The sequence below is a fragment of the Drosophila hydei genome, unplaced genomic scaffold (genome assembly GCF_003285905.1).
Source record: "Drosophila hydei strain 15085-1641.00,03,60 unplaced genomic scaffold, DhydRS2 tig00000063-arrow-pilon, whole genome shotgun sequence".
NCBI lineage: Eukaryota > Metazoa > Arthropoda > Insecta > Diptera > Drosophilidae > Drosophila > Drosophila hydei.
In genome coordinates this window covers 1,765,454-2,022,514 of record NW_022045657.1, presented here as the reverse complement: position 1 = coordinate 2,022,514, position 257,061 = coordinate 1,765,454, and the positions used below count along the sequence as shown (strand labels likewise).

General features: G+C 40.3%; 9 protein-coding genes and 3 long non-coding RNA genes across 18 annotated transcripts; 6 read left to right on the top strand and 6 right to left on the bottom strand.

The window, feature by feature from the left end:
• The first annotated feature begins 26,723 nt into the window (after positions 1-26,723).
• Positions 26,724-45,980, top strand: LOC111595733 (pair-rule protein odd-paired). The gene is made up of 4 exons (XM_023309582.2): positions 26,724-26,877; positions 26,914-27,853; positions 44,839-45,008; positions 45,122-45,980. The coding sequence occupies exons 1-4, from the start codon at positions 26,791-26,793 to the stop codon at positions 45,839-45,841; spliced, it is 1,917 nt and encodes a 638-aa protein (XP_023165350.1). The 5' UTR covers positions 26,724-26,790; the 3' UTR covers positions 45,842-45,980.
• A 6,604-nt stretch (positions 45,981-52,584) lies between these two features.
• LOC111595736 lies at positions 52,585-55,786 on the bottom strand. Its single transcript, XM_023309584.2, has one exon. The coding sequence runs from the start codon at positions 55,625-55,627 to the stop codon at positions 52,628-52,630; it is 3,000 nt and encodes a 999-aa protein (XP_023165352.2). The 5' UTR covers positions 55,628-55,786; the 3' UTR covers positions 52,585-52,627.
• Positions 55,787-62,758: 6,972 nt separating this feature from the next.
• Positions 62,759-70,003, bottom strand: LOC111595732. 2 transcript variants are annotated; one of them, XR_002751208.2, is made up of 3 exons: positions 69,862-70,003; positions 63,352-63,534; positions 62,759-63,280 (listed from the first exon to the last, which is right to left on the bottom strand). It is a non-coding gene; the product is annotated as an uncharacterized LOC111595732 (long non-coding RNA). The 2 variants fall into 2 exon arrangements; XR_002751209.2 differs by lacking the exon at positions 69,862-70,003 and adding an exon at positions 63,740-64,533.
• A 7,257-nt stretch (positions 70,004-77,260) lies between these two features.
• On the top strand, positions 77,261-80,591 carry LOC111595734 (replication factor C subunit 1). Its single transcript, XM_023309583.2, has 3 exons — positions 77,261-77,342; positions 77,410-78,785; positions 78,865-80,591. Exons 1-3 carry the CDS (start codon positions 77,334-77,336, stop codon positions 80,471-80,473), a joined length of 2,994 nt encoding a protein of 997 aa, XP_023165351.1. The 5' UTR covers positions 77,261-77,333; the 3' UTR covers positions 80,474-80,591.
• A 220-nt stretch (positions 80,592-80,811) lies between these two features.
• On the top strand, positions 80,812-117,830 carry LOC111595731 (FERM, ARHGEF and pleckstrin domain-containing protein 1). Of its 3 annotated transcripts, XM_030222938.1 has the most exons (13): positions 81,156-81,381; positions 89,333-90,175; positions 97,922-98,154; positions 98,215-98,436; positions 98,501-98,744; positions 98,803-98,963; positions 99,021-99,095; positions 100,890-100,996; positions 101,225-101,340; positions 101,409-101,655; positions 115,211-116,479; positions 116,808-117,279; positions 117,341-117,830. In XM_030222938.1, the coding sequence occupies exons 2-13, from the start codon at positions 89,924-89,926 to the stop codon at positions 117,414-117,416; spliced, it is 3,474 nt and encodes a 1,157-aa protein (XP_030078798.1). In that variant the 5' UTR covers positions 81,156-81,381; positions 89,333-89,923; the 3' UTR covers positions 117,417-117,830. The 3 variants fall into 3 exon arrangements, with proteins under 3 accessions (XP_023165348.2, XP_030078798.1, XP_030078796.1); XM_023309580.2 differs by lacking the exons at positions 81,156-81,381; positions 115,211-116,479; positions 116,808-117,279; positions 117,341-117,830 and adding exons at positions 80,812-80,835; positions 102,036-113,301; XM_030222936.1 differs by lacking the exons at positions 115,211-116,479; positions 116,808-117,279; positions 117,341-117,830 and adding an exon at positions 102,036-113,301.
• A 2,281-nt stretch (positions 117,831-120,111) lies between these two features.
• LOC111593620 (ubiquitin-conjugating enzyme E2-17 kDa) lies at positions 120,112-122,961 on the bottom strand. Its single transcript, XM_023306489.2, has 3 exons — positions 122,746-122,961; positions 120,389-120,674; positions 120,112-120,320 (listed from the first exon to the last, which is right to left on the bottom strand). The coding sequence occupies exons 1-3, from the start codon at positions 122,787-122,789 to the stop codon at positions 120,195-120,197; spliced, it is 456 nt and encodes a 151-aa protein (XP_023162257.1). The 5' UTR covers positions 122,790-122,961; the 3' UTR covers positions 120,112-120,194.
• A 547-nt stretch (positions 122,962-123,508) lies between these two features.
• LOC111593619 (protein takeout) lies at positions 123,509-126,957 on the bottom strand. The gene is made up of 3 exons (XM_023306488.2): positions 126,823-126,957; positions 124,352-124,433; positions 123,509-124,283 (listed from the first exon to the last, which is right to left on the bottom strand). Exons 2-3 carry the CDS (start codon positions 124,419-124,421, stop codon positions 123,610-123,612), a joined length of 744 nt encoding a protein of 247 aa, XP_023162256.1. The 5' UTR covers positions 124,422-124,433; positions 126,823-126,957; the 3' UTR covers positions 123,509-123,609.
• A 1,267-nt stretch (positions 126,958-128,224) lies between these two features.
• On the bottom strand, positions 128,225-133,657 carry LOC111593618 (protein takeout). The gene is made up of 7 exons (XM_023306487.2): positions 133,418-133,657; positions 133,105-133,202; positions 131,678-131,796; positions 131,483-131,604; positions 128,803-128,936; positions 128,583-128,735; positions 128,225-128,514 (listed from the first exon to the last, which is right to left on the bottom strand). The coding sequence occupies exons 2-7, from the start codon at positions 133,169-133,171 to the stop codon at positions 128,360-128,362; spliced, it is 750 nt and encodes a 249-aa protein (XP_023162255.2). The 5' UTR covers positions 133,172-133,202; positions 133,418-133,657; the 3' UTR covers positions 128,225-128,359.
• A 3,054-nt stretch (positions 133,658-136,711) lies between these two features.
• LOC111593617 lies at positions 136,712-139,215 on the top strand. The gene is made up of 4 exons (XM_023306486.2): positions 136,712-136,944; positions 138,132-138,241; positions 138,469-138,874; positions 138,935-139,215. Exons 1-4 carry the CDS (start codon positions 136,875-136,877, stop codon positions 139,084-139,086), a joined length of 738 nt encoding a protein of 245 aa, XP_023162254.1. The 5' UTR covers positions 136,712-136,874; the 3' UTR covers positions 139,087-139,215.
• Positions 139,216-144,485: 5,270 nt separating this feature from the next.
• LOC111593611 (maternal protein pumilio) lies at positions 144,486-241,506 on the bottom strand. Of its 4 annotated transcripts, XM_023306478.2 has the most exons (8): positions 241,276-241,506; positions 222,370-222,381; positions 176,162-176,203; positions 155,828-156,235; positions 155,255-155,471; positions 146,385-147,623; positions 146,000-146,168; positions 144,486-145,906 (listed from the first exon to the last, which is right to left on the bottom strand). In XM_023306478.2, the coding sequence occupies exons 1-8, from the start codon at positions 241,414-241,416 to the stop codon at positions 145,354-145,356; spliced, it is 2,781 nt and encodes a 926-aa protein (XP_023162246.2). In that variant the 5' UTR covers positions 241,417-241,506; the 3' UTR covers positions 144,486-145,353. The 4 variants fall into 4 exon arrangements, with proteins under 4 accessions (XP_023162246.2, XP_023162248.2, XP_023162247.2 ...); XM_023306480.2 differs by lacking the exon at positions 176,162-176,203; XM_023306479.2 differs by lacking the exon at positions 222,370-222,381.
• Positions 231,140-231,902, top strand: LOC111593614. The gene is made up of 3 exons (XR_002751057.2): positions 231,140-231,393; positions 231,452-231,557; positions 231,828-231,902. It is a non-coding gene; the product is annotated as an uncharacterized LOC111593614 (long non-coding RNA).
• A 5,147-nt stretch (positions 241,507-246,653) lies between the features above and the next one.
• On the top strand, positions 246,654-248,388 carry LOC111593613. Its single transcript, XR_002751056.1, has 3 exons — positions 246,654-246,898; positions 246,987-247,060; positions 247,370-248,388. It is a non-coding gene; the product is annotated as an uncharacterized LOC111593613 (long non-coding RNA).
• The last annotated feature ends 8,673 nt before the right edge of the window (positions 248,389-257,061 follow it).

Genomic DNA, 257,061 nt, shown 5'->3' with positions numbered 1-257,061 from the left:
TTGCCCCTAGAAAACCAAAAAATATTATATGAACAATTAAGCAGCTATTCAATTATTTTATTATTAATTTATATATACTTAAGAATGAAATTTGCCAAGATTTGTTGTCATTTGCAAAGAGCCAATTTAAGCCAACTTTAGTTAAAGCTTAACTTATTTGGCTATAAAGATATGAAAGCTCTGTGCGTTGTTCGTCAATCAATTCAGAAATAATTCTTTGTGAATACATAATATAATATTAATAATATAGATTAATTTATAAATATTTATTTATTATATATTATAATATTAACATATATATATATGTATATATATAATATAATATAATTATGCCTATGATTTTTCCAATGCTTAGGCCACAATTGTAAAACTTCTGCAATCTAATAAATCGTAGTTGAAGCATATTTAACAGCGCTGCCAAAAAGCTGACAAAACAAATAATGCAGAAATGCATGAGACAGCCAAAAAGCAGCAAACAGAGAAAAAGTGGGCATAAAAAGAGACGTCGACAGGGGCAGCAGCTCGACGCGGCCATTAGTCAAAGCGAAGGGCAGTTGGCCAATAAAATTGCCGGAGAAATGGCCATAAAAACAGCGGAGGATGGCCGAATGGGCCACCGTTGCTCACAGTTGGCCAACAGGCGCCACAGCAACCTCAACTTAAAATTATGTGCAAAATTGATTTTGCGGTAGCCGGGGCAATAAATGTTTTAGCCCAAATGCTAAACACAAGTAAAACACGAAGCAGAGTGAGGGACAGAGACGACGATACCAAGGCGGGGCAGCACGCAAATCAACTGGGCAGCTGGGCAACTGGGCAACTGTATTTGCGGTCTTGCGCAGTGCATGGAAAACCTTTGACAATGTGAGAAATATGCATGGCAACAAGAGCAAAGGATGCAGGACGAGCGCCAAGAGTGTGGCCAGAGACTGCATTGGAGGAAATATGATGACATATCGCGTCATAGTTCAAACGGCAGGGAATCCTCTGATCAATTTTGTGCACAGCAAGGCGCCATCTTTTTTGGACGCATTGCATGAGTCTGGGCCCTTTGATACCCTGTAGCTGGGCCAGCCACAGCTAAGCCGGCATTGTATGAAACGTGCAAATAGAACGAATGTTTAGAGTGGCCTAATGAGGCATATTAAGATCTATTCTCTGCTTATTGTCATAATATCTGAGACATGTATATTTGTTGCATGTTTGGCTTACAGTTTCTATGTAAGTTTGAGCAATCTTTGCTAAGACTTTCTTGACATTTGCATCTATTCATTTCGAATGATATTTAGTAAATTTTATATATTGTCAACATTCCTTGCAGGGTATGTGCTAGTCAGACATGTTCAGCACTTACGTCCTGTGCATGCAGTTGGCCTGGTCAGTGGAGCATTTCTCCTCGAGTGCGCCAAATCGAGGCCATAACTTTTTATTATCCAGACAGAGCCTGCACCCTGGACCCTGTAGCATACACACGCATACACTCAATAGTGCGAGTGTGTGCGTGTGTGTGTGTGTTGGCTTCTGTTGTGGCTTTTTTCGGGCTGCGTTGCAGTTGCTTGAGTAGCTATAAAAATAATTAATTGGCTTTTATGTGGCAGGAGCCGTTGAAAATTCGACTTTGCCTTTTCCAATGCAAATGCAATTTTTGCCCCGCTTTCAGCCTTTTTAATTAGTGCTATTAATTACGTTCATCATCATCCGCAGTGACCACATAATGATCATCGTCGACTGCATCTGCTTTGCGGTTACATAAAACTCATTTCCGTTCTGGCGGCCATTTTGGCTTTTCATTGATGCTTAGCATTCAGCTTTTAATTAGTTTTGCGGTTAGCCTTTTGTTAACCGCAATTGTGATTGGACTTCAATTATAATAGGCTTTCATTTAGACTGTTAGCAAACTGAATGCAAATTAAACAACTAAAACTGCTCTGATCGGCAGTGCCCAACTAGAAGATACCCTGAAGTCAAGGCATATTGTAGGGCCCAGATACGCATACACAGATGCGTATGCACAGATACAGATATACGGAGGTACAGAGACAGATATACTGACTTAGACACACACTCATAGATACATACACACAGTTACACAGTCAAAGCTCAAAGCTCAATAATAGACAATTGGCAATGGGTTTCTTTATAAAGTATTTAATTGCTCTTTAACAAGGGCAATTCCAATTTATATACTCAAAGTCTTTGAGTCTCTATGAGCAAAGACGATTTACTAAATTTGGTTGGCCAAGCTTAAACTATTCTTAAATTGTGCTGAAGAAATCAAATCAAAGTGCAACAATCAGATATTAGAATGAGGATGATAATCTTGAACAGATTATGTTATTTCAAATATCTAGTCTTTAGATTTAGTCTTTAGATTTTGTTGTCATCCAAGTGAAAAACTTATAGTCTTTAGTATATACTTTGCGCCAGCTGCTGCCTCTTATAACATTATTATAAATATAATTGACTTGGCAAAATTCATATAACAAACAGAAGAAGGCGTGGCAGCCATTATAAAGTATATATATATTCTTCATTAGGAATACAGCGTATACCATGCGCAGTGCAAGTCTAACGGGGTTTTTCGGTAACTCCTCTATTTTCCTTATCGATAGATATCAATATTTTGGCTTCGTTTTTTAAACACAGCTTGAATACCGTAGATGCTGGAGACTTGAGAGTTTTTGTATATTTTGTATTTTGGATACACAAAAAATCTCTTTGTATCTGGCCTATGGTATCTGGAAGCCATAATTATGCACTAAAAATATCACTATTCAAAATTATTTAAAATGTATACAAATAATGCTCTTTTTTAATTCTGTTTCTAATTGCCTAGTCCAAATATATAAATATTATATTATTTATATACAATTCTGAACTGGTCACAGCTTGGCGCTGTAGAGCCTGTAGAGACAACCTGCTCGCATTTGGTGTGCGTAACCTGGTTAATTTGTTGATTCCTCATAATTACAAGATTTACAAAGCTGACATAGCGAAATTTTAATTAGAGTTGAGTATTTGCAGCATTTTCTATGCTTGCTCCAACCGAGTTAAATGCATTTCCCAGGTTTCACCTCTCTGCGCGCTACTCTAAGGATTTCCACGACATTTTCCTGTCACTTATTTAATTATAATTTAATTTTTTTGCTGCGTTTTCTGCGTCAGCAGGGCGAACCCTTTTTTTTATCATTTTCCTCTCTCTTTTTCTTTGCACATCAGTATTTTCATTAATTTATGCAGCACAGTGTGAAACATTCTTGTTGTTGTTGCTGTTGTGCTAGAAAATGCATCGCATAAACTGTGTGGAAAATGTTGTGGAAAATGTGCGCAGCGAACGAAGCGAGCGCCAAATTAATGAGTTGTAATAGCAAAACAATTTTGAAAACAATCAACGCTGCGGCAGCCAAACAATAATTTACAAAGTAATTAAAAAACCAGAAGAAAAGAAAAGAAAAAGAAAAACAGACAGAAAAACTTAATTTCAATTCACAAAGTGGCGAAAGTGCTCAAGAAATATGCGCAAGCATAAATAATCTGAAAATAAACGAGAGTAAATGAAAAAATTTATTTGAAATGAGATGAAATAAAGGAACAGAACAGCAACAAAAATTAAACTAAAATATAAACATTTATAAGTTGAAACATAATAAAATATTAAGCAAATATCAAAATCAATACCAAAACTATTTTGAGCGAGAAAGCAAATCTAGATTCGTATTTGTTAATGAATCATTTAGCTGTAGCTTAAAAAATAAATAAATATATATTAAATATAATTTCAGCTTAAGTTTTTATTCTTTTCAGAAGAAACTCTTGGAGAAGTTGATCTATAAAGCTGCCCAAAGACTTCATGAATAATAAAAATAATAATTATATTACAAATGAGATTTATGTTCGTATCTCTGCCTTAGTTGGGGGCGGTGCTTTGGCGGAGGAAGCGGGGGCGTGTTGGGGAAGTGTGTGGCATTTGCTGCGGGTGTTGCAGACGTTTCCCAAATGCCATAAATAAAAGGTCTGAAAATAAATAACCGCCGAAATGAACACTAATGAGTTTTCTGTAATTTGTAAAAATAAAAAAAAAAAAAACAGAAATGAAATTATCAATTAAATAACGCTAAAAAGGCAACTCTCTCTGTCTATGTAATGTTTTGAAGTTTAACTGCGCAATTTTGCGGTGGGCACAAAGAAACGCCCCTTTTCCATAAGGAGGTTCTTTTGCGCGCCAAACAAACAATCAGAGCTGATTTAAAAACATCTTGTAAGTACAGCCAATACACTTTAAAAAATGTCAGCTATGTACTAAAAAATAATTAGTAAAAAGAAGCACTAGTCGAAAAAAAAAAACAATAAAAACCATGAAAAACATAGTCAAAGTATCGATTTTTATCGATAATACAATAGTAAGAAAATTATGATATAAGAAAATATACATATTTAAGTTTCCAGGTATTCAGCATTAGTATCTTAAGAGATTGCATGATAGACAGAGGCACAGGACTAGATACTGATCATGAATATATATGGCATCTGCCACGACTCATGGCGACTGAATAGACAAAGTCAGTGATCAGATTCAGATCAGACTCAGTTTAAAAGTTCGTTCATTAAAATTTGTAAATTCCAAATATTATGAAAAGCTTTATCAAATTCCTTTTAAAATTTATTCTATTTATTTTTTAATATTTTAAATTAAGTTTTTCTTGGATAGTAAATAAAATGTTATTAAAATTTTGAAATATTTTTTAATTTTTAATTAATTTTGGTATTTATAGGCAGGACGTTTCTCTGCGTGTACCCTATATGATATGCTTATTTAGTTGCTGTGTGTGTAGTTAATGAAGCGGAAATGCAAATCGCAGAACTTGGGCCAGGGCAGGGGCCGTTGCCGGGGCCAATTGTTCACTTACCGTCCGAACAAATATGCAGCGAGTGCCGCGAAACGTCAACGCCGATGTCGTCTAGAACTGGCCTGGTAGTGGGTCCATTGTTCTACACGCATAACATTTCAATACAAACAACAGAAGAGAGCCAGAGAGAGAAGCAGAGAAGTCGCTAAGCAACTGCGTGCTGCTGCGCTTTTGTTTGTTTGCATTCGCTTTTTATGAACTCTCTCGGGCCCTCACTTTGGAGTGCGAAAAAAATCAAATACAAAAGCCTCGTGACGACTCCGAAACAAACGAAAATAGTCAGAAAATATTGTGTATTGTGATCGACTGTTTGCGTGTGTGTTGTGTAGCATTAGTCGCAGCTCATTGCCTGCCAAAGGAACTATTAAACATATATAACCGCACAAGTTTTACGATTACTTTTGGATTAGAGAACTGTCAAATGTCAAAGGTTAGGCAGGGGGCAAATGGATTGGCATTATATAACAACAATAGCTCAGATTCGTTAAAAAACATGCCTTTGTTTCATTATTATTATTGAATATTCCATTAGGGCACTAATGACTGCTAAGGTCATAACAGTCTTCTAGATTCTTTATCTTATCCACATTAAACTCTATAAAATCTTAAAAATCATAAGTATTTAGAACATGTCCCTATCGACTAAACGTTAAGGAATTGTTGTTATTATTATTAGCAAATACTCAACATATCAAGCATAATTCCAAGTTCAATCCATTCAATGCAGATTTGTTATTAATAATTTTCTTGAATAAGCAACAAAATTCAACCCAACAGGAGATCTCTATGCGTCCCATTAGAGGAGGCAAAGCCATCTGCTAATAGAGTTAACACATTGAAATGACTCTATAATAAGGCGCAAATACGAAAAACCCCGAGAAATTATAATGAAAAATGTGGCAACATAAAGGCGAAAATGGAAAACAAATCGCCCATCAAAGGACACGAAGTCGGACTCGAAATGCAAACAGATGTAAATCCGAGCGTAAAACCCAATAACCAAAATCGGTTCAACAAGCCGAGGCCGAGGCCAGGAAAGTGGCCTGAAAGACAGCAGGCGTAAAATGAAAAGCACGGCATGAGGCATGAGGCATGTAACAAGAGTCGACGAGTCAGCGGGGGCGGGTAGCATAGGTCAAGTACAACTGCATTAGGACAACATGCGTTCGACCTCAAATAAAAATGGTTTTTATGATGTTGGCCCGAACGGAAATGCGAACAGTTGGCGGGGCTTTAAAGCGGGCCCAAAAGGACAACGCGTGCCAAAGGTGCGAACGGAAGTGAGTGCCAATTGTTTCTTGGTCATTTGCCCAAAAGGCATCCTAGCTAAAAGCAGCTGGTCGACTGCGACCCCCCTGCACGAGCTATACTTGTGAATGGACCAATTATGCAATCAAAGTTGGACAAGTTCTGCGAATCTGTGGCCAAAAGGATTCACATGGATAGCGAGAAATATGTATGAAAATCTACTTTTAGATGATGAAATGATGAAATGAAAGGAAGAGCTAAATTAAAAACTAAACTAATAAATAGAAAAGTGTATGAAGAGCTCATAAAGTATTCTATTTAATTCATCTATTTTAATAGATGCCAAGTCTATGCTTAAGAATTTAAAAAAAGGCTTAGAAATAATAGCTATATGATCAACTCATTTGCAGCGCACTTAAATTGCCAACAGCTATATTTAGCGGAAAAGGAGCTAAGAGCACAACACTGAGGGCCGTGCAATTTGGTCTCTAATTTTTGCAGCTTTGCAGCCCTTTTTGTTTGCCCAGCCCTGTTGCGCTTACTCCCTCGCTCTCCCTGCCACTCTCTCGCTCTCTCTTTCGCTCCTTCATTGTTGTCTCTGTGTAATTTTTACCGTTGCGCTGCGCCTGTCATCATTTCTCATCGTTGCTTTTGTTTCCTTGTAATTTGTCACCGCTGGAGCTCATTTCTGCGGCGTAATTTGTTTGCAACTCATTTCGGATTTATTCCCTTCCCTGGCAGGCCCCCGTTCAGCGCTCACTCCACATATTCACACCTTTTCCCCTTGCTGGATCACCTTGTCTCAGTTTTTAGTGCCTTTGTTGTTTTCTGGTCTCGCTTTGATGCATTTAATTAAAATTATTACAGCTTGTAATAGGGCAAGGCTTGAGTGAGCTGGGAGCGTTCACAATTGAATCATTTCCATTGCAATTTTCATTAATTATAAGTAATAAATTTTGTTAACATCATATATATGCTATGTACAAATTGTGAATACATTAACCTAAATATCAAAATTTTTATAAATGTGAAGAAGAATTTATTAAATTAGACCTCTATATGTATTTTTGGGTCTTGGTGATTGTCTTCAAATTCTCCATTTTAAAATAGAAGAATCTTTGATATATGCAACGAACCAAAAGTTTATTAATTTTAGGAAATGTTTTTAATAAACACATTTTGTGTTATTTTAAACGCATGCTCTCAACTATTTCAGGGCCTCCCGCAAGCAACAGACTCAACTAAAACTCTTTTTTTTTCTTAACTAAAAAATAGCGTCCACTCTCTTCACTGCCAAGTCAGGCATATCAACAATCTCAGCTTATATGTGCGTAAAGCCACTTCAGAAAACTAATTTTTGAGCATTAGAAAGGGTCGGAATGTATAATACTCGATATTGCTGTGTCTGTAGCTATTGTGATCGAGCATGACTTTGCTTTGAAAACATATTTGTAACGGCAAAAGCCGACAATGAATCAACAACAAAAGCGACAGGCAGACAGAGGGAGAGAGAGCGAGAGAGCGAGAGCAACATAATACAAGTACACGCACTTCTAAACGCAATTACATGCATGCGCTGAACTTTGAATGAATTCAAAATGATGAAAGGTACGCATTATATACGTAATACATACATACATATATGTATATGAATATATTATATAGAACGCAACATTTTTTTGACTAGGGCGCAACTATGGCATTTTTTTTTTTTTGGCTTCTTCGCTTTAGCACTTTTCAGCCGCGCCCCAGGTGAAAAAAAACGCAACAACAACTGTAATGAAACGACTGCTGCTGCTGCTGCACTCACTCTCATGCGCTACTTTACGCTCTCGCATTCATTTGCTCTCCCTCTTGCTCTCTCGCTCGTTGCTGCACTCGTGCCTGCAGCGCTGCTTTTCAGCAAACGCCATTGGGGGTTTGGCATTGAGCCTACGCATGGCACAGCCTCGTGCTCGCTCTCGCATGTGAGCTGAGTGCACTGCTCTCTCTCTTTCTGCGTGCGTGTATGTGTGTGCGTTCGGCTTTCTATGCGTTTCCCTTTATTAGTTTGTCTAATTGCTTTTGGCAACTATTATTACTGATGTTGTTGTTGTTGCTTTTGGCTTGTCGGTTTGTCAGCGCAAAAAGTATCACAGATGTCATGTTTAGAGCCCGCCACTGACCGTTGCCGGGGCACAGCCCGATCCCCGGGTGGCCCGAGCCATTGCCTTTGCCTTTGATTTGACTCTTCACATTTGGGTGTGTATGTGTGTGTGTTGTTGTTGTTGTTGTCATGGGCCCTGCTCCTGGCCGGAGTAGAGCTCTATTCGCTTATAAAATACTCTTTTTAATAAAACGTTGTTTAAGAAGGCGTGAAATTTCGCTGTTGCAGCACTTCCGTCGATCACACGCTGCGATTTGCGTCATTGCGAGCGCGTTTTCAATTTTTGGGAGGGAGGTTGGGCAAATGCATATTTTCTATTTTTCTGTTTTATTAAATTTTCAAATACAATGTTTAATAATTTGTTAGACCAAGCACAGCTGTCATGACTACATAAAGAACTTGGTTCATTTCATCCAATAATTTTTGCGATTTTCTGTCAAGGATTTAGAGAGCTTTTGTGAGTCAAGTTTATTTAAAATTTTTATTAAATAATATACACATATTGTTATGGTTAGTTTTCATTAGTTTACGCATTTTCCCTACGGGTTTCTCCATTGCTTCTTCACTTTTCTGATTTTCCATACTGCACCTAACCCGAGTCTATTAATCCTCAAGTTAGTTTATGGTCCTGGTCCAGCGGGCTCACAGCAGTTGCGGCTCCCACATCTACTTTATAGCCACTTTGCTGGCCTCCACACTATTTTTTATGCTTTATAGTTCGAGTAACGTTATTTATCATTCGCCTGTGTAATTTTTCATATGAAAAACTTTCAGTCCTCGTACGCTTTAGCTGGACTCGCACGCATTCGAGGCTGTGACCAGGAAGACCACAATGCTGCCTGCGGCCTGCAGAAATACTTCAGCTGCTTTGGTTTTTTGACATTTATTTCAGCTCAAAGGGAAAAGGAAAACAATAAAAATTGTAGCAATAACAACAATAACAACAACAAAAACGACACGCAGAAGAGGAAGAACGTGCGATATTATTAATTTTACTTTATTCGAGGCGGCGCTCGCATTCCTCGGATAGTAGGAACGAGCGCCAGGGGCCATCCATCGCCATGGATCCCAACCCATATAGAGCCCGACCCTGGGCAAGTGTATGTCCGCTTGTATGTGTGGGTGTGTGTGTAGGAGTTACGTTTTGGCCACCTTCGCGTGTCCATTGGTTATAACTCAAAACACATTGAGGACTCAGACGGGCGCACGTTGAAATAAATATAAATGTCAAAACTGAGTGGAGTTTTCGGTGCGAGTAAAACATATAAAAAACAAAAGATAACCGAAAAAAAAGAATGAAGAAGAATAACGAATACTATAAATGAAACGTTGCACTTGGCCAACAAATGAATCATCCGCTTGCTCGATGTGGACACTGTGCGTGAGAATCGACCAACTGCCGGGTGGCAAGCTCAAAGTTATAAAGATTTCAAAATGATTCAGTTGCAGACATCAAATAAAGAGCCTTGCTTTGAACTTGTCAAGCTAAACAAGATATATACATATGTGGTATATATATTAGAAATATAAACTCAATTTTGCTATGGATTGCTATGAAAATTAAGAGAGGTCTTTAATATTATACAATGCAATTAATCTAGCCAAGTTTATGGTTGCATATATTTTATATATAACATAATATCCATGCACCTTTCTAGCTTCAACTGACACAAAATGCTGCAAAGATTCAGCTAACATATCATAGAAGATAGACACAACTCTAGTAAAGATCTGTTTTTAGCTACTTAAAAATCTTTATCAAGAAATAATATAAAATATAGAAATATAATAAAAACTATATTGTTAAAAACATATTCTGTGTGCAAAGGGCCAAAATGGAAAGTGAATTTAAAATATAAATTCTGCCCTAAGAATGTCAGCTGAGGGCTTAGCACTCACTGTTAAGAGACTAGAATTAACCTTGGCTAACTTAGCTTTGACTGCAAAGTAACTAAATACTAGTTAGACATCAATAAACACGCATTATAACTAAATAAAGTTAATGAATTAAGTTGGCATCACTTAGTGAGTGAAATACTCTCAATTTTACATTGAGGCTGAAGAGAGTGTAAAACACTAAAAGTTAAATTTTCTGGCATTCCACAAAAGCAAAAAACAATCTATTAGAGTCATATGAGCAAGGACCACCAACTGCGAGTGAGTTCTGCTCTCAGTGTTGGCCGCCATCAATCTTGCAGCATTACACGACCAACAACTGATCGTTTTTGGTCTTGGTTTGGTTTTTGGCAAAGCTTATCATCATTTGACTTAAGATCATAATGTCTGGGAGCACGATAATAGCCGGCGTCTTATGGGACGGCGCTATATGGCGCCTGTCGTTTTAAATCGAAATACAATCATAAATAATACAAACACCAGCCGAACACAAAATATACACAAACAAATATATGTATATATATATAAATATATATATATATATATATATATATAGGTATTCATATATATTTGTGTTTTTCTCTCTCAATATTTATTAATGACGCACAAAAAGATTTAAGCGCAACGGGCCACTTTTTATGTGGCCAAAAACTGCAGGGAAAATATATCAAGAAATTGGAGGGAGCACAAAAAAAAGAAACTACAAAAAATGCATTAATTCATTCATAAGATTTTGGGGCAGTGCGAAGGGCAAGGGCAGCACTTGACCAGCTTCTCTCGGCTTTCCCTCTCTCTTGACTGTTTTTTTCTTTTGCGTCTGCTTCAAATGTCGAACGTTTTGTCCCCAAAGAGATGTTGAAAATTTTAAGCGCCATCATTTATTATGTTCGTCTCGTTGTTGTTGTATTTATGCACAAATTTATGTGATTTTTATGCGTAGACATAATTATAAAAGCCGCGCTGCAGCGCACTTCACAGGTCCGTGAAGTATCTTAAAGCCAGAGCCCGAGCCAGAGCCAAAGTCAAAGTTAAAGTTAAAGTTAATGCCAAAGCCCAAGACCCGGTTTCAACTTGAGAGTTTGACTTCATTTGCTGACCATACTTATGCTCTCTTTTCTTCTATATCTACCTGTCTCTACCTCTGTCCACCTCTCTCTCTGTTCAGCTTGAAGTCTGCGTTCTCTGGCGCTCCAGCTACACCTCACATTGTCATAAATTATAAAACTTTATGCGTAAATTAATGACAACATTTTCTTCTTCTTCAGTTGCTCTGTTATTTGTTGGCCTTACAAAATGCTCTATCCAGCTCGGAGTTTCTTACAGAATTCAAATTCAATTTGAATCGTTCGATTCAAACGAAAGGCATCGATAGGTTTTAGGCTTTGGAAGAACTATTCTGTAGAAGCTTTAAGAATAACTACCTATAGTACTCTCTTTAGTTTTATAAACAAAAATATTCTACTAAGATTTTGTTAATCTTGAAATATTAAATATTAATATTATATTAACTACAAATATAATATATTGTATAGCATTTTCCTTAAACAAAAATATTCTTCTAAGATTTTGTAAATCTTGAAAAATATTTTTTAAAATCTATAATAAATAAAATAAAATAATATAATATATTATAAATATTTTTAAAAATCTATAATAAATAAAATAAAATAATATAATATATTATAATATTATTTTATTTTATTTATGATCGATTTTAAAAAATATTTTTCAAGATTTATTACCATAAATAATCTATTCCTAAGTTACTCTATTTAGCTATATATAATTTAGAGAAAATTAATACAAATTTGCGCCTTGCAACTCCATTTCCTGCTAAGTTAGAGCATTTGATATTCGTAATGTTATCACAGCTGCTGAACTTAAATCACAATAGCTTTACGTGTCTCTAGTCTGGCTGCATCCAATTTTTGTCATGTCTTTCGGGCGGTTTAACTATTTTGGTGCCCCAAATTAGTTACATTTTGGGGATTTGGCTATGATCGTTTATTAATTCATTTCACAGACTGCGACAATATTAATGAAGTGTCCAGTGACAAGGTGAAGCGTTTTCCAAATCAATCAACCTGTAGCCTAAGCGCTGTTTGGACTGTTTCCAACTATGTATTGCCATGTGAAAACAAATCGTTTGCAACCGCAAAAGCCAAAGAGCACAAGCAACAGCAACAATTGCAATCAAAATAACTGCCAACTGTTGAGCACGCTTGCACAGTAGATACCCTGTAGATGAGTTGAAAGTGCTTGTTAAAGTTGTATCCATTACTCATCCTCATCCATTACACACAAGACGCGTTGTAGCTGCTGAATAAGCTACCCAGCTATACCTACTTTTCACGTCTACAGGGTATATATATGCAAATAATTGAATAAATAGCACAACTTGAAATGAACAATTGCTTTTGATTAAACAAAAAGTAGCAATGAGACGACAATTCCCGCTCACATATCAACAGAATCAAATAAATTAGTCGAAATGAGGGTGGCCGTGTGATTGTTGTCGTTGTTGTTGTTGTTTGGGTTTATATATCATATATATGCAAAACCGCAAAATGCGCAAAAAATTGAGCTGAAATTCGTTTGATTATGACAAGTTAGATGAAAGCCACAGTGCGCTACGTTAATTGTAAAGGGCATATGGCTATAGGTGAAAATTTATATGAGCTTTGAAGAGCTCTCAAATTATTGCATATATATAATATTAAAGCGCTGCCTTAACTTTTAGAATATTTTGTTTGTTTCTCAGCTTTACTCTTAAACAAAACAAGTAAATTAACTTTTCCATCTCTGAGTTGCCTATTTTTATTCTACTTTCTTTTTGGCTCGCTACATTACAGCGCATCTAAATAGTTCGAGTTCGAGTTTGGGTTCGAAGTCGATGAAGATTTGCTACACTTTCATAAATCATAATAGGCTACTTATTGGGTTAAGTGCGCCGACTCCGACTGCGTTCAAGTGGTCTACGCAACCAATTTAAAACTGAATGAAAGAGAAAAGACAACTCACAATTTAGACTACATCTGCAGGCGCTGCTGCTCCAATTTGTCATCGGCTTTCGCAGGGCCTGTAAGTCGCTTAATCACACGCCCCCACCCATTTCAGTTAATATTGTTTTGAATCTAGAAATTCGCTACACCACATAACTCTTACTTTACCGAGTGCCCAGGGGAAGGGCATAGTTTACATAAATATGGATGGTATTATCCCTTGGCAAGACACACACGGCTCGCATGACGTCCTGCAATACGTCAATGACGACGGGTTGTCTATTGGTTTGTTTATTTTCTTATACCCTGTAGCCAAATGACAAGCAACAAGCTGCGTAGGCGTAGCTGGGGCGTATCATTGACAATCTAAATCTGCTTTTTATCATGTAGAACTTTAGACTCTTACACTAGTCCAACTGATCTCAGCAGCAGGCAGGTTTATAATCTTCGAAATTTGGCTTGTTAGTTCATTTAAGCTTAACACTAATTTATATAATATAAATCAGACAATATCTGTAAAATTTTTTAGTTTTTTTTACGTAGAAGAATTGAGATCCCAAGCAAGCAAAAGTTTATCTGATCTCAGCTACTATAAGACTAACTCGTAATTCATAGTTCATAGTTCATAGTTCATAGTTCATAGTTCATAGTTCATAGTTCATAGTTCATAGTTCATAGTTCATAGTTCATAGTTCATAGTTCATAGTTCATAGTTCATAGTTAATAGTTCATAGTTCATAGTTCATAGTTCAAGTCATAGTTCATAGTTCATAGTTCATAGTTCATAGTTCATAGTTCATAGTTCATAGTTCATAGTTCATAGTTCATAGTTCATAGTTCATAGTTCATAGTTCATAGTTCATAGTTCATAGTTCATAGTTCATAGTTCATAGTTCATAGTTCATAGTTCATAGTTCATAGTTCATAGTTCATAGTTCATAGTTTATAGTTCATAATTCATAGTTCACAGTTCATAGTTCATAGTTCATAGCTCAAGTTTATAGTTCACAGTTCGTAGTTCCCCTCCGGGATCTGAGCTACTCTATATTTAGAGGATATCCTTTGGCCAAGAGCTCTGCTCTTTAGCTAGCCGACTAGGTTTGATGACTCTGCGTGTGTCTGTGCGCTTGCTCTTGCTTTTGATGAATTATCACAATTTGCCATATAGTATCCTATCTGGTATTTGGTATGTGGGCCTGCGGTAGTATATTTATTTATTTATAGCCCACAACTGGGACCCGTCGGGGCCTATAAATTTTCACACGAAGGTGTCACATTACAAACAAGCGTACACGACACGTACGACGCATGCGCGCGCCCCGACTCAGAGACTCGGAACGAGTCGAAGCACCGGAACCGGCATTCAGGTAATTTGTCGCGTTATCTTGTCAGCGTTTTGCTATGCATTTGTGAGGGCGATAAGAGTGGCCACTAATTGATAGCCGAGTTGGGCCAGTTGGCATCTTTTGGGCCTAATAAAGCTACTAAACGCACGACATCTGTCCGCCCCGTTTAACGCTGCCTAAAGATGAACGCGGCTTTAACTGGACACATCAATCATGAGTGAATTGTGAGTGAAGCAGCAAGCGAGGAGGCGGATCGCACGCTTGATTAATTAAGTTTAAAATATTGCCTGCCATATTTAACAAAGACCCAGAGACGGACAGCGCCAAGATCCTTCACCTGACCATGGCTGCGACTGCTGCCAGCCTGACTGCCTGACTGCCTGGCTGCTTGGCGGCTTGCCTGCTGCTCTTTTTTTCTTCTAGCCAAATTAATTAACAGACATCAGTCGAGGCACTCAGGCAGACGGCACTCGCGCTTGTTGCATATTTGAAATATGTTTGTTTCTGTTCTCGAAGGCACGTTTATATATATATATATATATATATATATATATATATATATATATATATATATATATATATATATGTGTGTGTCTTTATCGGGAATTGTGTGAATTGTAAAACACCTGTTTTAGGGCTTGACTTTTTATTGAATTTTCTTCTCGTTTACTGGGCGTAACGTCGCTTAATGTTTCTTGTAATTGTTTGTTGTTTATTTATTTAGCAATTTGTATTCGTTAGGCCTGAGCATTGTGAGTGTCGAATGTGGGCAGAAAGGCGAGCAGATCGTTGCCTTTTGTGGCCAAAGAAATAGATGATCTGGTCAAAATATTTTCCAAGAGTTGCTACATTAATCAAGCGTAGTTTTGAGTGGAATCTTGTACAAGATATAAAATATAGGTAGCAATATATATTTATGGTTGTAAAAGAGAGTTAAATAGATTTCAAAGCGATCATTGAAGAAGAGAGAGCTGCGAATCAGCTCAACTTATTTATATTATAAATTTAATATGTATGGAAATCGATAACTTCGATGTTGATGCATGAATGATAAAGAATATATGCACACATATAAATATACATATAAGTATATATATATATATATATATATATATATATCTATATATATATAAGTATCTATATATCAGTTGTAATACCAACAAAGTCGATATGCTCAGGTCTGTCGGTCTATCAGCTTCTTGGGATATTTTTATCTTCAGGCTGCGTGCTGTCGCAAAGACAGATTAAAAAACTATATAAAATGACTTTTATAGATATAACTAGTCTCATTTTTTACTTAAGCTAAGCAACCTAAAGATACTTTATACAAGACTTAATTCTTATATAAGATATTCTGTATGTTACATATGTAACCTTTCATATTTAAACTTTGAACTTTTGAAGCATAAATTGCGCAGAGATCTGAGCCTTAAATTCAACTATGATATATATTTCTAGTAAGCAAATTACTACTTGACAAATACTTGATTATAATTTGATTCAAAATATGGTTTTAAGCTTATTTAAATTATTTTAAAACTGTATTTTTTCTTGACAACTTTCTGCTTTTTATACAGTAAAACATCAATTTAAGTCAATCAAATTTTATAAGCATAAATTATATTTTTTATTTAATATATATATATTATATTATATTTAATATATATATTATATTATATATAATATATATATATTATATTATACTATATATATATAAATATATATATATTTTAATTCTATTTAATAATTCAATTTATGCTCTCAATAATCGTTCACATATATTGATCGACTTTTTTCATAATATTCCTTAAATACAACAAGTTGCTCAGAGAACTCAATTAAATATGAGCAAAAATACTCATAAATTAATAATAAAATCATATTATGATTACATGCCTGTTGCGGCCTACTCAATACAGTTTAATTGCCTTAGCCACAAAGTGGGAAAAGTGGGCGGCAAATGCTATTAGAGCCAAGCATATGGCACTCCAATGGATTTTTATTGTTTTGTTGCGGCGCATTAAGGGAGCAGGGAAATGCTGGGCGAGTGAAATACCCACACCGAAGGCAATGCCTTTTTTGGCATTTATGGCATAAAGGCCACCCACTTAAGTGTGAACAGCAACAACAAGCACAACCACAACGACAACAGCTAAGAACAACAATTTATATATCGAAATCCACCCCCGAATGGCAAACGGCAATGAATTGAAATTGATACACCCCCAAAATTTGAGCAATGCATTGAGAGAAGCCGCAGGGGAGCAGTAGGCAGGCAGGCAGTCACAACAAAAAGGACAACAACATCCGAACATAAGGAGGAACATACACACCGACGCACGCCCACGCACACACACACACTAGCCAGTTGGAGGCGTTGGCTGTGCCCCACAACGCAATTGGTTCGCGCTGTTCGCGCATCGTTTGGTCCTCGCAGGACTCCCCGCAGGACTTCTGTGTTGCTCGCACAGTCGGCAGCTTTCCTGGCGTCAGGCAGCAGCAACAGCAGCAGAAGCAGCTTCATTGGCGGCATTTAAGCTCCTGCCTTCGGGCAACGGGCATCCTTTTTGCCCCAGTACTTAATTCAATCAAATCCATTTGCCCCGGCCGCTCAGTCATCAGTGCGTCATCCTTGCTAGCGTATGCTCCACGGGAAATTTAATTACCCCCTGTTGAAGGATATCAAGGATGCATGTGGGCATCGGCAACGGCTCACCCTAGCGCCTTGTCCGCTGATAGCAACGTCCTGTTTTTAAAATCCAATAAAGTGTCGCACAATTAAGTGACAAGGATATCCTGCGGGGCATCGAAACAGGATCATCGCTTTGCAGAGTTATCTCAATTTAGCCTTGACTGTCAAATTGTAGAGCTCAATTAGTTAGTAATTCTATATTAATCATAGTTAATTAAGAACTGCCCAACGCGACGACCTAGAGCATAGTCAATTGAATTTCGTCTTTAGATTGGATGATGGAAAGTTGGACGAGCTGAGGGCATAAGTAGAGCAAGTAAAGCCAAAGGCATTGTGAAAAGTCAAGCAAGTACTTAAGGAGAAATATAGGATATATAAGGGAATATTCTCAACATAGTATCATGTCTGCCATCGAGGCCTCATATTATTTTTTTCAGCTTCAGAAAATCTTGAGACATTACTGAATTTGTGTTAGCAACAGCTTCATGTTCTGTACAGACTTATCTGAGCTCACATCAATGAGATTCAAATCTCCTGAAGCTAAAAGAATGCCTCAAACATAAGTTCACTTTTGAGCGGCAACTTCGTAGTTGAAATCGTTTATTGAATTGAACCCTGGCCCCTGAGTTGAGGAACTTTAAAATTTTTACTTCATTGCATAAATATTTATGCGCTTTGAAAAATGCTCAAGACTTGCCTCGAAGCAACGACAAAAATATTTGACATGAAACACAAAGGCCAAGCGGCGTACGAAAATGTGTCAATGGCAGAAGGACCTCCTCGCCAAAGGACCCTCATTAGTGCAAAGAGCTGAGCAAAGAACAAGGTCGCGATTGTAGTACGCTCTAAGGATATACAACAATGGAGCGACAACGCCCAGCCAGCTCAGACCCTTCCTTCCTGCCCTCACACGGCGCGCCCCCTCTTGAGCTGGGCGTGTCGACTGACTGAACAATTACGATCATTGCCCGGCACAGCCGTGGCGCAAGGAGCTACGGCAGAGGAACGGGGCACGTCCAAGTCAAGATGCTGACATTTACTTGACTTCGAAATCGGATACTGCCGGAAGTTGGACAATTGGCAGCAAACGTGTAAATGGGCGCCCGAGCAGCGAGGCCAAAGCCCGCATCTGAAACTCATATGACTTCATATGACTTCTGTGCCGGCAAAAGCCCGCCAGAAACGCAGCAGCCCTCGACAGAAAGTTTCTCACGCTCCATATGGGCGTGTTTGTAGGGTATTCGCGCTGCTCGGCATTTGACTGCAACTTCCTGCCTTGATTATAGGCCCGACTTGCCGCAATGGCAAGGCAATAGCTTTTTCAGTTGCAAATGCGCAATTCGTTGACGGATTCGTTGCACATTTCGAAAGCCTTCGTCTGTCTTGATTTTCATTGAAAAGTGTTCGAGTGGAAGTCGTTAGGCTTTTCAGCATGGCTTCACTCCTTTCGGCTCCTAAGTGGCCAGCAAGCGTTCGGCTTTTTGACTCTCAACACTTTCCGCTCAAGTGCCAAATGCTCGCATGCCCGCCAACTCTGGCTACTGTTGTCAAGCACTTGATCGAGCCACAAAGGCGACACTCACTCGAAGCTCAACGCCAGGCCAGACAGCCGGAAAATATATTAATTGAATAAACATTTTCATTTTTCTTTCAATTCTGAAAGATAACTTCAAAGTATGTTATATCTCATAGTCTTAGATTGTTCATAAAATTCTTTAAATTGTAGAGTTTGGAAAATGCGAAAAGGTTTTTCATTGAGACTGAAGCGAAAGCGTCAAGTAAGCTCTAAGAAAACTTGACTTTAGATAGCTAAATAGAGAGAGACATACACATAGATAGAGATCAGAAATTAGATATATGTTGGCTTCTTGAATATCTATTTCAAGAAGCTAATATATATCTACAGAGAAAAAAAATATTTAAGAAAATGCTTTCTCCCAGATCAAAAAAAGACTTTATCATGTCTTAGCTGCTGTCCAGCAGTTTTCCTTTTAGGTCTAACAACATCATTAAATGAAATATTTCAATTTCAACCTGCCAGCATTTCGGGCAGCTGGCAAAACATAAATTGCTGAGCTCATCAAGGGAGTAGGAGTATGTGTGCAGGTAAGATTACCTGAGTCGAGTAGCGGGAAATCAATTTAATCCCATTTTAAAATCAAACAACCAAACAGTTTTTCCAATTTTCGCACACGCCCAGTGCAAACAATGCAGCGTAGAATGAGCCAAGGCCCGAAAGGTGAAGTAGAGACTAAGAGAGCGAGAGAGAGAGAGACGGAGAGATCTCGCATATTTAGCAAGTGCCGTTAAAACTTAATTAGCTGAGATTTGCAAGGCAGGCAGACGGCTCGTACACAACCTCCCACTGTGTGTGCCGCAGGATAAACGCCCCGAGAGACCTTTCGGCTGTGATAGCCGGCCCAGCAGACTCGAACCCCGCTTCGAACCTGACTCGAAAATGTTGTCAACAATTTCACGTGTTTACACTTGCCGCCGTTTTGTGGTTGGGTTGTGGGTCTGGGTTTCGTTTTTAGTTTCCCTACGAGCATATTGTTGATTCGTCTTTCTGTGTTCTGCTTCGTATGGAGAGTTGCTCGGGTTTCTTGCGGTTCCTTCTATGGCCGCTGCGTGGCCGCTATCTCAAAGCGCGCATCTGCAGCGCTCACAGTCGATGAATTTAATTTCATTTTATTGATTACAAATTATGTCCCGAGGCAAGAAAATATCATCATATCGTTATGCCGTTTATCTGTCTAACAATTTTATTAGCCCAGACGCTGACGCCAACTAGCGTGCGGGGTTCGAGCCATTATGATAAATTCTGTGTTCCTTCTTACCTGGATCTTTATCGCTTGGCTTAGTTAACAATTATTAATCGAGCATAACATTTATCATAGACTGAGTAGTCTTTGTGCCTCTTTAATATGGAAATTTTTCTTGTATTCTAATTTTATTTTTATTTTTGTTTTTGTTTTTTTTTTCCTTCACTTTGACATTTTTCTATATTTTTCATCGTTTTTTTTGGTCGTGGGTTCGTGGGCTGTGCCCGAATCATTTTTCCAGCATAATTTTATGGCATAGTTGTTTGTCTATTCCGAGATGCCCTTTTGGAGATAACTTTGTCTGCGCTGCCGACAGAGACAACCATTGAGATCTCATCTGATATAATATCAAATCGTTTGATACGAAATCGGATAGAACTTGAAAGTTTAGCTGCAACTTTTCCGCCGGATATGACAATTTTGAGTCTCATAAAAAACAGTCGTAGTTGATTGGCTGTCAATTGCCAGACTATTCATAAGTATACCCTGCACTAGTTGGCAGTGCCACACGCGGCATGCTCGAATATATTTCAAATAGAGTATTTGATATTTTATTGCTTAACTTTAAGGAATTACTAAGCAATTGCCATGAAACATTATTAATTACTTAAGTAATTGGCAAGTAATTAAGGAGGATTTAAAAATGAGGTTCCAAGTTCTGCTGTTTGCTTTTTAATGCGTATCTTCTGGCATTCGATTCTCTTTATCCTTGGCCAACTTCTGCTGTTAACAAGAATGATATTCAATTGTTTACCTTGACCCCCCACCCCGTTGATTTTTGGCAAATGTCACAGTTATGTGCAATTTGGGCAGCATTTTGGTTTGTTTGGTTATCCTGGTTTTGCCGTTTGGGATCTGTGTATTTGGCTTTTCAGTTGCTTTCTGGTCTTTGAGGAACCCGCAGCGACGACTGCAATTTGCCTACAGGCCAAATCAGTTGGTGGTCCCTTTACGGGTCCTCAACTTGAGTGCTATCTGAAGTTAGTCCTCTTCGTCTCCGTGTCCGTGTCCATGTCCCTGGCCATGTCCGTGTCCGTTTTCATTTTCTACTTTCATGTCCTTGTAGGTGTTCGACTCAAATTAGTGGCTTGAGCATTGTTTCGGCTGAGGCTCTGACGTAAATTGCACGGTAAACGAAACTTCAAGTATTTTTCGAGTTATGTTTAAGCCTTAAATGTAGCTCAAATATTTGTCATTTTGACTTAATAGAAAAATACGAAAATATCTGAATCTCTGCATGCGGCAGTCAAATGGCCGAGTTAAACTTCAATTGGATACCAGCTTGAGGTTTATTTTACTCAGGTTTTTAAATATATATTTATATATATATATGTAAATCGTGTGTGCGCTGTGCGAAAAGTTTTGTTTGTCATTGAGTTTAGTTTTTGCAGCTGCAACTGCAACTGCAACTGCTGCAATTCGCTTAAACAATTTTTGCCCAGCCCAGCGGCCAGTTCGGGGCCCAAAGTCGCGCTCATTAGTTATGATTTAGTGTGCGCATAAACAAAGTTATTAAATTTCCATCCATGCTTCGGCAAACTACTAAATTGTCTGACTTTCTGGCTCCATCTCTCAGCGCCTGCCCCTGGCTCTGTCGCTGCCTCTGCCTCTGCCTCTGCCTCCGGCTGCTTTTGCTGTTGATGATGATGGCCCCAAAGTTGTAGCCATAAAAATTAAAACCATAAATTAAATGAGTATTTATTTACTGCCCCGTTCGCTGCATTTGGCGCCCCAAACAAGTTGCCAGCCCAAAAGACCAAGACTCGCAAGCCATGCAGAAATTTAATTAACGCTTCTGTGTACATGGACTAGACACAGCGGGCGAGGGGCGCGGCCAACTCTTGGGGGTGGTGTGGCGCGACTAGAGAGCGCTTGTTGCATGAACATAATTAACGATTAATTAAACAGCGCCGACTGAAAGTCTTGCTGCAATCCCGACCTTGCCACATAAATTTACATAATTCTTTCTTGTTCGCTTCTCATACAAAACGCGACGAGAAACACTGAAAAAATAATAAGGAAATCATTTTGATTGCAATGCTAGTTAAAGAAAGTCTTAGTAGAGAATGTCTCTAAAGCTGAGGTAGCTTCAGCTTCTCTGCTTCAGCTACGAGTATATACTAAAATTATTCACTGAAGTTCCACTTGAAGTACTCAGAAAATGTTCTCTGACTTAGCTTATTTCATTATATTTTTAATTTTCCAAGTTTCACTCCTATAAAAATAATAAACTATTAATATGCGACCTTTACTTTATGCTTTTAAAAATATCTAAAAACCCAAACGTGATTTTTACGAATTTCGGCCAAGTTGTTTTCCGATTTCAGTTTCAATCTAATTTTTTTGTAGTTCTAACAACGTTTAATATGGATTTACGGTACTCGTTTATAGCCCAGATACAAATGCAAAAATGTGTATTTTTTTGTATTTGAGCATTTCCTGGATATTGGCCTTAACCCGATCGCTTGTAAAAAGTGAGTCCAGGCATATGCAAATACCAGTTAAGAGCGATCTGAGGGCATGTATTTAAACCGAAGTGGTCAACGTAATTGGCTCAACAAAGAGTTAAAGGCCTGTTTAGGATGGGCTGTGTGCCACGCCTGCCTGGCTCAAGCAGGTAGATCTGCTTGCCATAGAACGCCCACAGAAACAACTTGACTTGGGCCGAATGTCAATGCAGCAGGGGCATAATTTACAAGCTGGCCAGCAAAAAGTGCCACACAGTCGCAGCTAGCAGCTCGCAGATACAGATACAATTGTCGAAAGATGCACAAATTCAAATGAAAAACTTGCAAAGCATTTGCGGGTCAGCTAACAGGTCATAAATCAGCCGCAATGCAAGGGGCCAAGTTGACTGACCAACGTCTTGACTCCTAGCTCTACTACCTGTATTCCTAGGACTGTGTTTGTGTATGTATGTGGGTGTGAGCGCTTGTGTGTGTGCATCATAAACTTTCAAGGTCCGCCCGTGTGCGCATTCAATGGAAAATGCATTGCGGAAAAAGGATGTGCGCTGCACCGTGATCTCACCTTGATTTTTATGACATGTAAATATTTATGGTTGACACGACCTTGTCAATTCCCGCTCTGCTCTCGTATCCTGTCACTCACACACACACGCACACTTTTTTATGATTCGTCTGAAAAAAATTGTTGCCTGCCATTTGCCAGGAAAAACGCTGCAAAAATTTTATGATGCGCATAATTTTCCAAATGGTTTTCCTGTGCCTCGCCCCTTGAGCTCGGCTTGGTTCCGGTTGCCTACGCCGATGGCCATAAAAAAATTGACTTTATAAGCTGTCTTTGCGGATTGCAGCAATTGGCGAGGTCTCTTCATGGCCACACTCTTGGCCATTATCACGCCCATTTACGATCGCGACTTGCCATTTTCATATACACATCTTTTACGCCGCGAGTCACGCAATTATTATCAAAAAATTTGCATCTTTTTGCAACTTACCTGCCCGCCTCAGTTGTGCAATGTTGTGGGCGTGAGTTGGCTGAATGAACTGCAAATATTCTTACAGTAAAAATTGCGTCTGTCTAGGATGTTTTTATTAAAGTATGACTTCCCTAAAACGAACAGCAGCTAACGCTCAGAGTTTGATATTTTCATTTAGTGAAGTTCAATAGGCCGTTCAAAAGTAATGGGACGATTGAAACTATATATTTATTTAGAGATAGTGGGCTGTAGTGTGTAGAAAATAACTGTTTTAATCACAAATATAAAGGATCCTTCAAGCCTTTCAGCTCAAATTGTATTATGAAATTTAATTTCTTAAAGCTTTTATGTATTTTTTATTTATTTTATTTAATATAGTTCCTGCTTCGAAATAGTCCCACGCTTTTCAAGACAAACACCTCGCACACACACATTCTCTCATGCTGACACCACTCACTCAACAGTCACGGCACACACACTTGGACTAGGTGTATGGCAGTAGACTGAGCGACACTTGAGTCGAAAGAACCCCAGGCGCAAACCCGTGCACCGCTGGTGATCGCGGCATGTGCCAAAAGGCGTCCCCGGGTCGCTGGTTGCCCCGTTCCGTTTTTAGCTTGACTCGTGTCCAAGTCCAATGGGTCAGACACACGCCTTGTGGCCAATGTGTGCCACGTTGCTTGACGTTCTGCACGGGCATGACCTCTCTCGGCGCTTCTCAAAACATCAACTTGTTCGTAGCGAACTTTGTTCATTTACATTTTCCATTTGTTACCATTTCTCCCTGGCCGATGCCCTGCTGAGCCATCTTTTTCTCCATGCACATGAATATCTATGTTTATTTACATTTTTCACAATTCTAATTTGTTGCTGCCTCAATGCGAGGCTTTGTTTTTACAATAAGTCAGAGCGACAGACAGAGAGTGAGAGCCAGGAAAATTCTGCTGCAAGTTTATTGCAGTTTTCAATTTTCAAGTGGCTGCCACGACTGCATTATTTATGCGCCTCGTTCGCCATGTGCTAGAAATCCACTTGGCCCCATCAGCCAGCAGTCAGCAGCCAGCAGTCAACAGCCAGCAGCCATCAGCCATCAGCTAGAAGGCAACAGTTCAGTTCAGCTCGTGTGGCGAAAGCTGCAGTCGTCCTCCCCATCTCTGGATGCCGCCGATTGCTCTGCAATGTGGAGCAATGGCTTCATTTCAAATGACAACTGCCGCTTGATGCGCCGCGGGTTGGATCCCAAGTTGTTCGACTAGTGCGATTTTTTGCTGTTATTTTGTTGTTTTTTATGGTTTTGCCCAGCTCCAAAATGGGCAACGGCTGCCATTCAGCGCTGTTTGTTTTGACATTTTAATAGTCGCATCGTTTGGCCACTTTGATGGCCATTGCCCAATGACGTTTAATGTCACAATTTGCGCGACTCTTAATTGCCGCACTATAAGCTGAGGCAGCAGCTACCAGAACATATTCGAGCCATAACAATGATGTGGCATAAGGGACCTGAGCATAGACCAGGCAATACAGAGCAGCTAAGCAAAGAATATACTCAGAGAAGGCCTTCAGCACAGCTGAATAAAAATCAATTATCTAATCGCGCTAACAATTGGCATCATTATCGAAAGCCAATTAGTTGAACCACTTGGCTAAGAGAAACGCATTTTAGAACTGTGCGCCATCAATTGGCACCGAAATAGCGAAATGCGCGATCTTATGATTATATATTAGATAAATTAAGAAACAGCAAATCGTACGTTGCGGCGTCTAATGAAAATTTATGTCTTCATTACGCAACAGCGAAAAATGGTTTTTCATTTCCAATCAAATAAACAAATGCCTCGTATAGAAATGTGGCTAAAATCATTAAAATCAATAAAATAAACAGCGTTAACGCTGTTTTCAGCTGCAACCTGACATGGCGCCAGAGATGCTGAACATAAGACAGCTAAAGGCGAAGCGGATATATAAAATGGCCGCCCCAAAGTGTATGAAATATACATATGCTAAATGATAAATAAGCGTGCAATTAATGCAAGTTGCAAAAGCTCCACTTGCTAGTTGCATACAGCTCTACTTCGGATTGGCCATTGGCCATGTGACCAATAACAGCGACGTGCATCAGGCGCATGTCGCGGAACGCCCCATTCGATACTCACCCGTTTATCCACCCACATATGCAGTGGGTGTTCGATTTCGAGTCGTAACCGGTTCTGCTCGCTGTATGTACGAATGAAATGGCAATATGCGAAGCAATTCCAATTGGAGGTGATAAGTAAGTTGGAGAACTATTGATGCTACTCTAATGCACGGCGATACGCGAGTATAACAGCCATTTTGTATATGCTTTGCGCTCACACTTGCAGTGACGTCTGCACGTCACCAGGGTGAAATACACCACGGTCACAATGCAACAGAGTGTGTGAGGGAGAGAGAGAGACAGAAAAATATGACAACGCAAGCCTTGCTGTTAACTAACAGCATTTTCTCCGGTTTTAACAGTTTGAAAAGAGGATCACATTATGGCCATCTCCATAGTCTGAAAATCTTAAGTGTACTAGTAATTATTAACCGAAAGAGCTTTGAATTACTACGCAAAATGTAATAAATAGATATATTAATGTTTGAATAAGCAACAAAGCATATGGCCTACTATTATTTAATTATCAAAAATATTACAATTATATTAAAGATTTTAAAGTTATCTCCTAACAGAACAGTGTCGATTAACAGCAAACTCACCTGCCTTATGTTAGGCCTGACAGAAACCCACCACACTATGTTAGAGCGTACTCGCTCTCTCTCTCTCGCTCACTCACACTAACGCTGTGCTGCGATATGAATGGACACGCCTACGATTGGTGGTTGCTCTCATATAAATGTTTGTGTCTGTGTGTATGTTGTGTAGCCTGTTTTTTTGCTGTGGGCACAGCCCAATGTGCGCGCACACACAGAGTGGAAAATCAGTTCGCGATGGAACTCTGAGCAATGCGTTACAATTCAGTCCTGCTGCGAATCTTGTGACGTTTAGACGCTGAACGGTTATCGCGCGTGTTTTTAATAAGCAGACAACAGAAATAAAAATTAAAACGCGCGCGCGTTGTGCCACACGAAATATACGAAAGCTAAAGCGCTAAATATACATACATAAAATATATATACAGATATATACAAATAGCTGGCTTAGTGTGCATTGTGTGTGTGTGTGTTTGTGATGGGAGCCACGTTCTGAAGCGTGCGTTTCTGTGTTTCTTTATTCAAAACTTGAGCCAATTGCAAAACTTGTCGAGACAAAATGATGATGAACGCATTTATAGAGCCCGCGCAGCATCATTTGGCCAGCTATGGGCTGCGCATGTCGCCGAACACAACTGCCAGCACAGTCAATAACAACAATCAGCAGCTGGAAATGCAACAGCAGCAGCAACAGCAGCAACAGCAGCAGCAGCAACAGCAACAACAGCAGCAGCAACAGCAGCAACAGCAGCAGCAACAGCAACAGCAACAACAACAACAACTTGAAGGCGATTCTACATCGCTTGCCGCAGCGGCGGCTTATCAGAATTCCGGCTATGGACATTTCAATAGCTATGCCTCTCGAGACTTTCTGCTGGGTCGACGCGGCGATGCTACGGACTATGCCGGGGCTGCTGCGGCTGCAGCTGCCACAGCGCCGACTGCGGCTGGAGCGGATTCGATGCTTTTTCCCAGCTTTCCGGCCCAAGCGGCCGCCGCTGAGCTGAGCAGCAGCTTTGGCCAGCATCCATTTCACAGCGCTGCCCATCATCATCACCAGCATCAGATGCGCATGGCGGACTATGCAACACATCCGTACGCCCAGCATCATCATCATGGCAATTTTCCGTCGGCAGTGCATGCGGCACATCATCATGCCGCGGCCGCCCATGCCCACGCCCATCATCCGCATCATGCGATGTCGGCGATGCATCCGGCTGGGGCTGGTGCCTTTCTGCGCTACATGCGACATCAGCCGACATCGGCGGCATCCAGCGTTAAACAGGAGATGCAGTGCCTGTGGATAGATCCCGATCAGCCGGGCATGGTGCAGCAGTCGCAGGGTGCGCAGGGTCGCAAAACCTGCAACAAGATCTTTCACTCCATGCACGAGATCGTGACGCATCTGACCGTGGAGCACGTGGGCGGGCCGGAGTGCACCACGCACGCCTGCTTCTGGATTGGCTGCTCGCGCAACGGCCGACCCTTCAAGGCCAAATACAAGCTGGTCAATCACATACGCGTCCACACCGGCGAGAAGCCCTTCGCCTGCCCCCATCCCGGCTGCGGCAAGGTGTTCGCGCGCAGCGAGAACCTCAAGATACACAAGCGCACCCACACGGGTAAGTGTTACAGTTAGAACCAGCAACATCAGATGCACGGGGTTTAACCCCTGGGCAAATCCCTCAGCCATGCAGACGGTGCATGCCCACGCCCACGCCCTTGCCCACGTTCACGCCCCCTGTTACCTGACCTAAGTTCCTTTTACGATCACCACCTGTACGAGCTAAGGCTAAGCCTTTCGCGCAAATCCTTAACAATATTTTTGTGTGCCGATAAGTCCCCGAAGGGCTTGACTTCAACTTCGACTTCGACTTCGACTTTTCAGCGGTTTAGCCAAGGGATCTATGTGGAAATCCAGTGTTCTATCTGTTGACTTCTAACAACTATGGAGCTGGGATAATCACAACGGTTGTTAACAAGTTCTTAAGCAATTGGCCTTATAGTAAAGAAAAAGTATTTATGCTGAGTTCTTAAAAACTCAACTGAAAAATAATTCAAAATATTTTGTTAAATATGAGAGATTGAAGTAAATCGAATATTGATTAATTGTCATTATTATTAGATAAATTCCGTTTGAGTTATAGCATTTATCATTGTCAAAATATCATTCATTCATCATGAAGTTTATTTATATAAAAACTAGCAAAAATGCTCCAATTCCTGAACTATTTTAAGCTTTGTGTTATAATCATATTGAAGATGCTTTCCATAAATCTTGTCCCCGCTAGTCTTATCTCTATGCATCGTTCTACACCCGAGCTTATCACGCACACATCTCTAAGACTGGCAATTGTTCGACTCGTCTCACTTGAGGTCAGCCCACATATCATTTTGGCAGCTGAACGACTTTTGCTTATGCTCTTGTTCGCAAATAAATTGCGCACATATAAACGCTTTTGCATAAACTAAATCAAAAGTTTAATGTAGCATGGCGTCTGCCCAAAATATTTACACACACGCACACACACCCAAGCATCGCGCCCGCTTTGACTGTGAATTGCGCTGATTTTTGTGATTTTACCCCAGTTTCGATTGGAGTGCAGGGCACGAAGTGGCTAGAAGTATTTCCGTGCGATTACAAACGGAAGTTTTGACACGTGTCAACACACACACATCCACACACTCGTACAGTCTCAAGTGTGTGTCAATGTAATAAAAACAAACACCCAGTCAGGCAGTTAAGAAGAACCAAAAACGTTGCTGATTGAATTCTGATTTATATACTAAGGAGTGAGAGGGAGGGTGAAAGGGAGACGGAGAGGTAGCGAAGGTAAGAGTGCGAGCGAGCTAGCTAGAGTGCGGTCTGCTCTGCCTCTCAGGTCAACTGTCAGTGTCAGTGTCAGTCGCAGGTTAAAGGCCTCTCCTACTATTTTCAAACTCTAATGAAGTTGTGCCGTCGGCCACTTCAATAACAAATTCTCCATAAGAGCAGAGAAAATGTAAAAAAGAATCTCTCAGCCAATCGTGTACACAAAATATTTACTTTCTGCTGCATCATCTTAGAAATTAGACAAAAATATAATAGAAGCCTAGAAAAAGATCGTTATGCTACACACATACATACACCCAATGGCTGTGCGTCATACAAGGCGCTCGACTATGGCGTCTCTGGCCTCAAAATCGAATCAAACATTTTAATTACCTTTCAATGAGTGTGCAAAAGAAATTTGTCTGTTCGATAAACTCAAAGAAAAAAGGCAGCGCAATAAATCGAATATCACAAATGATTTGTATTTCGATTGTGTACAAATTTCAAGCTCATTAAATTTTTTGAATATTCATTTGAGTTTCTGTATGTGTGTGTTTGGATGTGCATCTGTGTGGGAGTAAACGATTTTTATTAACTCTCAAATGAAACTGCTTTAGATGCACAACTTTTATTTACTCACATTTGCGTAGCTTGTTTTTAATAAAAAGAATATTTATTTAAGTAGTAGTATATGAGATTTAAATAGATATTATTTAGGATTTTAGCTAATATTATTTATTGATTCAATCAGCTTTTTTGCTTTGGTTTTTTTATTAATTCTTTACTTTTGTCTTGTGTTGTCTTCTTTTTGTGAGCTTAACGTCAACACTCCGCATCAACATTTATTTTATTTCGTGTATTTGTTTATTTATTTTTTACTTATATGAATAATACTTTTTGTTTATGTGGCTAAGCCATATTAATGGTTCGATGTAGCGCGTAGAATCAACAAGAAGTCCGGCTGGAATTATACAGTGTATAAGAGGAATAAAAAAGTCAATATGATTTACTCAGTAATATGTGAAATGTTTGTGATATTTTGCAGGGTTTTTTTCTTTTCTGGAAAAAAGTAATTGTAATTGTAATTAAAAATGCCTTAGTTATCGTTTTTCCATTCGTAGCTTTAAGCTAACATGCCGACAGCGTGTTTAGTTCATTATAAAGACCGAAGGTTTTAGTGTCTCTAGCTAACATTAAAAACAATTAAACAAGCAATTAAAAACACTTATTGCATTGTTTTTAGCACAGAACACAACCGAGGGGAGCGTGGCTCATGATGTAAGCAGAGTATCGAACCCAAATATAATTGCTTTAAAATTGCGCCACTCGTTTTAATAAACCAAACACAAATGCCATTTTAAACCAAAACAAAAAACAACAGCTCAATAATGAAAATGCAAAAACAACAGCTGCAATAGCAGGAGCAGCAGCAGCAGCAGTAGCAGCAACAGCAAAGCGTGCACCAAAATGAAAGCTAAGCCAACAAAAACAAACAGCAGCAATAACATGACGGAGTGCTAAGGGAAAGAGCGAGAGCACGAGAGAGTGGGCGTCGTATTATCCTTGTTTGCCCTTAACACAGCCTTCGTTTATTAAAAGCGCGCTCTGCATACAAACAAACTCCAACACACACACACGAGCATGCATACAAATACACATAGAAAGCAGAGATTACGGCCTAGGGTAGGCAGCCAGGCAGGCAGCTAGACAGCAAAAAGCAACAACAACAACAACCGCTACAACATGTACGCACAGGCCATCCACAAAATGGCGTTTATATTGCTTGGCATATTTTACGCAGTTTGTTTGCTTTAATTTTAGCTTTCCCCTCCTTCCCTCCCGCTCGCACCATAGTGCCGTGAGTTTTAACAAGAGTGTGGTTATTTTTTTCAGAATGCCGAACATAAAATACCCTTGCGGATTGTCAGTTAATGAAATAAGAATAGTTATAATTATGTATCCTATAACTAAAATGGAATGGAATACATGATCCCATTATAACTGTTCAGGAATATTATTGCTTTGCTTTGTGTGCTTTCAAATTCTCCTCAAGACAAGCCTATCAAACTCATTGCAAGGGTATTATTGTTTTTTTGTGGCTTTCATAGCAAATATATGCGTAAATAATTTTGTATATTGTATTAAAATATTTTTCAGTATTTTTTAAAGTTCTTTTAATATCGGCGAGCTTTGGCATAACTCATAGTTCATAGTGTATATTTATGTTCTACGTACAATCATGATTAATGTGCTTTGAACTCAGAGCTTATGAGTTTTCTATGAATATAAGTTAACAGTTTTTATGCGCAGCAAAAACAGTTAGTTTATATATTTATTTTATTTTGCATTTAGTGCGTAGCTTCTGCTGCAAAACTGGTTACCAACGGCGAAAAACGGACATTCCTTTCGATAAGAGTTGTAAGTTACTCGGCCTATCGATTTGCCCATGCTTCATGCTTGATTGCTTTATCATTCTCGATTGCTGCCTATCGACTTTTGGCCATCGCTAATATAATACATCTTCATACGACTGCACTCTTCGTTTCTGTAGCCTTTCCCTGTTAACTTTGCACTTGTCATTTGCTTAACGCCTGCATTCTATGTGCTCTCAGTCAAACAACAGCAGCAGCAGCAACAACAACAATAACAACCAAATGAAAGAGCAGCCAGAACAATCAACGTTTGTCTGCTTTGTTAGTGCTCTGCCTGCCAGTTGACACCTTGCCCAACAGCTTTTGTCTGTGTGTGTGTGTGTGTGTATCGAGTTGGGGCTACATGAATGGCGTTTATCATGGTATGCGGTTTTTACATGGCTCACTCTGTAGCTGCCCTCTCCTTCGCTCTTTCTCTCTCTTTCACACAGTCACTCTCCATCTCAGCGCTGCTCTGCAGAGTTTTATTTTTATTTGCGATGCACTCCTGCGGCTGCTACACCACAAACAACAACTTTATTCATTAACACCTACAAAAGCCGGAGCAGCTGGTCCCAAATGGCCAACAACTTTGTGGTTAGTTTTGCAGTTACCGCTGCCAGCCAAGCTCATTATGTTTATGTTGACACCCCCTGCCCTACTCCCCCACTCCAGGCCACCCGCTTTCGCATCTCTTGGCCTTTGGCAAGTGCAGCGGCTCCTTGTTGTTGTGCATTTAGCCATGTCCTTGCTGCTGCTGGCTGTGGACCCTTGTAAACGTTGATTAGCTGCTGCTTCCTGATTCCGCCACTCGATTTAATTGTGCTCAAGTGATTTTTTAATGAGTCTTTTATGAACTCGTCTTGTAGTGGAAAAAAATGAGGAAAGAACCACTTCATTCGCGTCACCCTGTTCCCGCTACAATTCCTTTTTGCGCTCGAAGTCAGCGAAAATTGTTGTGAGAGAAGTTTATTACAGTTATTTAGATAACGAGGACACATAAAGTATATCAAGCTATATCGTGCTGTTCGTATGAACTTTTAAATTTAAGAGAATCTCAGAGCAGGACACCTCAATCAAATATAGTTGCTTCTACGAAAAACATCAGTCCGATCTGATCGATTAATCGGCTATCGATAACTACGTCCACAGCAGCTGACAGCTGCCATATACAGGGTACAGCTTTGCCGTGCTTTCAAGTTAACAGCCTTGTAACAGCTATGTTAGCTTACAGCGCGCTGTTGTTGTTCACCTCGGCGCCAGGCACATAATTTTTCAAATGCGAGACAAGATATCAAACGCTGCAAATGTCAATGATTGATGACTTTATTGCTGGGTTCAACGATTTTCAAACAAACAAGGCAAAGACAGTGCGACAAACGGGTACACCGAGAGACGGACAGACGGGACGGACAGAGACAGTCGAAAATAACTTTTTATATTTGCACATAAAATGTTGACTGTTTGCTGTTTAAGTTCTCAGAATTTGTTTTCGAAGCCGAGCGGAGAACAATGCCAAAGGCACAAAAACCTGCACAGTGCCTCTGGGACTGATTAGCTACACACACTACCTGCCACCTACAACACACGTACACACACACAAACACACTTACATAGTGTTTGTGCTCTCCGCAGGATCTGGGCAACATCTCGTGCTGACTTCAACGCTACTCTCTAGAACTCTGAAAATCAATTAGCTACGCTATGTTTGGGCTCTAGGTTAGTCTGCCCTCTCGTTCCGCCAGCTAAGGCTGTCTCTCTCTCCCAGTGAATTTCCACAGCGTTGTTGGCTAATGACGTAGGCATTTTTAGCCGGAAAGTTGGCATTGAAATTCGTCATTTGGCTTGCTGTTTGTAGCCTGGTTTATCCCTGCATCTCATCGTGTTTGCCATTCGTTGCGCTCAATTAAAAATGTGCCAAATGTGACCAATTTCAACATGACATTCGATTAGCTGGAGGAGAGCCGTAGCGCACGCAGTCAATGAATTATTCAAATATTATTTTTATGACAACGCCTTTCGAAGCTGCACAGATTTATGGCCACTGGCCGGCCAAAATGCAAAAAGTATATAAATTTTATCTGCGGTTCAAGCATTTGACAGTTGACTCCAGATCTTTGCTTGAGTTCTGTGGCCACAGACGGCGAAATTCACGCAATGCCAACTGGAAAACTAAAAGTTGACTGCAGCTCAAAATTGTGCAAGATTTATAACACTTTTATTAAAATATATCTATATATATATATGACTGCTTTGATATACAACTCTTGAAAACTTTCTTTTTGGACTATTCAAAATTTTATTATATTGTAGAAAGATCTCGTGCAGAATTCTATTGCGATAGACGTTTGACTTGATGACTTATAATATTCTTATATGCATAGATTATGTAGTGCGAGGGTGGTCTCTAATGTTATAAATTTATAGAAAGTTATATAAAAATTATAAAAATTAATATTGTTATTTTTTTAATTTTTTTTATTTAAATTTTTATATTCAGGCTTATATCAAACAGCTTACAGTCAACTATATATAATATCCATGTGTTCTGTTTATTATATACATATTTTTCAATTACTTTCAGTTATCATAAATTATATTTTATATATTTTCTTTAATTGAAATTCGTTTTCCCAATTAGCAACAAATTGTCGTCTGCTCAACCATTTTGTCAGATCCTTATGCAATACCTGCCATTTGCTAGCTAAAGCCATCCTTATTGTTATCATGGCACACACACTTTTGAATATTCATTAATCTAGCAAATGCATTATAATTAGCAACACCCTTCTACAGGCAGCAGCAGGCAACTGCTCGCCCTCACCCTCTCTGATCGGATGCGCAGCCGTTCCGCTTAGCGAGCAGCTACTTTACTCTATATATTGGGCAGGGGTTGTTTAACATAATACCAAACTATGCCACGCACTTTTAAAAATGTCAAAACAATTTTATATATAGGCATATTTCGTTTATCATGTGTGTGTGTGTGTGTGTGTGTTGGGCATTATAATTTCATTTGGAACTGCATAAAAACCGGCAGGGGTTAAATTTTACTAACACAACCCTTTTCAGGTCTCAGGTCTATTAGCTAAGTAGCCATTTTGTATGATAATCATAAAGCGCAGTGCTCTTAAGTTGTTGCATAATAAACTCATGCGCTCTCTTTCACTCCTACTCTCCCTCTACCTCTCTCCCTCTTTCTATTTGACACCCTCTCTGCGATGGTTCAGCGGCTAAGCAGCTTATTGTGACGTGCCGAGCGAAGCTAGTTAATAAATGAGGCTTATTTTGGCTGGCAGCCATTGTTGTTGGCTCTTTGTTGTTGTTGTTGTTGTTGCTTTGGTATTTGTCGTAGTTGTTGCCTGGGCAACTATTAGCACACACTTGAAATATTTTTGAAGCATACGTTAAGCGCGCTTTTCGGCATAACTGCCGCTTAGCCACGCCCATTTGTCCCATAGAAGTCGCGCTGAAATTAATTAAATTCCTTAGATGCCCCACAAGACACACAACAAAAGCTACAGCAACAACAACAACAGCAACAACAACATTTTCGCCATGTACCAGCCCGCATACCCTAAACTCCAGCAGCAAGGCGTCGGCCAGCCAGAGGTGTAGGGGCAGTAGGGTGTCCAGTCGGACAAAAAAATAAAAAAAAAGACAAAGAAACAAATATAAAAAATAAAAATAAAATTTCAACGCATAAAGAACTGATCAGCAGCAGACAAACCATAAAATTAAACTGTCATCTTGCATATTTTTTATACCAAGCATGCAGATGATACACACACACACACACACACAGATGGAGAGACAGCGCACAGGTAGTGCCCGAGCGAGCTCTGCTTTTCGAGAATTATGAAAGCAAGCCTGACTAATCCTCTAAATCGCGCCAAGGGCCCCACATGCCCCACATCCACTTGTATAAATTAGCTTATGGGAAAAATGAAATCATTATTCATACCCAAGCAAAAATGTTAAACAGACCCAAAGAGAAGAAGAAGAAACTGCTGCTGCTGCCACTGCTGAACAGCGTATGCTCTCAAAGGTGTTATAGTAATTAAGATCAGTTCTTATAATCACACAATATTTCTCTTTGAAGTGCTAAAATTAGAGTTAAAAAAACTTTTAACATATTTCGAATTATTTCGAGTATGCGAAAAGCAAACAAATTGTCGATTATAAAATTCAATTAATTAAAAAATTCTAGAAAATTGGAAAAATATATAAAATGATTTCTAAAAACATGAGAGAGCAAAGAAAAGTCAATTAGAGTGAGTTCCACAAATATCAACTATATAACATCTAAGAACTCTAACTTAACATTTTCAAAGCAGCTGAAATTAACATAGGTCACATTACATAACAGCTGTTAAAGCTATTTAACTTTATGGCAAACAAAGTGTATGGCCAAATGCGCCGAACTCAACACATTTTGTGAATATCTATATATATATATATATATATATATATAAAAATATTATACATATATACAGGCGATATATGTATCTATAGAAATGCTTGTCAAATCCGCTTAACATTTGCGGTTTGCACACGAATTTCTCATGCCCTGCGTATGCGGACAATTTGTAACAGACGAACGCCTCTGAATGTTGATTTAAGCATAAATTGTGATTGTTTTAACCCAAATGCTGTTGGCTAACTGGCGCGCGCGCAATTTATTGTAAAAACATTGTCAATGCAATTAGAGGCAACAACAGCAAACACACACGCACAGACACACACACACACATGCACACACAAATCTTGGCTGACATGCGCCTGTCAAATGTTGTGAATGCTTTGACAGGCCAGTCGCGCAGCTTGGCTAAAATTACAGCCGCCAACGCGGCCATTTGGCTATGACGCATTGCCGACGGCTCGGGCACAGCTACTGCAAAAAGTACTTGTATCTGACAGATACGCCCTGGTCCAAGCCCAAGCCCAAAGCCCCCGGATCTCGGTCTGCCAATATGGTCTGTGCGCGTTTTCTTTTTCTGTATTTTTTTTCTCAGCCTGCTCAAATTTCAAAATTGTGAATTTTTTCGGGGCAACTCGACTGTAAGTCGACCGAGAACCATTGAGGCAACACCTTCTGGGGCGTTGAGATGCGATACTTTAGAGCGGTGCTCTAAGGCGTTGACCAAATGATGTGTTTCTCAACTGCTCTGGAACATGGACATAAATGCAATTTTCGTTGCTGTTTTGATGTGTTCATTAAGCAATTTTGATGGCTTCCTGGTTCCCGGAGCGGCGTGAGTGTGTGAAAAACTGAAATGCTTCAAATGTTGCCTCGTTTGACTGCATTCATTTGATGGCGCTAAAAAGTCAATAAATTGTTAGAATCTTAATAATTAAGTAAAATGAATATTAAATTAATAAATATGAATAACAACTAATTGATATCATAAGTAAAAGTTCATTCAACTCTCGAATGCTGCTTCCTTTCAAGCGTCTCACCTGGCAAATTTGTTCAAGCAAAACAGTTTTTCACTAATCTCAGCTCTCTTCAATAACTTGATGTCTTCATAAATATTTGGAGCGACGTCAGTCAGTTGTGAATTTCTTTGCAATTCAGTTCAATCGCTGATGTCATCGATAGTTATCTGTGGCTCAAATCTTGTTAAAGTTGACAACATTTAAACTTGAACGGCTCGCAGATAACGCGCAGAGATTGCCCCGAAAAGCAACAGTTTGGCCAGTTGTCACATCAAATAACCAATGATGACAATCTTGATGACATTTTAATTTCTCACACTCCACGAGGAGATTTTCTACTTGGCTGCAACTGAAACAGCAACAGCCGCAGCAACAACAATAAACAAACAAGCGGCTCAGCAGACAAGAGAGGCGCAGATTAAAATCTTAAAGAGCGCTAAAAAGCAAAAGCAAGAAAAAGAAGAAGAAGAATGTCAGACTCAATGGCATAAGGAGAACCATCGAACTGCTCTAAGCCCTCATCGGACCATACAAAGCGACACCTCTTTGAGTGCTCTAAGGAAGCCGCCAACGCCGACGCCAACGCCGCCAACTTTTGCCGGGTGCAGCAGAAATAGTTGCAAAACTTCATTCATGAAGTGTCTCAATGCATCAGCTGGCCTCTAGTCTTACCTGCGTGCTTGAACTCGGGATTCGAACTGGGCTAATCCTGCCTAGCGTCTTGTCTTTGTCAACTGTAGGGATCTCTAGTGTCTCTATCGCGCCTTGTTTGTATGCATTTTGGGCCACAGACAATAGGCTTAGTGTTACTTTTGCTTATTGTCTACGCTTCGTTTGTCATTCGAGTGCAATTGCTGTGTGTGTGTGTGTTAAGTAGAGTTTTGTATCTTTTGCATTGCAGACAGGCAACAAAATGTTGGCATATGTCAAGCATGCCTCACGGCTAATCGATTAGCATATCCAAATGATCTGAACCGCATGGCCAAGAGATTTACTTTGTTTACACGATGAACGATTATCGTGTTAAGCGTGTAATTTTCTAAATTAGTTATACTGGCATACTTGTGCCATGCTAACTTATTAAAACTTGAACGATTTCTTTAATGTTAATGTCTACAAATTTGCTGGCAAATCGCAAAATGCTTAACGTACATGGCACTAGGTTGCCAGACACAGATGCAGACTTAAGATACATGCATATACACATATATATATATATGCATATGCATGTGTATATATCGCATTTACATGTCTACAAGTCGTACTCAGCCAGACGCTCAGTCGCTACATATCTAATGCGAGGGGGAGGCAAAACTTTTGCAGCCAGCTCAAATGCAATTTGAATGCATAATGCAGTCGTGTATCTAAGAATATATATATATATGTTATATTTATATATACACACACACATATACACACATATATATGTCTATAGAGTTTTGCATTTAAATATCTGTTTGTAGCGCGCACACACCTCCAGAGCTGTTCAAGGCGTTCTCAGCGCCTGGCAAACTTGTCGAAAATTTGTTCGCTTAAAAAAAAAAGAAAAATCGAAAAAGAAAACGCTAAGGAAATAGCAGACATAGTCGAGTGAGCAGCAGACAAACTGGCCCATGTTTGGTCATGTACAGCAAGGCTGTTGCCTGTCATTGTTTTACTAATAGCCGTTGTAGTTGTCTGGCTCATATGAGCAATCGCATTGTGTATACGCAATGTGGTGCACTGCGAACTGTTTTCCCAAGACACACACAGGTATTGTTGCAGCGCTTTCTTCGGCAAGACATTTCTGTTTGTTTTGCATCGATTGAAATGTGCGCTTGCAACAATAATCAGCAAATCAAATGGCATTGATTGAGAATTTGCTGATTTACAGCTGGGAAAACGCATGGACTGGAGTGAAGAGCTGGAATACGAATGATGATGCAAGCCAGTGGCAACTTCTTTTATAGCTCAAAGCTTATAAATAGCAATTGGCATGGAACACTTCCAGGTGAAATGCTCAGAAATTACTATTCGATGAATATTTCACATTCCACTTGAAGATCTATCAGGGCGAATGCTCGTGCCGCACTCGAACCCAAACCCAAAACGCCAGCCGAGTGTAAAATTTGTTTTGTTTCACAGTCTCAGCAGCAACAATAACAACAACAGCAAGCAACTAAGAATTGTTCCCATTTACGTCTATTTGGCTACAATAAACCACAGGCAAAGTCGGGCTCGAGTGACCCCAATGTCAATTATTAACGTATCACTTGACAGGAGCGAAGCGCAAAGCTGCAAACAAATAGCGCAAATGATGTGAGGAGTTATCTTCCGAGGATGGGTCAGCCACGGGGTTTTTATTTCGGCAGGGAGGAAAATGCAGGAATCATAAATCATGACAGACATTGCGCAATTCACTCAACGGTTTTTGTCAAACAAACAAAACAATAGAGCCGCAAAAGAGCTCCGGCAAGGAGAAGCCAGACCGGGCATAGGTAACTTTATTTTTAGGGATGCAAACTCTGCTCCTGAGTGATGATAATGATGCTGCCAATGATGATGATGCTGATGCTGATGAGCAGCAGTCCAGCTCAGGCAACAGGATTTTGTGTATTTGGCTGTTGACAAGCAGCATTCATTGCGTTTAAATTATTATTTTATTATTATTATTATGAGGCATAAATAATGAGCTGCCCCTGGCTGGGGCAACGTCTGCCATTAATATGGCCATCAAATGCAGGCAATTGTTATAAATATTCAAAGCGAACATTTTGCACTGCTGAGGAAATTGTGTCTGGGAAAATGAAGCAATGTAGGTCGGCTAGAGCTGAGAGTTGAATGCAGTTGGCGCAGCTGAACTTCTATTTGAATATATGCACATACATCTACACACTATACACATATATATATTCTAAGAAATCATGACAAACTTGTGATATATTTCAGAGTCAAGCTAACTTCATGACTTTCCACTGATAAATCAGCATCTTGAGCTCATTAGCCCAGATCTCAATTGCTATCCACAGTCCCATCTCTCTCTCATCTAATTGCTCTTGCCACGTGAGCCAATATATATATTTATATGTATTTAAGGGTCACCTGCCTGGCAGCCCTGGCAGCACATCCTGCAAGTATATCCATCAACAGTCACTGCCCCTAAGCGAAGCCAAAACAGAGACACTCGCAAAAAAATGTTAAATGCTTAGGGAAAAAAGGAAAACCCATTTGGAAACTAGGGGAAGGAAAATTGCCCATTGAAATGTAAACCAGGAAATCGGGGTTTGGCTTTTTCCGGCTTTACGTGGAACAAAAGACGCAAAGAAGAAGCGACAGCGAGAGAAAAAAATATAAAAAAATATATACACAAAAGCAAATACAAAGAGCAGAGCAGAGCAGTTTTCAAATCCAGCAAAAAAAAAGTGTCAACAACCCAGAGGGAGACACACTGAGAGTGACTGAGATGGCTATAAGTAGGGAGATAGCAGGCAGGCGGCAGGCAAAAAGTAGCTGCTGTTTTGTTATTTTGTATTGTTAGATAATAATAATCATATCGCATTGCATGTTGTTGACACATGAGCAATGATGCTGTCGCTTATCTCGGCTATGTCTCACTCACTCGCACAGCTACGCTGCAGCTCGCCCTCCTGCTCTCACGCCAATGGTCATATGTTATTGCCATTACGATTCGCTGGTCTGTGCTTAACAGCGCTCTGTTAGCGTTAACAGTGCTCGGTTGATGCTCTGTTAATTGGCTCTGCTTTTGACATTTTAATTAATTCACCTGCCTCAGACAGCTGCATTTAATATGGAAAATATGTTTTATACGATTTTCACTTCTCTTAGTTGATTTTTTTGAATTATTTATTTATTTTTTATTGTCCGCCTGCCTGGATGTAAATTAAAAACTCGATTCTGTTTCAATTAATCAACGACTGTCAATGATGCTTAATTTGCGCTCTACCCGACGGTTCTCTGCAGTGGACGCACTTTAATCAGCTTGTTGCTTCCTCAATATGCAGGCAAATGGCCTTACTTTAAAATCGATTTCAATTTTCAATTCTTTATTTTACATGCGTTTCATAATTTTGTGTTTGTTCTTTTGGTGTGAAGCAAATGTGCAAAGTCTAAAACAGATTTTTCCCTATTCTTTCTCAGTTTCCACATCAGCTTCAGCTTAACGTAAACAATGCTCAAAGTCGCAGCATATTTCTAGTGCCGTACAACAAAGCAAAACATATTGTAGGCATTTGCACACGCCTTAGGAAAAACACTTAAGAGACGTTTAGCAAAATTCAATTTTTGTATCCCCTTTTTTTGCCCGACTACGCCCAACCCAAAACCCCTCCTTTGAGCTGAGCGAAAACAACCCAAACAACCCAAAAGTAAAACATATTCCAAACACACACACACACACACACACACACACACACACTGTCAGACATTGAAGAGACCTAGACACAGTACCGAAGCTGAGTTCCGAGCAGCGAGCCCGGCCGTAACGCTCGACACTGTCTGCAAATGACAGCAGCTTTACGCTCTTATATAAAAGCCAAAACATGTGATATGTTTTTGTGCGCATAGACCAAGCTATATACAAATATATATATATAAGCCATATACATATATATATATTTATATATATATATATATTTGTGTATATACAGATACCCTATGTACAATTTCTTGGCTAAAGCCACCCACAAACAGATTACAAAGCATTGCCAACGCCAACCCCCGTTGGCGAAGCAACCCCCAAGCAGAGGCAAAATAAAAACGCGGCTGTACGCGGACGACGAGGACGCCATGACAGACGCTGTGCCAATTCCGTGCGTTCCAGGCGCCACGCTAAACGCTTTTCGCCTTTTTACCCGCTAGGAAATTAACAATTTGGGCCTCAGTTAATGGGGCGTAGGCGCCACAAAATATGCAAAGCACATTTCTATAGCGGCCTATTTCAAAGTGCTGCTGCCTCTGCCTCTGCTTCTGCTTCTTCTTCGAGTTTTTTTTCTCTTTCGGCTTTTATGTACAGGCTTGGGATTTACTTTATTGAAATATTTAAATAAGTTTGGCAATGCGCACAGCCTAAATGGGATTTGCATGGCACGGACGTCCTTTAGAAAGTGTGTGGAAATGTCTTTGGCTCTGAAATTGACATTTTATAAATGGGCTACGATTTTGTCTGTCCCGCTCGCTCCCGTTCAGTCTGCCTCTCTCTCTCCGTCTCGCTAAATAGGTTTTTTTTATATATGCAGCTCAAAACTTAAAGCAATAAAATATTTAAATGCACATTTTTTTTGTTATTTCTAAATGTAAAATGTGAAAATTATGCGTTTGTTTAGCGAGTCCAAAAACCCCTTTCTACGGTTCGGGCGCGTGTCGCACACTTGGCTCCAGCCAACCCGCTGTGCCACGACCACAGAAGCGCACCAGGAGCTGCCCATATGGTATAGGCTAGTAGACAGCCAGTCATAAAAGGAGGTCCGTCCAGCTGATAGGACTGATAAGAACCGTTGGACAAACAGCGTGAAGCAAGACAGCTGCCAGTTTAATTTGAAGTAATTAGCGTTTTGTAGAGCGCGGAAAATTTCGTAGCCAGATAAGCAGAGATGATAATATTTTATTTCATTTCAATATAGGTTTTATCACAAGTCAAACAAATATATATATATAGGTTTCTCTATACTGTACATCAGTAAACAATTGGGATTCTTGTCTTTTTGAAGTATTACCAAATTCTTAGGAAACACGCGGCTCAAATCGAAATTTAACTAAGCTGGCCGCCTGTTTACGCCTAATTATGAAATCACACATGTAAAGCCGCCACTTGACATTGTCAGCCGCCTCTCCTCTCCCCATCTCGTTAAATTGTTTTGTAGACCTTTTTGGAACGCATCGAAAGGCATTTGCTTCGCTTGTTTCTTGGCCATTTCTCATTGTGGCTGTCAAAATAATTGAGCCCGTCGCTTTTGGAGTGATTGTTCGGACAATACGCATATTTATGTCTGTTCAATTTTGACAAATTAATAGAAAAATTCCAGAAATCTAAAAAAAGCAAAACGCCACACGCCATTCGCATTGAAAACTCATTTGAGCCAAGTCCAAAACAAACTCAAAGTTTATGCAAATGCACGTAATAAACCACATAAATTAGTATTAAATTACAGCGCAGGCAGCCAAACAATAAACAATAAAATTTAACAACAGCCAGAAGAAATCATAAAAGAAGTCAGACTAAAACTTGTTGAGCTTGTCACAGGGCAGAGTCCAGTCCACAAGCACCGCTGGATGTCTTTTTATATGGCGCATACACAAAGGCCCCAAAAGGGACAGATAATAATAATGCAGCTTTTCAGCGTAGTGCCCCAGTCGGGCACTCCCCCAATCAAGCCCCCAACTATGTGCGCTTTAAGCTCAAGGTGTGAAAATGTTCGATTATTGTCATCGTCTGTTTGGTTTGGTTTTCTTCTTCTTCTTCTTCTTCTCTTTTTTTGTGTAGCTCGCCAAGTTGGGGCTGCTGGTTTCGACTGAGCCGCTTAGCTGCAATTGTCACAAGGCGATGCTTATAATGGCCGCTTAGCTGGCACATAAATGCCATATGCTAAATGGGATTTTACTCAACTTTTCGTTCACGAACTGTGCGCTCTCTCACACTCACACACACACTCTCTCTCTCTCTCTCTTTCTCTGAATCAAGTTTATTGAAACTTTTAGTGTCAGCTGTGGGCGCTTGTTTTGGTTTAAGGACAGTTTATAGCACTTACAGCATAGCTATTTGTTTGCTAACTTAGCTTACCTATGCATTGTCTTTCTATTGTGAATGCTATTGATATTTTAACATAGTTTAAATGCTGAACTACACAGCTTATGTAACACTCCTTCAAATACATAGAGTTCTTCAAGAAAGTCTGATTTAGTAGTAGCTTGACCTGCTCTAGAAACATTATTGTGTTTTACAACACTATACATTATATGTACTCATTCTTGAGCAACTTGTCTACACGTCTTTATAACTATCCATACACATGTGCATATATTTATTATAAATCATTTGTTATAAATCATGTTTAAATGATCATATTTTCCCTGAGCTCAACTTGCTTTGCCCAAATATTTAGCCAGTTCCAGGAACTACTTTGAATTGGGGATTTATTTATACCTCGTATTCCCAGCCTTATCAAAACACATCTGTAACACATATTTGCCAAATTATAGGTTAGTTTTTCCTCACGTAAAATATGGCTTATTATTTATGACTAGGTTCGGGCTTAATCAAATAATTGTATCTTAAATACGCTTGCACGGCAACTCTTTGGCTTGGCGAGCACATAATTTTCTAATAAGCCATAAAATATCGCCCGATCTTAAGGGCTAACCTGTCAGTGTTTAGCGTGTTTGTTGCCTAGAAAAGGTGTTACAGACATGGCTCTAATGCTGGCCTATAATAGATGTTAGCCTTTGACCTTTTTCTCCCAACTTATTTCGAGCCGCTGTCCGTTTAGTTTTTCACATGTCCCGACAAAAGGACAACAACAGGCAGCAGCGACAGCGGCACAGGTGAATTCGGCTTCGACTTGGTTGGGGTTGGGGTTCGTAGTTCAGGCAAGTGTGCGGCCCTCGCCGCTGTTTGATTTCAAACAATGCCTTGATCCCGCATAATTTATATGATTTTTCTCTATAAAAACGCCGGACAGACGTCGCCTTTTTCCCACCTTTATTAAATTGTATTGATATTGAGTTTGACTTCGAGTTCGAGTTCGAGTTCATAAATGTTCATCTTTTATGGGGTTCGCCCTATAGTATATATTTATATTTTATGCGTGGCACATAAATAATGTCATTTATTGTGAGAGAGGAAGAGGGAGAGGGAGGAGTGGGGAGGGTAGCCTCGTTCATATCTTTTGTTTAAATTTAACAAACAATAACTTAACCGAGTTTTTCCTTATTTTTCTTTGCCTATTTTCAGGCGAGAAGCCGTTCAAGTGCGAGCACGAGGGCTGCGATCGCCGTTTTGCCAACTCCTCGGACCGCAAGAAGCACTCGCATGTGCACACCTCGGACAAGCCCTACAACTGTCGCATCAATGGCTGTGATAAGTCCTATACGCATCCCTCCTCGCTGCGCAAGCACATGAAGGTAAGTACGGCACGGGGATTACCAACTGTTTGCCATCTACTGCGTTTAGCCAGCTCAATCTTCAGCGCTAACTGATGAAATTATCTGTTCCGCTCCTTTTGTTGCATTCGCAGGTGCATGGCAACATTGACGAGAAGTCGCCGTCGCATGGCTATGATAGCGAAGGCGAGGAGAGCTCCAGCTCGAGCATTGTGACGGGCGGGGCGCAGACGCCACCCTCGACGCGTCTGGACGGCAGTGCGGGCAGCAGCAGCGGCGTCAGCAGCTTGAGCGGCGGCAGTGGCATTAAGTCCTCACCGCACTCTATCAAATCGGAGCCAAATCCCTTGCACAGTGTGCATCTGGGCGCCTCCAGCACCGGCAGCAGCAGCACAGCCAGCAGCAGTGCCTCTCACCTGTTGCAGCAGCAACAGCAGCAGCAGCAACAACAACAGCAGCAACAGCAACAACAACAGCAACATCAGCAACAACTACTGCATGCCGAGCCCAAATCCTCGCCTGCGCTGCAGCTGATGGCCTCCTCCGCGTATCTGCCTCCACCATTGGGACCACCGCCCTCGCATCATCATCATCACCATCATCATCAGGTGCCGGGCACCGCAGCGGCAGCTGGCTCACCGGGCGCTGCCGCATCGGCATCGATGCTGGCGGTAACTGGACATCACAATCACCATTTGCTATATCATCCGGCGGCGCAGCATCATCCGCCTAGCGATTGGTATCATACGGCAGCGCCGGCGGCCAGTGCGGACGCGATGAATCCATTGAACCACTTCGGCCATCATCATCATCATCATCATCTGATGCATCCAGGCGCTGCGACAGCGTATTGAGATTGGGAGAACTGGTGGCCCGAAACCGAACCGCCGCCCCCACAAGCGGCAGCCGGCGCGCCGCCAGAGGAGCCAACGCAAGCCCTCGACTGGATATGCTGTCAGCGCCTGCAGAATTTGGCGCTTGTCGCGCAATGTGAAAACCAAATATTTCTGAAAGTTGAAGAAAGCACTTTAAACTTTTTACCTGATAATTGAAAAATTGCTGTTAAAAAATAAAATAAAATAAAAAATAAATATATATAAATATATATATATATTATAATATATATATAAAATAAAATATTTAAATATAAACTAAATACAAAATTCATGAACGAGTTGAGAGTACTTTAAAAACCTATTATTATTATGTATTTTAAAATAATATAAACAAAAAAAAATAAAACAAAAATAAGATAAAAAGAGAAACAGAAAATTTTGCTATTTAAATGTTAGTCTCGTAGTTGCTTTTTGTTTTGATGGTGCGAACAATGAAAATTCTTGTAAATTATAAAATTTAACTACTATAAATGTATAAAATAACATAAATTTATATTAACGATTACAAATTACTTAAGCATATTGACTATTTAATTGTTAAGATTAGCAAATTTTTCAAGCTGCTTTTCACACTCAATCGAAATACAACCCAAAAACACAAATGAAAAAGAAAAACATTTAAAACCAGCTCCTCCAGCTTTCTAGTACAAAAATGTTTAAAAAAAATGGAAAAATTGCAAATACACTGTAAAAAAAAATTAATGACAAGCCACACATATACGTACATGCATTTTCGGCCTTAGATTTCCAAGCTTAAGAGTACACAAAGTAAATATATGAAAAAAAAATACAAAACCGACATGAAAAATAAATATAAAGAAAAACTATGAAAAAGAACCTACAAAAAAGTTGTATTTATTGGGTCTAAATCAAATTCTTGGCTATATCAAGTGGGAGACCTTAGAAGTCAAGCTAATCCTCTCTCTTATGCAACATCCAAACACCCACGCTTTAATAAGCTTCCCAACCATAGCCAGTTCCCTTTGAAATATTAACGATGCGAATAAAATGTAAATTCGAAAAATGCAAATTGCAATTTTGATCTGTTAATTAGCAAATGTTAATATTTGACGGAATCGCGTCATGAATATTTATATATGCTTGATTCCAAGCAGATTTCAATGTTATGTGTTTTGATAGGATTCTTTGTTAGTGTTTCGCTTAGCGGTGCCAACAATATTTATGCGTATCTGATTTCAGTGGGCCAAGCCATCAAAAATTTGATAGCTCGCATTACAGCAGCTATTAGCGAGCGCTGTTAATCAACATTAACATAACATAACAGCTAATTACACTAAGAGAAACACTTGACTGGTATAATATTTCAGGTTATATGTGGAAAACAGTCGATGCAAAAGGCACAGAAGAACTATGAACAGCTACATAAGTAGCGCTGTTATTTAACATTTCTATAACAGAGCTAATAACATTAGCTGTCACACAGTGAGTAATAGTCTCAAAATATATGAAAAAGTTCTTTTAAATATATTTATCGTATATATATATATTATATTTGAGCAACTTTTTATTTAGTATCTTTTTTCTAAGTGTAATCACTAAGTTTTATTGAAGTGAAATTTTGTTGCTTTTTTTTTTAATTTTTTTTTTGCCAGCAAATGTTTCAAGTGATGAAAGGCCCGTCAAACCCGGCCACGGTTGTTAGCACTCCAGCGTGTAACAAAAATCAAACGATTTATGTTTTTTTAATTAACCCAACAATTTGTTACGTGCCTCAAACTGACACACACACACACGCACACTCGCATACACACATAGCATGAGGTAGGTTCAACAAATGGCCATCTAGGAGAGGTAGCTGCTCCAACTCTGTGGCTAGTCAAGCTGTTAGCTGCGCTGTATGAGCATAGCGAATTCATATTTTGATTTATTGAATAGAAATCGATTGGATTAATCTAAAGAAATTATATTGCGGCTGCCGTTGCGACGGCTTGTCTATGAAAATTTGCCACGACCGAGCCGCTTTCCTTTCTGCTTCTCTTTCTCTCTCTCGCTCTCTCTGATGCACCCCCAGGAGCTGGTATTGAAATTAAAGAAAAGCAGGCAGAAAACTGTTTGTGCCAAGCAATTAAATTTGGTATTTTTATTATTTTTTTCTTTCTGTAATTTGCCCGAAACCTCCCAAACATGTTGATGAAAATAAAATGGTAACAGGTTTGGTTAGATTGAGCTTGGGCTTAGGCTGGCTAAAAAGTGCACGAATGTCTGCCAAAAAAGCTCTTAAAATATGTTGGGAGTATGCATATCGAGGAAATTTCATGGCTCGTTGCTAACTTGAACGCTTGAGAGTTAGCTGATTAAAAAGAAATAATAATAAATATATGCATTATGCTTTCAGCTCAATGCAAGTGACGGTAGCCACCTGAACTGTTTAACTATCACTTTAAAAGTCAAATCTATGGCAATCTATGGCCCAGCCCATGGTCTCGTGCTCCCAGCTGCACATAATTTTTTCCCATGCCAAAGTCGACGGCAAAAACCTTTAAACAAATCAAGCTGCGACCACACAAAACGCAACAACAACAAACAGCAACAAACAACGTCAACAACTGACAAACATTTGAGCGAGCAAGAAAAAAAGCCAACAAAAATGGCCAAAAAGCGCCACAGACAAAAAACTTGTTGACACAAAGCTCTACACCCATTGTATCGGGGCTATATGGGCAAGCCAGCTCGCTCTGGCACAGTGCACTCACTCGCTCTCCCGCTCTCTCTCTGTCTCGCTCTGTCTTACGTCTCTGTCTGCCGCTCCTGCTCTAGCACACAGCGAAGCGTTCACTTTGTGTCGGCACAATTTAAGTTTCAATGAGCGACTATTTGTTGCAATTTAAACTGAACGCGTTTATAAATTGACGTCGGAAACTGGCGTCGAGCGTGGAGTGCTCATAGGAGGCCACCAATAACCCCCTTACGGCTCCTCCATGGACAGGTAACACAGGGTGAGGAGTGTGGGGGGAATAGGCCAAATCAACTGGCAGTAGGCAGCGACTGTGACAGCGACAGCGATGCTGCCAGCTGAGGACAGGCAAACATTTTGCACGCTGCGTTGTTGTAGTTGTTGTTGCTGTTATGATACCCTATAGCTGTGCCAAAGCAGTGGGCATGCTGAGCTTCTCAAGCAGAATATGCTTAAATATTTTCCTCTACATTTCCAGGTCAGCACTACAAACGTATAGCCTATATATAATGACAGCTTTGCCCAAATATTTTATTCAAGCTATTTGACTGTTTACAGGGTATGTGCAGTCGTGCCAGCGAAACTAGATCACTTCGTCATGCTATTGTTGTTGTTTTTCTGGTTATGCTGCCTATTTTTGGTTTGTGTCCGAAAAAGTTAAGCGACGCTTAAACAACATAAATTAATTTAGACTAGTTATAGTTATCTACAGTTATAGTTGTCTGGCTTTTGTGGTCGACTAATTTGTGCGGTTGGCAGTTTTAATTTACCAGTTGTCCATTGTTCGCTGGGTTGAGCGGGGTATCGAATAAGTTAGTTTGTCAGCGAACTCATAAATTTAAATGTTGTCAACGGTTTTTAAGTTTTCAGGCAAAAATGCTATGCGACTTTAAGTTTCAGCCACAATATCTAATTGTAATCATTCTGAGCTTGGCTATATTAATTAATCGTGGTTGTTGTTATCACGAGGAGCCAAGGCTTAAAGCGTAAATGCAGAAGTCTTTGGAAGCCATATTGCTGCGTCTTGGTTAATTTGTACTCTGCGCAAGATCTGTGGGGCCGCCAGCCAAGTTATCCTTGGTATTCCGAACAAAAGACTCGAAACAAATTAAAAAGCCACGCAACTTAACTTTTTCCATTTGTAAAGAGGTTGGTAACAATGGGCCGCTCCCCACACTCAACACCATCGAGTGGCGATCGAGTCGGGGCAGACGCATTGGCACCACGATTCACAACACTTAATGATGGATTTTACACTTGGCTAATAGTTTTTTGATACAAAATTTAACGCCAAAGCCGAATTACAATAGTCACACACTCACGCACCTCCGCCCCGGCCACACACAGCAGAAACTTAATTAGTTTTCCAAGTGCAGCAACATCAAATATAAGAGGAAGAAAAATGATAAATTGTTGCCTGGCTGCTTCCAAGCTGTCTGGCGCGATCTGTGTTTCTGTGCCGATATATATTGAGTTACGATGTCAGCGGCGTGGATCATTAAAATTACAGAGTTTCCCAAGTTCCCAAGAAATGCCAGACTGGCCGCAGCAGCTGCTACACTGTGGCATCCACATCAAGAACTCAAGGCAATGAGAAGAAACTTTGTAATTTTTCAATAAGCAGCGTCCACCAAAACTAAATTAGCTGAGCGCAGGGAACGAGAGCGCATGCAAATTTCACAGGAATCAAAAACGCGAAACGTACAAATAATAATAAAAATAATCAAGAAGAAGCAGTTGGACACAGATAGGCTTATATACACCAAGCCCAAAAAGTCGTTGCAGCCGCGTGTGACTTATGACTGAAGCGAGGACTGAACTCGAGCCGGGACTCGGGCTGTCTCTGAAACTGGGATTCGGACGGCGACTGGACCTGAGCCTGTGACTGTGACTCTGCCAGTGCCTGGAACTGGCATCGTGTGTCTCGTTTCGTTTTGGACCATGTGCAGACAGTTGCGAAATTATATTTGCGCAGCGTCATGCAGCACCATTGTGTTCGAGCACTGGCGTCCGAGCAGGGATCGAGCGCGCCAAGCGGACGACTCCGCGGCCGATTTGTCAGTGCAGACGAATAGTTTAACTGGCCCAAGTGCTTTTTGATACACTCGCAGAAAAGTATGCGCATATGGAATCGAATTTCAGCTAAAGCGACTTGAAGCTGAGATTCTTTACGATCGAAGGCTCTGTGTGGAAAACAAACTAGGAAAACTGTTAACAAAAGTAGCCTTTGGATGCGGCTTGAATACAAATCTTCAAACTTAGTAATTGGAACACAACTTTTCGCTGAGTGTATTCGCTTTTGCAGGTTGTTCTCGGACACTGTGAGAGGCAGAGGCTGCCCTAGTCCCTTGGCCAGACTACATCATCGTCATCGTGCTATTCAAACAAATGATTTACAAAATGTTAAATGAATTATGCATTCTGCATATGCGACTGGGCCATTTCGTGCCATTTTTCATATTAGCTCCAAGTGCAGAACCTGTGCCTCGACTGCAACTCCAACTCCAGACTCCAACTTTGGTGTTGGCTTTAATAAATTGGCGTGGGGTGCGCCTGCAGCAATCGTTGTTGTTGTTGCTGTTCGCTTTGACCATTGTGGCTAAGCGTTGGGAATTCTATGTTGAGTCGAGCAATGTCAATGCCTAAGCAAATATAGCACTGCCTTTGCCAAAGACCTTTAATAATCAAGTCATATAAATTGAGTGCATTTTTCATAATAAATGAAGGGAATTGTCTAAATTATGCTGCTCAGCAAAGTGAAGATGGGAGAGTGCGTGTGGGTTTCTAAAGATGGAAAACATGGCTCAGCATAGATCAGGAAGGCAGATGACTAAAGCTGTTCAAACTTTGTCAAGGCAGGGAAAATGGAAAAAGTCAGAGGTGTTATAATGTTTCTATATTATTTTAGAGCTCAATAAGAAATTTCCCAATTTGTCCAATTTAGACGTGCCTTTCCCCAATTTTCTTGCATTGCTCTGCCTTTTCCCTCTAACTTCATCTTAGAAAAGTTCTCTCACTCTATCGTAAATTATAAACATATCGAGTGGCACCTCGTTATAAAATCTAGGCAAGGAACACAATCAAAATCGGGTAACAAGTCAGTGTCTAAGTGTCTTCATTAAACAGGTGAAATATGTTGATGTGCCTTAAAACAATATTTGCTCACTTTTGGCCCAATACAGCGCGCACACGGCTCTGTTTAGTTAGCAATTAAAGAGGGTCGGTCGATAGGTGTGGGGCAATGAAGCTGCTGCTGCAGTTGCAACAAGTGCAACACCCCCAGAGCTCCAGAACATAATGTCTATGCTGGCTGTCAGGGCTGATGTTGTAAACAACAGGCGCAGCATATTTAGTATGTGTGAAGTAAATGAATGTGCAACATGGGGCAAGCAGCAGCAATCGAAACTGGAGACTAACAGTAGCCAGGGATAGAGCTGCATAGCTAATTATGCTGAAAGAGCAGCAACCGCAGCTCCTTCGCTCTTCTGATACTCTGCAATTGTTAACAATGATTTGGAGAGGGAGGGTATATTGTTTATATTAGTTTATACTATGAATATTTATAGAGTAATAGTTTATAGTTTATGCTATGCATATTTAAACTAAAACTTCGTTTAATACCTCAACTAGAGTAATTGAATTTTTCGCTCGTTTTACAGAGCACAACTCGGTTAGGCATACCCAACTGGAACAGTCCTACGTGTCCTCTATCCACGCTGAGCACTTGAGCCCTCAGCAAGACCCTTGGCCTGCACTAAAACTGATTTATGCGCTATGCAGGGCCAGACTTGAAGGCGGCTGCCACGACGGCTGCATCTCTGCCTGCTGAAAGTTTCAAGTATTCAGACATTGTCGAATTGTCGACTTCTTGCAGGCAAAAGGTAAACTGCAACAGGCCACAACGCAACACATAAATATCAAAGAACATTGCATTGTGTTTGAGTTCTTGTGCAATAAAACAAATTATAATATAAACTCAACTTTAAGTTAATATATAAAATATATCCCATGTGTGTCTTTTGTGGGTGTGTGCGTGTGTGTTTATGTGCTCACTGAAAGTTGGGCGCGATTAGCTTTAGCTGTCGTTGCAGCCGCTGATTGAACTGTTGCAGCAGCTCCTCCCGCTTTATAAGGCGCTGCGGCGTTTGGAAGGTCGTTTCCGAATTGTATAGCATTTCCACCTGGGCGGCCATATTTTGTTCCATTTGCGGGCTTAGCTCAACGTCCGCTTGGTAGTAGTTGGTAGAAGCTCGCAGAGCATGCGCAGCGAGACGTGCCACATGCTTTCTGTAAGTAACGGGCGGAGAGTCCTTATCATCGTGCAGCAGATTCATGTCGACATCTACCTCGGGCTGGGTACGCCGATAGAAACGCACGCTGGGCACATAGCTGCTGATGCTGTAAGCGCTGCTGTTCGTTGTGCTGCTGCTATCTCTACTGTTGCCCGTTGGCAGCGAATGGCAGCTGCTGTTGTTGGAGCTACACTCAATTTTTCTGTCCCCCCAGGCAGCCGCCTGCAGTTTGGCCTGCGCCTGTAGCTCATCATCGCTTAGATTTATGTCTAACAATTCGTCCTCCTTGAGGTCACTGGGCCCCTTTAGCAAGGCTTCATCCGGGTCGTATGCCCTCTTTATCTTAGTCGATTCGCCCAGCTCATCGTCGCTAGGATACTGAACTCCTTTCTCCTCGCTGACTATGCTTGTCTGGGAGCGCTCCTTCGACAGCTCACTCTTCATGGCACTCTCTGGCAGTGTCACACAGCTCTTTGCCACATCAACCTTGTCGTCGTTCGGTTCAACATTTTCCATTCTGTTCGTCCTTTGAGGCTCCATTTCACAGCAATCGCTTTGGTCGCTGTAAATAATCTGTATAGGGCTACTCGCACGATCTTGATATTTCTTGGCCACACTTAGCTGGGATGGTGGGCTGCTTATCAGAGAACTGTTTGCACTCGTATTTCTGCTGCTTACAAAATAGTCATCGGCACTATCAGGTGCATATACCAAAGAGCTAGTCGCAACTGGAAAAGTCTGCATATTTTTAGTAGATCGTTCCGTGGGGCCTGTTGAATTCGCGGGTGAATGAAGCGTCTTCTGACCATTTGGAGCTTGCTCTGATTTATTGAGTCTATATGTAGTTCGCCGGGACTTGCGTAATTCAATCGATTTTGAGCTTTCAGTTTCACTTTGCTCAGCATTATAAGGCATGTGTCTGTTCCTCAATGACTTGGGTCTCTCCAAGGACTTAGCTAGAGAGTCGTCTGCTTGAGCCCGCCGTTTTGAATTTTCATCATTTGTAAAGCTCTGTGAGCTTTGCTCTTCCATTCGACTCGATGAACTATGAGTTCTATGTGATTCACTTTGCGAGCTAGAAGCTTGAGGATCGCTTTCCTCGTAAGCTATGGAATTATCTGTAAGTTCCTTGATAGGATCAACTTCTCTTTGAGATGTACTTCTTTGTGAATTTCGCTCTTCAATAGATCCAAAGGATGATTCATGTTGTTCACTAAAATTAGAGATAGTATCCTTACACTTATCGATTTGAGCAGAGCTTCCATTAAATACACTTCTCTGGGACATCACCTCTTTTTTAAGCTCTAGGGACTCGCTCGAACTATTTGCTTTAGTTTGCTCACACATAATACTCCCCGCTGTGCTATGCTCGTCAGCCCTCTCTGAGCTATTATCACTCTCTGAAGTATGTTTTAAGCTACTTCTTGTACTTGAAACTATTTGCTTACTATTATTACTAGATTTCTTTAAGTGTAAGCTCTCTTCGGACTTTTTAAGACTTGAGTTAATTTGATTGCTCCTTACGGAACGATCCGTGGGAATCGCTTCGATTGAAGTTTTCTCTAAGGATTTCGCAGAACCAACATAAATTTCACAATGCTCAAATTGTAGCACTTTGGCTTTCTTAACTTCATTATCAATTAACTTTGAGCTGTTTTGCGCAGACTGGGAACACGGTTTTTCACTGTTCTGCTCAGATATTTCACTTTGAACTTCGTCATGGCTTTCGGATTTGATGTCATTTATGTCTTCAGCTGCCGAATGGGTTGATTGACTCTTCACGGGCTCATCATGCTCATCAGTTAGCGGTTCTTCCATCTCTTTTACGTTTTCGGCACAAAGCTGTTCATAGCCAGAGCGCAGCTCTTGCTGATAGCAGTCGATAACATCCAACTGTTCTTGAATTAAATATTTGTAGTCCGCCTCGGTCAAGTGATTATCATCCACTGCTTGTTGAAGATGTTGCGCTTCTTTTTCGCTTTCATTTGAAGCCTCTGTAGTGCTCTCACTTTCATAGAGCTCTCCAAAATTCCTTACCCAGCGGGCAGTACGCACCCCGGACTTGGATCTGATGAAGGCATCTCTTTGATTTGCTTTCTGAGTGGTATATGCTTTGTAGATCTGCTCGGCTTTCTCCCGACGGACTCGTGACTCCTCGTAAATTTCGCTATAGATTTGACTAAAAGTTTTCGACTCGTCGCTCGACGTCTGCGTCGCTTGACTGGCTTCCGAGTCAGATTGGTCCCGAGCTGTTGGTTCTTTAGGCTTTGCTTGCTTACGCGACGAATGTAATTCTCCTTCATTTTTTGCCTTGGGCGGATCTTTAGACTTTGGCGATTTGGGCTTACCACGATTCATTTTAGTGGCTTTGCTATTGGCAAAAGTTTCCGGCTCAATTTTGCCTATGAAATTTCTTATAGCGATATTTTCAGGCATTTCATAATTGTCGACGGAGTCCTGTTCTGTAATGACCTTTTTAACACAAATAGCGGCACGTTTCTGGCAGCTTTTATATAATCGAGCTTCGCTGACATCAGGTGAGACAAAGTTAGCTGCAAACTTGAGTTTTTCTTTATCTGGCTGAGCTTGCTGGCGGCTTGACTCCTTCGCACGATCATAGCATCCTCGATCCCATTCAACATACTCACTACTCGAACTGAAGTTAACATTTTTTGGCTCGTAAGCTACATCAACCTCAGAATTGGCTTCACTGGCTGGACGCCGTTGCTGACGCCGGCTGGTAACATTTTGAGACATGGGACGTGAGGCGAAGAGGCACAAGTAGGATTTGAAGAAAACTTAGTCGAGTAGCTAGGCGAGCCCAATATCAACTAGCCCCGAGCTAGGTTCTATGTGTTGTGTGTGTCTGTTTGTGTGTGTGCGTGCTGGGGTGTTACATGTTGTTATGCTTGTTATTTGACATAAATAACACTGAAGCTGTGTTATCGCATAGCTAACTATACACAGACACACACATTTCATCACAGTAATGACCTTTGCTTTCGGCACAGCCATCAATTCGCGTTCAGGTATATGCCACACACACACACACGCACACACAGCGACTGCAACAACTTGGCAGCCAAAAGGGAGCCAAACGACGAGCCATGTGCTAGGCCACAAAACACAAAACCAAACGCAAATCAATTAGCTGCAGCAACAAGAAAACTTTACACAAAAAAAGAACTTGGAAGCTAAAAATAATTTGAAAAAAATGAGTTGAGTTCAACGAAATTTGTATGCTCTAAGGCTGAAAGTCAAGCATGTATTAAATATAAGAAAATGTTTCTGAATCAGCTAAGTGTAGCTAGGAAAGAGATGCTTAAGAAATGGCTGCGACTCTCTAGAACTTAATCAATTTGAGTCTACAGATCCTAACTCTCCAAGTTTCAAACAGAAGTCAAATAGAAGTGATTAAATCTTAATTATCATAAGCCTGACAAACTCTTTGTCAGAGTCAGTGATACCCTAACAATTTAGTAAATTTTAAGTGCCCCGAAACTTTAGTTTGCCCACACAACGCGTCCCAGAGTGCAGCGAGTACAATGTGGGCGAGCAATGGAGGCGGGCTCGAGGAGCGAGGAGGTGCTGCTGGCAACTAGAGGCCGGCCGATCCGTTAGCAGTGCCATTAGTGTCACTTAGCAGCTAATTATGCAGCGCTTGTGAATTACTTTTTAATTTGTTGCTGCGCGTGCACCAAAAATAAATAAAGAAACGCAGCAGCAAGAGGAGGTTGCCCCAAGAGCAGTTGCCGGGGCCAACTACAAAACTCAAGTGGCAAAAATGTTCGTTCGAGTGGATCCCAGACAAAAGTTTTGGACCGCGGCAGCCAGCTTGGCTGCTGGTTGCTGGCTGCTGGCTGCTGGCTGCCGGTCTGTTGACTACTTGGACCTGACTCCTTCTGTTGTTCCTCGCTGCGGCACGTGCTGTGGGCGTTCACTTTAATTTAGCTGCCTACCGTAGGGCACCCGAGGGCACACGGCGCACCTCACCTGCTCTGGCTGGCCAAAACGGACGAACGTTTGCCAAATGGGCGTGAGCTTTGCATATAGAAATTATGTTGTTAGCTGTTGCTGCAGCACAAGTGTTGCAAGCAGGTGAAAGGAGTACCTTTTGGAGGACGCTAAAGTAAGTAGTTGAAAGGAAGTTGATGAGGAAAGCTGGTTAAGTTGCCTACAATGAAAGCTATCATGCTTAAGCTTAAGTTTGAGTCTTGCACTCCATTAAAATCAGTATGGCTTAGCCCTTATTAACGTTATTTAGTAGCTGTTGCCAATTAATTCCAAGTTGCAAGGCAAGAGCTCGGCTCAATTGGTGTTTCTATCGCCCGGCTTTACCTTTTGATCTTCACGCCTGCCGTTGGCACGCTTCGAGCCGTTCGGTTCTCTGTTCCAAGTGTTAATTAGACAAAACTAATTAAAAATTTTACGCACACACAAGGCCCAGCCGCCAGGCAGCCTCAGTCGGACAGCAGCTTCAGACTGAAAGCCTTGTTGCAATCGAGCTGACTGCGAAGCACTCCAAATGCGGCGCAAGATACATTTATTAAATTCGCTCAGTCGGCTCGATTGGAGCTCGAGTAGCATAAATCGTTCGCCTGACATGCGACAAAACGTGCAGGTTACATTTGTTGCGGTGCGATTGAAGGAGCGACCAGAGACGAACAGCGATCAACGATCAACGATCGACGATCAACGATCAACGATCGACGACGGGCTGATGGGTAATTAAAAATTGATCACGTTTAACAAAATGCTACTGAAACAATATATCACAATGCCCGGTGGCACGGTGCAAGGGGGCAAGGCAAGGGTAACAGGACGCAATGTTGACAAAGTCACAACGACGATTGAACATATCGATCGCTTTGGCTGCCACATTAAAGTCAGAGCTACAGGTTACAGAGCTCTCTCGCTCTGTCTCCCTCTCTCTCTCTCTCCCTCTCTCGCTCTCTCTTTATTGTTGGTACATTTTTTTCGCTGTCAGTCCATCAATAATTCATTGCGACTGAGTGATCTATTCAAGCAACGATCGCCAAGCAACTGCCGCACTCGAACGCGAGAAAAAAGATATTCCGCTTGTCAGCCACGGCACAAGTGTTTTTTGCTTATATTCTGCTGCGCATTATGCCAAAACAAAATTGTGCCATAAATATAATAATGATAAGTGAGGAGTGGAAAAAAAGGAGAGTAGAGAGACAGCTACAATGGACGCTGTTCCGCTCATTATTGTTAGCTGAGTTGAGGAACCCTTCAGAACGGGTGTTGGTTTTTCACAATGAACTTCGGAGCTGACAAAAGGAATGCGAATGAGAATGCGACTGCATTGGCTCCTTTGATTGAAAATCGCCGCTGCAATTTTTGACAGCACTTCAGATACGTTATTAATGCGTGCAATGCGGTAGGCCAAATCAATTTTCTACTCCCTCTCTTGGCCCTCTGCATCAGTTTAGTTAATGGACTGCAATCTAGTTGGCCCAGTGCCCAGTGCGGGCTTTAACCCTTGACATGCCGATCGAAAAACATTGCGAGGTGTTGACAAAACATAAAGTTCGTGTGAATGCCAACACGTTGTGACAATTGTTTGACAACAACAACAGCAACAACAGGGCCTAACTATGAAAAGGTCCTCAGCACACAGACGGCATCATGACTCTCCTCCCACAGCCACAGCCACAGCCACAGCTCTGAGCCTTGAGCTCTGCTCCCAACAAACTCGCATCGCAATCATCGATAACATTTTCGCAGTTGTTGTTGCAGTTGTAAAACGTGCAGGCCGCGCGCGAACATTCAAAATATGCAAATGCCACAAGGAGAGCAACAACAACAATTGCAGGCAACACGAGAGAAGACGCAGAATCGATTGAGCTATACCGAAGCTGTGTTGCTCTAATCAATTGAAACCTTTAAAAGCTGCTCTAAAGATAATTAACTTAGCCTCAGCTCAGGTGAGACAACTTGAAAATATAATTGAAAATGTTTTTAGAAAATTAATAGAATTAAATATTTTAGCTGACATCGATTGTTATAACATAGTCAAACTAATTTTAGTTAGAGTATGCACAACAATTGTCTACTGCAATCATCATCAGCATCATCATCGCTGGCTGTGACGGTGACTGTGGCTGCGGCTGTGACTGTGGCTGTGGCTGATGCTGTAGCTGCCTTATCGCTTTGGGGCATTCAAAATGTTTGCATTGCATATTTTTTGCTGGCTTTTTGAAATTCCGCGAAAATACGCTTTTGGGCCATAGAGCGCCAAATTGAAGCTGGCTAATCATATTGACAAGCGCGACAAATCCCCAACAACTGACAGACATTTCGGTTTCGCTTTTGTGGCAGCCACTTGTTAAGCAATTAGTCATCGCTCGATGGAAGCGATGTGGGTTCAGTCGGATGGCTTAAATAATTGAAACAACAGAGCCGTCTAAGTCGAGTTCTTTTTGGCTAATGGAAACTTAAGACTTTTCCGTCTCGCTCAGCGACTGCAGTGCTATATCTTCAGATCTGGCTCTATTAATAATTTGGCAGTCTGTTTGCATTTAGCTTTCCGCCTCACATATCCTGTGTGCTCGCAAATTTGGAATACCTTGGCTCTGTTTTGTGTTCGTTTCGGCTACTCCCCCGCGCGTATCTTAGGCTGTTCCGTTGTTCAACTCGAGCTTGTTCGCTGCAGAAGGGAACAACACCAAAGCAAGGCGATGCTAAAGCTGAAGGAGAGGCGGAGTTGGCAAGACAGAGGCGCAACGAAGCGAGGCATATTGATATCGTGCATATTGATCTTGTTTGGCGATAAGTGTGGAGTCTATACTCGTACTCGTATATAAAAATATTTGCTACGTTTGGCTTAAGCCACTTCCATGGAAGTTGCTCGCATAAAAACCTACAAAACAAAGCAAAAGGAGCAAAAACAAAGCGCAATTCGACGGCTGCAGCAACTGGCATTAGACTCCAGCGATTTGGCCAGTAGTTGGAACGTTTTGGGGCTAAAATGCTTATGCGCTGCGGCATCGCTGTTGAACCCGGGGTTGCGCCAATGGGCAAGCAGCGAGGCAAACCGGGCGGCCGGGCGAACAAGCAACTATGTCTGGTTTTTTGGGGGCACATGTGGCCCAACACCAGGAACAGGCTCAGCTACAGCTACAGCTATGGCATTCTCACACGACCCAAAGCGTTGGTCAGCTGTACGAGCATTGGGCTTGGGCTTGGAGCCACAAAGCTGCGGTCTAGGCAGACCGCAACTATAAATTTCATAATGGCAAAAGGGGTAAGCGGCTCTGGCTGCTGCTGCGGCTCCTCATGAAGGTCTTTGCATTTCTGCGAATTAATATTCGTGTGATTTTTTATCGTTATTTGATTTCTGCTAAATATATATTCGCCTCAACGTGCGCGCACGCCAGACCTTAGAAAAAAAGTCAAAGTGTCAGCCGTAATTGCAATGATTGAGTGCGAGCCGAAGCAGCTTTCTTCTGCGCTTCTCGCATCCAGCTGTCGCCTCTCTATGTGCTTCTCAGGCAACTGATGCTCAAAAGCAACTGTATATGACGTAAACTTGACTTATGCTAGCTGGAAAGTAGCAGAGAATGAGCATTGTGCCTGTCGCTACGTAACTGTATAAGTTGAGAAACCCCCTTCTATAAATTAGAATCTATGACAATAGCAACTATCACCTTACGCAGTAGCTGGCATAACAATTACCATTGTATTACCCGGCCAATTAGGTTTAGGGCCAGCCACAAGGGCAAGCCTGTGCCTCGTAGTCATTAAACGGACTCAACTTTAACCTTTTTAATGAGCCGCACTCAGCTGCAAGCAGCTGGCGCAGCTCACATAAAATCATAAAATCTGCTCACATGAAATTAGCCAGGGCCATAAAAAGAAGCCCAACATAAAATGCCAAACAAGAGCGCCAATGTAATTATGCAAAACAAACATTTCAATATGGTCGGGCAGAGAGGGAGGGAGCGGTAGAGCGCGCGAGGGGGTGGCCCTTAGCGGAATTAACTTATTAATTCTACGAGCCGGAATTTCAATTTTTGCGATTGGCATTTTTTCAATGAATCTTTCAAGTTTTTATAGCCCAGCCGCAGCAGTCGCAATGTTTATGTTATTAATTTCTGAGCTGACGTCGCACACGGCGTATGTGGAATGTCTCCAAGAACAAAGATAGAGAACGAAGAGGACAGAGACAGACAGAGAGAGAGAGAGAGAGAGAGAGAGGCCTCTCGCCAAGGACTGACCACAAAAACAGCAGCGCGTAATTTAATATTTCGTGGCGCCAGCAGAACTATAAAAAAAATCAATGCAGGCTCCAGCTCCAGCTTCAGCTTCGACTTCAGCTTCAGCTCCAGCTACAGCTACAGTTTGAGCTCCAAAATGAAATGACTTAAGCTGCGCCATTCATTATGACAACACGACGTTGGTTGGTTCCTTCGCCAGACAGAACAGGGGCTTGGGCCAGGGGCAGTAGATTGGTAGATTGGTCGCATTGCTTGCAGATTTGCTGCTGCTTCATCTTCATCATCTTTTGGGGGCAGCAAGGAGCAGCAGGTCCAGCGTTCCTGTTTCCAGGCGCTGGCGCAGTAAAAATGTCTGCGCCAAACACAAATTTTGTGTTGAGATTGCGATCATTTCACTGATATCGTCGCGTCGCATTCAGGCGTGTGCGCAGGCGCAAGCAAGCTTTAGCAGCCGCAGCAGCAGCAACAACAACAACAACAACAACAAGCTGAACAACGCGTGACGCAAAAATACCAAACATAACATTTGACTGTTTGTTGTTGTTGTTGTTATTGTTGCTGTTGCTATGGCTTTTGCTGCTGTTGAATGCGGCATGTGACCCTTTCTTGTCACTGCCAAATACACTGCCACAAATTGGCTAGCAACAAACTGCGAAAAGTGAAGCTTTTCTCACATAGAGCTTAGCTTTTAAAATTAATTTCTTGCCCACTAAATATACAAATATAGCGTTTGCCTTATGGCAAAGATATTAAAAGCACGCCTTTCTTTGCAATTCTGAAATATTCCTGGCACTCAATATGAATCGAAAATCTATAACTTATATGTGAAGAAGCTTTCTGTTTGTTAAAACACACGCCTAAGCTGCGTAACGTAGACTATATAAAGCTTTACACTGCGCCTCTCTATGCAGTTCTCATGCATATTGAATTACTAAATACATGCACATATGCAGAACAATTAGCTTCTATTATAATAATAATAAACATATAATAAACATAAACTGATAAGATTACAGATATTCGTCGCGCCTTTCTATGCACTTCTCAAAGCAGTGAGTCACTTCGACTGACTCAGGCCGATAACACCAAATCTTAATGCAATTAATTTTCGAATACAATCGCTTTATTTAAATAGAATTTGTTTTCCTTCGGGGTTTTATTCAATTTATCAATTACTCACTCGCCAGCGCTGTCAAAAGTTCTGTCAGTGCAAAAGTTCGCGCATCAAAGCTGCGTCAGCTCTTTGCATTATGTTCAATGAATGATATTTTATGCCTTAGTTGCAAATCTGTGGGTTTGGTTTTTGTTTTTATTCCAAGCTCTTTTTTTTTTTTTGGTTTACCTCTACGCCCGGTTTCCATAAGGTACGAGTAATATGTATAAAAATTGTGAACATGTGGGAACTGTTTTATTTTTTTTCTTTGGTTTTGCGCTGGTTTATTTTCATTTGGAGTTTTATATGCTGGTTGCTGCTTTGGCCATTGGACAACATCGACGACTGCGATTCGGACGCGGACTGGGATTGGAGTTGGTGTTGTTATGTCGTACTCATTTCATTTTTGATTTATGCAGCGAACCCTTTCTAAATAATAAATAAAATATGAAATATGTCGACTTTTTGTTGTTTCTGCTTTTGTTGTTGTTGCTGTGGTTGCTGTGGTTGCTGTGGTTGCAGTTGCTGCTGGCTGAAGGAACAGATCTTGGGTTCCACGTTAGGCTGCAGCTCCTTCAGCGCGGATTGAATCTGGTGTCGTTTTGTTAAATGTCCATCAAAATCATTTTTGTGTCTCAACAAAGCTTAAAATGTATACATCAAATGCCCTGGCCTCATAAATTATATTTTTAGTCTGAGCTTGTCCTCCGCTTGAAATTGAAATTGAAAGTTCCCTTTGGCTGGCACGGCGACTGACAAGTGAGTTTTCGATTTGAACTTGTAGTCCTCTCTTGAGAGTTCTCTGCTTCTACCTCTTCTCTTCTCTTTTTTTTGGGTATAGTAAAGCGTTGCAATGGAAGCTGGCGCTAGTTGGCTGTCAAATTAGTAACCAGCTTCACGGTCAACGCTTAAGCATTCCATCCTGCTGAGCAGCATACGATCCTTGGCAAAGATATGCTCAGGAATTACTCATCAGCAAGAAGAGATCGAAGTATTAGCTGTACTGAGTTGCAGATTCTGTAAAAGTTGCAGATGTCAACAAATTTCAGAAGAAACTAATTTAAGTGAAAAGCTCTTGTCACGCTTACAGTTAATCGTGTATAACATTCAATTTATAGAGTTTCCATTCGGTCTCCGGTCTCCTTCCCAATGACTTCTCTACAAGGACTTCTCTCAAGTTTATAAAGCAACCTTCGCTGTGAGTTACTTAGCAAAGGACTAGATCAATAAACAGCAATAGCGAGCTCTCCATTCCCCTTCTCTTCTGCTCTCTGTAATTACCGTTACATAAATCAAGTTTTTTAAAGTGAGAAATGTAAATGTTAAAGCAACCGGATAAGCATAAAAATAGGCATTCAAATAAATAGACTAAACCGGATTTGCAACAAGCGTGCGCGGCGTCGTCTGCACCCACAACAAATACAGAAGGATAACAACCCCAATGGGCGCACACGCACCACACCCACACCCACACACCTCGATATCCGCATACATATATGACGCACTTCCTAGCAAGGAAGAGCGACTGCAAGTGAAGTCTGCGAGCCTGAAGACCCAGCATTATCCTTTCACACGCAGCCCTATTGTTGGGGGTTGTTGTTCCTGCTCGGAAAAAGTCAATTAAAAAAGTTAAATAAATCATAAACTTGGCAGATGATTTGATTGCGGCATGCGCACCAATCCTCGCCGAGGCAACAATGTAACCCCGCACAGGAGCTCTGCCAGCCGATGGGTGGCGACTGGCATTGGCTGTGTTTGTTTGCTTGAGGCTTTTAGAGTTTTTGGCCCCGGTGCAAAAATTCTTCCGTATTTACTTTTGGGCTGATGCTGCTGTTGCGGCTGCGGTTGCCTGCCAAGGCTTTGCTTCCTGTGCGTCGTGGGGGCGGGGTGAGGGGGGCATGTCCTGGGCGGACATCCGCCTGCTTCTGTTGCTGCTGCTGCTGCTGCTACTGCGGCTGGTTGTTGTCGTTGTCGTTGACTTTGGCAATCATAACTGTAACTGCTTGCTGCCAAAATTTATGAAGTGTGCCGCCGTTGACGATGACTTTGCCACGTGTCCTGACGACCCCTGTGCCAGCTCCAGCTCCTCCTCCTTCTGCGCCGCCGTCGACTGCATTTGAGTTCTGGGCGTTTGCTTTCACTTATTTTTCGTTCATTATTAAAATTTTTGCTACGTCCTTGCGAGTGATTTGCTTTGATTTTGATTTGCCGCGGCCTTAACTGACATTTATCATATTGCGGCAAATGAATTTTAATGAAATATCATTCTTTCCCCCACTCCCCTTTTGTTTATAATTTATGTTGGCAGCAACATTTGTCGCATTGCCTGTGACATCTTTCAGCTACAGTTGCTTCGTTTTAGTTTCATTTTTGGCAGACGTCTTTAAGTTGTTCGCACCCACATCCGCTTCCGACTTTGGGGCTGCCTTTGCTGAAATAATGGCTCAGACCAAAGGAAAAAACCTACTCTGCTCCCCATTTGCTGTCGTCTCTCTTTCACTACGTCGCCGTCTCTTTCGGACGTCGGCCATTGCGCCAAGTTTCCTTACTGCGCCAATACGTTTCCGTTTTCCTGTCTGCACTGACATTTGCAGCATGTTGCTTGTCATTATGTTTTTTTTTTGCTCTTTCTAATACCCTGTGTGCAGCAAATGCTGCTAGAAGGCAGCTCGATGGATCTTAGAAAGTGGAGCAAGCTTATATTGTGTGCAGGTTTAGAGGGCATTGCAGGCGTCCAGGGCATTTGATAGTCGCCACATATTTTGAGCTTTCAGTCGCACTGATTTAACGACAGCGAATGAAAAATTTATTATGCGTAAACTTTTCCAACGCTTAAGGGTCGCAATTGCTGAAATTGGCAAAGATATCATCTTTTGCAATGATTAGCTTGGACAGAAACCGTGCTCAACCCTCGTTGTAGGTTGCTTCTGTCAGTGTCACTGTCATAACTGTGTGGGCGTTGTCCTTCGTCGTTCGTCCCAAATGCTTGTGCCTTTGTCTGCTAGCCCATAATCATGTTGTCATTAGCACATGTACCAGTCTAGCTGAGTCCTGCCAGGGAACAAGTAGCATAACAGCCACTGCAACTGCGGGCCTCTCAAATTACACACACACCCGCACACCCGCACACCCCAGCCCAAAGCTGCAGCTGAAAGTTGCATTGATATGCGGCTTATACGTGATAGGCCTTCAAAGCATTAACCTCTAATGTGGACTGTATATTCGGTGTTTATAGTACACATCCCTCTTCAAGCTATAGAAATTAATATAACGAATGAAGAGTGAAATAGTATCTATATATGATCTATAGCATGATATATACTCTATATATACTTATAGAAATGTTCATCTACCTGATAAACTTTTCACCTTTAAGCAAACTTTCTTTCAGCGACTTTCATCATTATCCTGAATCTTACCTCTGCTTTTAGCAGAGTAACAAAATTAATGATCTACGCTGGACTTAATAAACTTTAGTGCTTTAAGGTCTTCGCCATTATGGCCAGCTGGCCGTTTAAGAGGTGTTGTCCACAGCAGGCCCATTAAAATTTCAATAGCTCTGCTTTACACACAACGCTCCCTCTCAGTGCTTTCGACCGGCCACGGGACCAATCGTCGCGTTCTTGTCTTGTCAATATTGAACAATTCATGCGCATTGCGTAAACATCCGTTAAAACTTTATTTTATGGCCGCCATTTTACGAACGTTTGGTGTAAATACATTTCCGCCGGGCACTGGACACTGGACCCCAAACCAGACTCCGAAAGCGGGCAACCATAGTGAAGAGATGGGACTCAGGCGCAGGAAGCGCAAAAAATGGCGACGCCGCAGATGACAAAAGAGCATTGCGCGAAGAGCTGCAGAAGCAGTTTCAAAGGAGACCAGGCATAAATTATGCACTGCAAAAAAAATAAATAAAAACGACGAGACACACAATAAAAATTGGCAAAAAATTGTGTACGCAATCAGAAGCACGAAATGGCAAAAGGGAAAAAAAAATCTGCAACAAAAACAGAAATTCATAATAACGAAGCTTGAAATGCACTCACCAAGGATAGAGAGGGAGATGGATGGGAGAGAGACGGGTAGAGAGAGCGATATACAGGGTGGTAAAGGAAGAAAGAGAGGGAGACATATTCAGAGAGAGATAAAAGAACAAGGGGAGAGAGAGAGCGAGAGCGAGGGAAAAAGAGGGAGAGAGGGAAAAAGAGAGAGAGAGGGGAAAAGAGAGAGAGAGGGAGAGAGAGAGAGAGAAAGAGAGAGAGAGAGAAAGAGAAATAGAGAAAGAGATGGATAGTGTGAGAGAGAGCTAGATAGAGAAAGAAAGAGAGAGAAACATAGAGAGAGAGAAAGGGTGAAAGAGCTCGAGGAAGAGATATAATGGAAAGGGATGGAGAGAGAGACAAGGATAGTGAGAGAAAGGTAGAAACAGAGAGATAGAGATGGAGAAAGGGAAAAAGAGATAGAGAAACAAAGAGCAGGAGAGAAAGGATTAGAGAAAAACAGACAGAAGTTCGAGGATAGCAAATAAAAATACTTAACATAAAATGTTAGTAAAGAAATATTTAAAAATACTAATAAAAAACTTTTTAATAACTGTTTAACAAGTCTAGAAAAATATTTGCATAAAATCATAAATGAGAAGAAATTCAAAAATGATGTAAAAATATTGTGCTTGATAAAAATATGTTAAGCATGCCTAAAATTAAAATTTTTTTATCCATGGATTATGCCAAACTGAAGCACAAAGTTGATATCGGATCATAAGTGGCAAGAGTAGAAATATCGAGCGAAGTGAAATAAATGACAAAAGTTTTTGCAGCTTGTTGTCGAGCAATAAGAAAGGAAGAAAGTAATTTAAAGAGAGATGCGAACAGCAGAAATAGGAGAGACAGAGAGAGGGAGAAAAATGGTGGGGGCTGAAAAGAAAAGCTGACAATTTTAATGAAAAGTCTTCAGCGTGTGCCTTTCCAAGGAAAAAGATACATAGCAGGGAGCCTATATAGAGAGAGAAAGAGCAAGAGAGATAGTGACACATGGAGAGAGAGAAAGAGAGAGAGAGAGAAGTAATCAAGAGAAAGGCAGCTAGAGGAGTTGGGCAAAACAAACTCTGACGCGTTTTCCTGACAAGCATATGACCCAATTATGCGCAATCATCAGCAACAACAGCACGAACGTCTTGCAGGAATCATAACAGCGAGCACAAACAACTTTTGTATCTTTGTATCTTTGTATCTTATGGATGCGTCGCACAAAAGCAAATGTCAGTTACACAAAACACGCGCCGCCACCGTTGACGTCGCCGTCGCCGTCGCCGTCACCGTCGCATAGTTTCTATGGTGCCCCGCACAATTCCAATTTCAATTTCAATGCGCCTGACAGCGCCAGTCCAGGACGAAGGACGAAGCTTGAAGATGCCAGCCCGCCAGCCCAGCTGCCCCATGTATCTATGAGATACAAATCAGCGACGACGACGACGATGATGATGATGACGACAATCAGCGCCAAACAAATGAGTTAATGTGGCTGGCCAAATTTGTTGGCCATTGTGCGCCCAAGCTGGCTCTCTTGGCCAGGCTTTGTCCTAGCAAGTGGCCACAATTGAATAAATGAATGCACTCAAATACGAGCTGTGTATGTGTGTGTGTGCCTGTAGCTGGGTCAGGTGAATGCGTTCATTATTATGCTGTTTGTTCTATTTGGCCATCTTTTTGTCGCCTGCAATTTGCGCTCTTTGTTGTGAACTCTCTCGCTCTCTATCTCTCTCTCTCTTACTTTCCCCCTCTTAGCCGCATGCAAATAATTGCTTTATGCGCTTGTTCTGACCAACATTATAATGGGGCCAGCAACCGACTCTTGACATCTGCAATCAGCACTTAATGAGCTCTCCAAAACATTTCCTTTCACATGGCTGTCGTTAGTGGCATTAACTAATTGAACGATAATTGACTGGAAATTTGGCCGAGATTTTGATGACATTTTTGATTTTCTAGTATGTGCCTAAAAGAGCAGAGATTGTAATACTCATTCAAGGGTATATTTGCTGCCTGCCATGTACGTGTGTTCAGGGACTTGAAATTTAGAATATATACTCGTGGGAACACTCGACTTTAGTTTCGGAAAATATATTTGGTATGAGATAAGAAAGACTTGAAATTTAAGAACCCCATACGATTCTGTACAGATATAGATTATATATAGTTATAAGTCAATGTTCAGTGTACTTGCCAAGTACTTGAAATCAACTCCACTATAATATGTATTCCATTGCTACTTGAAATTCCCGCATTGGAGAAATACAAAGCCGATAAGACCATCCGTAAGACAGTTATCTGCTTGAAATGAATATAGGTAAAGCTCCCACGTTCCAGTAAATGTTGGGAACGAAATCAACAATTACACGGCAAATTAAATTGTAGCCAACAGCACTTGACACTCGCCAGTTGGGAGACAGCGAGGCAAGCCAATTCGAGAATCCGACATGGAAGGAAAATAGCACTTGGCCCCTTCTTAGGTCTCTCATTAGCCATTCACGACGCGTAGACGAACAAAGCCATAGATAAAGGTGACCCGCGCCCTGAGGCCCGAAATAAAAACAAGAGACAACCCAAACTCAAAGTCCAAGTCGAAGCGTACGAAAGACAGTTTCTAAACAAAACAATTTACGTATAAATTAATTTACTTTCATTAATTAGTTAGGGTATTAGATGATATCATGGGGTGACAGTGTGGAAAATTGGAATGTAAAAGTTGGCAAAGTGAAATTAACATAGAATTCAGCTAACTACAAAGAAATGGGAGAAAATCACTTATATATATATATATATATATATATTTGCATGGCAAATTAAAATGCCAACAAAAGTGAAACTTTTTAGCCAAGTTTCCCTGCAAATGGAAATTGAGCTGCAAATTAGAGCTGTTTGCGTGTTGGATTGAGAACTCTATGCAATAGATGAAGCGAAATGAAGCCAAGATATTACGTTGATCTACGATTCTACGATTTACGATCATTTTTTGTTTTAATATATAAATAGTTTAAACACTATTTATCATATCTTTAATACTTGCTTAATATATACAGCCTTGATCACAAAAATAGTAGTGCGTCTGAGCATCAAATGTTGCACAACATAATTTTCTAATAAGAACAATATTTTAGAAACTTTTTGAAATGAATATTAAGATTAACATATTTTTTATAAATTTAGATATATTTCTTTTCATACTTAGTAACATTTGCAATTCTGGGCCGAGAAATGCTTTCCTCTACACAATAAAAATAAAAAGTGAATTCAATTCCAATAAATTTTAATAAGTAAAATGTAATAAATTACACTTACTTCTTATTTATTTTTTCAGCTACTTTCTCCAACACTACCATTTTAATGAGTGGAACAATTTCCATGCATCTCTCTAACATCAAGAAATCTTATCGATTCTATTCTTTACATTTATTCTAAAAATGTTGTGAGCCTTTTTTATTTTCGATCGGCAAAAGTATCTTTTCATAGGGTTTATGTTTCAAAAAGTGCAGCGCTACTATTTTTCTGAACAGAGCTGTATACTAAAATGGTATAAACATATGGGGACCTTACCCAGCCAGCCACGTCTTCTAGTTGCCAGACCTTTTGAGCCGCGTTCTGTTCGAAAATTATACAAATTTGATGTGTGTTGCCTATAAAAAAAATGTTTGCTTTTGTCAATTTCATAGTTTTTGAAATCTTTTGTACCGAAAAATAGCCGATAAAAATTTGTAGCGCATGCGCCACAGTCCAAAAGAACGTAGAGGAAAACGGTTGAGATGAAAAACTTAAAACTTAAAATGCGCATAAATTAAATACAAAAGAAAACGCCTCGAACAGGCGTTCACTGGCAGTAAAAACCGTAGGTGTTGGCAACGTCACAGATCGGAAAGCACAAAAAAACGACATGAGTTCTAATGGGCTCTGGAGATGTAAATAACATGCGTGTCCATAAAAGTCGCAGCAGTAACGATTTAATTTATAATTTCATTAAAATAATTTCCATCCGCTTAAAAAATGGCGCCAGTTGGTTAATGTATTAAAAACCTTTATTACTTTGGCTTTACTTTAAGATTATCCATATCAGCAATCTGCTCCTCTCTCTCCCTTTTGTTGTCGCCCATAAAATAGTGAAATGGCCACTTGTCGTCAGATTTGCAAGTGGGCAAATTTTCAGTTTAATGCGCCGACGACATTAAGTAAAGAAATTAAATCTCTGATTGGCTTATAAACATTTATAGGCGCCTAATAGTGGCGGCTATGAAAATATATGTGTAATGTTAGTTGAGCGAGAGGAAAGCCACTGGAGATAATTGTTAATCGAATTTAAATCCCTCAATTACATTCTTCGATCTCGACTCGGTAGAATCCAGTACATTTTCCCTATAATTCAAGTAATATTTCTTTCAACTTGGCTGTCGAGTGTGAATTATCCTACTTAATGCTAGCCAGTTAAACACGTTATAAGCAACAGTTGCTTATTTCCCCACTGAACATCATCGACAGATTAAAGAGACTGCGCGCCAAAATACACACAAGTTTATCTTTCATTAACGCTACTATTTCATAATTTTAAATTGACCCGACCATTCCGCAGATACAAAGAAAACAAATTTATATGCCAACAACAAGAGAGGGAGAGAGAGAGAGAGACACAGAAAATCGTGTAAGAGAAATGAAAAGTTTAAAACCTATAAAATTTTAAATTGATTGTTCAATTAATCTTAAGAAACTTGACAACGCACAGCAACGTGTGCCCCGACCCGAGTCGCCAGCCGAAGCTGCTTCAAGAATGAGAATGCAATCCCAGTCGAAGTCTTGACTGAAGTTCAGGCTGTGTTTCAGCTGCCTTTTTCTGCTCTTTCTTACTTTTTTATTTATTTATATGTGTTTTTTTTGACGGAGCTGCAGCCTAAGCCGTGATAGGCATAAGACAAGCGGCACAATGAAGATCAAATTATCTGAGCAATGGATATGCAACAGCTCATCAGAGACAACAGCTATATAGAATGAAAATCATTCAGTTAACACTAAGAAATATGTTGATCGCCTTGAGTCTGGTTCTTTGCTACCTCTAAAGAAAATTCGTAGGATATTTGCTAAATTATATATTCCAAAAATTGAATAAGTCTTAAGATTTTTTCATATGTTCTCTCAGATCTTGCATAACACCAATCCAAAGTGGATTTATTTGCTATTATTCATAGCTCCAAGCTCACACCATCAGCTTCTATAACCTGAATAATTTTTAGTAGTCCTATTAAATATTTAATATATTATAATCCAACAAATGGCACAACAATATGATATAATATAATGAGTTCCTTCTTTAGTTCAAAAACCACTTTCGGCCAGACATTCATAGTTAAGGTTTTCTCAACGCTTAGCCCAATTTGCTGCATGCCTCCTGACAATCCTTACTCCACATACTGGTACAGCCTCTAGTTATCAATTCTTTAGTTTATCACATATATTCGCCTTATAAACACCATATTCAATAGTCTAGGCCGTAAAGCCAGAGCCTTAACAAAAAGCAGTTGACACAAACAGCCAGAACAGTCAGAGCTACAAAAAGCAGTTACATAAAACCAGTTAACAAAAGAACCTAAAAACAACAACCACAACAACAATAACAACAGCCATGAGTTATACCAAAGATGAAAACGCTTTACGCCTCTCAGCCAGACAATGCAATAATATTTTTCATAATTTTGTTTTCATTTTTTTTTCTTCTTTTTGGGTTCCAATTAATGTCTCATAATTTTGTGCTTCGTGTATGCAGTGGAACGGTAGATAGTCGCTTTTGGGGTCCGGCGGAGGACTGTCCCCCAAAATGTCATAAGTCTTTTAATTGCTAATGGATATTTTGATAGTCGTGCGTCGGGCGGGTTAATCAACAGACCGAAATCGAAATCGAAATCGGACTCGAAACGATATCACAGAAATATCAAAATCAAGCCGCTTGTTGTCCAGCGAGAGCGCGTCAAATGAAAACCGATCCGATCCGATGCGATCTGTCGATCCTTGCCTGGCGTCACCAAAAATTGCCGCTCATTTAACGATCGTCAGCTAATTTCCATGTGCCTCTCTGTCTCTCAGGCTCTCAGTCTCTCTATGGCCATCTCACTTTGAGACTTGGCTTCCATCTGTGCTTAGTTGTTGTTGTTGTTGTTGCTTTAACGGCTGCATCGTCGGCATCATTAACATTTTCAAGATTTAATCATCAAACATGGCGCTGGTTCTTCTGGTGGTAATGATGCCATGTTCTGTGCCTTGTTTAGTCGCATGTCGTACATGCGCTTTTATCGGTATTTAAAATATAAGTATTTCTAGCTGCATAGCAGCAGCAGCAGCAGCAGCAGAGGCAACGTGTAGCTTTCATCAATTTTATTGCGTCACATATAAGTTTCAATTAAAATATTAAAGACGAGCTCTTTTGCTGCCAGCTCCGGTGGCTTCAAAGCAAGTAATAGAAGATTTCAATCGATATGCGCTGATCCAGTAACCATAAATGTCACAGGCATGACAGAGTCATAATCATTATGTTTGTTATCAAAGAGATAGGTTACAGTCCATAAAAGGAAACTTCATATATAAAACGTAAAACAAAACATTTTTTATTTATAGAGCTTAAGAATTATTTCCATAAAACAATTCCTATTCAATACTATTTTAACTAACAATAAAATAAATCAAATATAATTTCCCATGGCAAGCGCTTATTGATTAATTTGAACTTTCAGTCAATTGCTGTATAAGGCTAATTGTCATAACACTATATATATATAGTTACAGATTCCAGTTCACATAATCAACTATGCCACACAGCAGTCGAAACTTTCCCATAAGCGAGAACCAAAACTTAATTCATAATTCAAGCAATTTACAATTGTTATTTGTCTTTAACAAGAAAGGGGGCTTGAACATGACGAACCGAAAGGCTTCGTGTTCAACAGTTAATAAAACAAATAATTGCGCTGTGTATGCAATAAAAATCAGGTTAAACGGTGGGCAGGACAAACACGGGACAGCTTGGACATCCGCGGCTGGCGGCCATTGAGAAAGTGCTACATACCCGACCCCCTCCCCCTAGTCCGATATGACTAGACAGAGATGGAAACAACAACGCTGAGCACTAATCATCGCTGGAGAGCGAACGCCAGACAACAGACAGACAGACAGACAGACGACAGCCAAGAGTCGACTACGTCGCGCCAATTGGAATTGCAAATCTGCCAAAGAAGACAACACATGGCCGAGAAGCTGAGAACGACTGTGGATTAGTGCTGTTCCATCTCGTTCACAATTAAGGGAATCATTAAACTGAAGTGAGCTGAACTTGTTCAGCGAACTTTTAATGATTCCGCAATTGAATCTCCTACGAAAAGCCTTGCAAATAGGGTAAAAGACAAATTTGACGAGCCTTTAAATATAATTATTATTAAAAATTATATTAATATTTATAAGTCAAGAGTTCACAACTTATTCGTAAAATGGAACTAATATAGCCAGCTCCACTGTGGCTGGCCGCGTGCGCGTCTTAGACAAAATGGTGGAGACCACGACGACGACGACGACGACGTCGAAGACACAGGTTCATTCTCCCATAAATACGCGCAGCGGGTGTTAAATATTTTGTACGACTTCTGCAAGTCCTCCGAAGACGATGACTACAACCGGCCCAGCACACACAGACACACACGCAGTACCTGAAGCCCCAGTGTCTCTGCAGAGACTTGCTCGTATCTCTCACGCCTAAGCAAAACTTTGGACCAAACGCCTTTGTTCATCAATTAAGCTGTCCTGTCCGTCTGCTCAACCAAACCCCCCAACTTGCCTCTGTCTGCATACACACACGGAGCCTGGGGGCTGGGGCGGGGCAGATTGGAGACACATGCTCTGGCTTGTAAATTGTGCGACGGTCAGAAATTGAAATATGGCGTCGCAACGAAAGCAAATTGAAATCAATGAAAACGACGTCCAAGTTGTGTGTGTAGCTGGAGCTGCAGGCGTCCTTAAAGCGAGCTTCCAAATTCACATGAAATTTAATTTGAAGGCGGAGTCAATTTTAAGGAATACCCAACTAACTCTGACAGATTGTGGCAGCGGCTACTACAAAACTAGATCAAAATATAACAGAGACAGAAATGAATGTAATCTAACCTAGAGTAAAATCATATATTTATATGTCTGGAATTAAAATTTATTTTCTATGAAAAGATCTATAGACTAACATCAAATATAAGTTAAAATATTTTAAACATTACAATACTTTTTATTTTAATTAACATTCCAACTCAAATGTATCTAGGCCATACTTTATTTGTAACTATCTAAAGATCTAAAGATGTATATAAATATTTTCACACATTACTTTAGGCTATTTTTCATCAACTTAAAACACATATATTAAAACTTGCCCTTGAGTAATGGTCACATGGTTTTTTAATAATTAGTTGTAGCTCATTCAGCAGGAAAAACAAATTTTTCACTAACTAAGCTGACACAGAAATTAGCATAAAAGCTGAATGCAAATTTAATTTCAGAGAATTTCAACAGAAAAAGGGTCTATACACACATAGACATACACACACACGCACACCCACTAAATATGTTTACGAGTCGTAAATACGCCGAGATTAATCAGTTAAATAAACATAATAAAAGGCTAAGCGCGCATTTTGCGACATTTTGATAAATATCAAATCAAAATAATGCGTCAAAACAATTAATCACGATTAAAGAGAAAGAGCAAGGGAAAGAGACCGAATTAGCGTCAGCACGAAAACACATTACAATCCAATGCAAAGTGCCAAAAATAAGAGGGCCCAGGCTGATGATCGATAAACGCTAAAAGCAAACAGCAACAGGGGGTTACCGTTACACGGGGCTGGCGGAGTGCTAGAACAAGTGTTTGCAATCACACGCCATTTTCCAATTAGTGGCAAAGGCAACAACACGCACAAACACAAACACACGCACGCACACACACACACGAAATATGTCCGCAATTGTGTCCAATGGGATTTAAGCAAAAGTCATGCACAAGAAAATTAAAATCTGGCAACACTTTGACAACAGTCAACGTCACGTAATCGAACGTAAAATGTAATAAATGCGTGTAAATGCGATTTACAGGCATCAGCAAAAAAGGAACACCATTTGAGAAGGGAGAAAAGTTGCCTTATTCTATTTACATTTCGGCTTTTGTGCATAATTTAAATGTGACTCATTATTTATTCATGTGGGTCGGAGCGTGTGTGTGGGAACTTTGCCATGTGGCCGGCAGCTTTGTGGGCGTTTACCAATGGGGAAACACTTTTTTTTATATATTTTGTCTCATTTTTTTTGCAAACAAATATCAGTGCACTGCTTAAATGCGTTCCCCTTGCGGTTTGTCAATGAATGCGCAATTGCCAATATGTCATGCTCTCAACCTGTTGCGCCGCAAGAAAAAGAAGAATAACAATGTAGCACATGAGACGCCATGGCGTCTCTCTCTCAGACCCGCACACGTGCTCGTATGCATGTGCCTCTCATATGCAAATATAAAATTATGCCAATTGTTATTCACGTAAATAGTATTAACATTTAGAACAATCACTTGACAAGCACAAACCCAAGAACAAACAATACAAACTATGTATATAATTAAAGGCAAATCGCAGAAGAAGAGGAAACTAAACTAAAATAGCGGCACTTGAGCGGCAAGCCGACCAAAGCTGATTGCTATGCATTGCACGCTAGCTGGCAGCGCTGTTTAAAGTTTCGCATGAAATTAAATTAAAAATTCAAACGTTTAACGCTTTATGTTTGTGTATTATTAGATATTCACTTGGGAATTACCAACTTGATATGAATGGGATACTTTGTTTATATTCAATTTAATCAAAAATCACGTTTAAGTAACGATCTACATTCGCTACTGCCCCAAGGGAAACATTTAGGCGACGCTCTTGTTATTGTTGCTGTTAGTGTTTGCACGTGCAACAGGCCGCAAGCCGCACAAAGCGGTCCGCGTGCGGTCGCCGGTCGGCTAGGTGTGCCACCAGGGCAATGGCGCCTGTCCACAACCCTTAATTGTCCGTGTAATCAGCGAGCTAGCGAGATTGTGTGACAGTTTTCCACTGGGGGGTGGCGAATTTCTAATGCCTTGTAATGCAACTAAACAGCTTTGGCAGCGGCCTTATAAGTGAATAGTAATAAGTGTTTGAGGGTGACGTTGATAATGTGATTTGACTTGATTAGTTGGCATTATGGCAAGATTGATGGAGCATGTGTCAAATAACATGTTAAATCAATGTAAACCTTAAGCGCTTGGTCAACCCAAAACAATTTGTTGTTAAAGTAAATTGATTTTTTAGCTTTAAATTTAACATTCTTATCGACTTTAAATTTGAAAATCTAGCTTTAAATTTAACATTCTTATCGACTTTAAATTTGAAAATCTAGCTCTGACAAAAGCTGGGCGATTTGGTAGGCGCTGCCAGCAAGCCAGAACCATGAGCATCACTTGAAATAATTAAAATGTACCACAAAGTACTACACAATCGTTTACAAAATTTCATCAAAAATATAATTTAATATAATGAAATATACTTTGAATTTTATTAAGAAAATTCTTAATTTTTATGTACCATAGAATATATATTTATGAGAGTACAAGTATCTGAACCTTATCAGGCAACTACAATAGTGCGTTAGGTGAAAAGTACCAATAAGGTACCATGCTCAATCGATTAGTACTTTTTAACATAATTTTGGAAGTGTACACGATAAAGAGGTACATTTCCAGTACATTTCAATTTACAGTTTCAGGAACAATGCTTAAAAATGTACCACGTACCAATTTAATTAAAATTGTACCATATATGAGTATCACCATTGGTACACTTTCAGCAGATACAACAACCAGCAACAGCTGTTTAGCTCACAGCATTGACAGCCAACGGTCACACTCAAGCGATATAATGCCAAAAACCTATCGATTTTATTTCGTTGTGCGCCTTTTTGCTCCAACTTTCATACGAAATTAATGTACAGAAATGCAACGCGTAAGTAGGATTGCTTTATTAATATATTATGGTTGTACATGTTATATGTTATTGCTGCTATTGACAGGGTATAGACTCGTTCTTCAAGCGGGTTCCCAGCAAGAAAACCAGCGACGAAAATGCAACATCGCCGCCAACGCCGGCACCTCGCAAACGAAAGGCCCTCGTCATATCCAGTGATGAGGACGAAGTGCCCGCCAGTCCGCAGATAAGCAAGCACGGTAAGGAGCTAAAGAAATCTCGGCGTACACACGACGCCCAAGACAATGGACACGCCACCAAGAAGCCCTCGCTGTCCAAGTTGAAAGAGCAGCCCAAGCAGCTGAAGAAGGTCAATCCATCTGAGTTGTTTGGCGGCGAGACTACGCGTATAGAGGCGCCCAAGCCTAAAGAGCGTAGCCTCATTGAAATGGAAGACGAGGCCATTGATCGCAGTCTAATGGAGGTGGATGTGGATGAGCCAAATCCCAGTCCCGTGGCCAGCCACAAAAGGAGCAAGGCCAGCAGCCCAAAGCCTAAGGCTGAGGCCAAGACGCCCAAAACAGAGCTTAAGACGCCCAAGTCAAAGACGCCAAAACAGGAAAAACATGCGGATCTGGAGAGCAGCGTGCTGTCCGATGAGGAGCGGCACGAGCGCAAGCGCATGGCCGCCGCGCTTTATCAGAAGTACAAGAATCGCAGCAGCTGCCTAAATCCGGGCAGCAAAGAGATACCTAAAGGATCGCCCGATTGCTTGAAAGGATTAACATTCCTGGTCACTGGCATACTGGAGTCAATGGAGCGTGATGAAGCCGCATCGGTCATTAAGGGATTTGGTGGACGTGTCATGACAGTCGTAGGCAAAAAACTCAACTACCTGGTGGTGGGCGAGGAGGCAGGTCCCAAAAAACTAGCCCAAGCCGAGGAGCATAATGTAACAATACTCAGCGAGGATGGCCTCTTTGACTTGATACGGGAAAAGTCGGGCGAAAGTGTGAAAGCGACGAGTCCTGAGGTTAAACAGGAGAAGAATAGCAGTCCGAAGATAAAGAAAGAGCACGAGAAGAGCAGCTCAAAAGTTAAAAGGGAGCATGAAGATAAGATAAGTCCGAAAAATAAGAAAGAGCACGAGCAAAAGAGCAGCTCAAAGATTATGAAGGAACAGGACGAGAAGATGGGCAGCTCGAAAGTGAAGCAGGAGCATGAACAAAAGAGCAGCTCAAAGATTAAAAAGGACTCGCACGAGTCGAACAACAACAGCTTCAAGCAGGAGCCAAGCAGTAACGACTTAAAGATGAAGCGTGAACAAGGTTCCAGCGCACAGATTAAAAAGGAACCCAACAACAATGTGGATGTGGTTAAACAAGAGGATGACAGCATGAATATGGCTTTGGTGGACAAGTACAAGCCCACTTCAATCAAGGAGATTGTGGGCCAGGCAGGACCGAGCAGCAATGTAACCAAGTGAGTACAACACAGTCATATCAAAATTCCTATATACATAAAGAAACGTAATTAATCAGAACTCTTCATGTCTGAACAGATTGATGAACTGGCTGTCCAAGTGGTATGTGAATCACGATGGCACCAAGAAAACTCAGCGGCCCAATCCGTGGGCCAAAAATGATGATGGCAGCTTCTACAAGGCAGCTCTACTCTCAGGTCCGCCGGGTATAGGCAAAACAACAACGGCGACACTGGTGACCAAGGAGCTGGGCTTCGATGCAGTGGAATTCAATGCCTCGGATACGCGCAGCAAGCGTCTGCTCAAGGAGGAGGTGTCCAGCCTGTTGGGCAACAAGTCGCTAGCTGACTATGCCAATGGCAAGACGCAGGCGGTGTCCAAGAAGCATGTGCTCATCATGGACGAGGTTGATGGCATGGCGGGCAATGAAGATCGCGGCGGCATGCAGGAGCTGATTGCCCTGATCAAGGACAGCTCTGTGCCCATCATATGCATGTGCAATGATCGCAATCATCCCAAGATACGCTCGCTGGTCAACTATTGCTACGATTTGCGCTTCCAGCGACCGCGCATCGAACAGATCAAGGGGCGCATCATGAGCATATGCTTCAAGGAGAAAATCAAAATGACACCAGCCAAGCTGGAGGAGATTATAGCCGCCACTAATAATGACATAAGGCAGACCATCAATCACATTGCGCTGCTCAGCGCGGGCGAGCAGCTACCAGAGAAATGCTCCGCCAATCAACAGGTAGCCTCCAAGGACTTGAAGCTGGGCCCTTGGGAGGTGGTGCGCAAGGTCTTCGCTGCCGACGAGCACAAGCACATGACCATCTATGACAAATGTGATTTGTTCTTCCACGACTACAGCATGGCACCGCTTTTTGTGCAGCAAAATTATCTTCAGGTGATGCCGCAGGGCAATCGTAATGAGATTCTCTCCAAGGTGGCAGCGACTGCGGATGCACTCAGTCTGGGCGATATGGTGGATAAGCGCATACGCGCCAACTCCGCATGGAGTCTGCTGCCGACGCAGGCCGTGTTTAGCTCTCTGCTGCCAGGCGAATATATGTGCGGCAATTTTACGGGTCAGATAAATTTTCCCGGCTGGCTGGGTAAGAATTCGCGCAGTAACAAACGCTCACGTCTCGCCCAGGAGCTGCACGATCACACGCGCACCTGCACCTCAGGCTCCAGGCAGTCCGTGCGTCTGGAATATGCCCCGCATTTGCTAGCCAATATTGTGCGTCCATTAGCTGAAGATGGCCAGGAAGGCGTGCCCGCTGCGTTGCAGGTCATGAAGGATTATCATCTGCTGCGTGAGGATTTGGAATCGCTGATCGAACTGTCCAGCTGGCCGGGCAAAAAGTCGCCAATGGATGCCGTAGATGGGCGGGTCAAGGCGGCGCTTACACGCGCCTACAACAAGGAGGTGATGGCGTATTCCTATTCGGCACAGGCCACCGTCAAGAAGAAGCGCGCCGAGGCTGCAGTCGAAGAGGATGAGGCGGGTATGCTATATGGCGAGGAGGAAGATGGTGGCCAAATAGCACACTCTAGCGATGATGAGGATGACGACAAGCTCGAATTGGATGGGTTGATCAAGGCCAAAAAGAAGCCGGCTGCAACAGCTAAAAAGTCAGGTGGAACAGGGGCAGCCAAACCCAGAGCAAAAGCCAAGAAATAAAAAGTTCCTCACGTTGTTTAGTTAAGATATGCAGCCATTAAGCGATATTTCTGCATGATTTTTTTTATTCATTTATAATTTAAACGCCCAAAATCAGATGTTACAAAAAAAATTATATTTAAAAAGCGCGGGCATTAAATTGAAACATTTCATTAAAATTAAGTTATGCAACACTATCGATAAGCCGTGGTATCGTTATCAATATTAATCTACCATGGCAATAAGAGTAGGTTGACATAAAATACTTGGATGAACGTGACTTATCGATGTTTAATTGCCAACAGCTACCGATATTAATGTACATATCGCACACCGCTGGGCACAAACAGCTGTCAGAAGTAAAAATGGCGTTGTCGTGAACGGTTCGTACACATTTCTACGCACCGCGCAAAAAATTTCATTGAAAAAAAATGCAATTTGCATTTCCAACGGGCAATTGACAAAAACCAAAAAAAAAACTGTCAACAAAATGTGCGCGCTGCTCTGACACAGTAAACAGACCACCAGTAATTGGCATATGCGCGTATTAATTTAAGTATTAAGTTGACAGTTGAATCTGTGTTTTTTAGCTGTTTACTCAGTTAACCGTTTTTGCAGCAGTGAAAAATTCTGTGTCCGTGTATGAGTTTCGTGTTTTGTGTGTGTATGTATGTGTAAAGGGCGCAGCAGCAGCGCGAGAAAATAAAACGAAATAGACAAGTGTATATTTAATAAAGTACCATTTTAATTCGATTAATTCAATAAATGAAAGTTCAAAGCGATCTTTGTTCATTTTGCGCAACTCGTTGGAGCCGCTGAAAATTCAATAAGCACGCAAAATTCCAGAACACACACAGACACACACACTTGCAAAGAAAGGCGTACAGCATCATACGGATAGGAACACGCATACGCGCACGCACACAGTCGTAAGTGTAGACTTTGACAACAGCTAACTGGGTGGCGCTACCATACACGCATACATACTCCGAACCTCTCCTCCTCCTCGTTTACTGTTGTGTTAGGCACAAGGACGTTGCTTATATGTATACACAATACAGTTCACCCATACATGCGCACCAGCCTACGATAATACAACTGTTAAGGCTGGCTTGAATAGCTGTAAACACTTGCCGCCACCTGCCGCGCCTTGATTTATTTATTTGTTATATTTGCCTGCACCTCTCAATTATGTTTTTTGCTCACATGTTTACCTTTTCACGCACACACACGCTCACCCATTGACACCCGCCCTTTAAATTCAGGTCATTGCATTTGTTGCTCTCTCCCACACTCCCACTGTGTCGCTCTTTGTCTCTCCCAGCTCTCTCTATGATGTACTGTTAATTTTTTCAATATATATTTTCGCTTTCATTTCGGGCGACAGAGCTTTTGTCACGCCAATCAAATAAAACGCACGACTGCAGAGCCTCAGTCCCAGTCTCACGGCCTCATGCACAGCAGAGCTTCCCTGTGTTTCTGCAGACGTTTGTTTTTCTTTCATTTTTATTCTGCACAAATCGCACTTTTGCATTTTAATAATTTACACATAATAATATGAAAAAACTTGTTAGGTGCTCGATAAGAACACTCACTCACTCACACACTTACACAATTGTAATGTTTGTTTAGCGGCTTTTCGTGTTCAGCTGCTTCGTTTATTAGTTGAAAGGCAGCTGATAATAAGAACAACACACGTTGAAACATAGATAAACGATGAGCATTCCATATTGTTGTTGTTGCTGCTGCTTCTGTTGTAGTTGATATTGCTATGGTGTCATATACACGGGCAGTTCGTTATCATGTTAAATGTGCTTGCATGTGTGCGTGTGTGGAGTAGGCTAGAGATAAGCCCGACAACTCACTTGGCAAGGCAGGGGCCAGCAGCAGAAGAAGCTTGTTAAAAATAACAGTTGTTTATATAGCTCTTGAATATTGCTTTTTTGTTGTATTCTTACTTTTTTGTTTTTTTTTTTTGGCAACTCCGCCCTTCCAAGCGCACAAATGCTGACATCATCAGCCGCTTTTTATCTTTGTCTGTGTGTGTGTGTCTCATTCTACGCTTTAGGCTTGATTTAATGAAATTTAATTTGTGATGAACAGCAATTAATATGGGTATTCACCACGAAAATAATATAAATGTATATTCAAAAGAAAAATGTTAACTAAGCAATGCCAAAGATAAGATACCCTTGCAAACATTAAACATATTTTACTATATATTTGTGTATACATTTAGCTACAGCACAATATTCACACTGCTATCTAAATTATATAAATATCAGGTTTTCATATCAGCGTTAGCTAATGTATACATAGAAGCTCAGTGAAGTGGCTGAGCTTAGATGAAGCAATCAAGAGGCCAAAAATGTATTGACAGCCAAAAAAAGTTGTGATAGAAACTCTATTTTTATATAGATAGATACTATAGGAGCTCTATGCAATATCAGATTCTGTCAATAGAAAATACACATCTATATACTTCATTTGCCATTGTTTAGGTTGTAAAATATGTTTGGAATTCAATAAGCAGCGACATTCGTTCAGTTGTCGATTATAGATCCTGAGATCCATATTTTGCAATCAGCTCCAAATCTAATAAGAAATTCTGTTTATGGGCTGCGTTACAATTTCGCTTGATGTTTCCCAGACAGACAGACCGACTGACTGAAGTCTAGCCTGGTCAAGTGAAAAAGTAGTTTGGCTAGCGGTTCTTTAACCCATTTCACATCTACGATCGATGCCAGAGACCAGTTTTATTTTGGTGATGAGCCAGCGACAAGTTCCTCAAGATTTGTCATTAATGACGGTTATGTGTCGTGCCATACTTGTTTTATGGCTCCCCAGGATTGACTGGTAAAACGGCATTCTGTGTGGGTGCCGTTACAAGCATACTGACAGCAGCCGCAACCGTTGCTGCGTCGCGGCAAATGCAATTAAAATCGGGCTGAAGAAAACTCTATGCCGACAGACAACTGAATTTGCCACATGTGGCAAGAGTTTTTATGAGCTGAATACACGCAGAAGATCGTAAAGCAGGAGTCTCTCAGAGATGTAGGGGGAACGTGTGCACGATAAACAAAGGCGAGAAATATATATAGTAGATAGGCATACATAAGAGTATATATATATATATATGTATGTAGGTATATAGAAGTATATATAAAAGAGCAACTGTTTTGTTTGCCTGGTTGCTTGGGGAGCCTTTATGAATACTCTTTAAAAGAGTATCATGGCTTTGGCATGTAAAATGCAAAGAATTAGAAGAAATTGGCGATGATATAACATATAACAATTTCTTTTACAGAATATGCGTATCCTCAATAGCGAAGCTATACTGTACTAAAACTTAATTGCTTGTTTTTATGAAATCTGAAAGATATCTCAAGCAGTTCACATAATATAGAAGAAATATAAAAGGTCATACAAAAACGTCAGATTATCCTCAACATTTTGTTATAAGATAATATTACTTAGCGCGGTAAGTGTATTTAAAATTCGACAGCCGCGAGCGAAATGTTTTCTTTCTTGTTAAATACATATTTTAATGAACTACACAAAGTCGAACTGCCTTTTCTGAGGTTTGATTTTGAATGCACTCGCTGCGTAGCAACAACTGTCTGACAGACAGATAAAAAGATTGAGACAGAGAGAGAGGGGAAGATATCCTTTTATACACACGTATACCATATATCGTAATTTGTTTTGCTTTGCATTTTATTTTTAAAACCAAGTACGAAAGGAAAAACAAAAAATGAATCGAGTTGCCATGTGGCAATGGATGCATTGGAATGGAAGTGCTGGAATGGGTTGGGCTGGCATAAGTTGATGCTACTGCATGGATTTTTAGCTGCCTACGCAATCATCCAACGGCAATGGTTTTAGTGAGTTGTCGTTTTGTTCCTCTTGTGCTTCACATAATCTACAAAAACAAAACCGAAAAAAATAATTTTAAAAAATCAAGTGATCCATCATCCATTTTGGCATCTTCTGTTCGTTTTAATTGAGATGCTGAGATGACAGTTGCAAATGGACTAAATAGAAAGTAACGAGATTAGGGTGAAATTAAATAGAATATTTATGAAATTAAATAAGATACATTGAGTATTACGGCTGAGTTCTTTCATTGGATATTTCTTCAGTGTGACTGGCAGAACGCTCTATTTTGCTTGCTTTAATAAATTATATATCATATTTTTCATACATATGAGCTATACGTTTGTTAGAAAAGTTTCCGAGATATGACGGCGTGAACCTGTAGCACTCTAAAAATAATTTCCACAAGACCTCAGTCATAGGTCGGTTTGTTAATATGCAGCACAAGCCTCAGCAACAGAAGAAATCAGCAAAAAAAGTAAAAAAAGAAATAACTCAAACTCATAAATACAATGCGAAAGCCAGCGCACTTGAAACGTTCCGTCAACAAACCGCAATTGAAAATACACACACACACACATGTGCGTGCGCGTGTGCGTGTGAGTGTGAGTGGAAATCAATTAGTATTGTCAAAGCATTTCTTAGGTAGTGACAGTCAGAGAGACTAAAGTCTACAGTAGAAAACAAACGCAGATACATAGATACATACTTATAGATACAAATACAAGTCGCAAGAGCCAAGCTTCAAAGGGGAACATAAAAGAATATCAAGTGGGCGCATTGATTAGATATTAGTTGTCAGTTGAGTGTAGCCAGCGGCATTTAATTTATAACAAATCACTGCAATTTGCCGCAGATGCGAAACAATCTAATAACTTATGAATAAAACAAAGGAACAAAGCGAGGCAGCACAGAGAGGGGGAGAGTGGAAGACAATGAAAGAGAAACTTAAGTGCTGTGACAACCTTGTCGCAGGCAACTTGACTGACATTTCAAGAAGCACGCTCAAAGGGTTGCAGATACACACGCACACACATACTTACACCCACACTTACACTCACGCCCAACAGCCACACGAAACAAGTGCTCAAGTATCTGATGGTCAGGCACACACTCAAGTTGAGCTCAATTTGTATGCAGGCCGAGGGCCCAGCTCAGTTTACTGAATTTATGTTTATTAAAACGGATATGGAAATCGTTTATCGATCGAAAGCCACCCAAAAAAAAATATTAAATTTTTTAAATTAAAAACCTGTTTGCAAGTCGCGTGCCGATTAAAACTTGTACAACAATTCTCATTTGGCATTGTCTGTAATTAAAGAGAGATACATATAAATGAACACTGAGAAAATATCTAGAAGTTGTGTAATTAACTTTCCTTGCAGACTTCACGGAATTATATAGATGAACACTCTAAGAATATACACATTTTACTTTTAATAAAAAAGTATCAATTCTTTGTTAGGCCATAACAGACAGTTTTTAAACCAAGTTTAATCTCGGATTAGAGTAGATCAATATGTAATTCCAGTCGAACAGGATTTCTGCTCTGTTATTTCTCTAAGTGTATTTACATATAAATGTATCTATTATTAAGATGGTCGGCTATTTTGTTTTGTATTTCCAACGAGCTCATGAGCTAGTAGCTAGTAACTTAATTTGTCGAGCTCAATTGCTGTTTTGCTGCTTTGTTGACCCATTTCGACTGTTCGATTAACTTGTTCTTAGCTGGACGACGACGAGCTCTAGCCAAGTTCTCAGAGTATCCCTCGCTCTCTCTCTTTTTATATATATACTTCGTATATATTTGTCAGCGTTCTATTTTAAATTCGTTAAATTATTTTGTGGCCATACAAGATGCGAAATCAATTCAATAAGAACGCGAACAACAATAAAATCAATACGAATCTCAATAAAAATGGAGCGGAGACAACGAGATATCCAAGAGAGCTTATATAATAGTTGATGTAATTTATACGCCTGGTATTAGATCATTTGCTATAATTGAAAGCCATTTATATATAAAATAAATATTTTTTATATTATTCATTTAATTGAGAATGGCCTGCAATTAGAAATGTAACTGAGAGATTGAAAAACTAATCATCTGCGGCAGCGTATCGCGGGCCACACACTGAATTGGGTTAAAGTACCGCTATCAAAGCCAACTGCCAACTGCCAATAGCCAACTAACCAACTAGCCACGTTTGGATCTGTCAACTAGCTGGCCAACTATGTCAACGGCAGTTGCCATATCTGGCTGCATATTTTGCGTGTCAGCCCAACTCTATGCAGCTAACTACAGCTAAATTGGCAATGATGATGCCTGCTGCCACTGTATTGTTGGTGTTTTAATCAAAGAGTTGACGACTTTCCTATAGCCTTTTGTCAGGTTGAGCTTTAAAAGTTTCTATGCTCCTCGTCTCTATCTTTACCGTGCCCCTATTTCTTTTTGCACTCATCGTCAAAAGTTTTACGGCTTTTATATGCTGTCAGGTGACATAATTTTACGTATACTTAATTAAGTTTTATGTGCTCTGTACAAGATGAAATTATCAATGAATAGCTTATGAAATGCCACTGCCTGCCCTTGCAGCATCTGCCTTTGTGTGCAGTTTTCATCAAAGTTTTAACACTCTTTTATAGTTATACAATTTAAGTTTTACACAAAATCTTGCTGATGTCATAAGTCAAAAGTGGGCGGCTGCATGCCCACCAGCTAAGAAAGTCACACACTGCGTTTTGACCCAGTAACCAAACAAAAACTAAAATCATAAATAAGTTTAAGAGTGGGCGAATTGATCGGCATGTTTTGGTTACTCATGTTTCTGCACTCCTCTCCTCATTTCCACAATTTTGACAGTAAATAATTAAAAAGGCATAAAGCCGAAGCACCCAAACAATGACCCAATAAAAATTGTCTGTCACAAACGATTTTCAATATTCAAAGGGCCATAAAAAAATCAAACGACACGCAACAACTCAAATGAAAATTGATTGCACGAGAAGAAAGAGTGAGATCTAGAAAATTGAGTGAAAATTAGTAAAAACACCTGTGAAATAAATAAGCTTATCGCAGGCGACCCAGAAAAAATAGGAAAACGGCGGCGCACACAAAGTAAACATGAGAAATGTTCAGCACTTAAAAGCAACACAAATATTAAAAAGAAGCCGGAACGATAGAGAGAACGAAAGCGAGAAAGAGGGCAGGTAGCAAATGGGCAGCCCACGTGAGGCGCCCACGCAAAACCGGAAAGCTAAGCGCTTGAAGCCGAAAACTTAAAGCGAAACATAAAGCTGGAGTTGAGGTTATGGCAACGTCATTGTCTGTGGCCAACCTACATGAAGGCAGCTAGAAGTCATTTGGCGCCAATTATATTGTGGGCCGCAAATAGATAATAAACGAGCGTGAGCTAGCCGCAAAGGCTCAACTATGCGATACTCTGTGAGCTGTGATCTTTGAGATCCTGAAACTGACGGTTTGATATTATAGCAAAACCTAGTTCCAAGTAGTTCCTATATTTAAGCAGAAGAGATTTTCAGATTATAGCGTATTATCTGTTTCTAAGCATAGCCGTTTTATATGCACTCCGCTGGGTACAGGGTATACGAAGAGTACTATTTGAAATAAAATTATGATAAAGATGGAGTCGATGGAAACGTCTCCTACATATATTTATGGGCAGCTCGTAAATTTGAATGCGGACGTGGCCCGCTGTCAATTTGCAGATACAGGATGCCCGGGCCTTACGAATGGGGCGTGAAATGTGTGAATTTACGATGCGATATGATGAGCCAAGCAGCCGAGCGAGCAGTCAGGTTGATCACTAGGAAGAACTCTCTGCTCATCTTCGTACCGCACTCTCTCTCTCTCTCTGTGTTTCTCTATGTATACATATGACATCGATAACACTTGAACCAACGCTGACAACGTTCAATGACCCAGCACTCATTCGCTCATACACTCATTCACGCATTCACTCACTCATTCATTCACTCAGTAAGTTTCTCATCAAACTTAGTTGCTGCTCAGATAACGAGTCACCGAGTTGGAACTCAAAGTCGACTCGTCGTACATGTCATACGCCTGCCATAAAAAGAATGAAACAAAATAAAAGTCTAGAAAAATACTGGACTGGTTCAGTTGCCGAGCCGCATAAGTCACGTTTTGGCACATACATAACTCGCAAATGATTAGCATTTGCTCATAAAGTTATATAGACTGTGCCACAATTGTGTAGTCTAGTGCCTCCTCGACTTTTCTCTGTGTTAATTGCATGATGATTGATGTCCATAGAGACCAGAGACAACGAGCTGGTACTTGCGAAAGATGGAGCTGTCATTTGTTGCTGTTGGTCAAGTCTACGAAATTAAGGGTAATATCTTGAGAAAGGAGGCGAGATATTAGATAGAGGGGAGTAATTTATGCGCTAGAGTGCGCAGTGTCTTATGGAAGTCTCAAGATTGTTTCTGTTTTAAATAAACGTATGTTCATTGTTCACAGCTATAAACAATTGCATTTAGTTTGCTTTAAATGATTCCAAGATAAACACATGCAAATTTGACTGCATAGTTCAAGAACCTCTTGAATATTACTGAAGTAAAAGAATAAGCGATTAAATAAATAAATATTTATAGATGGCTAGCTTAATTCTACTGACTTTTAATGCAAATTGTGTAAAATGTTTTATATTTATATTTATATTTAATATTCTTGTGATTGGCTTCATCAAACAGAGCTCCAAAACCCGCTTTTGTTTATAAAGAAATACAGCAAAGTTATAAATATATGTGACAAGTTCTATTCGCATGGCTTGATTCGATCCTGAATTATTTGCAATAAAATAGGCGTGTGAGCTCACTTTCGCATAAATTTGACAGCATGTTTCGGGCTCTTAATGGTCGACTATAGAGCCCGACATTATCTTTATGAGCTTTATGAACTGTTTTCGAGGCTTAAGTTCATTTGTGACTAAATTATCTATGTGTTTCTTTTACTTGCAGCAAAATGAGGCAACATACATCTGAGCGATGAGGAAATCGAGTCCACGTGCGCGTTATAAATATTAATGAAGAAACCAAAACGAAACGCAACGAGAATTCAATTGAGAGTAGCAGCAGCAAATGAAATTATGCCAAACGCAAGAATCGAACAGAACAACAACAAAAGGCACTTAAAAGATATATATTTTAGATGAACTGAGTCAAATGTGAAGCAGATGCGTGCGATTGTGGCATAAAGTTATTGCTTCCACTTTAATTCCAATTGTTGTTCGATTTTCTGTTCTGTTCCGTTCTGTTCTCTGGAAGCGAACGAATCAAATTTGATTGTGCTACAATCCACAGCTTTATAAGAAAACCAAAAACGAAAAACTCGAAGTGAATCGAACTGAAGCGAAACGAACCCAGTAGCATTCCAAGTCGTAGCATTTTAAAAACTAGAAAGTCATATTATAAAAGACAAGATTCGTGCAATCTTATGCATGATATATACAATTCCGCACAGCTCGGACTAAGTGCAACAGGAACAAGGCAAACGGCAACTATTGAAGACGTCGTTTCTGTGTTGCAGTTACCACAATTCTTGTGTACAAAATGTCACTGGCTGACATGGGCACAGTAACACGCTCCACGGGCGGTGGAGGCGGTGGCGGTGGGGCTCGCCACTACGATCTGAACAATACGGGCGGCGGGCCAGGTGGAGTTGCCGGCGGTCGCATGACCCATTCGCTGAGCACGCCCAGCGGCGTGGATGGCACGCCCTCAACGCCCAGGCATCGCGGCGGCAAGAAGTTGACAGTGCGCATACAAATGCTGGACGATTCAATTACCATGTTTCAAGTTCAGGTAAGCAAAGCTAAAGAGAGCATAAGCATACAGATATACATAAATATCTAGCCTATGTCTCAGTTAAGAAACAGCATAAAATATTTGTTTGATCATAAGAAAGCTCAATAGAATGCTCTAAGAATAAATGTTAGATATCTGCCTATTTGCGTGGGAAACTTTAATCTTGTTAAATACGATAATATTTATCTTAAGTAGAGCCCTTTATAGCCAATGTACAGCAATATATATTTTTGCATAAAAACGTATGATAGGCTTGTTACACACTGCAAAACAATCAATCAGAAGCGTTTTGCATTTTAAGACTTGCGCAACCCTTCATAACTCTCCTATAACACTGATCCAGAACCTGAAATGTTGGTTCAATTTTTTTTAATTAAATTATAAATATTATCGTTTGTCTAGAACTTGTTCCTCGACAACTCAAAGATAACTTTCATAATTCCTATAATTTCATTAAATCTGAACCGTCGTTAACTACGTTTCCATTAATATAATATTCATTGATTTATGACCATCTGTTTGCACGACCTTGTCCACAAAGAAATGTTCAATTTTTGGCTCCACGGTAAATATTACTTACTCAAACCTAGTTCAGGCTCCGTCGATTGCGTCATATTTCGTCTTGTGGCGCAAGAACTTTTCAATAATTCTATTAAAAAGTTTCGGTATTAGGCATTATCAGCCAAATTGTTGACTTTTCGCTTGCGCTTGCTTCCCCCTAACTAGATAAGCTTTTATGAATGTGCGAATAATAAAAAAGGAACAACAAAACCTTTCGTTAGATAAATAAATTGGCGTCGCAAGAAAAGGCAAAATTCTGTGTCATGGCAAATAAATGAAATGCTGAAAAGCCGGAAAACCAACAGCTAAAAAGCTAAAAAGTACAATAAAACAGGAGATTGAAGAGCTTCCAAAATCTCTTTATTTCATGCTTCTAACAAAATTATGAAAGCGAAAAATTTTAATGCCAGAGCATAGAAGAAAGGCAGAAAACAAGAAATTGGTTTCAAAGAAACTTGCGCTGTTTATCCATGTTATATAAGAGCTCTAAAGCTATGTAGCTACGTTAAAGTGCTGGCAATTATTTAAGGTCTGTTTAAATTTGTGTCACAAGTTGTACAGAAGCTGACCCATCAGAATAAAATATGACGCACGTCAGAGCCAACCACAGAACAAATAATAAAATTAAAATACCCTATAATTTTTCAAAGCATTGTGGACAGCTCCACGCGCTTGTATAGATAGTTAGGTTTATATAGATATTTATATGAATATTAAACAGGCATAACATATTACTATCTATGGGAACTGAGGGTCTTCATGCAGTGGAGCTTTGAAGTTAGGTGTGTGAGCTCTTGTGTGCTTAACAAAGATGAAACCCATTAAAAGTTGGGAATATGCCATGGGCATAGGAACTCAACGATGCAAGTCGCATGATGGCAACTGTAGACTCTAGTAAATAGAGTGCCTATGCATAGAGAGCGTTTTTAACTCGATCAACCTTATTTACTCACAATGCTCTTGACCACGCTGGCGCTAGTTAGCGTCGCATAAATTGCCACGACCACAAAGTGCTATAGCAAAATGCTAGTTGCGGTTGATTGTGGTTGGCAACTGAGTGCAGAATATGCTTTGGGGGTGAATCTATTTATAAGCTTGCAGCCCTCATTCATTCGATTGCACAAGCGGCGTTACGTATACGCAGTGTGTGCGCGGGCCAGAGGAGATATTACATACAGCAGTATGCTTGTGCTTTGCTGGCAAACAAATTTGTTACGTGCTTCAATTTTTAATAAGCTTGCACTGGGCATTATTTAAGCTTCGATGCGGGGGTTCAGGGGGCAGCAAGCAAGGGTTCGTGGCCATCGTTTCTATGAAATAGTTTCTTTTTATGTGGCACTTTAAACATTTCCAGAACTAGCAACAGCAGCAGCGCCTCAAGTGCAACTGGTTCACAAGGGTTTACTCTTAAACCTAGCCAAACAACCCACTCACAAATACCAACACAGAAACGCATATCCGCACAACAATGCCGACAGCAGCCGCAACAACAGCTTAAGTGTCTAGCTTAACTTGAGTCGAACGGTTCTTGACTATATACTGACTATATACCCTGTATAACTGACATTTTTAGTAAATCTTTGGCTGTTTTTATATCTTAGAACTATTTGTAAGACTTATTTAAAGATTTCAACTTACCAGCTTTATCTGGGTAAATTAAAAATTGAGAGAATCAATCTTACTACAGTGAATAAACCTTCTACGGCTGGTATGTGTCCTCATTAATAATTTGTATTACTTAACATTACCCATTTGAATTATTTGTTTTGGCTGCTGAAAATTGTGACAGATGCTCATCAGACCCAATATGACTAGCGTAAAGGGTATAACAATGGTGTAACTAACAGGAGCCATGTTGTTGTTGTAACATTTTATCCAGCACACTTTTTGCCACGCCATGTTGAAGTGAGCGAAGCCTTTGAAATGTGTGTCTACAGTAAGTTTGTTGGGGCAGGAGGGGACTAAGGGGGCAGCCAGGGCGTGGCCACTTCAACTAAAAACCGAGTAAGCCTTTTGCTTGGCTGGATGGCTGGCTGCTGGGCTAATGGAGCCAGGAAGTGGAACAACAAAAGCAACTAGAAAACCCATTAACCAAACCCAACAAGACTGAAAACATATAGAGCAAAATGGAAAAAGCAACAGAAGAATATAGGTATACGAACGAGGTGCAGGACAACGGCTGTGTTTGCATTAATGCGATTTGTGGTCAAATGCAGTCAAATAACAACAACCGCGTGTACAACAATTGGTCACAAGTGTATCTGAGTGTGCCTGTGTGTGTCTGTGTGTGTCTTGGTTACAGTTCGGAGACCCCAAATGAACCACAGAGTGGGCGAACAAAAAAAGAAGCAAGCAATACTTGAGTCAAAAGAAAGATACAGGGAGAGAAAGAGATTCAGAATGATACCCTATAATAAACCGAAAACCGACTTCACGAAAAGTTGATAATTTCAATCTGTATATAAGCCAGAAATCAAGGCTGTGCTATCAATATTCTTAGACCTTTTCAAGAACTTGTAAATGCCATATTCATTTAAAAGAATTCGCTTTTGGATGCATCGCACTCCTTTTTCCATTTTCTGTGTATACAGAGTATAGACAACGTAAAGAAGAAACAAACTTTATTTTTGGAGTTGGCAGCAGCATCCGCAACACCTCCCAAACCAGGTCTGCCAGGGGTGGAGTAGGCTGGGGGTGGGGCGACACGGAAAATTTGTTGATTTGTCGGCAGCTTCTGTGTGTTGCCTCAGCTGTTGGCTGGCTGGTTGCCTGGCTGCCTGCCTGTTTGTTGTGCTCTTGTTAGGCCGGAACACATTTTGGCTGGCAGCCAGAAAATGTGAATGCCCTGCCACGCCCAAGCGCAGGTCCCAGCGCCAACCACAGACTCCGCTCACAATTCCCTTCTCTGCTACACTTGTCGCATTAATCTCTTATGCGTGTTCGCAGAATGCGCCGCAGCCCAGACTTTAGTTTTTGCTCCCTTTTATACAATTATATATTACTATACAAATTTTGAGTTTTATATATATAGATATGTATGTAGAGAGAGAGGGAGAACTTGCTGTTATATATTAATGCAATTTCATTTTATGCTTGGCTTCCATTTGGCAGCCGTTTCTGTCTAAAGATGGATGCGATTGCAGGTCACATCTCGTTGACAGGTGCTTTGAGGCAACTTCTCAACTATAAATAGGATTTATTTTCACGTGCTGGAAAAAGGCTTTTCGCTGCATTTGATAGCAAGTAGCTAACGGAAATGCATGCTCTCTGATGCATTAAGGCTACCAAATCGAGTTAAGCGTCTACGAATGAAATGTTTGGATTGACGCAAAAGTAGTACAAGAGCTCGAATTTTATAAGATTGTGAATGTAAATGGGCTTGTCATATACCTTTCCTTACCTTTCCTTAGTAAATCCTCAGAATTTCATAGCAGTCTGCCGATATTTAATGCTATAGCCAGCAGCTTATTGTCTGTTTTCAAATACCAAATGACAAATCCATAAACCCTTGTGCACTTAGTGATATCCGTTGGCAGCTTTCATAAACTCTTCCGTTCGGTTTCTGGCTACAGGCGCCCGCATAAGTGAAAATTTATTGCGCCAGGCAGCTGTTTCAAGGGACAACACAACAACTATGTGTACGAGTGTCTGTTGGCTGATAAAAGAACAAAAGGCAGAAAGCATTGCAGTTAGACTGCTAGGCAGGGGTAGCGGAACCCTAGAGTAAACACCTGCAGGCTAGTGAGGCAGCTCCCTTTTGCATCCAGCGACAAATTGTTAACAGATTTGTGTGTGCGTGTGTGTGTGTCTCTGTCAGTTGTTTGCACTTCCTGTGATTCTTAGCAATTTCCCTTTACCATTTGCTATAGCCGCGCCCAAAGCTAATTGGCTGTTTGTAGCTGCTCAAAGTTCCAAATTGGCTTAGTGAATTGGCCTCACATTCGACTCATAGATAAAATGCCGCCCATTGCCATCTGCAGCCGAAATGTCAAAGTTCGGGCGTGGTTTTTGGGGCCATTGTTGCTGCTATCCCCACATTTGCCACCTCCAGCCACCACTGTAGTTTCTGGAGCAGCTTCTCTCATGGGCAAACCCGCACATTCGACTTTCAGCAAAAACTTGTTCTCCCTTGTTATCCTTGCTATATTTTTTTTGCCGCTCCTGTTGTTTGCCAAAATTAAATTAAATATGCTTCAGTTATAGTGAAAAACTTGTGTAAATTTAACTTTAGTCTGACAATTAGTTGAAACTGTGTGGCCACAAGGCAGGTCCCAGTGGGGCAAGCCGCACTGAAATTAGATTTCCTCAAATGTCATAAATAGTTTTCAGACTGCATTCAGAAGGGAATTCATTGTTAATTGTGATAACAAACGGCAATTAAATTATGCTCTAGCAGCCACAAACGAGGTTGCCAAAGTGTCGGCAGAAAGTTACCAAAGCTTGGCAAATCAAATTATTAATTACAGAGGAAACGACTATTATTTTAGTAGCTTAATAGCTTCAGCGTAGAGTGACTAGTTAAGTGCTGCTATTATTTATCTATTCTATTAATGGAGAATAAAACTAAATAGATTTATTATGTATTATGTATACCAATAAATATTAATTATAAATAATTATAATTTCTTAAAAGATTTTTTTATAAAAGTGGTATGTATTGTTCGTTGCCAGTTTAAACTAGATTACTACACCAGTTGAGTGTTTTTGTTTGCAAGAATTGCACAATAAATATACCTAGTATTTTTGTTTATGGTTAATATATTCTCGAAGCAGTAGTATTAGCTATTTATTGTCTTAATTGATCTTAACGGTCTAGTTCTTAAGTGTAGTTTAGTTGGAATTGGCTCCCATTTTACTCTAACTCTCAGCCCATAAATATACTACAGTTAGAGCACTCGCAACATGAAGCGTTGAGACCTTTTACATAGTAAATCAGAATTCGTGTCTAAATTTGAAATGCATCGCACTTCGCCGCCAAATTCCCTATTGACCTGAAAAGCATACAGAAAAAATATATAATAAAATACTGCGCAACTTTTCTACTATTTTATTTGAACTTTTTTTTATTTTTATTTATTTTTCGCCGTTCTCTTTAGTCATAAAAAATGCATCAGCTATTCCTTTGTGTCGGCACATTGTTTGTTATTTCATTGTTTTAGTTGAACTCGTTGTTTGCTTTCAGCTCACATTTCAATTAAGAAAAGAAAGGGAACAAATGGCATTCTCAAATGGTTTATGACGCTACATGTGTATAGAGAGATCGGACAGATATATTTTAATTTAATTTCTTGTATTTTTGCTCAGATAAATATTTAAGCTCAGGTACTGACCACGCCCAAAAACCAATAAATTAAACACATGAAATATTCAAATACCAAAGAAAATGTGGAAAACAGGCTGAAAGGGTGATGTGCTGATGAACTGTAGGCTATCATAGATTTTAATTACGCTTTGTCACGCCCTATGGAATGACCACATTTCACACTTTGCCCAAAGTCAAACTGCAAATATCGAACTGTTAACCGGGGCACTTTGCCTGATTGCCTGTTGAAAGCAGAGCCTGCAGTAGCATTCTCGAAGGATGTTTTTTCGCTCAACTCTGTAGAAATGTCAATTACATTTCCATTTGCCTAATGGTGCAAAGGTGTAGCAGCTGCTCAGGACATGGAGTGGCACTCATGGCTTTGTGGTTGTTGCCATGGCCCGAAATTAGCATATTGTGTGTATGTGTGTGGCACATGGCTCTAATCTAGACATGTGTTTGCCACTTAACGTATTAGCAAATTGAAGGACATCCCAAGGACAATAGGTGTTGCGAGTGAATGGATCATTAATAAGCTCTTGTTGATGAAATCTTCATTTCACCCGGTTTGTGGCAGTCCTTTGAATGGATGACAGCTCAAAAAATGGATATCCTTTACCATGTGATTAGAAGTGTTCGTGGAGTATGTAAACCAGAGCTACTTGGAAATTATAATAGGCAATTTTGTAGCATAAAATATTTAGGTACTCTCAGTTCGTCATGTACGTAGCTTGGCTTTGCCACACTGTTACATATTTAATATATTTTCTTTAGTATTATTTCATTGCTTATATATTCTTGGCTTGTCAGACTTACATTACATTGTCAGGCTTCTCGTACTATTGACTTAGTCTGGCTTAGCCTTAGCTTAGATTACCTACTTATCCATTCTGAATAAATGAAAAGCTTTAAAGTTCAATAGCAACGCAGTCAGACTGTATAAATTGTTATATTGCAACGTAGCTACCTAAATTGTTTTATAATCTATTTACTCTTCTGACAGCTAGTTCAATTTTTCATGCTGACATTGCCTGGGTGTTGAATATTTTAGAAAACAAATGTTTTCCATCAATTTGACGCACAATTTACTCAAAGCATCGAAATGTTGGGCAGAGGGCGCTAAGCGGTGTGTAGTTGGGCGTGTTCTGGTTGTGGGTGCAAGGGCGAGACCAATGCAATTGCTGACTAAGCTCGTTAGGTTTGTTAAAAATTTAATCCGCGTACATTTGAGTGTTGCCACACGCCGTCAATTGCCTTGTGGGCGACGGCCGTTTGATTGCATTTAAATAAATTTCAATTGAGATGTCGCCTCGCCCCAACCAGTACTGCCTGGCTGCTAACTGGGCCATTTGGCTGGCTAGGCATCTCCTCTCTGGCTGCACTTAAGTAAAGATAAAATGTAGGTCGTTCAGATCTTTGCCAGCTGCCAAATTGAGCGAAAAGCAAACGAACTGGGGGTCAGTGCAATTCGAGTGCAGTGTAAATTCCTAAAAAAAATACATATTTATTATTTAACGCTATCTAATGGCATTTTTAATCAACCCTAATGGTGTGTGGCTCGCAACAAGACAACAACAACAAGACGAAGAGCTGGGACAACGGCGTGACTGTTGATTTATGTGGCGCTTAGATTTGTGGTACAGTTGCCAAGTTTTTAACTGTTTTATAAATAAGATGTCAACTGTCTAGATTTAAGCGAGTGCTCTTCTTGCATTTCGCATAACTTTGCAGGAAAAATGAGACTTGTAAAGTATGGAAACCTATGCTAAAACTCACCGAAATCCCAAGGGAAAGATTATTTATATTGATAATCTCCTTCTGAGTTTAAGTTAATCTTGCGCAAACCTTTCGTAACACCATTATTCGTTTCTTTTTTACAGGCCAAGGCCTTGGGTCGAGTGCTCTTCGAGCAGGTTTGTCGACAGCTTAACTTGCTGGAAGCGGACTATTTTGGTCTGGAATATCAGGAAATATCCACACATACCAAATATTGGCTGGATCTGGAGAAGCCCATGAATCGTCAAGTGGGCCTATCTCTCATCGATCCTGTGCTGCGATTCTGCATCAAGTTCTATACCCCAGATCCGGCACAACTTGAAGAAGAATATACCAGGTAACTATAAAAGGCATATTCTATAAAGATAAGTTTCCTTAATATTCGTATTCGTTTTAGATATCTGTTTTGTTTGCAAATCAAGCGAGATTTGGCCACGGGCAGTCTGCAGTGCAATGACAATACGGCGGCCCTCATGGCCAGCTATATAGTGCAGGCATCGTGTGGCGACTATGTGCCCGAGGACTATCCAGATCACACGTATCTGTCATCCTATCGTTTTGTGCCGCACCAGGATGCGACCATGCAACGCAAGATTATGGAGAATCACAAGAAGCATTTGTAAGCCTTATAAACTGTTTAAAGCTGAGAATTTGTTAACATATTTGGTATACATTTTATGCAGCGGCCAATCGCCTGCTGAGGCTGACCTAAATTTGCTGGAGACAGCACGGCGCTGTGAACTTTATGGCATGAAAATGCACCCCGCCAAGGATGTGGAGGGTGTGCCGCTAAACCTAGCCGTAGCGCACATGGGCATTACCGTGTTTCAGAATATAACGCGTATTAATACCTTCTCATGGGCTAAGATACGCAAGATATCATTCAAACGCAAACGTTTTCTGGTCAAGCTGCACCCCGAAGGCTACGTAAGTGTTAGAGGCGTATATTAGATTGCTTTATAAGTTGTTTTTTACTCACTTGCAGGGCTACTATAAGGACACCGTCGAGTTTTTCTTCGAAGGTCGCAATGAGTGCAAAAATTTCTGGAAGAAGTGCGTCGAGAATCATGGATTCTTTCGCTGCACGACCGTGCAGAGCACGCCCAGGCGTAAAACTCGGGTGCTCTCACGCGGCAGCTCTTTTCGGTATGGGGAAGAAATTCATGTTCAGAAAATTTTACTCAATTCATCTTGAACTTACAGCTACAGCGGCAAAACGCAGAAACAAATTATTGAATTTGTGCGAGAGAATTATGTAAAGCGTCAGAACTTCCAAAGGTAGGTTTAGAAAAAAACTAAATGCAAAGAAGTTTAATAACTGAAATAAGCCTAAGAATTTTTTAAGTAATTTATATTTTTTTTTGATTATGTTAAATATTTTGATTTAATTTCTGCAAAGGCTGTTTAAACCATTCAAATTTTTTAATTAAACTATAATATAAATATGATAAAAACAGCATTTCAGCATTTTAAATCGACAGCATCGACTGTCAAAAAAAAACTAATCGATATTTACATTCCACTTAACAAATAAGTAAACTTGTTTTTAAAGCTTTGCTTACTTTTATCTTTTTCGACAAATAAAATTTTTAAGCTTATGCTTCCCCCATATGAATAACCAATAACCCAACTTCAAAACTAAGCCAACTAATTATGAGTACAATTACCGAGACCCCAAACCACTTTTTAAAGAATCTCATGCGTACACATTATAAATCATCAGCGTGCTCATACTAACTAATACTTGGTTATTTATTTTGAACCGAATCGCTTATGAATTCTCAACACGATTTTAATTTTCAAAATTTATTTAAAAAACCTCACAAGCCCTATTCCAGAAATAACACATAAATATCCCAAGAACTTGATCAAAATATGTCATCGAGTTGAAGAGAAAAGAGAAGAGGATTAAAAAACCAATTGGTCTTAACTGCAAAGTAAAGCACAAAAATAAAAATATAACAAAACAAAAAAAAAACAAAAAACAAAAAAATGTTAAAGCAAAACTTGTAGCAAATTGTACAGAAGTAAACGACAAAAGCATTAAAAACTCAAATTTGTTTTTATTTTTATTTTATTTGGTTTTTTTTTTGAACATGTGTATAACCAAACTATATAACGTAACCTTTTTGATTTGTATACTAAAATTGGCAATTGGCAACTTTAATGCGTACTAATTTCACATGTCATACTTATGTGTTTGAGTCCAACCCAAAGTCAACTCATTTTCAAAACCCTAGCGTTAACCCATTTCACTATCATAGACTATACTGAACTACAATCGCATTATCACAATATCTTTCATATCGTGTATTGCATTTATAATATACTAACTAGTCTAGTCGTTTGTCCCCATCGATTTTTGGGAGTTGTGTCTTTTAACTCGCTGTTTTTCTTTTTCCACCTCTCCTATTTAAAAACTGTGTGTTTTGTTTAGACTGTTCACAATTCACAGCCAATCACGTTTGTTTGCCTCCTATAATGCCCCCTAAATGTGTAGTAACTAGTTGTGTGTGTTCTAACTTACGGCCTTAAATTTACCTACTTACATAAGTAGTTTAGTCTGTATTATACTCTTACTCTAATTACCCCAACAGCAAATTTAACTAAATATATAATATTCTATATAGACAATGTGTTAAGCCATTAAGGCTATTGGCTATAGCCGACGAGGCAATATAATTAGTTTGTAGTGCTTCATATTACTCTCCGAACATTAAGATATACTAGGCGTTACCCATAGCTATTTGATACCCTAAGTGTTGTTGTGTCTATTTTTAAGTTGTACTTTACGATACAATTATTTAATTGCTATAATTATTATTTTGATTTCTTCTGTACTATTGTAAATACTTTAAACTGATGCATTTGCTAAAGAAATCAAAAATTTCTGAGTCTTTCTGCTCACATAAAAACCAACTGTGCTTAACCCAAACTAAAACTTAATCTAAAATACAAAAACAAAAAATATTTAAAAAAAAGTTAAACAAAACATAAAAGTTGCTTTCTAAAAAACAACTGAGCATGTGAAAATAAAATCGTGGTATCCTCTTGTCTTTTCTTTTGCTGCAGGTCTCAGTCGTTCCGGCAAGGGCCACTGAATGCTAGTAGCCGAAGTCAGTCGCATACGTATGTGAATTCCAGCATTTCAGCCAATCCCCTACTCCCAATTGACACTGGTTTGTATTTATTTTGTTCAATTGTTCGATTATTATATTTCATGATTTATCATTTATCGCTTATCGTTTCATTTACGTACATATGTAGTTCAAAGAGTGTCGATCGCTCTCTTTCTCTGTCTCTCGTTTTGCTAGCGGAATGTGTAGCCGAAGGCGATAGATTTCTATTAAACATATTATTCATTTATTTATTAAATCACTGTTTTTTAATTTAATTGCACGCTGCAGCGGCATGGGATTATCGCAATCAATGCAGCGACTCGATGACCCCTTCTCTGACGAAGAAGGCAGCGGATACCTTGGATCGCCGACGCGACAATCCTACAGACCACATGCGTTCTCAAGTGAGTGGGCTCATGTCTTTTAAATAGGAGATCATTGAATATATATATATATGTTTATTCCCATAAAGGTCACAGCAGCCCAGGTGGAGATCTATCAGACGAAGAACTATGCAGCGGAATCGCCAACCTCAGCGGAGGAAGCGGCATGCTCGGTGGAACGTCAACACCACTCGGCAGCGGGTATGGACCAAATGAATTCGAACCGCTCGCTTTCACCACAGGGTCCGCAATCGTGGACTTCACCCAGCCACAGCAGCAGCCAGGCACAGCGCGGTCCCGATCTGGGTCGTGCGCATCAAGGCGATCACAATTTAGGTAAGTCCTTTATATCATTTAAGATCATTTATTATACAATTTTCTTTAGTTTTTAGTTACAGTTATGCCTATTTTAGGCTAATCTATGATTTAGATTAAGCTCTATAATTTTATACTTAAGACTAATTTAGTTTTAGATCTATTATTTAAACTCATTTCAATTCACAGTGGCGGCTGTTAACTATTGTATTAATTGAATGACAATGGCCAACTTGTGACCCCACTACAAATTCAATCCGAATGTTATGTTTTCAGTGTTTTCAGCCTTTTTGTTGTGATCATGCCTTGAGTTCGATTCGTTTTCGGTTTGTTTTGGTTACTATATTGTATCCAAGCAGTCCTAATGTACGCAAATTCTTTTAATCCCTGCGCGTGTTCAGGTCTGAGCCACTTGTCCCACTTGTACAGCAGCAGCACGCCTCGTCGAGTCTCACTGGCATCCCAAGTGTATGCCCCTGCCTCGCCGCAGCTCATCAGCATCAACACCAACACCAACACCAACACTCACAACAACACTATCAACAGCAGCAACACGGTGGGTCATTCGGTGGATCTCAGCAGCTCCATGGAATTGGAGGAGCAGGAGGAGCTGCTGGGGCCTGCGGATACGGAGGGGGAGGAGGAGGAGGAGGAGCCTATGGGGGAGGAGGAGGAATTAGTCGAGGAGGAAGCGGATTCGGACTTGACGGCATCTACCATCAATCGGGAGACTATGGCGGCAGCCTCACCGGCCTCAGCCATGGCCATGGCCAATGCCCGTCGTCAGCCGCTTCACTCACAGGAGTCCCAATCTCAAACTGTCACCCCAGTCCATTATAGCAGTACCAGTTATTCGATGTCTAAGCAGTGCATGCTTAACAACGCCAATGCCAACTCTACTGAAACGGAAACCGACAACATCATCTACACTGACATCAACGATATGGGCCATTATAAATACCCAGACTTTCATAACGCTCAAATGGAACACAAAATATCCAACAGTGAGCATCTCAATCTAAATGATCGCAATGATATTTATGCCACCGTCAATCGCAAAGCTAAGTCCAAGACACGCGAGAAGCATTTCAGCGATGAGTTTATCGATCAGTCTATATTGCAGTACACGCGAGCTAAGCAGATGGGCATACAGCCTGTGGCCATACCTTTGCTACAGCAGCCCAGCACATCGGCTTATGCTGCTGCCCAAGAACGAAATTATAATAGCTTGAACTATCAATATCACAATGATCTTAATCATCCTTCAGAATCGTCTTCATCGTCGTACTTTGGCACCGGCTTTGGCACCAAGCGAAATACTCAAAACGAACGAGCAAAACTAGCACAATCCGAGAATTATTTAACACCCTCTATGGACTCTCAGAATTCCAGGCACACACATTCTTTGCCTCGGAACTCCGAGCTATCTGGCGTAGATTCAGTGGATTCATACGATAGTCATTACATAACACATCATCCACGACGCAACTCCGAGGAAAAACAAGATTATCAAATGGCCACGGGTAGTAATCTTTACTCGACTGCCCAATTTGTTAAGCCCGAACAGGCAGCTGTTCATTATATGGATGACGAGGAGGATCAAGATGATGATCCGGAAGGAGAGAACATTTACGATCAAGTGGAGCGGGAATCCTGGCTGAAGAGTAGCTCTTGCAAAGATCTGTTCGAGCGCTATAGCAGCACTTACTATGCACGCGAACAGCCAAAACCCATGACAGCTTTTGATAAAGAGTTTCTTTCCTCTAATCGCATTGATTCGCCTGTTACGCGTTATGATGATTCTAGACACTCGTTGTACATCACTAAGAACCACTCAATAGATGCGCATCAGGAATTTTCACCTCTGCCTCAGAGCAAGGTGTATTCATCCAGCTATCCGGGAAGCACTTACAATACTCAAGAGCACAAACGCAACTTTGGACATCAGTTGGACTATACTGGCTCACAGGACGATATATCACAGGATAGCTATGAGCTTCTGGAGAAATATGACATAGATTTCTTTAGCGGACGTCGTCGTTCCGAGGATCACATGCGCTCATGTTCGCTGGACTCTGGCAACTACATACCCAGCGATGATGAATCCGTTTCTGAGCAGCCCAAATATCGTTCTGCTATTGATGTTAAGTCCAAGTCGGCTGCTGATATAATGAATGAAATTTGGGATGCCGAAGATCCACGTTACTTACCACGAGAGAAGCTCTCTGTCAAGTCTGATGGCAATTTCTATAAGAAAATACAGGAAGCCCTTACTCGTACCTCCAGTCAGGAGAGTCAAAGCGAAATATTTGAAACAAAAATCTCTCGCAGCTCCGACTCGAGCAAGAAATCTCATGACAGTTTGTATCATACAGATAGCAAAAAGTCCAGAGAAACCACCAAAAGCAAGACATCGGTGGCTTCCAGTCAAGATTCCAAGGAGTCGTTGGTGGGCGATTGTTTCGGACGTAATTACGAAATGCCCACAACCACTTGCAAGAAGGTTAAACAGTTTAATAAAAAAGAGCTCTACGAAAAGTTTGCACAGTCGAGTCAGGAGTCAAAGAGTGATTATTACGATGCTGTAGAACCTGTTGCAGAGACAGAAGGTCTCTATATCCGACCTAAGGTTAAGAGTCACGATTGCTTGCTCTCCGACACGCATAGCTCTACAGCCAATAGCTCATTCTACGACAGCCGTGATACATATTCCACATTTCCAAGCAACAAGACTCACAAGACCTCGAAGGTACATTCGATTAGTTTGCAAAATGTTGAAATTGAGCGAAATGCGAAATCTTTTGGAATCAAATCGCCAGAATCTGTGTCTACGCCTGCCTCTGGCATGCGTTGCCAGGAAAAGGATATACAAACTAGCGACTCGATCGATCAAACGGCGCCCATTAAAAAGGGCAACTCACAGTCGTGCAAAATATCCGCATTCCGTCGGCGATCTGATAGCGAGAACATCTTTAGTTTTGATCAGGACCGTATAGAGTGCATGCAAAAGTACACCAAGCACTGGGAAGGTCAGCCCAAGGATGAGAAGTCCAAACAAAGTCCGGATTATCCATTGACGCCCGAGCTCATCTCGGAGTTTGAGAAACAACAGGCACGAGTTGTGCATCAGAAAATTACACGTAAAGAGGAACTCATGGCCAAAACACACTTTGAAGAATATAATCCGATAATGGTCCCACTGAACTATGCTCATGCCACAGTGGAGCGCACTAAGAGCGATCCCAACTCCTTGGCTAATCGGGCTCGTCTGGGCAGCAATTCGCGACGTCATGTGCTTATGCATCAAAAATCAATTGACTTAACGCCAGCTGATTCTAGTGATGAGGATTATATCTATAAGCAAATACCTAGCGCTCCACCTTTATGTAAAGCGCATGGAAACTTTGAGATACCAAAATGCTACGATGGACCACCAGTTGCCCAAGTTGATATACCCAAGACAGGCTTTGAGCTGCCTAAGAGCTTCTTCCGGGAATACGAGCGACGATTTACAAAGGTTCTTAAGGAAGATATACCCTACGTTCTGCATAAACGGCATATAATGAATGGCACTGCACCTTCTCCAAATGACAAGAAACATAATAAGCCCAAGTCGCCCAAATCACCGAAATCTCCAAAGTCACCCAAGTCACCAAAGTCGCCGAAGTCACCCAAAGTGAACGCCATACCAGTACCAGGTCCAGCTGACTTTCTACCAGATATACTAGATAGTCTCTTGCCAGCAGAGACAAAAGAGTTTTTATTCACTCAAAATATAGATCTATCTAAAGTGGATCCTATAACACTGGAAATTGACAAGACCATACCAATCATACAGCTGTCTTCGCCCAAGCGGGACATAACCAAGCAAATGGATGCCTCGACTTTGGAGAAACTAAATAAGAAACTGAGTCAAATTGAAAGTGACTCAGCAACCAGTTCTAGGACCGAAAGCATGCAACAACAGAAGCTGGAACAAAAGCAAATGGAACTTATTCAAAGTCTGCGTAAGGAACTACAGGCGAATGCGCGCAAGGCCAACAAGCCGAGGGTAATACCCAAAACAAAGCCATCGGGCAAGTCCAAGAAGGGTAAGACTCGTATTACTTCCTTCTCATCAGATGATGAGAGTCTAGACTCGGACGATGTCTTTGGTTCGGCTGAGGCCATACCGGATCGCCTGGAGTTCTCACCGCCACAGTCACGTAAAGAAATTGAACCCATTTTGCGAATAGAACAGAGCCGACTTATCTCTGCCGCCTGGGGTAGAGGTCAGACCATGAGCTCCACAGAAATTGAGGGCTCTCCACCTCAGTGTCGTCGTCTGGCCGATCTGGAAAGTCGGTATCATACACAAAAACTTGATCCACAGTATGCCAATGCTACAGAGCTTCGTCGCATATCGGAGCGTTCCATATCGATACCATCATCGGAAGATGAGCCTCATTTGCCAAATCGTCGCATGGATGAATGTACCAACGATTATCAGCGTAATGAGAATATACCATCACCCATCTTTGAGCATGCGGAATTCTTTCGTAGCACCGATGACATCTATGAAACATGCCATGAGGAGAAAATAAGCGGTTCAGATATCGACTATACGCTGAAAAAACAAACTGCTAAGTCTAAAGTAAAATTAATTGAAGAAATAATTGATTCGTCAATAGTCATGCGATCCAAGGGAAATGCGCCTATACTATTCGCTCATGCTAGACTTAACCTATCCGAGGGCTCGGTTTCGCTACAACGTCAACATGCCACACAACAGTCGCCGACCACAGAGCGTCGTACCAAGAGCCTGGACACGCCAGTCATTTCTTTGCATCGACTGCCGCCCATGAATGCCTTTTCATCCAAAGACGATACCGTGGGCTTCGAGGAGGAAGGTGAGATTTTAGAGGAAAAGTCGTTGGAGCGTGCACATCAGGCAACACAAGATGATGATACAGCAGATAGCATTCACTCCTGCGCCGGTTCTATACCAACTCAGAGCAATTATAATGCCAATGGAAAAGACTCCCTACTTAGTGCTGTGGCGATTGATAGCGAGGAGGCGGAGCTACTTAACCAGCTTAAATACATAGAAAAGATTGCCTTACAAGGCGTCAAGATAAAAGATAAACGAAAGTCGAAAATGAAGCTGAAAAGTGGCGATCATTTAATACTAAATATACCCAAATATAGATTTACCGATTGGTCACCGTACAGCTCAGCCAATAGTTCACGTAAGACTTCGCCAGGTGTATCAAGGGCCAGCAGCATCGAGAGCACTGGAAAAGGGAAGCTAAAGACTTCAGAGCCCTACAAGGGCAAGCCCATGTCACGTAGTCGGCCGGAATCGCGACGCACCAGCGCGGATGATATTAAGGCTGGCAAAGATGGTCGAGGCAACAAAAAGTCCAGTCCCAAAGAGCGTCCGCGCTCCATTGAAATGCGTCGTTTGAGCAAGGACAAGAGTAAGTCGCAAGAGGAAACAGAAGCGGACATCGCTAAGCGCAAAGAGAGACAGCAAAAACTATACGAGTCCGCAATGAAGCAGACTATAACCATGCTGAGTCCTGTTAAAGATACACTGCCAGCTTTTCCAGCGCCTGAAGATAAGATACTGGTCAAAACTGATGGCGATAAGATAATCATTGAAACGGAATTCAAGTCTAAAGCAGAGGATCATGTCCTAATTGCCAAAGCACCACGCAAGTTGGACACATCGCTGGTCAAGTTTAGTCGCAGCTTTGATGAGGGTCGCAGTCCGGATAAACTGGACAAGGCAAATCGCAGCTTCGAGGATCGTAATAAGTCCTTTGAGGACTCAGAGAAATCGGATGTGCCCGAAGACATGATGATTAAATCACCCAAGAAAATAGCAAAGGCACAAGAAATGAAACAGAAAATCGAAGGTAGTGTTGTACATAAGAAATTCGATGGAAAATCGAGTAGCTTAGAAAAGCCTGCTGAGCATCACTACCTAGCCACCGACGTAAAGGCACGCAGCTTAGATGACAAGAAACAGGCAACGGCGGAGACAAAGAAAGCTGAAGACAAACCTACGGCTTCTGTGCGAAGTGCCATTGGGGATCGCCGTATGTTTGCGCATCAGTATAATGTTCACGAAGATATAGATATGCAGGCCGTTATCTCTGAACGTCGTTCACTAGAAATTCTGAAGCGTTCGCTGCCCTCAGAGGATACACGTGATAGCGAATACACACATAGTCGCAAGGCTTCCACAGCTGATAGTTTGGATTCGTTTGTCTCGGTGGATGAAAGCCATTCGCCAGTGCCGCCGCTGGAGGTTTACCCACATAGAGTGCCCACCATTGAGTGCGAGGAGCCCTCTATTGAAGAGGATGACAACTCATCAGAACGTCGCCATCTGAAAGTGGATCGACAAGATGTTAACCGTTTGAGCTTAGATCGTAGTCGAAGTGATGAAACAGGCTCTTGGATAACCGTAGAATGTGATGAGTTTATTGGTTCAGATACCTCGGATAATGAGCAGCGTACTTTAGAAGCAGATCGGAATGCTTTAGAGACACAAGCTACATTGGAAGATGCCGTACCGTTGGAGTACTCCAATTGTGCAACACCAACATCTGATTTAAATATATTGGTTACTCCGCCTAATGCCAGTCCAATGATTGAAAAGTCTGTGCTAGAGACTTTTGAAAAGTATACGTCCGAAGGCAAGAAAAAATACAGCCTGGACAAGCAAAGCGATAAATCGAAAAGTTCAGATTCATGGACAAGTGGCGAAAAGGACAGCAGTCCACAGCGTCAGCAGGACTGGAGCTTATCCGTGAAGGAGAAGAGTTCTGTCGAGGAAGAGTCCAGTGTAAGCTGCTCCATAGCACGTCCTCTGGGCATATCACAAGATTTTGGCAATGAGGAAGCTAAGAAATGCATGGAACTAAAACAGCGCATGCTCAAATTGGATGTGGCTGCCAATGAAGCTGAGATCCCTCCCACAGGTTCCAATGAACAGACGCCAACAAATGAGCCAAAGATAATCGTAAAGAAGCCCACAACGCCCACACTTGAAAAACAAAGTCCAATTGATTTGGGCAACAGTACCGAATGCTACCTTGATCCCATAGAGGAACGAATTGCTAAAATACTTCAAAGAACTGAGGACAGTGAATCCAGCTCGGGCGGTTCCCGCAAACCGCCCCGAATCGAAAAACCAGCTCGTGCAAATGGGGGGAAAAAACTGTCGGTAACAAAAACAGAACCCGGTAAATCTGGTAGCGATCGCAGTTCACAAGAATCGAAATCCAGCTTCGATTCGAAAGGATCCTTGAGCGTCGAGTCTCGTGGGTCCTTTGAAACAGAGAGCAGCTCGGGATCACTGGGTGCGGCACAGCGCCGTGGAGAGTTAGCACAGAAGGAACAGCAAAGCACTTGGAAAGCTTTTCCCATCGAAAGTTCCAACAGCTCTAGTACCGATGATCCCTGGCATCACGTGGAAACTGACGGTGGCTATGAGCGCTACGATGCGCAGAATCCGTTGCGCGACTCCTCGGATAGTGACGTCAAGGAAGTATCCCCCGACGAGCAAAAGGAGAGCGATACCAGCTATCAGGATGATCTTAATGATTTTCCCACCACCTTTGGGTATCCTGCTATGACCAGCACATTGGGTGGCATTGGTGTTAATCCCACAGATATCATAGGCTATAGTACCGGCTTTACGCTGGGCCGCACGCTCTCACGCATTTCAGAGCGGAGCACAGCCTCTGAAAAGTCTAGCATGGAGGATGATGTGAGCAAGGCTTCCACGCATTCCGTCAGTATTCGGGATGAATCTGTTGGCTCCACAGATCATCAGCCTAGTCTGAGCTCTGATTCGCGTAGCAATACTAATTTAGCCTACATATCGGATGCAGATCGTCGCACTTCAGCAGAAATGCCGGAGATACCGTGCGATTCGGCTACAGCGGATCGCCTCAGTAGCATTGGTAGCTTCAATGAACCAAAGTCACCAACATTAGTGACTGGTCGCTTCTCAGTAACACACGTAGATGAACAGCAACCAGATGACCTGGAGCGTCACACTCTTATGTGCCTCTCGAATGCAGGAAGCCAAGACTCGGAGGATTGGCCTCTGCCAGAAATACCGTTTGATCATGTGCCGGTCAAGCCAGCGGACAGTATGTATGCAATGCCAGATTTGGATAAGCCCGTGCCCAAGTCCTTCTGCTGGAAGGCGAGCATGGCATTCCAGCAATCTCAAGATTCAGTGGACTGGCCATCGCCGCCCTCCAGCACCATTGATGCGCCTATTGTGGTAGAGAGCATTGAAACGTACTATGCCAGTGAGGTGCAGAGTGCTGACAAAGTTGTCTTAGATGAGGAAACGAACGCTGCGATTCCGCCCGATGTGGCCAAGGTGTTGCCTTACGAGGACACTGCTTATCTCATGTCTGCCGCTTTCGAAGACAAGGATTTCGGCAGCGAGGATATACAATTGGATACAGTTAGCTGCTTGAGTACTACACTGAGTGCTGCTTCCTGCTTGTCATCGTCGTTTAATGTGAGCTGCAGCACATCCTCCACGCAGCCAACGGCTAGGGCAAATGCTGAACTACGAAAGGGATCTAGCCCAGAAGTAATTGTAGCGCAACCAACACGATCGCCAGCGCCGCGTAGCCCACTCTCCGAGGATGAGCTGTTTTCCAACGATGACGTCTTTATGCCGGGCACCATTAAGGTGCAGATATCACCAGATGCACAACTGCGCAAGCTCTCGCGTGGCTCTAATAATTCGGACACATCTATAGATGACATTTTGTCGGGTAGCACCTACCTGGACGATCAGACAACGGTACGTCGCAATTATGAGGCACGTTTGAGCAGCGGTGGTGGCAGCTGCAAAAAGTGCAGCCATTCCAGTCATTCAGAGGAGGAGACCAGTTCCATTGGCACTGATCTCGATGGTACTGTGCGCATGGGCTTGCAGCAGAAGAAATGCACACACAGCTCCCATTCGGAGGACACCTCAATAGGTCTCAGCATTTCCGAATGGTCCACAGGCACCAATACAGTGCGTCAATATGCAAATCTCTCTGGATCTGACAGCCTCTCAGCCGTCTCGACGCATTCGTGTGCGAAGAGCGAGAAATCGAATCAGACTAAGTCCAGCATGAGCTCGATAAACAAATCCGCCGAGAGCCTTAACGAGCAGAGCGGAAGTTATTCACACAAGTTTAGTGGCGATAATGGGTCCTCGGATGGATTGCGTTATGACATGCTGTCCAACTCGGAAACCGATAAGCTGAGCGAACCCACCTCGGCCACGCGCAGCGATGACACAACTTTAACCTTGACTGAAATGGCCCACACCATCAGCGAGTGGTCAACTTCGAGTAGTCGCACACTAGTGGGCGTGGTGCCCGGCGAGTATTTGCCTTTGAAGCAACCCAGAATGGGCAGTAAACCAAGCTTGAGTTCGCCCAGCGAGGAGAAGCGTTGCTCACTTCCTCAGATACATAGACGAAGTGGCAGCAATGGTAATCAGGCGCGTAGCTCTCAGGAACATGGCGAACAGCAGCCCATTGGATCAGCGGGTCCGGAAACAAGCGCCGCAGCACGCAAGCGACGCTCATTAGAGATGATGTCTAAGCTGTACCAGAGCCAAGAAATATGCTCGGAGTCGGAGTCACCTTTTGTGGAGCGCTTGTATCCGCACAGCGAGAAATTGACGGAGCGCTATCAAAGCCAGGAGTTTGTGCCGCTTCACACATCGGCACCAACTAGCACCACTCAAATTCAAACCCAACAATCACAACAGACTCGCCAAAAACCACGCGCACCACAACCGCCCACAAAGCCTAAGCCGGCGGTGACACGCCCCATAATGCAGGCGCTACTCAACAAGATGAAGCAACCGGGTCTAGCGGAACAGGCAGCGGCCGCCGCCGAAGCCGAGGAGGCAGCGGCAGCAGCGGTGACTGCTAAAATTGAACCAATGTCCGCCCCCAAACCGGCACCACCGCCGGTACCCACTGTGCCGCCAATTGTAACGCCCAGCGATTTGCCTGGTCATGTGGGCGCTCCGCCCTCTAAGCCATTGGCCAAGCATCATAGCTACGATGACAAGACGCTGTCCAAGACGCAGATACGTGAGTTTAAGACCACGTCCAAGCAATTACGGCAGTCAAGCTCATTCCACGAGCACATGTTGAGTAAATCGCAGCAATCCTCGCAAGAGCTGCCCATGCGTATTGACGAGGAACGCGATGCGCACTCCACTTCCTCGGCTACCAATACGACAACCACAACTAACACCCTAAACAGCGAAAGTACAGCGCCAAACTCTCCACAGATGCCGCAACGAGCTGATAAATTAATCCGTTGCTCGCCGTACTATTCCAGCAGCCTGAGCTCGGAGTCGCCACCGAATCAGCTGATCCAAAAGCCGCCGCGCAAAAGCTCGACTGGTCAGCTGGCAGCTGCTGCTACCGCCACAGCTGCGAGTGCCATGAAAAGCCCGCCCAGCGGCAATGATACGGACAGCTCCCTGGATGTGCGTGGGCAGGATGTCAAACAGCAGCTGCGAAGTCGTGGCTATCGCAAGAAACGTCAGTTGCCCGTGAAACGCATGCGAGCCAATCTAAATGCTGCCGCTCTGCTGGAGCAGGCGGAGAGCAGCGAATGCTCCGAAGGCTATATGCCTGAAATGGATTCGGGCAGCTCAGAATATTCGTATCAGCGTGACGAACAGTATATCGAGTTTGATGAAGAGCTGGAGCATGAGCAAACAGATGAGTACGAAGATTATCCGCAATATAGCGGCGGCGGCGCTGGCAAATTTGAGAGTTTGGACATGACCGACAATGTAGATGAGATGGGATTTCCACGCTATGATCGCCTGGGTCACATAACCAAGCCCATGTATCAGCCATTGGCCGAGAGACCGGCGCCAGCCAATCATCCCATGCCGCCGATCAGTGGGCAGCCCATTAAGCCAGCACGCACCAAGAAACGGCAGCTCAAACGCGAAGATTCCCTGGCACCTAGCACCTCGAATGCTAGCCAACAGCAGCCGTATCATGGACGCAGCTACTGTAATCCCGAGGAGAGCGAGTACGAATCTCGTGAGGATGTGGCCAACTCGAGTGAGGATAGCGGCGCCGGCATTGGTGCCATGGGCACCATAAGACGTGGCAACAGTCGCGCCCCGCCTCAAGTCGAGCCGCAACGACAACAGTTGCCCTATCCGGACTTTCTCTCGGATTACGAAACAGAGCCCATAGAATACGAGCGTTATGCGTGCGGCCTGGATATACGAGTTGATCCGCCGCCCAAGTTTCATGACTCGGATGATCTGAGCGATCATTAAGGGGAAATAGTAGAAGAAGAAGCAGCAATAGCGGCATTTTCCATTTCTTCAGTTGCCTTTGAAATTTTAGAACAAATCTATGACAATTTTTACACAAGATCCAAGTATAACCAACTTATTTATAATTGAGACTGATTTACGACAACAAAAAAAAACGAAAGAAAATACTACAAAAATACCAAAACATCGTACAATCCAAGAAAAAAGTTGAATGCTGCTAAGGAAACTACCGCAAAAGCAAAAGAAAACATTATATTCATGATATAATCCAGAAAAGTTCGAAGAAAATCAAACTAATTAAAAATTTTAATCAAATATATAAATATATATATATTAAACCCTAACTAAAATATACAAAAAATACAAAATCTAACCGAGAGTTGGTCAGTGGTCAGTGAAAACATATGGTTAACGTAGCTGGAGTACACAACGTATATAGAGAAATATATATATATCGAATGTTATAGAACAGCGGCTCCAAGAAGCTAGTCAGAGTTGAGTAAATTTTAATGCACTGTTTAATCATCGAGTAACAAAAAAAAAAAAAACAAAAACAAAAAATGAAACCTACGAGAAATATTTAATTGTTATTTAGCTAAAAATGAAAGAAATCAAGGCGGAGTCAGAGCAGAGAACGTGTTTTAAGATTAAAGTTGAACAAGATTATTAAATATTAATTGAAACAAGTATTTGAATTACGATTAGTACTTAATCAGTATTATTGTATTTACCTATGCCATAAGTTCCAGTTAAAGTGTCAAAGCTTCAATTTACATATATCTATAATTATAAGTACATTCAACTGAGTTATCAGCAAACAAAGGGTTTATCTGTGTAATCACAATGTGAAAACAAAAATGATTATATATTGTAAGGTTTACCTGTGGCTACATTCGATCTCTTTGGTGGAAGCATTTATTTCATTCGATAAAAAACAATATCTTTTTTATTCGTACTATATATATATATATACATATATATATATATACATATATATATATATACATCTATTTTATGTAGCTCTTGTGCTATAAAAGTTTTTAATTTGATGGCCGAGTTTTAAAAAGCAATCGTTCGAATCAATAATGGAATTCCTATAATTCAAAATTCTTCACAGAGAACAAGTTGTATTAGCTTTAGTTCTAGTACATAAATGTGCCAAAAAATACCTTTAAAATTACTACAAAACATAAAATTAGATGCCAAAACGAAGCGTATTATATATAAAATCAAAAGCGAAAAGAGTCAAGCGAACCCCTGTTAAGTTTACAAAATCAGACATAGCAAACGAAAGGAGATGGTATTAAATTGTTAGACAGATTAAGAGATATTATGAGGCTATGTTATGGGTGTCCCCAACGTACAATAATTTCACATATTTATCGGATCAAAAGTATTTAAATCAAAAGGTCAACCATTTCAATTGGCGTTCAACTGTGTTTAGGCTTAGTCAAGAATCTATTGAATCTATTGAAATCAAATTGTTTGTTGTATCTATGTGCTAGTCAGATCTTAAGAATATTAAATATTGACTATAGTTTTTACCTGTTTTTAGTTAGTTAGTTTAGGTAAATGATTTTTGAATGGATCATACAGTTTTTTGTATAATGTTTTACAATCCAGTTTCGGTTAACCAATGCAGACTTGAGTCGAACTTCCAAATTAAGAAAAGACTAGTCAATAATTTATCCGACTAAAATTAATTCCTTCGAGTGCAAATGAGTGTTTATTTACAGTTAATTTTTAATAAAAAGTAAAAAAAGTTTTAATAAAACAAAAACAATCTTAGCTGAATTTTAGCCAGTAAGAATAATAAGAGAAAAGCTCGTTCCACACTTACTAATAAAAGTAACACATTCAAACTGCGTTGATAAAACACACACACACACACACACACATAATTTTGAAATCTTTTAAAAACGAAAATAAATTAACAAAGAAAAATTCATACACAATGCAAGCGATTAAAACAACATAAATTTATTATATAGAACGAAAAAGCAAAGTAAATAAAAAATTCATTAATCAAATAAAAAAGTGTTTTAATGAATTGATGATCTTAAGTTTAATTAGATGTTATTTAAATTACATTTTACATTTATTTATATAGTATTAAATAAACTTTCACAAGTTACAAATAGTATTTATTTTTTATAAATTATTTAGCATTATTTTAATATTTGTTGCCATTATTTATTAATTTATGATTTTCAACTCATCGTTTGCGCTTTCCAGATGTCTATCACGGCATCAATGGCAATATGTCGTTGGATAGGCGTGGTGAAATAGCCACGCCCCCCAGTCGTTACGATCTCACGTTGGGCTCCGACAAATCTTCATCACTGTCGCGCTCTGAGGCGGGCACGTATGACGTCATTCAGGCTGAGATACAGCACGCCAAGCGTCAGGAACTAGCCACAGGCGTGGCCAGCGCCCACAATGGACACAATGGCAACGGCGGACTACAGATATCCATGTCCAACAATAGCCATGATATCGAAGCAGAGGTCAAGAAGCGTAAATGGCCAACAGAGCCAAGCTACTTCTTGGCCAAGGAGCTGCTAATGACGGAACGTACCTATAAAAAGGATCTGGATGTGCTGAACAGCTCGTTTCGGCAGGTGCTTAGCGTGGAGGATGTGGACCAGCTGCAGCCGCTGTTCGAGCTGCTCGATTCTCTGGCTCAGCATCATAATCTATTTCTGCGTGACATCGAGCACCGCATGGTCATGTGGGAGGGGCGTGGCAATCACGATACCCATCGCATTGGCGACGTCATGATGAAGCATATGGGCTCGCTGCCCATCTACGACGAGTATGTGCAAACGCATTTGGATATCTTGCATTGCCTGAACGACATGTATGAGTCGGATCAACGATTCCAGCAGCTCTACAAGGAGTTTGAGCAGCAGAAGGTCTGCTATCTGCCAATTGGTGAATTGCTGTTGAAGCCGCTGAATCGCCTGTTGCACTATCAGCTGCTGCTGGAACGCCTCTGTGACTATTATGCCGAAGAACATATCGACTATGCCGATTGCCAGGCTGTCTATCATCTGCTCATCCGCAGCACTAAGCAGATACGCGCCCAGCTGCCAGACTCGGCCAATTTTGTGGAGCTGTGCGAGTTGCAGCGCGACATTAGTTTTGAGCAGCTGGTACAGCCGCATCGCCGACTCATTCGTCAGGGTTGCCTACTGAAGCACTCGAAGCGAGGCCTGCAGCAGCGCATGTTCTTCCTCTTCTCAGACATATTGCTCTATGGCAGTAAATCGCCGCTCGATCAAAGTTTCCGCATACTTGGCCATGTGCCCGTCCGTTCGCTGCTCACCGAGAATGCCGAACACAACACGTTCTCCATATTTGGCGGCCAGTGCGCCATTACGGTGAGTGCAGGCACCACCGCCGAGAAGACCCTTTGGCTGGCCGAGCTCTCCAAGGCGGCGGCCGACATCAAGAACAGGCCACCGAACATGCAATTGCAGCTGACCACGCTCAAGAATTGTAGTGAGTATCCCAAATTTACTGACATGGAATATACTATGAATATCTCATCATATATTTAGATCTTATTTCATGTCCAGCTCTCGCAATAGCTAAATTAATCGACCCTTAACGTAATTTACTTCCTATTTTAACATTAACTTTCAATTTGCCTATCTTTTTACTTTACCATTCAACGTCTCTATTTACTTTATCTTTCTCTACTCTCATTATGGCTGGCAAGAAAAGCACGCTGCAAAGCATCGTAAGACATCAAGAACCCCATTAATACTTTTCTACGTTCGCAAGCACTCGATTTTTGCTAACCAATATCTCTCTGGAATATTCTTAGGTTCGTCGGAGGAGGGTCTGGACATGCTGGGACTAACCAATGGCACAAACAGCCTGAACAGCAGTGTAAGTGGCGCGGGCCCTTTGACGCCGCAACAGCTCCAGATGCAGCAGCAGAACAAGACGCAGCCGTCACGCAGCAATACCGCACTACACGTCTGCTGGCATCGTGGCGCCACCGTTGGTCTGGGCGATCATCTCATTGCGGCAGAGCATCAGCTGTCCGGCTATCTGCTGCGTAAATTTAAGAACAGTTCCGGCTGGCAGAAGCTCTGGGTGGTCTTCACATCGTTCTGTTTGTATTTCTATAAAAGCTATCAGGATGAGTTCGCGCTGGCCAGCCTACCCCTGCTGGGCTATACGGTGGGTCCGCCCGGTCATCAGGATGCGGTTCAGAAGGAGTTTGTCTTTAAGCTGTCCTTCAAGAATCACGTGTACTTCTTTAGAGCAGAGAGCGCCCACACCTACAACAGGTAAGTTACCTCTCACCTGACAGCCTAAGGAGCGCTATTAATGTTTCTCATTTCATTACAGGTGGCTCGAAGTACTGCGCAGCACCACTCAAACGCAAGATTTCAAGAATGTCCACAGCCATGCGTCCGGAAATTAAACTCCGACTATAAAATATCCAATCAATATAAAGTTAATTCTTGTGCAATTCCATGGAACAGCCTAGTTGCATTACAATGAAGCTGGGGCCAACATAGAAATGCCCATTAGTATTCTCTAAAAAACATTAATATATATATAAATATATATATATATATAGACAACGTATACACCACAAAACAATTCCCATTTTTTATATACTGTACGGTCCACTACTCTATGCAATTGACTACACTTATACACGGCGTACACATGCGCAATATAATTTAGTTAAGTTCATGTTTCCATGTAAATAACGCCTCGTATTTTACTTTTATCTGCATTTGTTTTATGTGCTGGTCCCTAACTTTACATTCTTTATAGAGACTATGTATTTTTGTGTGGCTTAATATTATTGTCTACTGAAGTATTTTCTAAACAACTTATGTGTCAAATTAAGTGAATTTTACAAAACAATTTAAAATTGCAATGGTTATAAATATATGTAAACAAATATTTGTGTATGTAATAAGAATATGCCTTACGACACTTTGCGTCGCATTTTTAAAATCTTAAACGATGCAATAATCTTGGAAATCTTTAATCACTAAGTTTAAGTCATTAAATTTAATAGATATTAACAAATTAATAAAAATTTGATTAAACATATATATTTGAAAGTGTTTTAATTGGCTGCAATTGTAAATAATATTCGAACATAATTTGCGGAAAAGAAATAGTTATAGAGTTGTCTTGCCCAAGCGAAGAAACTCTTGGAAAAAGATGAAATGGTGTTTCTTTTAGAGTCATACTTTACTTTTATTTGTAGGCCGCGCAAGACGGTTTCGAGCCATTATATGTTCCTCTTCCAAGTTAAGTGAAAAACTCCATACATTTTTTTTTATATTTTTCATTTATTGATATTTGAAATCTATAAGGTAAATTGTTATCATTTGCTTCATTTTGCTGTTTGCAATTGTTTATTTCTCTTGTGGTTTCTATATAATAGAGCTTTAAAAGGATTGCAATAATATTTTTGAGTACAATTTTCATATGTATTAAATTATATATAAAAAAAATTAGAAAACGACATGCTGCTATTAAGGATTATCCATAGAGATTTGTATGATGCTCAGAGCATCATCTACTTCATCATCATTATCATTATACGACATAATCATCGTCCAACACACAAAGTGCTAAAGTGGAGGGTCTTAGCAAAAGGAACAGCAATTTGAAAACATATTATATAGAACAATCGATTGTAAATATACGCTTAATACTAAAACTAAATAATGGTAATGCCTCCTGCCAGCCAAGACACTAGAGAGTGTACCAAAGTTTTACGATTTAGCAAGTTGCAAATGGCAGTTATGAGGTGTTTTAGACTCTAATTACTATGCATATAGTTGAGGATGTGTAAGTGTGTGTGGGAAGAGGTTGTTACTTAAATGAATACCCATTGAAATGAGCCTCGATTCGAAGTATACAAACTTAATCGCAATAGATCAACAACACATGGTTTTACAAATAGGTTTTGTTAGGATTGGTTTGATTTGTTGGTCACTGGACAGAGGCCGCAGTATTATGCATAAGAACATACAGTTTGAAAAACTAATCTGATAGCGTTTACACACAGTTAGCATATCATATCATAGATCCGATCTTAAAGAGATTTTGCATATTATTTTTTGCTTTTATTATTAAATTTGCATGCTAACAACTAACATTTAATTTTAATTGTAATCGTAGTTTAGTACTCGGTAAATTTCACAACGTGTTTTTTTTTTGTTTTTTTGTTTATATTTTTATTTTGTTTGCCAATAAACTTATTAACCAATTTAGGTAGCTTGTGCGAATAATCATCATATTACATATAAGATTAGCATGACGCGCGCTGGCGCAAATTTCTTTAATACACTGTTCAACTAGGCAGCTTGCGAATTTAAGTAGCGGATTATATTGATATATTACGCTTAACATCTCTTCTTTAAAACAAGGCAAATTTTAATTGAAATACGCATTGTTATTGTTATTGTTTTGCTTTCCTTTTTGTTTTGGTATTATATCATATACACACATCAAATGTATATATCTAGAGTAAATTTTGTTTCAATTTAGGTTTGGATTAGACTGGAAAATTAAGTAATTTACGCAATTGTTCGACTCATTTTTTTTAAATCAATTTTTTATTATTATTATTAATAACTTTTCTGCTGCTATTTGAATTATAACATTAAATTGTTGATGTTATATTGTTGTATTGTTAGCTTATGAGAGGCTGAGGAGATATTTAAATATCTATTGTTGACGCCTGAAGTTGTTGCGGCTTACTTAATTTTTTTGTTGCTGCTTCAGTGGGTTGTTGTTGTTGTTAATGTTGATGCTTTTGTCGTGTCTACGATTAAAAACATTTTGCCGAAAATATAAACTGCCCTGTTTTTCGGGTCTATATAGATATATATATATATGTATATATATATATATATTTATATATTGTATGTTTCTGTGTGCGTGTGTGTACGTATGAATATGTGTGTGCGCGGGTATGCGTGTCTGTCTGTTTAGTGTGCCTGTGTGAATGTGTGTATGGAAGTGTGTGTGTTGGTTTTAGGCGCTGTTACAATTTCATAGCATTATAACTATTATAAATATATCTGATATTATTTAATGTAAACTTGTTTATATTATTGCATGTTGTTGTTGTTGTTGCTGTTGAAGTTTCTTGCTGCAAGTCGCTGCTGCTCCTGGCTCTGCTGCTGATGATGTTGTTGCTGTTGGTATTAAAGTGGGCGCATGGCTAATCGATAAAACTTTGCTCCACACAGGCTTTCACACGCTTCTCATACTCGCGACGATTCTCTTTATACAGCTGGGCGGCGGTGGAGTTGGCCGGTGAATTGGGATTGGGATCGCTCAGCAGTGACTGGAATTGTAAAATAGCATTAGAAATATAGCTCATATAGATTATTTGGGCAGATCTAATAGTCCCACCTGTATGGATGTTAATATAGCTGACACATCATATGTGGGACTCCAGCGATTCTGCAATATATCCAAGCATATGCCACCATCTGCATAAACATTTGGATGAAATACTTTCGATACGAATCGAACTGTTGGCGGTTTATTTGGATATTCTTCCGTAAATTCTATGGTTAACTTAAAGGTACCATCTTCAAACGGTGTATCGTGTGGACCAAAAATCACAGCATTCCATATCATAATATTATTATCTGTTGGCGCACCCGAAACACCCGTTGGTGGGTCCTCCTGAAGTCTGTAAGCATTTAGAACACATGAAATTAAAAATATATTTAGCAAATGCATATATTGATAGTAGTTTAGTCATGGATTGTACTAATAATAGCTAAGCTAATTCTAACTGACTTAACTATTGCTTTTAAGGTATCTTGAGAAAAAATTTAGGAAAATGATCTAATTAATCTTACAAGGACTGATAAGGTCAATTGCGAAGTGTTTCCTCTGTAGCACCTCAAAAATTTTAACAATAAGAATCAAAGAACAATATACGATAAGACGATGTGAAGCGCTAAACAAGATGCAAACAAATATTTGTGCATATCGCTGACTAATCATGTGAGGTCTGTGTCTATATATATTTATATAAACACACATATAGTATACACGTATCTACCCATGCAAGAAGTGTCGTGTCATGATTTTAAGATACATATTTCCCCTTGGTGTCTGCTGTTCCGGCAACTGTTTACAATCAACAGCTGCTTTTATGTGTGGGTTGCAATTTTCCTATTGGCGAGTTCAATGAGCGCCAAAAAGTATATTTAGCTGTAAATCAAAATTTGGCTGCTGTGTATTTGTCAGTTATAAAAAATTTAAAGCTGTAGAAACGGAGAAATTGCGCTTGTTAAACCAGATCAACAGCCAATTGGCATACTTCGAGTCACATTCGCAATACACTGCTTCCCAGGCGCATTGTAGCCGACACTAGGCACTATTTAGGTCAAGCATACACACAAAGAAGAGGTAGACATCTACTTGTATGTGCAACAGCTACGAGCTGTAAGAGAGGAAGCAGCAACACCGACACCGATACCAGCCAACCGCGCCCTTCAATCGGCTAAATCAATACAAATGACAAAAAAGCCAAATGAAATCATCGATTAAACAACAACAACAACAACCACTACATACACATATATGAAATCAAAAATAAAAATGTACAAATAACAAAGTAACTAACAACAGCGACCGACAATAAACTTGTACTTGCGGTGGGTGGCACTGGATGGTAGTGATGGACCCGGTTTCTAACTATACAAAAAAAAAAAAGAGCAAGAACAACTTTGAGCTACTTCAACCAAGTCTTATTTAGATACCGATCAAAATTGATATTTTATTGATTTGACTTATAAAACTGGACTTAGAGCTCGTGTCCTACTGAATAAGAAATCGGTTATGCACCCATCTCTATTATGGAGTTTTGTAATTTCTGCTGCCTTGAGGCAGCCTTGACATTTACTTAACATAAAGAGGAATAACCCAACCCCATTTCACCCACCCATACATGTAATGTCCTTTATCCAATCAAGTAAATATTTTGGCAGGGAAATTTATAAAAAGTAAAAGAGCTGAGGGATATTGCAAAAATTAAACCAAGTAATGAAATTGAATGACAACACAACAACAAGCACAGCGGTGAATGAAATTCCAATAAGACGCTGCGCTGCTCTGCGCTGCGCTGCTCTGCTCAGCTGCAGAGTATGAGTATGAGTCAACAAAGTTGAGAGTGACGAAATATTTTGAAACAGTGAAAATCAGGATGAAGCTGACTTTGTTTTGGGGGCAAATGGGAGCAACAATTTGATCATTGTTGCTTTCGTGCTTTCTGCTCTGATTGGCAAATGTTGTTGCTGTTGTTGTTGTTGCTGCTGCTGCTGTTGATGTTTTGGCTGCGACGCAATTGCACAACGGAATAAAGAATTTTTGTACATTACGCTTTGCATTTGTTTTATGTTCTTCTTTGCGCAGATTTAGTTTACATGTGATTTCGTTTTGTGCTATGCTTCAAAGTCAAGTGTCAAAGACGCAAGCAACATAAGCATGTTGTTCTTGTAGATACTGTTGTAGTAGTCTCACAAAATAAAAAGCAGCAAAAAAAGCAACGTACAATCACACACACACACAAAGTCACAACTGGTACGCAGGTCACATACACACATGCACAATTTGTATTTTGGCTGCGCAAACTTTTCCACGGGCATATGTACATACAAGCGTGTGTGTGTATGTGTGTACATACATACACACATATGTCGCCCCGTTTCTCCATTTCATACCAGAATTGTCAGTGTGTGTACTTTTCTTACCTTTTAAAATCTCTCATAAGACGTCTGCGTGCGGGTGTTGACATGTTCTACAACGTTACTACCACTTGTGTTAAATGTAAACTAGAACGTTTAAGCAATGCGATTTTTTATAAACAGAAACAGTGAAATTTTGTAATTTTATTTTTAATTGAGGGCACTGAGCAGCGTAAGAAAATGTATCGATACTTCGCACATACCCAACGATATAATGCTCGATACTCGATATCTTAAAGAGCTGCCAGCTTATAGCTATCGCGTTACGATAGCAGAATACTGTCCACTCAGCAGGCGTACTCCACCAAAAACAAAAGTATGCTCCACACTTAACAGTATTATCACTTCTTCCACTCTGCATGCTCCTGATATATCAAATCGTAAGGTGAATGTTCTTACTTATAAGTAAATAACACAAATTTCATATTTTAATTCAATGAGAAGTTATAAAAACTTTTTTTTTACAAAATATTTAATATTGGCTGTCAACAACAGTACTCCAAATGTAAATCCTATACAGCGTGTTAAATGTTCCCTTTTAACATTTCCCTAAAGATGAAAACAAAACAAACTGTAACCAAAAATACTGCGGGAAAAGAACTCAAGAAGCCAAAAATATAAGATTAGGTGTTATTTAAAATAGGAAATAAATGCTTGGCTATAAATTACTCATAATTGCTGAGTTATAAAGGTAAGTATGTCAACCAGGCTGTAATTTTTTTTTCTATACTTCCGAACAATTTTGAAAGTAATAAAGAGAATTGTTTGTGCTCCATTAAAGTTTATTTATGAATTATATTAACACTAAAATTGAGAAATTAACTGTATCACAAGTAATAGCATATAGAACATTAAACATGCAATTTTTCATTAAACTGGAAACAGCTCATTGTAGGTGAAATTCTCCAGAATCTTAGTGGCAACTGCCCGGAACTTGACTTCCAATGCACGAGCAATGGGCGCTATCACTTCGTTTGTGAATAGCTCGAAGTTCTCATTGATTGTCTGATTGATCACATCGCCCAATACCTTGTCGCCATTGAAGAGATTTTCCAGACGTAGACGACCCTTGCCCGTGCGTATCTTCAAGCCGAACTCCTTCAACTCGAAATAGTCAACATCGTTGACGTTTTTAACGTCGTAAACGATGCGCACGTAAGCCACAAAGTTGGTAAAGTTACCCACGAAGGGTCCATTGCCCTTGATGGGCAGCGCCAGTATATTGCCATTAATATCGTATTGACCCTCTCCTTGCAGCAGCGGCAATACCAGCTCAAAGTCGAAGCGCTTGTTCTGTATAGAGGCGCGCATTTTTGTTATCTCAAAGTTCGAAGCGCCATAGACACTCAGCTTCTTGGCCTTGACTGTAATGCCGCTGGGGCCACCTTCGAGTATGTTCAAATCACCGATGTAGAGCGGTTCCAGAGCGGGCACATTGATTTCCTTGATGCCATTGCCCAAATAAGGACGCAGATTGTGAACGCTCTGCTTTACGCATTTGGAGAGCTCGGGATCGTGGCGATGGCAGATCTGGATATAGTCCGCTAATGAATTAGATATAGTAACAACGGGTAACTATGTGCATATCACAATAACTGGTCATTTAACTCACGCATATTTGATGCATAGGTGTAGCCGATGCAGCAGAGCAAGAGAGTGGCTACAATGATTCTGGATTCCATTTTTAGACTTGCCTACAGAGAGTGAGATAATTAGCTTAGGAATAAATTCTTCTTGACATTCTTAGTTTTGATACTATTAACCCTTTAAATTGTTTTCGTCCGCCTACCAGCTAAACGCTTTTGTTAATGTCCGTTCATTATGATTTAAGCAAACTCATCTGGCTATTAGAGTTATTGACGTCACAGCAGCTTTATTCGTTTGATAATACTTGACGATTTGATTAGCATTAGGCGCATTTACCAGCGACCGCTTAAGTGCAGCCCCCAACAATAGAATTCATATAATTATCCATTAGTCGCTGCATGCATGGTCAGTGTTAATTATTGGCCATAAAATTAAATAGGGAACACGTTCATATGTGTCTGGCCTGTGAAGCTAGTGAGTTGGGCTTGACAGGGGCCTAGCTGGGGCCACCAGACGGGTCGCAGGTTGCGGATAGCGAACGGCCTCCTACCAGAGGTTAGCTGCGAATAAGTGGAACATCTCACGAATAAGCAGCCCCGGACAGCCAGCGGATGCGTGGAAATGAACATCGCATCGACAAGGCGCTTGTGTTGCCGCCTTTTCAAAAGCATAGCTACACACACGCACTCACACCTGGGCTGGACTAAGGTGTCAGTCGACCCGTGCCGAGAGTCAACCCGGCTGGGGGCCCAGGTTCAACAAAACTAGCCCAGTCTTGAACGGAGAGCTGAGGCAAGTGGCGACCGCCTTTTCTATGTAGCCTTGCCCGGGTATTGCGGATCTCTGCCCGGGTCGACCTATCTCTTTCTCCGCCACTCGTGGGAACAAAACAAAATGAATTCAAATCAACAAAACCAAAAACGGGAGTACGGTCCTCCGAATCAAAGACCAAGAGAAACAACAAGTTTCACAAGGGCTAGAGAGGCTGAATTAAACAAGGGCAATCGATCAAAGAAAACCAGGCAACCAACACCACGTCCTGGCACATCCGGGGAAAACCCAATTGTTAGCCGAAGACCTGTTAACTTTTCTAGGACGGATCCATCAAAAGCTAACAAACTTGACAAGGCCAAAGCCAATCGGATATTGAAACGCAATGCTTACGCACCGATTACTGAAGATCAGGCCTCGTCGAGGGAAGACTATCTTAAAATTCAAGAGGATATCGCATGGGCAAGAGCTGTGCTGCCAAACTTTAAAGCTGCCCCCTCAAGTCCCCATCAGCCCATAGAGGCTGAACCCATGATTGAGACATTAATTGTCGAAGTTAAAAATACGGCAACAAAACGAGGCCATGTGTTAGAAGATGCCCTCGGAAGAATAGATGCAGAAGCTGAAATTCCTTCAGGCTCCTATCAGCGCGTCGATGGGGCCTCCCCCGCAAAACGCGCCCGATCTAATGAGACGCCATTAAGAACATTTGTGACTATGGCGAGAGGACGGCAGATAATTGGTATCATTGACAACAGCCAGCCGGATGGTAAGATTCCTCGGAACCAATGGAGCTTGATACAGGCCTCTATGGCGGCAGTTGCACTTGAGGTGTTGCGAGATAACCCAGGTCCGCCACCGTCATGCATGGACATTGGTTGGTTTCAAGGGACTACCAAACTGGTTGCTTGCGACGATGATCGATCTGTCCTGCTTTACAAAGGTGCACTAGCTAAGATTGGCGGGGTGTACCCAGGCGCTCAGTTGGAAGTGATTGATGTGCAGAACATACCAGCACGTCCTTGGGCTACAGCTTGGCTACCCGAGACACCCTCCGAGTCTAATGACATTCTCGAAATGTTAACAAAATTCAACCCGAATTTGCCGACAAGCAATTGGAAGGTTATCAAAGCAATCAGGTTCAGGGAGGCTGCCATGGAAGTGATATTTCAGATCAATCAGGAGGCAATCCTTTACCTAACTCGGTGTGATGGTCAATTAAGCTATGGCTTCAATAAGATCCACATGAAATATTACGCCGCGCCACATGAGGCGCTCTCAAATCTGGAAGCATTTGCAGCGGCTGTTGATCCACCCAGTGATGACGAAAAGGAAACCACCGAAGATGGTTTCAACGAGGACCTATCCTCAGAGTCTGACTACGGAGGCAGTCAACACAGCCTCTAATAGGTAATACCTACATCTAATATAAAACCATTCCAAAGAACAAACTGATATGATAGCCCTACCAGACCTAAAAGTTAAATAAAGCCTATGACAACCTGAAAACCTAACTGCAGGCTAAACTTTTTATTATTCTCGATTATGTAAGGTTTACTGTTCCGAACTGGAATTTGTTTTTAACGTATTGTAGTATAGTTTCTTAATAGCACTAAAAAACACACTCGCGAAGTCTTTACAAATTTAATTAAGTCTTGGTTTTTTTTTAAATATTGTTAAGTATTAACAATTGTGAAACTTATTTTTTAAGAACTTTTTACTAACGTTTTATTTAATAATTTCCTTTTTATTTTTTTTTTGTCAACTGAAGATCGTTTTATCTAGTCGACTTGAGTTGCTTTTTGTATGTTTGTTGTTTTAGTAACCGTCTACAGATCGTACTGAATGCAAAATTGTTGAGGCGTTCGCGTTTTATAGCAAAGCATTGACGCTTCGATTTACATGAGAGTTGCTGGCGAGCTTAGAACTGGGCAACGTAGAACCCCAAAACACGTTGACAATGCCCGGGCCAGAGCAAGTGCGGTTGGGGCTGCGGGAGCCGAAGGCAGACATACGCTGGGGGTTAATAGTGAGAACGACATGTTAAGCGGCTGCGGGTTAATCATAATAATAATCTTAATGATCGCATTCACACAAATGAGTTTCTCTGTGTGCGCGTGTGTGGCAATACCCGGCCCACAGAAAAAGCTACAATCAGGCTTTCCAATTAAACTGCAGCTCGAGCTGCCCCTTTTGGTAAGTGATGAAACCTGCCATATATATAAATATTGGCAACAATTCGTTCGATTACCTTCATTAATATTGTTTTTTGTTTTCTTTTAAGGCACTGCAATTAAAAATTTTTTCGACAGGGGCCCACGAGTCGTGTTGACAATCCGACGAGCTTTGTAATTAGAAATTGCATCGCCTGTCATCAGAATATTATATAATCTCACTGGCACTCGGAAGGCAAGGCTGAGACTACGGGTACGGTTACGACTGACATGGTTCACTGCGACAACTGATGGGCTTCCCATGGCGTCTGTTATGGCTAAAAATTGCTCAAGCACACGCAAGTGGACGAGTTATTATAATTAGATTATACATATGAAACGCTAAGGAAAAGCTGTTCGGGCGTTCGAGTTGGATAATTCCAGTACAACCGGCTAATAAGTTGGATTATGACAGAAACTAAAGCTGTTTCTATGATACGCGAGCTGATCTCGTAGGAAATTCTGTTATTTCGAAGAAGCAAACTATCAAAAATAAAAGACACTCGATTCAACAAAAAGGTTTTCTTTTGCTTCGACCATGGAGATTTGTTTTCGCCATATTTTGCAATTTGAAAGTAAGTGAAGCAAAGAGATATTGTGCACCTAAGAGTATTCTTAGCCAGCGTTTATCTACATTGAAAAGGCTACATCATTTTGCTGTCATATTTTCATATTATTTAACTTTGCTCCATAGTTTTTCATTCATTCATTCATAATGTCGAGACCTTCAATTTGCATATCGACCCTCCCATTACTGACGACCTAATGATAATAGTAAGACAACTTTTAACCTGTGATCACACTTATATAATACCAAAACAGTTCTAAAGCATAAGCCACGATATATGGCGGAAATTAAATAACCAGCGAATACATATAATTTCTGATTCAAATAAGGCATACTCATATTTCGGATATATGTATATATTTCGTATAGTTGTTTATTAGATCGTTTGTTTTTGTTTCTTGGGTGAGTTTGTGTGCAATAAATTAGGGCTTATTTATTATATCATATAGTACTCGTCCGACGCTTAATTGAAAAGATTTCACTAATTCAAATTGATCCATTCATCTAGCGGTATTTTGGCGAATAAGCGATCCATAAAGTTGCGTATGACGAGGGTCAGCTTGGTGCGAAGCGCCGGTTTCATTTCCTTGAGCAGCTCCTGCGAGTTCGAGTTGATGAACAGATTGAGAGCGGCTTCTGCAATGGGTAAATACGTTAGATCTGCAACTATTGGCAGTGAGTGAGAGTGAATGAGGGTTACTCACGGATAACTGTGTTGCCGTTGGCAATGTTGTCTACGCCCATTTGTATTTCCTTGACATTGAAATCCATTTTGACCGAGTCGGTCGTCAGATATGTGCGTCCATCAGCGGCCTCATTGGCCACCGCCTTGAAGTAGATCTTGGCCTTGACGCCCTCTTTAAGATGGAATTTAATTAAAGAGTTAGTTGGTGGCTTGCTCCACTGCCCCATTGTCGCACTCACCGTACTCGCCCCAATAGTCGCCAGCACCGGAGGCCTTTACCAAGATCAGAACACCTGTGGACCGATATTGAGCCTTGACGCGTATGCGGGGTATTTCACATGTCAGCTGGAACTGCAGCGAGTCCAAGTCGGAGCTGCAAATGACGGTTGACAATGACAGTGATAATGACACAATGATGATATATGAGTTCAAGCTACGGCTAGATGCTAGATAGACATAAAAGTGCTATTTCATTGCTGGATGTGCTAATGTGTTGGCATTTTTTGTCGTTGTTGAGCTTCTGAATCTTAATTCAATGTCGCAGTCGTGTGTGGCAGCTAACTCCACCTCGACCTTCGATTCCGGCACAGCCGACAATTGACAGACTCGAGACGACAAAACTGGTGCAAGCTACACGAAAAAAAACCTGTATACTCGGAGCAAAACTCATTTGCTAGTTCTAGATCGATCTCTGATAGGAAATATTCACTATTATGCATTTTAAGATTTATAAAGCAAATTTCATTAAGCCTGCGTCTATGATTTGGAATGCAACTTTGGGCTTAGCCAAAAGTTATATATTTGAACTCAATTGAAAATATTTCCATCTTCATTGCTCATCATTTCGCTTAGTGTAACCTGTCAAGCTGCCACCCCAAGTTGAATCCAAAGCCGAATCCAAAATTGAATTGCAAATGAAACCGGCTGCTGGCTACTTGGTTGGCCGAGACCACAAGAGACTACTTAACAAATGGTTGACATAGAGAATCGCTTTGACCCACATTTGCTTGGCTATCGTCAGCTTAGGCACTCGAAGCTCTTTAGATGTTTTGCTGCTTCGAGCTAAGTAAATGGTTCTGAGTGGTTAACTGAGGGTATACCAATTTCATTTTGAGCTGTGATTCGCACAGATGAAGACCTGTAGTTCCTTTCATATACCCGTCATATATCCGTCAAAATATTCGAATCATATTCTGAACGACCGACACCTTAACACCAGCCATCCCCTAAATCACATACAATCAATTTAAATCATCTCTGAGACTTTAAAGATAAGATAAGAGCATCAACACTTCGTCTAGCCACATGCACGAGATCTTGCTTGTATAACAAGCACTTGTTACCGGAATATTGTCGTGTGTGTTTGGGGCAAATTGTTTTATCTATTGCTTGCGGCTAGGTCAAGGATTCAGTGTTGCATAATCTTTCAGTGGAGGCTGGTTTCGAGCAGGCGTCGCTCATAGATAACCCAAAGCTTTTCTAGCTTACGTTAGTTGCCATCAAAAATAGTTGATACGTAATTGAATTCTGTTGAGTAGCTTGAGTCATTATTCTACTTTAGTTGTGCTTCATTTTAATAATAACTTTTCCCACTAAACACTATAGATGCTATAAATATTAATCGGTTATTGCCCCAATCACAGTTCCACTAATTGCCCACCGACGCACGCTTCAGAGAAACTTACCTCAACTTTAATTTATGATTTATATGTATAAGTTTCCAATTTGCAGTAAATACAGACCCAAAATGGCTAAGCGCAAACCCCATTCTGTAAGGCAACTACGTTCCATGAAAAGCCCAGAAAATGCAAATTACTATCGCACATGGATCTCTCTCTGTCAGAAGAGCGCAGCATTTGAGAGCTATAGAGATCTGAGATATGCACCAAAGAGATTCTTGAGGCTTGCTCATAATTCTAGCAAACGGCTTTTCAGGCCGCAATAACAAGTACATACGTAACGATCGGGTCCAATTGACTGCATAATACTCGTTAGCTAAATTGATTTGACGATCATTTTTGTATTACTCAACACATAATGAATCTGAGGTTATAGACCGTGATTATCGTTGAGTTTGCAAATCTCATTTCTAAAATTAACTTTGGATATACTCTTATATACAGTTTCAGTATTGCTTTACGTTGTAAAATGTTTATGTATACACCTCCATAGGTAACATAAAATTCTCAATAATATCAGGCATGTATGTACCTATTAAACACTTCAAATCTAGCTCGAATATCAGAAAAGGCCACGCATTCATAAAAATAGACTGAAGGAGATCTAGCCAATGCCAATATGCTCTCTTCGATTCGTGAAGAGGCATACAAATTGCATTCATTAAAATAATTCTTAGCTACGATCGCGTGCCAGGCAAATGCTAAAACGCATTGCTGGAATGTTTGACTGAGCAAATGAGCAGCAAACTGGACAAACGAGGCAATATTTTGCGACGGAAAAGGAAATCAAAGACTTCGACAGCAACTGTTAAATACTCTTGCCTAGTAATATATATTATGTGAAATCAAAGTCAATTATGTAAATCTAATAGGACAAAATATATGATAAACATTAGCAAAACTAAAGCATTGACTAAAATTATTGTAGCTCTTCCGCAATGGAGTATCAGAATGTAATAAGCTATTTTAGCATCGCGCTATTCTGGGTCAAAGCGGCAAAAATCTTTAATACGCACTGGTCATAGTACAAATGTGTTGAATCTGACCCCTCTCTAGACCTAACCAAATAAAAACCTACAGCTGTGTCGTATGCCCTGATTAACTGACTCGCTGACTGGGTGATGAGGCTTGCACAGAGCACAGCTTTAAAGGTAAGTGATCAATACATATGTGGAAGGTTTCATGCTTCTTGAAAAGTCCATCTATTCTGGAATGTGGAAATGGGAATAGTGGTACCTACCGCACATTGGTAACAGTTATATTGCTAACGCCAAAGGCTTGGATATTGCGGAAGAGCGCACGATAGCCATCCGGGCCGCTGCCCAGCACAATGCCAATCTCATCGATAACCACTGGTTCAATCTAGTAGAGAATATGAGAGAGAGAGAGAGGAGAGCTAGACATTTAGTGCATAGGAAATCCAGTCGGAGCTTACCTCGTAAATATCCAATTCAGGTATGCCCTTTTGTAGATAATGCACCAATTTATTGCCACTGTCGCGTAGACACTCGTTGATAGCTGCCTCATCGCGTGGGCATTGTTGCAGGTAGTAAGCTGCAGGTGTGGAAGAGAGAGACAGAAAGAGAGATCTAAAACTAAAAGTGCTGGCAGTACAAATAACACTCTCACAGAGTGTGCACGGATGGAGAGCATGAGAGAGAAGGAGATGGGAACACTGAGTGATTAGACAGTGTGACCAGCTGCAACTGCGAAACATTTCCCAGTTCATCGACGTTTATTGCACGCTCATTTGTTAGGTTATCAACTTTTGCTGATTGCCTCTTGTTTTCTTTATTTTTATTTTGTTTATCTTCAAGCTGAAACTCAAACATTGTGCATCCGAGTGAAGCGAAAATAATTGCAGCGCGGCTCGCAATGCTTGCGCTTAGTTCAAGTTCGCTCAGTGCCGCTGCACACCGGCGGATAAGATCAATCCCAGGCATAGGCGTGATCATGTTCAGCAATCAACTTGTTATTGCCTGGCCACATGCCTGAGACAGACTTGATGTGACAGCTTTATTGGCGGGCTTCATTAACGTTGAGCGGAAAACTATATAGCCTATCCACTTGGGGGCATGAACTCAAGTACATGTAGCATCAGCTTCAGAGTTACTGAGTATTTAAATTAGACTGCTCACTGCCAAAGTCTTATCTAATACTCTTACCTAACTTAATATCGTCACAAATGCTTAACTGTTTGCAATGATATTGCTATCTTCTTCAATGATCAAAAAAGTTGGATTTGCTCTAATAAACGATCTCCCAATACATCACAACTGTTTTCCTATTTAATATTCAAAGAGAACAAGAGATTTTCTAGTAAGAATTCTGAAGTAATATTTCGAATAGAGCTCGTAGCAACAGTATCTCCTACTACAATCCTGTTAGTTTTATAGTTATTTCAAAACATTATAAAGGTTGATAAATACATAAATATATATACAGCAAGGCACGTCTCATCGTAGTATAATTCTTGGAATAACATTTATATGGCTTTCTAAAATTAGCTGCGTTTATAGCAAATGCTCTTAAAAAATCTTTGTCTAAGCTGTGCCAAATTATATTTGGCTATTTGAATAGGTTTGTCATATGCCCTTTGCTTTTGGGGGATTTTTAACTTGGAGTTAAGTAATTCCTGGAAATGTAAGCCCCACGTCTGATGCCAACTTTCGATGTGGCCGGCACGTTTTGTGGCGGTAATTAAAGTCTAACTAAATGCGACGTGATCGCTGCCGTCATTTGGGCCCCTCTTTAAGGACTGGAAAGCGTGGTTAGAAAGTGATAGAGCCATAGACCACGCAATTGCTTACGATTTCTGGCGAGTTCCTTAGCTATTCCAATTGGATATTTGGCACTACTTACGCTGTTGCTGGGCACGAATGGCGCCCATCGTGGAGAGCAGCAATATTATTCCAAATTTGTAAGACATTGTGGTTTTTGCTGTTGACTTTTTGGTCGCTCTGCATGAAAGTACAAGTAAAAATGAATAGTTATGAGTGTTGTTTCACTTTTAGCTGGGTTTCATAATTTATTAGCACGTTTCTTTCATGTTGTATATGCTAATTTCTGTCTACTGGTTTTCGTCTATGAGTAAGAGCGAAAGCGTTTCGGAAGAACTTAATTTTTGATGTACACACAAAACAACACACACGCACACACACAAAATGGAACATACAGTGTTTATAAATTTCACTCTGCCCTCGAAATTCTAGCGGGCTCAGCTCGTAAGTGGGTCAAAACGGACCAGTTCGCTGCGTTTCGAGTTGTTTTGTTTGTTCTTTCTTGCTGGCTGACGATAAAAACAGAATTAAAACCGAAGTGAATGAATTGCTTTCTTCTAAAGGTTGCTGCTGGTTTGCTTTCTTTGCGCTGACTGGCGTCCAACTTTCACGCGACTTGAGCGAGGAATGAGCCAACGCTGCATTGGACCAAGCCATTTAACCAAAAACCCCAACCAGCCAGCAAGCCAGCCAGTCAGCATGTCGGCCAAAAGAAATGAATTGCGTCGAAAGCAGTGCCGAAGGCGTACGCAAAGTGCATTGCAACAACGAACAAAGGCCACAAAATGGGGCCACACCCACCGGCCACTGCATGCAACAGCAACTAGGCAGGGCTTGGGCTTGAGCTCACCACTGAAGGTTAAGTTCATGCCATGAGCTGTTCGGTCTTTGACTTGGCTTGGCCTGCCCTGCCCTGCCCTGCCCTTCCCTTCCCTGGCGTTTTAAATCAGCGTAATGAGCCGTGAATCATGAGCTTCATTAGCCCAGGGATAAGCTGTGCTTAATCCTGCGTGCCTTACATTCAGCATAGTCTGTATATAATTTCTATGGCAGGAAAATCTTTTTTTACCTTATGATGGCTGGCAATTTGTGCTCTTTTGTGGCCAAGCAGGTGAGCTGGCCATAGGGTGCCTTTCTGAAAGGTCAAGCGCTTACATTTGCCATTTGCCACTTACCGTATTCCGTTTGCATTGCACACGCTCTAATCATTTGCATGCGAACAATAAAAGCAAGCAATATGGTCTTTCATTGAATACAAATAATTATGCTTTCCTTGGATAGCAATCAATCACACTAATTTATGACAAATTCCTTTGACACGCCCCCATCCAAAGAATTGCAAGTCATAAAGAACTTCAAGAACTTTATACAAACAATGCCCCAAGGGCGTGTGGTGCATTTTAATTATTCAATTGTTGTGTTAATATTAAAGAGTGCATTCAATATTTTACAGTACTAAATAATAAATATATTTCTATACGAAAATAAGGCATGATGAAAGTAAAAATAGGAATTGTTTCAGTTGCTGCACTATAAACGTGCAAAAGTGTTGCATACTTTACAGCGCAGCCAAAAATTCACTGGCGCTACAGTCGCGGCACACATATTAGTCGCAGCGTAAATGCCAGTTTTCAGGTTTTAATGGTTACGGTCAAGGTTATTTTTATTGGTCATTGTGCTCATTGCGGTTTGCTTAAATTATTATTGTTGAAAGCTTTCCCGTAGCCAGCGGCAGTCCTTGAATAATCATGTGCATTGTTATGTGTGCATAGAGAAATGTTGTTTATATTACATAAAGAGTAATCTTTAAGTTAAGCCAAGCTGACTTGAAATGCGAATACATATGGCCTAGAAACTTGCACTTCCTTGACTTTCTTGTTTATATTATTTTGCGAACATATGTTTATTTAATTATTTAGAGTTGTCTGTTGAGCTGGGAATTTATGTATCCCAAATAAAAAACATTTAGAAACTAGTTTCTATCGATAGTGAAACTATCAGCTGATAATTTAATCAGCGCTTAATATTCTTCTTCTTATATAGTTAGTTGCAGCCCATTAAAATCCAGTTTTCTGGAACTCGTTTCCTCTTACTTATGACTAGCATTAAAACTTCTACAAAAATTATATAATGGTCCGTAGCTCTGTGGCCATATGCACTTAAGGCTCACGTAACGACTGTTTAGCCTTTATTCTTGTTATAATTAAGTAGATGCTCTTGGTGATTTCTGGGAAACATTATTCGTGCAGTGTTTATATGCATATGAATATGTATTCCACTAATGTGCCGAACCCATTGGATGCTAGAACAAAGCTGTCTAATTATTTAAATAACAATGCGAGTACTTTAGACAATGGTGTGACAAACGTTTTCCTGTACCACCTACTATTTACCTATTGGCTCCGGCTCCTCTTTACGTTTTTGCCCCTATTGTCATAATCCATATTGGTATTCGTATTGTGTGGCACGGCCACTCGTAAACGAGCTCACATTTATTATGTGCTAGAATCGAATGGAGGCCTTTGTGTGGATTGGCACTTCTCCACTCTGTACTTGTCAGGGCCATTGTAAACAGTTTAAGATCAGTCAAAGATCAGCGAGTGCAAAGCTAACCCTACTTGAGTCCCATTTGCCAAAGTGTCCAAGTGAACGGAATCTGAGCTGGAGCAGCTCCTGAAATGCTAGCTGCTGTCGCACTTGTATGGCACTCTGAACTCCATAAGCTTATTCACAATTAAATATTGATCAGAACGAGTCTTGACGTCAGAAATAAACTGTTTTTCATATTACGAGCGCCAATTAATTGTATACTGTACAGAGAATGAATGCTACTTAAGTATGTTATTGAGTCTCAGTTTTTGTATACTTATTTATCTTTAAAAGTCTCATACGTATGACTTTGGCACAGAAATGGACGAAAGATGTCGAGAGTTACAAATTATAGATATCAATTAGTTATTGTGGCTACTTGTGCAGAGGTCAGTTGCTTCTGAGGAAGGCTGTTCTGGTGCACAGCTTGTCAATTGCTCAATGGTTGTCGGGCCGTGACTGAGCACTGATTCGCCAGGTAGTATACCGACAGGTGCCAACAGTTGATTGCTGCGAGGAATGTTCTTAGCTTCATAATGATTTGCATCTTAGCACTTCTGAAAGATTAATAATAAAAATGTATTATTTAATTCTAAAAGAGTTAGGCAAAAATTTACAGACCATTGCGAAAATTGAAAATATTTATTGCTCTTTGTGCCATTTGGCGTTAAAGCAAACAAGACAAGTGTAAACAAACCTTGGTCACCGATCACAAGATACCCTGTAGCTAAGTTGTTAAAAACAGTTTGTTTACCTTTTGATGTTAATGAATGTGTAAAGACGTCTTTTGTCGTGAGCGAGTATCTATAAGTACCTATCGTTCTCTTCGCAAACTGCTAGTCAGTATACCCAACTTAGACCGTTTACAATGAGTATAATAACAATATTTTGGGCAGCCAAGATCTAAGCTGAAGAGTGAGGAGGAAAAGAGACCTTTAGACACATTTACTAAACACCGGTTAGCAGCCAGCAACTCACCTAGTCATTCAGTCAGTCGCTCAGTCGCTCAGTCGGCCAGTCAGTCGGTCAGGCGATGACGACTGCCAGCTTTGCATTCAGTCGCCTCCTCTTCGAAGGGGGCTTTAAAATCAAGCCGCCACTTTGCCAACGCTCACAGTCGTCGTTCGCAGCTGCGCGTTGTTGGACGTCTACCAAGAGCCGAGATCCATAAAATACATAATTATTGCTTTAGTTGGAGTTTCGTGGCGTGTCGTTAATTGTTTATTTCTTTGCTTTAATAACAACATTAGCAAGCACATCAATATGCTGAGATATTTGTGCATTGTAGCAGCAGTTGCTCCGCTCTTGATCGCTTTCTCACAGGCCGAAACGCGTAAGTTCGATCTTAATTAGAACTGTGTGTGCGTGTGTGTGTGTGTGTGCATAAGGTGTTGTAACACATATTCCAGCTCTGGCTACTGACATGTGAAGGACGTGTTCAATGTATATTTCGCTGTAATTGGAAATAAGTCTCCGACAGTCTAGCTAATTGCCTGAACATATTCGTATGTTCTATACTCCCTCATATAAATATTCATCGATAAAAGTGTTAAGTTTTTCCGTATATTTGTAATTAATTAGCAGTGAAAGGTTAGCTGACAATTGATAGATGTGCTGTCCGAAATTTGATTTAATTGACAGACATATAGACATATTTCTCTAATTATATGTTTCTCTTATTTATTTTACAATTTATTTCATTACAAAAGGCAAAGCTGAGTACAGCTAGTTTTTTTTTAAGTTTATTGGGGACTTCACTTAGCATCTCTAAAATGCAGTCAACAATAGTTCATTAGTCAAGTTATTGACTGCGCCGACTGCGGATGAGCTCATGATTGTGCAATTAACAGTTGCATTTACAGTTACACTTCAATATGCATGTTTGTATCCCTGTAAATGTCAAATGTCAAGTGTCAAATGTCAAGCGGAGCGTTTTCCTTTATAAAAACTATTTATAAATGTAAACTGGCACGAGTCGAATCAAAACAGATCTCGAACTCGGGCAGGTACCAAGCTGAATGGAAATCAACTGAGGCGAGGCTTCCGGATCCATAAAAGACGCATTCAAAATGCAAACTATGAACCAAATCCATGTTTAATGAGCGCAGCTAAAAGCTACATTTATTTAAGTTTCCGTTGAACAGCCTTCAACTTGAATTTTGCGTTGAGCTGCAGTAGCGGCGCTAATGATCGAAAATTAATTTATTTATATAAAAAAATATATAGGAATGTATGTCATTATATAGCGACGATTTGAGACGGCCATGCAGCAGAATTGTATGCCATAATACTCTACTATATGAGCTCAGACAGGTTCTTAAGCGTTGCATTTGTCGACCTTGTTGTGGTCGACCTTGCCAGAGATCGCGCTTGCTCTTGGCCAGGCCTGAACTTGAATATTTGTTGACCGACTTTGGTGCGAGTCGTTGAACCTTACAGGAATTGAAAGCGAAATTGATGTTTTTGTTTAAACAACTAAGTGATGAATATTTTTGGTGGCTCTTCATGTTTACTTAATAGCCGCGTACATCAAACAATGCCGTCGCGACGATCCCAAGCTCGTCGACTGTATCAGCGCTGGACTGGAGCACCTGAGGCCCTACCTGGCCAGCGGCATACCAGAGATCGAGGTGGGTAACCCTTTTCATGCATATTTGCATTGCCAAACGGGTTGCAGTTGCATAAGACACAATTGGCAAATGGCAAGTGGCAAAAACGGCGATTGCGCAACGTGTTGCCAATTGCATGTGGCAGCTGCCACTCAATTGCGGAAATTGTCTAACTTGATGTACAATTGAGTTGTCCTAACTAATATCTATCTCCATTTCTATCTCTATCTCCGTCTGCATTCGTTCAGCTGCCTTCCGTGGAGCCCTTCAAGATGGATTCGCTGGCGCTGCAGCTGACCGAGGGACCGCAAGGCTATAAGATTACGCTGAAGAACATGGAAGCCTTTGGCGCCAGTAACTTTCAGGTTAAGTCGTTGAAGCTAGGCGAGAATGGCGGTGAGCCGTTCAAGGCGCGCATTTTCATGCCCAACCTGAAGATCGAGGCTAAGTACACCAGCTCCGGCGTACTGCTGATCATACCTGCCTCTGGCGGTGGCGAATTCCATGCCACATTCGATGGCGTCAATGCCGAACTGACCGGCAAGACGTCGCTGCGCGGCAAGTTCCTGCACGTGGATTCGCTGAGCCTAGTCTTGGATGTGGATAAGGTCAACATGAGCATCTCGCGCGCCTTCAATAACAATCGCGTCTTGTGTACGTATTAAAGCACACTCAAACGACCTCTTAATTAATCAGATTATTTCATCTTCTTAGTGGAGGCCACCAATCTCTTCCTGCGCGACAATTCGCAAATTGTGCTGGAGGCCATGCAGGCGCAACTCCAAAAGAAGTTGGCCACCGAATTCGGAAAGTTGGCCAATCAGCTGCTTAAGAACGTTCCTGTCGATCAGTTTTACGTGAACTAGACTACCTAGCCTAAGGACTCTAGCTATTAGTTTGCTTTTTATTTAATTGTAAAATACTCGCTATCGCTATGGACAAAGTATTAAACAATATCCTTGCATTCTATGAGGTGTAAAGACAGACAACTATAATATTCCAAATATTTTACGGAAGAAACTTTTTAATACATGAAAAATTTATTTACTGATTTATTAGCGAAGTCTTCTTTGACAAACGGCTCGTTAGGGCTGTAAATCATTTTGACAGCTCTTAAGCTATTCGGAGTTTTTTTCGAGGGAACGAAGTGACAAACTCTTTGGCCAACAAAAATTTTATTTAAACTTAACGGCCAGCGGCTTCCCTTGCGCATATGCAATAGGCTTTTCCACAGCAACGATATTTGCCCCTGCGAGTATGCAATTTTTTTGTTTACCTGCAGCTGCTCACCTGTGCTTCTGCTGCATTTTGCTACAAATCTAAAAACAAATAGTTGTAAACACAGCTGACCAGAGTTTAGAGAGGATTAAGCAGCTTCAATATTGGAATATAATAAAAATAAAATCTTAAATCCATTTAATGATCTTGTCATTCCTATTAATTGACCACATAGGATTTTTTTTAGTGCTTTACAAGTTTGAGTTGGCAAGACTGTTTTTTTTGACAACCCTTTATATCAGCATAATATTTATATCAGCACAACGCTTGTAAATTATTGGAATCTCTTACAAGTCATGGTTGTGCTCGTGCTGCTCCTCCATTTAATGGCGTATGTAATGATCTTTAACCAGGAAGTCTTCATGCCAATGCTAGCACCCTCAACGAGTATGATGCAGTCAGCTACGCCGCAGCGTTCTCAACTCTAAAATAAGTAAACTGTTTGGCCATGTTTTTTTTAAAGTTTCTTTTTATTAAATATGTAGAAGTATTTAGTTTTACAATTGTTCATCTTTAGTTATGTTCGTACACCTATGTACATACGAGTGGCTAATTAGGTTTCATGTTTTCCATTTCATTTAATTGAATTCGAGTTGATTTGTTGGGTGTCATTGTGGCATTAACGGGGCATTCAAAAGGAAACTAAAACAATAACCAATCTTAAGTTGTACAGTTTTAGCATTGGTCGAAAGTGCTCCAAATCTGCATTTGGAGTAAGTGTGAGGACTAATCACTAGCTATAAAAGGCTATACAATATTAAAAAAGAAAAACAAAAGGCTAAGGAAAAACATTGTTAAAATGGATTAATATTTTTTATAATTTTCATTTTCTTTAAGAAAAATTCAAATTGCTGAGCCCAGATCTATCAGATCTTAGCCCGATACAAGATCAAAATCTATAGATTCATTTTCATTTTAATTTTCATTGTCATTTTATTTTTGCTTTGTTTTCTAAAATTTGAAATATATTTTCAAAATTTTCAATCGTCCCTTTCACTTACGACCACATCGCAAACATATATGCCTTATACGAGTATTCTGTATATACAGTATAATGTAAAGGATCGTTAATATTGTTGTTCTTTTTCTACAAGTTGGTTGCTGTTGTTGTTATTGTTGTAATGTTATTGTAACATAGTTAGCACATGCCGCCTATTACACATCGAGATTTGCTCATCCAGAACAATTTTCAAGTAAAAATCTATATAGTTTTACATACATTTCAATTCTACAATGGAAAATTCTACTATTTGAAATTATTTTCATTTGGGATTATTTGTTAGTTCTTTATTTACTGTTGGGTTTAGTTTTAAATTTTGTTTTCTTTTTCTTCTCATTTTCATTTTTAATTGTATTTTAAATGTATTATATTAGTGAATTTTGGTAATTGGTAATTTTGTTAAAATGTTCGGCCTGGAAAAAGAGCAGCTTGCCAAGGCTTATAAAAAAATATGTCCGTTTACTTACTGGCTCATATAAAAGTTGATCATTCTTGGGTATATATCATTTTATATATGTGTGTATATATATATATATGTATATATATATATATATATATATATGTCATAGACAGCTAGCCTGCTTATATAAAAAATGCGCCGTATAAAATGCCTCAAACTTTGCGGTGTCATTCGGCTTTCATTTTATTTTATTTCGATTTGGAATGGTTATAGGTTAGTTATATATATATATATATATATATATATATATATATATATATATATACATATATATATATGCATGTATATATATATTATATATAGTATGCTATCCATTAGTTGTATGCCATATTAATATGAATTTTGATTTCAGATTTGTTATCATCGCAGCCTTCAATTGAAGCCAATTGGTTGGAACTTGAATGGGAATATAAACCATGATAAACTGAATAATTTGAATTGTGGTAATAAAACGTTTCAATTTTCTCTTCTTTTTTCTGTTTCATAATAAACGGTGTTTTTTTTCTTCTTTTTTTATTTTTACTCACAATGAAATTAGCATTAAATATAATTTGTAAAATAAACATAAGAGTTGTGTGTTTTTTTTATTTGTTTTTGTTTTTAATTTGTATGCATAATTAAATTAAAGGCTCGAAAGCTCGAATGCTATTTACGAATTATATACTTGTTTTATCTCTTTTTGTTTTCTTTATATATATATAGACTCGTACGTAACTTGTGCCGATTGCGCGCTGTTTACAAAACTAAAGGTTCATCGGTGTGTGGGTGTGTGTGATCGTGTGTGATCGAGTGTGTAACTACAAAATATAATTATTTATGCTTTATAAGTATGTACGTGTATGTATAAAGTTTATTTATATATATTTTATAGTTTTTACTTGACGCCAACTTTATATAGTTCGCCTGTCCATCCATGCTTACATCCTTGCTATCGTACTATGCTTTTTACAACAAATTACAAATGTTCTCATTTTCTTTCAGTGTATGCCTTAAGCTTAGTTTACAATCTTTTGCTGTCGAAAAATTTTACAAATTTCTGCTGCTCGTCTGTGTGAATATATTTAGTTTAAATACGCTTTTTATATAATAATTCAACGTCCAATGTTTTAGTTTATGTATTTGTTTTGTTCGATTTCTCTCTTTTTCTACTCTTTTTTACAAGTAAATTGGCAAAATAAAATGTACAATTTGAAAAAATCTTTATTTTTTGCCTGCTTTGGCAGCTTCGAAATTGGTTTTTCATTTCGTTCGAGTCAACAAAATGTTTCTACAAGAACCAACTTCATGAAAGTCCATTTCTATGTATTTTGTCAACTACGATTTGCTTATGTTGTACACGTATTTCTTTATATGCATTTATTTTTATATAAGTTAAGTTACAATTGTTTACATTGTTTAATTTAATTTTTAATTTTTAAATGTTGTTTTTTGTTTGTCGGTTTAATCGAGTGTTCCACATGAGTGCAAATGTTGTTACTGTTAAAACAAGCCAATATATATATAAATGTATATATATTTATATCATTGTATATATAGCGCTAGTTGCGTCTTAAATTTCACTGTGCTGCTGGTTCATCTTGTTTTCCACTTTACATATACAAATACATGTACAAATGTGTCATATATCATATATAAGTAGTTAAAATCTTTGCTGCTAGACATAATCGAGTGTAATACATATATATTTATATATATGTAGAGTGTGTTCGTAAGTATAAGAGCTTGTCTTAGGCTAACTACGACAGCTTTGCAGCATGTGTGTATATGTGTTGTGTGTGTTCTATGCTGAACTTGAGAATCTAAATACAGTGTATATTTATTTCTTTCTTTGTATGATTTATGTAAATTAAAATTAATCAGTGCATTGCGCTCTGTAGACAGGCAGTTAATAAGTTAACAACTAACAAATTAATAAAATATTTATACTCAAAAAATACACAAAGTTAATACCAAAATTATTGTTACGACAAAGCTTGAAATACGCCAGGGGCTGTTAGATGCGTGTGAGTTGGGCTTGGTCTGAAATTTACACACAAATTACATATGCTCAATGCTAAATATTTGTTTATATACATTACGTGTGTTTAAAAATAAACACATTCAAGTTTTAGTTTGCCTAAATAGAAAACCCGCGAATAATGTACATATTAAAATCAAAACGGTATGTATAAATTAGGAATTTAAATTCGATTTTTATGCTTCGTTTAGTTTTAGTTTTGTTTAAGGCGTCGAGAAATATGCTAAATGTGTTTATCAAAATGTACAAAACTTCTGACTTTTTACAATTTGTGTGTGTGTGTGTACATTTAGTACAATCTCTCAATTTACATGTGGTGTGTCTGTGTGTGTGTCTTTCAAGCCGCGCAGCAATTGTTTATATTAAAAAAAAATTAAAATACAATTAATTTAAAAGCGAGCGTCAACATAGCTGTTGTGTCCAGTGGCTGCTTAACTGTAAGCAAAGCAGCACACAAGCAGTGCAGCACGATTCCACTGCTTGCATGAGAACTGCTTGGTATACAGCAGCAGCACAGCGTGGCCCGTGACGAGTTTTTACAAAAGGAAAATGTTTCATGTTATTTTTATGCATTATAAAAGGTGGGCTAACTAACAAATGACTTACAAGTGGTCTTGAAATAGATAATTGTATTTATGCTTTTAATTAATTGGTTTTACATTCGTGTTTGTGAGTGAGTTGCTTGTTAAAAAGAATATATATATATATATGCATATCTTTGAAAAATCATAACTAAAAAACTTAAAATTGAAGTCATAAATCAGTAATCAGTTAAATCTTAGTGGTTAAACAAAAAGAGTTCGTTTCGACGGCCCAAATAAGCGCGTTTCTATATATATATATATAAATACAAATTGATGTGAGAGTGTGTATGCGTGAGCTTGTGTGATTGTGTGTGTGTATGGGGCGCTTAAAAACAAAACAATTTACAAAATACAAATATGAATGTAAATATATATATATGTATAGTATGTATAGTATGTGTATATCTGTATGTATAGCTGGTATATAGTGGGGATCACACGCTTTAATGCTGTGTTTACTTTGTATGTATATATGCATAAGTATATGTATCTATGTATATGTATGAGTCTTGTGTGTATATATGTGTGTAGGGGGCTTTTTTAACATTATTTTGTTTTTGTTTATAAGCAATTTACAAACAAGTGATCGAATTAAATTAATGAGAATTTTACAAAACAGTTTTGAACTTTACATGGGAACAACAAATTGACAAAAAAATAAATCTATAAATTTAATAATTATTACATTGTTTTACATGGTTTTTGTTGTTGTTTGTTTTGTTTTGTTTTGTTTTTTTTTTTTGTACAAAATTTTACATAGCGCAAAAGCGACGTGAAATGGTTGCAAAACGCAACGCTAAAGAGTTCTCGATTGTTGTGTGTGTATGTGTGTTTGAGTGGGTGTGAGTGTGAATGTGTGTGTGTGTGTGCTGCTGGCTTCCTTTTTATATAATGAAGTTCTTTACACATATTGAATTTGCTTGCTCTTTAGCCTACATTCTACATTTAAGATCGTTATATTGTATTGTGTTTTATAATATTTATATATTTATATATATTCATATAATTATTTGAAATGGTTGCAGTTAAATTCTATGCTAATAATCGTGTTTTTCTTCTGTTTGCTTTCTTTAATTCGTTCTTCTCTTCATTTCTTTGATCTGCTCTGTTTCGCAACTTAATGTCACGCGCTTTTGTTTAAATAATTCAAATTTACAGTCGATTCCTTTGCTTAAACATTTACAAATTGTTATTTTTTTTTAGTTTTTCTTGAGTTTTTCCTCTTTTTTTATACAAAGTTGTTACAACGAAAATGTACGCAGACATATTTTTCTGTTTTCTGTTTCGAGCTCGAATTCTTGTTTCGACAGCATTTTCTTTTTCTTTTTCGTATATTTTCTGTGATGCAACCGATGAAAAAAAAATTGAACGCACAAATTGTTTGCTAACAAATGTGCAACACGACGCGTTTTATTTCAGTGTATGTGTTAGTATTACGCACTTTACAAAAGCGTTTAGCGATCATATTTAGTTTGTTTTTTGTTACAATTGAATATACAAATTATCGATTGCTCCTTTCTTGGGAGTTGATCTCTTTAAAGCCCGCTCTCAGGCTGAGAATCTTTGTGTTGTTTTATCTTTCTGCAGTTTTGTTCTTCTGCGTTGTGTTTATAAATAAATTACATTACATTTCTCTGTATTATAATTATTTTATGTATATATATATATATATGTATATTTTTTTTATAATATTTATAGTATGCATTCGCTTTGCTTTGTATGCTATCTTTCTCGTACTCCTGCTGCTTTTCATCTTCTTCTTCATCCAGAGACTAAAAACTAAAATTCGTCACTTTACAACACGCCATTGGCTGTGGTTGGTGGTCCAATGGGACCAAGACCCGAGTTGACTCCAACAGTGCCGGATGACTCTGAGGTGGCTGGCGATGTGGGCTCGGCCATCGAGATGCTGCCATTCTCCTGCACGGCACAGATGCTCGGCGATCCAATGCTGTTGGTGGTAGTTGTGGTCACTGTGCTGCCGGCCACCATTGATGTGGAGGGGGGTGTGGCTCCGGTACCTGTAACACTGCTGTTGCTGCTGTTGCTGTTGCTGTTGCTGTTGCTAGTGCTGCTGCTGACGGCTGCAACTGTTGTGGTTGCTGATGTGCTGGCACTGCTGGCAACACCGACGCTGGCCGTAGCAGCGGTTATGGGGTTGGTAATCTTCATGTAGTACTTCTCTAGCTTGGCATTGATGTGCTTGCCATAGGTGTATTTGCGCAAGGCGGTCATGTGGGGTCGTATCTTGGTCATTAGCTTCTTCAGCTGCGTCGGCTCCGACACGTCAATCATTTTCTGCACCACATAGTTGGCATACTGATCCTTCATCATGACGTGCAAGGCGCTGCATAACAATATCACAAAAGTGGGCCATTAATGAGCAACATAATATATTTATGGATTATATACATAAGCACGTTTATATTCGGGCACTTACTTGTCATTGAATGTGCACACCTCATCGATGAGGCCTGTGCGCTCGCCGCGTGTGGCATGCGTCACACACTTCTCAACCACGTTCGAGGCAAACTTGTGTTGCGAGAGCACCAGTACCTTACCACGCACACTGTTAATCAGTATCGATTTGTCCTCCTGCTTGCCATGCTCTGAAATAATTACGGAAATATATATCAACACGAAGAACGTAACGCTCAAACGCCAGCCACAGACTAATGCGTGTTCACAGTCCAAAAACTTTCATAACAAAATAGATTTTTTATTTACCACTTCACCGATCTGTGATCAAGTTCTAAGACTCTATTCCATTTATTATGTCGACTTTCGCATACGAAAGGCTGGCTCAATTGCTAAGCTCAACTTACCTAGAACATGTTGAATGACATAGTTGCCATATTGGTCTTGGATCAAGTTCTCTGTGTGCTCGTGCAATTCATCCAAAATGGGCGTGGTCTGCTCGGCAGTGCAGTGCTCGAGAATGCGTTGTATGACCCGGCAGCCATAGGGATGTGTGCTCAGCGAGTAGACCTGGCCCTTGAACGCATTTATGACAAACTGCAAGGCAGCAGGATCGACGCACTCGATGCATTTCTGCACGACATGATTGCCATTTTGGTCCTTTACACACTTGAGGACATGGCCGTCGAGTTCGTGAACGATCTCTTGCTGTTGCTCAGGAGAAATGCTCTCCAGCGCCTTCTGGATCACGCGACAGCCGTACATCTGGAGCGCCAGCTGCAGCACATGACCCTTGACCTGCATGCCCAGCGTGTTCTTCTGCTCCGGAGTACCGAACTCGAAGAACTTCTGTATGACATAATTACCAAACACGTCTGTCATGAGGCTGTAGGCGGCACCCAGTATTTCATTGAAGACCATTTGCTTCTCTGCGGCTGTGGCCCGTTCCAGTTTCTGCTGGATAAAGCGTGAGCCATGCTGATCTTGCGAGAACTCCACAATGTGATTGTTAAGATCGCGCAACTGCAAGTTCGGATAACGTTGATTCCTAAAATCCTCCAGCAGTCGCGACCTGCCCGGCTGGGGTGCACCGGTAGCACCGGCAGCAGCAGCTGCCACCACAGCAGCGGCGGCTACTTGCCTTGAATTGGCGACGGCAGCGGCCACGGCGGCAGGCGTCGTGCCCGGCAGAGCCAAATGATTCGAGAAGAGCGAACTGTTCGAGCCGAACATATTGTTGGCTGCGGCCGCAACTGCCGCCTGGGCCGCTGCCGATGTGGCCGGCAGACCGACTGCTGCCAGCTGCTGACGTTGGCGCGACTCAGCGCCCGGCGCCCGATTACCGCCCATCAGACAGGACTGACCCGTCGGCGGCGGTGTCAGCGGTGCGCCCAACGGACTGGCCGAGGCGTTAACTCCTGCAGCGCCCAGCGCTCCGTAAGCGCTGGCATTCGACATGGCGCCGGGCCACTTGGCTCGTGCTGCAGCCGCAGCAGCTGCTGCGGCTTGGGCCACGCTGCTGTTGACTGCATTCGCTGCTGCGACGCTGCTCGTGGTGTAGTCCATGGCCGAGGGGCTGAAGGCAGATGTTGTGCGATCAAACGAGTCGCGACGACCGGTCAACGAGTTTGTGTTTAATGCAAGGCCTATGCGAAAGAGAAAATTAGATTTCAGTATTACGTGGAAGAGTCAAATACAAGAAGAGTGACTATTAGAGAAAGCGTCTTATGTGTAAGAGAGAGATGAGCTTAACTATAAAATATCTTATATTATCGACCATTTTTCAGTAATGATATATATAAGTAGAATAGCATATGATTTATACAAAATAAAATTGCACATATTTCAATGTTTTAAAACGCTGAGAAAAATCTACTACTACACTTAAACTATATTATTCCCAAACTGACTAACCATTAAAAAGGCGCTTAAATTCATGCCAGATAGCTGAGCAGCTTAACTACTTGCAATGTCCATTTCAAGTCACAATTTACTAGTCGAGCAAAGTTAAGTATGGCATAAGAAAGTCACAGAGAGAGAGAGAGAGAGAAGGGAAACGGTCGGAGGCTATGCACTATTTTGTAATTAATCGAGTTACAGCGCTGAGCTGAAGGCCTAGTGTAGGATACTCGTAAACTTAATTGCCTACTTTTAAGGCGCAGCTGTGGCGCGCCGTTAGTTTCAGTTTGATGCGGCTCAGTTGGCAGAGGACATATATAGAGAGAGAGAGAGAGAGAGAGGGGGGGGGGGGGGGAAGGCAGTCAGAACGGGTCGCCCCCACTTACATATTTAACTGACAGGCAGTGAGAGTAGTACTCGTAATGTCACCCATTAAGGAAGCACATATGCGCTCTAAGAGTCACACAGCAAAACTCTGGAGAGAGCTAAAAGAATGCATATAGAGGAAGGCAGAGTGGAGACACCCAGTTGGGGCAACACAGTAAGCACAAATAAAAACAACAGCGAGAGAGAGTGAGGGAGAGAGACATAGGTGGGCTGCTGCCAACTTGATGGATGCTGTAATATGTCACTGGCATTGATTTGCACAGAGGAGCCGAGTCGAGCCGAGCAGGCGGGGTAGAATTTACTGCATGACAGGACATGTTTTAAGCAGCTAAAAAAAATAAAATAGTGAAAGTTTTGCGCCTGCGAGAATGCAATGCCATTTACAACCGACAACTTACATTTTGAGCCTCGACGCAGGCGACTTTACGCCCTAATGAATTCATTGCCTGCTGCTGGCTGTTGCATGTGCCCACACCACACCCAAAAGAAGAATGCCTGCGGCAAGCCCTGCAACACGCAACATAGTCAGGCGGGTGACCGGGTGAGCGGGTGAGGGCGGACCCAGCTACTGCGCAAATTAATTGCATAAATTTCTTTATAAATTTCGTCCTCGACTGTGCCATAAATACCAAGTGAGCGCGCCTTCTCCTAATGAGGGGCGTGGCTCATGTGTTGAATATTTAGTTCTAAAGTTTCACAATCTCGGCGCAAGTGGTAAAGAATTGCAGAGATTTTATCTAAAATGGCGTGAGAATTGCCAAAGTTTAAGAACTTTCATTGTAAACGCTTATAAAGAGCATTTGAAGCCAGAATCATACTCAAATTAGTTTATATTTGTTCTTAAGTGTTGCCAAACTAGCTCAGTATTGGAAACAGTGTTGTAAGCCGTCAATTTAAATTAGAAAATTTATTAATGCGCTGTGAAATTCTAATTAGTCTCGATCTAACAAAGTTAACAAGTGTGTGAAACTAGTGTTGTACAACGTCATTAGAAATTAAATTGTAATTCCAATGTGACTGTCAGCTGGTCTCTGCCGCTATAGATCTGCTGTCTTGTTCTACATTTCAATAGGACACTTAATTGCAGCAAGCGGGAAATGTAAATTTTTGTAGGATTGCCAACAGCCAGTGTTGCAAAACACAATGCTTAATAAATGACAAACATTTTTGTGAGCTCGTCGACGCGTCTGGGAAAAACTTTTAATTTTTGCATTTAAATTGCAACTAATTTGGCGCACTTCAGAGTCGCGACTGCTAAATTCCATTTCAAATGCAGGCAATGAACACGACCAGGGCTGATGGGGAGCGTGGGGGCAGGCCAAACGGCGGGGTGGAATGGATTATGTAGTACAAACAATTTGCGTCAATGAAAGTGTCGAGTGGGTGGACGGGCCTGCGGCAGACTGTGCACTAGGCAGCTTTGGTACTGGGGCAAAGCACGACTCTTCTGGTTTGGATGTTTGCCAGTTTGTTTATTTTATTTGCTGCTCCAGCATCCCCCACAGCCGTTTCCTCTGCTGAGCGTTTAATGTGCCGCGTGGTAGTTGCAACAATTTAAAAGGGAATTATTCATGCAATTTGTGTGCGGCAGAGGGCGACAGCGAGAAAGGGGAAGCTATCCACGTATCGGTAGTCGAAAGCAGTCCCAATAATTAAGAGCGGGAACTACCTATCTTTTACAGTCGTCCCACTTGTACCACCACCCCCTGTCCATTTCACTAGTGCTGCAGGCAATGTCTGACAGGACTCGCTGCCACACACGCTCCGTGTCCTCTGCCTGTGTCTGCTTTCTGTCTCTCTCGCTGGTGAGCGTGTGTGTTGACTTAGCAAGGACACTTTGCCAAATGAAACTGCAGCTTGCCACATATGAACACACACTCACACTCACACACGCTTACGTGCGTCTGCGTAAGTGTGGGGCGTTAAAAAGACGCCCCCGTTTATTGCAGGCGACATTTTGTGGTTTATGCACACGTTTCACATATGAGCAGAAGCAGATGCCACCTCATAGACAAGCGCCTACCGCTCCCCATCGCCTGCTCTTGCCTAATGTAATCATTTTATGAATTATAAATGCACACACGTGCGCATTATGCACATCCACAAACGCACACACGCACATACACACACTCATCCACACGAAGGTAGGCAGTAAAAAAGAAAACGCATTAAATAAAATGTTTCGAGTTATTTAAATGCCCGGAAACTATTGCAAGTAAGTACGACTAAAGAGCTGGGCAAGTTTGTAAAAGCCGTTAAGTGGGCTATCAAATGAACAGTGTTGAAAGTGCTCTACACAAAAATGTAATTAGTGTTGGAAAAGCCGGCACAAAAAGTAAGCTCTCAAACTGAACTGCCCCACATGAAGCTGCAACTCAAGACAGCAATTTAAGTGCTACTCGAGAGACGTCTTTGTATCTTTAAGATGCATCGCTCCTGCACTGGCTAATGGATAGAAGAGTGTACCTTTTATATATAAGCGAGAATGTATGCAGTTCCTCTTGAATGAAAATATATATAAATATATGTGAAAGGGAGGCATACATAGTATTTAACTGATTTCTTATTACATCTGAGATTCATTTAGAACGTTCATTTCTTTTGCTATGTGACAGCCTCTACTGTATGTAGAGCTCACACATTACCGAGGATCCATTTTCTATATAATTTAGTTAGCATAATAGTATTTATAATCTCACCTGTCTAGTCTGCTTTTCGTTTGCAATTGCATTTCATATCCATAGCCAAGCGCAACTAGGTTAAGTATGCCACACGTGCGGCACTTGCCCACTTCTAAATACCAGTCCCTTTCCCCTTATTGGGGCCACTCTTTGGCGCCTGACAATCAGTCAAAAATCAATTAAGTGCATTTGTCATTACGGTCTCCTTGACATGGTCTGGGGCTCGCATTCAATAGTCCAATTCAATTCAAACCGAAGTCTGCTGATTGCGAATTGTATCTCAGCATGTGTCTCGAGTATTGTGCTCAACCACTAGCGCATACACACACACATACACACACACAGGCTCATACACATAGCTCAATTGCAATTAGCACTAAGGCAAGTGAGGCGCTTCTCAAATGTTTGGCCTCCCCGCCGCATTGCCTTCCCGTGCAAAATGGCAGGCTCGCTTACCACCCTCCCACTCATTACTGTAGTGTTGCAATCGATGCGCCAAGACAACAATTGTGAGCCCCACAGCCAAGTCACGAGACACAGGCACAGGCACAGGCAGAGGCTCAGGCACAGCCACAGTCACTATGACAGCCCGCTACACAGCCTCATCCACCCACAAGTCTCCCCCGAGCACGGACTCCTTCGAGCCTGCGTGCAATGTCAAAAAGCTTTTTAATGGAGATTATATTGTTTTAAGTGGCTGCACATCCCTCTCTCTCCCCCACCCAACTTGCATGACCCAACCACCCTTTGGGTCTGTGCGCAGACAAGCTGCAATTACAAACGTTAATGCGCGCTCACACACACAGTGTAAGAGAAGGGAGTTTATGCAAGCATGTGTGTGTGTCTGCGTGTGGGTTTCTGTAACGCACACAAACTTGACTTTGCAACCGCCAAACCATTTGGCTGTGCTTTGCAACATGGTGTAGGAGGAGCATGAGTCCTTGTACCCCAGAGCAGATCAGACCGACGGCTTCCTTAGGCATCCTTTCGATTTAGCTCTGCCTTTGCCTTGCTTCCTGGCCATGCCCACAAATTATTATGTACACCTTTCACATGTTGGCAACATGTGATTGCATTTGGGGGAAAGTGAAAGCCAGCAGCAGCAGCAACAACAACAGCACAAAAGACAAAGCCAATGCCAAGCCCATTTTACATGTACTCTAGCTATCGTTGTCCCTCTCCTACATGCCGTCTCCATCTCTGTTTGGCACATTGTTGCTGCAGCTGTTATTGCTGTTATTGTTATCCTTGTTGTTCGCTGCCACCGTCTACTGCTGGCTTTTGTGCAAATGAATTCGTTTATTTTGTAAAATGTCAATTGCTGCTGGGCCACAGACGAGCTGCAGCAGGAGCAGCTGCTGCCACTGTATGGAGCGCGGGGGTTTATGGAAAGAAGGTGGCTGAAGCAATGGCAGCTTGTGAATGATTTTGTGCCATATGCAGCAGCAGCAACTTGTTTGACACTTGCCGCAAAGGAGAACCAGCTACTGTGTATGCAGAGGTGGGTGACAAGGAGAGCCTCACATACACAAAGGCAGACCGAGAGCAAAGGGGACGGGTGGACTAGGCAACTGCTGCACTTTGCGCTTAATGAAATTCCCAATGACGTGTACAACATGGCGTATGCGTAACGTTGTTATGTAAGCGACACGCTCGAAACACAATTGATTAGACGTTGGCATTAGTTAAAGTGAATGCGATTTAGAACTGAATTATACAGTTATTATGGCTTCCAGGCTAGCATTAAGAGAGGGTTAACAGTGTGAGAATGCTAGAGGCAACACACAGAGAATATTAACAGGTTTTTCATGTGATGCATTCGTTATCAAGTCAAATATCACTTTACGCTGCTCACATATTACAGGGTATGCCGCATGCAAATTATATGAAATTGGTAGCCATATGTCAAGGGAGATGCGTCAGCAAAATACATGGGCAATCGTGAAAAAAATGACGAAAAATGCTCATTAAACATCCTGCATGAAGGGAAATTAATTAACGAAATAATGCGAAAGTTGAGCCATTAACGTGTTAAGGGAGTTAACTGTTGGAAAATGTCGAAAATGTGTTTGCGGCAAAGGGGAATTGAGAAATTGGTATTGAGAACTGCGAAACGCAAATGGAGTTTCTTTTTTTACTTTTACTCCATTAAGTGGGATTTCGTGTGGTCAAATTGATTTTTCCCTGGCGTTCGCTTCGGGGTGAATAATTCAATAAGCGCTTAAATGAGGCGCCTCTCAAATTCGTAGAACGCAAATATTGCAACTGAATTTGTGGGCGCCCAAATGGCGGGCAAACATTTTCCGGCAGGGCAAAGCTGAACGAACAACTCTACTTTACAGCTAGAAAATTATAAGTTTTCATTGCCTCACAGCATTTTCAGTAGCAGCTTTTGGATAATAGAAAACGCCAACAGCGGAGCAGAGTCGAGGCGGCGCCAGACAGTCATCAGCGTGGGTGGGGCAAATGTATAAAGCGCTATGCAAGTAAACTCCGAGGAAAGTGTAAACTTTCATTGCCTGACTGCCGTTATTAATTATAATTTGAAATTCTATAAATTTACAACAATTGCCAGCAGCAGCAGCAGCAGCAGTAGCAGCAGCAACAACAACGTAAACACAAATATAGCTTTTTGCAACAACCGTCAACATTTCGCCCACCCAAGTTTCCAAGCTTCTGGTTACCATGCCACACCCAGCCACCCAGCCACCCAACCCAGACCCAATTCCTTTGGCTCATATTGCAAAATGTTATTTTTGAGCACAAAAACTAAACACAAAATACACTCAGCACTCGCACACACACATTTTAGAGTGCTGCGCGTGCTGGGTTTATGCGTTGCCGAAACCCTTCAAAACGTAAAACATTATTAAAGCCATTCTTTCCACGGAAGTTGCCTGTCTGCACTGCAGTGCAACTTGAGAGGAGAGACTGCCAGCTTTTAGGTAAAAAACTTTGTTAATCTCATAGTTAAGCGCTATCCGCTATCCTCTATTTGCTGTAGGTCTTAATCACGTCCAGCTCCTGAATCTGTGTGATTCTGATAAGTGACTTTCCAACTGAGACTACGACCAGGCATGCAAATAGAGTCAACAAAATGTCTCTCTACAAAACATACAGAATCTACTTGCTGCAAGTTTATAAATATTTATCGACGACAAGAGTTGCCTTCAGAGCTCAATCAGCTTATACACGATATATGCACGCATAAACGTAAATTTACTTTTGCGCTTTACAACCAAGTCGAGCACCTACATACACACAAGCTTTTATTGCATGCTTCAGCCGACGGCTGACAGAATTAGTATTGCATGGCAAGGATAACACACAAAATGTTGCAGCACCAGTGGTTGTTGCAGTTGTTGCAGCATTTGGCCAATAATAACATTTTGCGTGCTCGCATGCAATTGCTTTCAGTCTGTTTTTCAACAGTTTTTCATTTTCAGTTATTGTTTTTTCTTTCCTTCTTTCTTTCTGCATTAGGTATTTATGAAAACGAAAGAAAATTTACTGACAGCAACAACAATTGCAGTTTCACTGAGTTGGTCTGTGGGACAACACAATCATCCATTCGTCATGCCCTGCAAGGCAGACGCTACACTACTAATAAGTAGCTGTGGTTAACTAAAGTTGTGTCCAAAATTAACATTATTATTATTATTGCTATGAATAATATTTGTGCTATATTACAAATTGCAGAAACCGAGACACATACTGTATTATGAATACAAATCTGCAAAGTTAATATAACTGTTTTCCCTTCTCCCTTTTAATTACTAATTAATTAATTCTTCGTTGCCCAGCCAACTAACATGCCTTGCAAAAGCACATGTAGCGTACACGCAAACACGCAAAATAATAGAAATGAAATTTGAAATTAGAAATTGCATTACATTGCTATAACATGAATAATATGCTGTCACACTCGGGGCGGTCAGGGGATAGTGCAACGTGCCCCAAGATACAAATACGTCAAGCAACAGTCTAGAGCTAAGCATTATAATTTCTATGCATATATCATCAATGCATTTATGTTTCTAAAGTGCCTTGTTATTGTTGAGTATAAATTTGAGTTTGCTGATGTTGGCTAAATGTGTGTTAGGGTTAGGAATAATGGCCGCACCAGTGTGAGAATATGTTAATATATAATATATATAATATGTTTACATATATGTATGTCTATCTGTACAAACTACTATATACATAAAATGATTACACTTGAAGTATGTGATTTATATATATATATATTTATATGAATTTACAAGAGATTTTTATTCGACTGAGCTTTTGCTATGGATTGCTTCACTTACCTCCGACACTGGAACCGTTTTGCTGTGAGTAGAGATTCTGTTGGGTCGTCTGTGGCTGTGGTGGATACAGTTGTGGGCCCTGAGGCGGCGGCGGACCAGCACGTGCTGCGCCCGGGGGCACCGCCAACACGGGGGCGGGGCTAACCAGACGCATGGGTGTACCGGTGCGAGGTCCCATCACAAGCGAGCCACTCTGATCGAAGAAGGCCGGTATGACCTTGAGGAGTTATCGATTTCGATATTTTGTACAATTATTTTTACAGGGTTAGCATTTGATATTGGTATTCGATGTATATTTTGAGGTTATGAAGCATTTGTTTTTTTTTTATGTAGAAAAAGAAAAGAAGAGAAAAAATACAACGTTTTAGGTCAAGTTGTAGGTTAACTATACAAGTTTATAGATATGTATATATATGTGGCATTTATATGCATATCAGATGTGCTGAATTTAAACGTTAAATGCGTTCAATGTGTACAAACAATTTACACAGAATTTTACAGAATGCCCCCTCGATATGCTCTATATACAGAATTGATGCATCGTCCCTTTCCCCTGCCCTCAATTGTGCTCACCTGATAGGGCTGATTCTCAGCACCCTGCTGCGAGGGTGTCAGCGGCCGGCGCGGCTGTGTGCTTTGCTGCGGTATCAGATTGCCCGGATACATGCCCCATGGTGCGACGTTGTAATACGGCGGCATTTGAGCGGCGGCAATCATGCCCAGATACGGCGTCGCCTCCTGTCCGGGATTGATGACATACGGGGCCGCTTGCTGTGCGGCATATGCTGCATTCTGTTGCGCCAAAAACTGCTGAGAAGCGGCTGCCATTTGCATCTGTTGTTGCTGCTGTTGCTGCGATGCCTGCATTGTGCCATTGGGTGCGCCAGGTGGTGCTGCGCCGGCTGCAGCCGCTGCACTTGCTGCCGATGTGGCCGCAGCGGCTGCAGCCGCTAAGCCCGGGTTCTGTGAGCGAAACAGTTGCTGCAAGAGAGACAAACAAAAACATATATTTATTAAACTAATCGTTAGAGTTAAAGAGGTCTTTGCGTGTTGCTATGTAAGTACTGTACTTGTTTTGCCTAAAGCTCCTCCTCCTCCAGTAAAGAAGAGTGAAATAATTACATACTGGCTAACTAGACATATTTAGTATCTAGGCTCTATATCTCTTAATTTTATCTATATCTCTTTTAATTTTATAAAAATTTGATACTTTCGAATTAATAAATTGAACTTTATTTCAGGCTGCCGGAACAACTTAAGTTACAAGTCTCAGTTAGTCTACGGTTTCACTTTTCTTTGAACAGCAGAACTTTCAATATTTCAATGTCTGTTATTTTCCCTGCAGCTTTTTTCCGTCAATTTGCAGAATCGTCGACTATTTTCTACTCATATTCTTTGACGTTGTGCTGCGAGTCATGTAAAACGTTTGCCCAGAGCTCCCCAATGTCAATGTTTTTCTTTTTTCCTGCCTGCAATCTGTGTCGCGTAATAAGGCGCCACAGTCGTGTCATATTACATGTCCTGTGCCATCTAACAGTTTTTGACTCTGATAAGCAGGTCGGTGCGAAGGCAGCTGCTGCTGCTGCTGCTGCTGTTGGGGCTCGTGTTGTTCTATCAGTGGAAACATGATCAAGTGTTTTCAATTGGAAAATTAAATCAAATCCAATCAAATCAGCATGTGATATCCACTTGCAAAATACACACGCACTGGTTACAGGATACCTTTGCATAACGAGCCTGCAGCAAAGGACAGGTGTGGGCGAGAGAACGGAGGATAGCAACATGGCAACATGGCAACCTGGCAACGCATGACTGACGGCTTTTCTCTTTTTCACTTTTCTTTTTCAGTGTTGTCATATCATTGCCAGCAACAACAGCAACTGAATACCCACTCGTTGCTTAAAGAGGCATAGAAATCGTTGTGTGTAAAAGGTGGAAAAAAGCTGCAGCTCTTGTCTGTGTCTGTGTGTGCGTATATTCAGTGTGGTTTGCAGTGGCTTTAAGTGGAGCCATATAAATGGGGCCAGCGCCACTGCGATTGCAACAAATGAAAAGCCACTTGACAAGTTGGCATGCCCAATTGCCTACTGTGCTTCGAATCGATAGTCAAAGAGGAAAAAAAACAGTGTTGGTAAAGTGTTGTTGAATGCTTTATACTGCGCAGACTGTATTGCGAAAAACAGTTATGCTGCAGCAACTGTAGAGCAGCGGCTTGAACTATGGCATTCACAGAGCTCGAGCAAATATCATTTGTTTTAAAAATTCATTAGATCAATTTCAACGGTTGGCATTACGACTACCTTCAGATGTTCGGCCATAACCTCGCAAAGTGGCACTCTTAGCATTTGCTTGCACTGGGGAGTCCTGTCAATTGTTTACAAGCGAGCATTGTGCGAGTTGAGGTACAACGACGAGTAAAGTACAAAGAACAATTTGTTTTAAGCAACAGAAGGCGCAGCGGAGAGCAGCTGCTGTAAGAAGTAGCAACAACAACAACAGCAAAATGAGCAGCCAAAAGTAGCAGAAAAATGAAATCAATGTGAATTATTGATGAATGGCGCAGCGGCAGACGCAAAATAAAAACGAATACCAAAGCAAGAATAAAACGAAACTTGGCAAAAGATTACCAAAGCTCAAATAATAATACACACACATACTCGGGCGCACACACACACACAGACTGGGGCACGCAGCGATAAAAATCAAATATCATGCAGCATACTTTGAGGCGCGTGACGCGAAACTCTCTTCCATGGCATAAAATAATAATCAGAATCCAAATAAACGCTGAAATCTTAGCTCCGCACTCCCTCGGCCGCCCTCTACAACATTCTCTCCCCACTTCGACGCCATTATTAAAACGAAACGAAAAAAGTATCAGAAAAGGCCAAGGGAAAGTCAAGTAAAAATATTATATAATTTCATGCGCATTGCCTTTGGTTCCAGTGTTGCCAAGTGACGTAAATTGGCAACACTCCGGCAACGCCTCACTCTCAGTTTTCATGCTATTGTTGCGCATAACAACTGCTGTCAGCCACACAGTGTGACCAGCTACATTATGGTTGATTATGTGAGGCTTCCCCCTCCCCTCACAACACACCTCTCGCCCCAACTAATGTCACTCACATATTACCCATATATATATATATATCACCCACTCTCTCTACTTCTACCTCAATCTCGTGATTTATGCAAATGGCCGTCCAGTGCGTAATTTACAATGCACAAACACATCACGAATCGCATCACATATATCGGGCTACGAAGCATTATGTGGTCTATATGCTAGCAGCTGCACAGTGGCGTCCATATAATTCGGCATGCTGTCTGTTAAAGCATTAGCTTGGGCTTGATTAGCGAAGGCTGTCTTCGTTAAAGTTGTTAAGTTATATTTACCATCTTTACATTTGTGAAGCTCTGTCTCCCTTGACTTAACTTATTCAACACTTAAATTCATTTTATTCAGCTAGAAGCTTGCTTCAATGTTGCCAACTGCACCTAGGCAAATATCAACAAGTTTTCTCTGTTTTCTTTTTTTTGCGGAGCTGCTTTAGCATGCCCTTGAAAATTATTAGCCGCCCTGGCTGGCCCTAGTTGGATATTTTTTATTTCTTTTCATTTCATTTGCGCATTACATTACATTTGCCCAGTTGCGAGCGGGACTTAATAAGCTCCCAGGTGTACAATTTTCAGCAGGTCGCTCGACTCGTAATGGAAATTATAGCTGATGTCATACACAGGGGAGCTCTGACTGCTCCGCCCACTGCAACCCTTAACATTTCCCACCCAGCTTTACTTGTTGCAAGTGGGTCGCATAACAACAGCAACAAAACTTTGGAGTCTCTTAATGTTGTTTTTTTTTTCCTTTACTATTTGCCTGAGTGGATTAGTTGTTGTGCTTGTTGTTGTTGCTGCCCCAGGCGCACGTGGAGTGGAGTGGGCGACAGCTAGTTGATTTATAATTATGGCACAGAGTCGTCGGCAACGACGACGACAACGACGACTACAGCGAAACCAACTCCGATTCCGGCTCCAACTGGCGATACAGCTACAACAACAGCCGTTTCCATTTCCATTTCCCTTTCCATTTCCCTTTCAAAGTTTCAAGTGTGCCACAAAAAGTTCTCCCAGCCGCATTTTATTGCTTTCCTTTTGCCTAATTGACACAATTTTCCTTACGTATTCCAATAACAGATGAGGTTATGTTAGCATTTTTATTGATTTACTGATCATTCTTGTCATTAAAACTCATAATTAAGGATATGTCTGGATTGCGTATACACAGCCTGAGGCTGTAATCATTCGATTGATACCATATCCTATTGCCTAAACTTATTCAATCAAAGTTCAATAATTTCTGCAATGATAAAACAAAAAAATAACATTTTGTGGAGCATTTTGATTCGTCAGGTCAGCCACGTCAACCATGCAGCCAAATTTGCTTTCGAGCAAAAAAATGTGCTTCCCAAATTGCGTGATTTTTGGTTGCTATCCCACGTTCGCCAGATGTCTGTCACAGCAAATGTGGGCGTGGCATTTAATTGAATTTCTGGTGCAAAGTTAATGCAATTGGCTGCGCCAGACGCTGCCTGAATTGCTGCTGCTCCTTCTCACTGCTTTTTTCAGTTAAGGTATTTAAATTGTAGTTCTAGCAAAATACAGCACACATGAGCGAGGCGAAGATAGGGGGAGACACAGCAATGAGAGTGAGACAAGGAAAGGAAGCAGGAGGGAGAGAGCGGCCAACTAATTGACTTTCTAATAGTTGCACAAATAGTTTGCTCTGAGAATTTGCTGAGCATCATGTCGGGACAATCGGAACTTTTTTTGGGCAGCGCACACAAATCTTAACGTAGAAGTTTTTTCGTGACTCGCCCCAACATTTTTTCGGCGCAACTTTTGGCATTCGCATCCACATCCGCATTCGAAAACGCCCTCACCTTCCGCAACCCCCGCTGACACTTGGCAACTTGTTTGTTACGGCAAATAGTTTTAATGGGCGGCGGTTTTTAACGCCAACTTTTCCGGAATCGGCGTGAAGACAATTTCTGGCACACACACACATACCCACACAGAGCCTTAATTTGCAGCAATTTATTATGAAATGCGTAAGAAAAAGTAGAGAGAGGCAGAAAGATATAGCGAGAGAAGCTGCTCTCCTTCTCTGACTTAAGTGTGGCTACTCCTCCTGGGCAATTTGCAAGCCAATTAAATTTGACTGCTTTTTCTCTCGCAATGTTTGTAGCACAACAGCAGCAACTGCATAAATAAACATATTCAGCTGTGCCACGCCCCAAAAAAGCAGCGCCTCCGTCTATAGCCCACCTCCAACCGCTATTTTGTAATTTCGTGATTGCGCATTTATGGCTTCATTTAGAGCATTTTTATGTGCTCTCCGCCCTCTCGCTCTCCGCCACGCCTCGGCTCGCCGCTCTTTCTTTTGTGAGGAAATCTGAACGGTCAGGGGATGAGGAAAAGATGGGTAGCAGCATCTTTTTGTCGGGTAATTTGCAGCGTCCTTTGAACCCGTGCTTATCGCATTCTCGGCTACCCACAGCGGCGGCCATATTTTACTTAAATGTCCTGTTCATGTAAATGATGTGGCTGCCGCTCTCTTTGGCTTACTTCACTCTACCTGCCGCTTCCAATTTCTATAGTCCATATATCAAATGGGTATTTACATACCACTCACTCGCACACACACAGACAGAGTGAGCGAAATTAAGGTCACATTTACTTAACACTCTCAATTTTTACGTCCCTCTGTCTCAACACTCATTAAATAAGTCAACAAACGCAGCGGGCAAATAATAAAGAAAATGAGTGAAAATGTGAAAAACTGCGTAATTTCATTAATGAAATAAAATGGAATGGAATAAAATGAAATGAAATAAGGGAAACAGACGTAATAAGAAAATTGGTACTCGGTACAACAGTTCCGTCGTCTGTAACTGCTGAAACGCTTCGCCAGTTAAAATCAATTACAGAACGCAGACTCTTCGAATGGTTCATTAAATTTTTAACTGCTCGCAAAAAGTTCTTGTTTACAGATGAGCTGAACGGGACGCTTCATCTTGATGCACAGCAATTAGCTACAAGACTTGAAAAAAACTCAATTTTCGAGTTGGAATCAGTTCTGAGCAGCAGGTGACTCTTAACTAGTTCTAAAGTAACTGTAAACCAGTTTCTCTCTTTGAAGAGAGATAGCATGATCTAGCTTGTAACAATGTTATAGAAAATGATGTTAGTCTGAACTTATTGGAAAGGGAACTAGTTTATTAGTTGTTTAGTTATCTTCGGCTACTTTTGAAGCTGATTTAGAAAGTTGAGAGAGCTATTACTAAATAAGTTTTAACTCGTAAGTGCAGTATATTGTGGGTGTATTGCGTAAAGCTTTTGTTTTCTTTTCTTCTTTAATTCAATTTGAGCTTTTATTTCATTGGACCAGCTGCGCAATGGCAATTCACTCAATTCAGTTAGCCATCCTTTGGAGCTCTTGGCCAAGTTTGAAGTGGCCCCACTTGCCGCTGACTCGGCAACTACTTGAGCTGCGCTTTAATTAAATATCAATTACGCAGTCAGCTAAACTCTCCGCTGCCAGCTGAAAAGCAATCAATTAAGTATGCTTAGCTGTGTCCACTCAGCAATCCCCGGCTCCCATCTCTATTTGTCTGCTGTCTATCAATTCAAATAAAAAGGCGAGAGTGCAGTGCAAATATTTATTGTCGACGCCAAGGCGCAGGCAAATTGAATGTGGCTCAGCCCAACTAGCCGCCCCACCTCCTCCACTCCCAATAGCGTTCAGGCAATCCGTTAATGAACGACACATGGCGACAGCAAACAGTGGACAGTAGGACAAGTGCTGGGTGGGAGTGTGCAGGAGGATGGAGCACGCAGGGTGGCGGTTGCAGAAACGACTTGTAAACAAAATTAATGCCACAAAACAACAAGCATTAGCGCACTTTTGCTGCCGCATTGCGTGGCTCATTAGGCGTGGCGCCAGGGGCCAGCAGAATACAAAAACCAAACTCTGTCTGAACCTGTGAACCATCGAACCAACGAACCAGCGAACCACGAACCACTCAACACCCAACACGCTGCTCGACTCGCAGCAATGGGCGCTCGCTGCTGTTGGTTGGGCATTAAAGCGAATTACTTAATGAACGCACGCGTGTGCTTTTGATGCCTACTTTTAGGCGCTGCCACACCCACAGGCGCCACACACACACGTACACACACCGACAGGAGGGGTCAGCTTTCTCTAATTTGAGTTGGGGCCTTCTTTATGGCGCTGTGCGTGATTGCTGTTTGTATATTGCTTTTTAATTTTGCTCGTTACTTTGACTTGGACTAAAGCCCATGACTCACGCGAGAGGGAAACAGAGAGTGAGAGAGAGAGAGAGAGGGGAGAGCGAGGTAGAGCCAGTGCGAAAGGGACAGCTCGCTGTGACTTCCAGGCACAACTCGTGCATTTGTAGCTTGCAATTTCTCTATTTACGTCCCGGTTTTGGCACATATTTCATAACTCGGGCGCCATTTGGTGCTCACTCGAAACTTTTTACAACTTTCTGACAAAGTCGTGCTTTTTTTTTTACCACCTTCAGCATTTTACTGCAGTCGACTCGTAAACTTAATGCAGTCCACCAAATTATGACCACCCGCGCAATGGTAAACACGCAATTCTCACATACTCCTTTTTTATGATATGTAGGTGAACTTGCAGGTGCTAAAATATTGGCACAAAAACATGATATTCACCTTTGAGCAATCGACAAATATTTTCATTGACTTGTTTTAATCTAAAAGACAAACTATCTTTAGACTTTAAACCCCTCCAACGTGTTGAATAACGTTATTAAATTTATATATATATATTACGAAACTAGTTCACTTGAAATATACATGTCAAACTGTTGGCTGACTTAATTAGTTAACCAAATGGCGCGCCTCAGCAATGGTTAACCAGTTGCAGCAGCTGCTGCAATTAGTTGGCTATTCGCCTATTTGGCGGCCAATCTAAAATGTCGCCGCACTAAACAATGCAACTAGGCGGGGCTACTAAATGGCGTGGGTTACGCGTACATAAACCACACAGTTAAAGTGACTGTTTGAGGCAGGCGGGCCGCCGGGCGGATTTTGGACGCACATATGAGGCGCTCATGTATTCGGGCTTAATTTCATTTAAAAATTGTTGTGATTCTCCTTTTACAATTTAATGATGCCTAGCATGTTGCCAAGGACCGTAGTAAATGACAAGAGACAGACAAAATGCCGGCAAATGGCCCACGCGAGTTGCACCCACTGTTGCCACTTCTCCACGCCACTTATTATATAGTAGACGCACACACACATACACACACGCTTTGCAATCTAAAGAGTCATGCATTAAAAATGTATGTGCGGCGACGCTGGCACAAAATTGTTGCCTAGTTTTGCGGGGGTACGCAGCCACACACATACTGGCCAAGAGAAGGCGCGCGGCCAAAACGTTGACAACTAAAGGAAATGTGTCGGCTGCGCCTATCGCTTGTTGTTGTCGTCGCTGTTGTTTTGTTGTTGTGGCCTTTTGTTTGTCGCTGAAGAAATCAGGTTATCGATTTTTGCTGCTTTGCGCATTTGCTGCTGTTTGTTTAGCACTAAACACACACACACAGATATACAGCCACACACCGGAGGGGCACATAAAAAAAGTCCACATAAAATGTTGTAGGCAGCTGCCATGTCCTTGGCACAAGGACCTTCTTAAAGCCGAGAGCTCAGCGAACGGTTGGCTAAATTGAAAACTGTCGACGTCCTCGGCATCGTCCTTATATGCAAATTGTGTCTCTAACAATCGCCCCCGCGCGCGCCTGTCACTCACTTGGTGACAGACTGTCTTAGCCCATCTCAGACACGGTCCGAGTATTTAATTTGCTTAGAGTAACTAATTTACAAGCAATTAGTGTGCTCCTCAAGCTCCCCAAACTGTCCAGCCCACCCAAGAACGCCGACAAGCAGCAGGCAAACAAAGAGCCACAGCTGATATGCGACTGAATTTGTCATAAATAATTTCTGTTGATTTGAAAACTTAATTAAGACAGCAGTTGAAATTGATATATGCGTAGCACGTAGCAAAATCAAATAAATAAACCCTCAATTATCTCCGGGTGGAGCTGCAACAATTAACAGTCAGAATTGTCAGCATAAGGAGGAGTCAATTGTAAAGCAATCAAAATTCCAAAGCCACGTAATTGTAAAAGAACGAGCTGTGAAGAGTGAAGAAAACTAATTGAAAGCAATGAAATTGATGTTCTCTATTACTATTATTACAGATTTCTTAGGGCACCCTTTGACTGGGATAAACAGATTCAAATTCAAACACCTATCAAAAGTAATATCGGTAATATTAACTGAGAGCACTATTCCAGCTGGATCTGTTTAGTTTTCAATTCAATTTATAAACATTTCTGCAAGTTTGGATTTTTTTTTAACTTTGTGTTACTTGAATTTGAAGGCAAATACGAATTTTCTTAAGTAGCTACACAGATTGGTCCTTTTTGCTTTGAAAACACTGTTTGCTTCCCAATTACCTACGGAGCGCCGCCGCCCTCCTCCTCCTCTCCACACCCAAAGCAATCAAATCAAACAAATTGTTGACTAAATTCCAGAGAAATAAATAAATAAAAAGCAGCCCAGGCCATTAAATCAAGCACACGCACAGTTGGCTGCGGACATCAACTCCCTAACTGCTACTCCGGCTCCTGTGCAATAGCCCAACCTTTTGGAATTACCATAACTAAATGTAAAACAGGGCCGGGGTGTATGGAGGGGGCGTGAAAGTGGCGACACTGACTAAATAGTCGCGCGTAAAAAAATATATATATATGTATAAAAATATGTATGTGAAAAAGTCAATACACACTCACGCACACATATATTTATATATATTTTTGTATAAAAAGTCGCTTAGTTGCTAAATAAATAAATTGTTAATATATGCAACAACAAACACCAAAAACAATAACAACAATTGTTACCTGCAGGTGAGTGTGTTGAAATTTGGCCATAAATCAGAATTCTAGCGGGCAAAGTAAAAGTTTCGCGTGACAAAAATCAACTAATGTGGTTAATAAAATGCCCGCCAACGCCGCCCCCTCACTTGAAGGCACAAAAAAAGCCTGCAAAGTGCGAACGTTCAGCTGCTGCTGCTACTGCTGTTGTGTGGGTGGTTGGGTGAAGTTGCGCGCTGGGGCGTGTTGCAAGTTTATGAAAAGTTAAACAGAACTTAAGCAACAAACGAGGCAGCCAAATGCTGAGCGGGGCATAGAGTAGAAAGCACGGGCTGGATGCGGGGGTGAGGGAGAGTAAGGGGCAACTGTTTTGTGGTGTTGATGTAAATCACTTTCAGCGCTTGCCGCTCAACTTTTTGCTCAACACCAACAGCGCCAACGCTATCGCTACTCCAGTCCAGCTCTGCTGCCTTTCGAAATTTATGCAAATGTGTTGGTTGTTCTCATTGTTAGCTACCAGCCCCTAGGTGGCTGTTGCTGTTGATGTTACAGCGCCACCTGGCGCCGGCAATTGTCGTTGACATTTTCACCTGCTTTTTGGCACTATTTAGTTCACTTTTCACTTCTCGCCGGCAACTTTTTGAGCTGGTTAAATTGTTTTTAATATATTTCCGCAACAGCCAAGGGTCAGGAGTAAGGCGTCAGAGATTAGGGGTGATTCTTGATCGGGCTGAAGGGCGGGTTGTCTCTCTGATTGACAGTAGATTGCTCAGTGTTTAGTTGAGTTTTAGTGCAAGTTCGCTGTGTTGATTTATGTAGCGTCGCCTTTGATAAGTTTCTGACATTTATAGCCGACTGGGGAAGGCGTTGGGGCCTTGAGCCTTGTGTGGGAGATAGTTAGTGGCGCATTGAACACGTTTGCGCAGATATCGTGACAGCTAATCGATGAATATTGAAATGCTTTCTAGTTAGTTTTTATGATTGCCAGCTGACAGGCAGGCGCGGGGCGTTAGGCGAAGGGGTTGAGGGCTTCAGGTTTCCTCATGATGACGTTTGTGGTATGCACGCAATAAGAATGGAGGCGCACTAGTTCTAAAGTTGTTTGTTTTCCAAAGAAAAAGGTAAAAAGGCCAAGTGCTATGGCTATTTATAGACTGTTTGTCTTTTTTATATTAACAATTCAATCAGACATTTTAAAAGAATTTGTATTTACTTAAAAGAGAAAGATAAACTAAAATGTTTCGTAGAATTAATATACTTCAAGTTTCTTTCCACAATTTTAATGAATTTTTTGTCTGTCCCAAAATAGTATAGCTATGTGAAGCCAGCATAATATATACTTATTTGGTCTTATTACATTCTCCTGAAACCTCGATTCGTGCTTATCCATTCAGATAAATATATATATATATATATATATATTATCAGCTCAATCTAGTTCTAGCCCTAAATTTCATATCATTTGTTTATTATTCCTGCGAAATTCATTCGGAATACCACAATTATAGAGTGCGGGGGAGTGCGAACTACCACTTAAAAATCCCATTCCATAAAGCAGTCATATATTGCTATACGAGTATATGTGATATATACCATTTCTGTCGGCGCATTGTAAACTGGCGGATGGCGCAAAATGTTGCTGGAAATTATAGCAAGTGAATGTCATAAACTTTGATTTCCTGCCGCGTCGGAATAGAACGACACGAGAAATGGCGGCCACAGCAGTTACAGTTGCAGTTATAATGGTTAAGCCGGGTTGTAGCCACAATTTTTATGTCTGGCTAACACGCACGATTCGCATGAACATGAACCCGGGCCCGGACCTGTGCCTGGCCGGGGGAAGGTCGTCCACCAAATGGCTGTCTAAATCGACTGCGACTACTATTTAATTTATAAAATGCCCACACACAACACACATTTCACGTTCACAAGAGTGAAAAACAAAAATGGAAAAGGAAATCTATTTTTCATGGCCCGCTTCTGTTAGAGCCTGGAAAATGTTGCAAAATGCGAGGAATAAAATGTCGACTGCAATAACTAAACAAAAACAAAAAAAAAGAAATAAAAATGGGAGGCATAAAAATATCTATTAAATGCCTGGCTGATGGTGGCATATGATGGAATTTTCATGTTTTTCGAATAGTCCGTTGTTGGACATAACAATGCAATGCAATGGCGCCCAAAACTTCATACTGCCTGCCTGCCTGCTCCCAATGGTTTATCCATTTTTTCCAATAGAATTTTCATGGATATCCATGCGGTTTTCCAGCCCAGAAGCTGCAAAGCTTGTTACATTTTTAATGTATCAATATGCAAAGCGTTGCAAAATTCCAGGCTTACAGTTATGCAAATTAATCCCCTTAACAGTACTCACAACATGCAAATCTACGCTATTTGCTTTTTGTATATCGACGAATGAACTCACCTAGAAAGAGAAAAGCATAAGAAAATGTTCAATTACTATTTGAGTGGAACAGAATAATTTACTTCTAATTTAAGTGAAGTATATGGACAGTAACTAAAAGTATATTATTAGCCAAACCTAACTAACCAACTGTCTGCAATTAGCAACATATCAATTTAGCTCGAGTTAAGTCTGTTTTCGAGCTCATTAACAACATAATCTAATGGAGGTATAGGTCTAACTGCTGACATCTATTTTGGTATATTTCACGAGAGAATTCAAGTAACGGCCTCACAATGTCTGCAGACATGCAACAAATTTGTGGCACAAAGACAACCAATTTTTGGCTAACAACTTCTATGCAACAAAAGTTGGAGCTGAGAGCAAGCCAACCTATGTTGCAATAGACACAGAGATCTAACGCGCTGCTGATGCTTGTTGCAAGCGTATGGTAAAGTTAATATAAATTTTGACACCTTTCAACACCTTTCAGTGTCACATTTACACATGCCACATACTCAGACACTCTTACACACACGCACCCATATACACACCAGCTCGTGTTTCAACTGTTCAGCCATGCACGAAATTGCGCATACGCCGCGTGTGCTGCAACTCTTTGCAATTAATACACGTCGCTTGTTAGTTGAGTTCAGTTTATAATTTGCCATGTTTACTTTTGTTTAATATTTAATAATTACATTTTCGCGTTAATGTTTATTATTTTTGAAGCCATCGAACCGTATTTATCATTGTGAAAGTAGGAAATTTATTTGTTTACGTTTTTTACCATTTAAATTTATATAATTATTATGATTCATTCATTTTATTTGATTTATTGCTAAATAGTCCAGTCACACACCCATGCATACCCAACAATCATATGCAACCCCTGGCTTAGAGGGCCCATATGTAATCAACACTAATATATGCACAGACCACAGAGATAACGCTTTAGCTTTATATACAGTAGGGAGCAAAAGTGTTTCCATAGTTGACACTTTCAACTTTGTGAGTCGATAATTTCTAAACGAATGAAGCAAATCAAAAAAACTTTTTTTTCCAATAATATGTATTTAATTCTTAACAAATTGCCGTATATAACAAAAACAAAAAATAATTAGTAAAATATTCAAACAAAGAAAACTGAAACAAAACGCATGTGTACAATTTTGCACCTTCAGTGAAAAAAATTTAATATGATTATAAATCAATATTTTGTCCACAAGCCCTTATTAGCTATTACATTTTTTATTCAGTTTGGCATACTCTCGACCAACTTTTCTATGGTTTCCTTTGGAACTCGGTTCCACTTCAGTTCTACACGCTTCCAAAGATCGTCTAGGTTGGATGGCATTGATTGATATTGCCCGAGCCGTCGCTTCACGATTGACCACAGGTTCTCAATCGGATTGAGTTCGGGACTTTTAGCTGGCCACTCCATCAACATAAAATCTTGGTTTTGTAACCATTCGCGGACAGTTTTGGCAGTGTGCGTCGGATCCCCATCTTGATGAAAAATGATTTCCTTTACGGGGTATGCACACTTGTCCAAAAAATTGGGTAGACAGGTTTTCAAAATATTGAGATGGTCTTCTTTTAACATTATACCATCAATTTTATGCAATGGTAACCAAGTAAAGCATCCCCAAACTTTGACATTGCCTCCTCCATGCTAAACGGTTTGCTTCACATGGTGTTTTTGAAGCTTTTCCCCGGACCTGTGCCAATAGTATTGCGTGCCATTTGATTGAAAACGGTTGAACTTGGATTCATCCGACCAGATAAAACGTTTCCAATCATGTACAGTCCAGTTCTTGTGTTCCCGGGCGAATTTCAATCGACCCTTGACATTCTTCTCGGATAGAGCTGGTTTATTTTGTTTCATACTTGCCACATATCCAACCTTAGCTAGTGCTCTTCTAGCCACCCGCCGACTCACGTCTTTCCCTATGTCCATAGATGCTTTCTTCGGTGTTAGGAACTTATCAGTTCCCATTAGTCTGGCGTCAGAGTCCTTTAAGAGTCGTTTGCGGCCTTTAATAGTGTTTTTGGATGTACCATTGCGTCTTTTCTGGACTTCGGACACCGCTGAATGAAAAATATTAAGCTGATCTGAAGTACTACGAGTCGAACAGCCACTTTCAGTTAGGCTAATAATACTATTTTCAACATCTGACGAACGCTTCTTCATTTTTTCGCGGTACTTTGTAGACTAATTGCTAAAATTAACAAATCTACTTCAAATAATAAGAAACACGTGGATTTCTGGATCATAAAAGTGTAGAATGCATAAATAAAACATATAAAGGTAAAACTGCATGTCTATTGCCGATAAGAGAATTAAGAAATCAAACCAAAGTAAGAATATCGGAAGGTGCAAAATTGTACACATGCGTTTTGTTTCAGTTTTCCTCGTTTGAATATTTTACTGATTAACTTTTGTTTTTGTTATATACGGCAATTTGTTAAGAATTAAATACATATTATTGGAAAAAAAAGTTTTTTTGATTTGCTTCATTCGTTTAGAAATTATCGACTCACAAAGTTGAAAGTGTCAACTATGGAAACACTTTTGCTCCCTACTGTATATGTATGTTTGTGTGGCACAGGCCACAGCGTAATCAAAACTTATGTCTCTGGTTAGCTAGGCTCAGCTTTAGTCAGTTCGTTCAATTTTAATGGCCAACAAAATACGTTCTGGCAGCAGCAGCAGCCAGAGGACATAGCCATCTCTCTGCCTTTCTGGCTCCCTGCTGTGTTGATAATAGTGTTAATTATGCGCCTGTCAATATGCCAAGCGTTGCACAGCCTAAAATATGTTGCATGCAGCAGCAGAGACAGAAGCATTGGCGAGCGCAGGCGGACATGAGAGTTGCGAATCTCTCAATTTTAATCGAATAAGCCTAATCCCTCGAGCAATGAGACTTAAAAGAAATTTAAGCTTAAGATATTTTTGCAGTTGAAATACCTTACATTAGATTAACAATTATTGTTCATCTGTTTGAGTAGCTTTGCACATGCTAATAAATATATTTTTAAAATGATTTTTACTGTCATTTATGATGTTATTTTTAAAAAAGAGGACGAAAAATAATTGCAGTTGTTTTTATGATTTTCTGTATTGTTGCTTATTTTACTGTGATAAATTGGCACTTTTGTTGTGCTTGGCGAACTGTTTAATTTATGTAATATAATTTTCAAAAACATAGCAGAAATGCCCACGCACACACACACATGAATGGGCAATGAGTGTATTAGTTAGTTGTGGCTGCTGCTGCAACAACCAAAACAGTCGCCATTTTGTTTTGTTTTCGATTACAAAATGCAATTTATGGCAGAGATGAGCTTCTATACAGATATGTAAACGAATTGCGCTTGTGTTTGGATTACTGTAAAATAAATTTCAAATTTGTTTGAACTTTGCCATTTGGCAGCTGACACAAGCGCCCAGATATAATATACTCGATGCAGAGCACAAATATATATTTATATTTATATATATATATAAATATATATTTATATGAATATATGCTGGAATAGTGTAACAAAAGTTCATTAAAACCAACAACCAGGGGAAGGCAATGCAATGTGTTTGTAGCTTTGACAAATGCAATCAAATTCATTTATGCTAATTAAATATCAATGAAAATGCTCGCAAATTGCGCGCTAATGTAAAATGTAATTTAATTGCAATTTAAAAACAGAAAAACCCTCAAAATTGCCGTGCTTTTATTTTATTAAAATGCAAATGCAGTCCTCTGAGGTCAAAAAGCGATAACAGCGCCGATTGTTGCGGCTGCCGCTAATTGCATGGTACAACAAATTGAGCCTAGCCGATCAGATTTTCGTATTTCTGATATTTATAAAAATCCATTGATAATGAGCACGCATAAGCAAATAAAAATTGCACATTTTAAATATTTCATGTTCTGTATATTCTGCTTTTATTTATTTATTTTATAATTATTTATTTTCCATTGTGCAGTTTGTGAAATAGAAATTGTATTATATTTTTAAAACCTACCTAAGGCGTTCTATACATGAATACAGAAATTTGTGATATACTCCATTGAAGCTTAAATAAACCATTTTCTATTTCAACTTTTTCCCTTTCCAACTGTTTTTCATCGGGATAAAAACTCACTTCATTCGTTTTCAATATTTTCCAATAGAGATGTGCTCAGCTAAAAGTACAAATCTCATTGCATTTAACTAGATTAACATTTGCGGCACGCACATGCACACACACACACACACAGTTAAGGCTGTGCTTTGTTCTGTTTGCCGCCTAATTTACATGCAGCGAGCAATGTCAAAATATTTATGCACAATTAAATCAAGTAAAAGGGAAGGAATAAATTTGCAGCACACATACACAGCCACATAAAACCACACATGCACACACACTAAGCAGCTGCCCATTTAGCTGTGCTATAAAAAAATGCAAATGGCATTTAAACCAAAATGCGAAACGAGCCAAAAAAAGAAATGAAGAAAAACTGCACATGTGATTGCGACTTTTCCTCGCCCTCTCTAGCCATGCTCAAACACACACAAGCTCTCTTCCTGCTGCTGCCTCATTTCTTACAATGAACCACACTGTTGACCCACATTTGCTTTCTGCTTCGCTCGCATTACCCACAAAATATATAGCTGCACGAGTTTTTCTTTTCTTCTTGTTTTTCTTGTTTTGCGGCGATTTCGCGTTGAATCCCTGGTCTTAATGTGCATTAAAAGCATGTGCTTCATGTTATTGTTGTGTTTATCCCCCATGTTGTTGTTGTTGTTGTCGTCGTTGTCGTTGCATTGCGCTAATTAAGTGGCCTTACGTTTGCCCTGGCGTCCTGTAGCTTTCACTTCTCCCCTTCACTCTGTGGTTTGTCCTTTACCTCTTTTTTTATTAGTATGGAATTTTTCTAGTTGTCAACGGCTTGTTCTAAGAATTTCATATTTTCTTTTGACATTTTTGCTGCCAGCTAATTGGATTGACATAAGCCGAAGGACATGTTTTTCATTCACATAATCCTTATCGCTGGCTAGGTATTTAGCTTAACAAGTCTCTTCAAATTAATTCTAATTTTAACTATGCAACTTTATTTATGAATGCAATTTTATGTTATTCAGCAATACATTATTTTAATTGTTTGTTCTTTTATTAATCGCTGCGCTCAAATGTATGCAATAAATAAGTTAAAAAAAAATTAACATTTGCTATTTATTAAAGTCTGCGCATGTTTCGCTTCACACATTAAATGCGCTGACAAATTGCGCAAATTAGACGTAAAAATAAGAGCCCACACAGACACGCACACACACGCACGTACGCAGATGCATTCAGCCAATTTCTAAGGCTGCAGCAAAAACTGCAACAAATTTGCGAAATGTATTTTAATTGCAAATTTCATGGCTATTGCCGTTGCAGTTGTTGCTGCTGTTGTTTTTGTTGTTGTTTTTATAGCCAGCTGCTTTTGCATGCCAATTGCCAACAAATTAAAATAGCCCAACCCAAAAATGAAATCGCATCTAATGACAATACACACACACACACACATATATATATACACCTACAGCGGCTGCATTTGGGAAATGTGAAAATTATGGAACTCTATTGCCAGCTCGTTGGGCGGATATTTGGGCTAACAATGACTGACAGAGTAGACACACATGCTAGCCCCTTTTGTTCGCCTTCCAAATGCGTTAAATTTTCGACGCATTGCTAAACTAACGAGCAACATTGTTTAATGATGACAATCATTAGATGCGACAATGCAAATGAACGCAGCTGGATACGCCGTCCGTATAAAGCATAGGTGAAAATAGAGAGAGACAAAGCAGCTTACAGCTGGGCTTAGATAGAGAGAGAGAGAGAGAGAAAGAGAGAGAGTCGTCCTGTGTTGCCTGTTATTGTGCCACAAGAAAACTGAAAAAAAATACTGCACAAAATTTGCATGCCAATGATACATGGGCAACTAACAACAACAGCAACAACCAACATCTGACGGCTACAGCTGCAATTTTTCAAAGCCCACTATGGCACACTGGTTAAATATCTATACTTTTATTGAAACTAGATACATTTATAAAATTCATTCATTTTATTAAATAATTTGTTTTATTATATTTTTTTATATAAAACTAAAGATGTTCTTTTTCGTTTTAGCTAAGAAATAACTTCAAAATTGATCACTTAAAGTCTGTAGTCTCGTGGTCTTTAACTATTTGAATAATCTAATTTACTGTTTATTATTTAGTTTGTTTTAAGTCCTTCCTCATCTAAACTTTTCTTGAACTGTGCTCGCTGTCCCACTGTGCAGCTGGTGTCTATCGCTTTAGGAATATGCATGTTTATAATGCATGCGTTGGGCCGTCTGGGCGTGTCAAATGTGGGCGTTGACAGCAGCAGCAGTAGCAACTACAACAACAACATCAATGACGACAACACTGATGACATGCGGTTGTCATTAGGGCTGCTGGCTGAGTCGGACTCGAGCCCGGTCTGTTGATGACGATGTTGTGGCGCCACGTTAGAGCCCCAACCCATCCAAGCCCTGCTTCTCCTCTCCTAAAGCAGGGCCTAATGCCCCTTTGCAACCCCATTTGCAGCGCTGACCGCTGTTCTTCCTGTTGTTTTGCATGGGTTGTCGCTGTCGGTTGTAGCTGTTGTTGGCTCGTGTCGTCATCATTGTAGCTGCGATTCGTTACTGCGGCTGAACAAAATGGAGACCGCACAGCGACCGAACTGCATACAACATGAACAATGCACAAAACGGTCAGCCGTGTGGTCCTGCATGGGCGACAGCCCTGGCCAAGCTGGTGTCCGACCTTTTATTAGGCGTTGATTTCATGTACGCGTCGGTCCCGCCTGCTTTAATTGAAGGTTGCAACATTGAAATTATGCACAGGCTGTTGCATATTGTGGCGAAATGAGTTTATTTCCACTTCGACCATATAATAGAGATGTGGTCTATATTAAGGGTTGTCAAGCATTGCTCGAGCAAGGCGTGCGCATAATTGCCTTTCGTCTTTCGCCTTTCGGCTTTAGGCATTGAGCGGGCATTGCAGAAAGCCATTAATATTATAAACTCCCTTTGCATTGAGTTGATTTCTGTTATGAGAAACTTTAAAGTTGCATTTTTCTAAACACGTTCATTTTGTTTAATAACCGTAGCTTATCTTTGATTAGTTCGCCATCCTTTCACAGTAATGATTTACATACTTTGAGTCTGGCATGCAAATTGACTTTTATTTTAGTAAAATCCCCAACTCAAATAGCATATATTGGCTCAGCCCGATTCGCCCCTTTGGTAATGGCATTTTGATGACATTTTTTGCATGCACAAAGTGTTGCCAATGTTGCAAATATTTTGCTGTATGCAGCATTGCAGCGTCAGACAACAATGTCAACTGGTTGACTTCCAACTGCCTGGCTTTGGCTCTCAATTATACTGGCAATTAGTGTGACCATGTAAATAGATTTGAGTAATTTGATGGGAAAGAGTGACCATTCGCTGCCCATTTAATAGCGAGATATTCAATGCTGAAAGTCAGTGCCAGGGCCAGGGTTACCACAACTCAAAAAGTGAGTTATCATGCAAGCACTTTTCTAATTACGATTTTGGGGTGCGGCTTCTCTAGCAGGCCCTGTTGCTGTTGCTGTCGTTGTCTCTGTCTCTGTCTCTGTTTGTGTGCAGACTCCGCTAGACAGGATGGACCAGAGCTAGGACAACATTAGCTCGGACAGATTTCCCTGCAGGCCAAAGGCTGAATTTTGTTGTTGCTGTTTTTGTTGTTTGCTGTTGCTTCTGTTATGGATGCAACTTTAAATTGCTTTGCCAGTGAGTTTTTCTAACAGCACTCCCAACTCCTTTTCTCACTCTCTCTCCGTCTCTTTCGATCCCTGGCACAGGAAGCTGACAATGCAGATGAGCCCCGACTGGTCTCTTCTATGCGTTCTTTTCTCGTTCCTGTGGGAATCGCATCAGTGCTCTGATTGCGCATCGCTTCAAAATTTCACAGAGGCAAGCCCCAAAATGCCTGAGTGCGTAATGCGTTTTCCGGCAGTAGCCCCAGGAGAGGGCAGTGGATGCGCCTGGGTATGCCTAGGATGTTGCTGCCGCATCTGACGATATAGTGATAAAGTGCAGACATTTGACAAATTAACTGCTTTGCGACGGAAATGTTGTTGCAACATTCGACAGGAACAAGAACAAAAACAGCCCCAGCAACAGTAACAACAGCAAATTTGCTGCCCTCCACATAGCGCCCGCTCGCTGTCCCCTCCCCCCATTCCCCCTTCACGACTCCAACTCAAACAGAAGCCAAACGCGGGTACGCTCTGATTGATTTATGAAGCCAGACAACATTGTGAGCGCTAAGCCCCAAAGGTGTTAGACCATTGATATACGAGTATCAACAAAAGTAAAAACTTTTGGCTTTAAGGCAAATATACAAAAGTCATAACGAATAAAAATTAAAGTCAAATGGAAAAATTGAAAATAAAAAGTATCTTACTTGGTTCTGACTCAAAGCAAGCGAAAGCACATCGTCACTTACCTAAAAGCAAAGAAAGAAATATGAAATTAATAAAAAAATCTTTGTTATATTTAAAGATATAAGGTACTGATCCTTATAAATGTCTACGAAGGACAAAAAATGCTGTAAAATGTAAATTTAGTCTGTATCGAATTAAAGTTTACTTAACAGCAAGGCATATAGCCGGCAATCGATTCTCTCAATGTCGTAAGAGCAGCTTGAAATGCAATATAAAGCAAGCCAAATGCTACTTAGAAAACAGCACAGATCCAGACTGCGAATCTAATGAAATGTGTGGCGAGAATAAGAAGTTGTGCCACAGTAGCAGGTGTTCCATATGTACATACATATGTATTAGGTCGTAAAATGCACGCTTAACACACACAAACACACACACACACACACTGTGAGCCATAAAACTATTGAAATTGCTTTATAAACATCTGGCCGGAAGTGGGAACGCAGTATAAAGCGCCATAATTTCGAGACTAATGCCACAGCCACAAAAGCTGTTCCCGGCGACCTTGGACCGAGCGCTGGCTGGCTGAAATTACAGTCGCACAAAGTTTGACACATGTCAAACAGGGCAACAGAGAACAGCGCGAAAAGCCAGACAAAAGCTCCTAGATGCCATGCACACCTGGGCGAGGTAACAGAGCGAAAGGTAGTCAAAGGAAGATCCTGTTGGCTACTGTCGCGGCACGACCTAACATAAAAATCAACAGTTTATGGCCGACGCATGTCCTTGAGTGACAAAAGTAGCAGCAAGGCTGACTGCTGAGGTTAACTCGAGGCCCTTCCACACACACACACACACTTATACACACGCAGTCAATCAGTCCCGCAGGACATGGCAAATGTTGTCGTCTGGTTTGCATCGCAGGTCCTTGCCAAATGTCTTGCCATCTATTTGCATTTTCTATTTATTTCTTTATCCCTTTGGCAAGCCGAATCGACGGCACTTGAGTTTGGCAACCATTAGTGGCACGTCCTTGTCCTTGTCTTTGGGCCTGTCCCTCTGCCAAGCCCTCTCTACCAGTGTCCGCCACGTTGTTTGTTGCTGCTACTGCCGCTGCTGTCTCCGAGTCCTGGCCTGTTTGTATCTTCCACTTTGGCACTCATATTTTATTAAGTAGCAAAGTTGACAGGGGATTTGAGGCCTGCCCTCCCACTCCCACTCACGTGCCCAAATAGATCCAAGTGGAACTGTCATTTTGTAAAGTAAATATTGGTAATTTTTATTGAGAACTTTGTCTGATGCATCCCAACGCGGCCTTCGGGCTTATCTCGAAAAGAAAAAAATCATGGCAAATTACAAATATTTAGTTCGCAGATGGAAAGCCTGAACTCGAACCCAAATCATGCCAGAGAGCATTAACCAATAAGCGAAAGTGATTGCAGCTAGAGAATTAGAAACACTTCTCATATTTTCCATCCCACTCTTTGCCCTCGACGCAGGAACTGGCTTCGCAAACTTTGTTACGCAACGCATCGTTGGGCTCAAAAATTGAATGTGTTTGTTGGAGAATGCAGCAGACCGTAAGAGACAACATAAGCGATAGCAAGTATTTTTGGGCGGCTGCTAACGGGATTTGTTAGCAGCCAACCACCACCAGCATTTGAGAGAGTTAGCTTCAACCTCCGGCAGTAGCCACGGCTGAATCAGGTGTTGCACGGTGAAGTAAAAAATGTGTTGCATACTTTGGGGCGTCGTTCAGCTAAAACTCAGTGTTCATTTTAGATGTTAAAACATATCCTTGGGCACATATTGATACGAGAGTTTCTAGTTAATTGAAAGTCTTCTTATGAATTGCTTGCCTTAAATTGTGAATAAAACGCTATAAATCAAACTGTAGCACAATGGAAATTCGTCTCTTTTAATATATATAAATTATTGTTAACATGCTTTCGTATTCATAAAGGTTCCAAGTGCTTTTCGCACACATCATTTAACTCGGGCGGTTCTCAGACTCTGCCGAAAACCTCTTCAAACAGCTGCCTTTCAATTTCAATCAGCACACAATTCAACGCTAATAGCTTTTCCCCAGTTAGGAAAAGCAGGAAATTTGCTAGAGGTCGTCTGCGGGGTTTGAGATTTTGCTATTTACTTTTCACACAAATTGTTATAAAATATTTAAAAATCATGCTTGATGGGGCTCTGGAGTCGCAACGAACCTTGAAAGCGAGCCTCGTGAGTCTGGGCAATACAGAAATTTAAGGAAAATAAAAAAAATGTAAAGATTTTCAGGCACGCAGCAGCATCATTTCAACAGCTTCCGTTTTAGATGGTGGGCCTATTATATATGCACACATACCCAGAGCTTCGATTTTATGCATATCATGTGTGCACATATGTATGTCTGTGCCTCGGGAGACTTTGGGCCCACAACTATATACATATATTTATTGCGACTCTGACATACGCATGAATATTTCAAGTGCAGTGAAAATAAAGTCCACAAAATATTCATTTTAATTTCAGTTATTGTTTGCTCCTATTCAAAGTTAGGTGAAGTTCATTAGAAACATGTCCTACAATCCTGGAATATTTCGCATATGTTGTACACATGTCAATATAATTGATTGCCAAGATTACTTTCTCCTAACCTGGCTTGTTTACATGTAACCACTTGATTAGTAAATGTGTCACGTTTCATTTGCATCGTTTCGCATTTCGAAATGGGACAAATTAAACTTAATCAGCCATCAATAAGGTGGCGCTTGCCCAAAAACATTTGACTCAAATTATTCATGCCATTTCGGGTGTAAATTTTCATTGTTCTCGCTGTCACATTTTTGACGCATTCGAGTCAAAACAATAAAATATGTTTTATTTGTTGTTCGTTGTGTGTTGAGTCCGTTGGATTTAAGGGTCTGCAGCACGTCTCAGTCATTTCCATGCGATTAGCAGGACCAAAAATTGGCATTAAACTTTTATAAATGGCCTGACAATCTTTATTTTTTATTTTTATTTGCGCGGCAAACGCTTTCAATTCAACGTGAAATGGCGCCCAGCCAAAGTAACGGGAGACACAACAAGCACAAAGAATGTAAAAAAGTCGCCGTCAGACGCAGCCGTTTTCCGTTTTTCTCTTCATCTGCTTTTTTTTTTGACAAGTAGAAAATCAGCTTCCGGCGCCTTTTTATGCTGCGCCCCGGCAAGTTAAGAGCGCAGCAAACCTGAGCAAAGTCTGCAGTTGAAACAAATTTAATTTTCTACTTTTTGGCGGCTGCCAGACAAATAGAAACAAGCCGCAAAAGCCGCCAAGAGACGCCTACGGCTGACGCACAGCCAGCCAGCCAGCCAGGCACCCGCTACTGCTGGATTTTTTCATATTTAGCCGATTTCAAGCTGCCTTTTGATATTTTTCTTTTCTTTTTATTATTTTTTTAGTAGTAAGAACTTTTGGATAATTACATTTGGTGGCGGCTGTTGCTCTGGCAGCTCTAAGCCCGAAGTATATAACCGCATAGAATGAAAACACCAAGCAGCAACAGCATAGAGCAGGCAGAGTCGAAGATGCAAGATACTTTGGGGCAGTTGGTCGACGAAGAATGCCGTTCGTATGCCCAAAATGTATTCCTCATGTAAGCTTTTCTTAGATTTCATAGCAGAATGCAAGAAGCAAATTTAAAGCAACACTCGAGCTGTCATTTCTCGAATAAAATCTCATGTACACACTTTATTCTGGTACTGACTGTAAATGAGTATCGCAGAAGTATACTGACTCTTTTCATAAGCTTTTTAATCACATATCATGCTGGGGAGTGGGGGACAACCTCGCCACAATTATGTGTGGTTGAGCGTACAATCAATCGAGCGAGCAATTTTGTAATATCCGGCTTAAAATGTAATATGCGAAAAGTTGATGAAAATGCCAAGAAACAAACGAATGATGAGAAGAAAATAAATGAAAAACTCGCCCTCACACATATATGCATAGTTTAATTGCTTTTGGCGACCAGAAGTGTATATCCACAATGTGGGTCTATAGCAATTCTTATATGTAGCATATAATTGCCTTCTGCCAGTTGACAAAAGGCTGAAGCGCACAAAAAGATGGGCGGGGTGCTGGCTGGGAGCGACGGCAGCTGCTAGTGACAGCTATAGAAAATATGAGTGATAAGAGAGAGGATAGATAGTTATAGGAAGATAAATAGAAACAGGACAAGACGAATGCCACCTGGAGTGGAGCGGGATGAGCAGCAGCTAAGCAAGTGTGTAGGAGGACAATTAAGCTTGTAAGCAGCCGACGACACGACCGAAAACAAGGAGAGAGCGAGAGAGACAAACCAAGGAGACATTTTAAAAATGTATGTAAATGAAAATAAAGATGTGAACGAAAAGTTGATAACCAGTTGCCAGTTGCCAGTTGCTGACACATGCCACAAACTGTGCGCCACACACAGAACTCCAAAAGCAGTCAACACAATAGCGACAACAATAGAAAAAGAGAGTGAAAGAGAGGGAGGGAGGGAGCGCAGAGCAAGAGAATGGGTTGAAGATTTGTGGACTATTACCATTGTTGGCAGCAGCAGCCGCAACAGTTCACATGGCTCATTTTCAACGGTCAAAGGAAGCAAGGATATTCAGGATATATACAACAGCAACAGCAGGATATGCCAGACCACTTTTTATGCTTTGCGTCTTTTGGGCCAACTGCGTTTGTCGCTTGCCCCAGACGCACGCACAACACATGTATAAATCTGCTGCATGAATGAAATATGGCAAATGTCATTTAACATGACAACTTGATGATAATAATAACAATAACAACAGCAGGAGTGCAGGAGGTTCTAAGGGGGTGGGTAGGGTGGTGACACCAAATATCTTGCAAAAAACGTCACACAGCCAGCCAGCCAGCTCTATTGTTCACATAAAAAGTCGGAAAGGAGGCATGTGACAAGGAGCAAACAGAAAAGGTGAATGGACAATAGACTAAAGCTAAAGAAAAGAAAAAGCGGCCTAAAGATTGAATGCCCATGACAAAGAAATAAGGAGCACGAAAAAGTATGGATAAGCACTAAAAGACCAGAGATTAGATGGATATTCCGATTATGTGCAGGAAAGATTAAGTTGTGAATGAGTATACGCAGTAGACTGAGAACCAACTGTGGGCTTAGTCCTGGCCTTAGATAGGCTTGTAAACGTATTGCCAATAATGGGAAGCAAAGCAGTATAGTATACTAGATCATGAAACCATCTATGAAGAAGGTTTTAATTAATAAAGGCCTAAGCTATTCCACATCTCATCATAACACAAATCAGCATTGCGCTATCATTTACCTGTTCTATAAACGCTGGCATTCGATGCCAAGTTTCGTTCGCAACATATGTGCAAACGGTTAACGGATATGCCAGTTTACAGTTAGTTTCTCTTGTTCTATCTCTCTTTCACTTAACTGGCAGAAAGCCACAAAAGCACATTGAGTGTAAACCGAGTCGACCGCAAAGCAATTGAAATGCGTGCAGCTGATGGACATGGGGAGAGCCAGAGAGAAATTGAGGTACAAAGAGAAATAGCAAAAGAGAGGATGCATCAAGGGGGGACGACATGTACACACACACACACACAGACACAAACATACATAAATTTCAGTTGCAGGCGCAGCTAATGCAGCCGGAAATGTGGTTACATAATCTACGTGTCCACTTTGCCATTGCAATGCCCGCAAGCCATATACGCAGGCAATCAAAAACGGTTGCCTACTTCTTGGCGCATTATTAATTTTGATTCGTTGCGGAATTTTCGTGCCAGGCTAATGGAAAATGAAAATCGTTTCGTTGCAAATTTTGAAAATATTTTTTTTTATGAATATTTATGAATGTACACGAATCAATGGAAATTAAAAAAATATTTCACCAAAATTAAGATAAAACCGAAATCAGATTCAAAGCTCTTAAAAACAAAAGCATTTACAACTTGAGAGATTATTCGGGATAGTTAGGGAGTATTCGGTTAGTTCGTAAGCTACTGTTACTGAAGGGACGCGAACAAGGAACCCAACAATTCAACATCCGCTGCAAAAAAAAATAAAAACCGCAATGAAATTTCCGGAAGCTGTGCATAAAATGGGCTATGCATACGGAAATCATCAACTCAATGGCTGAACAGGAATCATGTCAGAGAAGGAGAGAAGGGTGCAGAGGCAGACTGCAGCATAGCAACTGGAGGAGGAGGGAACGGACGAGGCTGCACTGACCAGGACAGCAACAATGGAATGACGCCAAATGAAATGCCAAAAACAATGCAAACGGCTGCCAACTTCCGGCGAGCAGAGAATGCACTGATGAAGCCAAAGAGACGGATAGAGAGGGAGTGAGAGGAGGATAATAATGACAGAGGGACTGCGAAAGAGAGCGAGAGAGAGTGAGAAAGAGGATACTGCTGCTGCTGCTGATGATGATGATGACCTTCAGTGTGCTGATACTGTGGGCTGCTGCTCAGTTGACCAGAAAGGAGCTGTGAGAGTCCTGGTCAGGGTCGCAGCGGCGTTAGCTGTGGGCGTTTTTTTTTTTAATTTTTGCTTTTATTGTTTCATATTTCAGTGAAATTTAGACGCGTGGCTGAACTTGGTTCATGACTCATTTGATTTCAATGGCAAAAACTGTTCATTTGGCAGCGAAAGTATTCAACAATCGAACAATGCAGTCAAACGTTTAAGCACAATAGCCCAGCAGATTTATCGATTAATTTGCTACTGCGCAAGTGGGAAGTGGACGATGTCGACCCAAAGCCCTATTAGATAACTCTTTCCATAGCATTTTGTTCAGATTTATGTCCTTTATCGGGTTACTGGTTGACAAGTGAATTAACCACATTTGCAATTTGTGTTACGGCTTTGCTCCACTGTACCAAACTGTTTATGAGCTAATCATAATAGTTATAAATATGTACGCTGAGGGTCACTTCCAAGTGGGCAGCTGGCAGAGAGCAAAAAGCCAATCCCGCAGGCGCCGCCCAATGATGAGCTTTCAGTTTTAAGCGCTTTACCAGTTGGTTTCGCTGCATTCCACAAATGTAATGCGCTTTATGCCAAGCGGCTAGAGGAAGGAAGGGGTCAAGTAAGTGGGTTAAGGGGCCTGTCGAGCGGAAGTTTTGGGCAGCTGAACAGCTCGCCATGTGATTTCAGTGCAGAGTTTGCAATTCAAGCGAAATAGAGGAGAGAAAGAGGGAGAGAGACGAAGGGCACGTAGTTGCTAGGGATTAGGAATTATAAGCATTGTTGGACGAACAGCACAGTGAGGTAGACAGACAATCGACCACATTACATGCTACATAACTGTTTAATAACGGTAGAAAATTAATTTTTGTGTAAAACATTTTGCAGAATGCTAAAGGACAAAGCACAAAAGGCGAGTGATGAACAACTTAAAGGCCCCGGCAAACATATTTTACATAATTCAACTTAAAAAGTTCAAACTTAATAAACAATTCTATTTGAAGCAGATGCTTAACAGCAGCTACAACAACAAAACAATAAACAAGCAGAAATAGCAACAACAAAGTGTAATAAAAGGAATTTCGCTTTCATGTTGCGCTCCGCTGGGGACGCTGCCTCGTTTTTCTTGCTTTGCGCCTTCAATGCTAAAACTTTGCTGCCACTTTACACACACCTCCGCACACACACCTCCGCACATACACACATGTAGAGAATCTACATAAACATGACCCAACAAAGGTGCGTTGTTGTCGTATAACCTGAAGCCAATGCACTGCGCGGCAAAGAATGCTATGATTTTTTCCTATACCCTACACACTGAAAGTGGGCATTTCAGCTATGCAATCAGTTGTAAACTAATAAGAGTTTATTGTCTCTCAAATTTATAGAATATTTCTTCAGAATTTATTGCATTTTTATCAGCTTTAGCTAGATCTAATCTTCTGGTTATATTTCATAGAAATGTGTCTTAGCCTCACAATACTCTACTATTCCGTATTGTTTTTTATTTGCTCTGGGTAAGTTTGGCTTCACCTTTGCCAGGACAATGTTTAGAGGCGTTTAGCAGCGAGTTTCTACCTCTTGTTGCTCCTGTTCGTGGCGGCGACGGTGCAGCTTTTGTTTAAATTTCAATCAAAAACAAATTTTAAAAGCTGCTTATGAGCAGCATTATAGCAGAGTAGGGGTAAGGAGGGCTGACGCAGACGCCCTGGCAAGTTGCATGCCGCAGGGAGAAAAGGCGGTACGAGCACACGCTCTAAACGCATAAAGTTGCAAAGCAGACTGCAACAAGTTAGCAATACAAGGGGGTGAACTTGGCTATAAAAGCAACAGAACGAAAGAGACGGTGTATAGGGAGAGCGGGAGAGAAAGAGCGCAGAGTAAAGAAAGTGTGGGCAAATGCACAGCACTAAATTGCCGCTGGTGAATTAACAACAACAACTACATGAAGACAAACAGCCACAGACACGCCCGCTTCAATTCACTTTCCCTCAGCAAAGGCAAAGGCAAAAGGCTAAAGGGCAGGAACAGGGATAGGGACAGCAATTGAGGCTATATGAAAGAGTCACCGAGTCTTATGTTTAACTACAATTTGCCGTTGGGGACACAGGCACACACTTACAAAAACGAAAGGTAAGCTAAGAGCGAGCATGCAACATGGGGCAAAGTTTTTTACATAATTAGAAATATGAAGCTGCAGGAGCCTTAGATGCGCAATAGGGGTAGCCAAGCTAGTTAGGAGCTAGCAACGGAGTCTTAATAATGATTTGTTTTTAAGGTTCATTTGCCTGGGCCCTGGTGAAGTTGTGCTCAGCTCCAATTGAAGCTGAAGCTGAGGCATGAAGTGCAGTGTAAATGTCTTGACTTCTTGTGTTTGTTGAGCCCTTAAGCGTGGCACGTAGGCTGCTGGAGAGAGATGTGTGTATACCTACACATACATACAGAGAGAGTCAGAGAGAGAGAGAGAGAGAGAGAGAGAGGAGAGTGTGAGTGTGTGTGCCAGAGTCTAGTTACGATTTTGTGGTCGCCTCGTTCTGGGCCATTAATGAAATGTTCGCCCGAGTCTGCTGTGTTGTTTATGGAAAATTTTTATATTTTTGACCCTTAATGTTACACACTCCACACACACACACGCATACACAACAAACTTTGCTACACGCTTACAAAGTGCTCTCTATTTTTAATTAATTAAGAGTTTTGCCCCACGAGCTTGCAACTAAATGTGCAAAATTCATGCTACAACTACAGTGAAAATTGCCTAAGGGCAACATTCCTGAACTGAACCACTGCACAAAAGAAGTCAAACAACAAGTGGATAAAAACTGAAAGCATTTAACATTTAAGCATAAATAACAATTTGCTTTGAGACAGAGGATGAATAATAAATGTTGATATATGAGAAATGAAAATGAAATGAAATAAATCACAACTTCCTGTATTTCTATAGAGGCAATAGAAACTTTGACCAGCTAGTAGGAGTCCACATTGGGTGATTTTACTGTAAATTGCAAATTGTATTCGAGTTTGGGCAAAGCACATTTAAGCCGCATCCTCACGCACACAAAAAATAACCCTCAAACACATAATAACAGAGGCGCACGCAAAAATAAATTAGCTATAAAATCCGAGCAGTTAAAAGCCTACCTCAGGGCTCACTTTTGCAAAGTCCTTGCTTCCTCTACCCGCCGGTGCCCGGCGCCCGTCGCCCGCACAAAACTTTTACTAATTGCGTAATAATCTCATTACATTTAAAAATACATTTACAACAGCATTTATACCTGCCCCAAGGCCAGAAAACGTTGCAGAAGCGGGGGTAAATGGAGCAGAGACAGAGCGGGAGAGCGAGAGATATAAAAAGAGAAAGAGAGAGAGAGAGAGAGAGAGAAGCGATAAGAACAAACAGAAGATCCAATTGAATGAAAGGAGACGGCAGCCAGTCAAGGGGAACCAAACACAGGAAAAACTCTGCCGCCCGGAAGCGTTGATAAATGATAGCCCCCAAACTTACAACTCCAGTCGAATACCCTCAACGGCGTGGAAATAAATCTAAACAATATAAGAACAGGAAGCTGTCGAGACTTCAGACAATGACAAAAAGGCACTAAAAACTGTCAAAATTGCGTCAGCTTATGAATATGAAATGCTCCGACGGCAAATTAAAGCTCGACACAAGTTGCTCAAAACCTCGAAACCTCGAAACCTTGAACAAGGAGAAGAACAAGACACCCCCGGGAAACCATACAGACAAACATCCCAAACATAAACCCCTCGCGACGCCCCCGTCCTTAACCACAGCACCACTGAAACCTGAAAGCGAAACGCATATCGTCAGATCCAGCTTTGGCTTTCATAATGAGTAAAATGTCACAAGTTGACGCAAGTAAATATTTAAATGTCAGATTTCTATATGACAAAACAGCATTCACTAGTGCTGCCCTTCTCGGCCCTCGGCACCCAGGTCTCCTTGCCAGCATTGTGTCTACAGCCTCATTCAAAACCCCAAGCAAGACCAAAATATGTCTCATAATTTTGGCTGCTGCAGAAAATTCATTTGAAAACTGACGAAATTCCTGCTGACTGCCTGTCATTTCTCTTGATTTAGCTCGCTATCGCTATCTCTCTCTCTCTCAAAAATATGCGGGCTTAAGTTGAAAGCACATTTCGAGCTCTGACTGGCTGTAGGTACAAGAAAGGAAGCAAGCTCTCCTGCTCTGCTTCGACATAACCTCACTTCCTTTCCACTTATTAGAAGCGTTGTATTTTCTCTGTTTGTCTTTCATACCCACACTACGTCTCTCTTTCTCTCTCTTTCTCTCTCACTCTCTTCGTCTCGGCGTCATGCATGCAAAATATGCTCGACCGCCGTTTGACATTTACAAATGACAAGCATTTGACAAACAAAATGTCCTTTTGTCGGCGTGTCCTGCAAAGTGGGACAGGAGCATTGTCGTAAGCGTTTTATGTGGGCGCTACAAGTGTGCTGGAGGCGTGGCATAGTCGAGGTAGCACCCGCAGCAGCAACTTGCTGCAAGTTTGCGTGTTATTACCTCAAGCTCAAGTTCAACAACAGAGAACAATTAAAACACGAGCAAATCGGAGGAATGCGAATGAGACGGGCAACAAGGAGTGTGAGGCACACATAAATCCCTGGCAATTAAATGCATTTAATGAATGAGGCAGATTAACATCAAAAGGCTTGAGTTTATAAATTGGCAAACAAGCTAAATAAAAAACTTTTCGGAAAGTCTTATTAAAATGGATTTCAATTGCGTTTTAATTGCCTCTTGATAATCAAAATGAGCATAAGAATGCCTAAGTGGATATAATATACAAAGAGAGAGAGAGAGAAGGAGAGAGAGAGAGAGAGAGACATAGAGGGAGGAAGCAAAAGAAACGGATTCATTATTAAATTCATTAATTAAATTGATAAAAAATTAAAGGTGGAAAATATCGATATATATATATATATATATATATATATATATATATATATATATATATATATATATATATATATATATATATATATTATATAATTGCATATATATCTACTAATATTTAACATATCTGAGCACAGGTTGCTCTCTGTGAGTGTCTGCGTTAAGTTTCATTTACTGTAGATAGTTCTCGTTGCCACAGCACCAACAATTCTGACAGAACGCGTACTACACCTGCCCGCCGCTAACAAGCACTGGGTCATTACTTTTAATAAAGTCTAGGCCTCAGCGCTTTTTTCTATGTGTCCTGTGCGCGTGTGTCCCGGGTGTGGCCGGCACGCACCTACGCAGGCGACTCGGGGTTGGGGGCCGTTGTCTCTGGCTATGTTTACAGACGGGCCCAAAAGTGGTTGCACTCTCCACAGACTGGCGTCCTTTTATTTATTTTTCTTTTTGTGTTGGTTGGCCAGAAGGTCCGTGTAAATATTTGGCTTTAATAGAATTAAATGATGAAGAAGCGTTAACGGAACGTGGGACGGGGCAGAAAGGAAAATTATTTGCCACCCTAGCGCTAACAAGCGCAAGGAGTCGGGGTCTCCACTTAAATTAATAAAGTAAATAATAAGCAATTGGTGAGGAGCAGGACACAGCTCGACCAGGTGTTATAGGTGTGTTGGTGGCCAGGATACGGCAGCGTTGAAAGTGAATTAAACGTCATTTATGTGGCTTAAAAAACTGCGCGCAAAAATGGTTTTTGGGCTGTCCATTCCAGCAGTCTCTTAAGTTTTCGTCGTTTCTTTCTCACTGGAGTTTTTTTTGTGCTACGTTTTGTTGATTAATTTATGGTCCTGGACCAACGAACAGTAACTGGGGTAACAATATTTTGCGGTTGTTTGCTTTGCACAGCACATTGCAGCAGTTAGCAGTTAGCGCCTAATCCAGCTCAATATGGCTCAGCTGCCAGGGTAGCCGCCAGGCCGCCCGACTTTTTGGACTAAGCGCATTTGCGGCCGGGCTTAAAGGCTCTCAGACTCAATTGGAAAATTACTTTGAAAATGAAAATGAAAATAATTATGCGGCTGTTGTCAAGTGGCCGGCACTCTATTCTAATGCGCTCCTTAGATTAGCCGATTACACGTCTAATGTCCTTTAGCGGGTCGAGCTTAAAGCTCACTTACGCAATCTGGCCAAAAAATGCTCAACTTACCTAAAAAGAGAAGAGGAGGAAAACACAAATTAAATTTAAATTAATTTCAACAACAATAACATGAATTTGCAAATCGAGACAAGTGACAGGATAAGCCGTAGAAAGGGAGAGCAAAGAGATAGACGACATTGTTGTCCTGTCAAAATCTTTGAAATAAATTGCCTTTTCTTTGCCTAATTTTAAAGGTCCTACTTAAAAATCCATTAAAAATTTGCATGAATCCATTAAAAGGGACAGCAAATGAGTAAAAAACAACCAAAGAGTTGCGCAACGAGCACGAGATACCCTATTTGATTGCGCTACTAAGAGGTATGCGAGACTCTAGTAGAAATACTCATATTGAAAAGAATTTTTGATCTATTATACAGGCATGGGAATCGCTATAGGAATTATTTAAGTCATTTAAATTGTTGGCTTTCCAGTGTAATGCGAGCTGATTACACGCGCCTCAAACTGCTTGAAAGTGTAGCCATAAATTCGGTTTTTTATTTCGTTTTTCCATTTCGGGCAACTCATGAGATTGACAAGAAGCTGTCATTAATTTGCATCAAATCAATTTCTCTTCGACAGATGCCCTGCGTTGCCCGGCCCTGCTCTGTTTTGTTGCCTTGGCCTAGGCGCTGGCGACATAAAAATGCAAATTTTGTTGCTGCTGGCTTCAAAAGGGACATTGACGGCGACATGAGGCACTGGCAGGGGGCAAGGCGAGCGCAAGAATAGCAACTCGAATGCCTCAGCTTGACATGAAGAGGCGAGATGATCGCATATGTGACATGGCAACAAAAATTGCTAAAATATTATTACAAGTAATAGGCACAAGGAGCAACAACATTTTGTGGGGCATGCCGGGGGAGAGAACGACCAAAAAGGGTGTTGAAATTGATGCCAGTGGCAGACAGGCTGCCTGGCAGGCAGCTGCCTGCTGATGATGGGGATGATGCCTGGCTATATCAATAGGCATATCAATACAGCCGACACACACACTCCAAACACACACACACGTCTCAGCCCCAGTTGGCCCTCGCCTGCGGTTAGACGTGCTCGAAATACATTAAAAGTTAGACAGCAAACAGGCAGAGCAACAGAACAGGAGAGTGGAGAGGGCTGCACACTTCGGGGCATTTTCTATACAAACAAATTGCTGCGTACGCGACTTGAAAGCCAAAAATTGATTGATGTTACTTTGCGTAGTCTTGGCGTAGTCTGCTTTTAGGCCAAGTTAGACGGCGAGCTGCAGAGAAAGAGTAGTAGAAAGTTGGCTCTAATGCGATTTTGAGTGCTCATTGTTGGCCATTACACGAGTCGGAGAAAAGCCAAGTTTTAGATGCGGCTTTTGACTGTTTTCTCTGTGCTATGGCCCAACGCCTTGAGAAATGCGCATTTAATTGAGTGTGCGGAGCCTAATGGTTAGAGCGGGCAGAGACAGGGGCAGGGGCTGGGGATGGCATTTGTGGGGATAATTGAATAACTGTCAGCACTTTAATTAGAGCGTAAAAAATTGCAATTGCAATGACATAATTGCAATTGCGCAGCAGCAACAGCAGCTGCAAGCGGCAGCATTTGTTGGCAACGCATTTATCTCGACCTTATTTAAGACAGACCGAGAGAATTAGAGAGAAAGAGCGAGCGCCCAAGAAGAAGGCGGAGGGCAAGACGTTTATTTATGATATTTATTGAAATCCGCATCTGCATCAGCATCAGCATCAGCATCTGCATCTGCTCGTTATATGTGCAGCTACGTTAGCCACAATTTCTATCCAATTAAAGCGCAGCGAATTGTCTAACCTTTTGTGTAATAATTTCACATTTACACAGACAGAGACAGATCGAGTGAGGGACAGAGAGAGAGAGATAGACAGACAGTGTGCGAGAGACGTCAACTGACAGGCAAAAACAAGAATTAAATCCAATTAAATACAAAAAAAAAAACAAAAAAGTTGCAAACAAACTTTTGCATTTAAATTCAATTTACAGAAATTTAGCAACAACTGTTTGCGAAAATTACAAATGCAATTGTTTTGCTTTATTTTAGTGCCGCGATTTCTGAAATAGTTAACGACAGCTCTTTAATTAGTGAGCCATACTTTAATTAAATTTTTAATTTGTATCCAATTATCTGCTCTTACCAACCAAAGCTGATTCGACTCAATTTTAAAAACAGTAGTCGAAGTTGTTGTAGTAGAAGAAGTGGCAATAGTTGCAGCTGTACTATTAGTAATAGTAGGAGATGATTTTAGACAATAGAAACAATTATATTTATTACACAAATAAGGCAAAGCTGATCAATAAATAAACGAGATGTCTATGTCTCAAAACAAAACTCGATTGCAAGAATTCAAACAGAATCTTTACTTTAATAATACAATCCGTTACTTGGACTGGGGCATGTCAGATGAAGTCACCAAGGTGCCATTCTTGAGGCCATTCCGCATAGCGAAAACACATGTTAGAGATAAAGATATACATTTATGTGCATTTATATAGGTAATATCCGCAGCAATCAGGCAAAGAGGCGTGTCGCCCTGGCACTTGTGGCCATAAAAACACGCCGCTTGCAAAATCGCATTTTCCATGTTGCGCCCGCAAAGTATGCAACATTTATTTTTAATGCCAGAATAAAAAAGACATGCGAAATAACAGGAGCTTTTTTTGTTTGCTTCCCTCTTTTTTCTGGCGTTTTATGCATATTCGGCACATATAAATTTTTACGCGCTTAGAATATCAATTTGGTAGATGCGATTTGGCCATAAATGCGGCACGAGAAACAACAAATGCATAAATTCATGGCATATTTGCCAAATATACCCCTCTCTCTCACACTTTCTCTCACTATCTGCAATTGCCGTCTCTATTGCTCGCAATGTTTGTCAGTTTTTTGGTTTGTTTTTTTTTTTTTGACTACAGTGTTTGCTGTAGCATTTAAAAATTCATTTCGTTGTTTGTTGATTTAGCTTGTTGTTGTTTTCTGTTTTTTGTTTTTTTGTTTTTGTTTTTGCTGTCGCGTTTGTGACATGTTTTCCTGTGGTTTTTAAACGTTTTTTAACGGGCAAGCTTTTTACTTCTTGTTGTTGTTGTTATTGTAAGTTGGACATGTTGCGGTTTTTGTTTGTTAAATTAAATTATGCGGTTACGCAAACACACACACGTACACACTAACACAGACAGATCTTAAACAAACCGTAAACTAATGAAAAGCGTTTGCCAATGCAATTACATTGTTTACAATTCTGACCGCCAGATGTCGCTGCTATTGCCTGTTTCCGTCACAAAGCCATACTTTTTTCTCTCTAATGAAAATAATTTGTTGCATTTTGCTTTAATTAAAATAAGATATAAAACTAGCTTTCTACTTATGCACTTTGACAATTCGCATTCGCATTTGCTTCGCGTTTCTGCTACTTTGTTTTTGTGGCGCTTTTTGCGGTCCTCTAGAACAGCAAGAACTAAGGGCCGTTGCGACAATTTAGCAGTCTCTTGTTCTTTATGTATCACTCGCTCTCTCTCTCTCTCTATATCTTTCTGACTCTGGCGCTTTGTGCTAGGCGTTGGGGCAAAAGTTTTTTGCATGGCACTTAAAAAATTTATAAAGTGCTTTGAGCAGACTGCAGGCTCTTCACTGCACCGTCCGCTCTGGCAATGAAGTGCAAATTGTAGCGCAAAGTGTTGGCCATGCTGCCTTGTTCAGTGCCACGCCTACACAGTTCCATTTCTCGACTTTTGCTGCTTTGTCCAAGAGCAAAAGAGAAAAGAAGCAGAATGGAAATCTGCAGAAGCAAGTCACTTGCAGTTACAGTTACCAGCGAGTACCCCTTTCTCTCTCTTCCTCTCTCTGTCTGCTTTTTGTGTTTTTGGCTAACTTTTTGTATTTTGCCTTCTCGCCCTGCCACTTGACTAAGTCTCACCGCTTCAGTCCAGGGCCCACTCCACCTACGTCTCGCACTTTTAATTGTTTCGAGTTTTTCTTCCTTTTGCCCCAACTTTTGCATGCTTTTTTATTCTTCGCGCAGGTTTGTAGTGCAATTTGTTTCCGGCGTCGCCATCAAGTATGCAATGCATTTTTATTTACATTCTACCCCTCTCTCTCACCATTTGTATGCCTCTTCTCATGGTGCTGGTGCAAGCTCACGCTCCCATAAATCTTACATTTATTGTACATATTCAAGCAGACAGCCAATAATAAAATTTCAGCATGGAATAAATGAGCTGCTCAGACATGTGTACATGCTTAAGCAAACATTGTATTTGGAATACACTGTTTAATATGTTATCCATAAACTAGATAAGAAAATGTTAAAAAATATAACAAATATGTTAAAGCAAAAAATGTATATATTTTTCATACAAATCAGCAAAACTTTACTTTACTCTGGTTAAATAAATAAACTCAAGAACCTTCAATATGCTCTGCCGTTTAACAGTGATAACGCCACGTCAAATTTTCATATTTCATTTGTTTGTGTTTGGACGTTCGAACGGTTCTGTTGGGCAAAATCTACTCAGATAATTTATTTGTAAATAATTGCAATTTTTGTTTTTGTGTGAAATTTTTATCTGACCATCGCTTCACTGCTGCGGTTTTGTTAAATAATTTTTCAATAATACCAAAAACATGCCACTCCGAATAAATATGAATGTAAATGAACTTATGCACATATATGTGTATATATATATATAAATATATTGTATTCATATATTGCATAAATGGATAATATGGCAGCTGACATGAGCTGCTGTTGACATAAGGACGCCAAGGCAATTAATTGTCATGCGATATTTGTGTAGATATATATATATATACATATTGTATCTATATCTATAAATTTATTTTATGATCTGTGCCTTATCAGCGACAGCCAAAACATAAAACAACATACAGAAAATACAAGCTTCATGCGAGACTTTAAAATTTAATAAAGAGCCCACTGACAACCCTCGTCGTTTATTTAAAAAAAATATGCAAGGAATAACGCTGGATATGAAAAAACTTTGCATAGGAGAGCTCGTACAGCGAGAAGCTGTGAGGCGGCTTTCATCATTTTGTTAGCGGAAATTTGCTGAAAAAGGTTAAGTTGTAATATTTCGTCACCTTTTGCCCATGCAGAGCAGCAGCCGGATGGGATGAAGTCGGGGGCGCGGCAAGGCAAGGCAAGGCAAAGGCTGTGCATAATTTAACGCATGCAGCTGGTAGACAGTGGAACGCCTGAACCTTGCGAGTGCCCCGTAATGTATGCTATATACAAACACAGAGCACACACACACATACTTTATGGTAATAGCGCATTTTTGGTGTGCGTTTGTGTTAGTGAGGGCACCGGAAGTCACTTTAACGATGTGCGAGTAAGTAATAACAACAGAAAAAATATACATATACACACACACACACACATGGCAAGCAGTAACAGGAAGAGCCAACAAAATGGCGCACATTTGTCTTGCCTTCACACGCGTGTACGTGTGTGTGTGTGTAGATTGTTAATGCTCGCAATGAGACAAGCCAGACTCACAAATGCAAATATACAACCAGCGCAACAACAACAACGGACACAAACACAAGTCCACACAGAATACCTGTTCACCAACATCACGATCTACCTGTACTGCCGCCTCCACCGCTTCGCACAGCCAAATCCTGCAAAGTCTCTGGCCATAAGCAATGCTGAGATTGCCGTCCAGCAACAGCAGCAAACGACAATAGAAACAATGAAGGCAATTCATACATGTGTTTGAGTAAGTTGCTAGGAAATATGGCTTCTGCGGGCAAGATCTAAGCGATTTGATAAATTCAGTAATTTGATACGCTAATAAGAAGTTTTTAGTTTCGAAATGCGAAACTGAGTGGAAGCTTAAGATGACTTAAGACTTAACTCTGCATGCTGTGGGCGTGAAAAGAATATATAATAGGAGATTTTTCATTTCAATTTTAGAGATGATCAAACTAAGCTTAAATTTGATTTCTGATGTTGGACAATGTTTGCATGGCTCTGGGGACAGACTTACTGCTGCTGCTGCTACTGCTGACCAGCGTCCTCATTGTTTGTCGTCTGTTTTCACAGCGGATGCAATCCAACGAATGGAAAAAGAAAACAGAGAAGCAACAAAAATAAAAACAACACCTGGGCAAAGGCAACGCAATTGGATCAGTTTGGCTCAACTGCTGTTTGCAGTCATATGGGACTGGACATCATATCTTTGAAGCTCACCACCAGTTGTTCCTGTTGTTTGTTCAGGCTGCACGTTAGGGGGCGCATGGGCTTGGACTTTGCAAACGCTTATCGTAAAGAACTGTAGAACAAAATTCGCTGACTGGTTGGCATTTATGGCCACAAGTGAAATTATGAGCCATGAGCCGTAGACAACAGCGATGACGATGATGAAAGAGGGAGAGGGTTGAGCACGTTGTACATGAAAGACGGTGCGACTAGGCAGCGATTGCCAGAGGTATATGCGCAAGAGATGAGAAAATATGACAGCCAGACATGCAGAAAACTGTAACAAATGTAGCCCATGAAAAGAAAGAGGTAGAGGACGAGGACGAGGCAAGGAGTGGAAAAAGCAAACGCGTGCAGGTGGATAAATTGCATACATAGACGCTGCCAAGGGAGTTGCTGCAGCTGTATGATGCCAGTTTGCCAGTTTGCCAGTTGCAGATGAAGAGAAATGTGCAGCTTATGAAATGGAACAAGTGCAACACATGCGAAAGTCGAAATGCGAATTGAGAAATGTGCAGCACAGCAGCAGGAGCAAATTTTCATTGCCTTTTAGTCCTGAGACAAACGTGCCGCAGCAGAGGCCTTGGGAAAAACGACGCACATATGAAGCCCAGCGCTACGGCAAATAATGCCTTGCCATATCATTGCGGTCGTTGTCGTCTGTCTTACAGTCCATGGCATCTCCTTCGTCGCAGTCACGATGAAGCGGAAATTGCTGTTTTGCTTTTTATTCCAATATGCTTTTCTTTTCACGAAACGAACGCAGCGGAAATGAAATCAAAATGCAAAAATGGCGCATTTATCAGCAGCTGCGTCCGCCAATATTTAATGTGTTAGCGAAGGAAAAACACATACGTTGTCAAAACAAACAGCCGACATAGGCTACGATGGAAAGTTACCAATATTCATAACTCTAGATAAAAGCCAGAAATGGAGCGATTTCGTATAGCTTCAACGATAGCAACAATTCAGTATAATAAAGTTCTCAAGTTGGATTTCCTAACAAGCCACTTAACGCCTTACTGCAGCTCCTGCTGGTCACATTATCTGAGCGAAAAGCAAGCGAGGAAAAATCTGGTTAAGTCAGCTACCCCCGCCCCGCCCCGCCTATCACCCACGTCCACGCCCTGAAAATGAATCGTTTTTGGCGGTTTTTCATGTGACTGCTCCAGCAGAATTGGTGGGGCAGGCGGCGGGGCGTAGGTGCCTGCGCCTGCCGCTCGACTCGGTTACAGAATTTGTTTGCGGTTTATTCTGCAGTTGGCAGGCAGCAAAAGGCATAGAAGCGAGAGCAAACAGAAACCTTTGTGCCGTTGCAAATGTTTGCTGTAATTTTTAGGTCCTTTTTTTTGGTCTAGACATTGCCATTTCCGTTTAACGTGACTGCTGTCCGAGTTGCTCTTCGCAAGAAATTTGTGAAGAGGCCGCGCAGCGGGTGCCAGCCTCATCATCAACAATGTCATCGAGCAGACTCTCACATTTGCATATCGGCGGCAGCAAAAAAACAAAAACAACTAAAATAAAACAGAAGAAAATAGAAGAAAAAAAGAAAGCCGCGCCCTCTCGTCCCTTGCCCCTTGTTAATGATGACATTTGAATGAATATCTGCACATAAATATTCTACAAGTTATTTTTGATATTTCCTCGTCCTTCGCTTACTCAAACACTAGCGTAAAGTAGAGTAGAGGAGAGTAGTATAGAATTATTGTTCTAGTTCAGTAAAGTAGAGTAGACTGAGTAGAGTAGAATAGAGTAGACGACTTCAGCAGACTATAGTAGACTAGACTAGAGTAGATGACTTCAACAGACTAGAGTAGACTCGAGTAGAGTGGACGAGAGTAGACTAGAGTAGACTAGTGTAGACTAGACTAGGGTAGACTAGATTAGACATGCTCTATTAAAGTCGCAAGCTGATTAGACGTCTTCTATTAATGCCGCCAGCTGCTAAGACGTCTTTTATTAAAGCTGCAAGCTGCTAAGCTCTAAATTAATTTAAGCTTACGTGGCTAATTTGTGACTCTTCCCTCTGCTCACACTATACACACATTTCCATTTAGCCGCAAAGTTGAGCCTTTGTTTTTTACAATTGCACTTTTAAAGCTGCAGCTGAATTGTTGACATTAAAATCCAATTTATAGAACGGCAATTCCAATAAATATAACGAAGCAAAGGCAAAGTGAACACACAACAAACTAAGTGCTGTACTTGACTAGGAGATGCTCTGTAGACGCTCACAGAAGATTTTGTTATAATGATAAGGACAACAGGAAGAAACCCCTTATGCTTGATAGTGTAGACTGTTCTTGAATCGGGTTCAGTTTCTCAATAAGGAGTAAGCCGCTCTTTATCTCTGAAAAAGACCCACATCATTCATTGTAGCTAGGCCCAAGCTGTAATCATTAGGGCAGAACATGGCCTAGGCCAATCAAATGGTTTTCGAAATACTACCTTAATGCAGTGTCATGCGCTCCTTGTTTTTAGCATGAACTTTCGTTGTTTTGAAACGGAAAACAACCAAAGTGAAGTTTTCTATGCGCGCAGTCATTGTATGGCTGTGGGTGAATGGGTTGTGGTCTACGCATAGCCATATTATTGCCAATTTTGCAGCGTTTACAATTGGCAATGCCTGTCAAAGAACGACACATTCAGCGAGAGACAGAGAGAGAAAGCGGGCTGAGTGAAAACAAATTCAATTTGAAATTGAATTTTTATTGAATGTTAGCGGCAAACGGGACCAAAAACCGAGAAGGATCCCAACTTGTCGACAGCAACTGCGGCTTGTTGTGCATTTGTGTTGCAATTTCATTTCAGTATATCGCATATCTGCCATTCGCTTTGACACATTTCTTTTTTGCTGTTCAGTAAATACAAAAAGCTGCCGCCAGCTTGAATTAAAATCTACTTCGCAGTAGTGTTGCCTACATGAAGTACTAGTTGAGTTTTTTATCGCACAGGAAATGTTATAGAAATTGCTCTTATCACAGACGCAACCGAAACAATAATAAAACAAAAATATTACAACTGTGGCCGAGGCCTCTGGCCGACTTTTGCTGGCAGTTTTATGTTTTGTTATAATTAAAAGTCTGACTTCTCAGAGTCGCACTATGATATATGTATGTAATATAAGCGGAAGTCAAATGGCAACTTAGCTGCATTGCACTTTATTTACTGTGCCACTTGAGGCCTTTCATCATTTCAACTTACCTGCAAAGAGAGAAGAGAAAAGCAACAATTAATTTATGATTTAAGAGATTAGTGGAAAATGCAACTGATGCACTTTTATTTAAGCCTACTCAAGGTTTTTTTTAAAAAAAAAAAACTAATAGCATTTCCATTAAAAATTGAATTCGACTTAAGAGAAAATTTCAAATAAAATGTATTTATTTTTATGTACGTTTCAGTAATCTAGTCTAAGTGACCATGCCCTTTAACTAACGTTCGAGTGAAAGTTAACAAGTGCCCAATGCTAAGAAGCTTAGCTTTAAGAGTACAGAAGACGCAGTCTGCAGCTTCTTGGCGAGGCGAGGCAAGGTAAGGCAAGGCAAGGCGAGGCGTGGCTTGGTTTGGTTGGGGTGTAATTGCGTTTGGGCGACAGTGCAGACAGGCGTCTAGATGAAAAATAATTAAAAGCAATGACAACTTGGTTTTACTTTCTCACAGTGTGTCCATGGGGGAAGTACACACACAAACACAGCCATACACACACATTGGTATATAAAAAACAAATCCCCAAACACGTCGCTCACATTTCAATTTACGCATGAAAATGTCATTTCCGACAAGGCACGAACGAAGGCGGGTTGGAAATTTGCATGCAGGAATGTTAAGGGAAATACAAGCGAAATAATAATAATAGAAAAAAGATGAGAGACGCTGCCAGGCTGCCTGGCCTATGCCCGAACATCTACGTCAAGTACCCCAACCCACAGCACCCCTCCTCCGCCGCATATCTTCTAGATCTCTTTCCTGGCTGTCTTTCTATTTGTCTCTTGCCGCGTTACGCACGCCAAAAGTGTAATAAAATTAAGAATTCCAAAGCTGCCGTGACAAATTTTTTTTTTTTCTTTGCTTCTTTTTTTTTTTCAATGGTGAATGGACAGGCTGAGCTGCGAGAGCGGGGGCGTGGCAGCCAGTGAATGAGTGAAGCATTACTGACAGCTCACGACAGCGACGAGGACGTTGAGTGCCAATTTTGTGCTAACGAAACTCTCATAGTTTCTAGACCGGGGCTGTAGCTATGACTGTGGCAATGGCTGTGTGCGTAAGAACTGGAAGTACCCGAAGTATATTAAGCCATAAAATTAGTGCGGCCGCGTGCAGCATAAAGGGCGGGCGTAGCGTACGTGAGCAGCATTAGCCGAACGAGCAGCTCGAGATGAAATTTGTTTATTTGTGATATATGTATAAAGCGCATAATTAGGGAGCCAGCACAACAGGACATAATTTCAGCTGAGCATCAAAAGATTAAAGAGCATCTGCCATAATGTTTGGACAATTGGAACGAAAGGGCGGGCGGGCCCTGGGCCCAGCTGCTTTGACATGCTTAGGAACTTAACACATCTAAGGATCTGTTGAGTTACATCTGGGAAATCAGATATGCAGCTTAGTCAAAATGCTCCACAGCATCAGAACACACATCATGCCCAACATCTAATACAACTGTCAATAATGCGGGGTCTTTTTGATTCGGATTGCTGCAAATTGGTAGACAAGCTCATTAGACGGTCATCTAGGGATTAAATCTGTTGTAAATGTGCGGCTCAGCGTCTCCTAGTGTAATAATGCGTATTTCGCAAAAGCTGCTTAACATGCCATAGCCAACCAGAAGCGGCGCAGAAATCAGTCAGTCAGACAGACAGACAAATTAGTATGCACGAGGCCAGAAGAGAGACAGATGTTTTTTTTTTTGCTTTTTCTGTAAAGTTATGAGCTGGTGATTGACGGGCTGACTGAGTGACTGACTGGCTGACTAACACGAGCTGACAAATAAATGAGTTTGTTATCATAATCATAAAATGATGAGCGCGCGCTCTGCTTATGAATAGCATTAGGCGTACGAGCAAAGGGACGAGCGCGCGAGCTGTTCGCTAGTGAGCAGAGAAAATAATGTTAATCAGGTCATCTGTGATTTTTGATTCGGAAATTATGCAATCCATGGCACGTAGATGAGCGCGATGATGATGTTGTTGTAAGGTCTTCTTGATATTTGCAGCCCACACAACATTTGTCAATTTAAATGAGCCATAAGCACATTTCGCCAATTTTTATGATTAATTAAGTGTCTACATTAATTGCAGTCGAACATGAAGCAACAGCCCCCAGTCGCACAACATCTAAGCAACAAGCTGGCCGACGCTCCACCTCGCCCTGACACAGCCAGCCCCAACCCCAACTACCCCACCTCGTCGTCTCTATACTCTACAATGTTGCCCCAGCAATTTGCTGCCAGGTTGCGCGCATTCGCCAGAACAAATTGCAAAGCAATCGCTGCAGAATGCAAGAAAAAACCAAGAGAAGCCTATTTGCAGATTACTAGCGAATCGAGTATCACTGCCAGGGAAGTCATTTGGCAATACACTGAAAGAAACGCGTAAGAAAATAGAGAATATATGCCAAATTTCCAGAGTTGAGATATGGCCAAATTAATAAAATTGAAAAAAAAAACAAGTATTTGAAATAATCAAGCAGACAAGTATAAATATTTGCAATATTTTTTCTCTCAGTGTGCGACTCATATGTGATGCTCGTTATCCTTTACTAAATACTCGACGACGAGTATAAGTTGAGTTGATATTGGCAACTTTTTAAAGCCAAAAACTCAGTGGACTGTTGCTAACGTTAGCCAGGTTAACACACAGCACACCCAGCACACACTCATATCGCTTGCACAGCTTGCCGAGTGGTGGAAACTTTATTTCTGGTTACGTTTTATCAGACAGTTGTGGCCTTTGACTCTTAACCCTCTCCGGCTCCATCTCTCTCTCCAGCTGTCTCTGTTTGCTGGTCTGCAGCAAATGCAGTTTATTTTTGTGGCCAAACATTTTGGAGCTTAGCCAAATGTTGTTAACTTCATTAAATTGAAGATGGCTTTAAGGCATCGCCTTGACTGGGCTGAGCTTAATTAAGTGCAACATAATAAATCAAGAAATTTATGCGGCCACGTTCAAAGCTTATTAATAGGGTCGGCGCGAGTGTTGCGATCCAATGAGGCATTTGTTATGCCAGAAGGAAAAAAACAAACAGAAGACATACACAACAACAACAACAAAAACAAAAAGAAGCAGCACAATAAATAAACATGACAGATGAAACACAAGACAGGCGGCAGGCAGTAGCAGAAACAAATAGACAACAAAACAAAAAGCAAAACCATATTTTATTTACTCGTAATTTAATCATCATGATCAACATTATAAAATATCATTAGCAGGTCTAATTATTAGCAAGCCATAAATAACAGAAACTATAAAAATCATCTAGATTTTAGTTTTTTCCGTTCGCAAAGAACTCAGGATCTTTTCGAGTTAGAAAGCTAAAATTGTTGGCACATCTCATAAGAGGGGTGCGCTACAAGGTCTTATATCATTTGCAGTTTAGTTCGTTGAAATGGACGAAAGATGGGAGAAAAATGTGAATATGCATATGAAGAGTCTGTCATATGGTAAATATGTTGCTTTTTGGCACACAGGCAGCCGCATGAACATATCAATGCGAAATTCCTTATAGCGTAATTAATACGAATGCAATTTGTAAAAGGTTTCAGCGGCAGCCTAGTCCAACCGCAAAAAATAATAAATTGTTGAGCATTGACAAGAACGCATTCTCAAAGACTAAATGCACAACTGGCAGCTGCAGAGAGCGCCCAATAATTGGGTAAGGAATGTGTGCTGGGATAAGCAAAGAGCTTGCCATGGGTGGGTGGGGCATTCATGAATCAAAAGACAAGCCAAGAACATGCTCAAAGCTCATATAAATTATGACAATTATGATGGAGAGCGAGAGAGCGACTGTGGGGCCGATAGATCAAGAAACAGACAGAGAAAGCTAGAGCGAGAGAGGGAGAGTCCCAAGTCGAGTCATACGGAACGTTTGTCTATTATAATTAGCTACAAAATTTCATATGACTGCAATAAATGTTTCAATTATTTATAATCCCAACTATCAGTGTGTCTGAGTGTTTGTATATCTGTTGTGGTTAGCTAAGTCCCGCAGCACTTGCGAATGTCCCCATCTGTGGGTTATTGCGCATTAATTACACTCAACTACAAATTACTAATTACAATATGAAAGTTGCACAAAGTGTTTTGCAAATGAAAACAACTTACATTCAAATGGCACATAAATCATTTCAATTAATCCTGATATCTAAGCGAAAGAGACATATTAATGCGGGTTCGCTCCGCTTGAGACTGCGGCTGCGGCTGCGTCCATCTTGTAAGGTCACTTCACAGAGCTAATTAAACTGCCTTTAAAACTTTTAATGAGCAGCGATTTATTAAGTGCCTACCCCGGCCCCAGACCATCGAATGAGAAGTCTTTAAGATGCCCAGCAAAAATAAAAGAAACACTAACACTCAAATCTCTATCACCCCTCCCAGCTAACATATATCGATCCATTTGCGCCCAGCCATAAATAAATTGTGCATAATTTATCTTTCAACGGCATTTGTTTAACATAAATAAAACAAAATCGACAAATTATAGACACGTGATTACCCTGTAAATAAGTCCAATAGAGTTATTTGAAATTTAAATTTAAATCTGATTGGGAAATACTTATATAGAGTTGTCCCTATGGAGTTACTAAATTGGAACAGTTCGAAAATAATCATAAATATATTTATTTGATATATTAAGGCAAGAATTCGACAAGCTCTTAGTTCAGTCTCCATTCATTGCTATAGGGTATTGAAAAACATTAAAAGCCAAATTTAATGTGAATTTTAGAACAGAATTCTCAATTCGGCTCTAATGATGGCCAGACAGCAAATCAGTTAGATAGATAAATAGCTGGCTAGGTGAGAGGGGCGGCCCAGAGGAACAGACGAAGGGCGGTAATGGTAATGAGCTGTGCGTTGATTTGATGTGCCGCAACCCAAAACAAAGCAAATATTTGTTTATTGTTAGTTTTTTATACGCGTCTAAATCTACTGCCGCTGCTGCTGCTGCTGTTGCCTCAACTTTGTTGATTTACGCACAAATTACGCAAAAATTAAATTGCAATTAACTAGAAATTATATCAGTAATTTTGCATATGAAAGTCATAAACAAATAAGCAACATTAATTGCCCATCGGCAAACAAAGCAGACAAAACTGTTTAAATACCTCTGACGGCTTTTAATTTATGTAATTTGCTCATTTTAGCGAACTGGTTCAATTGAACGTCTGTTCAACGGCATTAATAATATGAAAATATTTCATAAATTAATTAAATTAGTTTAACTAGAAACTATTTAATTATACCAAATGACTAACTGTACATTTGTTACATGAATAACTGTTTCAGACTTGTGGCAATTAAACAACTGTTTAAGCAAAGTTAAGTTGATTGAACCCCTTCAATGGGCCATAAATGAATACTTTATAAATATCACTTGCAAGTCAAAAGTCAAACAATGAAAAGAAAACCAAAGAAAGTGCTGCTCGACTAGAAGATACCCTGAAGAGCTGATATTCCAATCAAGATTAGCTATAGTAAATTGCATAATTTAATATATTAAATTATCAATTTTTATTGATAACTTTAATGCAATGAGTTATTGACAAAAATATGATGCTTATGATATACACGAGTATAAGAATATTTAAGTTTCAAGCCTATAGCTTTTGTAGTTTACGAAATCACTGCGTTCAAAAGGTACGGAGATCACAGGGCTAAAGCGTCACAGCACATCGGCCCGATCACGAATATATACATATAATTTAACTCGTCTGTCACGCCTCCTTCTGCCTTTTACATGCATTTTCATTATAAACAATATGCACTGAGTTGAAATGCGTTGGCTGGCTGGTTGAACAGAAAATATGAATATTCATTTCTTCAGCTGTTCTCCGACTGCATCGAAAATATATTTTAAATTTGCAATATAAATGAGAACAGATTGTACTTACAACATAGTGAAAATATTGCGTACATATGTTAGCACACAACAAGTAAACAAGTCCGAAAAGCAAGAAGAAAAAAACGCGATGAGCATGGGATGGGAAAAGTTCTTGTTTTCTTTTGGCAGTTGTCGCACTTGCGAGAAGAGGAGGAAAAACTAAGCGCGAACAGCTGAGGCGCAACGAAAATGCTAATTAATGTGATTATGCTGCCATTTAAATTGTTAAACAATTGTTTAGCGATTAGTCAGGCGTCAAAAAGCGCAGAGACACGTTTACGTAGGGACAGGGGTAGGGACAGCGGTAGGGGCAGGGGCAGAGGGTCGGGCCGTTGCCTCACATGATGATTAATTGTTGTAAAAGTGCAGCAAGTGCGGCGCCAATTTGATGCCAAAAGTTTTGCCATCAAGCGAGTAGCAAAAATTACACATACGCCGCGCGTAGAAGGCAGACAGGCAGCAGCAGTTGCTTCCCCCGCCACTCGTGCTGCCGCTGAAGTAGCAAAGTTTAAAGCTTTTGACAAGCGTCGAGCTGCTGTTGAAAGTATGTGCCACAAGCTACGCACACCTGCACACACATTTCCACCTGGCGAACCCGTTAAACTGCCGCAGAATGTGCTTTTTTCGTCTTTTTTTTGGCTCTGCTTTGCTGATAAGCGTAGACAAGCGCCACGCCCATTTGCCCACACAGGAAGCCACCTAGTTGCCTGGCTAAACTGACAGCTATAGAGACATTAATGTGACGAGGGTTTATGGAGTCGGAGATGGAGTCGGAGGGGACCTGTGCCGAGGGTTACGGCTCGGGCTTTGCTCTCAACACGAAAAAGTTGCAGAAAATTACATCACGAGTTGAGCAAGGCGAAAAAAAAAAAACGAAAAAATGCAAGTTCTTTGCATCGTCGAAGATCGAATACTCTTGCAGTGAGAGTGTGCCGAAGTTTTTTATTTAGAATATATATCTATATATAGTAAGTTTGGGAAAACCTGTGAAGCTTGAAGAGTTTAGTCCATATATTAAAAAAGAAATATATAAGACATATATTTAAGCAAGAAAATAGTCAAAACAATATTATATATAATAAATTTTAGCTCGTATATTAAGCAGCTTCTATATCTATCTAACTTATTAGAAAATTGCTTAAAAAAACATTAAACAATATATCTGAATTTATAACGGAATCTGATTTGTTATCTCAAGCGTTGCATAGCTTCATATTAAATTATATTACACTCCCGTAGGGTATAGAAACAAAATCAGTTCATGTCTGTGGCTGTCGAAAAAAAAACTGGAAAGCTGAGGGCAAAAAAGGTGCTGAAATCTGTGCAGGCAACACACACAGACAGAGTGAGAGAGAGTGGCACAACCCTTCGCACAACAAAAATCTAACCCCTGTGGAGCTGTTTGCGCGTCGCGTATCACATGATACGAGTGGAACGTGTGGCCAAAGGGGCAAACGAGGCAACTGCCTTTCAAGCTTTACCCACTTTAAGTTGCACATCATATGCTCAAGATTTATACAGCATTACGTGTTCAGCGCTTGTACTAATAACAGCTACACTAAAACAGGTAGCTATCGTAAAAAGTAGAGAAATGCGTCTGATAAGCGACGACCGCATTGTTTGTTTTGAAATAAGTTTAAATTTTGATTAAGAAGATTACAAATACGCTCGACTTGAAGCGTTTAAACAGATTTATATTGGAATTAACAGCAACAAACATTAAAAAACTACTTATTAGAGCTAGAGGGCAAAAGAAGGGATTCCTATTGAGCTTAGTTCCTCAAAAGTTATTCTCTTTCATGATATATACTTCAATCCATACTCAGTCTAATATATGCAAAAAATTAAGTAAGAAAAGGCTAACTATTTATAGTTTATTTATCTAATACGATAGCGTCAATTAACTATAATAGAAACTATAAAATGTAACAATAAAATTATTTTATCTAAAATAAATATTGAATTACGCCCACATGTGTCAGAAGTATATAGATTGTTAAAGTTGTGGCCGTCTGTTCTTTGGGCTATGAGTAGAAAATTGGTGTAGAGTCAATATTGACGGCCCAATTAACTGCGACATTGCCGCAAAGATAAAGATAGCGTCGAACTGTAGGAAACCCACACACAAACTGAGGCGAACACTTGAAGTGCCGATAAGAATGTTTGTCATTTGGTGCGGGGGAAACTTCGCCCACTTTCCACTTGTTCGATGGGCAAAAGCAATGAAATTAACTTTTGCTGTTCGAGTCGAGATTTCCTTAACAACAAAATTTGTTGACTTTTTCTATGACGCCGATGGTTCAATTATTGATTTCGTTTTGTGTAGTGCACAATGAAAGGTAAATAGAAAACAGAACACCTCTATCTGCACGACATGAATAGTCTATAATTGATTTGTAGCCGGAAGAGCTCGCAGCAACAACTGAACTGACAATGGCAATCAATTTCCATTATTGTGAGGTTGGCTAATTGAAAGTTGTTGAGTCGAGTTCAGGTTGCACCGCAGGGTGCGCTATCGCAGATAGTAAACGCTTGATTTTGACACAAGTGCTCCGACTGTTGATCTGTCTATTCGTCCGACTGTCTGCATCGGCGTTACCATTTCCTGTAGTTATCGTACCCATATCAAATGTTTTTCCTTTTCATTTTTTTTCATTAAATTTTTTGTAATGGAAAACTTTGCCCCGACGCTCTATCATAAATAATTCAATTTTACAGCATACTTTTCGGTGGAAGTAAGAATTACAAGAACAAGAAGGGGACTCCCAACAAAAAAAAACACGACATAAAAGGGAAAGAGAAAGAAAACAAACCACAAAATGCGAGATGGCAAACGTAACAAACGCTAAAGTTCACACAGTTGCGCTTCACTACACAAATATATTAAATTTCGATTTGGGCGAACCGAACTCCGACTCCAAAGCCGACTTCGAATCCGAGTTCAGCTCGAACCCAAATCCGATACTGAATCCATGGGCACGTGCGTTAACCTTTGACATATGAGCTGGCTGGCAACCATCAAACATATTTTATGTATTAAGGATATGCGCGAAAGAGAGAGCCAAAGGACCCTTTTGCACACTGCCAGGCAGGACACAAAACGCCCACGCTTACATGCATATAAAAAATATATAAAAATATATATATACAAAAAATACAGTGGAGCTAGGGATGTTAAAAGGGGCGAAGGGGGTGTGGCAACAAGAAATCACGTTACACCACTGTCAAGCGACACCACATGAACAACACATAACCAGGAGAGAGAGAGAGAAAGAGAGGGGACGAGACACACGTCTCCATGTCTCTCTCTCTTTCTTTTGCACTCGCATCCGCTCTCTGGGGAAATCAAAACAGATCAAAATGTCATCTTTAAGAGCTTAAATTTGTATAAAATTGCCGCTCATAAAACCCAAAAGCTGAGCTAAGCAGCAGTTGTCGCACAAAGGTGTCCCACTGTCTGGCAACGCCCGCTCGCCGTTCAGCTCTATCAACATCGCCGGTCTGGCAAGGTGTCATAGCTTACAATAACAATATAAACACATGGTTTAGTATTCCTTCTCTTCACCTTTGTCAGTGGATTGCATTGTAAATGCTCTGCGAGCGAGCATCATAAAGCTCGAAGGGTTCACATTTGTGTTTCTTCTTGGCCAACATCTATGACGTGAAAGTGTCAAAAGTATGTTCCAAGCCTAAGACTATCAATAAGCCATGCCACTGTCAATACATATTTTAGAGAGTGAAAGGTCGTCAAGTGGAGATTAGGCTAAATGGAGCCGCATTGTTAAGCCTGATTGAATTGACGCTTACCAAATTAACATAGCTCAAAAAATTGATAAATTTAGAAAACACTCATAGCGCCATAATTCGAAAAACAAAGTATTATATTCCATATCTCTGCGCTCTATGCACAAGTTGTGAATTCAGCTTGCTATTGTCAGTCAACAATTTTACAAAATTTCCAAACAGTTTTGCTTCATATTCGATAAATTGCAGTGATTCTCAACCTCTCTCTCTCAATCAGTTTTGTCGCAAAGCTTAACCAGAGAGCAAGACCACAAACCAGAACTTTATTTGGCTAATACGTGGAGGCAGCTCTCAGAAAATCAAGAGAACTAAAACTATGTCTGCGCCATGTCGCAGCTAGCACAAAGCACAAAGCAAACACTACTCAAATCGATATCGAATCAAACTTTAAAGATAAAACCTTTTAAAAGCCATAAAAAGCAGTTCAACGTTTCATTCAATTGAGCTTGACTATAAAAGAGATAGAGATGGAGATGCAACGAGACAGAGAGTGAGAGAGTGGGTAGAGGAGTTAGCGGAATAGAGAGGGTCACGCAGACAAATTTATTTTTAAGCTAGAGAAATTTAAGACTAGACTCAATAAACACAACGTTGAATGGAATTGAATGAGTGAAATTTTAGATGTCTCCTTGTTGCGCCCACCCAGAACCAGTAAATCCATTTAGCATATGAACACGGACTCGAACCCGAGCACAAAGATGGAAGCTGCATCTGGTCTCAAGCATAATGAGTCAAAAGCAAATGCTTTGATTTTCAACAAGACGAGGCGACTGCAAATTGAAGGTTTTTCATTTCAGTTGAGTTGGAGTCTGGGCCGGACGCACGACTGCCTGAGTGTGAGGGTGACAAAACCTAATAAAATTTAATTAAACTCAATCAAAATCCATTTAAGGCGCACAAAAAGCAAACGGCAAATCAACCAACCAACAGACCCAGCTATTCATATGTGTCCCAAGCAAGTGGGTGTGATGCGAGCGACAGAGAGAGAGAGCAGCGTTGGACTGTGGGGGGGTATTATGAGTGGGGCTCTTGTGGGTGCATTTGCAAGTGGACCGCTTTAATTGAATTTTCAGTGCGATCTTTTAGCATCGTGAACTGCACAAAAACGGAAATGAAAATGATGTCATTTGTTTGTTTGACGGGATTTTTCTTTTCTGCCTTGACATTTTCATAAGCAAAACGAAATAAAAAAACAGAGTCGAGAGAAACAGAGCTGAAATTAATTGAAATACAGGCAAGCTGCACCTGTTGACGGACAAAAGCTGATTAGCTTGCAGCCGCCAAGCAGAATTCAATTAACAATTTCAATAAACGAAACGATTGCTCAGCCAATGCGAAAGTTTTTTATATACATGCAGTGTATACACAGAACAAAACAGGCAGTGACAAAGACTAATAATATTTTTAAATATATATTTAATCTCTGGAGTGCACCTATACTGAAGTAACAAAAATATTGAAATATGACTCAAGTGTAGATGATCTTCAAAATGCAACTTAGTTGAGTTCGAGTTGAGGGTTGGGAAAACATTTGGAAATCGGCTGCTGCAACTTAACCTACATTTTCTCCCAGTGTATCCTCTATGTGTGTGTGCATTCATAAATGGATGATTTCCACTGTCATGTAGTACAATAAGCTGCCCTCTGTCTGTGGATCTGTTTGTTTGCTTAATTTAATTTACCGAACACACAATGTTGAGGGATGTTGATGACGATGAGAACCGAACGAGGGGTGGCACACGAGAGTAGTGCGGGAGGGTGGGGGAGAGGCTGCAACTGCTGGGAGAGGTCAATTTACTTGTTACTCGCACAAATCAAAACGTTGTGAATGCAAATGTGGGTAAAGCGATTATGGAACATATATATATCTATATGTAAATGTCTATATATTACTTGAGTGGGAGCGTCCCTTACAAGTGACCGTTTGAATTATGACAGAATTATGTGGTGCAAGAGGAAGAGCTTGTCATTTCTATTGGCTAGCATTTGTGCCTGTTGTTCTATTCTAGTTTTAAGTAGCTCTCAAATTAGGCTATTCCAGCTACTACAATATTTTGTAAAATAATAAACAGCAGATCGAAAAAGACGCACACATGCCAAATATGCAGACTACAACTGTACACAGAACTATGTGTGTACAGTTATATTTGTGTGTATATATATATGCGTGTGTATATATCTATACATTCGTGTGTATATGAAATACCTCGATATTTATGTGTATATATAAGCTAGTCTCGCGTCTAGTCATTTTCAACAATGTGTAAATTGCTTTCCATGCATATTTTCATTTTTCCTACATCCCCTCTCTCTCTCTCTCTCTCTCCCTGACTCTCTATATCTCTATCTCTGTTTCCCCTCTCTCTCTTACTATTTTTTTTCGAAATTTTGTTTTTTTTTTCTCGTTAAAAACTAAAGATTTGGCGCAGCTCTCGCAAGCGTAGGAAAAATCATTTTTCCAAATTATAAAAATACATTTTTACCTCAGCGCAGCGGCAGCAACGTCGGCAGCGCTGTCAGCGTGCAGGTGTGCGCCAATATATTTTTAGTCAGCGTTGCTGTCGGCGTCGCAGCCGACGTCACAGTCGGTATGCTGCGCACCACTCGCCTCTTATTTGTTTGCTTGCTATCGAAATTTCAGCCATAGCAAAATATATTTTTCTATATTTTTTTTATTTTCTTGCTTTCGACTGTTTAGTGAGTAATTAACAAGCAAAGCAGAGCAAGGCACAAAAAGGCTAAAAACAGCCAGAAATGTATTGCAGCTTGCTGCTAGCTGAGCAGAGGGGGCTGCAGGTTGCGATTGCTTCTAGAGAGCTGCGTGCAGAACGAAACGCCATTTCACTTAACTAGACATTAATTATATGATTCAAGCCGGAGCGCAGCGCCGTATGAAGTACCAGAAAACGATATTGGGCCAACCGCAAACAACAACAATAAATATAAATAATAATTATGAATATAATAATGATAATAATTATGTACACACATGAAATTGCAGCTAAATTTAGCTCAAGGCAAGATTTCTTTTGCCGGCATGGTTTACCTGAACTTATTTATTTATTTATTTTTTCAGTTAATTTAGCTTTTTTGATTTTTGATCTTCTTGAAGAAACGGTAGCTCAAGAGATATGTAAATTTTTTATTATAGGAAATGTATTTTAATTGTGATGACAAATAAGATTTGCATACGTATCGAGCGGATATTTGGACTGCAATCGATATTATAAATGCAGAACAATAATTTCCTATTTTTTTAATAAATTATCATTTATGAATATTTAATAAACAATAAACGAGTAAGTGTGCAACTCAATTAAGGTTAATGCATATTAATGCAATTATTAAGCTCTCAATTAACTTGGCAATCGATTGTTGAAAGCTTTACCAAAACACAATGGAGCAATGTAGAAAAGATGCCGGAATAACTTTTGCCTTTCAAGTAGGTTTAACTGGGTTATTAGCTGTCAAAGAACTGAAGATCTCGGAATATAAAAAATAAATAAAATAATACATACAACGAAAAGCAAAAGTGAAATGTTTATAAGAAAAAACAAAACTAGTTTCATCATGAAATGACTTTTTTCTTTTTGCGGCTAATGGAACTAGTTCCGCTAACAACTGAGGTAAAAATACTTATGGGGAGGTTGGGGAAAAGTATTGGGTCGCGCCTCTAACATGGAAACTTACCTGTAAAACAAAAAATAGAGGGCAAAAAGGAAAACGCACATTAGATATTAAAAATTTACGTTAACACAGAAAAAAAAAGAAAAAAGAATGAAACAATATTTCGTAAGTTCAAAAATGTAATAAAAATAAGAAATTTATGAAGAATTTAGTAAGATATAAGCAGAGAGTAAGGGGAATATGGGAGCGAGCAGGGGAATGGCAACAACAACGGGCAGATAGACAAGTGCTGCAAGAATTTATGGCTATAAAAATGTTTATTGCTTGTGCTTTTACGCTACACACGAGCGGGGCAAGAAGCTCACTACAATTTGTGGCAGTCGCAGCAAGATCGATGCGTCTTTCGCTCCCTCTCTCGCTCCCTCATTGGTTACAAGTTTTTTTTTATTTGGGAAACATTTGCCAGGTAGTCCGAGGGGAGCTGCCGCCACTTTGCTGTCACTTTGAATAATGCGTCCCCTCATAAATTGGTTTTGCGTGTGAACTGTACAATTTCCCCCTTTTGCCCCTCTCCCTTTACCCGCAATGTATTCCTTTTTTTATCATGCATTTCTAATTAGCTGCCAGCTGTAAGGCCCCGAAATGTTCAGCACTTTCCATGAAAATCAAGCCGTCATTTGATGAAAGTATCCAAATGTAATGGGGTCACGTTCCAGCCGGAAAAAAAGTGCGAAAAATATGAGAGATACCGAAAAAATTCAGCAGTTCACGCAACACGGGTTAATCCGTCAAACGTTGATGACAACTGCTTCAACGTTTGGTATGAAGGCGCCAACAGCAAAGGGATTTCATGATACAAAAAATATATTGCCATAAAAAGCAAAAGAGTAGATCAAAGATGAGAGTAAGCTGAAGGTAACCAAAAACTAATAATGACATTAAAATTTCACAAATATAATTTTTTTCATATCTTAAAAGGTTCTCTTTAATCTATTGTTAGAAATACTAATTTTTTTTATAATCTCCAGGAATGTTTTTTCTTTTGTTGAAATCATTTTTGGAGCACAATTTGTTCTTAGACTCTTTATTACAATTGTTGTTGCTGGTGCATAAAGAGCTACTCGCTTAGCTGATGTACTTCCACTCGGTTAGGGCAGCAGCAGTAACAACAACAACTTGAAGCAATCTGCATCACATATATATGTGTATATATTTTTAATCAAAATTCTCTTAAATAATTAAAATGCAAATTGTGCGAGCACAAAAAAAATAACAAAAAAAATAAGAACAAACAAATGGCAGACGCTGGCGACAGACGATGACACGCAAGGACGACAAAGCAACAAAGGACAACAGCCACAAGCCGAATGATATGACAACAGAGCAGTAGCAGCAGCAACAGCAACAACAACAACAAACTGAACATCAAGAGCTTCATATAATAATAATCATGTTGCTGCCGCTGTGGATGATAATGATATTTCCAGTTGAGGACGACGACTTTGACAGTTCTTTGTGGTCTTTCGCTCAGCGCCCGATAAGAAGGGAGAACGATACAATAACAATAAACACAGCAACAGTTGCCTCGAAGTGTTAACGATTATGGTGCTGCTGTTGCTGTTGAAGACGATGATGATTTCACGCAGTGTGTGGCAAGTCAAAGGCAGCAAGCGTAATCGAAACAACAAGGCTTAAATGTCCATGCAGGCATACAGCCATATATTACTATTATTATTATATTTTTAAATAATATTTTACCAAAAAATAAAATATTTCTAACACAAATATATCACATGGCAGCTTTCTAAGCCTCAGTCATAGTCCATTCAGCCGCAGCGCCTGGTAATGAAGTTTGTCCCCACTCACTCACACACACACACCCACTCACTCACACATACACACACACACTCACACGTGTTAAGTTCATGACACAAGCTTTGCATGCACAAAAAGGGTTGAAACTGCGTTGCGAACCCCTTTCACTCACACGCAGGAGTAAAAGCATAAGCCAAGTGCGAGCGGCACGTGCACCTCTCCCTCTCCCTCTCCCGCCACCACTTCCACCATCCCTTTTTCACTCGCTACCTCTGCTTACCCAGTCGATAAGGTCTGTGAATGTTGTGTTCATTAAGCTGCTTATTATGTTTGCACTTAAAAATTCATATGTGACTATGGCAACAAATTGCGTGTGTTCTGTAAATTTTTAGTTACTGCTGCTGCTGTTGCTGCCTCATTCACTGCCTCGCACTGTCTCTCTCTCTCACTGTCGTTTCGTGCATCCTTTAGAGTTGATATTATTAGCATAGGTACTTAAGGGCGCTCGCTGGGCTACAAGAATTTGAAAATGTAATTAGGACAATGGGACACATGCCACATTTTTATAGTTATTCTGTGTTGTAATAAGGGTTTTAATTTTCTCGTTGTTCTTCGTGCTGCTCTTCTTCCACTTGCGCTCAGCTCAAAATGCAATTAAGTATACGCCATGTGGTGACCGCCCAACCGCCCGACTGCTCGCACATCATTTTATTACATTACAAAGCTCACTTTTTTATATAAATATTAAATTAAGCCCATGAAATTTACATTCTCACATTTATCAGGTCACAGGGCTTAGGGTTAGAAGCGGGAGTGACTTGTGCACTGAAATGTTTGCGGTTAGTTGTAAAAGACGCTGCCTAACACAAATCGCAAAGCTGTCGACCGCAAAACATTTCATTAGTCTTATCAAATGGCTCAGCCAGCAGAGAGAAGCTCTTACGGCTAACTGAAACCTTAAATTAGTCGAGTTCCTTAGATTTATGAAATTTTCTTTTATACTATTTGGCATAGGCAGCCATAGAAGGCAGTTATTGTTATCGATAACTTGACAGCTTTCATAGAAACTGAGGGTAACAAGAAGCCACAAAGGCGGCTATGTTAGCTTCATCCACTATAGCCAGCGAACTGGGTTGCCTAACTAGACAGAGCCGACTTGATTGGGTTGCTAATTCAATCAGAAGCATTAACAGCTGTTCATAATTTAGTTCAGTAACAGCAACATGTTACTTAAACATTCTCATTTAAAACTTAACAGAAATTGATAGTCTCTCACTCCTGAACTCATTTCCTTTACCTTCTTCTACCTCTGCTCGTCCATAAATCACCAACAATTTTCCAGTACATGGCTGACTGAGGCAGCAGAAGTGGCAGTTGCGTCAAAGAAGCGCCTTCGCCTTCGAATAGGCGAGAAAAACAAAAGAGAAAAGCAAAAAGAATGCGAAGTCGCAAAAATGATAAGCATAATAATGTAAATGCTCATAACTGCGGAATACCGGAATGGAACAAATGGCAACCATTGAGTGGAATGTGTATTTAAAGTCTGGCAAACAACACAAAGGACGCGGGCGCAGCTGCTGAGGGTTGTCTGAGAGACACCAAAACACAGGCAACAACAGAGGCGACTACAGAACTGAGAAGATGCTGAGTGAGAGAGAGAGAAAGAGAGAGTGGAAAGTCGAAAACAGAGAGTATAAAAGACTAGACGTGGCTAGGGCGAGGCTTGGTAGGGCGAGGTTTATTTAAGCGAAAATGTAATTTTATGCTTTTTAATTGAGCGAATATGCGTGTAGCATGTGCAGCGCGAAATGCTGATGACATTGTGGGGGAGTGGCGGGGCATCGGGCGAGCTAAGAGTGTTTGTTTATGCCGGCCAATGAAAGGGGTGGGGTAGCGCTGCGGCAGGGCGTCAAGTTGATGAGTTTGCAATGCATTCAAGCGTCAACATGAATACAAAGTAAGCAGCACAGGACTCGGGAGCTCAGAGCTGATGCCAACCTGCTGATGTTGCAGCTGATGCTGCACATTAACTGGCCAACGATAAAGGACACTGGGGGCGGGCTAGCGGGGCGGCTGGGTGCTAATGTATTTAAGCAACTAAAAGTAGCTGAGACAGCAGATGGGTGTATGGGGCAAGGAATGACAGTGGGAGCTGGCGCACTTTGTTGCCCTGGACGCTGCCTGATGAAAAGCAATAAAAATGCAACATTATTAATCATCATCAATCAATGTCATCCATCAAAAATGCGGCAAGTCGAGGCGACGCATCGTTTATGAAGCGCCCTTTGTTCCGCTTCGACGGTGTTGCTCCTGCTGCTGCTGCTGCTGATGCTCTTATTCTTGTTCTTTCTGCTTGCTCTGCTCGGTCCCATTATCATCAGCAACGGCTTTTTCTACATCTAGTTCCGCCCTTAGGCACGTCTGCCAGACGGACTGGAGACAAAGCTGAGTGAGTGTCAGGCCAGCGGAAGAGATGGAGCCGTCCTGACGGTGAAGGGCGTGTGACACTTTAATAGTTCCTAAAACACTGCACGAGAAACATTGAAAGTGTGCAAGGTAAGGCCTTAAAAGGGTTTATAACAGATGTGGCAAAATCAGTTATTAACATTGTCTGTTATTAACACAAGCTGCTCAGTTTAACAGTTCTTCCTCAACATAAAAGAAGTCATTCACTCCACTTTGCTGATCACATTTCAAGTGAGTCTTTATTAGCGATCTGTGCCGTAGTATCTATATCCGTTTTTGTTCTTGAATCTTTATTGGCTCACATTAAGCAGCCCATTAAAGTCTCATTTATCAACGACAGACCACTCAATAAAATGAATCAATTTACAAACATGAATTTCATGTTGTCATCGTAATATATCAACGAAACACTTTTGCACATTCGAAAAACAAAAGTTTTACTTAATACAGCGACGCAGCAGACCGCATTTTGTTGTGCTGAACTTGACCCTAGCTATAAACATTTCAGATTATCAAGAGGTCTTAGATTTTATCGAAGGTGCTTAAAAGTATTTTGCGTCTTAGCGTCTTTTCTAGTATTTCACTAATCAAGTTTCAATTTTAATTCCACTTCCACTTCCAAATCCAACTCATGCATATGGATGAAAATGCGGCTGAGGCTAGCAAAAAGATTTGCCATACTATATGCGGACCCTATAAATAGTACCCGAGTGTTCCAATAAACTATTAAAAAGTCACAAAAGGTGCCGCTGCTGTGCAGAAGTTTGTAACAAGTTTTGTAACCGAAACGAAAACCGAAAAAAAGTAAACAGAACTGAAAATGCAGTAACTGTAAATTTGTTGCCAAGAAAAATAAAAACAAAAGAAGCAAAAGAACGAAGCAGCCAAAGAACAAGACACGACACGAATTGGGCAACTGGAAAGCACTAAGAGCAGAGACTCCACAGGGGGAACACGACTGAGCAGGGCAGGGCTAGGCAGCAGGCAGCTAGGTAAAGTAGGTAGCTGACTGAGAGACGAGTACTTCAAGCATTTTGTATGTCAATTGCTATTCAAGAAGTCACGACACGAAAGAAGAAACAGACCAACAAGAAGCCCAGCTCAAAGATGGATAGATAGCAGGCAGTAGTGGGTGCTGCTGAGAGCGTGAGGAAGAGCAAGAGAGAGGTAGAGAGAGGAACAAAATGCCCCAAAGTTTATAAGCAGTTTTTTTTTTTTGGAAGTCAAAAAGTTTTCAAAGCAGATGCCGGTGCTTGCAAGGGAGAAGCAGAAGCAACGGTAACTCAGTTTGTTAATTAAATTCACGTTGGCGCCAAAGAAAAACAAACGAAATGTGCACACACATATATATAAATATGTAAATAAAAGAGCTGATAAATTCAAATATACAAGTAACGTAAAAGGTGTCATGATGTAACAAAATCTTCGCAGAGCGTGTGCCAAGTTCGAAAAGGTGAGACAAGTACATACAGGTGAGCTATGATCTTTGGCACTCTGCGCCAGGGTTTCGAGCAGCTCATGTGGTAATTAACACAATTACAATTATTATGCGCTGCGCTCTTTTGCTGGATTGTTCAAGTTTACATTGTGTTTTCTTTTCCGCTTTGTTCTTTGAGCCTTTCTTTCGCTTGGACATTGACTCGCTTGGCCAAGTTCATTGACTTTGCGTTCTGTTTTTTCTTTCTTTCTGTTTCTTTCGTTTAGTGTTTTGTTGCATTTCGACTTTCATTTAGTTGCTATTTAGTGCTCATATTTATTGATTGCCTTCCAAATTTCTATACCTTTCTAAAGTGACAGGCAGCTAATGTGATTGGCCATAGACTTTTGAGGCGTTTCAACTATTGACACTAATCAAGTATTGCAAAAAAGTGAGTGAATGACCTTCTCATTTGGAGATTGTAAAAGGTTTTTAATTGCACCGGACGTGCTCCAATGTTTTTACCAGTTTGCCATAGAAAACTATTTCATTTCAATTCAAAATTTTAATTAATTGCTTTGCGTATAAAAACTATAGTTTCAAATCCATTTCGTCTTTCACTGAAACTATCGTTTCAATTATATCTTGTTTCACGCTAGGCTAGACTTCTCTTCTGATTTATATATAAGTTTGTCTTTAATTCCATTTCATCTCACACTAGGCTAGTCTTCACTTTCCATTTATACAATTTTTCATTCGCTTAGATTAGCTCGAGATGACTTTAAATTTCTTTGAGTTTGACTGGAGTTGTCCCTAATTTTTTCCCACATTATTTCCACAATAAAATCTAGGCTAGTCTGAACACACGTACTTTCCTTGCCAAGCCAACAAGCTTCTTCAAAAAAAAAAAACTCTTTGTTCATTAGTTCGCACAGTTCTCATCATTCATTAGCTGCACGTTTCTAAAGAGCGAAGTAAAAACCTGACTCATAGTTTTCGCTTGCCCAGCCCAAAGCTGACGAAGAAAGCAACAAAGCGCAAACATTTGGGAGAGAGAAAAAAATCTAAAACCCAAACAAAAGGGCGAAGAAACCGCAACACAACAGAATAAATTACAAGCGAAACATAAACAAACGTTAACCCAGTTTTAATTAATGTCACGTCGAATGAAACTTATTTAACACTTAGCCAGGCGAATATTTCAGTTTAATTATGAAAAATAGTTTCTTGAATTCGAGTAATATTTTAAAGAATTTATTTTCATATTTAGTTTTGGCAACACTTGTTCGGCGATCTGTCAAGAAAGCAGCCACGTTGATTGACTGTCTCGACAGATCCCGCGGAACTCACCTCAGCAGGCGGCTAGCATGGATAAAAGCTGAAAACAAGTTGCCAAAGACGCCCACCAGCTGACCGAGATGTGGACGGAGAAGCAGCGCGAGCGAGTGCGGCGAGCAGGCTTCAGAATGGGTCACATCGCTACCTGGTGAAAATTCCAAAAGCCAGCGCAAAATATTGTCTGCTAAATGAGCGACACTTATTTATGTAGCTTTTCATTTATCTTTTTTAAGTTTTCTTGTTTTTCTTTTCATTCTGCCGTCGCGCTGCTTTTCACACTCGCCTGTTGACACTTGGTTGATAAATCTGTTTTTAGCTTTTTGGGGCTGGGGCTGGGACAGCTGCGGGTTTAGACGGCCGCAGAGCAGGCCGATACTTGGTCATATGTCAAATGGATTTGTTGCCCATTCTTGGGGCAAAGTGTGTGACTAACACGCAGATGAAAGAAAATTGCAGCAAACTACTAAATCTAATAATCCAATGAAAAATATAAGCTATAAAGACTTGATTAAGAATTGTTCTAGAAATATAAAATAGAAGTGAATAAATGAATAGGAATTGAAATTGAATTGAATAGATATAAAAAAAACATTTTCAATAGACTTAAGCTGCTTTAAACAGCCACTAGACGAGTGTATTATATTACCAAATGGCATAATTATTTTCAAGTAAATAATAAAACTTTCTTCAATTTTATTATATTTCAATGTGAAATTCTGTTTTAAACTTCGCTATGGATGCTTGCTGTAAAACAATCTCAAAATCTTAATTCATTTGATCCACTACGGGATGATCCATTTGATTTTCAGTTGCTGTTTTGACTGACGTTTTCAATTTGCGCTAACTTCGGCGGCAGGTCAAAATTTTTCCAGGTCGAAAAGGCTTAACAGGAGAAAAAGAATTTGTATAAAACGCTGCGGCCACAAAAAAAAAAAAAAAACAAATAAAAGCGAGCCAGACAAAAAAGCCCAAGTGACGCCTTTCTTAAGGGATTAAGGTCAAACGCGTTACACCAAAACCAAAACCAAAACAGCAAGCGACAATACAGGTAATATAAACAGGCAGCAGATTTGCAGCAGCAGCAGCGGCAGCATCAGCAGCAACCGCAAAAAGCACAAATCCATGAAAAACAGCAGCAACACAAATATAAAACCTCAAACCGAGCCGAGAACGTTGGCACAAGTAACGGTAAAGAGAGTCCAAGAATTGGGTCAGGCAGAGCGAAATGTGCAACGCAAATAATTGGCCAAGAGCGAGAGAGATAGCGGAAGCGAGAGCAGTTGGCTTTAATGAAAAGAAAGTTAAGAACAAACAGCGTTAACAACTTCTTCGACTTGCTTTACCGTTATGTTGACCGCCACAGTTAACGGCGCTGTCGTAGAACGTTAACCCCTACCCCTACCCCCTACACCTACCCCTTGCCCGTCACTTGCCCATCAAGTGCCATCACAACCGGTTACAATTCGCCACAGAACGTTTCTTCAGCATTGACACGCATTTCGCAACAACAAAAAAAAAATGATATCTCTGAGGTTTCCTTCGGGTTCTGTGTGGAAGAAAACTGGTTTTCAATCAGTTTCCAGATCGAAGGCTTTCTAAAAGAAGAAGTCAACACTAGAAACGAGTCGAAATACAGCTCGCATGCGCCCACCATCACTCAAACAAGTCAATTTATGCAATAATTTTATCAATCGAAATTCCAAATTGAATTGAATTTGGCTCACTGAGCTGTCAATCTTTCGGTTATTAGCCAACGTTAACGCTCGTTAATTGCATAAAGCCTCGTGTTCTCCTCTGCAATAAAACCGAAAACAGGAAATTGCTCAAAACTTTATAAGCAAAAAAATAAGCAAATAAAAAAAATATTAAATGCAAAATCAAAATACAACAAAACCAACAAAAAGCGAACTTCAACACTTCCGTTTGGTTGCCTAAAACAAGTGTTTCAAATATTTCGCTGCAGTTCGTTTAGCTGTGCTTCTTCTTCTTTGTGGCTGGTATTTCACTTTTCGCTTTTATTTTTATTTATTTCGATCGCAACTTTAATTCAATCTCATTCGATTAGCGCACGAGCAACAAATCTAGAAGAGGAAGAACCAACGTTGCGATACTAATTAAAATGCAAAATAAAATCTGCGAGTGGCGCAACAAAAGTTGAATCACATCTGCAACACTCAAGTCATCAGCTTCAATTGGACATTTCTATTGCCTTTTCAGCACAATTTTTCAATAGACTTTTTAATTGTATTTCAATTGATATCTTCAATGAATTATGACAGCTTACTTTCGCCATTGACTATTCGGCAAACACTTTCCAAATGAGTTACAATACTGATGAACCGCTGAAAGGCTTATGATCTACAAGTAATTGCTATTTTTTCCTTTTCAATTAACCGTGTCGAACTCACTTTTAATTTAAGTTCTCAATTAACGTTTCATTCATTTGATTGCATTATATTGTTTCGATCTATTCAATTTTCACTTCATACCTTCCCCACATTGATGCTTAATATTTCCATGCAATCTCTTGCAATACTATTTTAATCGCTTACTTCTTAAGCAAACCTCTTCGCATTTGTCAATTTCTCTTAGGTTTGCTATTTTGGCTTTAGTTTATGATCTTGACATTTTCCTTACTGGTAGAACTTGCTATGCAGACAGATTAGAGATTTCGAACTCGTATAGGAAGGGGGACCTAGAGCCAATCCGACTAGACCAGTCTCAATTCGGTTAATTAATTTGTTTTATGACATTTTTTTGGTTGAAGTTCGTATTTGTTCGTATTTCTATGGTTTGCCAAGCCAAGCTCTGGAATGTCTAAGCGCATCGTTTGACATTTTAATTTAATTATTCGTTGTTGTCAGAATATGTCGAATTTATTATTTTTTATTTAGATGAGTTATATATATATATATTATAATTTTTGTTTGCATGTGAAAAGCAACAAAAATTCTTAGACAAAAGCTGTCAGACCTGTTTCAAAAATAAGCAAAATTGCGAATATAATATAAGTCTTATATTATATGTTATAATTAAATTAGTAACTTGGTTTAATGGCCCTAAAATCACTGTTCATACATTTATCTAAGGATTATTTAAATCATATATTATTTTATTTTATCTAATACAATCGATAGACATATATATATATATATAGATACCATGTTACTCATGACTAAAATCTAATCTAATAAATTCTTCACTTTACTAGCGTTCTTCAAAATAAACGCAATCCGAAATAGCCAAGCCGATGAGTAACACAGACAAATGTATATTAATAAATAGCAGCTCATATATATACATATATATAAAGACCTGATTTGTTGATTTCGGTAATCAAGGCGAGTGACTAATTAATGCCCAAGATAATTTATGGCACAACTCTGCTCTGCTATCTCAGATCGACTACTTCAACTACCTGCCAGCCTCTAATTGTTTTGTTTTTTTTTTTTTTGAGTGTTTTTAATGGACTGCCAGCTGAAATAAAGTGTTATTCAAGCAGAATGGTTTTCTAATAGCCTATTTGAATGGTGCGCCCCCACTTTGACCTAGTGACGCAAACGGATGGCCATTTAGAGATTTGTTTAGTGCTCTAAATAACCAACACGATTTTCATTATTATATAACACAGAATGTGCGGGGAAAGTATATAAAGCATGGAGCCATGTGCGAAAATTCATGCACTCGATTTACCAACAACAATAGCCTCCATTAACTGCGTGTGTTTGGATAAAGAGTGTGAAGGAATCTAAATATAAAGATATGTTGTGTAAACACAAATATCTTTGGCTCGTAGCGATCGCCTTATGCTAGTTACGTACATTGTCACCTACCTGCAAAGACACAGAGAAAGAGAGAGGGAGAAAAAAGGATTAGATATATATATTTATGTTTGGATATCATCAATAAAAGTCTTCGCAATTTATGAAAATATATAAAAAATATGTTAAAAAAGTTTATGGAAAATCAGGAAATTCGGTCGGGAAAAATAAAATTCAAGATTTAACAGCAAAAAATTCACATTGGCTTCGATTTTATAGCTAGCTACAGTCTATAGCCAGCTTTTCTAACTCTTTTCCAAGATTTTTGTTTAAAGCTGGCTTATGAAACGCATTTGGCTAGCAGTCTTATTAATTTGGAAGCCATTGTCGACAGCTACCCGATGATAGACAGTCTCTTTGTGGCAAACAAAGGCTATTACTATGCCTTGACTATGGCTATGGCTACGACTATGGCTTTGGCTTTCGGCTGTCGGCGAGAGCCTGGCAAACTAGTTAAGCCACAGGGGATGACCGAAAAATCCGCATCAAAAGCGCTGTTCATAAATCACGAGGCCTCTTTTCAAAAACAAAGGCCAACAACTGCGACACAGAAACCAAAACAGGGCATCAAAAGCGTTGGGAGGGGGCTTGGAGGGGGTCGTCCATGGGGCGTTATATCATGCAGCGGGTCACTTGCTGTTCGCGACGCGTAGTCTCATAAATATTGACGCGATTCGTGCGCCGAAAATTGTCACTCGCGGTTTTTTGCCGTTGTTGGGTTATTAAAAAATTCATGGCTTGTAAAATGCAGAAAATCCAGGAATATCAAATATTTAAAATGTCTATAAAAGACAAGAAAGAGGAGAGACAAAGCCAGGCCAATTGGCTGGCTGGCAGGCCAGGCAAAGCGGCTTAAACACACACAAACGCACACACAGATTTCAGGCCGCTGGCATTTTGACCACAAAGTTCGACTAGGGTGGTAGGATTTTGGGGAGTTTTAAAGGGTTTTTTTCGGAACATTGGACTGTTCCGTTTTCATTGCCTGCGTTTGACTGGCGGCCACTCTAAAAATATCATTTACATATATACAGGGCACATCCTCCTTGGCGCCTCCAGCTCACGCTCTCTTCCCAACTTCAAATATTCAGTAAAAGATCTTTATACACCACCCGAAACCCTAACAAAAAAATAAAGGTCGCACTTTTCCCAGCTCAATTCGGTTGTTCTCTATATTTTTTTATTCATGTGTCGCACATTTTCTGTTTTTTATTTATTTATGCCTCGACTGCTGTCGTTGACGCTGACCATGCGTTGCCCCAAGCGCCCGCCACGCCTAGTACCACTCCCACTGCAACCCTTTTGAACCCTTTGATTTCTGGCATTTCACTTTTGCTGAATTTAACGCGAAAATTAAATTAAATTAAATATAATTTTCATGCTGCAACCGTGGTACATCCCAAGCAACTTTTATTTATATTTCATTTACTTTAGCTTGCAACAATTTATATTAAAATTTTCACATATTTCGTTTTGATCGCCTCTTTCTTTTTTTTTTTTTTTTGCTATACAAATTTAAGCAATTTTTATTTTTAACTTCAAAGCGCAGAGTTCACATGTTTTTAAAGGGATTTTCGATTCGTAATTTGTGTTTATTTTGGCGCAAATATATAGTAACAGACATCAATAACAACAAGAACAAGAACACCTTATGGCACGTCTGCGAGCTTTTCTCTTCGTTTTCTTGTTGTTTTTTCTGTTTCGTTTTTTTTTTTGGTTTTGTTTATGTTTTAATTACGTTTATGCGGTTGATTTATGTTGATGCAAAGGGAACTTCTCTGGCTGGCCATAAGTTGCCAGCTGTCTGCATTAGTGTGTGTGTGGGTGGCTGTATCTGGCCCAATGTTTAGCTAATGGCCAGGGCCAAGCACTTGGCATTGAACAGCTAATCGAAACGGAAATATTGCAGCTAAAGAGAGGGTTGATCGAAATCAAACTGAGAGCTTAAGGGTTGCTTGCTATAGCTTATGGAACTATGGCAATATGAAAGGAATTTTGAATTAAGCAATATGCTTTCACAGTTTGTTTGCTGTATAATATGACAGTGAGGTTATATTTAAATTTATATAAGTCCTTCAGTACCGAGTTAGCAGTTGGATGTACAGTAAAGTAATTAGACATTTCGCAGCTCAATAACAATCTATAATAATACCAGCTTTACTATAGAGTATTTGCTCGTTCTAGGTAGTTATTTGACTTTCATTTATTTGTTTACACATTATGCAGGCTTCTTAAGTACTCTTTGTAATATTTTCCACTCTTTACCTTTGGCCCGCATCACGACTATGTATTTGCTGTACCGCCTCGAGCATATGCGCCTTTCGCCCGTTGGCATGATAAATGACTGGCATACATTCTATATGACCGAAACAGTCATCCATCTATTCAAAGCAACTATCTAACCCCAGAATCTATCTAACCATCTATCTATCTAACTTTGGCGTGTTCGCCTCCTTTTGTATCTCTAGTTCTATTTTCTTTTTTTTGGTTTGTTTTGGTGGCCAACAATATGGCAAATATGGCAACAGAGTCTATTCAATACAGAGTCACTCTTTCTCTTTGCTCATCTCTCTCTCCCTGTTGCTCCCTTTGTCTCTGTCCAGTTGGGAGCTTCTATCTAATATGACCATCGAAAACTTTTGTTGCCATTGTCGTTGTTGTTGTTGTTATTGCAACTTGTCAGTTTCGGCGCAAAGACCATCAATTTACTTAGCTTTATTATGTGCACACGCAGCGGGAAGTATTCCCCATGAATTTAGGGAGGCGTGGGGCAAGGGCAGGCTCCATTCTCTATTTGGCGATTTGGCCCTTTTGTTTACGCTTTGCACGCAATGCATAAAAGCGAAAAAAAAACCAGCGAGTGAATATATATCAGAAAATCGTTTCCCTATGCAAGTGTCGTAGTGGCATGCAGCTTGTAGCGAAAAAAAAACAATGGCTAGGCAGCAGCAGTAGCAGCAGCAGCAGCGACAACAAAATGTATCTTGACACTTCATCGTTAGCCAAAAAGTAGCGCAACGTAGCTAAACAAAAGACAGGCAAAGCACAGGACAAGGCGTGGCAGGCACAACGTGACACGGAGCGGGCAGGGATTCGCGAGGCGAGGCCAAAGGGAGGCAAGTGCCTGCATTTTCGCGCTTGGCGTTAAATTCCCCTGACAGCTATAAAATTGCATTTTAGAGTAGCGCAGAAAAAAGGCCACGAAATAAAAGACAGCTCGGAAAAAAAAAAAAAAATAAAATACATACAGACACATTGTAGCTATGTAACTAATAAATAGTTATTGCCAATACAACAACAACGAACACACACACAAAATTGATATTCCCCAATGTGTGGCATAGTAAAAGTGCGACATCATTATAGAAATTGTGTGAGTGTGTGTTGGTTGAGCTGAGCGTAGCATCATATGTTTTGTATCTAACAGATACGTGTGCAGAGCGAGCGCTGAGTGTTGGCTTGAAGTGATTTCACACACATGTTTTTCTGCCAAACACCAACACACCCCCTCCGGAATATATGTGTGTGTGTGTGTGAACGCAAACATGACCACAGGAAATGTTTCACAGCTGTGCAGCAGAACGCCAAAGCAAAGGCGCAAAAGTATCTCAGCGCACAGCTATTTGTCAAAGTTTAAGGCAGTGCAAAGGGAGCGCTGCTAAGGGTGTTTAGGGTTGTCCAGGCATTTAAGCAAACAAACAGAAAATGGCACGTGACAAATGCCAGATACTTGCATATGTATATGTGCGAGTGCGAGTGTATCCAAGGGCTACAAGTAGAGACTGCGTTTTAGCTAGTTTTTACTTGAAGAAGCCCAGGCAAAAGTAATTTCCTGAGCTCCCTCTAACACTAGCTCTCACTCTCTCCCCCTCTCCCTCTCTTTCTGCTCTTTCTGTTGATGACATGCGGCGTCTGTCACACATGTTGACAGGCAACGCCCCGCAGTTTTGAGGCTCGCCTGTATGCCAGCTGATAGCAAGCGCGGCACGTGTTGCAGCCACGTGAATGACTCGAGGGCAATGCGACTGGAGGAAGGCAACCCTCACCACAAACACACACAAACACACACACATACACTTTTTTCATTTTGCCTGTTTTTCTTTCACTTATGTAGAGATTACACGCTTGTCAGATGCAGCAGCCAAAAGCCGCTCATTTGCCATGCATATCAACTGGATGGGCAAAGGGGTTAACAGCTTGTGGCAGCAGCAGAACAGGTAGTATTAGGGCAGCGTATATAGCTTATGCTTTAACAATAAATATCTTAAGCTTGCTCTGTATTAACTTTTTCTTGCAATAATTTCTAAATATTTTCAATGAAACTGGCAGACTTCACAGTCTCATGTTCCAAGTAGCTTGTGACACTTGGCTGTCGCAAAAGTATCTCACAGCCAGATAAGCTGACAAAGACACGCAGAGATATCTCACAGAAAGAAAAGTGTGTCAGTCAGGTGAAATTGTCATAATTATTATATGAGCCGAGCCGAGTTAACTGACTCGCAATGCCATGAAATTCAAATGCTCATTGCATTAGCAATGGCCAACTTTCACCCACATTCAACTGGCTGTAGCTTTTGGTAATGCGTCTAAACTCGTCTCGTCGTCTCTCCTCCATGTACATCTCTGACAATGCATTTACTTTTCTTTTTTTTTTGTAGCCATTCCCATTCTTCATTACTATTATTAACATATCATTGAACTTTTAACCCAGTTGCCTCACTATTCTAAGCTGCATTTTCCCCCTGCCTCAGTGCTCTCCACGTGTGTGTGTCCCAAAGGGCGGCAACAGCAATTAACATTTTCAATTGCGATTGCGATTGCAATTGCTCGTGCGAAACTGTTAAATTGCACAGCGCATTTCCGCCGCATACAAAACATTTCCATTTCCAGGCCCCAAAATCAAATAAAAAATAAACAAAGCCAGAGATTGACTAACAGCTACCCTGTTAACAGTATTTTGGACGTGGCAAGCAACTGATTTAAGTATCTTCAAGTTTTCCTTAAAGTTTCAACGCCTCTACTTAAAAGACAGTCATAAATTATTTGTCTAAAAGCTCACCCACCTCTCAAGACTACAGGGTATTTTACAGTGCACCAAGACTTGAGCAGCGCTTGGCGAATTATTTAAGCAAATTATGCGCACAGCTACTTCATCATTCAAGTAATAAGAGAGCTAACGCCCTAAGCCAAGACCCCGAGACCCACTCCCTCTATACCCCGCTGGCGCCTAGCCTCTAACGGCTGCTAAATTTTCATTCGCATTCATAATCCCTAAAGAGCAAAGGCGCAAAATGAGCAAAAAACTTTGCATATCAGTTTGCTGGGCTTTTGTGACGGCAGCCGAGGTGATGGGGCGTGCGGGCTGCGGCACAGTTTTGGCAATTTGCTGAAAATTTGTTTGGCATAAATTGTAATCCAAGTTGAGCAGTTGCAGTTGAAGTTGAACACTCTTTGGGCACTAAACTGCGAACTCGGAACATAATTAATATTATAAGGCGGCAAGTTTGGCAGTGGGCGTGGTTGCTTACTATTCAATTGTAGCTAAAGGCTCTTACTTTATTAAGAAACTTATTATAGTTGATGGATTGCTGTTATTCTCTCTCTCTCTCTCTCTCTCTCTCTCTCTCTCTCTCTCTCTCTCTGTTTTTAATAATAAGCTGCACGTCAGCTGTAACACTAACATTCGAATTTACTTAAGCATACGAGCTTGAGACTTCTTGAGACGCACTTGTGAGCTGTTCTCCGTCTTTCGTTGGGCCACCACAATCCGTGCAGAACACCAGGCCCGTGTAACTGTCAATTGTGGTGCTTACCACCCAGAGACCCAGACATTTGCATATGCTGTCAGTTGGCCAGAGCTGCAACAACTAGTTGCAATTAACTTGAGCAGCGCAATCTATGCACAACAAATGCACATCTGCCACATACATGCATTGATATATTGATATATATGTATACATAGATATGTATAGATATATACGTGTGCAGATACTTTGCACAGTGCCAACCACAATCGAATCACACAAATGCTAAACTCACTTTAGGTGGCTGTCGTTATCAGTTTAGTTGGCCTTTTGCAGGCGAGCAGCACCACCCGGCAACACACATCGACATCATTCAAATGGCTAACAAATTGCGCTGTCGAATGCAATATTTTTGCTTTTAGCCATAATACCTTTTACATATGCTACGACAGCAGCCGCCAGGGCAAAGCATTTTAAGCAGCCTCCTGCATCAGTTACCTCTCTCTCTCTCTTTCGCCCTCCCTCTCTGGCTCTGCTGTTCCGCTAGGCAAGGTAAGTAAGTTGCATGCAACGCATGCAGCCAGCTCTTGGGCCAGCTTGTTAGCATGAAATGTGTCTGCCTCAGCTTGGGTCTCGGTCTCGGTCTCTGTCTGCCCTCGACTCTCCTCTGTTTTCTTGGCTCGCCACAGATACCAAAGATGCCAGAGTGATAAATCCTTGCGGCTTTTTATTTCCACAGCGGCGTCGTCCTACACGTGTGGGTGTGACATGCTCTATAGCCACGCCTCTGGCCGCCTCAGTCTGAGCATTGCATTACAAGCATAATAATTCTTACTGACAGCTCACGACGAGCTGTTACTGCTCTCTCTCTCTCTCTCTCTCTATCTATCTCTCTCTCTCTTTCTCGATGCGGGCTCTTCTTTTAAGGCGTTCATCTAACAAAACCCACAACATTTGTAAATACCCTAACCATTGGGCATTTCCGTTTGTTCACTAACAGTTGATGATGCTTGGAAGAATATTTTAGAGTTGGGAGGTCTTTAGCATGTAGAGTGACTGATCAGCCTGATAATCAACGTAAGATGTTACTCAGTAGAATCTAAAAAAATTTTCATTCTTCCAGTGCAGCAAGTTGGCAAGAGCATTTGAAAGTCGTTTAATTTTAATTCGAGCATCGCATCCTTTTTTGGCTCTGTTTCGTCCTTCTTTGCACTTAGCGCCCAATTAAAGCAAAAGTTTCATTTCAATTTTATTTCGTATCCCTTTTATTTGTACTTGGATCTAACCCACTGAAATTTACGCCTCGTTAATTTCAATTTAAGAGCAGACAATTTGAAAAAAAGCAAATATACTTTATATATATATATATATATATATATATATATATAAATATATATATATATATAATATATATATATATATATATATATATATATATATATATATATATATATATATATATATATATATATGTGTGCATATGTATTTTTATGCTTTGCAAATAGTGCGATTTTTTAGACACGCAGAACGCGCCATTTGCAACTCTAAAGCGGCATTTCCAAATTAACAGCATCGCTTCGACCGAGCCTTAACTACCATCCCAACCACTTATACACCCAACCATCCAACCGCCCACACACACACACGCACATTGGCTTTGGCATAAAAATGTATTTTATCGTTGGCCAGGAAACAGTTTTGCGGCAGCCGGAAATGTTTCCACTTCCACTTTATTGCGGCTCATTCTTATTCCTCTTTTGTATTGCCTGCTCTATCTATCTCTCTCTCCATATATACCTTCCTCTCTCTTATATAAAAAGTTTTCAGCAATCCACACCGCATTGTACAAAGTGCATTACATATTTCACTAATTAAAATAATGGAAAATGCAATATTTGTAATTATTTCCATTTATTTTTTTTTTTGTTTTTGTGATTCTCTTGTTTTTTGGTTTATCTGGCGGATTATGCCATGACCCAATGCTTTACTGAGTAATTTGGGCAAATATCTGGGGGGCGACTGCAGTTGACAGTCGTCTCGTCATTTTGCATAATGAGGTCGAGTGCTGGTTAAATTTAGACCTGGCTTAAAATGGGCGGCAGATGTAGCCGTTGCCAAGGTAGCCGTTAGCATAGCTTTGAGCCAGAGATTAATTTCAAATATACATAACTGAAATATTCCAATTTTTTTATATTTTGTTTTATTTGTGTTTGCACTAAACGAAGTGAAGTATCTGACGAGCTAAAAGGTTTTATTGTTCCTTAAAAGTTGTCGCCGAAATAATTTTAACTTTATTTAACATTTTAATCGTTCATATTTCATCTTTAATCTGCCCGCTATTCCATTTAAATCTTAACCACATTTACTCTGTTCACTTACTCGTAATGTATGTTACCTTTATTTACTTATTAAGATTCAGATTTGATTGTATTCATTTATGCACAGCCCATAAATATTTCACGCTTAATTGCACTTTTGACCTACGAATAATCTTACTTTAAGTGCAATCAACTTTTAATGTAGCCCAATTAAATATATGACCCCGACCGCGAGCGAAGCAGCTAAGAGAAGCAATCGAAAACCAGTTAGAAGTCAAGAGAGAGTCAGAGAGAGCGCGATATAGAGTGGAGAAGAACAAGTTTAAAATGTGTTTCAAGTGTTGACAATTTGACTTAGTTATTCGTCGCCACAGGCCCTCTGAAAAGTATGCGGACAACTCGTAAACTTCACACACTCCTAAGCTTAAGAGGGCGTTGCATGTGAGACATACAGCGAATCGTACTGGCTGACAAATATTAAAATTATATGAGTCAAGTTACTTTAAGCCACCAGCTGTTGCTGCTGCCCACGCCTCCTCCTCTGCCTGTGGCTTGACTTCAGTTCAGTTGTCTTGGCCACATCTTCGCTTGTAAGCCAATGTCGGCACACATTGCCCTGGGTCATTGACATGCAGGCGGGCTGCCACACACGAACTGCTTATAAGTAACTATAAAGCAGGCCACTAAATCGCCATTTGAGATGACAACAAAAAATAAATAAAAAATCTATTAAAAAATAAGTGAAATAAATTGAACACACAGAATCGGAAACTGAAACGAAAATATGACACAAACATATTTACATTATTTTTCTTCTTCTTGTTCTAGAGGCCGCTGCCTCTTTAACCCACAATTTGCTCATTAATTTTCTTTCTATTTGCTATTCGCGCCAAGTCAAAAGAAATTCTCGTTTCACTTGATTGAAAGAAACACTTAATGGTTTTTCGATTCGCTGCGATGATGTAAATATAAATATATATATTTATATATGTATATATTTATAGCTATATGAATCATTAGGCAGCAGCAAGTGTGTAAATTGATATTATAATGATATCATGCGACTTTTTATGAATCTTTTAACTAAAAAATAATTTGCCTTGATGTCATTTATATAATTTAATGGGTGAGAGAAAACATATTATACATATTTTCTAGGGCTTTTATTGTATGTCACATATTTTACAATTTTAAAATATTTATATATGTATATATATATATTTTTTTAAATTTTTATTATCTTTTTATCCACACAAAAATTAAGTCAAGTTTATTAATCTTTCTAAAAAAGATCTATAGATTCGTACCGTAATTTCTAATCTTGATTTTTGTTCAAAGAACTTTCATACATTTCTCTTTCCAATCTTTAATTTGTCTCATAAAATTCTGTTTATAGTACCCCGCAAGACAAAATGAAATGTTGAACTTTGGCATATGGTAAAATACCCGAAACGAGCGAATAATACAAAGCAGGGTGTACGAGACATATGAAGAAAAAAAAAAAAAAATATATATATATATATATATATATATATATATAATAAATATGCCCAGCATCAACGTAATTTTCTGCACATTTGAGCAGAAAATTATCGATTTTATATGCAGAAACAGCATCAGCAGGGCGCAGCATGCAACACGGCAACCGGCAAATAGAGCGCCAGAGGCCAGAAAGGGGACAGAGACGACGCGAGGCCAGCGCCATCAGCCAGGGGCAGTCAGACAGTTTTTGGATTGGAACTGAAATTCAAGTGAAATGATGCCCAGTATTTGATGAAAGCGGCAAAAAATAGTCTACAGCAGCAGCAGCAAAATGGGGTTTCAAATGTTTATGCCAAACGAAACATATAGAGGAGATTCCCAGAGTATGAGAGAGAGTGAAAGAGATATTTGGACAGAGGCGTAGCTAAGGCTCAATGGGGAAAGGAAGGTGTTGGTGGTGGTGTGGCTGGGCTGCTACTTTGCTTACTTTTCATTCAAATATTTTGATGTGTGTACTTAATGCTGCGACTCTTGTGCGGGCGATAGGGTTATAAATGGGGGGATGAGAATGAATGCTGAATTGATATTTGCTAGGGTTTTCACTGGGCTCATCTCTTGTTGTCTCTCTCTGTCTCCTGCTCTCGCTAACAGCTGTCTCTCTGTGGTTCAATAAACTTGCGCGTGAATTTTCTATTTTACTAGATTTTTTCTCACTGCTCCTCCTGCTATTTTTTTTATCACCGTTTCGTTTAATGTTCAACATGTTTTACAATATGCCAGAGACAGCAGCAGCAGCAGCAGCAGCGGCGGCGGCGGCAGCAGCAACAACAACAAAAAGGGACTGAGCCCAAATGTGCGATTGACATGGGGCAAGCGGCACTAAGGGGGAAGCATGCTGCACAGGGGCGTGGCGCTGCGTTTTATGTGTCAAACATTCTGTAAAGTGAAGTGGGCGCTAAGAGCGGAAGGCAAATGAGGTGCGCAGAAGGGGCGGAACGGGCGAGTGGCAGCGCAACGAGGCGCATAAAAAAGCCGGTCTGTTTCCCAGCGGAATTTTTGCGTTTTTGTTTTGAAGTGCTCTGCCAGTAAATACGTCAGAGTGGGCGGGCGGACGGCGAGGCGGACGTTTTATGAGAATTTGTGTGTTTTAGGTGAGTAGCTGATAGATTGCTAAAATGCAAACACTGCCACAGCACATAGTCAGTGCTCTAGGGGCTGCGCCGGAGTTGACAACGAATTTATCTAGAATTATGGTGTCAACTGCGATCCTCAAGATGAGCCGAAAAGTCGTCGATGAATTATTGTTTTTACTGATATTTGCTATTTACTCTATAGAGAAACGTATGGAAATACATATGCTACAGCTATTATTATGTCTTATCTATATATACACATTAACTTTTATAATGTATTCATTTATATTCATTTTTCTCATATATTCCCATTTTTTTTTAACAAAATAAAAACATTTAAATTAGTAAAAAAATATATATATATTATTAATAAATTATTAATAACATTAATATTTGTTTCAAATTGCTTTCAAACGTTTAGAGCTCCTGCCGCAATACTAATTTTATGAACTCAGCTGTCTAAGGAAATATATGGAACTAAGCCTACAGCTTCGTTTTAATATATTTTCTTAAAAAAGCATCACTTCCACATCAATAATCGCGTCATCTTTCTTCGGAAATTCCTTTTCATTATGGCGCTGACGGCGAGGCTTCATCCTAAGAATCTGCCATTGCCGTCAGCACCCACTTTGATTTGACCTTTCTTGGCTGCTAATTTGCTGTAATTTTGCTATGTGCACCCACTTGGCCGCTTGACATCTGCCGCCCTCGCTCGCGCCGTCTATGCATTATATATCGATCAAAATTCAATTTGTGACGCTTTTTTGACAACGTTTAAGGCAGGAAATGCGCTCGCAAAAAAGCGAAACGAGCCAACAACAACAAGAACAAAAATTAACTTTAATTGAAAAAGTTTGCGTCGCACTTTTCGTTGTCGTTTTTTTTTTTTTTAATTCAGTTTCCTTCGCTTTTTATATTTTGTTTGCCAAATTTTCATTTTTTTTGGTTCGGTAGAAGGTGGCAAAAAGAGATTCCAAGTGTGACTTACGTGGAGAGTTGAGAGCAGAGTGAAAAAGGAGAAAGGAGAGAGACAGAGTGAGTGACTGAGAGGGTCCTCGAGCGGTTTTTAATTAACCTAATTTGCAGCTGAGCTTCCCAACTTTTGCCTCATTATTTATACTAAAGTTTGGGTCTGGCTCGCTCCCTTCCTCTCCATCGTTTAGGGTAAGTGTTTGGTTGTCACTTTATATCATTCATGTGTTACCTTGCAAAACTCTTCAGCTGGAAGAGAACCAAACTGACTTGACACATTGTTTTCAGGGTCATATTAAATCAAGGTGAATAGGAAAACCTGCTGTCAAAGCGTTTGCAATATGAAATATGAAAACAAAAACTTTGCAGCTGCAAGAGTTGAGAGTTGCGAGATGCGAGTTAAGTCTTGTCTAACAGTTTTATTTAAAAATTCCATAAATTGTTTATAAGCAGCCTGCTGTGTGTCTCAGTCAAATTTCTTTCACAAAAAACAATCAGACACGACTCAATATATGCGCTCTATCGAAAATTCTTCTGCTGTTCTCTAGGGAATCCTTCGCTCGAATTCCATTTGGCTTTCAGTTCACTTGCGAGCTGCTCTGCTGGTTCCCCTTTATAGTTGACTTCTGTGCGAGCCTTTTAGCGTCAACTTTACTTTACTTGAATTCAATGCAATTCAATTCCGTTTCATTCCGGGCCGTTCCGTTCCGTTCCATGCCAAATAACTTATGCTCTTTGAAGCACACTGAACACTGTTCATCAATAATATGACGACTGACCTCCCTCCCTGCTCCTCTCCTTCGACTTTAGTTGAGATTTCAGTTGTTCTTGAACAACTCACAAATTGCGTTTGAGTTCGAAAGACAGCAAAAGAAGAAAAGAATAGTTTGCTTTTGCTTTCCTTTCTGTAATTGAGAGCAGCAGATAATCAAGTTGCAAGTTGCACGTTGCACGTTGCCAGCTTTAAGGGCCATAAACTTAATCTGTTGTCCCCCCACAAGCAAGCGGCCCCCACCCATCCGACATCCATTCGTTCTGGACATTTCATTTTGCTGGCTGCAACACATGTTGTTAATAACTCTGGCATTTGCTACCCTTTGGCCCGCTTTGAGGCAATTACTGCACGAGCCACGCCCCCAAGCAAGTCATAACTAAGGCAAAAAGTTTGGTTTTTCGCCAACGTTGACAGAAAATTAATTGAAAAAGTGAAAATTGCGACTGCGAATTGGAATTACGATTGCGATTGAGTTAAGATCATTAAAGTTGACCCAAGCCTTGGCTAGCTAGCCAAGGTCCAGGCTCCACAAATAATTACAAGCTAGGTGTGCAAGTGCGAGTGTGTGTGTGTGTGTGTGTGTGAGTGCGAAACTTAAAATGTTCTTTGTGTGCGGCAAACTGCATTTGGCAAGTGCTTTTAATTGGATTTAACCAACTTTGCTCAAACTTTATGGCCGCAACGATAGCCAAGAGAAGCTTCTATATCTAAATGATATATGACTGAATAGGCTGCATGTTATTTCGATGAATAGATATCTGTGGTCTTGAAGTGGCGCAAACATTAATTAAACATATAAATCGATAACATTAAGAACTATCAATATTAAATTAAATGCAAATTTTAGGCGATCGACTACAGTCAAAAACATTAAATAAAACAAATCGAAAACATGAAGAACTATCAATATAAAATTAAATGCAAATTTTAAGCGCTCGACTACAGTCAAAAACTAATGCCAATTGATTAAAAACTTCACAATTTAATTGAGTTGATTTGAATGACTTTGAAGATTTCTTAACTTGCATCTTTAAGACAATTTCTCTAAATGTTCAACTCAATTTGTTCTCTCTCCTTCTGCTGCTTTCATTTCAGCTCAGTTCAGTTCAGTTCATCTGAAGCTCATCTCCGAATCCGGCTTCAGTTTTCACCTGAACAAAAACTGAACTGTAAAATAATTTGAGAGTAATTTGCTGTAACTCGAGCATTCTTTGGCCAATCCCATGGCAAACATAGCTGCACATGCAACTAAGCATGAGCTCGTTAAAGCAACAAGGAAAGAAATCGTGTTTTTCACACACACATACGCACACACACTCTGGCAAGCATGTTGTGCTACCTAATTTGAAACAATTTTCACCGCAGCAGCAGCAAAAAAAAATATTTATACTCTCTGCACCCCATACTCTAGCGAAATTCTGCAATTTTGCACGCAGCGCGCACGCCGCTGCGAACGTAAAAATAAATATTAAAAATAAATTAGAGCTACCTGCGGCTTTTATTAACTTTTAATTTATGAAAAAACGCAGGAAAAACTCACATCAGCGCGAAAAGCCCCACACGAATGCGAGTGCACCAGGGGGAAAGAATCAGCAAAAAAGAAAGAAATCAGCAACAGAAAGAAACGAAATAAAAAACTGCAACATAAGCGGGAACCCCAGCAAAGAAGCAAAGCCAAATGCCTTTCAGATACCTAGCTAGATACAAGTACATTTGAAACATGTTCTCTGTAACCCCATCTTGCCAACTGGCCAAATATACATTGTCCAACAAATATCAGCTCGAAATTAATAATAATAATAGTAAAATAATATAAATAATACTTATTTAAGGGAGCAAAGATATGAGAGCTGCCTCTAAGCAGGTGACATAAGCAGAAGCACAAAAAGAACACAAAGAAAATCAACAGCTCAAGAGCTGTAAGCTTAATGATACTCAATGCTCTCCGGCCAAGGTTAAGACATACCGAGAAAGAGGCCAATAGACAAGAAGTTCACACTCTGTCATTGGCCTCGATTGCATTTGAACTCATGAATATGAGTTGCGCTAATTTCATAGAAAGTTGCGTGGCTTAATTGGTGGTAAACAGGAGACTTAGACTCAGTCTCAGTCTCAGGCTCAGGTTCAGGCACTTGGGCTGACAACAGCAAAGAAATAAACAATGCGCTGGCAGCGATGCATGGCCAAAAGTGGGGGACTTGACTCTTGGCTAAATCAAAAGCCCATAGCCAAAGCAGGCATAGAGGAAGCGTAGACACCCTGTGTAAGCAGCAATTGCATTGCAGCGTATCCGCCCTAAGAGGAGACGGCACTCGAGTTGCGTCAGTGGAGCAGAAACAACTCAAGAGAGGCCTCAAGGCGCCCATGAGACAATTTGTGCAAGATTTAAATGGAAGCTCGGCTTAAGGTAGCAAGCAGCAAGGACTTTGTAGGCAAAACAAAAAAAATAAATAAAAGAGCAGTGCAGCAGCAGCGAAGCGGAGACCACACAAATTGAGGGAGTCGAGGGCGGGGAGTGCTAACGAGACAGAGACACAAGCAACAACAACTAATTGTCTCAACGACATTTAGAAAATGGCAAAAAAAAGTATCCAACAAGACGAAGAGGCCCATTTCATCTTAAGCACAAATCGTGGCTGGTTTTAGCCAGATTTTTCTTCTACTTGGTTTTCCTTCTTTTTTTTAGCATACATTTTTTATTATTATATTGAAAAGCCTCTCGCAAGTCGCCTGAAGCGCAATTCAGTGTTTAACTTGTGTAAAGTTTTCAAGTTGGCGAGTTGTACAACTACTGGGACGGACAGCTAGACGCTCATGCAGTCTGTCAGTCAGTCAGGCAGTCAGACAAGTCATTCAAAGATGTCCACTTGAAAGGCTGGCTTTGCGTGGCAATGTCTAGTGACAGCTGTCTCTCAGCATTTTGTGGTATTTTACAGCTTTAAAAAACAGGTCAACTAAATAGAAACTGAGAGAGAGAGGGAGGGAGGGAGAGATAGAGAGAGAAACTAACAGCAAACACCACAAATGGCCAGAGCACTGGCAAATACTATTTACAGTTTTTGAAGTTTAAGGCAATAATCGACTGAGAAAGTGGACCAAGAGCGGATGCATGGGCGGCCAAGAGAAAACATATGGTTAAGATAAATCGGGTTAACTCGTGGAGAAACTATAAATGCTGAGTGTACAGATACTGAGCTTTGATTAGACACAAATTATGGTAGACTTTAACTTCAAATAGTTGGCGAGTTGAAACTTGACTTAAATCTTATCAGAAAAGTTGAGAATAAAAGAAATGCCACAAATTATATATATATATATATATATATATATATATATATATATATATATATATATAATATTGTATTATATTAGAACACATTATTTCGTATTTCAGTTGTATTTATAAAGTTTCTTTTTGTCTGTTTCGCATTTCTGCTTTCAATTTAATATATTTGCAGCTAGACTTAGTTCCTTTGGCTATTCATCTAGACTTATTCAACATATATCAGCTACTGGCAACAACAACAATGACAATAGCTTGAAAAGCGATACCTCGATGTGACAATGGCATTTGCGGCAGCAGCATCGAGTCGTATCGATGTCAGGTCGCAATTTTCCAACTCTGACAATTCCCACTGAGTGTTTGAGTGTGTAACCTGAGCAGCAGTCGGCGCGTATACGTAACGCAGCTGCAATCGTTGCACAGTTTCTACACTGAGAGAATAAATCATATCTAAATGAACGCATTCCAGAGCAAGTATTCAAATTTGAATTTGACAACAATTATGGAGACAATTTATGTTTCAATAAATATCAAAAATTCCACATTAAGATAAGTAGCCTTAATAGGAACTCTAAGTTATTTCGCTGAGTGTATTTAGCTAGCTACAGTTCACACACACATGCCTGTAACTAAGTGTTAACAATTATTAAATACATTCAACTGGCGCCTCCTACTCCTCTCGAATCACGCTCGCATCCTTGCTGAACATGAAGCGATTCTTAAATATCAAACGCTCTACTTGTCTCTCTCGCACACTTATTGGCTGTTTCGCTCGCTTACTGCAGGCTCCATTGAGGTTTTTGTTGCAGCTTAATGAGCTGTGTGTGTGTCAGTGAGTCTGTCTTTCTCTCTCAGTCTCTCTCTACTTGCCTTGCCATCTCTTTTTATTAGCCACTGCTTTATGCTCCGCCAGTTGCAGCCGCATTTTACATGCATTTTTCAAGCGCATAAATCACTCAATTGGAAACTGCGCACACACACACACACCTGCACACTCACCTACACACACACACGCACACGCGCACGCACTCATGCAACTCTCTCTCTCTCTCTCTCTGCCCTCCCAATACCCCCTTGAAGACATAATTCATAAGCTGCTTAAGCCTCTGGTCATAAATTTGCTGCACACACATTAATTAGGCCGCCGCCACATCCCCAAAGATACTCCTACCTATATCTACCTCTATTTCCACCATCTAACCGCCCCTCACCAATCCCTACGCCCATGCTCCCCATTTCGGTTGGCAAAAACGCAACTCTTCTAATAGAACAGCCGCTGGGCAGGCTTCAGCTACAGGTCTGGGTTCTGTTTCTGTATTTCTGGCTGCATCCCGGCCAGATGAGTAATGAATGCTCATTAGTCTTGGCCAGAGATTGTGGGGGAACCTACACGCGAAATGGTCTAGCCAAATCAGCCAACAGCTAACCAGCCAGCCAACCAGGCAGCTAGCTAGATAGCTGCAAAAAGAGAGAAATCGAGTGGAATTCTTCTGGACAACAATTATGGCTTGGTCCGATCTAAAAGCGGAGCAAACATACATTGTATATAGATATAGATATAGATATATATATATATATATATATTTATATATACGATAAATAGAAGGGATTTCGGCGTACAATCAATCAAATTGCCAATCAATCAATGGAAACTAACAACAAGAGAGCGACAGACACAAACAAAAGCGCACGCAATCAATGTGAAAATGTTTGAAAACCAAATTGAAATGGACAACAAAATTGGGGAAAAGCAGCGGTGGGGGCAGGCGAGACGGCCAAGGCTATCTGGCCAACAGTCGAGTGTGACAAGTAGACAAAAACTATCCAGACAACAACAAAAACAATGGGCGGAAATAATTAGAAACATTCAAATGAGCAACTACTAAAACGAATTACTGACTCTTAATGGAAATCGAGAAAAATCTTTGAATATTCAAAGACAAACGAAAACCCAAATGAAAATTAAATATGTAAACTATAAAATCAAACTAAATCAACTCAGTTTTGAATATGATACTCCAAGGTAAAAATAACGATAAACGAAAGTGTTTAAGACGAAGTGAGAGAGAGAGAGAGCGAGAGAGAGAGAGAGAGAGAGAGAGAGAGAGAGAGAGAGAGAGAGAAAGAAAGAATGCGAGAGAGAAAATGTGAGCGAGAGAGAATGATAGACAGAGAGGGAGGAAGAAAGATAGAGTTAGACAAAGATACGGAGAATGAGAAAGTTAGAAAGAGAGAGAATGGAAAATGAAAGCGGAAGAATGAGAGAGAGAGAGAGAAAGAGAGAGAGAGACAAAGATAGAGAGAGAGCGAGAGGGAGACAAAGAGAGAGAGAGAGAGAGAGAGAGAGCGAGGGAGAAAAGAATAGACTACAAATTGATTAATTAAAATCATAACTTGTAGCTTGTAATACATTAAGAGATTAACTCAAAGCTCTGCTCATTGTAGACGCCTGCTAACTCAAGACCAGCACCACCGAATCTTGACATAAAACTCTGTCAAACATTCCCTTAAACACCACCGGCACTAGTTGCACCCTATAACTCTTTCTTCCCCTAAGCTATGTATATATTTGTTATATTCATAGGCCTGAAATGATATATTTAATTTATTTCTGTTTAGCGGAACAACAACCAGTAGTCATTTAATTTAAAGAAGTCGATAGAAATACTTTTTAAGCAAAAATATATTTATCTACCCATAATTGAAATATTTGAATAATTGCTTAAGTTGCCTTAACTTCTGTTAGTATTTCAACAAATGATTTCAATTTATCGGAAATTGAGTAAAATGTGAAAGAAAAATATCGACTCACCCACAGCTGAGGCATGCATCTTATCGCCAACTCTTTCTGAGTCAAAAATAATCCTTAAAAATAGAACCTATTACACATGCTGCTTCAGCTGGCAAATGCTACAGTAGTACCTAACGAACAGCAACTCTGCTATTTACGAACTTATAATTTAAAATTAAAGATTTGCTGAGCCTTAAATTTGTAACCAATTTTCTAATTATCTAGTTTTATATTGAAAGCAAACTAGATTGGATTGGCTTTTTCTTAAAGCATGCTCTCGATTAAATAAATAAATTCCTAATTATATTAGAATTTAGATTAAATTTAAACTATTCAAGTAACCTCAAATGTCCTCTTTGAATACCATAGATATCCTTTAAATATCATTTGAATATTGGAAACACTTACAATATGCTCCTTTAGCTCTTTGCGTATTGGTCCCAGCCATTGATGTAATCCAATGTAACGTTTCTGCACCATTTTGAGGGCGGGGGCGCCCTGGGCGTACGGCCCGCCCAGTAGGGCGCTGGCAGTTTCTAAAACCACCATTTTGTTTAAATCGCTTGTGGTGTCGATTATTTTAGTTGTTGTTGCTCTTGTTGTTGTTATTATTATTGTTGTTTTTGCACACGCACACAAACACACTCTTTCCGTTACAATTTATCCGGGCTGTTGTTGATAAGCACAAAAGCCCCTATATATTATATTATATATTCCGATATAATTTTTAATTTTTTTTCTTTTTCTTTTTTTTTTTTCAAAACAATTAAAAAAATCAGCTTTGTTATCAACTTTGAGCTGGGTTTCTGGAACTTTGGTTTCTGATTTCAGCACAGCGTATTTATTGTAATGTATTTGACGATATTTCACGCTCAAAAACTGTTGATTCAGTTCTTATTTTTCTTTTTTTATTTGTTTCTCCTTAGGTTGACGAAATGGAAATTTCGTATTTTTTTTGTTGTGCTTGTGGGTCGCGATTCAATTAAATTTTAAACCGCATTCGTGAGACGTGCCTCGCAGGCCGCAAGAGCGATATATGAGATGCTGCCCGTAGAGAGATATATATGTACATATACTATATGTATCTGTATCTGCATGCAACATTAATCCTCACATATTAATGTTCACGACGATGTTCGAATCCTTGAAATCAATTAAATGACACGCACCGCAAAGAGCAACAATAGTTGATGAGTGAATATCTGTGCTTTCTTTAAGAATTGTTGCTTTGTTATAAATACTCTTTTTGGATAGGCACTACTAAATTTGCAAATTTGCAACAATCTTTTTGCTATTATTACTATTGCACTTTGAGAATTTTGAATAAATATAATTTATAATAATAATAAGAATAGTAATAATTTAATAATAATAATAATAATAATAACACGAAAATATTTGTTTGTTTTCTGGATTTCACGACAAATCGTTTACGTTTAACGGATATGCGAGTTTGGGAGTACGAAACGGAAACACGGTAGAACGAACCGCTATGTTCAAAGTTCCATCGCGAACTGATTATTCTGTGTGCGATACGAATCGTGCCGAGCCAAAGAAACGACGGCGCTAAGCGTACGAGCGAATGAGCGAAGCGGAGAGTTCGTTTGCCGCACGAATGCAACGTAAACGAAGCGGTCAATTTAGCACAGTGGGCGCAAAGAGCGCAAAGTGCAAGCTAATCAAATATATCCAATATATTTCATGAACAGTGACAGCATTATAATGCAACATCATGAATTCTAATTTATTAAATACTAAAATTTCAGCAAATTATGCCCGGCTACAACAGTTATATCAAAAAATTATCTGGATTTAAACAATAAAAAAAACTCTCATACTCTAGCCCTACTGTGCTGATGTGTAGAAGAGCGAATGAGCGCGCTCTGTTTGTGTAGAGTGTAGAGTTGCTCAGCGTATACGACAAACACTTGTTGTTGACGTTTCTGAGCGGTAGCAAAGCAAGCACACCCCAAAAATTTGAACAGCTTGAGGGAGCGAGAGAAAACTGTTGCGCGCTATGTGTCTCTTATACTAGCCAGTCCGGACAGCATTGCCAGTTGTGTGCAAAGAAAAGCGCAGTTATCTTTTGTAGAATATCTCAGCAGTTTTTGGGCATGCAATGGGCATACATGTGTTTGAACTGTGTATGTGTGTGTTTATATTTGTTATGCTGCAAACTCATCGTTTGTGGCTGCTTCCGCCATATGTTGCTGAAAGTTAACAGGTTGCCCAAACATGTACAGTTTGGGTACAGACAATAGGAACACGAAGAGTAAATATGGGAGTCATAACTGAGACTCAGCTGGAAACTAAGTGTTGATTGCCTTACTGAGTTAATCTAGTAATATATTATTCTATTAAATAACAGCACTTATACGTTTTATATGGAATATGTTAATATTTTGTCATTTATCATTATTTCTAACAGCTGATTATTATTTTGAAACCTCATTAATTATACGAAACTAGACGACAAGTCTCAGCACGCCCTGTATAGGCTTTAATGACGATAATAAATGAAATAAGACTAAAAACTTCAAGCTGTCTGTCTGCTGGGGGAGCTAGTATGATTATTATTATTAGGTAACGTTGAACCCATGTGGAGTTTGTTGACTTCTGGCAACAAAGTGTGACTAAACAAATTAAGCCGAGAACTAGGCGAGCAAAGAAACACAGAAAAAAATCAGAACTAAAACTAAAACGAGAGCGCGAAACGTAAGCTAGGCAAGACAAAAACCTTATAAGGCACCAAAAAAGAAAGAACAGCAACAAGAACAACATAGCGTTAAATTACATATTAGGCCTGGACTCCACCTGGGCTACAAATATCGCTGAGAGGAGTGTCAAAAGAAGGCAGATAATAAAAGCAACAACAACAACATCGATTTCATGCACGAGAACATGAAATTGAAGTGGACTCTTGCAATCTCATAAGCTGGAAAATTGTCCGTGTGCGCAGCGCAGCAAACGAAATGATGGAAAATCATCATCACTAACAACAACAACATCAGCATCATCAGGAATGCATTACAAGAGCAAAAGAGAAAGAGTTCACTAACTTCTAACGGTAAGACAGCGGAACAGCCGCGCTCGCTGTTCAACAAGTTGCCATAAACATGTTGCAGCAACATTGCAGCAGTAATTAATGCTGCTGCTCACGTGTTGCTATGGGCGTGCTGTGACTCCATATGTGTGCTTCTGTGCTTTGTTTTTAGCGCACAAGTTCAATGCACGCCAATCACATGAGAAATTAGCACAAAAGCAACAGCCAACAAGAAACAACAATAAAACTAACTGAAGCTTATGCAAACTAAGACAGCGCTCAGCATAAGAGAGAACGACGCGGCCGCTCTCTCAGCTTTGCCTCGACAATGACATTCAAAAAAGCTGCAAGTCAAGCTTAGAGAGGAGAGGTGGGAATTGAGTACTAAGCGCAGTCCATCTTGCTCTCACCCGTTGCTGTTTCTCAGACCATGCGAATTGTGTTCCCGTCAAACAGCTTTGAGTTCGTTCACCGCACGCGACGAGCAGCGCGCAGTTCGCGAGTATGGATTTGTGTGTGTGCGCGCTTGGCCTAAAATTTTTCAGTGCCGGCCACGACCTGCCTAACTGCACAACAAGTTTAACTCGGCGCGAGAGAAAAAGCAATAGACAGACACAGAGAGAGAAAGAGGGACGGAACGAGAGAGACAGCGGTTGTAACGATCAAGCCAAGATGTTAATCTCGCTGCCGCTCGTTAGCTGCGCTCGTTACATGCAACGACAGCTTATACCCTTTGCCGCCTTCACCTCCTTATACTCTATGTAATTAGCCAGAGACCTAGTCGAATTAATTAAAATTAGCTCAAGTCTTTGTCAATTTGTCGCCAACTCATTTATTTTGCACCACGGTGACACTAAATTTATTTTTTTTGCTCTGCGTAGTACAGTCAACATTGAAGTTTATCGATAACGATAAGTGCAGCAAGCGGTATTCATGCAATTTATCTGCATTTTTCTCTGCCAATTTCATTTTGCTATTCGTTTTTGCAAAAACAGCTGTGTGAAGTGTCCAACCAGACATGAGGCAATAAAGTTTCAAGTGTGTGTCAGCGTGTGTGTGCGTGGGTTTGCGCATATGTATATGTGGCGCAGAGTTGTCAGGCACTTGAATGATGCTGTCGTACATGTTTCATCAAACAAATTTTTTCTACCATTTATATATAAGCATATGCATTGCATCTATTGGCAGGGGGAATCGGCCTTTAAGTTTCTTTGACACACTACTTGACACATGAGCTAATGTGAAGTTAACTGAAACTACAACTCTTATTGGTCAGTTGTTAAGAACTAAATATTAAAATAATTAAAATATTAAAAAAAATATATCAATAAAAATTGAACAAAATTGATAAAATAATCCTAATATTATTTTTTTTTTTTAATATTAAAAATAAAAAAAAATTAAAACTTTATGCGTGTTTAATTAATATTACTAATACTTTTAGCTATAATATAGTATCAATTTCTCTGTGCTCCAATAATTTCCTTCATAAATTTCGCAGTATTTTATTCAAGTTTATTTAATTTATTAGGCACAAATGCAATTGATACCTTTAATCTATGCAAACTCAATTGATATAAATTTTCAATAGCCTCCGAGTTATTTATGTCAATTACATATGTCACACCAGAGTTGTCACCCCTCTCTCACAACTACGTACCACAAACTAACACAATTCTCATGCCATCTTCCATTTCTATTTTGTTTCGTGTTTCGTCTTTTCTCGTATATCCATCACGTATCTAAATTGAATTTATAATAGTTGACAACGCAAACCCCTGTAGACCCAACCACCCACTCACCCACAACAGACAGAAGCACACCCATTGAAAGTCAATTGGATTCGTAGCATCGCTGAGAGCGTGAGGCCAACAGCAGCAGCAATTGGCAGCAATTTTCATTCGTTTCAAAGGGCACAAAAATGTGACGAAAATTAATTAAAAATCAATTTGAATTTGATTGTTGACCGATGCCCAAACCTCTCCAGATCTTTTATACACTATATATATATATATATATATATATATTCGTTGACTATTTGTCTCTTTGTCGTCGTTCAAAGTTAATTGACATTTGCACAATGTTTGCCGTTTTTTCCTCAGTTGCTTGAATTGAAACCCGCCGAATGCGATTTTTATTTCCTTTTCTCTCTATATATATTATGTATAGCCATATTTTTATTTGCTGTTGTCATCTTTATAATTGAATTATGCGCTAAATAAATAAATTCACTTCTGAATATCGAATTGAATATTTATTCATTTACTTCGAAAGCAAATCGAATTCAATTAGTTCCACTAAAATTAGCTGTTTGAACTTGTTCAAAACTTTGTTGCCGACTGGCAACTTCGGCAGCGCGGCTAACAGGCTAACAGGGTTGCCAAAACGCTTGACCGAATATTGCCAACTGGAAGCCAGCCAACAGATCAGTGTCAGCAAGGCAAATGAATGAATTGAATGACAAGCCAAAAAAAACAGCAAAAACAAAAGTTTAAAATATAAAAAAAATAAAATATGTATTTTTATATATATATGCTTCTATAAAGGCGACAAGATGACAATGAAAAGTCGCAATGAAAACTCTTTTTTCTTCTTTGTTTACGATTGACACACAAAAAACTGTGTCAACAATTGCAACGCGATGAGAATATTAAAAACATGTGCAAAACGAACTAAATAAAAGAATAAAAACGTTGTAGACAAGGGAACGGTATAATAGAGTTGGCACAGCTTAACAAATTTTAAGTAGGCATCCAGAAATACGTTTTAATAATTAAAAACTTACGTTAAAAATACTCATTTATTTTGGAAGCAAAAAAAAAAGTAAATGCATTTACTATTTTAGGGTTGCATCGCACTTTCTAGAAAACAAAGGCAGATGACTGAAAGCATTTCAATTGACTGAACAAAGCAGCTGAGAAACATTTCCAAAGTACAGTCACGCCTAGTTGTACTAAGTACAGTTGGAACAAGAAACAACTTTGAACGGTAAAAATAGTAAAGCTATTGAAAGTTTGTTTGTGCCGAAACGAACCAAGCAAAAAACAAATTGAATTTAATTTCTTTAATATTTTAGGGGTATTCCCAAATACATACCTACGCAGGAATACATGTGATCAATCATAAAGGAACATACCTGCAAAGATAAAAGTAAATAATGGATATTAATATAATTTAATATTATTAAAATATATATAATTATATATATATATATATATATATATATATATATATATATATATATATATATATATATATATATATATATATATATAGTGGAAAATATCTGTATATATACATCATTTTTTAAGAAATTCTTAGTTAAAAAATATTTTGAAGCATTAAGCGAAAAGAAACACGCAAAATGCACTCAAGTTAGGCTCCTGAGTTCTCTCTTAGTATCTGCCTCATTATATAACACAATTTTTTATTCTCCTTTCTCTTTTTTCTTTTTGTTAGGTGTACTTTAAGTTCATTAAAAATTACAACGCACTTAAAAAATTTGCTCACTTACGCCTCATTTAACCAAATTAAAAGTAAACACGAGCGCGAAATTACCAACGTAACGTTTCGAGAATGCTAAGAGAAAGGCGCAGAGAACAAAGAAAATTTCTCTGTCTGTATGTGTGTGTGTTTGTGTGAGAGTGTCTGGTTCTCTATCTCTCTCACTCTCTCTGTGTTTAATCAGCGCATGGAAGCCGCCGCAAAAAGTATGCAATGGCAAATTATGAAAAGTGTAAACAAAACGGAACGCGAAAGTCGAAAGTGACACGCAAAAAAAATAAAGCGAATAACTGTAATGATTATTGAGATGATGTTGATACGAAGATTGATGACATGCTGATATGAATCAAATCAAAAACAAAATGTGTATAAAATGCTTACGATCAAAGCCAAATGGCAGCTCTGAAATGTAATGAAAAACGGTACAAAACGAAAACCTTTTGTGTACGAATCCGCTGAATATAGTCGAATACAATCGAAAGAGCTCTCTAAACTCTTAACTGAGTAAATGAAGAGGACTTCTTGAATATACCACAAATAATCGATAAACATAAGCTAAATGACTTATGAGAAACTCAGTGCTACATAGGGATCTACTAATTCCTATAGTCTCAGGAGACAGAGCTCTAGACACGTGGACTGGCAGCGCATCCAAGTCAACTTCGCTGTAAACAACAACAGGCGAAGGCTAAAGAGATCAAGATAAGCTTAAATAAAATAGAATTAGTAGTAATGAAGTCACTGCTCAAGAGTTAAGGCTTTGAGCTAAACGCCCCGCACAGTCTGAGGAAATAAGCGGCATCAATTGAACGTAATAAAAAATGTTATGCCTTGAACTAATTTTACTCATTGAAAGCTCAACTAAATTTTTCATATAATTTCCATCAAGATCAATCAATCAATTATTTGTGCACAGCAAAGTATACTAAAAATACTACAAATCAAATAAAAATTTTCGCAATACCTTCAACTAAATAAACTCATTAAAAGCTCAACTAAAATTTCCTTTATCATTTTTACCTAGCTAATATATAAAAATACAAAAATAAAATAAATCTTTAAAACTTTACTTTAAACCAAGCTAAAATTCCACATGCAAATAACTTTGTCTTGCATTTTTAATAAGTTTTGAGATCAATTTGACAGTGTCAACATTTTCATTGATTTATATCGATGAGTTTTCGCTATCAGCATCAATTTAAAGTTATCGGCTGAAGTACGTGTTTTATGAGAATCCGATTAGCTGCCAACAATCTCGAGCAACCTGCTGATGTCATGCAAGTCCTGTCAACTGAGCCTACTCAAGCCACGGACACACAGAGGGTCTAAAACTGTGCAAAATCTCTCACATATTTAGCTGACTCAACCAATCAGACAGAAAAAACAAGCAACAAATATGCGACTATAAATACACTACGATTAAATGACTATTAAAGGCAAATTCTCTATGCTTAAAGGGCATTCACTGGTCTGCACATCCAGTGTGAAAGTTCTGTTCGGCCTTTTCTAAATATTATGTTAGTGGGAATGGGAGCTAAGTCGGATGCCTTTCGACTTTAATAACTTTAAGCAGCTACGGTCAATTTAATTTTCATGGCAGCTGCACAGCGCAGAGACAGAGCAGGACACGTCAGGACATCCACGACAGTCAGCAGTAAGTAAACGGCAAAAGGAGTAAAATATAAGCACACACACACACGCACGCACACACACACACACAACTAGTCACATATTCTGCCGGCCAAGCGACAATTTGTGCGAGCATATGGACCAGAATGAGAGATAGAGAAGAGAGAGAGTGGAATATTTGGGAAAATAGGAAAAGGAAACTTGAAAGGAAAACTTGATTATAAAGCGATGACTTCACACATTGCCGAACGGACTGGCCAAACCGAAGGACGCAGAACCTATAATTTTCATGATGCGACGCAAAAAACACAAGACAAAAAGGCAGAGAGTATCTAGAAATAGAAAAAGGATAGCCACAGGACACAGAGAGCCACTACTGCCGGTCGCTGCAAGGACATTGTGCAAACAGAGGCGTGTATTCTGCATGGGCGTTGTAATTTAATACTTTTCTAATATGTAGTTGTCCTTAACTGACTTCTCTCTCTCTCTCTCACTCTGTTTTCCTGCCTCTTTCTGCTTCCGTGTGACTTTTGAGAAGAATTTTAATAGAATTGGTAAACTGAGCTGTCGTAGCGCATTGCCAGCTGCGTGATTAGATGCCCAGAAGTAGGCAGTAGACTTCATCCTCTTCTTTTTTTTTTTGAGAAAAACATGCTATTTGGCTTTAGCTTTAGTTAGGCTGGTGGTGCTGCTGCTGAAGTGGGTCAGCGTGGTTGAGAGTAGGTTTTTATGAATGGCTAAACAAGCACGAGGGCGGCTAAAGGGACAGCAGTTAAGTCAACAAGCCACAAAAAGTTTCTATGCTTGAGTTAAGTGTGCTCTGAAGCAGAGTCAATAAAGGATGGAAAATGTGGAGAGTCCAAGATAATTTAGCATATGGACTCGATGTGCCAGAGATGTTAAAATAAAGCAAAAATAACAGCCTGTAAACATGTAAAATTAAATTAATGTCCATGGGCTTTAGAAGCAACAGCTGTTTAAACGTTTACGAATACAGCACAAAGCAAACGTGAGAAAATGTTAGGAGTCGAGGCTTGGCTGAAGTTGGAAAAAGGTAGAATGATATTGGGAGGAGTTAAGGACATGGTCAAAACTCATCAAAGAGCATAGCAAACCAACTAGCTTTAAGAGAAAAATAGATGCAGAGCTGGAGAAGATAAAAAGTTATTATTAATAACTAACCAATTTTAGCATTTTAGAATTGCAGTATTAGTTTCTCTCATACCTCTTCAACTTGTTCCTCGCTCGCTTTTAGCAATACTAATTGACGAAACTAATATCTGGAGTACTTCATGCATGTGCACAGCCATTAGCCAAATATTTCTACAACATTTCTAATAGCTGCAAAAACCAACTTTCGAGCGAAACACGGCCAAAGCAATAATTAATTTTAACAACGTATTACACACATATAAAATACCATCAGCAACCCAACAACCCTAAACACCAGAGTAATAGAAAACGAAAAATAAATTTAAAAAAAAAAGTGCAGAAAGCTTGCAAAAGTAGTGGTGGGGATGGTGTCTGGGCAGAGAGCTTTTAGCATACATATTAGAATAGAGTTTACACGTAAACGTACTTCATTATTAACCCGGCGAGTGTGTCGCATGCACAAACATGACAAACTTCCCTAGAGAGAGAGAGAGAGAGCGAGAGGGAGAGGGAGAACGGGATAGGGACTGAGAGGGCGAGAGATTGAATGTACTCCTAGCGCCCAAAGATACAGATAGAGAGCGAGAGATAGATAGAAACGGATGGGGAGAGAAGGCCAAGGAGAGAAAAAATAAATACATTAAAATGCCAGCGGGTAAAATGAAGATACAAACAAACGCATTAATACGTGACGCTGAAACATTATTAGAAAATGTGTCCCGACGTTGGTTACTTGCCACGCAGGGCACTCAGCGAAAGGGAAGGCTGGGGCGTCGCAGCCTGTTGTACGTGCGTCTATGCTGCACGAGAGAGAGAGGCAGCGCGAGATTGGGGCTGCTGCCTGTGCAATATATTTTAGAATTTTTGCACTTGCAGGCGGCTGGCTTTGAGTTTGGGGAGTTTTTTGGGTTCTGGTGTTTCACAGTTTTTGGTTTTGCTATTCGGTTTTGTAGCTACCATTTGGCTGGCTTTTGCCGCTGTCATGTCTGCGCGTACTTTTAATATGAATTTAGTCCTTTAAGTCCTGCCTGTCTGTCTGCCTGCCTGGCTGCTTGGCTGGCTAGCGTGTCCGCCGTTCGAGAACTTCACTCGTTCTCTCCATTCTTCGGGCAGCTTTGTTGCACTTGGCGCGGTTTTGGCGCACGTTTGTTCAATATGTCAATATTACATGGCGTTGGCCAACCCTGAGTGGCATTACTTTCGCTCAGAGTCTTTCCTTCGCAAAGGATCCAGCTTGTAAGTGACTTAATCAAATAACTTTGCATTGCCAACGCAGCAGCAGCTTCTTCTTCTTCTACTTCTTCTCCCATTTCTCCGCTGCCTTCTCAAAACTATTTTTGCTTTCATTTTCTTCTCTCCGTCTCTCTCCCTTTCTCTGGTTACACATTGCCATTTTCATTACGGCGTGTTTTGTGCGCCATTAAACATCGACTTTATTTTTGGCTTTTCTACTTTGCTTTTCTCCAGTTTTACTTTGCTTGCATGCTTTTTTTCTTTTTGGCAAATTGTCGCCCTGTGCTGGCAAATGACACGTAGCTACCGACATGACAATCACGGGAATTCGGGATCGTCGTCTTAGTCGAAAATGATTTTTTTTTCTGATGTGCCAATGAAACCATTAGCAGCTACTATATAATAGAAATTGAACAATGCGAAATATAAAAAAATTACGATAATATAGAAAAGGAGAGAAGGATATAGAGAAAAAGAAAGAAGTATAGAGAAAGGAAGAGAGCTGAGCGATGACCGAGGTAGAGAGCAGGGAGGAGATAGAGAGCGAAATAGAAAGAAATAGAGAAACGTATATAAAGATAAAAGAGCTACATTAGCGAGAGAGAGAGAGGGAAACAGAAAAAGCCATGCGATGAGTGAGATACACAAAACGATAGAGACAAAGAGAGATCAAGAAAAAAGCACTGCATGAGAAGTAGCATGAAATATTAGGAAAAAAATTTAATGAGATAGAGTGCAAAGGGCAGAATCAACAAGATTTCCCACAAGCAATTTGTACGGTACACAATGAAATACCTAGACGAACTACAAACAATTAAGATTTCTTCAGTAAATTCGACGTACGAAGCAAGCTCAAATTTTGAAAGAAAAACTCACCTAGCAATTTCTTTAAAGTACTTTAATCTCCGTGTAATACTATTTAGCAAAATTTACTCAAGCAATTGCAAGTGTTAACAGCATTTGGGAGCCACATTTAAATGTCAGGATCAGCAGTCCACTCAAAGGATTTGAGCGTGTACTCATCTAAAAAGTGTTGCACATTAATTTACTTTGTGCTGGATGAAATTCACTGTACAACACACTATGTGAATTACCTGCCACACTAGCTGCAACAACAGTGGCAACAGCAACAACAACAGCAACAATCTAAACTGTACAACGTGGAAAAATTCATCAAGCGCAAAATAACATTGCATACTTTATGGCGCATTATGAAAACACACGCCCCTAGCAAGGAAACGGGTGCCGGTGTGTGGGGGTGGAAAGTGGATTTCAAAGGGTAAAGGGTAGAGGGGGTTTTGGTTAGTTGAAAGAAATGCGCAGAGAATTTTGCGCCACATTTGCACAAAAACGTTTTAGAAAATGTACGCAACATGACAAGCCACAGCCGAGTGCTACAAGCGCCCCCGACCGCCTGTAGATACACAGATACACACATACACACATACCTAGTGCTGCACACAGCCCATTAAAAACATGCAAAATATGAGCTGACAGCTAAACCGACAGTGAGTATGACCCAACACTTATGCAGATAAGGCCAACAGTGATAATGATGATAATGAAGATAATAATGGAGATTATAATGATAATAATAGGATTAGGAATGACGCAGCTCATGACAAGCAAACCTTCTATATAGGGCAACTGAACGGAACGTAGTCTAACAATTGAAACAAACTTTTCTCGTGACTATTTGAAATTATTTAACAATCTTAAAAACGATCTAAGTCTCTATCGAGCTGCTCTTTTTATGTACAAGGTTTCTCGATTTCAAATAAATATTTCGTTTTGAGTAAACACTTTTTTGTCAAGTGTATTTCGCTGCAAGGACTCCCATGTAGCGCAACAATTTTGGCGCCTGCCTGACGAGGCTGACGTCAAACTTTGCCTCCCGCTTATCCACAGCCTCCTGCTGAATATTTTGCCATATGGCTGTGTAATGATAATAAACTCCAAAAGATAAACTCGTATACAACAGCGACCACCACAGGGCCAGGCAGAGGGGAGAGAGAGAGGGACCTAGGGGAGCAGCAGCAACAGGCAGGCATGGTAGAGGGCAACGGTTATGGGGTCGAGCCAGGGCCACAAGTGTCGTCACTTTGTCGGCATCGGACGCGACGGCAGACGCTGTCATTTTGTCTTATCTGCAACAGGGCCAGAACGCAGCCGAATGAGGTATGAAGGTGAAGTTCCCCCTCTTCCGAGCGATAGAGCCAGTTATTTTCTTTCAATTTGCAGCTGGATGCAGCTGAGTGGATAAAGATGCAGGAGAAGCAGTCAAAGATGTCGCAGGTGGTGCCGTGGCTCAAGGTCTGCGACGATGCTGGGGACAACATCAAGTGAATGCTGCTTGGATGGAGGGCAACATTCGAGCAGTAGCATTTCTTTAGAGGTAACGACAAAGTGGTTTAAGATTTTATACAATTTACTCTCTATGAGAACTTACTACATATAACCTATATATACTGTATATAGTCCTTGTAGACTTGATGATGTCTCTGGAATACTTTCTACTCTCTTTAACGAAACTATAATTTCTATGGGCCTGTTCATTGCTAGGGTTCGTCTAGATTTTTTCCAGATTTTTATTGCTGAGAATTTCATTTAATATAACTACTTTATAATACAAATTTCCCAAAAAAAAAAAATAAATAAAACCCGGCTAATAGCTTTTGCCAACAAGCCTTAAATGAAATTAAAAATGTGTCGCACAATCTCATTGCGATCTTCATGCCGAATTATCCCGGCTCTCTGTTGGTGGTAACACACATACCATTGCCCAATTGCCCCTGCCTGTGCTTATTTGTTGCCCAAATTCAATGGCCAAGCTTCGATAGCCTGGCGGCAAATTAAGCGCAAGGCTAACGCTGACGTCCTGCTTAGCTCCTGCGTTCCTGCTGCTCCATTGCATACCCCCAGGCGTTACATGTAATTGCATTTTTTAGTTTTAATGGAGCGAACAGAGCCCGCCCGAGCACTGCTCACTGCAAATATAATTAATTTGTAACGTCTGATGACCAGCTTAATGGAAAAATACAGCACAGCAGGAGAAAGGGGGTTGAGGGTGGTTGTGGGGGTTGGTGATGGGGCAGCAACAGTATATGAAAGGGCGGCATAAGTTTTGAGCAAAATCTTTTGCCTGCTGCGTGCTGCTGACAGCGTGACAAACTGGCTGACTGAAGAAGTAGAGATTTGCTTTTAATAGTTTTATAATTGTATTTGATGTGATTTAGCAGAAAAAAAAACTGAGGGACTAGAAATTGTGTTAATTTGCGACACAAGTAAAGGCTCAAGTAAATTTGTTGTCAGTGAAGAAAGCAGCAGCGCCGATAGATAATTTAGATAATTGCCTAAATAGCTAAAATGTTGGCTCTCAAATTTATAAATAGGTAAAATAAATAAATAATGATATATTAAAGTCACAGCCGAAACACAGATTATTTCGTGTTTAGATAACAACTTAAGCTAAAATGTATGTAAATATAAACCTTGACCTTACCCTTCGACTACCTTTTAGTAAACTAATCACCGCATTCATTTCAAACACCAACTAATTCGCTATTCTAATGCAGCTCGAGCCGGGCCAACACTTACTTCAACTTTAATTACAAAACTCGTCAGTAATCCAGTTGGAAAGCCAAACTGAACCCAACTGAAAAACAAAAGGAGAGCATTAAAACTAAGGTCAACATCAAAGGGGCACCAAAACGGAGAGAGAGAAAATGCGAATGTGATTGTGACAGTGGCTGTGGCTGCGACTGTGGCTGTGGCTGACGGAGACATAGAACCGGCTGTTGCCTGACCAGGTCGCTCTTTTCCTTTCTGCTGTCTGCATTGCTTTGTGTTGCACACACACAGAGTCAGCACACACACAGACACATGTGTCTAACAATTTGTAAAAACAACACTCGACTTGAACTTTAAGTAAACAAGTAGCGAAAACTACATAAATGAGTTTGCTAAAAACTCGCAACACACGACACGAAAAACGAAAGAAAATAAAAAAATACTATCCGAGAGTAGAGGAAAAAGTCGAAAAAGCCGTCGCCTCAGCCACAGTGTGAATGACACACCAGAGTTGCAGGAACAGGGCGGTGGCCAAGTTGAGGGGATCTCGCATAGGAGCGTTTACTCTAGCTTCTATGTCCAGACACATTCACGTTCTCACACTCAAGTGCTGTGCACGATTATGGGCGAAGGGCACTGCACACTGGATTCTACTTTTATACGGTGACACTTGTAGACCCCAGACTAACTCGCCCCAAACACCCCCCATCCACCGCTCGGTATGCCTGGCGAACAGTCATGCTGAAGCCACGCTCATGATATCAAAAAACTTTACCGACACAAACGGCACAAGCAAAATAATAATAAAAAAAATATAGCAAGTACATAGAAAAAAAGAGAGCAGTGATGAGGTGTGAAAAATGGCAAGAGTATGTGCACTCAACGTGTGCGCGTGTGTGCAGGTATTGAAGTGACAAATCAAGAGCTGATGAGAATTGACACGGCAGAAACTGGTTTTTCTACCTCTCCAAGTTCCAATTACTGGTGAGCATTTTCACGCCATAATTTGATTGACGTGCTGAATAATTACGAATACCTGCCTATAAAATTGTATAATTTTGTATCTCTCTCTCACCAGCCCTAGTGGCACAGCTTATCACCAAAGATCTAACGCGGCGCAGTCATTAAAGCGACAGCGAATTATCATTAAGAGAATTATCATTAGAAGTTCTTAAGTTTATGTTTTTATATGTTTTATTTTGAGAAACTCTCAATTTCCTTCCGTAATTTTCTTTGTTTTCAGAATATGCCGCAAAAACTTGCGGCTCCCACTGCATGATCAATTCATTAGTTTTTCGCGATTTGATTGTAGAGAGATGCATTGAAAATCGACCGTTCATAGAAATAGTAGTGCTGGATGAAAATAGTTAAAAAAATAAATAAAAATGTTTTATTGGGCCAAAAAGTGCACGTTCCTAAATTTGTAACCCAAAAAATATCTAAATTAATAAGTAAATTTATTAATTTTAATATTCATTTCAAAACGTTGTCAAAATATTAAGATTATCAGCAAATTTTGTTGTCCAACATTTGGTGCTCAGTTGCACTACTATTTTTATGAACAAAGCTGTTATATTTTTTATTTAATTTTATAATTCATTTGCTATACTTCTGGTTACGTAATTTTATTGTTAACAAATTTGTTTATTGTCTAGTATCAGACAGATTGCAAATAAAAACAACAATTAAACAAAAAAAAAAAAATTTGCTATGCTTTCTCTTTAAACCTATTTTTTCTAAAGTCGACTTAGCTTCACTGTTTACTCTCAGTGTATTGAGCAAAAAATTGTTTCTATCAACTGATCTAATGTGACATTTGTCCACGCTGAAAAACGCAACCGAGTGGAAAATGTGCGACGACGTTGAAGTTGGCATCTCTCACGGGCGTCAAATTTGATCGCTGCGAGCGACAGTCAAGGGGGCTCTAATGGGTTAACACATTTACAGTCAGCGAGTGGCTGTTGGCTGGTTGCTAAGTTCATTGAATGCAAATGTTGCACGTGTTTGGTGGAAATGCTTCGGTAATAATGTCGACGACTATTAGGAACACGCCGCGTTAATGG

Bases quoted from the DNA above. Each gene is read 5' to 3' on its own strand.
- LOC111595733 (XM_023309582.2), top strand. From the start codon at position 26,791: ATGATGATGAACGCATTTATAGAGCCCGCGCAGCATCATTTGGCCAGC. The intron at 26,878-26,913 runs GTCAATAACAAC...GAAATGCAACAG, and splicing joins CGAACACAACTGCCAGCACA to CAGCAGCAACAGCAGCAACA. The intron at 27,854-44,838 runs GTAAGTGTTACA...GCCTATTTTCAG, and splicing joins ACACAAGCGCACCCACACGG to GCGAGAAGCCGTTCAAGTGC.
- LOC111595736 (XM_023309584.2), bottom strand. From the start codon at position 55,627: ATGTCTCAAAATGTTACCAGCCGGCGTCAGCAACGGCGTCCAGCCAGT.
- LOC111595734 (XM_023309583.2), top strand. The intron at 78,786-78,864 runs GTGAGTACAACA...ATGTCTGAACAG, and splicing joins CCGAGCAGCAATGTAACCAA to ATTGATGAACTGGCTGTCCA.
- LOC111595731 (XM_023309580.2), top strand. From the start codon at position 89,924: ATGTCACTGGCTGACATGGGCACAGTAACACGCTCCACGGGCGGTGGA. The intron at 98,437-98,500 runs GTAAGCCTTATA...CATTTTATGCAG, and splicing joins GAGAATCACAAGAAGCATTT to CGGCCAATCGCCTGCTGAGG. The intron at 98,745-98,802 runs GTAAGTGTTAGA...ACTCACTTGCAG, and splicing joins AGCTGCACCCCGAAGGCTAC to GGCTACTATAAGGACACCGT.
- LOC111593620 (XM_023306489.2), bottom strand. From the start codon at position 122,789: ATGTCAACACCCGCACGCAGACGTCTTATGAGAGATTTTAAAAG. The intron at 120,675-122,745 runs GTAAGAAAAGTA...AAATGCTTACAG, and splicing joins CTTATGAGAGATTTTAAAAG to ACTTCAGGAGGACCCACCAA. The intron at 120,321-120,388 runs GTGGGACTATTA...TTACAATTCCAG, and splicing joins CTATATTAACATCCATACAG to TCACTGCTGAGCGATCCCAA.
- LOC111593619 (XM_023306488.2), bottom strand. From the start codon at position 124,421: ATGGAATCCAGAATCATTGTAGCCACTCTCTTGCTCTGCTGCATCGGC. The intron at 124,284-124,351 runs GTGAGTTAAATG...CTAATTCATTAG, and splicing joins CACCTATGCATCAAATATGC to CGGACTATATCCAGATCTGC.
- LOC111593618 (XM_023306487.2), bottom strand. From the start codon at position 133,171: ATGTCTTACAAATTTGGAATAATATTGCTGCTCTCCACGATGGGCGCC. The intron at 131,605-131,677 runs GTAAGCTCCGAC...ATTCTCTACTAG, and splicing joins CTGAATTGGATATTTACGAG to ATTGAACCAGTGGTTATCGA. The intron at 128,937-131,482 runs GTAGGTACCACT...CGTCATTTGCAG, and splicing joins ATAACTGTTACCAATGTGCG to CTCCGACTTGGACTCGCTGC.
- LOC111593617 (XM_023306486.2), top strand. From the start codon at position 136,875: ATGCTGAGATATTTGTGCATTGTAGCAGCAGTTGCTCCGCTCTTGATC. The intron at 138,242-138,468 runs GTGGGTAACCCT...GCATTCGTTCAG, and splicing joins GCGGCATACCAGAGATCGAG to CTGCCTTCCGTGGAGCCCTT. The intron at 138,875-138,934 runs GTACGTATTAAA...TCATCTTCTTAG, and splicing joins CAATAACAATCGCGTCTTGT to TGGAGGCCACCAATCTCTTC.
- LOC111593611 (XM_023306478.2), bottom strand. From the start codon at position 241,416: ATGGTGGTTTTAGAAACTGCCAGCGCCCTACTGGGCGGGCCGTACGCC. The intron at 156,236-176,161 runs GTAAGATACTTT...TCTCTCTTGCAG, and splicing joins TTGCTTTGAGTCAGAACCAA to CAACTGTTTCGCTCACAGAA. The intron at 145,907-145,999 runs GTAAGTGCCCGA...ATTGTTATGCAG, and splicing joins GTGTGCACATTCAATGACAA to CGCCTTGCACGTCATGATGA.